Source organism: Podarcis vaucheri, assembly GCF_965113315.1.
Source record: "Podarcis vaucheri genome assembly, chromosome: 2".
NCBI classification, from domain to species: Eukaryota; Metazoa; Chordata; class Lepidosauria; order Squamata; family Lacertidae; genus Podarcis; species Podarcis vaucheri.
In genome coordinates this window covers 128,467,162-128,733,350 of record NC_138760.1, presented here as the reverse complement: position 1 = coordinate 128,733,350, position 266,189 = coordinate 128,467,162, and the positions used below count along the sequence as shown (strand labels likewise).

Genomic DNA, 266,189 nt, shown 5'->3' with positions numbered 1-266,189 from the left:
ACAATGGAAGAATGACTATTAAAACTAACAGACTTATCTGAGATGGTAAACTGACATGTTTAATCAAAGGAAAATTAATGTTAACAGTGGTTAAAGATTGGTAACTTCTCATAGACATTTTACGAGAAAAAAAGACATCTGGATTTGAGGATTGAACATAATGTTTGTTTATAAAAATGGCTTTGTGGGGTTTATAGTCAATTGGATGAAGTAAATATTGTTTTGTATGACGAAGCGATGAAGAATCAGAAGTTTTCTTTCTGAATCTTATTCATCGATCTTTCTTTTAAAACTTCTTTTCTATTCTTTAAAACATTTCTTTCTTTTTCCTTCTTTATTCCTCCTCCCTTTCTGTGTCTTTATTGTATCTATATAAAAGTCTTGGCTTGGTAAAGAAATGTGAATATATATCAGGTTTTGTATTTTCTTCTATAAACCTTAATAAAACTTACAGAAAATGAAAAAAGCACAGAAATAATGTAACCATATGGACTTGGCAATCACTGAAATGTAAGAAAGTGTTCATGAATATAAAGGAGCGATTTATAAATGGAAAACTGTATTTGATTGGCATATAAAAACAATTAACCAACAGTACTGAATGAAACATGATCATTCCTAAGCTCAGATTGCATCTTGCTGAAATTTCCACAAGCTCTAACTATTTAAAAGCTTAATAAATGCCCTCCGTTTTCACAATTTAACCAAAATATTAAGTGGGGTGTCAGGAGGATGAGTCAAGGAAATGGCTTCTGGGGATTAAGGTGGGATGTTTTGGAAGATGAATGCAGGATCCAGAGTGATCCAAATGAGAAGGAAGTTCAAATAAGAATAACAGGTAATGTGAAAAATTAGAATAGGAAGTCTGAAACTCACAAGGGAATAAACAGCAAGCAAAACATCAGGTAGATGCCTTCACTGCACTCTTTTTGGTGCCTTATGAAAACATTGATCCCAGTGAAGAGACAATTCAGATGGTTCTCTAATGCAATTGCAGAATGTTGACATGTTGTTTTTCAGTGTTGTTTTCATCTGCCCTTGATCTTAATTAATTTCACCATTTTATTCTTTTGTAACCTACTTTAATTTTATTACAATCAAGTGGTATATGAATCCAGTGAAATAAATAAAATATCCCAGAATAAAACATATTTGGTAGATATGTATATATATATATATATATTCTGGAGTGTGGGATACTTCAATTATTCTTTCACACCGATTCTTTCACACCTTCCCTGTACCTTCCAAAGTTGATGAACCGCATCTGTCCTATTTCCCTCTATAGCAATTGCAGTAAACGCCTTTTTGACGGTCTTGTCAGCTCAATGCACCAGAGTCCCTAACTCAGAGTGGCTCATAGAATATGTCAAATTTGTGCCCCCCAGTGCCCAGCATCTTAGTCAACCAAATCATATCTCTTCTTGAGAAAGATCTGTGTCTTTCAGAGAAATATGTAATTCCCTTTACAACCTCATTTTTATATTTCCAGATGCCAACAAGTTCCAAATTGTCCATCATTTACAGAAAAAAACTTTCTTTAGTTTATCCTGGGATGTTTTAATATTTTTATGTGAAGTTCTTTCTTGCACTGAAGAGTCTACTCCATTTCTGTCTTCCATGAGGCACCAGTTTTCAGATGCAAAATCCGTTAACCTATCAATAAGTCCCTTATACTGATTTGTCTTCATTGGGAGCATAAATGCCTACAACCAAAATTTAATTTCCTTGGATATTAACTTCCATCCCAACATATCTACTTTGTTCATCAGAGAATATCCATTTGGGGCAGAATTGGGAATGTGTATATAAAGAACAACTCCATTTACCCTCTTCAGTCCTGCAAAGATAAATTCCTCACCTAATCTCTTTTAATCAAATATCTGATACCCTTTTTCCTAATGTGTGTTTCTTTGATCCAATTTCAGTGTTTTCCCCCAATAACGAAATATCTCTTTTCTCTTTTGAGGAGCATTTGCGTCATTTATATTCCGTGTTGAGTATTGGTAATCCACAGCTGAGCAGATTATTTTGTCACACCTGTACCTGCACCCCCCATTTTTGATTGGCTAGTGAAATCTGTTCATCCAGTAATGGAGGTGTAATTGAGGAGGTCAGCTATGGGAGAGAAGTTGGGGGAGATCCTTCTCAGCTTGAGATCTCAGGTACCTCCTGTTGGTCAGAGCAGACAATATTGATTCTTGAGGGTTCCATGTTCTGACTCAAGATAGCAGGGCTGTGGAACCACTGGCGAAGGTGGTCCTCTCTATCTGGTCCTCTGTAGGCCACATACCCCTCCCTAGCCATGCCCCTTACTGGTCCTGCTTTGTGACATTCTTGTGTGTTTTTGCATGACTGAAGTGCTGCCTTGAACTCTTATATTGCTCCTTGCTTGACTGGATAGAGGATAGAGAGGGGTGTGCATATGTATGCAGGAACTAGGCTGCAGCAGAAAAGGGCAAAGGGGGGTTTTCATTGTGCTTTCCACTTTTGCCTCTAGCAATACCCGCCATTGGCATATGCCCCCCATAAGGTTGCCCAGAAGGGACTGTGGCCTGGTTTCATGAGCTCAAAGTAGCTACTCCATGTTGTGTGTGTCTGTGTGTTCACTTATACCCTAAAGGAATATCTTGGTCCTGGCGCTTATGAAGGTACTTGGTTAGTTCAAGGCCAAGCTGACCTTTTCCCCACACTGACCCATGTCAAAACCAGGGAGCTACTTTTGTGAATTCTCATAAACATGTTTTCCTTCACCTCTGCACCTGCGCCTCAAGCCACATAGAATATCTATGGTGTTGCCAAGGTGACGTTTCCTCTCGTATAATTATCCTTACTCTAACCAAAGCTCTAGGGATTGAGCCAAAGACTGCCTGTGAGAAAAACCAGCCCAATATCAGAATCAAAGGCAAGGTAAGATTATTCATTGCACTGTGTCTGAAACTCCTGGTGTGTTAAACAGCCCCTATGCTGCTGAGAGTCTGTCTTGTCCATTCCCCAGTGCCATGAATGATCATGTTTGAGCATCTGAGGTCTAGACTTTTGAGTTTTGATATTTCTTTTCAGATGCATTGGGATGAGAAGTTTTCTTTGTTTCCAAATTTTGTCCCAACATATCCTAAGTAGTTATGCTAGTAATAAAAATAAAGTATATGCACTGTATCACAAACAAAAAGCAAGCAGTGCTCCTCACTGCAAGTCTCACCCCTTGTTAGGATTGTGCTTGTCTTTAGGAATACTCAAATGGGCTATTTTAGGGTGTCAACACAAACATTTTGGGGGGATCCATGAAGAAGGGGAGCTGGGTCATTCAAATTGTCAGATCACCCACATCCACAGAGGGAAGCAGCACATCTAGGAATGTCCACAGCGATGACACAGGCCAGATTTATTCAGGGACAGCCTCATGGAGGCCATGCTTTCCACGAAGTCCTGAGCAGTCCCTTGTAAGATCGTGTCGGCATGCATGTTAAAATTCCCTTGGACCTCCAGATGAGGTGTTTCCAGGAGAACATCTGGCACAACCTGAAGCAGCTCAAGCAGGGAGTCCTTGGTGCAGCAGGGAGGCTGGTACACCAACAGGAATCCTGCACTGCCCCTATGGCCAGAGTTCCAGAACATGCACTCAGAAAACGGTGTCCTCCTAATAGGTCGCTTGGTGAAAACTAAAGACTTCTTTAAAAATCACTGCAACCCCACTCCCTGCCAACATGACCTGAGTTGCTGTGCGTAAGAGAAACCTGCCGGACAAGCAGTGGCAAGAACAGGGCAAGCTGCTGTGTCCATCCAAACCTGGGTTACTCATGCCAGGTCATTTCCCCCCATCCATGATCAAGTCATAGATGGCACTGCTTTTATTGGTCATTGACCTGGCAGTTAAAAGTTATTTTATTAATTTAAGTTGCCACTAGTGATGTTCTAAGACCAATTCACTGAAGCCCTAAGCAGCAGGAACACAGAGCATAAAGCAGTTACACTTTCAGGATTGGACCATGGTGCAGATCTCCAGGGAGGCCTGTTCGGGTTGCCATTGTCGGGCTCTCCGCTCGGCCAAGCGGATTAAGCTCATCTTCCGGAATCGCCCTCCCGACGACCTGAGCCTTTGATGAGGCTCCAAGGCACATTCCCCCCTTCAGCAGAGTTTCCAGCACAGGAAAGAGACAAGAGGTTTGGACTACATTGCAAAGACTTTTATTTCTAAGCTACAAAGACAGCAAAGAAATATACATCCTCTCTCTATGAAAGCAGAGAGCAACTCAAACAAAGGAACAAAGGAAACATGACACCAGTAAACATCACATCCGTCTCCTGCCTCCGTGAGACTTCCAACAGCCTGGAAGGTCTCTGGAATGTAAACAGAATCCTGTGACTCCAAGCAGCTGCTCAGTGGCAAACAGAAACTAGCAGCCATATGTCCTCTTTTTCCAGAGCATGTCCACTTTTTAAAAATGAGAGTTGTCATAGCGATAAAAGTAGAAGTTGGCAAATGTGTCCTCTATTTTGCTCTTCAAAATATGGCAGAGGCGAGAACTAGATCTAAGGAAAACTTTGAAAAATATTGGGTTTGACTTATTCCTTAGCTAAAAGAGCCCCAGTGGAGTTTAAGACTGAAATATCTGCAGCTTTTGCAAAGTGTGGGAAACATAGGTTGTTGGACTTTTAAACACCCTGGCATTAAGCACCAACAATGTGCTCCCCATGCCTCTAACCCTCTGGCAGTGAATAGACCACAAACTGAAGTAAGAGCACCAGCAGCAGACTTCCCTTGTTGGGTCATGGTGGCAGTGCTGCGGAGCCGTACAAGCGACTCAACAACTTTGGGTGATCTCTTTGGATTTTATAAAAAAGGTATCATCTTATAACTGAAGGATTGTCTCCATCCCCTTCGTTCAGCCTGGACACTGAGGTTCAGCTCCAAGGGCCTTCTGGCGGTTCCATCACTGCAAGAAGTGAGGTTAAAGGGAACCAGGCAGAGGGCCTATTCGGTACAGCCCGCCCTCTAAATTATTACAGTCATACCTTGGGTTACAGACGCTTTGGGTTGCGCAATTTCGGGTTGCGCACCGTGCAAACCCAGAAATACTGGAACAGGTAACTTCTGGGTTTTGGTGCTTGCGCATGCACAGAAGCGCTAAATCACTCTTTGCATGCGCAGAAGCACCAAATCGCAACCCACGTGTGCAGGTGTGGGTTTATTTTAAAGAAAATACAGCGACATAAACCAATGAGATGTATCTTTCAAAAACTTATTGATTATAGTCACACTGCTTTAATAATGTATTCATGTTTCAAATGTGGAAGTCACTTCAGGTTTAGCTCAATCATAGAATCATAGAATCATAGAATCATAGAATCGTAGAGTTGGAAGAGACCACAAGCCAGGTGTCCCCCATCTTGTATTTGTGCCTCTCATTTTTTTTGCCCAAGTGCAATACTTTACATTTCTCCCTGTTAAAATTCATCTTTTTTGTTTTTGCCCAGGTCAAGGTCATTTTGAAGTGTGATCCTGTCCTCTGGGGTGTTAGCCACCCCTCCCAGTTTGGTGTCATCTGCAAATTTGATCAGGATGCCCTTGAGTCCATCATCCAAGTCGTTGATAAAGATGTTGAATAAGACCGGGCCCAAGACAGAACCCTGTGGCACCCCACTAGTCACTCTTCTCCAGGATGAAGAGGAACCATTGATGAGCACCCTTTGGGTTCGGTCAGTCAGCCAGCTACAAATCCACTGAGTGGTAGCATAGTCAAGTGTTACTTTTCATCTTTTATATTGCGATCTTTTTGGATTCAAAAGAAATAGGTGTTGTCTTATACCTGAAGCATCGTCTTCATTCACAACGTTGAGCATGGACACTGAGGTTCAGCTCCAAGGGCTTCTGGCACTTCCGTCACTGCAAGAGGTGAGGTTACAGGGAACCAGGGAAAAGGCCTTCTTGGTAGTGGTGCCCGCCCAGTGGAACACCCTCCCATTAGATGCAAAGGAAATAAGCAACTATCTGACTTTTTGAAGACATCTGAAGGCAGCCCTGTTTAGGGAAGTTTTTAATGTTTGATGTTTTGCAGTTTTTTATGTGCTGTAAGCCACCCAGGAAACCCTGGGTGGGGAATAAATAATAATAACATTATTATTATTATTATTATTATTATTATTATTATTATTACATGGGAGCATCTTATACATGAGAAAATATGGTACATTTAAAGAAAATAAAGCAACATAAACCAATGAGATGTAACTTGCTCAGGGCGGCTAACAACACATTTAAAACACTTAATTGTAGAAGCAACATAAAATACAGTATAAAAACATGAATAACAATAAAATTCAAAGTTTAGAAATCACTTTGGGGGAAATCCATCTAATAGTCACGAGGGCTAGCTGGCTGAATTAGTCCTACTTGGGCCAGCGATGAGGCCAGGAGAGAATTAGCTGTGGGGTCTCAGAATGGGTAATCTTCATAAACGGGGAGGGGGAGGGAAGAGAAGGGAAATCAAAGATCAGGCTGAATTCAAATTAAAGGCCATGCGGAATAGCTCTGTCTTACAGGCCCGGTTGAAGGAGGTTAAATCCTGAAGGGCCCTAGTCTCATGGGACAGAGCATTCCACCAAGTCGGAGCCATTACTGAAAAGGCCCTGGCCCTGGTGGAGGATAGTCTGACTTCCTTAGGGCCCGGGACCTGTAAACTATGCTTATTCCTGATAGTCACACTGCTTTAATAATGTATTCATGTTTCAACTGTGAACGTCACTTCAGGTTTAGCTCAAGTGTGACTTTTCATCAGAAAATCCTCATGGAAGAAAAACCTGATAAATGCTTGAACCCTGAAAAGAGCATTTGGTGGAACCCACAATTTGCATCCCACCAATGAATGTTTAATGGGAAAGAAACAGGAAAATATCACACCATGTTACAAGTATTTATATTACTTCAAGCCTTGCTGCCCTTTTAAGAATCCAGAAAGGATAAAATAGTGTCCCTCTTTTATATTGCAATAAAGCTCAGAAGTTTCTCCTCCTTGGGTGGCCACATTGCATCTTGATTCCTCCAAGACTCTGAGCCCTCAAAACTCACCAGGGAAACATCTTCAGGCAGCTCAAGCAACAGCAACGGATCATCACCAACTTTTAGCAAGTATACAAGCTTTAAAATATATATATATAGTGAACCTAGTCCTGGCAAAAAAGAAAAGGATAAAGGCTATGTAAAAGTATGTAAGTATCTATTGTAGAATAATGACAGGGACCCTGAAGCCCACTACAGGTCCTATATCACACCTGAATTAAGTTCACACCAACTGTTTCTGATTGAGAGTCTGTTGTAATCAGAACCAATCCCTTTATATAGCCTGGAGAATCAGATGCCATCTTTAGGTTTTTGCTGTCAAGTGCTCCTTTGTGTTCAGATCAGGTCTCAGTATAATGATGTAGCACTTTGGGATGAAGATGCAGCCCAGAAGCCCAGCACTGGAGGCCAAGATAGAGAAGACCTGCACGGCTACCATGTATTTCCCCTTGGTGCTCAGGTAGGTGGGCACAAAGGACACCCAAACACTGCAGAAGACCAGCATGCTGAAGGTGATCAGCCTGGCTTCATTGAATGCCCCAGGCAGCTTTCTGGCTAGGAAAGCCACCGTGAAGCAGATGGCAGCCAGGAAGCCCATGTAGCCAAGGGCACCATAGAACATGGCCACAGACCCTTCGTTGCATTGCAGGATGATCTCTCCAGCCTGGGAGTGCATGTCAGAGTCTGGGAATGGGGGAGATGCACTCAGCCAGATGGTGCAGATGAGAACTTGGACATTGGAACAGGAAATGACAATAGAGTTGGCCAAACTCTTCCCCAGCCATCTCCTCACTCTGTTCCCTGGCTTGGTGGCCATGAAGGCCAGCACCACAGTGATGGTTTTAGTCAACAAAGAAGAGACGGCAACTGAGAAGATGATGCTGAAGACCATTTGTCGGAGAAGGCAGGTCTCTTTCCTTGGCTGGCCAATGAATAGGAAGGAGGATGAAAAAGAGAGCAGGAGGGAGACAAGGAGGATGTAGGAGAGGTCCCGGTTATTGGCTTTGACTATGGATGTTTCTTTGTACTTAAGGAAGATTCCTAAAATAATGCTTGTCATTAATAGCAGCAAGATAGTAATGGAAACTAGAACACTCCCCAAAGTTTCTTCATAGGTCAGGAAGGCGATACGTTTGGGAACACATTGAACTTGACCCTTGTTTGGATGCTGATCTTCTGGACATTTGGTGCAATGTTTTGCATCTAAGGAGGAAAAAGGAGTGCTTTAGCATCATTTAAATCCATAACCATCTATGTTCTATTACGTTTTAGGGGGAACAATGTCCATATAAGGGAGTGTCAGGAAAAAAGAATGTGTAAAAAGGGAGTGGACAAAATTGGTTATTTCATTTGCTTATTTAATATTTCTGCTTATACTGTTGCCTTCCTCCATGATGATAGAGGTGGTTTTCAAAAGTTTCTAAGTTTTATCACCCAAACAACCTTGTGATATAGGTAAAGCTGAGAGGCAGTGACCTCCCACAGAGGTGCTTCTTGTACAGCTTTTGCTGAATTTATACTGTCCTGTTCCATGGTTTTACCTTATTTAAATGGTTTTACCTTATATAAATAATATATTTGACCACTGAGGATACCCTCACCATGATCATTAATTTGTAGACCACCCATTGCTTCCTTTTCATTCTTTGTTCCAACCCACTTCCTAGAATGAACATAGATCAATAGAGAAGCCAAAAAAGAGACACATTCAAAAATGTATTTTGACTCTTAACAGAAAGTGTCCCTAAGTGAATGTTCCCACAATTTCTATTCTCAAAAGGGCTCCCGTTTATATTCACCCACCTTCCTGAGCAGAGATGGTCCCTTCTGCACATGGGGCACAAGCATAGCAGCAAACGGGCTTTCCTTCTTGAACCACTTTGGCGTATCCAGGTTGACAGCTCTTGGTACACCTGGAGCTAGGTACAGTCTAAACATAGAGAACATGCATCAAACAGAAAGTGTCAGGACTATTTGTGTCTCTGTAATTCATTTATGGAGTTTGGAATGGACCTAACAGGGTCCCTATTCCCACTGACCCCAGGAACTTTTCCAGGGAAGCATTTGGATGCAGGACAACACGGCAGGGAAACCTCTTTGGTGTGCTTCCTTTCTTATTCAGACAATTATATCTGCATATTCTATACAAAAGTATTCAAAAAGCAAATGACAAATCCTAGAATGACAGTGATAACAAAACAGCAGCAATAAAACATACTTATGAAGTTAAAATCAAAGGACCCCTAAATGGTTAAGTCCAGTGAAATTTGACTATGGGATGTGGCGCTCATCTCCACTTTCAGGCCAAGGGAGCTGGCATTCGTCCTCAGGCAGCTTTCTGGGTCATGTGGCAGCATGACTAAACCGCTTCTGGAGCAATAGGACACTGTGATGAGTGCCAGAGTGCACAGAAACACTATTTACATTCCCACTGCAATGGTACTTATTAATCTACTTGCGCTCATATGCTTTTGAACTGCTAGGTTGGCAGCAGCTGGGACAGAGCAATGGGAAAAGCAGTTAAACATACCACCACCTGAAGACTCCAACTTCAAAAACTGCCTCCTAAATTATGGTTACTTTATTATTCTTTTCCCAAAGCTAACACCATGCTTGTTAACTGTCCAAGCACTGAGGTCAGGAGACACCATCAATATCCAGGGAGCAAAAGCTCTCCTTTCCACTCTTTACTTCCTGAAGTCTGGACGTGATTCTCATTCACCCCCTGGGCTGACTTTTGTAAACCTTGCATTAAACTGATTAGGGCTTATCCACACTTCCTTTTGGGCCATCTTTCTAGTCACAGGTCCATGCTTTAAAGCTCCATGTCAAAGCAGCCCTTCCTTCCTTCCTTCCTTCCTTCCTTCCTTCCTTCCTTCCTTCCTTCCTTCCTTCCTTCCTTCCTGTCTATCTCAGTGCTTCCCCAAAGAAAACCCACATTTTAGCAGTGAATCAAAGCAAATGGCACCACAGGAAAGTGCTGGCAGAAAAAACACCATAAAACAAAAATCCTGCTCAGACACAGATCAGGACTTGTAAGTCGTATTGTGGCACAAATGGAAGTGTCAATGAGCCCTTACTCCCCAGCAGGTGTGTAAGGGGCTGTAGTCAAAGTGCCCTTGGAATTATTCAGTAAGGTGATTAGACCATTACAGATGTAATGTGGGATAAAGTAGTATGCCATACCTTCTCAGACCACTTGGGCCACACAATGGCTTGTGAGTTGATTGTGAAATTCATGTCAGTGGATCCGTCTCTCCTTATACTCCCAACCAGCACTCTTACACGAGTCTTATTGGGAAACATCACCCAGTTCTCAATGTCATAGTAGAATGGAATCTCCCCATTCTCATCCAATCTGAGGCTGCCCATGGAAGTATTCAAAAACTGGAGTCCTCCTAAGAAAGGGTGGAGCTGGAAGAGCAGTTAAAAAACACCAGCATTTATAAAATAGAAAAGTTGAATATCAGACCTCTACGCTTTGAGCTCTAATCTCCTAGGAATTGGGGTCTGTGCATATTTCATCTGGACTCGTGGGCCTGTTGCAGTCATTCCTTTTTCTTTATTAGAACATTTGTAGGCAACTCATTGTATAAAATAACAAGGTTTCCCGGGAATAAGATAAATACAAAAGACAATAAAAATACTTCTTAAAAAAATAAAATTAGCACAAATACCAAACTTTTTAAGCATAGATGGTCCTAGAATCATAGAATCATAGAATCATAGAGTTGGAAGAGACCACAAGGGCCATCGAGTCCAACCCCCTGCCAAGCAGGAAACACCATCAGAGCACTCCTGACATATGGTTGTCAAGCCTCTGCTTAAAGACTTTGATTCAGTGCACAGCATAGCTGCCAACTCCATGGGGCCCTAGGTGCCCAAGCACCTACAAAATTCCCCATGAAGGGGTCGGGCATCCACAAATTTTGGTGCCAGAGCCATGTGCGCTGCATGACACCTACAGGCCCAGGCATAGGGGCCATATTGGCACTCCTAGTGCACAGTTAGACCCTTATGAATAGAACACTATTTCCTCAGCTGCTCACTGTATCACCAGGGAAGGTTATTTGTCAATAGGGGCCGCTCAGGTCTCCTCACAGCCAAGAATGTAGGAGTGGGATGTGTGGCTGTTCAGAGTAGTCCCCCTGCCTGGTAAAATTATCTGAAAGTAGGGGGAATCTGCACATACATACTCCCATGAGATTGAAACTTTTGTTGCTCAGTATTCTAGATAATGTGGAAGCCTGCGAATTGAAGACTTCTCCTTTCCGTTCAAAGTGTAGCCGCTTTCAAATAGAACTTGCACAATGCCACAAAGGAGGACATCGTCTCCCATTATCATTTGGTTGTGCTAATTTATTGGCATAGAGGTAAATTTCTTAACAGTTAATATAATTTAAATATAAATCCTTTTTTAAACAATCTGTTTCTTTCAACAGCTTTTCCAACAAGCTGAGAAGCTCTTTGCTTTTCATGTTCTTTCTGTAGTTTTACACTGTGTTTCATACTATCCAAGTTCTTAAACCGCCCTGCACTCTTTTGACAAAGGCCAATTTTATCATGTAAAAGTTTAGATATTAATATATAATTTAAAATTCCTTCTGTTTTACAGTTGATGGGCAATTTCAAGTCCCAGCAGAGACACAGTGGAAGATGAGGAGGAACCACCTTCTGCTATGATGGCTGCATCTCTCGCCAGAGAGGAAGAACTAGATGGTGGGGGACTGTTCTGACATAACCACAATAGGCAGAAAGGTCTGCTTCTGCCACAAGACTCACTAATGAGATTTTCCACCAAAAGGAACAAAAAGAAATAAAATTCTCAGTCCTAAATCTGATTCCAGTGGTGGGGAAATGAGTAGCAACTTGCAACAAGGAAAAGGAAATACCTGCCATGGCTGTAGCCTTTGACGTTCCAGCCTGTCTCCTCCACTCGCCATCAGCATGACCTTTGATCTAGATGAATATGCAGCTTTTAAAGCCTGAGCCACAGCCTGGACACTGAAGTAAGTGACATAGCTGTCTTGAGACAGGACTCTCTCCAGCTCCTCTTCAGGCACCATCTCCAGTTTGTCATTCTCTGTGCATCTTGTCCGACCTTTCACAGCCAATGTGTCCTTTCTATATAAACAATGAAATGCTTTATACCAAAACTGTGTAAGAAGTTTGGAAGATGGATCATAGGGTTTGTATCTTTTCCTTAGTTGGGGCTTCATTATGAAGGACAAAGATCCATGGATGTACTGGAAGAGATCAGGAGCACTATGAAAACCATAATTAATGTCTAGAAGACCTGTTGAGATCCAGACTTTCCCCCCGATTTGTTTCTCAAGAAATTGTTGTATTATCATGAGATCAATCCATGCCGCTTGACTGCTTCTATAGTAAACAAATATTTTGACTTTGTCCCATATGATAAATGGTTCACTTGGGATGAGATATGGATTTAGGTTATGGTCTGGCATTCTTTTTAATAAGGCAATGCAAATTCCATTGTTGATCATCAGAGGTGTCAAGGCACTCAAGAACCTTTCTCCATTAGCATTGTCTGAAACCAAGAGGCCAGTCCATGTCCATCCAAAATTCAGGAGCAACTTGACAATCCCCCAATACTGACTTTCCCCCTTGGGGACCATTTGGTAGACAAAGGGGACTTCAGTTTTCTCATCCAGTGTCTGAGTCATAACACCATAACTGATCTAGTGAGGAAAGGAAGAGATTAGTGATTTGTTTGATTTTCAGGAAAAGGAATAGATACTGTATTTATTGTCTGTTATTACTTATTATCTGTTATTGTCTGAAAAAAATGTGCTTGCTGCGGTTGATTGCAGTTTAGTCTGAAATATTTGGAGATATTTGGAGAGTGCCAGATTGGTGGATGCTGGAAGATTGACTCTCCTGGAAAGAAAGTGGAATTTATTTCTTGTCCCTATCCTTCATACCTGTGGGATTTTGTAGATGCCAGACATGGCTGAAATCTCTTTCGAGGTGGCAGAATTGCAGCCTTCAAGAACAGACAGCAGGTTATTCCATTCTCCACAGTTATAGTTTGGAGTATTGCTTTGCCATCCTGCAAGCAGGTCTAGCATGGCAGCAGAAGTCATCCTTCCATCAAAAAAGTTCTCAAAGAGGTTGTAGCCCAAGGAGATGTTGGGTAAGAACCTGGAATTCTGGTTGATCTCCTGAATGGAGAACAAGAAGGACAAGATGTGCCAGTAGAGCCTAGGTGTAAAACTGCAAGGAAACATAAAAAAAATGTCAGAAACCTATTCACCATGTAAAGAAAGCAAATGTTATTTGTAGGCATTCTCAAAGTAGCTCATCACCAAACAATGATATGTATGTTTGCAGTTTGGGCTGAGACAAGGAATATATTTTTATTATTATTTATGTAATAAATTTATATACCGCTCTTCATCTGAGGATCACCTAGTTACAAGGTGTAAATCTATTTACCACTTAAAAATAAAAACTAGGAGATTGCAAATTCCATTGCAGAGAAAGAAAGAAAACACACAGCCTTCAAAGTGGAAAACTGCCTTTATTATTTTGAATTAAGTAGAAACTGTTGGAGTGGTGTTGGAGAAGCATGACATCCAGTGGCATCTAATTACTTACCATGCAAGCCTTTTTGAGGGAATCTGGGAAAAAATGTATGGTTCTTCTACAGTCAACATACTTGGAGATATGATCCCAGCAATTATGAAGTCTCCGGGCCGGTAGTAATTCTGTGTTTCACTTTCTTCCCAGATCAGATTCAAGGGACATATTTTTCCTTGATTTTCGCAGTCCCCATGTGTCATTATCAGGAAAAGCAGGAGGGAAATCATTTTGCCTGCACCTCCTACGTGCGGGTGTTGCTGTGGTCTAAACCACAGAGCCTAGGGCTTGCCTATCAAAAGGTCGGCGGTTCGAATCCCCGTGACGGTGTAAGATCCGTTGCTCAGTTCCTGCTACTGCCAAGCTAGCAGTTCGAAAGCATATCAAAGTGCAAGTAGATAAATAGGTACCGCTCCAGCAGGAAGGTAAACTGCGTTTCCGTGCACTGCTCTGGTTTGCCAGAAGTGGCTTAGTCATGCGGGCATATTCCGACTCCCTCGGCCAATAAAGCGAGATGAGCACCGCAACCCCAGAGTTGTTTGCGACTGGACCTAATGGTCAGGGGTCCCTTTACCTTTACCTACATGTCTTTTTTGGCTGCTCCTTTCTGTTGCCCAGCCAGGTAATCAGAAGTCAAAAACACTTGCAAGAGGAATGCTGCAGTGACTTTCCCAGTATGGGTAACATTCAGGTTTGCCTCAGCTGTTCATTCAGCCTGTCTCTGACATATCAGCTATTCTCTGCATCAGCCTTTCTCCCCAGGCACAGAGCTAGATATAACCTCCTGCTGTCCTTGATTGCGCTGTCTTGGCAACCTCCAGAAATATATCTTGATCTTGGCAGGAATAAATAGCTATGATTTTGATAATTATAAGGAGAATAAATTTGACACTGCAACAAACTTTAGTCATTGTGAAGCTTGGGTGGCAGGTGCAGAGCTGGAGGGAAAACATGTTTACAATAAATCACAGGTGAATTGCCAAAGTTTGATGTGTGTGTGTGTGTGTGCAAGTTTGGCCTCAACAGCATTAGGAAAGCTCTGCAGCTAGATGAGACGAAGTCCCATCTAGTCCAGCATCCCATATATTGAAGTGTCTTATCATACACCTTTGGGAAGCTCACAAGCAGGGCATGGGGATAAGAGCCCTTTGGTGGTCTTGTTCTGCAACAAATGGTATTCAGAGACAGTGCCAGATTTACATATAAGCTAAACAAGCCATAGCTTACAGCCCACTCTCTTAGGGTCCCCCAAAAAAGGTTAAAGGGGAAAAAACTGCATGTACATTTCCAAAATATAGGATAAAAAACAAATAATATAAACATACAGCAACAGTGTTTTGTGTTGTGCATGGACCTATTAGGTCCATAAATTACAGTATAGCCTATATTCAACACAAAATCCAGCGACAATTTGTTGTTGACAAAGGACAGGTGGACATATAAAGGGCCCCATTATCTTCAGTAGCTTGGGGCCTCATCAAACCTAAATCCAGCCCTGTTCAGAGACATGCAAGCCTCCCCACAGAAACCAACCCACCATTACATCGTTAAGAATTATGAACTGTTTCATTGAGGCATATGGCCCAATGGGGCTTACTCCCAGGTAAGTAAGTCCAGGTTCTGTGTGTCCCATGGAACTTCATGGGAATTCTGGCTAACAAGGCATAGGGTACTGCAGGAAAATATATCTTTCTTATGGAGTTGAGAGATGCCTTCTTGGCTCAGCATCAAATTGTGCAGGTTCATAGAAACAGATTCCCAGCACACAGCTATTAACTGATCTTTAGAAAAAAGAAATAAAAGAAACTGCAAAAAGAAAGCGAAGAAGAAATACAATAAATGCTGGCGTGTATAAAAGGTGGAATAGATTGGTTTAAAGTGCATCAATGGGACAAAAACATTACAAATCCCCATATAAATCAAAGAGTAACATCAGCCACCCAGACGCTTCATTCAGGCTCCAGCAATAAACACAGACCCTTCAACCAGGAGTTTAGTGGAGCTTGGTAGATGCCAAATTAGGAACTCCAACTAAGAGGGAGGAAGTCTTAGGGGGAGCCTCTGCAACACCACCTTCCCTGTTCATGAGTGAGAGGTGAGCAGGTCTTTCTTGAAATGGGCCACTATAGACAAAACAGGGTTAGGCTAGTGATGGTGGTTGTTAATAGAGGTGCTGTGTTCTCTGAGATCAATATTAGGCAGCAGAACAAGCTTAGAAGGAAGTTTGAATGGCAACCATTTGACTAAATGAAGAAGTTTGACTGGATCTTTTAACATTATCTGTAAGTTTACAACCGTGGCTCACATGAACAGTAGTGCCATTTTGCCCGCTCAATAGGGGGTCCCCGGTGCCATGGGTGCCATGGGTGACATGCAGCATGTATGGCCCTGGCACCAAAATTTGTGGGTGCTCGGCCACCGACCTTCCTTGGGCTCTAGGGATGCTAAAAGGACTGTGTTGTACATAGTTGTTCTACTACGTGCCAGTACAATATACTATTGCTGACCTTAGTTAACTGTCCTGACATATTTTCTTCTACAATGCTGTGGCTTCAGTTACACAATCCACTGGCGAGCTGACTGCACACTGCACACACCCCAACGTTACAAATATATTTTCTTTTCTTTTTTATAATAATTTTTATGAAGTTTTCCATTTAACAAACCAATCATATCACATTAATTATTCCAAATTATACCAATACATATCATAAAGTCCAAATATTTTGCCGAATTATAATTTTTTGTTGGGAGTTCCCATGCTTCGAGTTCAGTAGGGTCCAGTCATCTCACATTTCTGCTGCTTTTAGTGTTCACCAGTCCCATCTTTCAATCTTCTTGTTTTTATCCTTTTTCTTCTTTATAACCTCTGAGTTGTTTCCACAGGCAAGTTAAAGTAAGCAATAATATGTTTCTGTGTGAACTTTGTAAGGCTCTCCCTTTTTTTAAAGCTGGTAAACCTTTTGTTTGCAAAAAATCACACACTGATCCAAAAGTCCTCCTCGAGCGGCAGACACCATCTTTCTCAGTTCCGATGAAATAAAATCTAGGCGTTTGCTCATTAATTTTCCCAGACAAGTTGCTCCATAAATTAGCCTTTCCAGAGAAGATTTGCCAAGTCAAACTTAGAATACAAACAAGATAACAGAGTAATGGCTCACCTCCCCCTAGGGAGCCTTTTATTTTCTTTCCAGATATTTCAAAAAACAACAGCTTTAGTTGATATTTTTATTTCCACACAGTTTATTTTCTAATCTCACTTGCTATAGGTCATATTGACAGTTCTTCTGGGGGGTGGGTTGTTAGATATTATCGTAATAAGAAAAGAAAAGTCTTTCCATTCCATTTCAGCATACTGGCATAGATGTTATTCTTTGATGTTATCTTCTTTCCAGTCCAATCCATCACTTTTAACTTCTCAGTGGCAGGCTTAATTAGCAGCTAACGTACCCTTTTCTTCCCTCTAAGCATGTGCAATAACTTATATCCATTTTTTTATCTTAAGAAATGCAACTAGGGTCGCTCTCAGAGACAGCGTCTGGGAGATCTGAGCTCGCTCGAGGGCTTTTCGTCCAGTGCCCTCACCCCCTCCTTCTTTCGAACTCAGGGATGATTTATGGGCAACCCCGGACGAGGGTGCATCTTCCCTTACACCGGAAAGAAAAATGGGAGGCTGATTTACTCCTATCTCAGCCCCTTAAGTATCTTGTGTGAGCTGGAGAGATGGTATTGTCAGCCATCTTCCAAGGCGCCCCTAGCGGAGCCCCAACATTACAAATACAGTGGTGCCTCGCAAGACGAAAATAATCCGTTCCGTGAGTCTCTTCGTCTAGTGGTTTTTTCGTCTTGCGAAGCAACCCTATTAGCGGCTTAGCGGATTAGCGCTATTAGCGGTTTAGCGGCTATTAAAGGCTTGGCGGCTTAGTGGCTAAAAGGCTATTAGCGGCTTAGTGGCTTAGAAAAAGGAGGGGAAAGCGATAAAAATCACAAGACTCGCAAGACAAAAACGAAAAGCAAGCCAATAGGGAAATTCGTCTTGCGAAGCGCATCAAAAAACGGAAAACCCTTTCTTCTAGCGGGTTTTTCGTCTTGCGAGGCATTCGTCTTGCGGGGCACCACTGTACATTTTCATCATTCTTATTTATGGGAAAGGAAGAGAAAAAACTTTTTGAAAAATACATTGAATTTTACATAGCTCGCTGTTGTCATCTGCTGTCACATTTGTAAATTGCACTTCAAAACACATTTAAAATGTTTTATTTGCAGCTATTTAGCTGAGTCCTTAGGGAATCACATGACATATTTAATTTTTGTGGTTAGGTGCTCCTTTGTATTCAGATTAGGCCTCAGTACAATAATGTAGCACGGATTGGCGTAACAAGGTACAAGAATTTGCTGAAATGGCGCAGTTGACAAATAGCCTGAGAGGCAACTCAAAACAAAAAATTATGCAAAACTGGGATAGATATAAGATATATGTTCAAAAATACAGTAAAGGGTCACTATCTATGCTAGCATTCAATACACGTTGGAGAGAGACTGAGTTGAGAAATAAGACCAAGGGTAAATATTGATATAGGAATGTATTAGATAAAATGTAAAGAAATATACAATAAAAGAGTACAATCATTTGTAAAAAAAATGAATATACAACAGGATAGACAGGAAGTCCAATGTGTTGGTACATATATGATTTTGGAATTTTTTTTGTTTTTCCTTCTTCTTTTAGTATATAAACTTTGTATACATGTTGCAAATTATAGTACAATAAGCCTTGTGATGTAATATGATTATGTTTACCGATGAAACATAAAAACTTTAATAAATAAATAAAATTCAAAAATAAATAAATAAAATGTTTTATTTGCAGCTGTGTAGCTGAGCCCTTAGAGAATCATATGGCATCTTTAATTTGAGTTGTTAGGTGCTCCTTTGTATTCAGATCAGGCCTTAGTACAATAATGTAGCACTTAGGGAGGAAGATACAACCGAGAAGTCCAGCACTAGACGCTAAAATAGAGAAGACCTGAACACCTACCATGTATTTCCCCTTTGTGCTCAGGTAGGTGGGCACAAAGGACACCCAAACACTGCAGAAGACCAGCATGCTGAAGGTGATCAGCTTGGCCTCATTGAAGGCCCCAGGCAGCTTCCTGGCTAAGAAAGCCACCGTGAAGCAGATGGCAGCCAGGAAGCCCATGTAGCCCAGGGCACTGTAAAACATAGCAACAGACCCTTCATTACATTGCAGGGTGATCTGTCCAGCCTGGGAGTGCATGTCAGACTCTGGGAATGGAGAAGAGATCCCTAGCCAGATGGTGCAGATAACCACTTGGACACTGGAACATGAAATGACAATGGAGTTCATCAGACTTTTCCCCAGCCATCTCCTGACTCTGTTTCCTGGCTTAGTAGCAAGAAAGGCCAGCACCACAGCGATGGTTTTTGCCAACACAGAAGAAACTGCAGTGGAGAAGATGATGCTGAAAGCTGTTTGCCGGAGAAGGCAAGTCGCTTTCTTCGGCTCTCCAATGAACAGGAAGGAAGACAAAAAGGAAAGCAGGAGAGAGATGAGGAGGATGTAAGAGAGGTCCCTGTTGTTGGCTTTGACTATGGGTGTTTCCTTGTATTTAATGAAGATTCCTAAGGCAAAGCCTGTTGTTAAAGACAGGAATAGGGAAAGGAAAGCTAAAACAATTCCCAAGTAGTCTTCATAAGCCAGGAAGGTGATAATCTTGTGGATACATTGATCTCGGTCTTTATTTGGATGTTGATCTTCTGGACACTTGATGCAATGATCTGCATCTAAGGAGAAGGAGAAAAGAGTGTCCAAACATCATCCATATGAATAACCATCTGTGTTCTATAATACCAGGAAGAATAATGCTGATGCAAGGGTGATCAGGGAAGGAGGCATTGTAGGGAGGGAGAGGCAAAAGTGTTTATTTCCTTTTTCAATGTTTACCATAGCTTCCTGACTTTCCTTCAAGGAGAGAGAGGGTTTCCTTGCTTTTTATCACCCAAACAACCTTGGGATATAGGTATAGCTGAGAAACTCTCACCTCCACAGACATGTGTCTGGTGTCTACATTGCACAGCTTTCACCAAATACCAACGACATGCCTCTTTACCTTGAGCTTTTACCGTTCATATTTTGTCTTCTGGGGCGCATATCATTTGGGTGTGTTTTTTTTCTTTTATTCTTCTGGTCTATTTGCATGTAATAATTTTAATATGATTTATTTTATTTTGTATTGTGCTTTCACTAAGTGAACATTTACTATTGTATTTTTAATATATATATTTTTAAAAAACCTCATTTTCTTTTTGGTGTGGTTTTGGTTCTTTACTCACTGAGGGCACCGTTTAATATCCCTAAATAAATGCATTGTGAGCAGTGCATCCAAAGTTCTCCACTTCGCTCTCCACTTTTTGGCCAGAGATTCCTATTCCTATTCTCCTTCTAACTTGGAGTCACCCACCTTCACAAGTAGAGATTGTCCCTTCTGCACATGGAGCACAAGAATAGCAGCAAATCGGCTTTCCTTCTTGAACCACTTTGGTGTATCCAGGTAGACAGATTTTGGTACACCTTGAGAAAGGCACAGTCTAGCCATAAAGAGAAAAGGGAACATCAAGGGGAAATTGTTAGGAATTTTTGTGTCTATAGAGGTTATTCATAGAGTTTGGAAACAAACCAACTGGATCTCTGGTTCCACTGGCTCCGAACCCTTTGTTCACAAGAGTGCTTCTGTTGCAGAACAACATGGCAGGGAAATCTCTTTGGTGTGTTTCCTTCAACATTCATATCCCAGATAAGTATACTTAAGGCAAAAGATACAGTAACAATCTCTGAACAGCAGCAACAACAAAACAACAGCAATTAAACAGGCAATAAAACATACCAGCTACTGAAGATGCTAGCTTAAAAAAAAATGATTCTAGATTCAGGTAGGTAGCTGTGTTGGTCTCACGCAGTCGAAATAAATAAATAAAATCAAAAAAATCTCCAGTAGCACCTTAGAGACAAACTAAGTTTGTTCTGGGTATAAGCTGAAGTGTGCATGCACACAAAAGCTTATACCCAGAGCAAACTTAATTTTAAGTTTTATTTTGTTAATTTTATTATTTTTTAAAAAATGCTTCCTGATTTGTTTTTGTTTTTTGCCCAATCATGGAATCAAGTGTCCCTTACCTGGTTAAACCGTTTTGGCCACACAATGGCTTCTGGGCTAATGGTGAAGTTGATATCAGCAGATGCCTTTCTCTGTATATTCCCTATTTTCACTCTGACACGAGACTTATTGGGAAACATCACCCAGTTCTCAATATCAAACTCAGCTGGCAGCTTCCCATTTTCATCCAAATGCAGTCCATCGATGGAGCCATTTGAAAACTGGATTTCTCTTAAGAAAGGGTGAAGCTGCAGTGACAGGGAAACACCAGATATCCTGCCTGTATTCTGTACGGTGTTTTATACTATATTCAGTTCTTTTGTGTCATTTTTAAAAACTGTTTTGTATTGTAAGCTGGCCTGGCAGCTTTTGACAAATGGCAGTATATAAATGCTGAGATAAAAATGAAAAGAGAGCCCATCTCAACCAAGTGTAGAATCCTATGGCCAGGAGACCTTGCGCCTGTGCAGTCTGCTTTCTAGGTGCTGCTAACTGTTGATGGGCATCTTCAAGACTCAGTAGGGACAGAGGAAGAGGTGAGAAGGGTCCAAATCCAGCTGAGAAGGCTGGATCTCTCCAAGGAGGAACCACCAGAAAGTGTGGGGGTCTTCTGACAAAACTTTGACCTCTGCCAGAAGCCTCACAAAATTGGATTTGCTTCAGTAACGGACAGACATTTTGTCTCACTACTCAATTTGATTCCAGTTGGTTTTGGGGGATGTCATAAAGTTGGAATGCTGTATTTAAGAGACAGTCAATGTTAGGGACAGTATGTACACAAATTGTATAAGGGTAGAATGCGCAGGGATGTATGGGGTGTTAGGGAAGGTATTTTGTCCACCTTTGATCCTCAGCTCTCTCTTGTGGCTCCTAGAAGCTGTCAGCATGTGACAACAGTCACACTCTGAGACATGGCTTTGACTAAACCAGGTGAGGGGGGCTGATGGGTCTCAAGCTCTTGGCGAGTTAGGGACCTCCTCTGCATACAAAAAACCAGGCTCTGGAGGATTGAGCGGGTGAGACCAAGAGTGGGTCCTATGGTCAAGAAGGTGGTTACTGCATGTGCTATAGAGGGAAATGAAAGCTGGATGGGGTTTTTGCAACCTGAGAAAGTAGCCAGGGCCGTCTTAAGTATATCTGGCGCCGTGGTGCAAAGATCCCTCTGGCGCCCCCCATCACCCCATATCCCAGAGTTGCTGACCTTTTTATGGCGCTGCCAGTAGCTTTGTGGGGCTGGAGGAAAGGGGCAGCAGCTGGAGGGGGCTCCTCCGGCGGGGAAGAGATGGAGGCTTCGGGCGCGGCGCTGCTTCAGCGAGACAGGTGAGGGGAGCGAGCTGATGCCGGGAGGCCCAAACAACCTCCACCTCTTCCTTGACGCCCTGGTGCCCCACACCACTTTCCTCTATGGGCAAAGACGCCCCTGAAGCCAGCCCTTCTAGGAGAAGGGAAGCTTGGATGCAGCCTTGCAGCCATGCACATTGGTGAGAAATGTTTCAGGAGTAAACCCTGAGGAACAACCCATAACTGCTGCCCTGCAGGGCATCTTCAGGAGAAGGAAAGGCTAAGGAGTAAACCCTACACAAATCTGGAGTCCTGAAGGAGGTTAGGGGGCACATTGCGTTCCTCCTTCCGCCAACTCCTGCATCCATCCTAGTGCCCAACATATTGTTTTCCTTTCCTTTGGACCATACCAATGAGGCTGAGGGGGATATTCTTGTGCTGTTGGCGTCCCAGGACCTCCCAACACACTGTCCAGGCTTGCATAATAGAAGTCAACCAGTAACTCCTCCTGATAAAGGGTGTAAGTAAGCAGAAACAATTATTTCCATTCATTTGGCTTTTGTTTTCTATGTATGTTGAGATGGGGAACTTGTGCAGTTGGAATTTATTATTGTAGTTATTAGTAGTATTTCATCATTTCATTTCATTTCACTGTACCTTGCCCATCAGACTGGGTTGCCGCAACTTCCAATATACAAAAACACAACAGAACATCACACATTTTGTAAGAAAACCAAAACCTGGCTGGGACAATGAAGTTCGGTGTGAAAAAATGGGGAAAGAATTACCTGCCATGGCTGCAGCCTTTGACGTTCCAACCAGTCTCTTCCACCTCCCATCACCATCCACTTTGATCTAGATGAATAGGCAGCATTTAAGGCATGTGCAACAACTTGGACATTGAAGTAAGTGTTGTAGCTATCTTGAGACAGGGCTGTCTCCATCTCTTCTTTGGGCAGATTCTCCAGTTTCTCCTCCTCTGTGCATCTGGTCTCGCCTTTTGCAGCCAACACATGCTTTGAATATGAACAATGAAATGCTGTGTTCCAAAATTGTTGGAGAGCAGATGAGTATGGACTATTGTAGCCACAGCTGATCCTTCTTTGAGCCTTCATTACAAAGGATAATGAACCATGGATGTACTGGAACAGAACAGGAGGAGAGGACATATAGGTATTGGTGTCCTGAAAAGCTGCCGCAATCCAGATTTTTGCCCCAATTTCTTTCCCAAATGTCCCTTGTAGTGTCATGATTGGAATCCATCCCATTCGATTTATTTCGTGGTAAACAATGACACTGACTTGTGTCCAGGTAATGAATGGTTCAATTAGACCAAGCATTTGATGACCATTCTTTTCTGGAAATCTTTTTGATAATTCAATGCAAATTCCTTTCTTGATCATTAAAGACCTCAAGGCACTTGTGAACCTTTCTCCATTGTCATTGTCTGGCGCAATGAGGCCAATCCACGTCCATCCAAAATGCAGGAGCAACTCAACAATCCCATGGTACTGAGTTTCTTCTTTGGGGACAATCCGGTAGACAAAAGGGAACTGAACTTCTTCAAGGTCCTGAGCAATAAAGCCATAACTGATCTAGTGGGGAATGGAAGAGTTTGGTGTTTTACTTTGCTTTCAGAAGAAAAGACCAGATACTAACCTGGAATGATCAATATCTAACAAAATGTGTGCTGGCTGAAGCTGTGAGTTTTATTCTGAAGCATTGGGAGTGTATGAGGTGGTGGGGGCTTGGTTTTATTAAATCAATCAATCAATCAATCAATCAATCAATCAAGCTTTGAAGAAAAACCCATGGAGCCATGGCTCAGGATTTTCTTGCTCCTGTTATATTGCTGAACTTCTCCACTATTCCTCCATTCCAGCACCCCGCCCCTGCAAATACCTGAGGGATTTTGTAGATGCCTGACAAGACTGAAATCTCTTTCGAGATGTCAGAATTTGCTCCTTCAAGAACAGCCAGGAGTTTGCTTTGTTTTCCACAGTGATAGTTGGGAATATTGCCTTCCCGGCCAGCAAGCAGGTCTAGCATGGCCTCAGATGTCCTCCGGGCATCAAAATAGTTCTCATAGAGGTTGTAGCCCAGGGTGATGTTGGGTAAGAGCCTAGGATCCTGGTTGATCTCTTGAATGGTGAACAAGAAGGACAAGGCATACCAGTAGAAAACAGGGGTGAACCTGCAATTCAATAATAACCATTAATCGTCAAACTGCTGTTCAGCATTTAATAAAACTAAACACTATTTGAACCCCAAATAATGGTCTGTATGCTTGTGTGAGACATATCCTTGTTGCAAATGTGAAAACCCATTTGCTGCTTAAGAATAAAAATGGGCGAATTCACACTTCGTTGCAGAATAGAAGCACACAGCCTTCAAATAACTAAACACAACACAACACACACACACACACAGGCTGTGATTGCTGCAGTAGTCTTGGCTGCTTCAAAGGGAGTGGGGAAATGCCCCTTTCCTGAAAGAGAGAACTCTTGTCTGTCGAATAGGGGATATAAGGCTGCAACCCCCACCCTGCCTATCTACTGCATCCTTAGCATTTTCTTTTCAGCAGGCATGGATTGCGCTGTCAACAAAAGTCACTTTTAGCCCCACCAATGATGGGCAGGGCAGCTCTTTTCTGAAGGAAACCATCATGGTGCACTTCTTGTTCCCTCTCTCTGAGACTGTCTTGGGTCCATGAGATTAGGGGGCAGACACAGCAGGGAGGAAGGACCCTTAGGAATATGGGTCCATGCCCAGAGCCAAATTGAGTCCCAAGATGCATTGCACTTGACTGCATACATTACTTTGTATGGGGGATTGGGGGGGTTGTGTCATTCCAATGGGGGGGGGGAATTCTTTTAGATTTGATAATGCTTTAAGAGCACATATATAGTAGCTGTGTAACCAGCAGATTTCTGCAGCAGAACTTCAACATTCATTACTCTTTACCATTCCCGGCCATTTCTGGGTTGACAATGAAGAACATTCCTTTCCCATACAGTTCTATTTACATGGGTTTTTTTATTGCCTCAGGTGATAATTCCTGCATTGCAGGGGGTTGGACTAGATGACCCTTGGGGTCCCTTGTAACTCTACAATCCTATGTTTCTATGATTCTAAGAAGACAACTATTAACAGTATATGCATACAGTTAGAAGCTACTGGCGTATCATGAGCTACACACTATAAACAAACTAAGTAAAGTAGATTAAAACTTGTCTCTGTATCAGAGTCTGCAGTCAATGAGGTTGTCGTAGTCAAACTGGAAGCTTGACTCAGTCTGAAGGCTGAAATGCTAATGGATGCAGAAGACTATAAATTAGCCAACACACACACACACACACAGAGAGAGAGAGAGAGAGAGAGAGAGAGAGAGAGAGAGAGAGAGAGAGAGTTTTCTCCTTCAGCAAGAAAAAACTGGGGGGACGGACCCTTTCATAATGAGTCATGACAGATGTCTATATCCTTGACCTGTTTTCAGGAGGTCCACCTCAGCTGGCCTTAGAACCCTGAACAGAAATCAGAGGATAGGCAAGAGACAGGCCCAAGCACAATTGATGCAATTAACACCCATATTTAAATGACACTAACACGACTAACATTGCTTTCAGCTATAAAGCAGAGACCACAGAAGGAGAGTTGCCTTGTCATTCATTTTTTTATCCCTGAGGAAACTGCTCTCTTCTCAATCTCATTATACTTTGACACCAATTATGCCAACATCTTCTAGGAGTAAGCTGCAGAAGGCGGAAGGGGAAAAGAATGACAAAGAATCTAATTTTCACCCAAATATCAGGGAAAAAAATATTTGTAACTGTCACCCAAGTTCTTACACCTACCAACGCTGTCTGGGTACCTGAGGGAACTTGATCCATTTTGTTTCCACCTATATTCCTATTAAACTTGGGGGTACATTTGCCAAAAATGGTCACCTTTGATTTTGCGTAATTAATTCTGAGTTGCTCTGATTGGCAAAATTCGTATCGTTTGTTCAAGTTTGTTACAATACTATTAATATAGAGGTTGAATAGGGGTGATTCTAGCAGACAACCTTGTCTCACTCCTTTATTAGTCCTGATTTCCTTCATCAGACCTCCTTCTGTACCCTTATGAACGTATTACTGTGTAACTCTTGCACATGTTACTTTTATATTCAGCACTTTCCCTGAAGACAGAAGGGAAACTTCGCAGTATAATTTTTGGAAGGCCACAGGCTCTTCAGCCCTGAAATAGGGGCTATTTCCCTAGTAAATAGGAAGCCATGGTGTGGAGACGCAGAAACATGAGATCCACCAGCAAATACTTACTTACCCCTCAAGTCTGGTTAGCGGGGTGTCGGAAAATACATATGGAAGTTGCCTATGATAATTTCTTGGGGATATGATTCCGCTGATGAGGAAGTCTCCAGGCCGGTAATAATTGTGTGCTTTATTTTCATCCTTGATCAGATTCAAGGGGCATTTTGCCTTTGGCTTCTCACAGACTCGAAAGGGCATCAGCAGAAGCAGCAGAAGCAGAAGCGGCAGGGCTCTCATTTTGGCTCTGCCTCCTAGACCTCCCTTGTGAGTGGCTCCTCTCTCCTCTAGAGCTAGCCAATCAGCAAAAGAGAAAAGGAGTTCTTACACCACCCAATCTGCTGTGGTTTCACCAATACGCTTCTCAATCAGAACCATTAAAGTACATGCATATCTATCTTGACTCAATCACACTCTTATTTATTCTGCGCACTAATCTTCCCACTCCCACCGGTTCAGTGCAATAAATAACCTTCTGCTACCTAGCTTCTGATGTTTGTGCAATCCCTAGAAATATCTCTTGAGCTTTGGCAAGAATAAGGATAAATTACCATGATTTTGATAATTATAAAGGTGGAAGTTTACTTCTGCAACATCTTCGAGTAGTTGTGTGACTCAAGGGGCTGGGGCAGAGCTGGGAGGTGGGGGGAAACATGTTTGTGAGAAATCAGAGGTGTAGCTCCCAAGTTTAACAAGAGTCAATTGGAGTGGGGTGAGTTTAGGCTGACTTTAGTGTGGGAATGTTCAGGGTGGAAGAAGAGGACATACTGTTTATTAATATCCTTCCTAACTTGTACTAACAAGTTCCTTTACTTATCAGAGTTTACATTCCCATTCTCAGGCATAGCAGAAATCTGGTTGCAGGCTCGTTAGAACCTCTTACTATTATGCAATTCAATCTCCTTCAGATTGAATTGTATGTTCCTGGTAAGATCCCTTTTCAAATCCCTCCCCAAAAAATAAAGACACCACGGATGTCAGGGAACTGCGTCAGCTCAGAGGCGAGAGGTGGAAGGGCAGTTGGGTTACAGGGGGCCTCCAAAGATCGTGAGAAGCAGTACTTCCTCTGTGGAGGAGGAAAGCCCCGCCTCCAAGTGGGGAAGGGATGCAGGGCTCGGAGGATGCAAGGGAGAGCCAGAGCATGAACAAAGCGGGGGGGGGGAGTCAGGTCCCCCTCTGCCCACGCCCTCTCTGCACAGTCGGTTTACGCTCAGAGACGGGAGGCGTAGGATGGGGGTCAAGAGGCTACTCTGCTGGGGAAAGTTTAAGGACCGCCCACTCCCAGATTCTGCTAGCGAGTGAGCAGACATGGAATTGAGTCAATCTGCATTGTGAACGTTTTGGACAGACAATACGGCCTTGAAAGGACCACGGGGAGTCTTGCCTGTTTGCTCTCGAGCAACCACGCCAGCACACATAACAACAGTCTTATTCGTAAGCAATAAAAAGAAAGCTTACTGACGATCAGGCAGAGCACAGTGTGCTCCCTGAAGGCAGGGTTGAAGCTTAATGTTACAAGCCTCTACAAACAGGTTTACCCCATATGTGAGTTGACCTAGTGAGTGCAGTTAGCAGTCCGGGAAGTTTGCAGGACAAAGGGAAGATTGAAAAGAGAGTGGCAGCATTCCTTGGCCTTTTACCAGGTCTTGAAAGGTCATCCCCACCCACTAGTCACATGCAAGGAAGGATGTTCCAGGCCAGGAGGAACAGGAAATTTTGACTGGCTGGACCAATCATTCCCTTGCATGTCCACTCTAGCAAAACAAGGAATGTTGTATTTGACTGCTCCCAGTAGATTTCTTTATTTTATCCTGGGAAGTTTTGATATTTTTATGTGAAGTTCTGTCCTGCATTGAAGTGTCCACTCCATTCCTGACTTCCACGAGGGACCAATTTTCACATGCAAAATCCGTCCACCTTTCCATAAGTCCCTTAGAAAATATTGGTTTGTCTTCCTTGGGGGCATATACGCCTACAACCAAAATTTGTAGAATATCCATTTGGGGCAGAACTGGGAATGTGTATATAAAGAACAACTCCATTTACCCCCTTCAGTCCTGCAAAGATAAATTCCTCACCTAATCTTTTTTAAATCAAATATCTGATACCCTTTTTCCTAATGTGTGTTTCTTGTTAACAAATTTGATCCAATTTCAGTGTCCCCCCCCCAAAAAAAACGAAATACAGTGGTACCTCAGGTTACATACGCTTCAGGTTACAGACTCCGCTAACCCAGAAATAGTGCTTCAGGTTAAGAACTTTGCTTCAGGATGAGAACAGAAATTGTGCTCTGGCGGTGCAGCGGCAGCAGGCCCCATTAGCTGAAGTGGTGCTTCAGGTTAAGAACAGTTTCAGGTTAAGTACGGACCTCCGGAATGAATTAAATACATAACCTGAGGTACCACTGTATCGCTTCTCTCTTTTGAGGAGCATTTGCATCATTTATATTCCATGTTAAGTATTGGTAATCCATAGCTGAGCAGAATTTTTTGTCACACCTGTACCTGCACCCCCCATTTTTGATTGGCTAGTGAAATCTGTTCATCCAGTAATGGAGGTGTAATTGAGGAGGTCAGCTATGGGAGAGATGTTGGGGAAAATCCTTCTCAGCTTGAGATCTCAGGTACCTCCTGTTGGTCAGAGCAGGCAATATTGATTCTTGAGGGTTCCATGTTCTGACCTGAGAAAGCAGGGCTGTGAAACCACTGGCCAAGGTGGTCCTCTCTATCTGGTCCTCTGTAGGCCACATACCCCTCCCTAGCCAGGCCCCTTACTGGTCCTGCTTTGTGACATTCTTGTGTGTTTTTGCATGACTGAAGTAGTGCCTTGAACTCTTATATTGCTCCTTGCTTGTCTGGATAGAGGATAGAGAGGGGTGTGCATATGCATGCAGGAACTAGGCTGCAGCAGAAAAGGGCAAAGGGGGGTTTTCATTGTCCTTTCCACTTTTGCCTCTAGCAATACCCACCATTGGCATATGTTCCCATCATAAGGTTGCCCAGAAGGGACTGTGGCCTGGTTTCATGAGCTCAAAGTAGCTACTCCATTTTGTGTGTGTGTCTTTGTGCTCACTTACATCCTAAAGGAATATCTTGGTCCTGGCGCTTATGAAGGTACTTGGTTAGTTAAAGACCAAGCTGACCTTTCACCCACACTGACCCATGTCAAAACCAGGGAGCTACGTCTGTGAATTCTCATAAACATGTTTTCCTTCACCTCTGCACCTGCGCCTCAAGCCACATCGAAAATCTATGGTGTTGCCAAGGTGACGTTTCTTCTCGTATAATTATCCTTACTCTAAGCAAAGCTCTAGGGATTGAGCCAAAGATTGCCTGTGAGACAAATCAGCCCAATATCAGAATCAAAGGCAAGGTAAGATAATTCATTGTATTGTGTCTGAAACTCCTGGTGTGTTAAATAGCCCCTATGCTGCTGAGAGTCTGTCTTGTCCATTCCCCAGTGCCACGAATGATCATGTTTGAGCATCTGAGGTCTAGACTTTGAGTTTTGATATTTCTTTTCAGATGCATTGGGATGAGAAGTTTTCTTTGTTTCTGAATTTTGTCCCATCATATCCTAAGTAGTTTTGCTAGTAAGAAAAATAAAGTACATGCTCTGTATCACAAACAAAAAACAAGCAGTGCTCCTCACTGCAAGTCTCACCCCTTGTTAGGATTGTGCTTGTCTTTAGGAATCCTCAAATGGGCTATTTTAGGGTGTCAACACAAACATTTTGGGGGGATCCATGAAGAAGGGGAGCTGGGGCATTCAAATTGTCAGATCACCCACATTAACAGAGGGAAGCACCACATCTAAGGATGTGTCACAGTGATGACACAGGCCAGATTTATTCAGGGACAGCCCCATGGAGGCCATGCTTTCCATGAAGTCTGAGCAGTCCCTTGTAAGATCGTGTCGGCATGCATGTTAAAATTCCTTTGGACCTCCAGATGAGGTGTTTCCAGGAGAACATCGGGCATAACCTGAAGCAGGGAGTCCTTGGTTCAGCAGGGAGGCTGGTACACCAACAGGAATCCTGCACTGCCCCTATTGCCAGAGTTCCAGAACATGCACTCAGAAAACTGTGTCCTCCTAATAGGTCGCTTCGTGAAAACTAAAGACTTCCTAAAAACTCATTGCAACCCCACTCCCCACCAACATGACCTGAGTTGCTGTGCGTAAGAGAAACCTGCCGGGCAAGCAGTGGCAAGAACAGGGCAAGCTGCTGTGTCCAACCAAACCTGGGTTACTCATGCCAGGTCATTTCCCCCATCCATGATCAAGTCATAGATGGCTCTGGTCTTATTGGTGGAGAAAAGGTTAACCTGCAAAAGAAGTCTTAACTGAGGGTGGGTAGGCTGGGAGAAGCTCTGGAGCCAACTGACGATTCCCAGATAAGATCCTCCCCCTATTGTGTGGGCAAGTAGTCCCTCCCCCTACATGGCCTGATCACCTTGGCAACGCCTCCCCAGGTGGGATTGGGCAACTGACTGAGGTAGGTGGAGACCTCTAGGTATCCCATCTGGGGGGGAGGCGAAGCCAAGCCTGTGCTAATGGTGCCATATAGTGTCCAGGGGGCTACATGTGACCACCCAAAGGGCGCCCCCATTTAATGTGGGGAGTGGTCATTGGGGTTTTCACAAACCCTGTAGCCCTAACACATGTACTTTTATTCAGGTTTATTTCCTAAATTGTTCCCTAAATATATAAGTTACATAGGACAATCAGCCTCTATAAATTTCAGATAGGCTAACTTTTGTCACCTTGCCGACAAAGACCTGTATAGTTAAAGCTATGGTTTTCCCAGTCGTGATGTATGGAGATGTATGGTAGTGATGTATGGAGTAGTGAGAGCTGGACCATAAAGAAGGCTGATCGCCAAAGAATTGATGCTTTTGAATTATGGTGCTGGAGGAGACTCTTGAGAGTCCCATGAACTGCAAGAGGATCAAACGTATCCATTCTTAAGGAAATCAGCCCTGAGTGCTCACTGGAAGGACAAATCCTGAAGCTGAGATTCCAATACTTTGGCCACCTCATGAGAAGAGAAGACTCCCTGGAAAAGACCCTGATGTTGGGGAAGATTGAGGGCACAAGGAGAAGGGGATGATAGAGGATGAGATGGTTGGACAGTGTTCTTGAAGCTACCAGCATGAGTTTGACCAAACAGTGGGAGGCAGTGGAAGACAGGAGTGCCTGGTGTGCTCTGGTCCAGGGGGTCACGAAGAGTCAGACACAACTAAACAACTAAACAACAACAAACTTTTGTCACAGAGCATCTGGTTGTTCTTTGACAATTATTTCACAGGATCTGAAAGATTTCCCACCAGAGATTCATAATGATGATGATCATAACTGCGAGTCTCTGTTTTTTCCACAAATGTTTGGATATGACCAGCTTCCTGCTCCAGTGTCCTGCTCAGAATTTAAAGCCACAGCTGGGAGCTTTTTGCAAAGATGTTTTTCTCCAGCCCTGCACCTGTGCATGAAGAGTTCAGGATGCTGTGAAGGCAATGCATCTTTCCCTTATAATTTTCAAAATCACAGTTATCATTTTCATCTTCTCAACAAAACTCCAGGTGTTTGTCCAAAGATCACCTTTGAGTCCATTAAAATGAACCTCAAAATTGAGAGCAATAATTGTATCTGAGCTAGAAATGCCTTCTGCACCTCTGGGATTTTTTGGGCTGAGATTTAGGTAGGTTGGACTACGTGGGTGTGAGGCTTCAGGTGTGAAGTCTTGGTTGGGCTCCATCCACATTAAGAATGCTACTGATCATTGAAGAAAGAGTTTGGCTTCATCTAATGATTCTTTGAGAGGAGCAGTCACAAGGGAAGGGGCTGTTCCAGGAAGACACAGAATGGCACTGCTCCTGCGGCTGCTGCTGCTGCTGCTGCCTTTTGCAGATTGTGGGATGGAGATGAAATGCCCCTTAACTTTGGAGAGAGATTGCCTAGACACATTCAATTATTACAGGCCAGGAGACCACCTCATTGGTGGGGTCATCTCTGCCACAAGGGCTTTATTCAATCCACACAAATTCAATGAGCCTCCCTCAACCAGCTTTTACCAGTAAGTCATTTTATAGGCATGGGTTTACCGCTGCTCCACTAGCCACCAATTTCATGAGCCCCAAATACCAGGCTCTTAAATCCCAGTACTCTTTTGGTGGATGCTACAACACCATCAGCCGCCAGCCTTTTCAGAAACTGCTGCTAGTAAAGTCCCTTTTCAACTGTAAAGCATAGTAGCACAGGACAATGACATAAATTTCATCTGCAGAACAAACACCCAATTCACTGTTTTTCAGCCCAGTGAGACAGAGCCATGTGTCAAATCCATTTTATATTGCTTTTGCGAGTATAAAAATTCAGGGCACCCTAGCCTTTGCTGCTGTCCCTTCCTCCCCCAAATGCAATCCTTCCATGTACCACCTATGTAAACCGTAAACTTTGCTCAATTCCAGCTTTTCTGTAGTAAAATAGGACCAGATTCATTATGAACCTCAGCAACCTAACAGCTGCTGGTACATTTTCAAAGAAACTCTTGTAAGTCACTTTTAGATTACATATTTATTGCATGTGCATTCTGTTTTGTTTCCACAGAGCTTGAAGGGAAGGTATATGATATCTGCTGTTTATTGAGCATTCTTACCTGTACTTATCTGTTTGCCTTATATGACATTGCACAACAAACAAACAATACAAGCAACACGCAGACCAGTATATTAGATAGCACTGTACTTCTTATTGTATAATATACATGATTTAGTAACAAAAACAAAATGTGTGCACTTGTAAATTCTCTAATATATTTGAAATCAATTGAGCACACATATGTCAATCTTTGAAAGTCCGCAGAAGTATAATAAGTCTATGGTTGAAACAAAGTAATAGATGCTACCCTGTGGGCTAAGGGGTAAAACTTTTTTTAGGCGTTCATGGTGCCGAAGTAGTAGGTGAATAACAACAGACAGTGATCCCAGTTAATCTGACTGTTTTGCAGGAATCTTCTTCAGCACAACCCATAGATTAGAAAAATGACCACTGAATAACCGGGATCACTGTCTGTTGTTATTCAACTACTACTTTGGCACCATGAACGCCTAAAAAAAGTTTACCCCTTAGCCCACAGGGTAGCATCTATTACTTTGTTTCAACCATAGACTTCTTATACTTCTGCGGACTTTCAAAGATTGACAGATGTGTGCTCAATTGATTTCAAATATATTAGAGAATTTACAAGTGCACACATTTTGTTTTTGTTACTAAATCATGTATATTAGACAATAAGAATTACAGTGCTATCTAGTATACTGGTCTGCGTGTTGCTTGTATTGTTTGTTGTGTCAAGTTTGCAACACAGGGGTTTGTTGCTCTGTATTATATGACATTGCATCAAGCAATTGGGGAGTGATCCTTTCCTTCTGGAGGCATCACTAGCTTGATTTTTTTTTAAAAGCAACACACCTGTACTTGGTCAACTCCTTAGACATGTAAAAAGGATGCTTAAGAAGCTGGGCTAGGATTACCAACTTAACAAAGCTACTGTTTTGACATCTTCAGCGCTGTCCTCTGCTACAGTTTCCCATCTTACAGAAAGTAAACACAGGCTTGGAAGCAGCCCTGTTTAGAAAAGTTTTTAAGGTTTGATGTTTTATTGTGGTTTTAATATTCTGTTGGGAGCCACCCAGAATGGCTGGGGAAACCCAGCCAGATAGGTGGGGTATTAATCATCATCATCATCATCATCATCATCATCATCAGGACCAAAAGTTATTTTACGAACAAACTAACCTCCTGTCCCTGCCATCTCATGACATTGCAAAATAAAAATATAAAATAATTAAAAATAGGAAAACTAGAGAAATACTAGCCAGAATGATCATCTGCCTTAGCTTTGTTTTCCGATGGATAATGACTATTGATTAGAAAAGGCTATCTGGTCTCCCAAACATTAAGTGAGGATTGGCTTTCACGTTTACAGCTTTGTCTCTGGATCAGTAATATTCTTGAACTTGAACCCAGAAATTTATATTATCCGTAAAAGCTTGTAAAAAAAGAAAGAAAAAAGCCAGAGTAGAAACTTATCTATTCATTGAATGTTGGATGCTTAATATGTTGGAATATGTATGCTTTTGCAGGAAAGCATCCACAAAATATTGGCAACTCCTGTCCTTCTTGTTTGCCATTCAAGATATCAACCAGAACCCCAAGCTTTTACCCAACATCACTCTGGGGTACAGCATCCACGAGAACTTCTTTGATGGGAGGCTAACGTGCGAATCTTTGCTAGACCTGCTCTCCACTGGGCAGGCAAACGTTCCAAACTACAACTTTGGAGGACAGAATAACCTGCTTGCTGTTCTTGAAGGGGCTGACACTCAAAACTCCATCCAGATTTCGAACATGTTGGGCACCTATAAAATCCCTCAGGTAGGGACGGAGAGGGTGAGACATCTTCTGGCTGAGTGTGTGGTGTGGATGTTAAATGAACATGGAGACAGACACTTGCTTCTAAAATAGTATTGCAAAAGTAAATAAATTTATTTACTTATTTGTATTGTAAAAGTGATTTGAGAGAGCTTTCACTGCTCCTGGAGGACAGCATAAATCTTTCTTTTATCACATACTCATCATTACTCAAATGGGATACTCAGAATTTGAAAACAACACAAGGGAGCCTTCCACGTACCAGTTTACTGTGGACTTGATGCTTCTTATGCGTGAAAGATTTGTGTGCCCTTGACGTCCGGTTGTCCTCATCAAAATGATGAAGACCTGGGATGTCAAGGCTCTGAATAACATCAGGTGGTTATGAGAATCAAAGGAAACTTATGAAACAACTATTATGAATATTGTAATGAAATGATATGTGTTCCATTTTAGATAGAATCTGGAATAATAATAATAATAATAATAATAATAATAATAATAATAATAATTCTCAAGCAAAGACAGGCATTGACAGTTTTATTTTCATCCCATTTCTTAATGATCCCTAGCATGGAATTTGCTTTTTCGCAGTTGCCATATGTTGAGTCAATATGAGCTACCTGCTAGGACCTCATGGTCTCATTCTGTCAATGCTAGTTCAGACCCCATGAGTGTATATAGCAGATATTGGGTTTGGGATTGCAGCCTTGAGCCACATTGGGTTTTTTCATTGAATAAGAAAGGGAATGGTGAGCAATGCTGACGAAAGGCCAGCAGGGCTGTTCCCTTTGGGCAAAACAGCAGAATGGGAATGGTGATGGCTCTAGGTATGCTGTGTGTTTGTAAAAGAGTAGAGGAGACCAGCCATAGTCCTGGTGGTTGTATCCCTAATATTGGGGGAAACTGATACATTAAGTGAAACACAGAAAGTTTTGTTTTATTAATAAAATAATAATAATAATAATAATAATAATAATAATAATAATCCACTAGATATTTTAGAAATCTCTGAATTATGTACAGCATTAAAATAGTAACAAAATCATAAAAACAAAGGTACAATATGAATCCAGTGAAACAGTAGTATAAAAGTATGCAAAAATAAATAAGAATAGGGATTTGAGGAACATGGTCCTGCTGAAGAAATGCCTAGGCAAAAGAATTTGTTATTTTGGGCTATGAAATCAGCTTTGATTTGAAATGTAACAAGCCAACAATCTTCCTTTCCTTGCTAGGTCAGTTATGCTTTTGTCTCTCATGTTCTGAATGATAAGAGGCAGTTTCCCTTTTTCTACCGGATGGTCCCCAAAGAAGAAGCCCTGTACCCAAGGATTGTCAAGCTGCTCCATCACTTCCAATGGACCTTCATTGGCCTCCTTGCACCAGACAGTGACAACGGAGTGAGGTTCATGAAGACCTTGACGCCTGTGCTCATTGAGAGTGGGATTTGTGTTCCCATCTCGCAAATCGTCAAAGGAGGACTGAATTTTGCACCAATAAATTTTCTTTCATTCTCTAAGTGGAAACAAGTTAATCTATTTGTTTACTACGTAGACAATATTTATGTCTTAAATGGAATTTTTTTTATAGAACTGATGTACAAGTTGATAAAACCCATTGAGGGGAAAGTCTTGATCACAACAGCAATGTGGGACATCTCATTGGAGTTGATGTATGGAGGCTTATCTTTCCAACCTATCCATGGTATTTTTTCTTTCTTAATTGAGACAAATAAACAGACAAACTATGGTGATTTCCCAGCCCTATTGTTTGCTATTGATGAGTTTGTGGAGGAAGGTTTCAATTGTTCATATTTAAAGCATGCACTGGCAGTGAAAGGCTGGACAAGATGCAGAGAGAGAGACAATCTGGAGATGCTGTCACAAGATGATCGGGCGGGAATCCTCTCTCTCGACAACCACAGGATCTACAACACAGTCCAAGCTGTTGGACAAGCCTTAAATGCTGCAGATTCATCAAGATCTAGGCAAAGAGTTATGGACAGTCTGAAAATTCAAAAGCTACAGCCATGGCAGGTATTTCCTTTCTCATCTCAGGTATCTCTCCCAAATATGGAGATTGACTGTAAAGTCAATTGACTGTGGGGAGGTGAAATTTTGGAAACCCCTTTGTGAAGTGTCCTGAATTGGTCCCTCTTTATGCCCCCTTACACTGCCGTCTAAGGATGTGACTCCTCTGGTAACAATGCCAAACATTGGCCTAACCACCCGCTTTGTCTTCTGTGACTCATTTTAATTAAGACCCTTGCCTTTTACATATATGTTCCTTTGTGAATGGAATATCCTACCCTCCAACATTTCTCTGAGGAAAATAGGGAGCCCTAAATAATAATAATAATAATAATAATAATAATAATAATAATAATAATACTCTGCCCATCTAACTGGGTTCCCCCAGCAGCTCTGAACAGTTTCCAACATATATGAAAACATAATAAAACATTAAATATTAAAAAGCTCCCCTATTCTTGGGTGCATTCATATGTCTTCTAAAGGTTGTGTAGTTGTGTAGTTGCTTAGCTCCTTGGCTCCAGGGTCACATTCATCCCTACCCTCCAACATTTCTCTGATGAAAACAAGTATGTTCTAAGGGAAAGCAGGACATTCGGGGATCAAATAAAAAACCCAGGACAGCTTTTGTAAATCCAGGACTGTGCCTGGAAAATAGGGACACTTGGAGGGTCTGGGATATGTCATTTCACAGGCTCTCCCTGAGCTATCTTCCCTCCTGACTGATGTGCTACTTAGGCACCTACCAAGCTCCATCCTTTCTCCTAATGGGCTGTGTGTTGCTGGAGCCTGAATCAAGCAAGTGTCTGGTTAGCTTAGGGTCTCATTAGCTAAAGTGGTGCTCCAGGTTAAGAACGGACCTCCAGAACGAATTAAGTTCTTAACCCAAGGTACCACTGTAACATTTCTGGTGTCTTTACATTGTTGACCCATTAATATGCATTGAACTAACCTATCCCTCCTTTTATATATCAAAATTTATTGTATTTGGTTTCATACAAAGCAGATAATAACTATGTGCAGGGAATATGTTTCGATCAAGGAGCACAAATTAATGTTGAAGCAAGAATGTCTGTTCCAACTATATAATGAGGACATCATATTTTACAGTGCTACCCTAAGACTTGCTCTCCAGAAGTCCCATTAAGTTCAATGGGCTATATTCTCAGATAAGCATGCACAGGATGGGAGCCTAGGCTTTTTGACTTGGGTGTAAGCCCCATTGGGCGAAAACAGTAAAAAAGACACAGAGCTACTTGAGTCTGCACAGTGTTATTTCATATATTCTAAGCATTGCCTTTTTCTTGGCTATTCTAGTTCCACCCTTTCCTGGGAAACGGTCAGTTTTACAATTCTTCCAAGGAGGGAGTGTATTTGGATGAGGATGGGGAATTGGCAGCCGATTTGGACATTGTGAATTGGGTGAGGTTTCCCAATAAGTCCGTCCTCGGAGTCAAGTTTGGGAATATCAAGAGACAGGGATCCCCACTCCTACAGTTGACCATCGACCAGGATGCCATTATGTGGCCCAAATGGTTCAACCAGGTGGGTGAAATAATCTCTTTCATTTTATTGCATCTCCCAGCTCATAAGCTTTTATAATGATGCCATTTTTTGGTGGGGCTACCATCAAAGGCTTGTCAACATCAAAATGCCATATTTCTTAAGTATCTAAAGGTGGGTTCCTGTGAAACTCTATATAATTTGGGGTGCAATTTTATGCGGTTTGTTTAATTTAGTAACTAGATGAGGTTTCCCAAAGCTTCCACACACCCTCTTCTATTTATACCGTAAAGAAAATATATCACACCCCCCCCAACCCTTTCCTCTTTTCTACCTCAAACACAGGTTGTGGGGGAAGTGGAACCACTTCACTTTATACTATTTATTCTTTTTAAGCGTGGCTAGCCCAATACCCTTATCCAGAATTTTAGAAAGTTTCATGTGGCTCCCAAGAGGCCCCTCCTCCTTTTTTAAATAGCATTTATTGAAAAAGTCTTTATTGACTTCTCCAGTAGAACTGCTGTTGCTATACTGCCCAAATGTTTTGTGATCCACACCTAGCAAATAAAATTCCCTGGGTGAGTGATAAGGAAAGTAGAAAAATTAATTCCTATATTGGTGCCAATGCAACAGAGAAGGCCCTTCTCCATGTTTCAAGAGAAAATGCTATCCTATCCTACGTAGCTCAAAGTTCATCTTTGCAGATATTGGGGAGGTCTTCCTCTAAGAATTGCGTTCTGGGCCATTGAGATATTTATACACACATACCAACAGGCCAAACTAGACCGCAAACATACAGTCTTTGTTCCTCATTAGGTTCAGTTCTCCCCGTTTCTCCACCAGCTTTACGTTTTTTGTTTGCTGACTTGTTTGCTTGTTTGTTTTTAGAAAACTCGTCTTCACCATAATTTTGGCACAACTTCCTCCTAACTTGCATGTTTTTATAGGCAATCCTAAAATCTCTTGGAGGATTGGTGAGACGTAATCCCATTTGGCTGCTTCCTCATTGAACAGCCCAGCAGCTGCATTTTGTACCAGCTGCATTTTCCAAACTGTCTTCAAAGGTATCCTGATTATGGGACAGCCAGACGGTTGTCAGAGCTTGGATAACAGAGACCGGACCTATCCTGTCCTGGAACAGCCATGGCAAGAGAATCTGCCAGGCCCGGAAAGAGCCACTGTTTCCCTCTGATACCATCTGGGTCTCAAGCAACTATGCAGCATAGGTACCATTTCACGCCAAAGATTGTGGGTGCCCACAACAAAGGGCTTCAGCTTTGCCCATTGACTTTGTGGCGGCCCAGCCCCACAAATATATTATTGTGGTTGCTGAAGTGTCAGGAATGAGCCAGCTCCTAGTGGAACTTTACAGCCAGCTGCAGAACAGAGAGGATTAGTTTTGATGCAGGCTGAACAGCGGTCAGTGCCCAGTGCTACTCAACTGCCCCTTGGAATGCCGGTTGCTGAGGGAACTACTGAGAGCATCAAAGCTCTCAGGAAGCTCAAACAGGTGGGAACAGGCACAGAGATAGTCTGTCAGAACAGGAAGAGGTTGGAGCTAATCCAATAAGTCCAAAGAGCCGGCGAATGGGAGGGCTTCTAGGTAGGAAGCAAAACAAGAGACACAAGGGGTGACGGTTCAATATATTCTGCAGACACCGGAAGGAGTCTTCACAAGGGTCATCTTGAGTGATAATGCTGGCGGCTGCGTTAGAGCTGTCCGGAGCTATTTGTTTCTTTTTGTAATAACACCTCCTTTTTAATTACCTATGCTTACTGTGTGATCAAGCTGGGAACCTGGACTCCTGACACGAAGCACCAATGGCCCCCTGGAGTTGGCTCCAGTGCTATGCAGTTGTAGTTTTTAGTAACAAGCTTCAAATTAAAATTGTGCCCTTCCCAACCCTGTGCCTCATTTCCATAGAAAAATTAGGCCTAATACATTTTCCTCGACATTCCTTGTTTTTATGTTCAGACCCTGCCTCCTTCCAGGTGTGTGGAAAGTTGTCGCCCTGGATTTGTCAAGATGTTTCAGGAAGGAAAGCCAGTCTGCTGCTACGACTGCAATCCCTGCCCAGAAGGAACCATCTCCTCTCAAGAAGGTGGGTGACTCCAGTGGCTTTTTATAGGGGAAATTTAGAACTGGCTATAATCCGTGCACAGAGTGTGACCCTCTACAACACACCTGTGCATTTTCCACCTGTGTGTGCATAAATGCTTTCTTATTTAGACTCACATTCCATGACCATTAGAAATCTACACAGAGTTGGAGAGAATAATCAGAACTGGGAAATCGACAGCAAGGATGCAGAAGACTGTTCATCAAGCTTTTCACAGGAGGCATCATGCACTCCGACATGTGGTGTTATTTTCAGGCACAAATGTTTCATGGAATTCTGCCCCTTCCAGAGTGTCATATTGGATATTTTTGGGATCAGGAGCCTATTCATGATATGGACATATTCTCAAGAAAGTTGTCTTGGTGTTATATAATCATATCTCTCATATTAGAAACATTGGTGAATGCTGTGTGGAGAGTGGCAGTGGAGTCCATAGAAACTCAAGTTTTGATCTTCAACTTGGGAAAGCTGAGTTCTGCCCAAAGTTTCATGAGTTTCATAACTGTTCCATATTTTAAATTGTTGTCCTGATGATGATTTATGGTATTTCTTTGAAAATTGCTTGGAATGACAAGATAGAAATACATCAATATATAAAATACCTGCTAAGCAAGGAACAGGGATGACTAGAAGACTTTAAGCTCGTCCATTTTCCTTCCCTGAAACCACATGACAGTGTTATTGTGACTTTAAAGGAGGGCCTTCTGCATTGTGGTGCGTAGCAGGTGGAATGTCCTCCCTGTTGACCTCAAAACTAATGCAAGACACACCTGTTGCCTGAGGTTTTACCTGACACGTAATATTCGTAATACTGTTTCCTGTTCCCATTCATCACATACGATTGTATTGGATTTTTTAATGTTTTCTAATAGTGTGAATAAGTTTGGCATTACTTTCTGAAAATGGAAAGCAATTTAGGAGGATCTAAGTTTGATAATACTCTTGTTTTTGCAGATGCAGAGCATTGTATCAAGTGTCCAGAGAATCAATGTCAAAACAATGACAAAGATCAATGTGACCCTAAGGTTATCACCTTCCTGACTTATGAAGAACACATGGGGATTGTCCTATCTTCCTTTGCCCTCTTCTTATCCATAACCACAGGTTTTGTGTTAGGGATCTTCATTACATACAAGAAAACTCCCATAGTCAAAGCCAACAACCGGGACCTCTCCTACATCCTCCTTTTCTCACTCCTGCTTTCATTTTTGTCTTCCTTCCTCTTCATTGGCCGGCCAAGGAAAGTGAACTGCCTTCTCCAGCAAACTGCCTTCAGCATCATTTTCTCGGTTGCCGTCTCTTCTGTGTTGGCCAAAACAATCACTGTGGTGCTGGCCTTCCTGGCCACAAAGCCAGGGAACAATGTGAGGAGATGGCTGGGGAAGACTCTCACCAACTCCATTGTCATTGCCTGCTCCAGTGTCCAAGTTGTCATCTGCACCATCTGGCTAGGCATATCTCCCCCTTTCCCGGAGTCTGACATGCACTCCCAGCCCCGAGAGATTATCCTGCAATGCAATGAAGGGTCTGTGGCCATGTTTTATGGTGCCCTGGGTTACATGGGCTTCCTGGCTGCTATCTGCTTTGTGGTGGCTTTCTTAGCCAGGAAGCTGCCTGGGGCCTTCAATGAAGCCAAGCTGATCACCTTCAGCATGCTGGTCTTCTGCAGTGTTTGGGTGTCCTTTGTGCCCACCTACCTGAGCACCAAGAGGAAGTACATGGTAGCCGTGCAGGTCTTCTCCATCTTGACCTCTAGTGCTGGGCTTCTGGGCTGCATCTTCCTTCCTAAGTGCTACATTATTTTATTGCGGTCTGATCTGAATACAAAGGCATATATAACAACTACTAAATTAGAAATCTGATTACTCGAAGACTTTTTTCCCCAAAGGTGTCATTTCGTAAATTTAATGCCAAACCTCAGTGTTGTTGTTGCTGTTGTTTTACGTTAGAGAAATATCCTCCATCTTACCACTGTGTTCATACACTGTTCAAGGGCCTTTCCAGGAATTAATGGTTATGCCGAGAAATAAGAGCTGAGTATCTTCAGCAGGCTGATGGCACCTTGTTCCAAAATTCTTTCCCCCCCCACAAATCTTTTATTAAATCTTTTTTATAATACAACAAAATAAAAAACAAAGTTATATAAAAACAAAAGTAGAAAAAGAAATGGAAAGAGAAAGATGTACATGTTAAGGGAGAGAAGGAGAGAAGGAAAAAGAGAGAGAGAGAGAAGTAAAGCAAGATAATTTCTGATTCTCCACCTGCCAGTTACATAAAAATAATTATTCAAACCATTTGCTTCACAATAAAGTAAAGGTAAAGGTACCCCTGCCCGTACGGGCCAGTCTTGACAGACTCTGGGGTTGTGCGCCCATCTCACTCAAGAGGCCAGGGGCCAGCGCTGTCCGGAGACACTTCCGGGTCACGTGGCCAGTGTGACAAAGCTGCATCTGGCGAGCCAGCGCAGCACACGGAAACGCTGCTTACCTTCCCGCTATAAAGCGGTACCTATTTATCTACTTGCACCCGGGGGTGCTTTCGAACTGCTATGTTGGCAGGCGCTGGGACCGAGCAGCGGGAGCGCACCCCGCCACGGGGATTCGAACTGCCGACCTTTCGATCGGCAAGCCCTAGGCGCTGAGGCTTTAACCCACAGCGCCACCCGCGTCCCTATTTGCTTCACAATAACATCCCACTAAAAACCATAGAATCATAGAATCATAGAGTTGGAAGAGACCACAAGGGCCATCGAGTCCAACCCCCTGCCAAGCAGGAAACACCATCAGAGCACTCCTGACATATGGTTGTCAAGCCTCTGCTTAAAGACCTCCAAAGTAGGAGACTCCACCATACTCCTTGGCAGCAAATTCCACTGTTGAACAGCTCTTACTGTCAGGAAGTTCTTCCTAATGTTTAGGTGGAATCTTCTTTCTTGTAGTTTGGATCCATTGCTCCGTGTCCGCTTCTCTGGAGCAGCAGAAAACAACCTTTCTCCCTCCTCTATGTGACATCCTTTTATATATTTGAACATGGCTATCATATCACCCCTTAACCTCCTCTTCTCCAGGCTAAACATGCCCAGCTCCCTTAGCCGTTCCTCATAAGGCATCGTTTCCAGGCCTTTGACCATTTCCTCTGGACACGTTCCAGTATTGTTCAAACCTAAATCCCAAATACCACAAGTTCATTTTCCTTTTCACACAAAAAGTCCAAAAGGGGGTTTCTTTTAACAAATGTCAGCAATAGTTTTTCCCTAATTGAATGCATCAACTTTGTCTCCAATGATTTTAGCAACCATGCCTCAATATTAAATAATGGTGATTCTTTCCCTCTTTGGACATATGAGTCTCTCCGCTGTGATCATATATTGAGACAATATTCCATAATCCTTTTCTTCTTATGTATCTATTGGTCCTCACCCAGAAAGCATCTTCAGTTTCCACTTCCTGTTGTATTTGTGTGGTAAAAAACTACCATTCTGTATCCAAGCCTTTTTGTATAAATACTGGTCTCTGATCTGGGCCTAATGGCCCCCATCTGAATAAAGTATCATGCATCACAAGAACCAAATGTGTCTGGCTGCAGCTCACTGGTTCACTGTCCTTGACTCTAACAATTGCTTTTAGGGTGGGGCATGCTATTCTTTACACTGTTAACTTTCCTTGACTGTCTTTTATTGGTGAAAGATTCTTATTCTACGCCACAATCTCCTTAATAAAGTGCTGCATGTATTCCTTGTGCAGTTTCTTTAAATACAATTGGCTTTGAATTTGGTTCCTGAATACAGTGGTACAGTGGTGCCCCGCAAGATGAACGCCTCGGAAGACGAAAAACTTGCTAGACGAAGGAGTTTTTCGTTTCCTTAGCCGCTTCGCAAGACGCATTTCCCTATGGGCTTGCTTCGCAAAACGAAGCTTGCCCCGCAAGCTCCGGGGATAGCGGGGAAGCGTAGCGCGTCTTCCCCGCTGTCCCCGGACCTCTTTTGAAGCAAGGGGCGGCAACGGGGAGAAGATCACTTCTCCCCGTTGCCAGCCCCGCAATCTCCGGGGCCAGAGGGGAAGGCGTGCGTGCCTTCCCCTCTCCCCGGACCCCTTTTGAACCAAGGGGCGGCAACGGGGAGAAGCGATTCTCCCCGCTGCCCCTTCCCTTGCTTTAAAACAGGTCCGGGGACAGAGGGGAAGGCATGCGGCGCTTCCCCTCTGTCCCCGGACGGTCTCCATAGGAACGCATTGATTGATTTTCAGTGCATTCCTATGGGAAACCGTGCTTCGCAAGATGAAAAACTCGCAAGATGAAAAAACTTGCGGAACGAATTAATTTCGTCTTGCGAGGCACCACTGTACCTCAGGTTAAGTACTTAATTCATTTTGGAGGTCCGTACTTAACCTGAAACTGTTCTTAACCTGAAGACCACTTTAGCTAATGGGGCCTCCTGTTGCTGCCGCAGCACAATTTCTGTTCTCATCCTGAAGCAAAGTTCTTAACCTGAAGCACTATTTCTGGGTTAGTAGAGTCTGTAACCTGAAGCGTATGTAACCTGAAGCGTATGTAACCTGAGGTACCACTGTACTTGGAAATATACCACTAAGTAATCCAGGCATAGGCAAACGGCTCTCCAGCTGTTTTGGGACGACAACTCCCATCATCCCTTGCTAACAGGACCAGTGGTCAGGGATGGTGGGAATTAGAGTCCCAAAACAGCTGGATAGGCGAATTTGCCAATGCCTGAAGTTATCTATGAACGTGGGACTTGAAAAACAGGGAGTGGGCTGTTTTGCAAATTCCAAGGATGTCAGGAAAAAATCTGAAATTCTCCCTTCTCAGGACTCAGGGACTATAGAGGTGGTAGCAGTACTACTGGGCGGAGTTGATTTTTCTTGGTTCATTTTATGACATCTGCAGGAAAAGGAAATTCTTCACATTCTGGCAGTGGTGAGATGAAAAAATTAGCCACAACTTCTTTACATAGTGGCAGTATAGAATGACAAAATTTTAATGCTGCTTAATTGGGATATAACAGATATCAATTCTATTATACTAGGCACGTCCAACTTCAAGTAGGTTCTAGATTCAGGAAGGTAGCCATGTTGGTCTGACACAGTCGAAATAAATAAATAAAATTTAAAAAATGTCCAGTAGCATCTTAGAAACCAACTAATTTTTTTCCTTGGTGTGCATGCTTTCGTGTGCCTGCACACTTCTTCAGATACCTACCTGAATCTTAAATATTAACTGTAAGAGCTCAAAGTAAAGAGGCTTGTGGAGGTTTTAGGCAGATGCAATTTGGGGCTTAGGAATGCCCATGTTTTATTTGGTACTGTTGAGCAATTCTTTTTATATGACAATCTAATACAGTTTTTGATTTATAAATGGCTCTCTTATATATCTTCAGATATCTCAAGGGCTGTCACATGGAAGAGGGAACAAGCTGGTTTTCTCCTGCTCTAGAAGGTAGGACTCAAACCAATGGCTTCAAGTTACAGGAGAGGAGATTCCAGCTAAACATCAGAAAAAGCTTTATGACAGTAAGAGCAGTAGAACAGATTCCTACAAGAGGTGTAGGAGGTTTTCAAGCAAAGGTTAGATGGCCATCTGTCATGGATCCATTGCAGGGGGTTGATTTATACCATCGGGTCCCTTCCAACTCTATGATTCTATGATGAGCACACTCTTACATTTCAATTATTTCCAAGTTCATCCAGTTCACAATGTCCAGGTCAGCTGCCAACTCTCCATTCTCATCCAAGTACACTCTGTCCATGGAAGAATTGTAGAACTGGGAGTTCCCCATGAAAGGGTGGAGCTAGAATGGCAAAGAGAACAGCAGCATTTGGAAGGCAGGAACCCACCTTGGCTTCTCCATTTCGCCCATTTCTTGCTTGGCTCTCCTTTGACCAGTGGCTGAGAGTTGTGTGTCCTAATGGAAATTTGTTTAAGGATAATTATGAAAAATGTTGGACGGAAGTTAAAAAAGATCTAGAAATTTGGTCAAATTTGAAGCTTTCCTTGTTAGGCCGAATTGTTGTTATAAAGATGAATGTATTGCCAAGAATATTATTTTTGTTTCAATCATTGCAAATTTTGGACAAAATAGACTGTTTCAAGAAGTGGCAGAGAGATATTTCTAGATTTGTCTGGCAGGGCAAGAAGCCCAGAATAAAACTTAAAATATTAACTGATGCAAAGGATAGAGGTGGATTCGCCCTGCCAGACCTTAAACTCTATTATGAATCCGTGGCATTTTGCTGGCTGAAAAAATGGCTGCTTCTTGAGAATACAGATATTTTGGATTTAGAAGGTTTTAATAACGTTTTTGGGTGGCATGCATATTTGTGGTATGACAAGTTTAAAGCTCATAAAGCATTTAAAATCATATTGTCAGAAGAGCATTGTTTAATGTCTGGATAAGATATAAGGATTTATTGGAAAACAAAACCCCAAGGTGGCTGTCACCGATGGAAGCAAAGGCCCAGAAAAAGCGCAATATGGAGGTCAAATGGCCAAAGTATTGGGAAATCTTGGAACAAGAAGGAGATAAATTGAAATTGCAGAGTTTTGAGAAATTAAAAAATAAAGTGAGAGATTGGATCAATTATTACCAGATAATGGAGGCTTACAACCAGGATAAAAGAATTGGCTTCAAAGTTGAAAAATCTAAATTGGAAACAGAACTGTTAGAACCTAAAGCTAAGATTTTGTCAAAAATGTATAACTTGCTGTTGAAATGGAATACTCAGGATGAAACGGTTAAATCGGTCATGATTAAATGGGCAGAAGATGTTGGTTACAATATTATGTTTGCTGACTGGGAACAGTTGTGGACCACCGGAATGAAATTTACGGCATGTGATGCCTTGAAAGAAAATACTTTCACCTTTGGTGGAAAGTACCCAAGGATTAAGGCTTTCTGGGAGATGATTTATAATGAAATGAAAAGGGTATTTAAATATACCTTTCTTAAGAAACCAGAGGCCTTTCTCCTGGGCATGGTTGGCCAAATGGTGCTAAAGAAGGACAGAACTTTCTTTATGTATGCCACAACAGCAGCAAGAATACTTATTGCAAAGTATTGGAAGACACAAGATCTACCCACTCTGGAAGAATGGCAGATAAGGGTGATGGACTACATGGAACTGGTGGAAATGACTGGCAGAATCCGAGACCAGGGAGAAGAGTCAGTGGAAGAAGATTGGAAGAAATTTAAAGACTATTTACAGAAATACTGTAAAATTAATGAATGTTAGAGTGATGTCAGAATGAAGTTAAGTGGTTTTAGCAGCAATGTTATAAAGGTGTATGTAAAAATGGATTCTTAACAGGTGAGACCCTAAAGCTATAATATATTAAGTTAAAGGATTAAGATAAAAACAAAGAGGGAAAGGAATTGCTGAATTAATTAATTTATTAACTGAACTGGAATACAAAAAAGGGAGGCGTGAGGAGGTCAGGGAAACAAGTAAATGAAATGTAAGGCATGGAAAGATTGATTTGTTTTTTAAGTCTCTTTTATTTTTTTCTGTATTTTGTATTTTTTCTTTTTTTCTATTTTTCTTTTACTTATATATGTAACTTTCCCCCCCCTTGGAAACCTTAATAAATATCATTTTTTAAAAAAACACAAAATATACTGCATGCTGGACTAGATGGGACTTGGTCTGACCTGCCTGTACAGCTTTCCTAATGCTGATGAGGCCAAACTTGCTGTTGAGGCGCACAAACACGTCAAACTTTGGCACTGCACCTGTGATTTCTTGTAAACATGTTTTTGTTCATCTCTGCACCTGCCACCCAAGTTGCGCAAGGACCTTATAATTGTCAAAATCATAGCTATTCATTCTTGCCAAGATCAGGATATATTTCTAGACATCACAATCAAGGGCAGCATGAGGTTATTCCTAGCTCTGTGCCTGGGGAGAAAAGTGGATGCACAGAATAGCTGATATGTCAGACACAGTCTGAATGAACAGCTGAGGGATACCTGAACGCTATCCATACTGGGAAAGTCACTGCAGTTCTGCTCTTGGAAGAGCTGTTGACTTCTGATTATCTGGTTGGAGAGGAGAGAGAAGCAGCCACAAGAGAAGTGTAGGAGGTACAGGCAAAATGATTTCCCTCCTGCTTCTCCTGCTCATGCCGCATGGAGACTGCGAAAATCAAGGGAAAAGATGTCCCAAGAATCTGATCTGGGAAGAAAGTCAAACACTCAATTACTACCGGCCTGGAGACTTCCTAATTGCTGGGATCATATCTCCAAGTTTATTGACTGACGAAGACCCATACATTTTTTCCCAGACTCCCTCAAAGAGACTTGCATGGTAAGTAATTAGATGCCACTGGATGTCATGCTTCTCCAACACCACTCCAATAGTTTCTGTTTAATTAATCATAATAAACAATTTTCCACTTTGAAGGCTGTGTGTCTCTCTGCTTTCTTTCTTTTTTTGCTATGGAATTTGCAATCCCCCAGTTTTTATTTTTAAATGGCCAATAAATTTTCACCTTGTAACAAAGTGATCCTCAGATGAAGAGCGGTATATAATCTTATTAAATAAAAAATAAAATAAAATATGTCTTGTCCCAGTCCAAACTACAAACATACATATCATTGTTTGTGCATGAGATACTTTGATATTGATATTGATTAGAAATAACATTCATTTTCTTTACATGGTGAATAGGTTTCTGACATTTTTTATTTGATGTTTTATTGCAGTTTTTTACCTAGGTTCTACTGGCACATCTTGTCCTTCTTGTTCTCCATTCAGGAGATCAACCAGAATTCTAGGTTCTTACCCAACATCTCCTTGGGCTACAACCTCTTTGAGAACTTTTTGGATGCAAGGATGACTTCTGATGGCATGATAGACTTGCTTGCAGGTGGTGAAAACAATATTCCAAACTATAGCTGTGGAAGATGGAATAACCTTCTGGCTGTTCTTGAACGGGCCAATTCTGTCATCTCACAAGTGATTTCAGTCATGTCAGGTATCTACAAAATTCCACAGGTATGCAGGGAAGGGACAAGAAGGGTCTATGAAAAAGTGAGAAAATCCTAAGCTATAATAGATCTTTCTTCCACCATCCACCAATCTGGCACTCTCCAAATGTTTCAGACTAAAACTGCAATCAACTCCAGCCAACACCCCCCCCCCCAGATCATAACAGATAATAAGTACAGTGGTACCTCGGGTTACATACGCTTCAGGTTACAGATTGTGCTAACCCAGAAAAAGTACCTTGGGTTAAGAACCTTGCTTCAGGATGAGAACAGAAATCGTGCAGCAGCAGGAGGCCCCATTAGCTAAAGTGGTGCTTCAGGTTAAGAACAGTTTCAGGTTAGGAACAGACCTCTGGAACGAATTAAGTACTTAACCCGAGGTACTACATTAATAACAGACAATAAAAATAGTATCTATTCCTTTTCCTGAAAGTCAAACAAATCACTAATCTCTTCCTTTCCGCACTAGATGAGTTATGGCGTTATGACTCAGACACTGGATGAGAAAACTGAAGTCCCCTTTGTCTACCAAATGGTCCCCACGGGGGAAAGTCAGTATTGGGGGATTGTCAAGTTGCTCCTGAATTTTGGATGGACATGGATTGGCCTCTTGGTTTCAGACAATGATAATGGAGAAAGGTTCTTGAGTGCCTTGACACCTCTGATGATCAACAATGGAATTTGCATTGCCTTATTAAAAAGAATGCCAGACCATAACCTAAATCCATATCTCATCCCAAGTGAACCATTTATCATATGGGACAAAGTAAAAATATTTGTTTACTATAGAAGCAGTCAAGCGGCATGGATTGATCTCATGATAATACAACAATTTCTTGAGAAACAAATTGGGGGGAAAGTCTGGATCTCAACAGGTCTTCTAGACATTAATGTGAAATTGAATAGTGATTCTGATCTTCTCCAGTACATCCATGGATCTTTGTCCTTCATAATGAAGCCCCAACTAAGGAAAAGATACAAACCCTATGATCCATCTTCCAAACTTCTTATGCAGTTTTGGTATAAAGCATTTCATTGTTTATATAGAAAGAACTCATTGGCTGGAAAAAGTCGGACAAGATGCACAGAGAATGAGAAACTGGAGATGGTGCCAGAAGAGGAGCTGGAAAGAGTCCTGTCTCAAGACAGCTACATCCCTTACTTCAGTGTCCAAGCTGTGGCTCAGGCTTTGAATGCTGCCTATTCATCCAGATCAAAGGTCATGCTGATGGCGAGTGGAGGAGACAGGCTGGAACGTCAAAGGCTACAGCCATGGCAGGTATTTCCTTTTTCTTGTTGCAAATTGCAACTCATTTACCCACCACTGGAATCAAATTTAGGGCTGAGGATTCCGCCCCCCCTTTCCTCCTTTTGGTGGAAAATATCCTTAGTGAGTCTTGTGGCAGAAGCAGACCTTTCTGCCTATTGTGGTTATGTCAGAACAGTCCCCCACCATCTAGTTCTTCCTCTTTGGTGCCCTGAGAGAGATGCAGCCACCATAGCAGAAGTTGGTTCCTCCTCATCTCCCATTGTGTCTCATGGGACTTGGAATTGCCCATCAACTGTAAAAAAGAAGGAATTTTTAATTCTATATTAATATCTAAACTTTTACATGATAAAATTGGAGTTTGTCAAAAGCTGTTGAAATGAACATATTTTTTTAAAAAGGATTTATATTTAAATTATAGAATCATAGAATCATAGAATCAAAGAGTTGGAAGAGTCCACAAGGGCCATTGAGTCCAACCCCCTGCCAAGCAGGAAACACCATCAGAGCACTCCTGACATATGGTTGTCAAGCCTCTGCTTAAAGACCTCCAAAGTAGGAGACTCCACCACACTCCTTGGCAGCAAATTCCACTGTCGAACAGCTCTTACTGTCAGGAAGTTCTTCCTAATGTTTTGGTGGAATCTTCTTTCTTTCAGTTATAGTAACTGCTAAGAAATTTACCTCTATCCCAATAAATTAGCACAACCAAATGATAATGGGAGCCGATGTCCTCTTTTGTGGCATTGTGCAAGTTCTACTGAAAGCGGCTACACTTTGAAGGGAAAGGAGAGACTTCAAATTTTTTTTAAATAACTATTTATTAGGATTTTACAAATTATAACAAACATATCAATACATACAAGCACAAACAAAAATAAAATAAAAAGAAAGAACAAGTATAGTTTCAATACCTTATTTTCATAAAACTTATTTCACCGACCTCCTCATACCTCCCCTTTCTGCATTCCCATTTCAAAAATTTAGTTCAGCAAATCCTCACTCTTAATTTTGTCTAATTATCCTCCTTACTTTCCTTTCACTTAATCTTTACAGCTGTACTCCATTTAATTTTAAAAACCACATCATTCTAAAATTCATAAATTTTACAGTATTAAGATAATTCTTAAATTTCTTCCAATCTTCTTCCGCCGTCTCTTTTCCCTGGTCTCGGATTCTGCCAGTCATTTCTGCTAGTCCCAATATAGTCTATCACCTTCATCTGCCATTCTTCCAAGGTGGGTAGATCCTGTGTCTTCCAACACTTTGCGATGAGTATTCTTGCCGCTGTTGTAGCATACATAAAAAATGTTCTGTCTTTCTTTTGCACCGATTGGCCGACAATGCCCAGGAGAAAGGCCTCTGGTTTCTTAGGAAAGGTATATTTAAATACCTTTTTCATTTCATTATATATCATTTCCCAGAAAGCCTTAATCCTTGGGCACGTCCACAAAAGGTGAAAAAAAGTACCTTCAATTTCTTTACATTTCCAACATTTATTGTCAGACAAGTGGTAAATTTTTGCAAGCTTGACTGGGGTCATGTACCACCTATAGATCATTTTCATAATATTTTCCTTTAGGGCATTACATGCCGTAAATTTCATACCGGTGTTCCACAACTTTTCCCAGTCAGCAAACATAATGTTATGGCCAATAGCTTGTGCCCACTTTATCATGACTGATTTCACTGTTTCATCTTGTGTATTCCATTTCAACAGCAAGTTATACATTCTTGACAAATTCTTAGTATTGGGTTCTATCAGTTCTGTTTCTAATTTTGATTTTTCCACCTGGAAGCCAATTTTCCTGTCCAACTTGAAAACCTCCATTATTTGATAATAATGGAGCCAATCTCGCACTTTGTCCTTTAACTTTTTAAAACTCTGCAATTTCATTTTATCCCCCTCTTGTTCCAAAATTTCCCAATATTTCGGCCATTTGGCCTCCATATTGAGTTTTCTCACAGCTTTAGCTTCCATTGGCGACAACCACCTTGGGGTTTTATTTTCCAACAAGTCTTTATATCTAATCCAGACATTATATAATGCTTTCCTGACAATATGATTTTTAAAAGCTTTATGGGCCTTAACCTTGTCATACCATAAATATGCATGCCACCCAAAAATATTGTTGAAGCCTTCTAAATCCAAAATGTCTGTGTTCTCAAGAAGCAGCCAGTCTTTCAACCAGCAGAAAGCTGCTGATTCATAGTAAAGTTTAAAGTCTGGCAGGGCAAATCCCCCTCTTTCTTTTGCGTCAGTTAAAATCTTGAATTTTATTCTGGGTTTCTTGCCCTGCCAGACAAATTTCGAAATATCTTTCTGCCACTTCTTGAAACAATCCATCTTGTCCACAATTTGCAATGTTTGAAACAAAAACAACATTCTAGGCAATACATTCATTTTGATCACAGCAATACGGCCTAACAGTGAAAGCTTCAAATTTGACCATATTTCTAGATCCTTTTTTACTTCCGTCCAGCATTTCTCATAATTGTCTTTGAACAAGTTCACATTTTTAGCTGTCATATTAATCCCCAAGTATTTCACCTTCTTAACCACAGTTAAACCCGTTTCATTCCACCTAAACATTAGGAAGAACTTCCTGACAGTAAGAGCTGTTCCTGACAGTGGAATTTGCTGCCAAGGAGTGTGGTGGAGTCTCCTACTTTGGAGGTCTTTAAGCAGAGGCTTGACAACCATATGTCAGGAGTGCTCTGATGGTGTTTCCTGCTTGGCAGGGGGTTGGACTCGATGGCCCTTGTGGTCTCTTCCAACTCTATGATTCTATGATTCTATGATTCATTCTGGAACCTCTCCCTTTCAGTAGCTGTTAAGTTTTTCTCTAGTACCTTAGTCTTTAATTTATTCAATTTGAATCCTGCAACTTGACCAAACTCTTGAATTAATTCTAAAACTCTTTTAGTACTAGTGTCTGGCTCTTGTAATGTAAGTACCAAGTCATCTGCAAATGCTCTAAGTTTGTACTGTTTAACTCCGACCTGTACCCCTTTAACCAGCTGGTCCCTTCTAATCATGTTCAGCAAAACCTCCAGGACCGATATAAAAAGCAACGGGGAAATTGGGCACCCCTGTCGTGTCCCTTTTTCTATTTTAAATTCTTCCGTAACCACATTGTTTACAATTAGCTTAGCCTTTTGTTCAGAATATATTGCACCCATACCATTCTCAAATCCTTGGCCTACCCCCATCCCATGTAGATTCTCCTTCATAAAACTCCAAGATATGTTGTCAAAAGCTTTCTCCGCATCCACAAATATCAGTACTGCTTTAGTATTTATATTCACGTCTAGTTTCTCCAAAATATCTATTATATTCCTCACATTGTCTGACAAATGTCTTCCTGGGAGAAAGCCTGCTTGGTCCTTATGAATCTCTTCCATCAATACTTTCTTCAACCTTTTAGCCAAAATGTCAGCAAAGATTTTGTAATCCACACTAAGTAACGATATAGGGCGGTAGTTCCTCAGGAGAGACTTCAATTTGCAGGCTTCAACATTATCTAGAATTCTGAGAAACCAAAGTTTCAATCTCATGGGAGTAGGTATGTGCAAATTCCCCCTACATTCAGATAATTTTACCAGGCAGGGGGACTACTCTGAACAGCCACACATCCCACACAAATGCTCTTGGCTGTGAGCAGACCTGAGTAACCCCTATTGACAAATAACCTTCCCTGGTGATACAGTGAGCAGCTGAGGAAATGGTGTTCTGTTCATAAGGTAAGGGTCTAACTGTGCACTAGGAGTGCCTGTTGTTGGGATACTGCCAGGGAGACAAAGTCCATCATGCCCCCACGCCGATGCTGGATGATCCATCGATCTCCCGTAGATAAAGTATCAGTCAATTAGCGACACAAAGCCTCAGAAATAGCTTGCCACATTCCAGAGCTCATGCACGCTCTATCAGCAGAGTTCGCACAGCGAAAGATGCACTCAGGAGAGCATATTTATAACTTTATTCAGCGTTGGTCAGAACAAAGAAAAAAAACTTGACTGCCTGCTTCGATGTCTCAGGCACAGAGAGAGAAACGAAAGTAATAGACAAACAGAAACTTCCTGTGAGCAGGAAATACGTAGGCTGTGACTCACAACAGCCTGTCCGCTTTTTAAGGTGGAACGGAAATATCCTAACACCAATATGGCCCCTATGCCTGGGCCTGTAGGTGTCATGAAGCATGCATGGCTTTGGCACCAAAATTTGTGGATGCCCGACCCCTTCATGGGGAATTTGGTCGGTCCTTGGGCACCCAGGGCCCCATGGAGTTGGCATCTATGCTGTGCACTGATTTGTAGGACCATCTATGTTTAAAAAGTTTTGTATTTGTGCTTTTTTATTTTTTAAGAAGTATTTTATTGTCTTTTGTATTTATCTTATTCTCTGGAAACCTTGTTATTTTATACAATGAGCTGCCTACAAATGTTCTAATAAGGAAATGGAATAGCTGAAAAGATTCATGACTTTGGATGAAATGTGCACAGACCCCAATTCCTAGGAGATTAGAGCTCAAAGTGTAGAGGGCTTATATTCAACTTTTCATTTTCATAAATGCTGGTGTTTTTTCCTGCTGTTCCAGCTTCACCCTTTCTTAAGAGGACTCCAGTTTTTGAATACTTCCATGGGCAGCCTCAGATTGGATGAGAATGGGCAGATACCAGCTTACTATGACATTGAGAACTGGGTGATGTTTCCCAATAAGTCTCGTGAAAGAGTGCCGGTTGGGAGTATAGGGAGAGACGGATCCACTGACATGAAGTTCACAATCAACTCACAAGCCATTGTGTGGCCCAAGTGGTCTGAGAAGGTATGGCAATCTACTTTATTCCACATGACATCTGTAAAGCTCTAGTCACTAAGTGAATAATTCCAAGGGCACTTTGACTACCGCCCTTTACACACCTCCTGCGAATAAGGGCTCATTGACACTTCCATTTGTGCCACAACGCGACTTACAGGTCCTGATCTGTGGTCAGAGCAGGGTTTTGTTTTTGGAAGGAAGGAAGGAAGGAAGGAAGGGAGGGAGGGAGGGAGGGAGGGAGGGACTGTTTTGACATGGAGCTTTAATGCATGGACCTGTGACTAGAAAGATGGCCCAAAAGGAAGTGTGGATAAGCCCTAATCAGTGGAGTGCAGGATTTCCAAAGTCAGCCCAGGGGGTGAATGAGATTCATGTCCAGATTTCAGGAAGCAACGAGTGGAAAGGAGAGCTCTTGCTACCTGGAATTTTGATGTCATCTCCTGGCCTGTGTTAACAACATGGTGCCAGCATACTACCGTGCGGGGAGGGGTTGATTGGAAACTGAATGCCACACTCTTGACACCAAGGATTCCACCTTAAGCAATTAGCATTATTACCAGCAGCAACGGCATTAATAGAGGGATGCGAGACAGAAGGTCTAAGTGGAAGTAGCTGTCGCAAGAGGCTCATCTCCCCATTCTTTGCCAAGACTCAAAACACTTTGGAAAAAGAATAATAATGTAACCATAATTCAGGAGGCACTTTTTGAAACTGGAGTCTTCAGGTGGTGGTATGTTTAACTACTGCTCCCGTTGCTGTGTCCCAGCTGCTGCCAACCTAGCAGTTCAAAAGCATACCAGTGTGAGAAGTTACAGATAGGTAGCCGTGTTGGTCTGCCATAGTCAAAATAAAAAAATTCCTTCCAGTAGCACCTTAAAGACCAACTAAGTTAGTTCTTGGTATGAGCTTTCGTGTGCATGCACACTTCTTCAGAAGTGTGAGAAGATAAATCAGTACTGCTACAGCAGGAAGGTAAAGAGAGTTTCTGTGCACTCTGGCACTCATCACAGTGTCCCATTGCACCAGAAGGGGTTTGGTCATGCTGGACACATGACCCGGAAAGCTGTCTGAGGATGAACACCGGCTCCCTTGGCCTGAAAGTGGGGATGAGCACTGCATTCCACAGTCAAGTTTCACTGGATTTAACCATCTAGGGTTCCTGTGCCTTTACCTTCATGTATGTTTTATTGCTGCTGTTTTGTTATCACTGTCATTCTAGGGTTTTAAAATTGCTTTTTTAATATATACTTTTGCTTAGAGTAAAGGTAAAGGACCCCCTGATCATTAGGTCCAGTCATGACTGACTCTGGAGTTGCAGCGCTCATCTCGCATTATTGGCCCAGGGAGCCAGCGTACAGCTTCCGGGTCATGTGGCCAGCATGACTAAGCCACTTCTGGCGAATCAGAGCAGCGCACGGAAATGCCCTTTACCTTCACGCTGGAGCGGTACCTATTTATCTATTTGCACTTTGACGTGCTTTCGAACTGCTCGGTTGGCAGGAGCAGGGACTGAGCAATGGGAGCTCACCCTGTTGTGGGGATTCGAACTGTCAACCTTCTGATCGGCAAGTCCTAGGTTCTGTGGCTTAATCCACACACCACCAGTGTCCCAACTTGCTTAGAATAGTCAGATATAATTGTCCGGGGAAATAATGAAACACACTGCCATGTTGTCCTGCATCAAAATACTTCCCTGGAAAAGTGCCTGGGGTCACTGGGAATAGGGACCCTGTTAGGTCCATTCTAAACTCCATAAATGAATGACATAGACACAGATAGTCCTGACACTTTCTGTTTGATGCATGTTCTCTATGTTTAGACTGTACCTAGCTCCAGGTGTACCAAAAGCTGTCAACCTGGATATGCCAAAGTGGTTCAAGAAGGAAAGCCCATTTGCTGCTATGCTTGTGCCCCATGTGCAGAAGGGACCATTTCTGCTCAGGAAGGTGGGTGAATATAAACGGGAGCCCTTTTGAGAATATGAATTGTGTAAACATTCACTTAGGGAATGTGTCTCCTTTTTTGGCTTCTCTATTTTTCTAAATGAAGCAGTTGGTGGACTACAAATCAATGATCATTGTGAGGGCATCCTCAGTAATCAGATATATTATTTATATAAGGTAAAACAATTTCACACGGGACAGGACAGTATAAATTCAGCAAAAGCTGTAAAAGAAGCACCTCTGAGGAGGTCACTACCTCTCAGCTTTAGCTATATCCCAAGTTTGTTTTGGTGATAAAATTGAGAAACTTTTCAAAACCACCTCTATTGTCATGGAGGAAGGCAACAGTATAAACATAAATAAGCAAATGAAATAACCAATTTTGTCCACTCCTTTTTTAGACATTTCCCCCCCCGACCCTCCCTTATATGGACACGTTTCCCTCTAAAATGTAATAGAACATAGATTGTTACGGATTTATATGATGCTAAAGCACTCCTTTTCCCTCCTTAGATGCCAAACATTGCACCAAATGTCCAGAAGATCAGCATCCAAACAAGGGTCAAGTTCAATGTGTTCCCAAAAGTATCGCCTTCCTGACCTATGAAGAAACTTTGGGGAGTGTTCTAGTTTCCATTACTATCTTGCTGCTATTAATGACAAGCATTGTTTTAGGAATCTTCATTAAGTACAAAGAAACGTCCATAGTCAAAGCCAATAACCGGGACCTCTCCTACATCCTCCTTGTATCCCTCCTCCTCTCTTTTTCGTCCTCCTTCCTATTCATTGGCTGGCCAAGGAAGGAGACCTGCCTTCTCCGACAAATGGTCTTCAGCATCATCTTCTCTGTTGCCGTCTCTTCTTTGCTGGCTAAAACCATCACTGTGGTGCTGGCCTTCATGGCCACCAAGCCAGGGAACAGAGTGAGGAGATGGCTGGGGAAAAGTCTGGCCAACGCTGTTGTCATTTTCTGTTCCAGTGTCCAAGTTCTCATCTGCACCACCTGGCTGAGTACCTCTCCCCCATTCCCAGAGTCTGATATGCACTCCCAGCCTGCAGAGATTATCCTGCAATGCAATGAAGGGTCTGTGGCCATGTTTTATGGTGCCCTGGGTTACATGGGCTTCCTGGCTGCTATCTGCTTTTTGGTGGCTTTCCTAGCCAGGAAGCTACCTGGGGCCTTCAATGAAGCCAAGCTGATCACCTTCAGCATGCTGGTCTTCTGCAGTGTTTGGGTGTCCTTTGTGCCCACCTACCTGAGCACCAAGGGGAAATACATGGTAGCCGTGCAGGTCTTCTCTATGTTGGCCTCCAGTGCTGGTCTCCTGGGCTGCATCTTCATCCCAAAGTGCTATATCATTATACTGAGACCTGATCTGAACACAAAGGAGCACTTGACAACAAAAACCTAAAGTTGGCATTTGATTCTCCAGGCTATATAAAGGGATGGGTTCTGATTACAACAGACTCTCAATCAGAAACAGTTGGTGTGAACTTAATTCAGGTGTGATAGAGGACCTTGGGACATGTAGTGGGCTTCAGGGTCCCTGTCATTATTCTACAATAGGTACTTACTTACTTTTACATAGCCTTTATCCTTTTCTTTTTTACCAGGACTAGGTTCACTATATATATATTTTAAAGCTTGTTTACTAGCTAAAAGTTAGTCATGATCCGTTGCTGTTGCTTGAGCTGCCTGAAGATGCTTCCCTGGTGAGTTTTGAGGGCTTAGATTCTTGAATGAATCAAGATGCAATGTGGCCACCTAAGGAGGAGAAACATCTGAGCTTTATTGCAATATATAAGAGAGACACTATTTTATCCTTTCTGGGTTATTAAAAGGGCAGCAAGGCTTGAAGTAATATAAATACTTCTAACATGGTGTGGTATTTTGCTGTTTCTTTCCCATTAAACATTCATTGGTGGGATGCAAAGTGTGGGTTCCACCAAACGCTCTTTTCAGAGTTCAAGCATTTATCAGGTTTTTCTTCCATGAGGATTTTCTGATGAAAAGTAACACTTGAGCTAAACCTGAAGGGACTTTCACCTTTGAAACATGAATCCATTATTAAAGCAGTGTGACTATCATGAATAAATTTTTGCAATTTAGATCTCATTGGTTTATGTTGCTTTATTTCCTTTAAATGTACCATATTTTTGTTAGGATATTTCCATTCCACCTTTAAAAAGGGAGTAGGTTGTTGTGTCACAGCCTGTGTGTTTCCTGTTCACAGGAAGTTTATGTTTTGTATATGCTTTCGTTTTCTTTCTGTTCCTGTGACATCGAAGCAGGAGTCATGTTTTTTCTTTGTTCTGACCAACGCTGAATAAAGTTGTAAATAATGCTCTCCTGAGTGCATCTTTCACTGTGCGAACTCTGCTGATAGAGCGTGCATCAGTTCTTGGAATGTGGAAAGCTATTTCCGAGGCTTTTGTCGCTAACTGATTGATACTGCGTTTCTACGGGAGGTCGATGGATCGTCCGGCATCGGCGTGGGGCCATGATGGCTTTTGTCTCCCTGGCAGTATCCCAACAATTTTCTCAAGTATAAGATGCTCCCATGTATTAGTAGTAGTAGTAGTAGTAGTAGTAATAATAATAATAATAATAATAATAATAATAATAATAATAATAATAATAATAATAATTTTATTATTTATACCCCACCCATCTGGCTGGGTTTCCCCTGCTACTCTGGGTAGCTTAAAGCACTTAATAAATTGTAAAACATCAAACATTAAAAACGTTCCTGTCTTCAAAAAGTCAGGTAGTTAGATGACTGAAAAATGTGTGGCCTTTTCTCATTGTAAAGACATCAGTCATATCAATAGGACTGCTCATGAATTCTTTAGGAACAGTGTGGAAATATGTAGAAAGTCACGCTCCATATTTGCACTCTGGAAAGGGAGTTTGCAAACCGGCGCAAACAACTTTCCCCTTTTGTTCTATTTTGATTATGTATTTTGAGGTTTTATATCTGATTTTATTCTGAGGACCGCCCTGACACCTGGGCGTGTAGGACAGTATATAACTTCAAATATAATACCACAATAATAATAACTTCTTGTTAATAGCTTATAATAAGTTATTAACTTTCATTACCCGTGTGGGAATGAACCTCTGTTCTCCAGCACATGGTTTCTCTGTTTATTATTTTTCAATACTGCCTTTTATCCAAGGCACCCAAAATATTAACACCCATAGTACTAAAACTCAGAGGGTCTCAATTAGCACCCTCCCACCAAATTCGGGGTGATAACATGGGATCAAGGAGAGGTTACGGTCTGTGCCTTTACTGAATTTATTTTAGCACTCCTAATAATTTTTCACAATGAAAAAGAAAAAATATATTTTAAAAAATGGCACAGCCATCAGTATAGGCAATAAAGTAGCCTAACAAATCCAAGCATCAAAAAAGACAGCAGGAGGGAGATAATCATAGAACCATAGAGTTGGAAGAGACCAGAAGGGCCATCGAGTCCAACCCCCTGCCAAGCAGGAAATCCTCAGAATAGAGGAGAGGTTCTTTTTGTTGGCTTTGACTATGGGAATGTCAAGGTATTAGAAGAAGATTCCTAACACAATCTCTGTGGTTAAGGACAACAAGAGCGCAAAGGACATCAGGAGGATCCCTAAATACTCTCCATAAGTGAGGAAGCTGATTACCTTGGGTATATATTTATACTGGGCCTTGTTTCGATGCTGATTTTCTAAAGACTTGGCGCAATGCCCTTCATCTGCAACGAACAGGAGTAATGTTTAATAGAGTTTCCCAGCTTTTTTAGCCAGGCAGCTGCCTGGGGCCTTCAATGAGGCCAAGCCGATCACCTTCAGCATGCTGGTCTTCTGCAGTGTTTGGGTGTCCTTTGTGCCCACCTACCTGAGCACCAAGGGGAAATACATGGTAGCCGTGCAGATCTTCTCTATTTTAGCATCCAGTGCTGGGCTTTTTGGTTGTATCTTCCTACCTGAGTGCTACAGCCTTGTACTGAGGCCTGATCTGAATACAAAGGAGCGCCTAGCAACAAAAATTAAATAAGTCATGTGATTCCCTAAGGACTCAGCTAAATAGCTGCAAATAAAATGTTATAAATGTGTTGTAAAGTGCAATATACAAATGTGACACTAGAAAGCAACAGTGATCGACTTCCGGTCGGCGCCAGCGTTTAATGGCGGTCCTCCCTCCGAGCTCCGGAGGAGGACTGCTCCGCGAGTTCGGGTCTGACCCGCTACGGCAAGCGGGGGACCCCTAAAATCACAGGCGCAGAAGCCTGTGAACAAGGAGACTCGGTGGGCACCAGAAGCGTCCCCCCTTACTGCGAAAGAGCCTTTTTAAAGGCTCCGGAACAGCATCGGGAGTTAGTGCGGTGCTGAGAGTCGCAACCCAGCCCGCGGAGCGAAGCCGCGTCGCCGTGAACGGAGAGTGCTGATTCCTTCCTATAAATTGAAATCACATCGAAAAACCCATGAGTAGGACAGGACGATTATTTGGGACTTAAAAATTTAAACTTAAAATTCGGCCGGAAACGGGAAAGGTTAAAATTAAGGAAGTCTGCCTTTCCCAGACTGCATGATTGATAAAGCAACGAAATACAAAGCTGCATCTGCATGAGAACAACTTTTATGACTGTTTAAGCCTGGCATTAGACACGAGCCTCCCTTCTAGCAAGCAGGGGCAGAGGGGAGAAAAACGTAACTTTATCAACCTGCATGATCTATTGAAAGAGAAAAATTTTCCGCTGCCTTAACCCCCTGAGTCGGACTGCCAATATAAGGTACCAGGACAGTGAACTGCTTTTGGAGACTTGTTACTTGTTATAAAGTTATATAGTTGAGGTTCTACTGATACAAAGTTTTGGGACTTTGCTGCAACAAATTAACAGGACAGTGCTGATAGAGAAACTATACAGAAAAAGTGTTGCAGCATTTATATTGAAGTTGCCTGGTTCCTTTGTTTCTTGTTTTTCTGTTTCCTTCACTTGGACATTTTGGATTGCTCCCTCTAGAGGGTTGAGTAGTAACAGTTGCAAAGCAACAGAACAAGACAGTGGAATTTTCCATTAGGAAACTGCTTCTGTGAGAACGTCCTTGGGACATGAGTGGCCCAGCAGATGAGATAACAACCAGAGCTAAAGCAAAACAACAGCAAAAGAAAAGGGGCTCAATATCAAGTTTAACACCGGCAGGAGCAGCTGGGCAAGAAAAAGTGACAGCCGCCTCCATGGATTCAATGACACAGGCGTTACTCAAGATAAATCAATCTTTAGAAGCTTTAACAAAGCAGAGTACAGAAAATTCACAAAAAATAACAGAATTAACAGCAAGGCTGGACTTGAACACGAAAAGTGTGACATCTAACACAGAATCTATAAATAAGCTGATTGAAGAAAATTCTGCAACACGCAAGATTGCAGAGGACGCCAGAAACATTGCTGAAGAGACACAGGGAAAATTAGAACCAATCTCCAAAAAAGTGTATGAACATGATGCGGCCTTGTCTTTGTTGGAATTACAGAGGAAGGAGAGAAATTTGAAATTAAGATTAGTTCCGGAAAGTGAAGGGGACAGTCTTGTGGAGTTCCTTACACAAGAGTTTTCTGACTTTTGGCAGGAAGAATTGGAGGAGGAAGATTTCAAGATAACTACAGCATTCAGACCCCGAGGGATTGTCTGATCACTCTAAGATCCAAGGAAGAAAGAGACAAAATACTAAACCTACATTACCAAAAGGCCTTGGAAATAGAAAATTCTCATATACAAATCTTTAAGGACATCCCTAAATACATTCTGGAGGTGAGAGCCTTCTATAAAGATCTGGTCTACCTGCTGAAAAGGAACAACATACCTTTCAGGTGGGAGTTTCCACAAGGACTGTCCTTTAACTACAAGGGAAAGAAGGTGAAAATAAAAACAATTCAAGACAAAGAGAAGTTTTTGGAGAGAAACCACGAGGATTTACAGAAGGGTACGACAGACACAACTTCAGAGGTAAAAGGAGTAGTAGATATCCTGAATTTATCGTTTGGACTTAAACTACCGTCAGAGGAAGAGCAGCAACTTGGAGCGGTTGGAGGCGTAACTGACAAATAACAAGATGGCCCTGCAATTCCTTAGTTGGAATTGTAATGGGCTGAACATTCCCACGAAAAGACGCCAAGTTTTTCATATTTTGAAAAGAGAACAATTGGATTTGATTTGTTTACAAGAAACTCATGTGACCAGGGTACACAGGAAATTACTTATAAACAAAAGATTAGGGCAAGAATTTATCTCATCGGATAAAGTTAAGAAAAGAGGAGTGGTGATTTATGCAAAGGAGAAATTGACCCCAAAAATGATGTTTAAAGATGAACAAGGAAGATACTTGGCAATTGAAATACAAATACAAGGAGAAAAATTGTTAATAGTTGGAATTTACGCACCAAATGAAGGGAAAGCGGAATTTTTTAAGAAGCTGCATGAAACTCTGATGGACTATTTGGATTACAATGTAGTAATCATGGGAGACATGAATGGGGTGGTTTCTACAAATATGGACAAGGCACAAAGACAGACAATTTCTAAGGAAGGTAGACTTCCAAAGACCTTTTTTGAAATGACTGAAAATATGGACTTAATAAATATTTGGAGAACAAGGAACCCTCGAGAGAGAGAGGGAACTTTCTTCTCTCAAGCAATGATGACTTGGACCAGAATCGACCAAATTTGGATTACTAGTGGGCTGGCTCCAAAGATCAAGAAAGTGGAAATCTGCCCAAAGACTTGCTCTGACCATAACGCCGTGAAGATGGAGATGAAACTTACAATAACTGGTCAATTTAGATGGAGGATGAATGACACCCTGTTTCGAGATGAGGAGATCCACAGAAAGGCACAAAAAACTTTAAAGGACTATTTTGAAATAAATTTAAAAACTGATGTAGAAAAAAGAGTGATCTGGGACGCAAGTAAAGCTGTGATGCGAGGATTTCTAATTCAACAAAACTCAGTAAAAAAGAGAAAGCAAAATGAGAAGAAGGAAAATATCCTGGAAAAGATAAAAGAAGGGGAGAAGAGATTAAGATCAAAACCAAAGTCCCAGGAGATTTTGAGAGAGATTAAGTTATATCAGACACAATATATGGAATTGATGAATCAAGAGATTGAATGGAAGATAAAGCAAATGAGACAAAAGACATTTGAATCTGCAGATAAATGTGGTAAGCTTCTGGCTTGGCAACTGAAGAAAAGACAGAAATTAAATACAGTTACAAACCTGGAAGTGGATGGAAAGAAAATATCTAAACCTAATGAGATTAGAAACTGTTTTTTGAGTTATTTTAAAAAATTATACTCACAAGGACCGCTGAAGGAAGAAGATATTGATGAATTCCTTAAAAAATATGGATTACAAAAAATCTCCCATCAAAGCAAGGTGGAGCTAAACCAGAGAATAACAGAACAAGAGATAGAGGGTGCCATTCAGAGTATGCAACTGGGCAAATCTCCAGGACCAGATGGACTGACTTCCAGATACTATAAAGCTTTGAAGGAGTGGTTGATACGACCGTTAAAGGAAGTCTGCAATGAGATCTTAGAGGGGAAAAGGGCACCAGAATCGTGGAAAGAGGCGTATATTACACTCATACCAAAGACAGAGACTGAAAAGACTCAGGTTAAGAACTACCGCCCAATATCATTACTTAATGTGGATTACAAAAATTTTGCAGGCATTTTGGCAAAAAGATTTAAAAGAGTTTTGATGGAAAAGATTCATAGGGACCAAGCAGGCTTTCTCCCAAAAAGGCATTTATCAGATAATGTGAGGAACATAATAGACATTTTGGAATTACTGGAGGTGAACATAAACACTAAAGCACTTTTGATTTTTGTGGATGCGGAGAAAGCCTTCTTGGAGCTTTATGAAAAAGAATCTTCATGGGATGGGGGTAGGTCAAGGTTTTGAGAATGGTATGGGTGCGATATACTCTGAACAAAAAGCTAAGTTGATTGTAAATAATGTGATAACTGAAGATTTTAAGATAGAAAAAGGGACACGACAGGGGTGCCCAATTTCCCCATTACTTTTTATCTCTGTTCTGGAGGTGTTGCTAAATATGATTAGAGATGACCAGCAGGTTAAAGGTGTACAGGTCGGAGCTAAACATTATAAGTTAAGGGCCTTTGCAGATGATTTAGTACTTACTCTACAAGAGCCAGACACTAGTACAAAAAGAGTGTTGGAGTTAATTCAAGAATTTGGTCAGGTAGCCGGATTTAAACTGAACAAACAAAAGACTAAAGTTTTGGAAAAAAATTTAACAGTTATGGAGAGGGAGAAGTTCCAGAATGAAACAGGTTTGACAGTGGTTAAAAAGGTGAAATACCTAGGGGTTCATTTGACATCTAAGAATTTGAACTTGTATAAAGACAACTATGAAAAATGTTGGTCAGAAATTAAAAAATATCTAGAAATATGGTCAAATTTGAAATTGTCAATGTTAGGCCGAATTGCAGTTATTAAGATGAATGTATTGCCTAGAATGTTATTTTTGTTCCAAACATTGCAAATCCTTGACAAGATGGATTGTTTCAAGAGGTGGCAGAAGGATATTTCGAAATTTGTCTGGCAGGGCAAAAAACCCAGAATAAAATTTAAAATTTTAACGGATGCAAAAGAAAGAGGGGGATTTGCCCTGCTGGACTTAAAACTGTACTATGAAGCAGCAGTGTTCTGCTTGCTGAAAGAGTGGATGCTCCTCGAGAATACAGATATCTTGGACTTGGAAGGTTTTAATAATGCATTTGGTTGGCATGCATATTTATGGTATGATAAAATCAAGGTGCATAGGGCCTTTAAAAATCATATTGTCAGAAAAGCTTTATATAATGTTTGGATAAGATATAAAGATCTGTTGGAAAACAAAACCCCTAGATGGTTGTCACCTTTGGAGGCTAAAGCGCTGAAAAAACTCAATATGGAGGCCGAATGGCCGAAGTATTGGGAAATTTTGGAACAAGATGGAGATAAATTGAAATTACAGAGTCATGAGAAATTGAAACCCAAAGTACGAGACTGGCTCCATTATTACCAAATAATGGAGGTATATAAACAAGACAGGAAAATTGGCTTCCAGGTGGAGAAATCAAAATTAGAAACTGAACTGTTAGAACCCAATACTAAGAACTTGTCAAGAATGTATAACTTGCTGCTGAAATGGAATACACAAGATGAAACAGTTAAATCAGCTATGATTAAGTGGGCTCAGGACATTGGTCATAATATTATGTTTGCTGTCTGGGAATGGTTGTGGAACACCGGGATAAAATTTACGGCATGTAATGCTCTAAAGGAAAATATTATGAAAATGATCTATAGGTGGTACACGACCCCAGTCAAGCTAGCAAAAATTTACCATTTGCCTGATAATAAGTGTTGGAAATGTAAAGAAACTGAAGGTACCTTTTATCACCTTTGGTGGACGTGCCCGAGGATTAAGGCCTTTTGGGAGATGATATATAATGAAATGAAAAAGGTACTTAAATGTACCTTCCCTAAGAAACCAGAGGCCTTTCTCCTGGGCATTGTCGGCCAATTGGTGTTAAAAAAAGACAGAACTTTTTTTATGTATGCTACGACAGCAGCAAGAATACTCATCACAAAGTATTGGAAGACACAAGACCTACCCATGCTGGAAGAATGGCAGATGAAAGTGATGGACTATATGACACTGGCTGAGATGACTGGCAGAATCCGTGACCAGGGGAAAGAGACGGCGGAAGAAGATTGGAAGAAATTTAAAATCTATCTTAAGAACTATTACAAAATGGATGAATGCTAAAATGTCAAGGTTTTGAGAAAGAAAAAGAGATTACAGCGACATAAGATTAAGTAGGAGAAAAGACTAGTAAGATGTATATTTGATAAAACTAGTTAGAAGTTGTTGAAATAATTTTGGACATTGGGATGCACGAAGGGGAGGTATGAGGGAGTCCGAGAAGTAAGGGATATGAAAAAAAGGTTATGAAATTATACATGTTTGTTTGTCTTTTTATTTGTTTGTATTGTTTTAAAAAAAATGTTGTAAAACCAATAAAAAATTTATAAAAAAAGAGAAAGCAACAGTGATCTATACTAAATTCAATTTATTTGTAAAAAGGTTTTTTTTTATTTTAAAAAGGCATTTTCACAGCATTTTTTATTTGTGTAGATTTCACCTATGGATTCTTTTCAGTTTTGATGTCCAGCACAACAGTTATGAAAACTACATACTTGTCATGTGACTGCAGCTTTTTCAATGTAATTTTCTCTTCCACTCAAGTAAATAATAAAAATAAATAAATAAATAAATAAATAAATAAATAAATAAATAAATAAAGTTTTATTTATACCCCGCCCTCCCGGGCCAGAGCCAGACTCAGGGTGGCTAATACCAGTAAAATAAAAACAAAATGGGGGGGGGGGCGCAATTTAAAATAGAGGTTAAAATGCAATTTAAAATGCAGCCTCATTTTAAAAGTAGCCCATAGATCAAAACCATGAGGGAAACATAAGGGTCAGACTGAGTCCAAACCAAAGGCAAGGTGGAACCGCTCCATCCTGCAGGCCCTGCAGAAAGATGTCAAGCCCCGCAGGGCCCTGGTCTCTTGTGAGAGAGCGTTCCACCAAGTCGGGGCCAGTACTGAAAAGGCCCTGGCTCTAGTTAAGACCAATCTAACCACTGTGCAACTTGGGGCCTCCAAAATGTTGTCAGGAATGATGAAAATGTATTTATAATTTTGGGGTGATTTTGATAGCCATAAGAGACATAGGCATTGGCTCTGCAACATCCTGCAATCTTTACATAGCTCCATGCTCAGGTGCAGGGCTGGAGAAAAACATGTTTTGCAACAGCCCTCAGATGTCACTCTAAACTCTGAGATGGCAAAGGGAAGTGGCAGCTGAACATATCTAAACTTTGTGGAAAAGCACATTCACAAGAGTCATGGTCAACATTCGGTTTTCAGACAGTGGGGAGGAAATTCTGCTCTATAGGCCAGATTAGACCCATCAGATCTCCCTCCCCTTTTGATCTGTATGGCTGTTATGGTCAATCTGTGTCGCTCCAACAACCCTTCACTTGACATTTCTTTTCAAGGGGTGCTCAAGGAAGTAATGAAGGTGAATCTTACTCAGTATGTCTTCTGAGAAGACCTACCAAGGCTTTCTACCATGTATACCTTGGTCAAGAAACCAGTCCTAAAGCTCACCCAAGTTCTTGTTGGTGCCAGGAGTGCCCAGAGGTTCTGCTGTCAATGTGAGCAGCAAAGATTGGCAATGCTGCTTGAAGCTCCTGTTTGCCAAAGAAGAGTCTTCTGGGACTGGCCAGAGATTCATCTAGTCCAGCATCCTGTTCCCACGTTGGCCAAGCAGACACATCTGGGATGTCCACAGACAGGTCCTGAGCACAACAGTGCTGTCCCTTCCTACAGTTTACAACAAAGGGAATTCAGAAGCATACTGCCCGCAACAGTGGAAAAGCAGGGAAGTGGGGAGGAAGTTTCATACCAAATTTAGGGGACATGCACAGGGGTCTTGCCCAGCCCTATAAGACTCACTACTCTAGGTCCTAGATTTCCCTCTTTTGGTCTCTTTGATTTCCCTCTGAACTTCAATGTTGGTTTTGAACTCCCTTATTATGGAAGTGAGAGATGGACCATAAAGAAGGCTGATTGCCAAAGCATGGATAATTTTGAATTATGTTGCTGGAGGAGACTCTTGAGAGTCCCATGGACTGCAAGAAGATCAAACCTACCCATTCTGAAGGAAATCAGCCCTGAATGCTCACTGGAAGGACAGATCCTGAAGCTGAGGCTCCAATACTTTGGCCACCCCAGAGAAGACTCCCTGGAAAAGACCCTGATGTTGGGAAAGATGGAGGGCACAAGGAGAAGTGGATGACAGAGGACGAGATGGTTGGACAGTGTTCTGGAAGCTACCAGCATGAGTTTGACCAAACTGCGGGAGGCAGTGGAAGGCAGGAGTGCCTGGCATGCTCTGGTCCATGGGGTCAGGAAGAGTCGGACATTACTAAACAACTAAACAACAACAACAAATTGATTCAAGGGCCTAATGAACCCAAATATTTTGGGTGGTGTCATGTAAAATTTCTATGGTTCTGTCCTACTGCACCTGATCCTAAGAAGCAGGTTTCATGTCCTTCCTGCCATCTATGGGCCCATGAAACATGGGGGTCCCTGGGGGAGGGACATTGCTTTGGAGTATCACTGTATGTCAGACAGTTAACAAAGGTCAGTAATACTATACTGCACTGGGACATAGTAGAACAACTATGTACAACACAGTTCTTTTTGTTGGATAAAAGCAGCAATGCAAAAGCCAGCTGCAAGTGGCTGGAATGCAAAACAGGATGTTGTTGTCTCGAACTGTACTGTTGGGAAAAAGGGGGAGTCTATTTTCTGTTCTGAGCACCGGATGTTAGCTCAGAGTGTCATCTGACCTGTGCTGGAAGTACAGGGGTGGAGTTGTCACTCTTCTGCTGGAGCCTGGAAGGTGCAGTCACGTTTCTATGTACTGCTGAATGACAGGAATAAAAGACATGTAAATAGACTCCTGTCTGTCTCATTTCCCCTCCCTGGGGAGGGAGAAGCAGAGGGTGTGTTCTTCTCACGTCTGACGAGGAGAATCGCTGATTTACGACCTAGCCTGCCAGGAGACGCAGACGGAAGGTAAACAAGTATCTCACTCAGTTTGCCGCGGAGGAGGCCAGTTACCTCTGACTGTGAGCTGAGATACTGACATATGGCAGCATTCGGATGGTTGCAATTCATCAAACATCTGCATGAGAGGCTGGTGAATTGTCCTCATCTGCTCCAAGGGAGGAGACAAACGTCTGAGAGCAGCCAGAAGCTGATCAGACGGCTGGACCCAGAGGAAAGTGTTTTCCAAGCAACGGAGCTCAAGGTATGCTGCATTTCAGGCTAAAAGCGTGAACGCAGATTGATTTATTCTCTGGTTCACGGGAGCTGTGTTTGAAAAAAACAACAGCTCCGGAAGGAGAGGCCTGCAGCTCAGAGGCTCAGCCTGCATTCCACGAATTCTTGTGGTTGAGATAAGCTTTCCTGTATGCACAGTTGCTAAGCGACGCCCGTCAGAGACGTGGAAATTTACTGACTGCGCAGATGGCTCTGAGAGAGGGCCTGGGAAGCGAAAGTTTGTTTTGACTATGCTTCGATGCTGTGCAAGGTCTGAGAAACAGCTTGCAGTCTTCCTGGAAAGGCAGTAAACAAATCCAGCAAAGGCTATTGGAGTTTTAGCAAGGCTGGAAAGTGAGAGAGAGGCTTGGCTTCAAGATGGATGCCAAGAAGGGGGGAGGCCTGCCTTACCCACCTCCCTTAACTAATGACAATTATTCATCTTGGTCTGTAAAGATGAAGGCCCTGCTGCAGAATCAGAGGCTTTTTGAGGTAATTGAGAACCCCATCCCTGCAGCACCAACTGGAGGTTGGGAATCACAGAACGTGAGGGCCAGGACTGCTATAATTCTGTGTGTCTCAGATTCCCAATTGGTGCATATTCAGAATTTAGAACATGCGAAAGAGGTTTGGGACACGCTACGTACAACACATCAGAGAGATGCTGGTTCTTCAGCGTTGCTGTATTTTGTGAAGTTGACTAATCTGAGACTAGCGCCTGATGGAGATGTCCAAGCGCACCTGACAGAAATGAAGTTTCTGCGTCAACAGATGGTGGAACGCAATTTCCGTCTTCAGGAGGAAGTGTTTTGCTTCATGATGATAAACAGCCTGAATCAGACTTACAAGGTTGTTGCCAGTCAGCTTGGTTCCCTACCTGCGGCAGACCTGACCGCGGAGAGAGTGTGTGCGGTGGTCCTTAATGAACACGACAGACTTGCTGCACTGGAAGTGAAGGACAGGGGGAGGGAAGAACAGAGTTCAAATCTCCCCGCTGCTGGTGCTACTGGAGAGCATGGTGTAGCATTGAGCGCTGTCCGATGTTACAATTGTGGACAGACTGGGCATCTACAGCGAAACTGTAGGAAGCCACGCCAGTCAGAAGGAGCCAAGAGCAGCTCTACGAAGCCTGAGGCGTCAGGCAAAAGCCGTACCAAGTGCCAGGTGAAACCTGCAAAGGCTATGATGGCGAAAGGAACCACGCCAGATGTTGGGAACGCGTTCATAATCGACACGGGTTGTACAAAACACATGTGCCCGCACAGAGAACTGTTTTCGACGTTGAAGAAGCAAAGCTTCGCTGTGAAACAGGCCAACGGTCAAGAGTTGGAAGCGACCGGAATTGGAACTGTGTATCTTGAGAGTCTGAACTTGACTATAAACAATGTTTACCTGGTTCCAGAACTGAGATTTAATCTGCTGAGTGTGTCGCAGATTGCAAAGAAAGGGCTGAAACTGTCCTATGATGCTAAAAGCTGCAAGATCTACAAAGATGGAGAACTGTTTCTTACTGCCAGAGAGAAAGATGGACTGTATTTGTTGGCTTTTGATCAAAGTGATTACATGAAATGTAATTCTTCTGATTCTAACAAAATCTCTCTTGCAGGTGTGACCAGTGTGAGCACCAGGAAGGTGACCAAGAAGGTCGACAGAGCTTTTCAGCGGGTGTATGCTGATGTGATTGGTCCTCTAGAACCATCTAGAGGCGATGCAAAAATTCACCTTGTGTGTGTGGATTGTTTCACTAATTATTCTTGGGTTTTTATGATGGAAAAACCACAAGAGACCTTAGAGAGGTTTCAGGAGTTTTGTGACAAGGTTAAGAATATGCATGAAGCTAACATTGATTGTCTCTTCACAGATGACAAACAAGTATTTCTGTTACAGAAGTTTCAGAAGTTCCTGGATGGAAAAGGGATAGACCACAAAGTTGCTGTTTCAACCGAAGCATGGAACAGGGGGGTCTGTGTGAGGGTGAACAAAGAATTGCAAAAGGGGATGAATGTGCAATTGCTGAGTTCACATTTGCCACATGAATATTGGGCCGAGTCGCTAGCGTCCTATCTTCACGTGTGAGTGAGAAAGGTCTCAACAGAGTTGGGATGTTCTCCTTTCAAGAAGCTGTTCCATAGAAAACCTTCTGTTGCCTATTTCAAGGTTTTCGGGTCTCATGTGAGAACAGAAGCTCCAGGTGGAGTAAAGAATGCCAGAGGAATTTTTGTGGGATATGAAAAGGGTCTCTACAGAGTAATTTTGTCTGAATCTGGTCAGGTGATTCTCACAAAGTTTCTAGAGAGTGCTCCAGAACAAGAGCGGGTAGTTGTACACACATTTCCCACAGGTGACAATTCAGATGATGATTTTTCTGATTACACAGATTACAGTGGTACTGATGATGACAGTGATAGCTCAGAGAGTTCAGTTGTAACAGTCATTGAGAGAAAATCTCACACAATGGATAGACCTTCACAGGTGAAGGAAGAACCACTGTTTGCCATTGCTACTGGTTCTCAACAAAGTCCAGAGGATGAACCAGTGAGCACAGAGGATCAGCACCTCATACGCAGGTCTGAGAGAGTCACAAAGGGTGTACCACCAAAGAGGTACTCAAAAGAGTTTGCTAACTTAGCTGTTGCATGTGTTGCTATTGTTAACAACTCAAAGCAGGTTAAAGCAGTGTCTAAGTCAGAGACAAAGACACAACAGAGAGTAGCTAGCCAAGGTAATGCAGAAGCACTCATTCCTTGGAAGCCAGACAACCAGAGAGGTACACTGGTGGAACCAGTGGTGGGGAGTTCCAAGGGTGGAACTGAAACAACAGGGGACTGTTATATGTATAACAACTGTTTGTTTTCTTTTCTGGATCATGTTTTGCCTACTGATGCTTTTGGGGGAGATTGTTGGATAAAAGCAGCAATGCAAAAGCCAGCTGCAAGTGGCTGGAATGCAAAACAGGATGTTGTTGTCTCGAACTGTACTGTTGGGAAAAAGGGGGAGTCTATTTTCTGTTCTGAGCACCGGATGTTAGCTCAGAGTGTCATCTGACCTGTGCTGGAAGTACAGGGGTGGAGTTGTCACTCTTCTGCTGGAGCCTGGAAGGTGCAGTCACGTTTCTATGTACTGCTGAATGACAGGAATAAAAGACATGTAAATAGACTCCTGTCTGTCTCATTTCCCCTCCCTGGGGAGGGAGAAGCAGAGGGTGTGTTCTTCTCACGTCTGACGAGGAGAATCGCCGATTTACGACCTAGCCTGCCAGGAGACGCAGACGGAAGTTAAACAAGTATCTCACCCAGTTTGCCGCGGGGGAGGCCAGTTACCTCTGACTGTGAGCTGAGATACTGACACTTTTAGCGTCCCTAGAGCCCAAGGAAAGTTGAAATTCACATTCAGTATTGTAGCTGAAAGTGATTCTACCTTTGTCTGCCTCTCAATCCGGACAGATAGTTTATTGAATGGTGCAACCAAGATTTTCCAGCAAAACTGTCCCAGCAAAACTCTCCCAGCAGAGATCCAACACAGGAAGGTTAGGTTGCAGCTAAGCAAATGTTACCAACACAAGGCTAGTCATGTTCTCCTTTGCATTGATTTATTTGCCTCTGAATCACACCTCACAAGCTCCTTGAGCTTTTGACCTTGAGCTGCACGTGCAAGCAAGTACTCTGAATTAACTCTGCCTTGGCTTTTTATCTGCTAGGATAAACTGACACACTCTGGCACATTCTGACTCTGCAGTGGCCACAGGTCCCCTGTGCATAATGTACTGCTTTCTCACAAGTCACAGAAAATACCTGATCAACTAAACCATTGCTACTAATGCTCCTCTGACTTGTCTTATTTGCTAGCAGATGATAAACTGAGGGACAGTTTTGCCATTGCAATATTCAGTCACATAGATGCACCTACAAGATGTTAGGATATAGTTCCACTCCACCTTAAAAGGGTACAGGCATGACTTGTGTGTATCACATGCCTGTTTACTCCCAGCACTGTCTGCTGGGAGATTCCGTTGTATGTTGCTTTTGTATTACGACTGTTTATTCTGGAGACGAAGGGATGCAGTCATGTTTTCCTTTGTTGCTGAACTATGCTGAATAAAGCTGTAAATATGCTCTCTCTGTATGCATCTTCCATTGTGGAAGATTTATACACTCTGCTGACAGAGTGTGCACGGGTCTCAGAACGTACCTGAGACTCGTGTCACCAACTGACTGATGCTGTTCCACGGGAGACCGGTGATCGTCCGGAGCCAGGTGGGGGCCTGCCTGATGTCCCCATCTCCCTGGCAGTATCCCAACACAAAATTCCCCATGAAGGGGCTGAGCAGCCACAAATTTCAGTGCCAGGGCCATCCATGCTGCATGGCATCCATGGCATCAGGCACCCCCTATTGTGGCGCCAAAATGGCACTCCTCTTCAGTTAAACTTACAGATACTGTGAAAAGATCCAGTCAAACTTCATTTAGTCAAATGGTTGCCATTCAAACTTTCTTCTCTGCTTGTTATGCTGCCTAACATTGACCTCAGAGAGCACAGCACCTCTACAAACCACCACCACTGGCCAAACCCTGTTTTCTCTGTAGTGGCCAATTTCAAGTAAGACCTGCTCACCTCCAACTCAAGAGCTCCCTTGGGCAGGGGAGGTGGTGCTGCAGAGGTTCCCCCTAAGACTCCCCCCCTCGTTGGAGTGCTACTTTGGCCCTTATCAAGCTCCACTAAGCTCCAGTCTTGGTTGAAGGATCTGTGTGTATTGCTGGAGTCTGAATGAAGTGTTTGTCTGGGTGGCTGATGTTACTGTTTGAGTTGTATGGAGATTTGTAAAGTTTTTGTTCCATTGATACACATGAAACCAGTCTATCCCACCTTTTATATACACCAGCATTTCTTGTATTTCTTCTTCACTTTATTTTTGCAGTTTCTTTTATTTGTCTTTCTAAAGATCAGGCATAGGCTGTGTGCTGGGAATATGTTTCTACTAACATGCAGAATCTGATGCTGAGCCAAGAAGGTATCTCCCAATTCCATAAGAAAGATATATTTTCTGGCACTACCCTATGCCTTGTTAGCCAGATTTCCCATTAAGTTCAATGGGACACACAGATAAGAATGTACTGAATGGAAACCTGGACTTACTTACCTGGGAGTAAGCCCCCTGGGCCACATGCCTCAATGAAAAGAGCAGTTCATAATTCTTAATGAATTAATGGTGAGTGGATTTCTTTGGGGGATCAGAGGCTTGCATGTCTCTGAATGTCATTTGTTGGGGAACAAGACCACCAAAGGTCTTGTAGTAAAACAGAGGGGACACTTATACATGTTTGGTGGACCTGTGAAAAAATCAAAAGCTTCTGGAACACAGTATATGACGAGCTTAAAAAAATGTTTAAGTATATCTTAATGAAAAATATATAAGCTTTTCTATTGGGGGAATGGACACAGGTATAGCAAGAGAAGATCAGAAAATATTCCTCTATGTCACAGGAGCAACAAGGATCCTAATTGCTAGAAACTGGGGGGTGGGTGGGGGGACTGTGCCAACAAAAAAGGAATGTCAAGACAAACTGTTAGAGTATATTGAACTGGCTAGATTAACAGAGGCAATTAGAGATCACACTAGACAAGAGTTTCAAAAAGCATGGCGAAAAGGCAGAGAATACATCAAAAAACAGTGCCCTAAAATACATACCTGTACTTGTTTTGATTAATGTCTGCAGGAGACTGCGGATATTTAACATAATAAGAAAAATCTTAATAGTTATTCATAAAGGAACCAGTTAAGAAGAAGAAGAAGAAGAAGAAGAAGAAGAAGAAGAAGAGGAGGAGGAGGAGGAGGAGGAGGAGTTTGGATTTGAAATCCCGCTTTACCACTACCCGAAGGAGTCTCAAAGCGGTTAACATTCTCCTTTCCCTTCCTCCCCCACAACAAACACTCTGTGAGGTGAGTGGGGCTGAGACCAGCTCTACGGGAATCGGGTCTGTTCCGCTACGGCGAAGCGGGGACCATTGAAAAAATCACAGGCGGGTGAAGCCTGTGACTGTGGGACTCGGCGGGCACCTTTTGCGTCCCCCCCAATCTGCAAAGGAGTCCGATTACGGGCTCCGGAGTGAAGCGGGGAAGTGGCGCGGTGCTGTGAGTCAACTGCTTCTTCCGTGGAGCGAAGCCGCACAGCCGTTACCGAAGAGCGCTACCTTTTTCCTGTGACAATTTGGCTACAAAACAGCTACCTGTGAGTAGGTTAATTTGGGAAATAAAGGAGAACAAAGAAGTAATTTGATACCGAAGCGGGGAGGCATAAAAAGGAAGTCTGCCTTCCGTTCTTTGTAAATAGAGTAAAGCATTGAACTTGTAAGCTAAAACCGTGAAAGACGCTTGAAAAGGACTATTATTCTAACATCAAAACAAGCGACTTCCCCCCTTGGCTGCGGGAGAGGAGGGGGGAAAGGTGTGAACTGTATTTCCCTGCAAAAAGAGAGAAAAGGAAGCTAAAATCCACCGCTTAAAACCTGGGAACGGGCTGCCAATGGACAATAAGAATGCCGTACTGTGAAATGCGCTGTTGGTGAATAGAGTACCTTTTGACAGCTAACTCTGCAAGTGAGATACAATGTTTCTGGCTGGCTTCTCCTGGTTTTAAAGTAACTGGAAAATAACTGGAATTGAAACTGTCGTCTATTTTGTGAATTGGGGGATTAAAAAAAAAAAAGGTTATTTATTTTAAGGCAACAACTTCTGACTGCTACTGTGTCCCCCTAGTGGAAGTTTGAAATTGTTACAATAACAACTGGGCCAGGGGAATTTTACACTTTAAAACAAATTCTGGTCGTGGGACTGACCTTGGGCCTTATCTAGAGTGTTATGGCAAATGGAAAAGAGAAGATAGATTTGCCTCAGGAAAAAACAACGAGGTCTGGTAGATCATTTCGCCCAGGCGCTGGGCTGCAGCGAAGAGCATCAACATCTGGCCCCTCTGGCTCATCAACAGGGGCTGCATTTGTACAACCCAAACCCAAAGGAATGGCATCCGAAGATGTTTTAGCTCAGGCATTAGGCAAAATTAATGAATCTTTAGAAAAACTAAGTAAACAAGTGGCTGAAGCATAAAAAAAATTTGATCAAAATACCACAAGTATTAACAATTCAGCAGCTTCTCTTTCCAGTCTATTTCTGAAATTCCTTTGTAGTAAAACAGCTACTTTGAGATCTTGTATAGAATGTCTAGAATATTCTTGATTCTTGATGTCTTGATTCTTGATTTAATCACAAAACAGAGAAACCAGTAGGAGAACACTTCAATCTCCCAGGACATTCTATACAAAATCTCAAAGTAGCTGTTTTACTACAAAGGAATTTCAGAAATAGACTGGAAAGAGAAGCTGCTGAATTGCAACTCATTACCAAACTTAAAACCATGGAGAGACCTGGTCTGAACAAAGACATTGGATTCTTATCTCATTATACATGACTAAGCCATTTTTCACCTTCTCACCCCCTGCCTTTTCCTGTAAGACCGATTGCAGTCGTTAAGAGTCGTCAACAGGCTCATCTCAGCTATCTGCCAATCTCCCATTCCCACCACCTTTCTGAGTAATATCCCTCCCCACCTTCTCACTATATAGAAGGATCTGGCAACTTCTGTTTCAGTGTATCTGAAGAAGTGTGCATGCACACGAAAGCTCATACCAAGAACTAACTTAGTTGGTCTTTAAGGTGCTACTGGAAGGAATTTTTTTATTTTGACTATGGCAGACCAACACGGCTACCTATCTGTAACTGAAAATAAATGGATTACAAAAAATCTCTCAAGAAAATAAATTAATGCTGAACTATAAAATAACTGAACAGGAGGTAGAAAGTGCCATCCAGAATATGCAATTAGGTAAATCTCCAGGACCGGATGGACTGACTTCTAGATACTACAGATCATTAAGAGAATGGTTAGTACAACCTTTAAAGGAAGTCTGCAACGAAAATTGGATGGGAAAAGGGCACCAGAGTCGTGGAAAGAAGCGTATATTACACTTGTACCGAAGACAGAGACTGAAAAGAGGCAGCTTAAGAACTACCGCCCCATATCACTGCTTAATGTGGATTATAAAATCTTTGCAGACATTTTGGCTAAAAGACTAAAAAAAGTGTTAGTGGAAGAGATTCATAAAGATCAAGCAGGCTTTCTCCCAGGTAGACACTTGTCTGATAATATGAGAAACATAATCAATATTTTAGAAAAATTACAAGTGAATATTAACACCAAGGCAGTTTTGATATTTGTGGACGCGGAGAAAGCTTTGGACAACATTTCTTGGAGTTTCATGAAGAAGAATCTACAGGGGATGGGGGTAGGCCAAGGCTTTGGAAACGGTATAAGTGCAATTTATTCAGAACAAAAGGCTAAATTAATTGTTAATAACGTGGTGACGGAGGAATTTAAGATAGAAAAAGGGACACGACAAGGTTGCCCAATCTCCCCATTGCTTTTTATATCGGTCCTGGAGGTCCTGCTGAACATGATTAGAAGGGACCAATTGGTTAAAGGTATACAAGTCGGAGCTAAACAGTAGAAATTGAGAGCATTTGCAGATGACTTAGTATTGACGTTACAGGAGCCAGAATCTAGTACCAAAAGAGTTTTGGAACTGATTCAAGAATTTGGTCAGGTTGCAGGATTTAAATTGAATAAGTCAAAAACAAAGGTCTTAGAGAAAAATTTAACAGCGATTGAGAGAGAGAGGTTTCAGAATGAGACAGGTTTAACAGTGGTTAAGAAAGTGAAATACCTGGGGATTAACATGACAGCTAAAAATGGGGATCTATTTAAAGACAATTATGAAAAATGCTGGACTGAAGTGAAAAAAGATTTAGAAATCTGGTCAAATTTGAAGCTTTCACTGCTAGGCCGTATTGCTGCGATAAAAATGAATGTATTTCCTAGAATGTTGTTTCTGTTTCAAACATTGCAAATTTTGGATAAAATGGATTGCTTCAAGAAGTGGCAGAGAGATATTTCTAGATTTGTCTGGCAGGGCAAGAAGCCCAGAATAAAATTTAAAATACTAACAGATGCAAAGGAAAGAGGTGGATTTGCCCTGCCAGACCTTAAACTTTATTATGAATCAGCAGCTTTTTGCTGGCTGAAAGAGTGGCTACTTCTTGAAAACACAGACATTTTGGATTTAGAAGGTTTTAATAATGTATTTGGATGGCATGCATATTTGTGATATGATAAGGTCAAAGCACATAAAGCATTTAAAAATCATATTGTCAGGAAAGCATTGTTTAATGTCTGGATAAGATACAAGGACCTACTTGAAAATAAAACCCCAAGGTGGTTGTCACCGATGGAAGCGAAGGCTCAGAAAAAGCTCAATATGGAGGCCAAATGGCTGAAATATTCGGAAATTTTGGAACAAGAGGGAGACAGATTGAAATTGCAGAGTTTTGAAAAACTAAAAAATAAAGTGCAAGATTGGCTTCATTATTATCAGATAATGGAGGCATATAATTTGGACAAGAAAATTGGCTTCCAGGTGGAAAAATCAAAATTGGAAACAGAACTGTTAGAACCCAAAACCAAGATTTTGTCAAAGATGTATAGCTTGCTGTTGAAATGGAATACTCAGGATGAAACGGTGAAATCTGCTATGATTAAATGGGCACAAGATGTTGGACATAACATAATGATGGCTGACTGGGAACAGTTATGGACCACAGGTATGAAGTTTACGGCATGTAATGCCTTAAGAGAGAACATTATGAAAATGATATACAGGTGGTACATGAGACCAGTCAAGCTTGCAAAAATCTATCATTTGCCCGATAATAAATGTTGGAAATGTAAAGAAACTGAAGGTACATTCTTTCACCTTGGGTGGACGTGCCCAAGGATTAAGGCTTTCTGGGAGATGATTTATAATGAAATGAAAAGGGTATTTAAATATACCTTTCTTAAGAAACCAGAGGCCTTTCTCCTGGGCATGGTCGGCCAAATGGTGCTAAAGAAGGACAGAACTTTCTTTATGTATGCCACAACAGCAGCAGGAATACTTATTGCAAAGTATTGGAAGACACAAGATCTACCCACCCTGGAAGAATGGCAGATGAGGGTGATGGACTACATGGAACTGGTGGAAATGACTGGCAGAATCCGAGACCAGGGAGAAGAGTCAGTGGAAGAAGATTGGAAGAAATTTAAAGACTATTTACAGAAATACTGTAAAATTAATGAATGTTAGAATGATGTCAGAATGAAGTTAAGTGGTTTTAGCAGCAATGTTATAAAGGTGTATGTAAAAATGGATTGTTAACAGGTGAGAACCTAAAGCTATAATATATTAAGTTAAAGGATTAAGATAAAATAAAGAGGGAAAGGAATTGCTGAATTAATTAACTGAACTGGAATACAAAAAAGGGAGGTGTGAGGAGGTCAGGGAAACAAGTAAATGAAATGTAAGGCATGGAAAGATTGATTTGTTTTTTAAGTCTCTTTTATTTTTTCTGTATTTTGTATTTTTTCTATTTTTCTTTTTCTTATATATGTAACTCCCCCCCCCCCGGAAACCTTAATAAATATCATTTTTTTAAAAAAAGAAATATACAGCATGCTGGACTAGATGGGACTTGGTCTGACCTGCCTGTAGAGCTTTCCTAATGCTGTTGAGGCCAAACTTGCTGTTGAGGTGCACACACACGTCAAACTTTGGCACTGCACCTGTGATTTCTGGTAAACATGTTTTTGTTCATCTCTGCACCTGCCACCCAAGTTGCGCAAGGACTCCAGGTTGTTACAGTGGTCAATTTTCTTCTCCTTATAATTGTCAAAATCATAGCTATTCATTCTTGCCAAGATCAGGATATATTTCTAGACATCACAATCAAGGGCAGCATGACGTTATTCCTAGCTCTGTGCCTGGGGAGAAAAGTGGGTGCACAAAATAGCTGATATGTCAGACACAGTCTGAATGAACAGCTGAGGGATACCTGAACGCTACCCATACTGGGAAAGTCACTGCAGTTTTGCTCTTGCAAGAGTTTTTGGCTTCTGATTATCTTGTTGGAGAGGAGAGAGAAGCAGCTGCAAGTGTAGGAGGTACAGGCAAAATGATTTCCCTCCTGCTTCTCTTGCTAATGCCGCATGGAGACTGCAAAAATCTTAGAAAAATATGTCCCACGAATCTGATCTGGGAAGAAAGTCAAACACTCAATTACTACCGGCCCGGAGACTTCCTAATTGCTGGGATCATATCTCCACGTTCATTCAGTGAAGAAGAACCATACATTTTTTCCCAGACTCCCTCAAAGAGGCTCGCATGGTAAGTAATTAGAGGCTACTGAATGTCATGCTTCTCCAACACCACTCCAATAGTTTCTACTTACTGGTAATTTATAATAATAAATGGCCAATAAATTTTTTCCTTGTAACAAAGTGATCCTCAGATGTAGAGCGGTATATAACTTTATTAAATAAGAAATAAAATAAAATATGTATTGTCTCAGCCCAAACTACAAACATACGTATCATTGTTTGGTGATGAGCTACTTTGAGAATGCCTACAAATAACATTTGCTTTCTTTACATGGTGAATAGGTTTCTGACATTTTTTATTTGATGTTTCATTGCAGTTTTACACCTAGGTTCTACTGGCACATCTTGTCCTTCTTGTTCTCTGTTCAGGAGGTCAATCAGAATTCCAGGTTCTTACCCAACATTTCCTTGGGCTACAACCTCTTTGAGAACTTTTTGGATGCAAGAATGACTTCTGATGGCATGATAGACTTGCTTGCAGGTGGTGAAAGCAATATTCCAAACTATAGCTGTGGAAGATGGAATAGCCTTCTGGCTGTTCTTGAACGGGCCAATTCTGCCATCTCAAAAGTGATTTCAGTCATGTCAGGTATCTACAAAATTGCACAGGTATGAAGGGAAGGGACAAGAAGGGCCTATGAAAAAGTGAGAAAACCCTTAGCCATAGAAGAAGACTGGATCCAGCGATGTTTCTTCCAGCATCCACCAATCTTGCACTCTCCAAATTTTTCAGACTAAAACTCCAATCAACTCCAGCCATAACAGATAATAAGTACAGTGGTACCTCGGGTTACATACACTTCAGGTTACATACGCTTCAGGTTACAGACTCCGCTAATCCAGAAATAGTACCTCGGGTTAGAAACTTTGCTTCAGGATGGGAACAGAAATCGTGCTCCAGCGGCACGGCAGCAGCAGGAGGCCCCATTAGCTAAAGTGGTGCTTCAGGTTAAGAACAGACCTCTGGAACGAATTAAGCACTTAACCCGAGGTACCACAGTAATAACCGACAATAAATACTGTATGTATTCCTTTTCCTGAAAGTCAAACAAATCACTAATCTATTCCTTTCCTCACTAGATCAGTTATGGCTTTATGACTCAGACACTGGATGAGAAAACTGAAGTCCCCTTTGTCTACCAAATGGTGTCCAAGAGGGAAACTCAGTATTGGGGGATTGTCAAGTTGCTCCTGAATTTTGGATGGACATGGATTGGCCTCTTGGTTTCAGACAATGATAACGGAGAAAGGTTCTTGAGTGCCTTGACACCTCTGATGACCAACAATGGAATTTGCATTGCCTTATTAAAAAGAATACCAGAACATAACTTAAATCCATATCTCATTCCAAGTGAACCATTTATCATATGGGACAAAGTCAAAATATTTGTTTACTATAGAAGCAGTCAAGCGGCATGGATTGATCTCATGATAATACAACAATTTCTTAAGAAACAAATTGGGGGGAAAGTCTGGATCTCAACAGGTCTTCAAGACATTAATGTTAATTTGAATAGTGATTCTGATCTTCTCCAGTACATCCATGGATCTTTGTCCTTCATAATGAAGCCCCAACTAAGGAAAAGATACCAACCCTATGATCCACTTTCCAAACTCCTTATACAGTTTTGGGATAAAGTATTTCATTGTTTATATAGAAAGGACACATTGGCTGGAAAAATTCGGACAAGATGCACAGAGAATGAGAAACTGGAGATGGTGCCAGAAGAGGAGCTGGAGAGAGTCCTGTCTCAAGACAACTACATCACTTACTTCAGTGTCCAAGCTGTAGCTCAGGCTTTGAATGCTGCATATTCATCCAGATCAAAGTTCATGATGATGGCGAGTGGAGGAGACAGGCTGGAACGTCAAAGGCTACAGCCATGGCAGGTATTTCCTTTTCCTTGTTGCAAATGGCAACCCATTTCCCCACCACTGGAATCAAATTTATGGCTGAGGATTCCCCCACCCCCCTTTTTGCTCATTTTGGCGGAAAATCTCATTAGTGAGTCTTGTGACGGAAGAAAACGTTTGTGCCTATTCTGGTTATATCAGAACACTACCCCACCATCTAGTTCTTCCTCTCTGGCGCCCTGAGAGAGATGCAGCCATCATAGCAGAAGTTGTTTCCTCCTCATCTCCCATTGTGTCTCTGCTGCGACTTGAAATTGCCCATCAAGTGTAAAACAGAAGGATTTTTTAATTATATATTAATATCTAAACTTTTACATGATAAAATTGGCCTTTGTCAAAAGAGTGCAGGGCGGTTTAACAACTTGGATAGTATGAAACACATTGTGCAAGTTCTACTGAAAGCGGCTACACTTTGTGTGTTTTTTTAATGAAATTTTTTATTAAGTTTTAACAATGCACATTATAAAAGAAAAAATACAAAGACAAAGACAAGAGAAATATAAAAACACCACATACATACTACAAAATACAACAACACAAACATTAATCACAAAAATACATACAAAAGAAAAAAAAACACATATAGAAAAAACACAAAAATTCCCTCTTTCTTGATTTTATATCTTAAATTCACATATTTTCATGACTTCCTCACATCCCCCGTTATTGTATCCCTTTGAAAAGTTGGTTCAGCAAATTCATAGCCCTTAGTTTATCTATTGTTAGTTTAATCTTAAATTTTATCTTGCTGCTAGAACCCCCACAGTTCATTTCAATGTCCTCAACATTCAAAATTTTTACAATGTTTCTGCAAATAGATTTTAAATTTTCCCCAGTCTTCTTCCACTTGCTCTTCTCCCTGGTCTCGAATTCTGCCAGTCATCTCCGCCATCTCCATGTAGTCAATTAGTTGCATCTGCCAGTCTTCCACAGTGGGTAGATCTTCTGTCTTCCAATGTTTTGCTATAAGAATTCTTGCTGCTGCTGTAGCGTACATAAAGAAAGTTCTATCCTTCTTTAACACCGATTGGTCAACTATGCCCAGGAGGAAAGCCTCTGGTTTCTTCAGGAAAGTATATTTAAATACCCTTTTCAGTTCATTATATATCATTTCCCAGAAAGCCTTAATCCTTGGGCACGTCCACCAAAGGTGAAAGAAAGTACCTTCAATTTCTTTACACTTCCAACATTTGTTATCGGGCAAATGATATATCTTTGCAAGCTTGACTGGGGTCATGTACCACCTATACATCATTTTCATAATATTCTCTCTTAAGGCATTACATGCCGTAAATTTAATTCCGGTGGTCCACAACTTCTCCCAGTCAGCGAACATAATGTTATGACCTATGTCTTGTGCCCGTTTTATCATTGTCTATTTTACTGTTTCTTCCTCAGTATTCCATTTCAGCAGCAAATTATACATTCTCGAAAGTGTCTTTACATTGGGTTCTAGCAGTTCTGTTTCTAACTTTGATTTTTCCACCTGGAAACCATTTTTTTTATCCAAACCTCTCTTATTTGAAAATAGTGTAGCCAGTCTCGCACCTTCTCCTTAAGCTTGTCATAACTCTGCAATTTCAATTTGTCACCTTCCTGTTCTAGAATTTCCCAGTATTTTGGCCATTTAAGCCTCCATGTTCAGTTTTTTCAAAGCTTTCGCTTCCATAGGTGATAGCCACCTTGGTGTTTTACTCTCTAGAAAATCTTTATACCTTGTCCAGACATTAAACAGTGATTTCCTGAGAAAGCGGCTACACTTTGAAGGGAAAGGAGAGAGTTCAATTTGCAGGCTTCCACATTATCTAGAATTCTGAGCAACCAAAGTTTCAATCACATGGGAGTATGTATGTGCAAATTCCCCCTACTTTCAAATAATTTTACCAGGCAGGAGGACTACTCTGAACAGCCACACATCCCACTCCTACACTCTTGCCTGTGAGGAGACCTGAGCAGCCCCTATTGACAAATAACCTTCCCTGGTGATACAGTGAGCAGCTGAGGAAATAGTGTTCTATTCATAAGGGTCTAACTGTGCACTAGGAGTGCCAATATGGCCCCTATGCCTGGGCCTGTAGGTGTCATGCCACGTGCATCACTCTGGCACCAAAATTTGTGGATACCCGACCCCTTCATGGGGAATTTTGTCGGTGCTTGGGCACCCAGGGCCCCATTTTTAAAGAAGTTTTTTTATTGTCTTTTATATTTATCTTATTCTCCAGAAACCTTGTTATTTTATACAATGAGTTGTCTACAAATGTTCTAATAAAGAAAAAAGAATGTCTGCAAAAGGCTCATGAGTCCAGATGAAATGTGCACAGACCCCAATTCCTAGGAGATTAGAGCTCAAAGTGTAGAGGGCTTATATTCAACTTTTCTGTTTCATAAATGCTGGTGTTTTTTCGTGCTGTTGCAGCTTCACCCTTTCTTAAGAGGACTCCAGTTTTTGAATACTTCCATGGGCAGCCTCAGATTGGATGAGAATGGGCAGATACCAGCTTACTATGACATTGAGAACTGGGTGATGTTTCCCAATAAGTCTCGTATAAGAGTGCCGGTTGGGAGTATAGGGAGAGACGGATCCACTGACATGAAGTTCACAATCAACTCACAAGCCATTGTGTGGCCCAAGTGGTTTGAGAAGGTATGGCATTCTACTTTATCCCACATGACATCTGTAAAGCTCTAATCACTAACTGAATAATTCCAAGGGCACTTTGACTACCGCCCTTTGCACACCTCCTGCGAATAAGGGCTCATTGACACTTCCATTTGTGCCACAATGCGACTTACAGGTCCTGATCTGTGTCAGAGCAGGGTTTTGTTTTAGGAAGGAAGGAAGGAAGGAAGGAAGGGACTGCTTTGACATGGAGCTTTAATGCATGGACCTGTGACTAGAAACATGGCCCAAAAGGAAGTGTGGATAAGCCCTAATCAGTGGAGTGCAGGATTTCCAAAGTCAGCCCAGGGGGTGAATGAGATTCATGTCCAGATTTCAGGAAGCAATGAGTGGAAAGGAGAGCTCTTGCTACCTGGAATCTTGATGGAATCTCCTGGCCTGAGTGCTTAGACGGTTAACAAGCATGGTGGCAGCATACTACCGTGTGGGAAGGGGTTGATTGGAAACTGAATGCCATACTCTTGACACCAGGGATTCCACCTTAAGCAATTAGCATTATTACCAGCAGCAACGGCATTAATAGAGGGATGGGAGACAGAAGGTCTGAGTGGAAGAAGCTGTCGCAAGAGACTCATCTCTCCATTCTTTGCCAAGACTCAAAACACTTTGGAAAGAGAATAAAAATGTAACCATAATTCAGGAGGCACGTTTTGAAATTGGAGTCTTCAGGTGGTGGTATGTTTAACTGCTGCTCCCGTTGCTGTGTCCCAGCTGCTGCCAACCTAGCAGTTCAAAAGCATACCAGTGCGAGTAGTACCGCTGCAGCAGGAAGATAAACAGAATTTCTGTGCACTCTGGCACTCATCACAGTGTCCCATTGCACCAGAAGGGGTTTGGTCATACTGCACACATGACCCGGAAAGCTGTCTGAGGATGAACCCCTGCTCCCTTGGCCTAAAAGTGGGAATGAGCACTGCATGCCACGGTCAAGTTTCACTGGATTTAACCATCTAGGGTTCCTTTGCCTTTACCTTCATGTATGTTTTATTGCTGCTGTTTTGTTATCACTGTCACTCCAGGGTTTTAAAATTGCTTTTTTAATATATACCTTTGCTTAGAATAAAGGTAAAGGTAAAGGAACCCCTGACCATTAGGTCCAGTCATGACTGACTCTGGAGTTGCGGCGCTCATCTTGCTTTATTGGCTGAGGGAGCCAGTGTACAGCTTCCGGGTCATGTGGCCAGCATGACTAAGCCACTTCTGGCGAACCAGAGCAGCGCACGGAAATGCCCTTTACCTTCACACTGGAGTGGTACCTATTTATCTACTTGCACTTTGACGTGCTTTCGAACTGCTAGGTTGACAGGAGCAGGGACTGAGCAATGGGAGCTCACCCCGTTGTGGGGATTCGAACTGTCAACCTTCTGATCGGCAAGTCCTAGGTTCTGTGGTTTAACCCACAGAGCCACCCGCGTCCCAACTTGCTTAGAATAGTCAGATATAATTGTCTGAAAAAATTGTCTGAACACCAAAGAGTTTTGCCTGCCACGTTGTCCTGCATCAAAATGCTTCCCTGGAAAAGTGCCTGGTTTCAGTGGGAATAGGGACCCTAGTTAGGTCCATTCCAAACTCCATAAATGAATGACATAGACACAAATAGAGGGGCCACTAGTGGCGCATCGGAAGATGGCTGACAATAACATCCCTCCGACTCACAAGGGGTAATTAGGAGGCTGTGATGGGAGTAAATAGCCTCCCTATCCCCCCAAGCTTGTGGGGGGGCTGCCCTTGCCTGCTGTGCCCTATACCACCCCCGAATTTGTTGGGATGGGGGCACTAGGCAAAAAGCCCTCCTGTGGATCTCGGTGCTCCTGTACGCTGTCTCTGATCCGCGCCGCTAGCTGCAAGAACTTCAAAAGGAACAATTAGGAAGAAGCGAATGCACATATTTCAAGGAAGGAGGGGGATTAAAGACTGCTAACTGAAGAGTTCTCTGATAAACAAGACGAGTCAGAGGAACAAGAATCAATCATGAGATGGGGGCCACTAGGGGGCTCATTGGAAGATTGCCGACAATACCATCTCTCTGACCCACACAGGGTAATTAAGAGGCTGTTATGGGAGTAGGCAGCCTCCCTTGTTGCCCCAAGGAAATGGGGAACACTGCCCTTGCCTGCTGTGCCCATAAATCACCCCCTAATTCGAAAGAAGGGGGTGAGGGCCCTAGGCAGAATGCCCCCGTGTGGACCTCGGCTCTCCTGGACGCTGTCGCTGATCGCACACTAGTTGCAGCAATTTGGAATAATTAATTACAAAATAAGCAAATGCACATATTTCAAGTGAAGAAGGGGAGTGAAGTCTGCTAATTTAAGTGACCTCTGCGAAAGAAGACAACGGGCTGGAGTAACAGGAATATTTTACGATGAAGATACACCAAAGGTGGGGTATGTTGACAACGGGGCTGAATGGGGGGGGGAACCTTTTTTACATTCCTTCTATGTGATTTACAAGAACCCCTCCTCATTAGAACCGTCGGTTGAACTTGACCCAAGCAGGATGATTAAGGTCTGTGTGGAGATAAACTTTAACTAAAAGTATGCTTTATGGAGACCAAGAAGCAATAAGAGCTTTTGGGAATGGCGCAGCAATTAATTCGGAGTCGCCATCTTGCCAAAGGATTTATAGCCGGGAGGAAGAACGGACTTGTTTTCAGACTGCATTCCTAGTGAATCTCCTCAGAGGTTTTGAGAAAGGAGGCAGATTGGTGAAGATTAATGACGCTAAGACTGTTTTGATGTATGGAAGTGATGATATATGGAAAACGTCTGGATATGACTACTGGATAAAAAAAATAATATCCACGCAGGATTACAAACTGTTCTAACCAGCTTGCGGAGACTAAAAATAATAAGAAAGGACTGGATAGTACTGTGAACATCATAAGGTTAGATTTGTGGACATTAAAACAGCAGTAAGAAGCAAGAAGTTGATTGGATCCCTTCGGAACTTGAAATATGGGTACCCCCAACAAAAATTTAAAATTCGGCTGTGTAATTTGGAATTTATGTAATTTGGTTTGATTTGATGTGATTGGTCGGTTAATAAAAAATTATTCATTAAAAAAAAAGAATCAGACATGAGAAGATATGCCAAGACTCGGTATGGCAAAGGGACTGGATGGGGGAGGGGGAAAACTTTCCTTTCTTTCCTCTATGTGATTAAACAAGAATCCCCACCCCCTCACAAGTCAGAAATGCCGTTTTAATGACTTAAGCTGTGGATTTACGACTGTGTGGAGATAAATTTTCTAACCAAAGCATGTTTTAAGAAGAGAGTGGAAGGTTTAAGAGCTCTGGAATGACGCAGTTAAAAATACCATCGCCATATTGGCAAGCTCTGTCGGAGGACTTGAGTCTGGGAGGAGGAAAAGAGCTGTTTTTCTATTGTGGGTGAGACTCCTCAGTGGGACTTAAGAATGACAGATCCTGAGATTAATGATGGAAAGAGCGATGTTATTTATGAAAGTGATGATATATGGAAACCATCTCGATATGAGGATTGGACGAACGGAAAAATCCACACAGGATATAATTTGTGTTTTTCTTCTTAAGGAGATTATCAGAAGAGATGTTAAATAAAAAATAAAAAATATACGAACAAGATGAGATGTGGAAACAGCAAGATAAGACTGGATAGAATTATGAACTTTATTTGGACTGATTTGGATATGAACGCAGTAGCAAGAAGATGATTGGAATCCCCCTTCGGATCTTGAAATATGGGTCCCCTCAACAAAAATTTAAAATTTGGCTTTGTAATTCGGAATTTATGTGATGTGATTTGATTTGATTGGTCGGTTAATAAAAATTATTTTTTTTTAAAAAAAGACATAGACACAAATAGTCCTGACACTTTCTGTTTGATGCATGTTCTCTATGTTTAGACTGTACCTAGCTCCAGGTGTACCAAAAGCTGTCAACCTGGATACGCCAAAGTGGTTCAAGAAGGAAAGCCCGTTTGCTGCTATGCTTGTGCCCCATGTGCAGAAGGGACCATCTCTGCTCAGGAAGGTGGGTGAATATAAACGGGAGCCCTTTTGAGAATATAAATTGTGTAAACATTCACTTAGGAACACGTTCTTTGAAGAGTCAAAAGACATTTTTGATTGTGTCTCCTTTTTTGGCTTCTCTATTTTTCTAAATGAAGCAGTTGGTGGACTACAAATCAACGATCATTGTGAGGGCATCCTCAGTAATCAGATATATTAGTTATATAAGGTAAAACCATTTATATAAGGTAAAACCATGGATCAGGACAGTATAAATTCAGCAAAAGCTGTACAAGAAGCACCTCTGTGGGAGGTCACTGCCTCTCAGCTTTAGCTATATCCCAAGTTTGTTTTGGTGATAAAACTGAGAAACTTTTCAAAACCACCTTTATTTTCATGGAGGAAGGCAACAGTATAAACATAAATAAGCAAATGAAATAACCAATTTTGTCCACTCCTTTTTTAGACATTTTTTTTCCTGACCCTCCCTTATATGGACACCTTTCCCCCTAAAATGTAATAGAACATAGATGGTTATGGATTTAAATGATGCTAAAACACTCCTTTTCCCTCCTTAGATGCAAAACATTGCACCAAATGTCCAGAAGATCAGCATGCAAACAAGGGTCAAGTTCAATGTGTTCTCAAAAGTATCTCCTTCCTAGCCTATGAAGAAACTTTGGGGAGTGTTCTAGTTTCCATTACTATTTTGCTGCTATTAATGACAAGCATTGTTTTAGGAATCTTCCTTAAGTACAAAGAAACATCCATAGTCAAAGCCAATAACCGGGACCTCTCCTACATCCTCCTTGTCTCCCTCCTGCTCTCTTTTTCGTCCTCCTTCCTATTCATTGGCCAGCCAAGGAAGGAGACCTGCCTTCTCCGACAAATGGTCTTCAGCATCATCTTCTCAGTCGCCGTCTCTTCTTTGTTGGCTAAAACCATCACTGTGGTGCTGGCCTTCTTGGCCACCAAGCCGGGGAACAGAATGAGGAGATGGCTGGGGAAGAGTCTGGCCAACGCTGTTGTCATTTTCTGTTCCAGTGTCCAAGTTCTCATCTGCACCACCTGGCTGAGTACCTCTCCCCCATTCCCAGACTCTGACATGCACTCCCAGCCCCGAGAGATTATCCTGCAATGCAATGAAGGGTCTGTGGCCATGTTTTATGGTGCCCTGGGCTACATGGGCTTCCTGGCTGCTATCTGCTTCGTGGTGGCTTTCTTAGCGAGGAAGCTGCCTGGGGCCTTCAATGAGGCCAAGCTGATCACCTTCAGCATGCTGGTCTTCTGCAGTGTTTGGGTGTCCTTTGTGCCCACCTACCTGAGCACCAAGGGGAAATACATGGTAGCCGTGCAAGTCTTCTCTATGTTGGCCTCCAGTGCTGGGCTTCTGGGCTGCATCTTCATCCCAAAGTGCTACATCATTATACTGAGACCTGATCTGAACACAAAGGAGCACTTGACAACAAAATCCTAAAGATGGCATCTGATTCTCCAGGCTATATAAAGAGATAGGTTCTGCTTAATAGAGAATATTAATTAGAAACAATTGGTGTGAACTTAATTCAGGTGTGACACAGGACTGTGGGACATGTAGTGGGCTTCAGGTTCCCTGTTATTATTCTACAATAGGTACTTACATACATTTGCATAGCCTTTATCCTTTTCTTTTTTGCCAGGAGAAGGTTCTCTCTCCTCTCTCTCTCTCTCTCTCTCTCTCTCTCTCTCTCTCTCTCTCTCTCTCTCTCTGTTAAAGCGTGTATACTTGCTAAAAGTTGGTGATGATCCTTTGCTGTTGCTTGAGCTGCCTGAAAATGCTTCCCTGGTGGCTTTTGAGGGTTAAGATTCTTGGGTGAGTCAAGATGCAATGTAGCCACCCAAGGAGGAGAAACCTCTGAGCTTTATTGCAATATAAAAGAGGGACACTATTTTATCCTTTTTGGATTATTAAAAGGGCAGCAAGGTTTGAAGTAATATAAATACTTCTAACATGGTGTGGTATTTCCCTGTTTCTTTCCCAATAAACATTCATTGGTGGGATGCAAAGTGTGGGTTACTCCAAACGCTCTTTTCAGAGTTGAAGCATTGTAAGGTTTTTCTTCCGTGAGGATTTTCTGATGAAAAGTAACACTTGAGCTAAACCTGAAGTGACTTTCACATTTGAAACATGAATACATTACTAAAGCAGTGTGAGTACAGTGGTGCCTCGCAAGACGGAAGACCCGCTAGACAAAGGGTTTTCCGTTTTTGAGCTGCTTTGCAAGACAATTTTCCCTATGGGCTTGCTTTGCAAGACAAAAATGTCTTGCGAGTGTTCCGATTTTTTTCCGCTCCCCCCCTTTTCTAAGCCGCTAAGCCGCTAATAGCCTTTAAGCCGCTAAGCCGCTAAGCCTTTAATAGCCGCTAAGCCTTTAATAGCCGCTAAGCCTTTAATAGCGCTAATCCGCTAAGCCGCTAATAGGGTTGCTTCGCAAGACGAAAAAACCGCTAGACGAAGAAACTCAAGGAACGGATTAATTTCGTCTTGCGAGGCACCACTGTATCTCAATTGTTTATGTCGCTTTATTTTCTTGAAATGTACCATATTTTCTCATTTATAAGATGCCCCCTGCAATAATAATAATATAGTTGGCGATCGGGTTCCGAACGTGATCCGTGTGGGAAACGCATTTCAACGCACAGTGTTATCAACCCACAGCGCCGCGTCTGCGCACGCATGGGTTCTGATTCGGCGCTTCTGCCCATGCGCAAAGAGCGATTTAGCGTTTCTGCACATGCACAAGTGCCAAAACCCGGAAGTAACCTGTTCTGGTATTTTCGGGTTCAGCGAGGTGCACAACCTGAAATCGTGCAACCCGAAGCGTCTGTAACACAAGGTATGACTGTAATAATTTAGAGGGCGGGCTGTACCGAATAGGCCCTCTGCCTGGTTCCCTTTAACCTCACTTCTTGCAGTGATGGAACCGCCAGAAGGCCCTTGGAGCTGAACCTCAGTGTCCAGGCTAAATGAAGGGGATGGAGACAATCTTTCACTTATAAGATGATACTTTTTAAAAAAAATCCAAAGAGATCACCCAAAGTTGTTGAGTCGCTTGTATGGCTCCGCAGCACTGCCACCACGACCCAACAAGGGGAGTCCGCTGCTGGTGCTCTTACTTCAGTTTGTGGTCTATTCACTGCCGGAGGGTTAGAGGCATGGGGAGCACATTGTTGGTGCTTAATGCCAGGGTGTTTGAAAGTCCAACAACCTATGTTTCCCACACTTTGCAAAAGCTGCAGTTACTCCGCTGGGGCTCTTCTAGCTAGGGAATGAGTCAAACCCAATACTTTTCAAAGTTTTCCTTGGATCTATTTTCCCCCTCTGCCATGTTTTGAAGAGCAAAATAGAGGACACATTTGCCGACTTCTACTTTTATCGCTATGACAGCTCTCATTTTTAAAAAGTGGACATGCTCTGGAAAAAGAGGACATATGGCAACCCTAACAGGGCTCCCTGGACATCTGTGTCATGGTCCAATCCTGAAGGTGTAACTGCTTTATGTTCTGTGTTCCTGCTGCATAGGGCTTCAGTGAATTGGTCTTAAAACATCACTAGTGGCAACTTAAATTAATAAAATAACTTTTAACTGCCAGGTCAATGACCAATAAAACCAGTGGCATCTATGACTTGATCATGGACAGGGCATGAGTAACCCAGGTTTGGTTGGACACAGCAGCTTGCCCTGTTCTTGCCACTGCTTGCCCGGCAGGTTTCTCTTACGCACAGCAACTCAGGTCATGTTGGTGGGGAGTGGGTTTGCAGAGATTTTTTTAGGAAGTCTTTAGTTTTCACCAAGCGACCTATTAGGAGGACACAGTTTTCTGAGTGCATGTTCTGGAACTCTGGCAATAGGGGCAGTGCAGGATTCCTGTTGGTGTACCAGCCTCCCTGCTGCACCAAGGACTCCCTGCTTGAGCTGCTTCAGGTTGTGCCAGATGTTCTCCTGGAAACACCTCATCTGGAGGTCCAAGGGAATTTTAACATGCATGCCGACACGATCTTACAAGGGACTGCTCAGGACTTCGTGGAAAGCATGGCCTCCATGAGGCTGTCCCTGAATAAATCTGGCCTGTGTCATCGCTGTGGACATTGCTTAGATGTGGTGTTTCCCTCTGTGGATGTGGGTGATCTGACAATTTGAATGACCCAGCTCCCCTTCTTCAGGGATCCCCCCAAAATGTTTGTGTTGACACCCTAAAATAGCCCATTTGAGGCTTCCTAATGACAAGCACAATCCTAACAAGGGGTGAGACTTGCAGTGAGGAGCACTGCTTGCTTTTTGTTTGTGATACAGTGCATATACTTTATTTTTATTACTAGCATAACTACTTAGGATATGATGGGACAAAATTCGGAAATAAAGAAAACTTCTCATCCCAATGCATCTGAAAAGAAATATCAAAACTCAAAGTCTAGACCTCAGACGCTCAAACATGATCATTCATGGCACTGGGGAATGGACAAGACAGACTCTCAGCAGCATTGGGGCTGTTTAACACACCAGGAGTTTCAGACACAGTGCAATGAATAATCTTACCTTGCCTTTGATTCTGATATTGGGCTGGCTTGTCTCACAGGCAATCTCTGGCTCAATCCCTAGAGCTTTGGTTAGAGTAAGGATAATTATATGAGAGGAAACATCACCTTGGCAACACCATAGATTTTCGATGTGGCTTGAGCCGCAGGTGCAGAGGTGAAGGAAAACATGTTTATGAGAATTCACAGAAGTAGCTCCCTGGTTTTGACATGGGTCAGTGTGGGGAAAAGGTCAGCTTGGCCTTGAACTAACCAAGTACCTTCATAAGCGCCAGGACCAAGATATTCCTTTAGGATGTAAGTGAACACACAGACACACACAACATGAAGTAGCTACTTTGAGCGCATGAAACCAGGCCACAGTCCCTTCTGGGCAACCTTATGGGGGGGGGGACTTTGCCAATGGTGGGTATTGCTAGAGGCAAAAGTGGAAAGCACAATGAATAATCCCCCTTTGACCTTTTCTGCTGCAGCCCAGTTCCTAAATACATATGCACACCCCTCTCTATCCTCTATCCAGACAAGCAAGGAGCAATATGAGGATGCCTTATGAGGAACGGCTAAGGGAGCTGGGCATGTTTAGCCTGGAGAAGAGGAGGTTAAGGGGTGATATGATAGCCATGTTCAAATATATACAAGGATGTCATATAGAGGAGGGAGAAAGGTTGTTTTCTGCTGCTCCAGAGAAGCGGACACGGAGCAATGGATCCAAACTACAAGAAAGAAGATTCCACCTAAACATTAGGAAGAACTTCCTGACAGTAAGAGCTGTTTGACAGTGGAATTTGCTGCCAAGGAGTGTGGTGGAGTCTCCTTCTTTGGAGGTCTTTAAGCAGAGGCTTGACAACCATATGTCAGGAGTGCTCTGATGGTGTTTCCTGCTTGGCAGGGGGTTGGACTCGATGGCCCTTGTGGTCTCTTCCAACTCTATGATTCTATGATTCTCTTCTATGATTCTAATATAAGAGTTCAAGGCAGCACTTCAGTCATGCAAAAACACACAAGAATGTGGCCTACAGAGGACCAGATAGAGAGGACGACCTTGGCCAGTGGTTCCACAGCCCTGCTTTCTCAAGTCAGAACATGGAACCCTCAAGAATCAATATTGTCTGCTCTGACCAACAGGAGGTACCTGAGATCTCAAGCTGAGAAGGATCTCCCCCAACTTCTCTCCCATACCTGACCTCCTCATTTACACCTCCATTACTGGATGAACAGATTTCACTAGCCAATCCATGCTACATTATTGTACTGAGGCCTGATCTGAATACAAAGGAGCACCTAACCATAAAAATTAAATATGTCATGTGATTCCCTAAGGACTCAGCTAAATAGCTGCAAATAAAACATTTTAAATGTGTTTTGAAGTGCAGTTTACAAATGTGACACCAGATGACAACAGCGAGCTATGCAAAATTCAATGTATTTTTCAAAAAGATTTTTATCTTCCTTTCCCATAAATAAGAATGATGAAAATGTATTTGTAATGTTGGGGCTCCGCTAGGGGCGCCTTGGAAGATGGCCGACAATACCATCTCTCCAGCTCACACAAGATACTTAAGGGGCTGAGATGGGAGTAAATCAGCCGCCCATTTTTCTTCCCGGTGTAAGGGAAGATGCAGCCTCGTCCGCGGTTGCCCATAAATCATCCCTGAGTTCGAAAGAAGGAGGGGGTGAGGGCACTGGACAGAAAGCCCTCGAGCGAGCTCAGATCTCCTGGACGCTGTCTCTGAGAGTGACCCTAGTTGCATTTCTTAAGATAAAAAATTGGATATAAGTTATTGCACATGCTTCGAGCGAAGAAAGGGTACGTTAGCTGCTAATTAAAAATGCCACTGAGAAGTTAAAAGTGATGGATTGGACTGGAAAGAAGATAACATCAAAGAATAACATCTATGCCAGTATGTTGAAATGGAATGGAAAGATTTTTTCTTTTCTTATTATGATATTATCTAACAACCCACCCCCCAGAAGAACTGTCAATACGACCTATAGCAAGTGAGATTAGAAAATAAACTGTGTGGAAATAAAAATATCAACTAAAGCTGTTGTTTTTTGAAATATCTGGAAAGAAAATAAAAGGCTCCCTAGGGGGAGGTGAGCCATTACTCTGTTATCTTGTTTGTATTCTAAGTTTGACTTGGCAAATCTTCTCTGGAAAGGCTAATTTATGGAGCAACTTGTCTGGGAAAATTAATGAGCAAACGCCTAGATTTTATTTCATCGGAACTGAGAAAGATGGTGTCTGCCGCTCGAGGAGGACTTTTGGATCAGTGTGTGATTTTTTGCAAACAAAAGGTTTACCAGCTTTAAAAAAAGGGAGAGCCTTACAAAGTTCACACAGAAACATATTATTGCTTACTTTACCTTGCCTGTGGAAACAACTCAGAGGTTATTAAGAAGAAAAAGGATAAAAACAAGAAGATTGAAAGATGGGACTGGTGAACACTAAAAGCAGCAGAAATGTGAGATGATTGGACCCTACTGAACTCGAAGCATGGAAACCAACAACAAAAATATATAATTCGGCAAAATATTTGGACTTTATGATATGTATTGGTATAATTTGGAATAATTAATGTGAAATGATTGGTTTGTTAAATGGAAAACTTCATAAAAATTATTATAAAAATAGAAAAGAAAATGTATTTGTAACGTTGGGGTGTGTGCAGTGTGCAGTCAGCTCGCCAGTGGATTGCGTAACTGAAGCCACAGCATTGTAGAAGAAAATATGTCAGACAGTTAACTAAGGTCAGCAATAGTATATTGTACTGGCACGTAGTAGAACAACTATGTACAACACAGTTCTTTTAGCATCCCTAGAGCCCAAGGAAGGTCGGTGGCCGAGCACCCACAAATTTTGGTGCCAGGGCTATGCATGCTGCGTGGCACCCATGGCACCGGGCACCCCCTATTGTGCGGGCAAAATGGCACAACTGTTCATGTGAGCCATGGTTGTAAACTTACAGATAATGTTAAAAGATCCAGTCAAACTTCTTCATTTAGTCAAATGGTTGCCATTCAAACTTCCTTCTAAGCTTGTTCTGCTGCCTAATATTGATCTCAGAGAACACAGCACCTCTACTAACAACCACCATCACTAGCCTAACCCTGTTTTGTCTATAGTGGCCCATTTCAAGAAAGACCTGCTCACCTCTCACTCATGAACAGGGAAGGTGGTGTTGCAGAGGCTCCCCATAAGACTTCCTCCCTCTTAGTTGGAGTGCTAATTTGGCATCTACCAAGCTCCACTAAGCTCCTGGTTGAAGGGTCTGTGCGTATTGCTGGAGCCTGAATGAAGTGTCTGGGTGGGTGATGTTACTCTTTGATTTATATGGGGATTTGTAATGTTTTTGTCCCATTGATACACTTTAAACCAATCTATTCCACCTTTTATACTCGCCAGCATTTCTTGTATTTCTTCTTCGCTTTCTTTTTGCAGTTTCTTTTATTTCTTTTTTCTAAAGATCCTCAGGAGGACACCCCTGAGTGAGTGCTTGAGGGCCCTGCTCTTGCCACTTACCATCTGGCCTGGGGCAGGGCCTGGGGCCTCATAAGGACTGCGTGCTGCTTGCGGCCTGCTGCCCAGGAGGACTCCCCTGAGTGAGTGCCTGAGGGCCCTGCTCCTTCCTGCCACTTACCATCTGGCCTGGGGCGGGACCTGAAGCCTCACAAGGACTGCGTGCTGCTTGCGGCCTGCTGCCCAGAAAGACTCCCCTGAGTGAGTGCCTGAGGGCCCTGCTCCTCCCTGCCACTTACCACCTGGCCCAGGGCGGGGCCTGACAGGCCTCACTAGGACAGTTGTTACTGCCGGAGGGGCACAGAGTGTTTTTAAAATGTTTTTAAAAATTTTCTCTGGATTTTTTGTATGTGGGGGGTGGGGTGGGATTCATGTTTGGTTGGGCTTGGGGAAATATTATTTTTTTATTTTGATGTTTTTGTAATTTTTACATTTTTTTGCTTGTATTGTTTTATTGTTTTTGTTTGTTTGTTTAAGGTGTTATTTTGTTTTTAGGGGGAGGGGTCAGGGCTGCCGAGGAGTGGGCCCCAGCCCACAAAATGGCTGGGGCATGTTCCACAGGGGGGGATGCACTGGGACAACCGATCTCAGTGATCACGGGTAGGAGGAGGAGTTACGCTAAGACTAGACCATGTCATTACAGAGGAGGCAGGTTTAGTCGTTGTCTGAGGACTATCCCTGCCTCCGGGTCTGGTCCTGTCCGGACGGATACTAGAATCAGCAAGGGAACCACCTGCAACATCGGGGCCCAGTACGGGCCACATGTTCTCCTGCAATGATTTTGCAAAGTTTTTTGCAGATAAAATCGCTCAGATTCAGGAAGAAGTAGACTCCACCGTGGGAGCAGGGCCGGGGCGGGAGAGTGCTAGAGTTCTGTCTAGTCAAGTTGAGTGGGATCAATTCCAATCTGTTATCTCCGAGGATGTGGACAGGCTGCTTAGACGAGTGAAACCAACCACCTGTCTCCTGGATCCTTGCCCATCCTGGCTTATAAAAGCTAGCCGGGAAGGACTGGGTGATGGGCTTCGTGGGGTGGTGAATGCTTCCCTCCGTGAGGGAGCCTTCCCAGACCCGCTGAAAGAGGCGGTTATTAAACCGCTTCTTAAAAAACCATCTTTAGATGCAGCCACGATGGCCAATTATCGCCCAGTCTCAAATCTTCCATTCCTGGGCAAGGTGATTGAGTGAGCGGTTGCTGAACAACTCCAGGCACGCCTGGAAGAAGCAGACCATTTGGATCCCTTCCAGTCGGGATTCAGGCCTCATCATGGGACTGAAACTGCCTTGGTCGCACTGGTTGATGATCTCCGGTGGGCTAGGGACAAAGGTGAGAGCTGTTTCCTAGTTCTGCTGGATCTCTCAGCGGCGTTCGATACCATCGACCATAGCATCCTTCTGGACCGTCTTGAGGGGCTGGGAGCTGGGGGCACTGTTATACAGTGGTTCCGCTCCTTCCTCCTTGGCCGTGTTCAGAAAGTGGTGGGGGGGGATGAGTGTTCCAACCCCTGGGCTCTCACTTGTGGGGTGCCTCAGGGTTCTGTCCTGTCCCCCATGCTTTTCAACATCTACATGCGGCCGCTGGGAGAGATCATCAGGAGGTTTGAGCTGGGTGTTCATCAGTATGCGGATGATACCCAGCTCTACCTCTCTTTCAAATCAGAACCAGTGAAGGCGGTGAAGGTCCTGTGTGAGTGTCTGGAGGCGGTTGGAGGATGGATGGCGGCTAACAGATTGAGGTTGAATCCTGACAAGACAGAAGTACTGTTTTGGGGGGACAGGAGGCGGGCAGGTGTGGAGGATTCCCTGGTCCTGAATGGGGTAACTGTGCCCCTGAAGGACCAGGTGCGCAGCCTGGGAGTCATTTTGGACTCACAGCTGTCCATGGAGGCACAGGTCAAATCTGTGTCCAGGGCAGCTGTTTACCAGCTCCATCTGGTACGTAGGCTGAGACCCTATCTGCCTGCGGACTGTCTCGCCAGAGTGGTGCATGCTCTGGTTATCTCCCGCTTGGACTACTGCAATGCACTCTATGTGGGGCTACCTTTGAAGGTGACTCGGAAACTACAACTAATCCAGAATGCGGCAGCTAGACTGGTGACTGGGAGCGGCCGCCGAGACCATATAACACCAGTCTTGAAAGACCTGCATTGGCTCCCAGTACGTTTCCGAGCACAATTCAAAGTGTTGGTGCTGACCTTTAAAGCCCTAAACGGCCTCGGTCCAGTATACCTGAAGGAGCGTCTCCACCCCCATCATTCTGCCCGGACGCTGAGGTCCAGCGCCGAGGGCCTTCTGGCGGTTCCCTCATTGTGAGAAGCAAAGCTACAGGGAACCAGGCAGAGGGCCTTCTCGGTAGTGGCGCCCGCCCTGTGGAACGCCCTTCCAGCAGATGTCAAAGCAATAAACAACTACCTGACATTCAGGAGACATCTTAAGGCAGCCCTGTTCAGGGAAGTTTTTAACGTGTGATATTTTATTGTATTTTTGGTTTTTATGGAAGCCGCCCAGAGTGGCTGGGGAGGCCCAGCCAGATGGGCGGGGTATAAATAATAAATTATTATTATTATTATTATTATTATTATTATTATTATTATTATAGCTGTGTGCTGGGAATCTGTTTCTATGAACCTGCACAATTTGATGCTGAGCCAAGAAGGCATCTCTCAACTCCATAAGAAAGATATATTTTCCTGCTGTACCCTATGCCTTGTTAGCCAGAATTCCCATTAAGTTCCATGGGACACACAGAACCTGGACTTTTTACCAGGGAGTAAGCCCCATGGGGCATATGCCTTAAAGAAACAAGCAGTTGATAATTCTTAATGATCTATCTGTGGGTTGGTTTCTGTGGGGATCAGAGGCTTGCATGTCTCTGAACAGGGCTGGATTTAGGTTTGATGAGGCCCCAAGCTACTGAAGAAAATGGGGCCCTTTATATGTCCACCTGTCCTTTGTCAACAACAGATTGTCACTGGATTTTGTGTTGAATATAGGCTATACTGTAATTTATGGACCTAATAGGTCCATGCACAACACAAAACACTGTTGCTGTATGTTTATATTATTTGTTTTTTATCCTATATTTTGGAAATGTACATGCAGTTTTTTCCCCTTTAACCTTTTTTGGGGGACCCTAAGAGAGTGGGCCGTGAGCTATGGCTTGTTTAGCTTATACGTAAATCCGGCACTGTCTCTGAATACCATTTGTTGCAGAACAAGACCACCAAAGGGTTCTTATCCCCATGCCCTGCTTGTGAGCTTCCCAAAGGTGTATGATAAGACACTTCAATATATGGGATGCTGGACTAGATGGGACTTTGTCTCATCTAGCTGCAGAGCTTTCCTAATGCTGTTGAGGCCAAACTTGCACACACACACACACACACACACACACACACACATCAAACTTTGGCAATTCACCTGTGATTTCTTATAAACATGGTTTTTCCCAGCTCTGCACCTGCCACCCAAACTTCGCAATGACTAAAGCTTGTTGCAGTGTCAAATTTATTCTCCTTATAATTATCAAAATCATAGCTATTTATTCCTGCCAAGATCAAGATATATTTCTGGAGGTTGCCAAGACAGCGCAATCAAGGGCAGCAGGAGGTTATATCTAGCTCTGTGCCTGGGGAGAAAGGCTGATGCAGAGAATAGCTGATATGTCAGAGACAGTCTGAATGAACAGCTGAGGCAAACCTGAATGTTACCCATACTGGGAAAGTCACTGCAGCATTCCTCTTGCAAGAGCTGTTGACTTCTGATTACCTGGCTGGGCAAGAGAAAGGAGCAGCCACAAGAGAAGTGTAGGTAAAGGTTAAGGGACCCCTGACCATTAGGTCCAGTCGCAAACAACTCTGGGGTTGCGGTGCTCATCTCGCTTTATTGGCCGAGGGAGTCGGAATATGCCCGCATGACTAACCCACTTCTGGCGAACCAGAGCAGTGCACGGAAACGCAATTTACCTTCCCGCTGGAGCAGTACCTATTTATCTACTTGCACTTTGATATGCTTTCAAACTGCTAGGTTGGCAGTAGCAGGAAATGAGCAACGGAACTTACACTGTCACAGGGATTCGAACCGCCGACCTTTTGATAGGCAAGCCCTAGGCTCTGTGGTTTAGACCACAGCACCACCTGCATGTAGGAGGTACAGGCAAAATGATTTCCCTCCTGCTTTTCCTGCTAATGACACATGGAGACTGTGAAAATCAAGGAAATGTATGTCCCTTGAATCTGATCTGGGAAGAAAGTGAAACACAGAATTACTACCGGCCCGGAGACTTCATAATTGCTGGGATCATATCTCCAAGTATGTTGACTGTAGAAGAACCATACATTTTTTCCCAGATTCCCTCAAAAAGGCTTGGATGGTAAGTAATTAGATGCCACTGGATGTCATGCTTCTCCAACACCACTCCAACAGTTTCTACTTAATTCAAAATAATAAAGGCAATTTTCCACTTTGAAGGCTGTGTGTTTTCTTTCTTTCTTCGCAATGGAATTTGCAATCTCCTAGTTTTTATTTTTAAGTGGTAAATAGATTTACACCTTGTAACTAGGTGATCCTCAGATGAAGAGTGGTATATAAATTTATTACATAAATAATAATAAAAATATATTCCTTGTCTCAGCCCAAACTGCAAACATACATATCATTGTTTGGTGATGAGCTACTTTGAGAATGCCTAGAAATAACATTTGCTTTCTTTACATGGTGAATAGGTTTCTGACATTTTTTTATTTGATGTTTCATTGCAGTTTTACACCTAGGTTCTACTGGCACATCTTGTCCTTCTTGTTCTCTGTTCAGGAGGTCAATCAGAATTCCAGGTGTTTACCCAACATCTCCTTGGCCTACAACCTCTTTGAGAACTTTTTTGATGGAAGGATGACTTCTACTGCCATGCTAGACCTGCTTGCAGGAGGGCAAAGCAATACTCCAAACTATAACTGTGGAGAATGGAATAACCTGCTGTCTGTTCTTGAAGGGGGCAATTCTGCCATCTCGAAAGAGATTTCAGCCATGTCTGGCATCTACAAAATCCCACAGGTATGAAGGATAGGGACAAGAAATAAATTCCACTTTCTTTCCAGGAGAGTCAATATGGGAAATGAAAAAAGTGAGAAAACCCTTAGTGATAGTAGATCTTTCTTCCAGCATCCACCAATCTGGCACTCTCCAAATATTTCAGACTAAAACTGCAATCAACCGCAGCAAGCACATTTTTTTCAGACAATAACAGATAATAAGTAATAACAGACAATAAATACAGTATCTATTCCTTTTCCTGAAAATCAAACAAATCACTAATCTCTTCCTTTCCTCACTAGATCAGTTATGGCGTTATGACTCAGACACTGGATGAGAAAACTGAAGTCCCCTTTGTCTACCAAATGGTGTCCAAGAGGGAAACTCAGTATTGGGGGATTGTCAAGTTGCTCCTGAATTTTGGATGGACATGGACTGGCCTCTTGGTTTCAGACAATGATAACGGAGAAAGGTTCTTGAGTGCCTTGACACCTCTGATGACCAACAATGGAATTTGCATTGCCTTATTAAAAAGAATACCAGAATATAACCCAGATCCATATCTCATCCCAAGTGAACCATTTATCATATGGGACAAAGTCAAAATATTTGTTTACTATAAAAGCAGTCAAGGGGCATGGACTGAACTCATGATAATACAACAATTTCTTGAGAAACAAATTGGGAGGAAAGTCTGGATCTCAACAGGTCTTCTAGACATTAATTTTGGTTTTCATAGCGCTCCTCATCTCTTCCAGTACATCCATGGATCTTTGTCCTTCATAATGAAGCCCCAACTAAGGAACAAATACCAATCCTATGTGCCAGTTTCCGAAATTCTTGAACAGTTTTGGGATAAAGCATTTCATTGTTTATATAGAAAGAACTCATTGGCTGGAAAAAGCCGGACAAGATGCACAGAGAACGAGAAACTGGAGATGGTGCCAGAAGAGGAGCTGGAGAGAGTCCTGTCTCAAGACAGCTACGTCACTTATTTCAGTGTCCAAGCTGTGGCTCAGGCTTTAAAAGCTGCATATTCATCCAGATCAAAGGTCATGCTGAGGGCGAGTGGAGGAGACAGCCTGGAACGTCAAAGGCTACAGCCATGGCAGGTATTTCCTTTTCCTTGTTGCAAGTTGCTATCATTTCCCCACCACTGGAATCAGATTTAGGACTGAGAATTTTATTTCTTTTTGTTCCTTTTGGCGGAAAATCTCATTAGTGAGTCTTGTGGCAGAAGCAGACCTTTCTGCCTATTCTGGTTATGTCAGAACAGTCCCCCACCATCTAGTTCTTCCTCTCTGGCGAGAGATGCAGCCATCATAGCAGAAGGTGGTTCCTCCTCATCTCCCACTGTGTCTCTGCTGGGACTTGAAATTGCCCATCAACTGTAAAACAGAAGGAATTTTAAATTATATATTAATATCTAAACTTTTACATGATAAAATTGGCCTTTGTCAAAAGAGTGCAGGGCGGTTTAACAACTTGGATAGTATGAAACACAGTGTAAAACTACAGAAAGAACATGAAAAGCAAAGAGCTTCTCAGCTTGTTGGAAAAGCTGTTGAAAGAAACAGATTGTTTAAAAAAGGATTTATATTTAAATTATATTAACTGTTAAGAAATTTACCTCTATGCCAATAAATTAGCACAACCAAATGATAATGGGAGACGATGTCCTCCTTTGTGGCATTGTGCAAGTTCTACTTGAAAGCAGCTACACTTTGAACGGAAAGGAGAAGTCTTCAATTCGCAGGCTTCCACATTATCTAGAATACTGAGCAACAAAAGTTTCAATCTCATGGGAGTATGTATGTGCAGATTCCCCCTACTTTCAGACAATTTTACCAGGCAGGGGGACTACTCTAAACAGCCACACATCCCACTCCTACACTCTTGGCTGTGAGGAGACCTGAGCAGCCCCTATTGACAAATAACCTTCCCTGGTGATACAGTGAGCAGCTGAGGAAATGGTGTTCTATTCATAAGGGTCTAACTGTGCACTAGGAGTGCCAATATGGCCCCTATGCCTGGGCCTGTAGGTGTCATGCAGCGCGCATGGCTCTGGCACCAAAATTTGTGGATGCCCGACCCCTTCATGGGGAATTTTGTCGGTGCTTGGGCCCCCAGGGCCCCATGGAGTTGGCATCTATGCTGTGCACTGAATCAAAGTCTTTAAGCAGAGGCTTGACAACCATATGTCAGGAGTGCTCTGATGGTGTTTCCTGCTTGGCAGGGGGTTGGACTCGATGGCCCTTGTGGTCTCTTCCAACTCTATGATTCTATGATTCTAGGACCATCTATGCTTAAAAAGTTTGGTATTTGTGCTATTTTTATTTTTTTAAGAAGTATTTTTATTGTCTTTTGTATTTATCTTATTCCCGGGAAACCTTGTTATTTTATACAATGAGTTGCCTACAAATGTTCTAATAAAGAAAAAGTAATGGCTGCAAAAGGCTCACGAGTCCAGATGAAATATGCACAGACCCCAATTCCTGGGAGATTAGAGCTCAAAGCGTAGAGGTCTGATATGCAACTTTTCTATTTTATAAATGCTGGTGTTTTTTAACTGCTCTTCCAGCTCCACCCTTTCTTAGGAGGACTCCAGTTTTTGAATACTTCCATGGGCAGCCTCAGATTGGATGAGAATGGGGAGATTCCATTCTACTATGACATTGAGAACTGGGTGATGTTTCCCAATCAGACTCGTGTAAGAGTGCTGGTTGGGAGTATAAGGAGAGACGGATCCACTGACATGAATTTCACAATCAACTCACAAGCCATTGTGTGGCCCAAGTGGTCTGAGAAGGTATGGCATACTACTTTATCCCACATTACATCTGTAATGGTCTAATCACTTACTGAATAATTCCAAGGGCACTTTGACTACAGCCCCTTGCACACCTGCTGGGGAGTAAGGGCTCATTGACACTTCCATTTGTGCCACAATATGACTTACAAGTCCTGATCTGTGTCTGAGCAGGATTTTTGTTTTATGGTGTTTTTTCTGCCAGCACTTTCCTGTGGTGCCATTTGCTTTGATTCACTGCTAAAATGTGGGTTTTCTTTGGGGAAGCACTGAGATAGACAGGAAGGAAGGAAGGAAGGAAGGAAGGAAGGAAGGAAGGAAGGAAGGAAGGAAGGAAGGACTGCTTTGACATGGAGCTTTAAAGCATGGACCTGTGACTAGAAAGATGGCCCCAAAGGAAGTGTGGATAAGCCCTAATCAGTTTAATGCAAGGTTTACAAAAGTCAGCCCAGGGGGTGAATGAGAATCACGTCCAGACTTAAGGAAGTAAAGAGTGGAAAGGAGAGCTTTTGCTCCCTGGATATTGATGGCGTCTCCTGACCTCAGTGCTTGGACAGTTAACAAGCATGGTGTTAGCTTTGGAAAAAGAATAATAAAGTAACCATAATTTAGGAGGCAGTTTTTGAAGTTGGAGTCTTCAGGTGGTGGTATGTTTAACTGCTTTTCCCATTGCTCTCTCCCAGCTGCTGCCAACCTAGCAGTTCAAAAGCATATGAGTGCAAGTAGATTAATAAGTACCATTGCAGTGGGAATGTAAATAGTGTTTCTGTGCACTCTGGCACTCATCACAGTGTCCTATTGCTCCAGAAGCGGTTTAGTCATGCTGCCACATGACCCAGAAAGCTGCCTGAGGATGAATGCCGGCTCCCATGGCCTGAAAGTGGAGATGAGCGCCACATCCCAGAGTCAAATTTCACTGGACTTAACCATCTAGGGGTCCTTTGAATTTAACTCCATAAGTATGTTTTATTGCTGCTGTTTTGTTATCACTGTCATTCTAGGATTTGTCATTTGCTTTTTGAATACTTTTGTATAGAATATGCAGATATAATTGTCTGAATAAGAAAGGAAACACACCAAAGAGTTTTCCCTGCCATGTTGTCCTGCATCCAAATGCTTCCCTGGAAAAGTGCCTGGGGTCAGTGGGAATAGGGACCCTGTTAGGTCTATTCTAAACTCCATAAATGAAAGACATAGACACAGATAGTCCTGACACTTTCTGTTTGATGCATGTTCTCTATGTTTAGACTGTACCTAGCTCCAAGTGTACCAAGAGCTGTCAACCTGGATACGTCAAAGTGGTTCAAGAAGGAAAGCCCGTTTGCTGCTATGCTTGTGCCCCATGTGCAGAAGGGACCATCTCTGCTCAGGAAGGTGGGTAAATATAAACGGGAGCCCTTTGTGGAAACATTCACTTAGAGACACTTTCTGTGAAGGGTCAAAATACATTTTTGATTGTGTCTCCTTTTTTGGCTTCTCTATTTTTATTCACCTACATTAATTCTAGGAAGTGGGTTGAAACAAAGAATGAAAAGGAAGCAATTTGTGGACTACAAATCAACGATAACTGTGAGGGCATCCTCAGCACCTCTGTGGGAGGTCACTGCCTCTCAGCTTTACCTATATCACAAGGTTGTTTGGGTGATAAAACTGAGAAACTCTTGAAAACCACCTCTATCATCATGGAGGAAGGCAACAGTATAAGCAGAAATATTAAATAAGCAAATGAAATAACCAATTTTGTCCACTCCTTTTTTAGACATTTCCCCCCCCTGACCCTCCCTTATATGGACACGTTTCCCCCTAAAACGTAATAGAACATAGATGGTTATGGATTTAAATGATGCTAAAGCACTCCTTTTTCCTCCTTAGATGCAAAACATTGCACCAAATGTCCAGAAGATCAGCATCCAAACAAGGGTCAAGTTCAATGTGTTCCCAAAAGTATCGCCTTCCTGACCTATGAAGAAACTTTGGGGAGCGTTCTAGTTTCCATTACTATCTTGCTGCTATTAATGACAAGCATTGTTTTAGGAATCTTCCTTAAATACAAAGAAACGTCCATAGTCAAAGCCAATAACCGGGACCTCTCCTACATCCTCCTTGTCTCCCTCCTGCTCTCTTTTTTGTCCTCCTTCCTATTCATTGGCCAGCCAAGCAAAGTGGCCTGCCTTCTCCAACAAATGGTCTTCAGCATCATCTTCTCAGTTGCCGTCTCTTCTTTGTTGGCTAAAACCATCACTGTGGTGCTGGCCTTCATGGCTACAAAGCCAGGGAACAGAGTGAGGAGATGGCTGGGGAAGAGTCTGGCCAACGCTGTTGTCATTTCCTGTTCCAGTGTCCAAGTTCTCATCTGCACCACCTGGCTGAGTACCTCTCCCCCATTCCCAGACTCTGACATGCACTCCCAGCCCCGAGAGATCATCCTGCAATGCAATGAAGGGTCTGTGGCCATGTTTTATGGTGCCCTGGGCTACATGGGCTTCCTGGCTGCTATCTGCTTCGTGGTGGCTTTCCTAGCCAGGAAGCTGCCTGGGGCCTTCAATGAGGCCAAGCTGATCACCTTCAGCATGCTGGTCTTCTGCAGTGTTTGGGTGTCCTTTGTGCCCACCTACCTGAGTACCAAAGGGAAATACATGGTAGCCGTGCAGGTCTTCTCTATGTTGGCCTCCAGTGCTGGGCTTCTGGGCTGCATCTTCATCCCAAAGTGCTACATCATTATACTGAGACCTGATCTGAACACAAAGGAGCACTTGACAACAAAAACCTAAAGATGGCATCTGATTCTCCAGGCTATATAAAGGGAAGGGTTCTGATTACAACAGACTCTCAATCAGAAACAGTTGGTGTGAACTTAATTCAGGTGTGATAGAGGACCTTGGGACATGTAGTCGGCTTCAGGTTCCCTGTTATTATTCTACAATAGGTACTTACCGGTACATACTTTTACATAGCCTTTATCCTTTTTCTTTTTTGCCAGGAGAAGGTTCACTATATATATATTTTAAAGCTTGTATACTTGCTAAAAGTTGGTGATGATGCTTTGATGTTGCTTGAGCTGCCTGAAAATGCTTCCCTGGTGGCTTTTGAGGGCTTAGATTCTTGAATGAATCAAGATGCAATGTGGCCACCCAAGGAGGAGAAACGTCTGAGCTTTATTGCAATATATAAGAGGGACACTATTTTATCCTTTCTGGATTATTAAAGGGGCAGCAAGGCTTGAAGTAATATAAGTACTTCTAACATGGCGTGATATTTTCCTGTTTCTTTCCCATTAAACATTCATTGGTGGGATGCAAAGTGTGGGTTCCACCAAACGCTCTTTTCAGATTTGAAGCATTTGTAAGGTTTTTCTTCCGTGAGGATTTTCTGATGAAAAGTAACACTTGAGCTAAACCTGAAGTGACTTTCACATTTGAAACATGATTACATTATTAAAGCAGTGTGACTATCATCAATAAATTTTTGCAAATTACATCTCAATTGTTTATGTCGCTTTATTTTCTTGAAATGTAACATATTTTCTCATTTATAAGATGCCCCCATGCAATAATAATAATGTAGTGGACTTCTGCCCATGCGCAAAGAGCGATCTAGCGTTTCTGCACATGCACAAGTGCCAAAACTCGGAAGTAACCTGTTCTGGTACTTTTGGGTTCAGCGAGGTGCACAACCTGAAATCGTGCAACCTGAAGCGTCTGTAACCCAAGGTATGACTGTAATAATTTAGAGTTGTTGAGTCGCTTGTACGGCTCCGCAGCACTGCCACCACGACCCAACAAGGGAAGTCTGCTGCTGGTGCTCTTACTTCAGTTTGTGGTCTATTCACTTCCAGAGGGGTAGAGGCATGGGGAGCACATTGTTGGTGGTTAATGCCAGGGTGTTTAAAAGTCCAACAACCTATGTTTCCCACACTTTGCAAAAGCTGCAGATATTTCAGTCTTAAACTCCACTGGGGCTCTTTTAGCTAGGGAATGAGTCAAACCCAATATTTTTCAAAGTTTTCCTTAGATCTAGTTCTCCCCTCTGCCATATTTTGAAGAGCAAAATAGAGGACACATTTGCCAACTTCTACTTTTATCGCTATGACAACTCTCATTTTTAAAAAGTGGACATGCTCTGGAAAAAGAGGACATATGTCTGCTAGTTTCTCTTTGCCTCTGAGCAGCTGCTTGGAGTCACAGGATTCTGTTTACATTCCAGAGACCTTCCAGGCTGTTGGAAGTCTCACGGAGGCAGGAGACGGATGTGATGTTTACTGGTGTCATGTTTTCTTTGTTCCTTTTTTTGAGTTGCTCTCTGCTTTCATAGAGAGAGGATGTACATTTCTTTGCTGTCTGTGTAGCTTAGAAATAAAAGTCTTTGCAATGTAGCCCAAACCTCTTGTCTCTTTCCTGTGCTGGAAACTCTGCTGAAGGGGGGAATGTGCCTTGGAGCCTCATCAAAGGCTCAGGTCGTCGGGAGGGTGATTCCGGAAGATGAGCTTAATCAGCTTGGCCGAGCGGAGATCCCAACAATGGCAACCTGAACAGGGGTCCCTGGACATCTGCACCATAGTTTAATCCTGAAAATGTAACTGCTTTATGTTCTGTGTTCCTGCTGCATAGGGCTTCAGTGAACTGGTCTTAGAACATCACTAGTGGCAACTTAAATTAATAAATTAACTTTTAACTGCCAGGTCAATGACCAATAAAAACAGTGCCATCTATGACTTGATCATGGATGGGGGGAATTGACCTGGCATGAGTAACCCAGGTTTGGTTGGACACAGCAGCTTGCCCTGTTCTTGCCACTGCTTGTCCGGCAGGTTTCTCTTACGCACAGCAACTCAGGTCATGTTGGTGGGGAGTGGGGTTGCAGAGATTTTTTTTAGGAAGTCTTTAGTTTTCACCAAGCGACCTATTAGGAGGACACAGTTTTCTGAGTGCATGTTCTGAAACTCTGGCAATAGGGGCAGTGCAGGATTCCTGTTGGTGTACCAGCCTCCCTGCTGCACCAAGGACTCCCTGCTTGAGCTGCTTCAGGTTGTGCCAGATGTTCTCCTGGAAACACCTCATCTGGAGGTCCAAGGGAATTTTAACATGCATGCCGACACGATCTTACAAGGGACTGCTCAGGACTTCGTGGAAAGCATGGCCTCCATGGGGCTGTCCCTGAATAAATCTGGCCTGTGTCATCACTGTGACACATCCTTAGATGTGGTGCTTCCCTCTGTTAATGTGGGTGATCTGACAATTTGAATGACCCAGCTCCCCTTCTTCATGGATCCCCCCAAAATGTTTGTGTTGACACCCTAAAATAGCCCATTTGAGGCTTCCTAAAGACAAGCACAATCCTAACAAGGGGTGAGACTTGCAGTGAGGAGCACTGCTTGCTTTTTGTTTGTGATACAGTGCATATACTTTATTTTTATTACTAGCATAACTACTTAGGATATGTTGGGACAAAATTTGGAAATAAAGAAAACTTCTCATCCCAATGCATCTGAAAAGAAATATCAAAACTCAAAGTCTAGACCTCAGACGCTCAAACATGATCATTCATGGCACTGGGGAATGGACAAGACAGACTCTCAGCAGCATAGGGGCTGTTTAACACACCAGGAGTTTCAGACACAGTGCAATGAATAATCTTACCTTGCCTTTGATTCTGATATTGGGCTGGCTTGTCTCACAGGCAATCTCTGGCTCAATCCCTAGAGCTTTGGTTAGAGTAAGGATAATTATATGAGAGGAAACATCACCTTGGCAACACCATAGATTTTCGATGTGGCTTGAGGCGCAGGTGCAGAGGTGAAGGAAAACATGTTTATGAGAATTCACAGAAGTAGCTCCCTGGTTTTGACATGGGTCAGTGTGGGGAAAAGGTCAGCTTGGCCTTGAACTAACCAAGTACCTTCATAAGCGCCAGGACCAAGATATTCCTTTAGGATGTAAGTGAACACACAGACACACACAATATGGAGTAGCTACTTTGAGTGAGAAGTGAGAGCTGGACCATAAAGAAGGCTGATCGCCGAAGAATTGATGCTTTTGAATTATGGTGCTGGAGGAGACTCTTGAGAGTCCCATGGACTGCAAGAAGATCAAACCTCTCCATTCTGAAGGAAATCAGCCCTGAGCGCTCACTGGAAGGACAGATCGTGAAGCTGAGGCTCCAATACTTTGGCCACCTCATGAGAAGAGAAGACTCCCTGGAAAAGACCCTGATGTTGGGAAAGATGGAGGGCACAAGGAGAAGGGGACGACAGAGAATGAGATGGTTGGATGGTGTTCTTGAAGCTACCAGCATGAGTTTGATCAAACTGCGGGAGGCAGTGGAGGACAGAAGTGCCTGGCGTGCTCTGGTCCATGGCGTCACGAAGAGTCGGACACGACTAAACGACTAAACAACAACACTTTGAGCTCATGAAACCAGGCCACAGTCCCTTCCGGGCAACCTTATGGGGGGGGGCATATACCAATGGTGGGTATTGCTAGAGGCAAAAGTGGAAAGCACAATGAATAATCCCCCTTTGACCTTTTCTGCTGCAGCCTAGTTCCTGCATGCATATGCACACCCCTCTCTATCCTCTATCCAGACAAGCAAGGAGCAATATAAGAGTTCAAGGCAGCACTTCAGTCATGCAAAAACACACAAGAATGTCACAAAGCAGGACCAGTAAGGGGCATGGCTAGGGAGGGGTATGTGGCGGGAGATAACTAGAGCATGCACCACTCTGGCCAGACAGTCCGCCAGATAGAGAGGACCACCTTCGCCAGTGGTTCCACAGCCCTGCTTTCTCGAGTCAGAACATGGAACCATCAAGAATCAATATTGGCTGCTCTGACCAACAGGAGGTACCTGAGATCTCAAGCTGAGAAGGATCTCCCCCAACTTCTCTCCCATAGCTGACCTCCTCAATTACACCTCCATTTCTGGATGAACAGATTTCACTTGCAAATCACAAATGGGGGGGTGTGTGTGCAGGTACAGGTGTCACAAAATAATCTGCTCAGCTATGGATTACCAATACTTAACATGGAATATAAATGATGCAAATGCTCCTCAAAAGAGAAAAGAGATATTTGTTATGGGGGGGGACACTGAAATTGGATCAAATTTGTTTGCAAGAAACACACATTAGAAAAAAGGGTATCCGATATTTGCTTTAAAAAGATTAGGTGAGGAATTTATCTTTGCAGGACTGAAGGGGCTAAATGGAGTTGTTCTTTATATACACATTCCCAATTCTGCCCCAAATGGATATTCTCTGACGAACAAAGTAGATATGTTGAGATGGAAGTTAATATCCAAGGAAATTAAATTTTGGTTGTAGGTGTATATGCCCCCAAGGAAGAGAAACCAATATTTTCTAAGGGACTTATGGAAAGGTTGACGGATTTTGCATCTGAAAATAGGTGCTTCATGGAAGACAGGAATGGAGTGGACACTTCAATGCAGGACAGAACTTCACATAAAAATATCAAAACTTCACAGGATAAAATTAAGAAATCCACTGGGAGCAGTCAAATACAACATTTCTTGTTTTGCTAGAGTGGACATGCAAGGGAATATTTGGTCCAGCCAGTCAAAACTTCCTGTTCCTCCTGGCCTGGAGCATTCTTCCTTGTATGTGACTAGTGGGTGGGCATGACTTTTCCAGACCTGGTATAAGGCCAAGGAATGCCACCACTCTCTCTCTTTTCAATCTTCCTTTTGTCCTGCAAACTTCCCTGACTGCTAACTGCAGTCACTAGGCCAACCCACATATGGGGTAAACCTGTTTGTGGAGGCTTGTAACATTAAGCTTCAACCCTGCCTTCAGGGAGCATACTGTGCTCTGCCTGATCATAGAATCATAGAGTTGGAAGAGACCACAAGGGCCATCGAGTCCAACCCCCTGCCAAGCAGGAAACACCATCAGAGCACTCCTGACATATGGTTGTCAAGCCTCTGCTTAAAGACCTCCAAAGCAGGAGACTCCACCACACTCCTTGGCAGCAAATTCCACTGTCAAACAGCTCTTACTGTCAGGAAGTTCTTCCTAATGTTTAGGTGGAATCTTCTTTCTTGTAGTTTGGACCCATTGCTCCGTGTCCGCTTCTCTGGAGCAGCAGAAAACAACCTTTCTCCCTCCTCTATGTGACATCCTTTTATATATTTGAACATGGCTATCATATCACCCCTTAACCTCCTCTTCTCCAGGCTAAACATGCCCAGCTCCCTTAGCTGTTCCTCATAAGGCATCGTTTCCAGGCCTTTGACCATTTTGGTTGCCCTCCTCTGGACACATTCCAGTTTGTCAGTGTCCTTCTTGAATTGTGGTGCCCAGAACTGGACACAGTACTCCAGGTGAGGTCTGACCAGAGCAGAATGCAGTGGCATTATTACTTCCCTTGATCTAGTTGCTATACTCCTATTGATGCAGCCCAGAATTGCATTGGCTTTTTTAGCTGCCGCGTCACACTGTTGGCTCATGTCAAGTTTGATCGTGAGTAAACTTTCTTTTTATTGCTTATGAATAAGACTGTTGTTATGTGTGCTGGTGTGGTTGCTCGAGAGCAAACAGGTAAGACTCCCCGTGGTCCTTTCAAGGCCGTATTGTCTGTCCAAAACGTTCACAATGCAGATTGACTCAATTCCATGTCTGCTCACTCGCTAGCAGAATCTGGGAGTGGGCGGTCCTTAAACCTTCCCCAGCAGAGTAGCCTCTTGACCCCCATCCTACGCCTCCCGTCTCTGAGCGTAAACCGACTGCGCAGAGAGGGCGTGGGCAGAGGGGGACCTGCCTCCCCCCCGCTTTGTTCATGCTCTGGCTCTCCCTTGCATCCTCCGAGCCCTGCATCCCTTCCCCACTTGGAGGCGGGGCTTTCCTCATCCACAGAGGAAGTACTGCTTCTCATGATCTTTGGAGGCTCCCAGTAACCCAACTGCCCTTCCACCTCTCGCCTCTGAGCTGACGCAGTTCCCTGACATCCATGGTGTCTTTATTTTTTTGGGAGGGATTTGAAAAGGGATCTTACCAGGAACATACAATTCAATCTGAAGGAGATTGAATTGCATAATAGTAAGAGGTTCTAACGAGCCTGCAACCAGATTTCTGCTATGCCTGAGAATGGGAATGTAAACTCTGATAAGTAAAGGAACTTGTCAGTACAAGTTAGGAAGGATATTAATAAACAGTATGTCCTCTTCTTCCACCCTGAACATTCCCACACTAAATTCAGCCCAAACTCACCCCACTCCAATTGACTCTTGTTAAACTTGGGAGCTACACCTCTGATTTCTCACAAACATGTTTCCCCCCACCTCCCAGCTCTGCCCCAGCCCCTTGAGTCACACAACTACTCCAAGATGTTGCAGAAGTAAACTTCCACCTTTATAATTATCAAAATCATGGTAATTTATCCTTATTCTTGCCAAAGCTCAAGAGATATTTCTAGGGATTGCACAAACATCAGAAGCAAGGTAGCAGAAGGTTATTTATTGCACTGAACCGGTGGGAGTGGGAAGATTAGTGCCCAGAATAAGAGTGTGATTGAGTCAAGATAGATATGCATGTACTTTAATGGTTCTGATGGAGAAGCGTATTGGTGAAACCACAGCAGATTGGGTGGTGTAAGAACTCCTTTTCTCTTTTGCTGATTGGCTAGCTCTAGAGGAGAGAGGAGCCACTCACAAGGGAGGTCTAGGAGGCAGAGCCAAAATGAGAGCCCTGCCGCTTCTGCTTCTGCTGCTTCTGCTGATGCCCTTTCGAGTCTGTGAGAAGCCAAAGGCAAAATGCCCCTTGAATCTGATCAAGGATGAAAATAAAGCACACAATTATTACCAGCCTGGAGACTTCCTCATCAGCGGAATCATATCCCCAAGAAATTATCATAGGCAACTTCCATATGTATTTTCCGACACCCCGCTAACCAGACTTGAGGGGTAAGTAAGTATTTGCTGGTGGATCTCATGTTTCTGCGTCTCCACACCATGGCTTCCTATTTACTAGCGAAATGGCCCCTATTTCAGGGCTGAAGAGCCTGTGGCCTTCCAAAAATTATACTGCGAAGTTTCCCTTCTGTCTTCAGGAAAAGTGCTGAATATAAAAGTAACATGTGCAAGAGTTACACAGTAATACGTTCATAAGGGTAAGGATCAGTACAGAAGGAGGTCTGACGAAGGAAATCAGGACTAATAAAGGAGTCAGACAAGGTTGTCTGCTAGAATCACTCCTATTCAACCTCTATATTAATAGTAGTGTAACAAACTTGAACAAACGATACAAATTTTGCCAATCAGAGCAACTCAGAATTAATTACGCAAAATCAAAGGTGACCATTTTTGGCAAATGTACCCCCAAGTTTAATAGGAATATAGGTGGAAACAAAATGGATCAAGTTCCCTCAGGTACCCAGACAGCGTTGGTAGGTGTAAGAACTTGGGTGACAGTTACAAATATTTTCTCCTGATATTTGGGTGAAAATTAGATTCTTTGTCATTCTTTTCCCCTTCTGCCTTTTGGAGCTTACTCCTGGAAGATGTTGGCCTAATTGGTGTCAAAGTATAATGAGATTGAGAAGAGAGCAGTTTCCTCAGGGATAAAAAAATGAATGACAAGGCAACTCTCCTTCTGTGGGTCTCTGCTTTATAGCTGAAAGCAATGTTAGTCGTGTTAGTGTCATTTAAATATGGGTGTTAATTGCATCAATTGTGCTTGGGCCTGTCTCTTGCCTATCCTCTGATTTCTGTTCAGGGTTCTAAGGCCAGCTGAGGTGGACCTCCTGAAAACAGGTCAAGGATATAGACATCTGTCATGACTCATTATGAAAGGGTCCGTCCCCCCAGTTTTTTCTCGCTGAAGGAGAAAACACACTCTCTCTCTCTCTCTCTCTCTCTCTCTCTCTCTCTCTCTGTGTGTGTGTGTTGGCTAATTTATAGTCTTCTGCATCCATTAGCCTTTCAGCCTTCAGACTGAGTCAAGCTTCCAGTTTGACTACAACAACCTCATTGACTGCAGACTCTGATACAGAGACAGGTTTTAATCTACTTTACTTAGTTAGTTTATAGTGTGTAGCTCATGATACGCCAGTAGCTTCTAACTGTATGCATATACTGTTAATAGTTGTCTTCTTAGAATCATAGAAACATAGGATTGTAGAGTTAGAAGGGACCCCAAGGGTCATCTAGTCCCCTGCAATGCAGGAATTATCACCTGAGGCAATAAAAAAAAACACCATGTAAATAGAACTCTATGGGAAAGCAATTTTCTTCATTGTCAACCCAGAAATGGCCGGGAATGGTAAAGAGTAATGATTGTTGAAGTTCTGCTGCAGGAATCTGCTGGTTACACAGCTACTACATATGTGCTCTTAAAGCATTATCAAATCTAAAAGAATCCCCCCCACTGGAATGACACAGCCCCCCCCCCAATCCCCCGATACAAAGTAATGTATGCAGTCAGGTTCAATGCATCTTGGGACTCAATTTGGCTCTGGGCATGGACCCATATTCCTAAGGGTCCTTCCTCCCTGCTGTGTCTGCCCCCTAATCTCATGGACCCAAGACAGTCTCAGAGAGAGGGAACAAGAAGTGTATCCTGATGGCTTGCTTCAGAAAAGAGCTGCCCTGCCCATCATTGGTGGGGCTAAAAGTGACTTTTGTTGACAGCGCAATCCATGCCTGCTGAAAAGAAAATGCTAAGGATGCAGTAGATAAGCAGGGTGGGGGTTGCAGCCTTATATCCCCTATTCCACAGACAAGAGTTCTCTGTTTCAGGAAAGGGGCATTTCCCTACTCCCTTTGAAGCAGCCAAGACTACTGCAGCAATCACAGCCTTGTGTGTGTGTGTGTGTGTGTGTGTGTGTGTGTGTTGTGTTGTGTTTAGTTATTTGAAGGCTGTGTGCTTCTATTCTACAACGAAGTGTGAATTCGCCCATTTTTATTCTTAAGCAGCAAATGGGTTTTCACATTTGCAACAAGGATATGTCTCACACAAGCATACAGACCATTATTTGGGGTTCAAGTAGTGTTTAGTTTTATTAAATGCTGAACAGCAGTTTGACGATTAATGATTATTATTGAATTGCAGGTTCACCCCTGTTTCCTACTGGTATGCCTTGTCCTTCTTGTTCACCATTCAAGAGATCAACCAGGATCCTAGGCTCTTACCCAACATCACCCTGGGCTACAACCTCTATGAGAACTATTTTGATGCCCGGAGGACATCTGAGGCCATGCTAGACCTGCTTGCTGGCCGGGAAGGCAATATTCCCAACTATCACTGTGGAAAACAAAGCAAACTCCTGGCTGTTCTTGAAGGAGCAAATTCTGACATCTCGAAAGAGATTTCAGTCTTGTCAGGCATCTACAAAATCCCTCAGGTATTTGCAGGGGTGGGGTGCTGGAATGGAGGAATAGTGGAGAAGTTCAGCAATATAACAGGAGCAAGAAAATCCTGAGCCATGGCTCCATGGGTTTTTTTTCAAAGCTTGATTGATTGATTGATTGATTGATTGATTGATTGATTTAATAAAACCAAGCCCCCACCACCTCATACACTCCCAATGCTTCAGAATAAAACTCACAGCTTCAGCCAGCACACATTTTGTTAGATATTGATCATTCCAGGTTAGTATCTGGTCTTTTCTTCTGAAAGCAAAGTAAAACACCAAACTCTTCCATTCCCCACTAGATCAGTTATGGCTTTATTGCTCAGGACCTTGAAGAAGTTTAGTTCCCTTTTGTCTACCGGATCGTCCCCAAAGAAGAAACTCAGTACCATGGGATTGTTGAGTTGCTCCTGCATTTTGGATGGACGTGGGTTGGCCTCATCGCTCCAGACAATGACAATGGAGAAAGGTTCACAAGTGCCTTGAGGTCTTTGATGATCAATAAAGGAATTTGCATTGCATTATCAAAAAGATTTCCAGAAAAGAATGGTCATCAAATGCTTAGTCTAATTGAACCATTCATTACCTGGACACAAGTCAGTGTCATTGTTTACCACGAAATAAATCGAATGGGATGGATTCCAATCATGACACTACAAGGGACATTTGGGAAAGAAATTGGGGCAAAAATCTGGATTGCGGCAGCTTTTCAGGACACCAATACCTATATGTCCTCTCCTCCTGTTCTGTTCCAGTACATCCATGGTTCATTATCCTTTGTAATGAAGGCTCAAAGAAGGATCAGCTGTGGCTACAATAGTCCATACTCATCTGCTCTCCAACAATTTTGGAACGCAGCATTTCATTGTTCATATTCAAAGCATGTGTTGGCTGCAAAAGGCGAGACCAGATGCACAGAGGAGGAGAAACTGGAGAATCTGCCCAAAGAAGAGATGGAGACAGCCCTGTCTCAAGATAGCTACAACACTTACTTCAATGTCCAAGTTGTTGCACATGCCTTAAATGCTGCCTATTCATCTAAATCAAAGTGGATGGTGATGGGAGGTGGAAGAGACTGGTTGGAACGTCAAAGGCTGCAGCCATGGCAGGTAATTCTTTCCCCATTTTTTCACACTGAAATTCATTTTCCCAGCCATGTGGGTTTTTTTTTACAAAATGTGTGATGTTCTGTTGTGTTTTTGTATATTGGAAGCGGGGCAACCCAGTCCGATGGGCAAGGTACACTAAAATAAAATAAAATACTACTAATAACTACAATAATAAATTCCAACTGCACAAGTTCCCCATCTCAACATACATAGAAAACAAAAGCCAAATGAATGGAAAGCCTTGTTTCTGCTTACTTCCACCCTTTATCAGGAGGAGTTACTGGTTGACTTCTATTATGCAAGCCTGGACAGTGTGTTGGGAGGTCCTGGGACGCCTACCGCACAAGAATACCCCCCTCAGCCTCATTGGTATGGTCCAAAGGAAAGGAAAACAGTATGTTGGGCACTAGTTTGGATGCAGGAGTTGGCGGAAGGAGGAACGCAATGTGCCCCCTAACCTCCTTCAGGACTCCAGATTTGTGTAGGGTTTACTCCTTAGCCTTTCCTTCTCCTGAAGATGCCTTACAGGGCAGCAGTTATGGGTTGTTCCTCAGGGTTTACTCCTGAAACATTTCTCACCAATGTGCATGGCTGCAAGGCTGCACCCAAGCTTCCCTTCTCCTAGAAGGGCTGGCTTCAGGGGCGTCTTGCCCATAGAGGAAAGTGGGGTGGGGCACCAGGGCGTCAAGGAAGAGGCGGAGGTTGGGCGCTGTGCCTCCCAGCATCAGCTCGCTGCCCTCGCCCGTCTCGCTGAAGCAGCGGCACGCCCAGAGCCTCTGCCTCCCCCCCCCCCGGAGGAGCCATCTTCCAGCCGCTGCCCCCTTCCTCCAGCCCCACAAAGCTGCTGGCAGCGCCGTAAAAAGGTCAGCAACTCTGGGAAATGGGTGTGGGGTGCCAGAGGGATCTTTGCACCACCAGATATACTTAATACGGCCCTGGCTACCTTCTCAGGTTGCAGCACCTAGAAAACAGACTGCACAGGCACAAGGTTTCCTGGCCATAGGATTCTACACTTGGTTGAGATTTGCTCTCTTTTCATTTTTATGTCAGCATTTATATATATCCCTGTCACTGCAGCTTCACCCTTTCTTAAGAGAAATCCACTTTTCAAATGGCTCAATCGATGGACTGCATTTGGATGAAAATGGGAAGCTGCCAGCTGAGTTTGATATTGGGAACTGGGTGATGTTTCCCAATAAGTCTCATGTCAGGTGAAAATAGGGAGTATACAGAGAAAGGCATCCGCTGACATGAACTTCACCATTAGCCCAGAGCCATTGTGTGGCCAAAACGGTTTAATCAGGTAAGGGACACTTGAGTCCATGTGACATTCCTTAAGCTGTAAATATTTTTGAATAATTCATGTGAGGCTTCAATTGCAATCCTTTGGACACTCAACAGGGAGTGAATCTCATTGGATATGGTGCAGGGGTTGGAACTGACAGCTCAGGGGACCTTCATTGCCTAAAATGACGATGTGATGTGGATGGGATTTTATAGCCATGGAGGCTCCCCATGCATCTTGGAACTCTGGAAATTCAGGATTTACTGCAGTACTGGCAGTAGCAGTTGGCCACTTGCCTGAGCAGCTAAAAAGGAAATCTTACCAAGCCCACCCAGCTGTACTGTCTCAACTGTCCACCTTACCAGCACCCTAGACAGTTGCTTCAGCACTGAGCAGGCAGTAGGGCAGCTTTTGAGCAGGTGCTAATGATGGTTTTAATCTACAGTGACTGCCCACCATTTTAATTTATCTAAAATGCAATGCTCCGGACCACAAATTTATTAAATTTTAACTCTTGATTAAGATTGGGCAAAAAACAAAAACAAATCAGGAAGCATTTTTTTTAAAAAAATAATAAAATTTAAAAATTCCCCATTAGCACCTTACAGACAAATTAAGTTTGTTCTGGGTATAAGCTTTTGTGTGCATGCACACTTCAGCTTATACCCAGAACAAACTTAGTTGGTCTCTAAGGTGCTACTGGACAATTTTTTGATTTTATTTATTTATTTTGACTGCGTCAGACCAACACAGCTGAATCTAGAATCATTTTTTTACGCTAGCATCTTCAGTAGCTGGTATGTTTTATTGCCTGTTTAATTGCTTTTGTTTTGTTGTTGCTGTTGTTCAGAAATTGTTCCTGTATCTTTTGCCTTAAATACACTTATCTGGGATATGAATGTTGAAGGAAACACACCAAAGAGATTTCCCTGCGCTCTTGTGAACAAAGGGTTTGGAGCCAGTGGAACCAGAGATCCAGTTGGTTTGTTTTCAAACTCTATGAATAAGCTCTATAGACCCCAAAACTCCTAACAATTCCCCCTTGATGTTCCCTTTTCTCTTTATGGCTAGACTGTGCCTTTCTCAAGGTGTACCAAAATCTGTCTAACTGGATACACCAAAGTGGTTCAAGAAGGAAAGCCGATTTGCTGCTATTCTTGTGCTCCATGTGCACAAGGGACAATCTCTACTTGTGAAGGTGGGTGACTCCAAGTTAGAAGGAGAATAGGAATAGGAATCTCTGGCCAAAAAGTGGAGAGCGAAGTGGAGAACTTTGGATGCACTGCCCACAATGCATTTATTTAGGGATATTAAACTGTGCCCTCAGTGAGTAAAGAACCAAAACCACACTAAAAAGCAAATGAGTTTTTTTTAAAAATATATTAAAAATAAAATAGTAAATGTTCACTTAGTGGAAGCACAATAAAAAAGAAAATAAATCATATGAAAATTATTACGTGGAAGAAATACAAAAATGTTTGTGCTACCTATTTGAAAACATATGTACAAACTTAATAGTGAGCAATTATCCTTCTAACAAATTTTCTCCAATCCAGCTAACTGAAATGTTGCTGGACATGTCGGATAAATATTACTTATATAAAAGTAAATAATTGCAAATAGGTCAGAAGAGTAAAAGGAAAAGAAAACAACCAAATGATATTGGCCCCAGAAGTCAAAATATGAACGGTAAAAGCTCAAGGTAAAGAGGCATGTTGTTGGTATTTGGTGAAAGCTGTGCAATGTCGACACCAGACACATGTCTGTGGAGGTGAGAGTTTCTCAGCTATTCCTATATCCCAAGGTTGTTTGGGTGATAAAAAGCAAGGAAACCCTCTCTCTCCTTGAAGGAAAGTCAGGATGCTATGGTAAACATTGAAAAAGGAAATAAACAAACTTTTGCCTCTCCCTCCCTACAATGCCTCCTTCCCTGATCACCCTTCCATCAGCATTATTCTTCCTGGTATTATAGAACACAGATGGTTATTCATATGGATGATGTTTGGACACTCTTTTCTCCTTCTCCTTAGATGCAGATCATTGCATCAAATGTCCAGAAGATCAACATCCAAATAAAGACCGAGATCAATGTATCCACAAGATTATCACCTTCCTGGCTTATGAAGACTACTTGGGAATCGTTTTAGCTTTCCTTTCCCTATTCCTGTCTTTAACAACAGGCTTTGTCTTAGGAATCTTCATTAAATACAAGGAAACACCCATAGTCAAAGCCAACAGCAGGGACCTCTCTTACATCCTCCTCATTTCTCTCCTGCTTTCCTTTTTGTCTTCCTTCCTGTTCATTGGAGAGCCAAAGAAAGCGACTTGCCTTCTCCGGCAAACAGCTTTCAGCATCATCTTCTCCACTGCAGTTTCTTCTGTGTTGGCAAAAACCATCGCTGTGGTGCTGGCCTTTCTTGCTACTAAGCCAGGAAAGAGAGCGAGGAGATGGCTGGGGAAAAGTCTGATGAACTCCATTGTCATTTCCTGTTCCAGTGTCCAAGTGGTTATCTGCACCATCTGGCAAGGGATCTCTTCTCCATTCCCAGAGTCTGACATGCACTCCCAGGCTGGACAGATCATTGTGCAATGTAATGAAGGGTCTGTTGCTATGTTTTACAGTGCCCTCAGCTACATGGGCTTCCTGGCTGCTATCTGCTTCATGGTGGCTTTCTTAGCCAGGAAGCTGCCTGGGGCCTTCAATGAAGCCAAGCTGATCACCTTCAGCATGCTGGTCTTCTGCAGTGTTTGGGTGTCCTTTGTGCCCACCTACCTGAGCACAAAGGGGAAATACATGGTAGCTGTGCAGGTCTTCTCTATTTTAGCGTCCAGTGCTGGGCTTCTGGGCTGCATCTTCCTTCCCAAGTGCTACATTATTGTACTAAGGCCTGATCTGAATACAAAGGAGCACCTAACAACTCAAATTAAAGATGCCATATGATTCTCTAAGGGCTCAGCTACACAGCTGCAAATAAAATATTTTATTTATTTATTTTTGAATTTTATTTATTTATTAAAGTTCTTATGTTTCATTGGTAAATATTATCATATTACATCACAAGGCTTATTGTACTATAATTTTCAACATGTATACAAAGTTTATATACTACCGTATTTTTCGCCCCTTAAGACGCTCCGTCCCATAGGACGCACCTAGTTTTTTTTTTTGGGGGGGAAATAAAGGGGGAAAAATCCCTTTATTTCCCCCCCAAAAGCAGGGGCCGGCAGGCTGCTATCCGTAGCATGGGGAGCCTTGCCAGGAACACCGGCAAGGCTCCCCACGCTGCGGATGTCTGCCTGGCGCGGGGGGCGCTTTGCTTCAGGGAGGCCCGCTCGCCGGGCAGCAGGCTGCTATCCGCAGCCTAGACATCCCTGCCGGACCTCCCGTAGGGCTGCCTAGGCTGCGGATGTGTTCCTGAAGCCTGGAGAGTGAGAGGGGTCGGTGCGCACGGACCCCTCTTGCTCTCCAAGCTTCAGCAAAAGCCTGCATTCGCCCCATAGGACGCACACATATTTCCCCTTCATTTTTGGAGGGGGAAAAGTGCGTCCTATAGGGCGAAAAATAAGGTACAAGAAGAAGAAAAACAAGGACAAAAAACTATTTACCAACACATTGGACTTCCTGTCTATCCCTTTGTATATTCCTTTTTTTACAAATGAATGTACTCTTATTATTGTATATTTCTTCACATTTTATCTAATACATTCCTATATCAATATGTCCCCTTGGTCTTATTTCTCAACTCAGTCTCTCTCCAATGTCTTTTGAATGCTAGCATAGATAGTGACCCTTTACTGTATTTTTGAACATATATCATATATCTATCCCACTTTTCCATAAATTTTTGTTTTGAGTTGCCTCTTAGGCTATTTGTCAACTGCACCATTTCAGCAAATTCTTGTAGCTTGTTATGCCAATCCATGCTACATTATTGTACTGAGGCCTGATCTGAATACAAAGGAGCAACTAACAACAAAAATTAAATATGTCATGTGATTCTCTAAGGACTCAGCTAAATAGCTGCAAATAAAACATTTTAAATGTGTTGTAAAGTGCATTTTACAAATGTGACACCAGATGACACCAGCGAGCTATGCAAAATTCAATGTATTTTTCAAAACGTTTTTTAAAAAAGCATTTTACAGCATTTTGTATATGTGTGTAGATTTCACCTATGTATTCTTTTCAATTTTGATATTTGATGTCCCGCACAACAGTTATGAAAGCTACACACTGATCATGTGACTGCAGCTTCTTCAGTCTAATTTTCTCTTCCTTTCCCATAAATAATGAATGATGAAAATAATAATAATAATAATAATAATAATAATAATAATAATATTTTATTTATATCCCGCCTTCCCCAGCCGAAGCCGGGCTCAGGGCGGCTAACAACAATAAAACAGTACAAAAGTACAGCATAAACAGCATTCTAAAATCATTTATTATAAAATTAATTAATTCAAGCCACTGGCAACCATTGGGCCAGAGCTCCGCGAAGATTGCCGAGGGAGGGAGTCAGGCTGTGCCCTGGCAAAAGGCCTGGTGGAACAGCTCTGTCTTGCAGGCCCTGCGGAAAGATGTCAAGTCCCGCAGGGCCCTGGTCTCTTGTGACAGAGTGTTCCACCAGATCGGAGCCAAAGCTGAAAAAGCCCTGGCTCTAGTTGAGGCCAGCCTAACTTCTCTGTGGCCTGGGACCTTCAAGATGTTTTTATTTGAAGACCGTAAGTTTCTCTGTGGGGCATACCAGGAGAGGCGGTCCCGTAGATACGAGGGTCCTAGGCCGTATAGGGCTTTGAAGGTTAAAACCAGCACCTTAAACCTGATCCTGTACTCCACCGGGAGCCAGTGCAGCTGGTATAGCACCAGGTGAATGTGATCTTGCAGCGAAGACCTCATAAGGAGTCTTGCTGCAGCATTCTGCACCCGCTGGAGTTTCTGGGTCAGTCTCAAGGGCAGCCCCACGTAGAGCGAGTTACAATAATCCAGTCTGGAGGTGACCGGCTGCTGGTGCGCTAGGTGGCCGGTACACCAGCGAGACAGCCAAGCTCTCCTCGGAGCCCCAGACTAGGCCAACACATTCAATGCCGGGGATCGATGGCGATGGTAGAGCAAAATGTTTTTGTTAACGTTGGGGTGTGTGCAGTGTGCAGTTAGCCTGCCGGTGGATTGCGTAATTGAAGCCACAACATTGCTTGTAGAAGAAAATATACAACATGGTTCTTTTAGCATCCCAAGAGCCCAAGGAAGGTCGGTGGCCGCGGACCTGTTTTGTCTATAGTGGTCCATTTCAAGTAAGACCTGCTCACCTCTCACTCAAGAACCGCCTTGGGCAGGGAAGGTGGTGTTGCAGAGGCTCCCCCTAAGACTTCCTCCCTCTTAGTTGGAGTTCCTAATCTGGCATCTACCAAGCTCCACTAAGCTCCTGGTTGAAGGGTCTGTGTGTATTGCTGGAGCCTGAATGAAGTGTCTGGGTGGCTGGTGTTACTCTTTGATTTATATGGGGATTTGTAATGTTTTTGTCCCATTGATACACTTTAAACCAATCTATTCAACCTTTTATACACGCCAGCATTTCTTGTATTTCTTCTTCGCTTTATTTTTGCAGTTTCTTTTATTTCTTTTTTCTAAAGATCAGTTAATACCTGTGTGCTGGGAATCTGTTTCTATGAACCTGCACAATCTGATGCTGAACCAAGAAGGCATCTCTCAACTCCATAAGAAAGATCTATTTCCTGCTGTACCCTATGCCTTGTTAGCCAGAATTCCCATTAAGTTCAATGGGACACACAGAACCTGGACTTACTTACCTGGGAGTAAGCCCCATTGGGCCATATGCCTCAATGAAACAGTTCATAATTCTTAACGATGTAGCGGTGGGTTGGTTTCTGTGGGGAGGCTTGCATGTCTCTGAACAGGGCTGAATTTAGGTTTGATGAGGCCCCAAGCTACTGAAGATAATGGGGCCCTTTATATGTTCAGCTGTCCTTTGTCAACAACAAATTGTTGCTGGGTTTTGTGTTGAATATAGGCTATACTGTAATTTATGGACCTAATAGGTACATACACAACACAAAACACTGTTGCTGTATGTAGGCTTTATATTGTGTGTTTTTTATCCAATATTTTGGAAATGAACATGCAGTTCCCCCCCTTTAACATTTTGGGGCCCCCAAGACAGAGGGGCCCTAAGCTATGGCTTGTTTAACTTATACATAAATGTAGCACTGTCTCTGAATACCATTTGTTGCAGAACAAGACCACCTGCTTGTGAGCTTCCCAAAGATCCGACACTGCAATATATGGGTGCTGGACTAGATGGGACTTGGTCTCATCTGGCTGCAGAGCTTTCCTAATGCTGTTGAGTCCAAACCTGCACACCCACACCAAACTTTGGCACAGCACCTGTGATTTCTTGTAAACACGTTTCCCCCCCGGCTCTGCACCTGCCACCCAAACTGCACAATGACTCCAGGTGGTTGCAGTGGTCAAATGTATTCTCTTTCTAATTATCAAAATCATAGCTATTTATTCTGGCCAAGATCAAGAGATTTTTCTGGGGGTTGCCTAGACATCGCAATCAAGGGCAGCATGAGGTTATATCTGGCTCTGTGCCTGGGGAGAAAGGTTGAGGCAGAGAATAGCTGATATGTCAGAGACAGTCTGAATGAACAGCAGAGGGATACCTGAACACTACCCATACTGGGAAAGTCACTGCAGTTTTGCTCTTGGAAGAGCTGTTGACTTCTGATTATCTGGCTGGGGAGGAGAGAGGAGCAGCCACAAGAGAAGTGGAGGAGGTACCGGAAAAATGATTTCCCTCCTGCTTCTCCTGCTCATGCCGCATGGAGACTGCGAAAATCAAGGAAAAAGTTGTATCTTTGAGATCTGGGAAGAAAGTAGAACACAAAATTACTACCAGTCCGGAGACTTCCTAATTACTGGGATTATATCTCCAAGTAGATTACTTGAAGAAAACCCATACATTTTTTCCCAGACTCCCTCAAAGAGGCTTGCATGGTAAGTAATTAGATGCCACTGGAAGTCATGCTTCTCCAACACCACTCCAATAGTTTATGTTTAATTAATCATAATAAAGCAATTTCCCACTTTGAAGGTTGTGTGCCTCTCTGTTTTCTTTCTTTTTTTGCAGTGGAATGTGCAAATTTGTCATTTTTAATTTGATGTTTTATTGCAGTTTTTTACCTAGGTTCTACTGGCACATCTTGTCCTTCTTGTTCTCCATTCAGGAGATCAACCAGAATTCCAGGTTCTTACCCAACATCTCCTTGGGCTACAACCTCTTTGAGAACTTTTTGGATGCAAGGATGACTTCCGATGCCATGCTAGACCTGCTTGCAGGGGGACAAAGCAATATTCCAAACTATAAATGTGGAGAATGGAATAACCTGCTGTCTGTTCTTGAAGGGGGTAATTCTGCCATCTCGAAAGAGATTTCAGCCATGTCTGGCATCTTCAAAATCCCACAGGTATGAAGGATAGGGATAAGAAGGGTCAGAGGAGAAATTCAGCTTTATGGAATTCCACTTTCTTTCCAGGGGAGGTAATAAGGGAAATAAAAAAGTCAGCAAACCCTTAGCAATAGTAGATCTTTCTTCCAGCATCCACTAATCTGGCAGTCTCCAAATATTTCAGACTAAAACTGCAATCCCCTTCATGGATCACTGCCTTGCCGTGGCGAAGTGGCTTGAATAACTCAGAGAAGCTATGAGCTGTGCCTTGCAGGGCCACCCAAGATGAACAGGTCATAGTGGAGAGTTTTGACCAAACGTGATCCACCTGGAGTAGGAACCGGCAAGCCACTCCAGTATCCCTGCCAAGAAAACCCCACGGACAAAGACAACAGGCATATAAAAGTTATGACGCTGGAAGATGAGCCCCTCAGGTCGGAAGGTGTCCAACATGCTACTGGGGAAGAGCGGAGGGCAAGTACAAGTAGATCCAGAGCTGATGAAGCGGCTGGGCCAAAGCCGAAAGGACGCTCAGTTGCGGATATGCATGGGAGCGAAAGGAAAGTCCAATGCTGTAAAGAAAAATATTGCATAGGAACCTGGAATGTAAGAACCATGAACCTTGGTAAGTTGGATGTGGTCAAAAATGAGATGGCGAGAATAAATATTGACATCCTGGGCATCAGTGAACTAAAATGGGCGGGAATGGGCGAATTCAGTTTGGATGACCATCACATCTACTACTGTGGGCAAGAATCCTGTAAAAAAAATGGAGTGGTCCTCATAGTCAACAAAAGAGGGGCAAAAGCTGTACTGGGATGCAATCTCAAAAATGATAGAATGATCTCGATACGAATCCAAGGCAGACCTTTTAACATCACAGTAATCCAAGTTTATGCACCAACCACTGGTGCTGAAGAAACTGAAATTGACCAATTCTATGAAGACTTACAACACCTTCTAGAAATGACACCAAAGAAGGATGTTCTTCTCATTATAGGGGATTGGAATGCTAAAGTAGGGAGTCAAGAGATAAAAGTAACAACTGGCAAGTTTGGCCTTGGAGTTCAAAACGAAGCAGGGCAAAGGCTAATAGAGTTCTGCCAAGCTGGTCATCACAAACACTCTTTTCCAACAACACAAGAGACGACTCTACACATGGACATCACCAGATGGGCAGCATTGAAATCAGATTGATTATATTCTCTGCAGCCAAAGATGGAGAAGCTCTATACAGTCAGCTAAAACATGACCTGGAGCTGACTGTGGTTCAAATCATCAGCTTCTTATGAAAAGGAAATGCAAGAAAGCAAAGTGGCTGTCCAATGAGGCCTTACAAATAGTGGGGGAGAGAAGGCAAGCAAAATGTGAGGGAGATAGTGAAAGATACAGGAAATTGAATGCAGATTTCCAAAGAATAGCAAGGAGAGACAAGAAGGCCTTCTTAAACGAGCAACGCAAAGAAATAGAGGAAAACAATAGAACGGGGAAAACCAGAGATCTGTTCAAGAAAATTGGAGATATGAAAGGAACATTTCGTACAAAGATTTCCATAATAAAAGACAAAAGTGGAAAGGACCTAACAGAAGCAGAAGACATCAAGAAGAGGTGGCAAGAATACACAGAGGAACTATACTAGAAAGAAATGGATTTTTCTCGTACACCCAGGTGGTTGCTGACCTTGATCCAGACATCCTGGAGAGTGAAGTCAAATGGGCCTTAGAAAGCACTGCAAATAACAAGGCCAGTGGAAGTGATGGTATTCCAGCTGAACTGTTTAATATTTTAAAAGATGATGCTGTTAAGGTGCTACACTCAATATGCCAGCAAGTTTGGAAAACTCAGCAGTGGCCAGAGGATTGGAGAAGATCAGTCTACATCCCAATCCCAAAGAAAGGCAGTGCCAAAGAATGCTCCAACTACCGCACAATTGCACTCATTTCACATGCTAGCAAGGTTATGCTTAAAATTCTACAAGGAAGGCTCAAGCAGTATGTGGACCAAGAACTCCCAGAAGTGCAAGCTGGATTTAGAAGAGGCAGAGGAACCAGAGACCAAATTGCAAACATGCGCTGGATAATGGAGAAAGCTAGAGAGTTCCAGAAAGACATCTACTTCTGCTTCATTGACTATGCAAAAGCCTTTGACTGTGTTGACCACAGCAAACTATGGCAAGTTCTTAAAGAAATGGGAGTGCCTGATCACCTCATCTGTCTCCTGAGAAATCTCTATGTGGGACAAGAAGCTACAGTTAGAACTGGATATGGAACAACTGATTGGTTCCAAATTGGGAAAGGAGTACGGCAAGGCTGTATATTGTCTCCCTGCTTATTTAACTTATATGCAGAATTCATCATGCGAAAGGCTGGGCTGGATGAATCCCAAGCCGGAATTAAGATTGCCGGAAGAAACATCAACAACCTCAGATATGCAGATGACACAACCTTGATGGCAGAAAGTGAAGAGGAATTAAAGAACCTTTTAATGAGGGTGAAAGAGGAGAGCGCAAAATATGGTCTGAAGCTCAACATCAAAAAAACGAAGATCATGGCCACTGGGCCCATCACCTCCTGGCAAATAGAAGGGGAAGAAATGGAGGCAGTGAGAGATTTTACTTTCTTGGGCTCCATGATCAGTGCAGATGGTGACAGCAGTCATGAAATTAAAAGACGCCTGCTCCTTGGGAGAAAGGCGATGGCAAACCTAGACAACATCTTAAAAAGCAGAGACATCAGCTTGCCAACAAAGGTCCGTATAGTAAAAGCCATGGTTTTCCCAGTAGTGATGTATGGAAGTGAGAGCTGGACCATAAAGAAGGCTGATCGCCGAAGAATTGATGCTTTTGAATTATGGTGCTGGAGGAGACTCTTGAGAGTCCCATGGACTGCAAGAAGATCAAACCTCTCCATTCTGAAGGAAATCAGCCCTGAGTGCTCACTGGAAGGACAGATCGTGAAGCTGAGGCTCCAATACTTTGGCCACCTCATGAGAAGAGAAGACTCCCTGGAAGAGACCCTGATGTTGGGAAAGATGGAGGGCACAAGGAGAAGGGGACGACAGAGGACAAGATGGTTGGACAGTGTTCTCGAAGCTACCAACATGAGTCTGACCAAATTGTGGGAGGCAGTGAAAGACAGGAGTGCCTGGCGTGCTCTGGTCCATGGGGTCACGAAGAGTCGGATGCGACTAAACGACTAAACAACAACAACAACAAAACTGCAGTCAAACCCAGGCAAGCACATTTTTTCCAGATAATAACAGATAATAAGTAATAACAGAGAATAAATTCAGTATATATTCCTTTTCCTGAAAGTCAAACAAATCACTAATCTACTCCTTTCTTCACCAGGTCAGTTATGGCTTTTTTACTCAGACACTGGATGAGAAAACTGAAGTTCCATATGTCTACCAAATGGTCCCCAAGGGGGAAACTCAGTATTGGGGGATTGTCAAGTTGCTCCTGAATTTTGGATGGACATGGACTGGCCTTTTGGTTTCAGACAATGATAATGGAGAAAGGTTCTTGAGTGCCTTGACACCTCTGATGATCAACAATGGAATTTGCATTGCCTTATTAAAAAGAATACCAGAAATTAATCCAGATCCAGATCTCATCCCAAGTGAACCATTTATCATATGGGACAAAGTCAAAATATTTGTTTACTATAAAAGCAGTCAAGGGGCATGGATTGATCTCATGGTGCTACAACAATTTCTTGAGAATCAAATTGGGGGGAAAGTCTGGATCTCAACACATATTCAAGATGTTAATTTTAATTTGAATATTAATCCTGATGTCTTCCAATACATCCATGGATCTTTGTCCTTCATAATGAAGCCCCAACTAAGGAAAAATTACCAACACTATAATCCAGTTTCCAAATTTCTTGAGCAGTTTTGGGATAAAGCATTTCATTGTTTATATAGAAAGCACACATTGGCTGGAAAAGGTCGGACAAGATGCACAGAGAATGAGAAACTGGAGATGGTGCCTGAAGAGGAGCTGGAGAGAGTCCTGTCTCAAGACAGCTACGTCACTTATTTCAGTGTCCAAGCTGTGGCTCAGGCTTTGAATGCTGCCTATTCATCCAGATCAAAGGTCATGCAGAGGGCAAGTGGAGGAGACAGCCTGGAACGTCAAAGGCTACAGCCATGGCAGGTATTTCCTTTTCCTTGTTGCAAATTGCAACTCATTTTCCCACCAGTGGATTCAGATTCAAGACTGAGATTTTTATTTCTTTTTGCTCCTTTTGGTGGAAAATCTCATTAGTGAGTCTTGTGGCAGAAGCAGACCTTTCTGCCTATTGTGGTTATGTCAGAACAGTCCCCCACCATCTAGTTCATCCTCTCTGGCGCCCTGAGAGAGATGCAGCCATCATAGCAGAAGCTGGTTCCTCCTCATCTTCCACTGTGTCTCTGCTGGGACTTGAAATTGCCCATCAACTGTTCAACAGCAGGAACAGACAACACAGTTCTGCTAGATTCAGTCTTCCCCGTTATGGTATGATGTGATTCAATTTTTAATTCTATATTACTATCTAAACTTTTACGTGATAAAATTGGCCTTTGTCAAAAGAGTGCAGGGCGGTTTAACAACTTGGATAGTATGAAACACACTGTAAAACTACAGAAAGAAAATGAAAAGCAAAGAGCTTCTCAGCTTGCTGGAAAAGCTGTTGAAATAAAAATATTTTTTAAAAAAGCATTTATATTTAAATGATAGTAACTGTTAAGAAATTTACCTCTATGCCAATAAATTAGCACAGCCAAATGATAATGGGAGACGATGTCCTCCTTTGTGGCATTGTGCAAGTTCCACTGAAAGCGGCTACACTTTTTTTTTTAAATGATATTTATTAAGAATTTTCAAATTACAAGAAAAACAAAGAGAAAAAGAAGGAAAAGAAAAACAAAAGAAAAACCAACCACAATCAAACAATACAAATTAATAAAAGTCAAAATCAAAAAACAACAACAAAACACATAACACATCACAATCAAAAAACAAAAGTAAACCACAAAAATTTAAAAACAAATCCAATATTCCCAAATCCTTAACTGTCATTGCCTTATTTCATCGACCTCCTCACACCTCCCTTTTTTGTATTCTAGTTATTAACTATCACAGCAAATCCTTTCCATTTTTCATAATATTCTGTCATTAAATTACCTTAATCTATTTTAACCTTATCTTACTATCAAAACAACTTAAAACTTAAAACTTAGATCTTATTTGCCAATTTCTCATAACCATAACATATTCTTACATAATTCTTTTAACATTTCTGCTAAAGCCAAATAATTTCATTCCAACATTTTTCTAAAATTCATCAATTTTATAAAACAATCCTAATAACATTTTTAAAAACTTTCTTCCAATCTTCATCCAACATCTCTTTCTCCTGGTCCCGGGTTTTGTCAGTCCTTTCTATCCCATCCATTTAGCTCATTAACCTGGTAATCTTATGTCCGAGGCCCTTAAGTCTCTTCCATGTCCCTTCTGCAGATCTTCTTCATATTTATACCTGTACTTTACTTTGTCTCCTGCTCCATTCACTCGTGGAAACTCCAACTTAACAGTATTTTTGCCCCATCTCGAGAAATCAGCCCCTTTTCTATAGTCCACACTAAACTCCATATGGTATTTAAAAATATGTTTCAAAGTCCCTCCAGAGTTAAGAGCCCCCACAACCCCAAACATCTCACGGCCCATTGCCAGACTTGAAAAATCAAAATATCCCTGCATAGGGGGGGGGTCTATCCAACCCCCCATTTCCAAACCAAACAAAACTCTATCTCTCCAAATCTGGCCTTTTCCTAGTTCATTTGTCAGTTCCAACAACTCATGTTCCTGCTGGGCCACAGCTCCCTCCATCTCTGCCAGCCGAGGTCCAGCAACATCCTCCTCCCTCGTCTGATCTGTCAGAGCACACTCTTGAGTTAATTCCTGGGTGGGTTCTATATAATTACCCACTACCTGTCCAAAGTTTCTGATCGCAACAGTCATCAAGTCCGTCTTCTCATGTAACTGTTCCAGTAAGGCACTTGTTTTGCAGAAAGCACGTACCAGGGCTTCTGAATACATTGTTATGCAAAGTCAGAAATCTGTCCCCACGATCTTAATCTGTTACAGCTGCAGAGCTCCCCAGTTCAAATTTAGTAACAGTTTCACAGGCTCCCTCTAGGGGAAGAACTTCTATTTGTATCCATCTCTTTTCTTTTTTTCTTTTTCTTTTAAAAGCAGATCTAATAACAAAGTTTCCTTTTTCAGATATTTTGTCAATATTTGTTCCTTTAGAATGTGAAGGAGAACAATGGAATCACTATGTTTCTCTTCTTTTAACTGACTGTCAAAGACGTTTGTCTATAGTCAATGAACTTCCCAAGAACGTCAGTCCTGACACCCCGCTCCCAGGATAGAGACGGTGGAAAATTACTTTTCTTACACTCTCTTCTGCAGGTTTAAACAGTCCGGAAAAATTCCCCCCTCTTCTCCTGCTTCCGAAGGGGGTTCAACAATTTTAGATGATGGAAGTTAATCCTTTACAAACGTTTTTCTGAACTCTAGTTTGCCATGTCTTTGCTTTAATCTATCTGCAAGAAACGGAAGGTTGACTTCCTGTTTAGACCTTCCCGTTTCAGTACCAAATTAAGAATAATTTCTTAGTCCAATTTTCCTTTCTACTCACAAGTCGTTGTTTAAAGTCCAATTGTCCAAAACTGAGCTACTCACGGGTAGTTGTTTTAATAGCCAAATTGTCCCAGGAAAAAGGCAGCGCTCTCCGGCAACGGCTGTGCAGCTTCGCTCCATGGAAGAAGCAGTTGACTCTCAGCACCGCGCCACTAGCCCTTCTTCACTCTGGAGCCCGTTACTGGGTTCCTTTACGAGTTGGGGGGGTGCGAAAGGTGCCCGCCGAGTCCCATGGTCACAGGCTTCATCCGCCTGTGATTTTTCGAAGTGTCCCCGCTTCGCCGTAGCGGAAAAGACCCGTTTTCCATGGAGCCTAGTCCCTCCGGATCAGAGGGAATCCGCCATTACCAATGGCGCCACCCCGGAAGTCCCAAAAGCGGCTACACTTTGAAGGGAAAGGAGAGACTTCAATTTGCAGGCTTCTACATTATCTAGAATTCTGAGCAACAAAAGTTTAATCACATGGGAGTATGTATGGGCAAATTCCCCCTGCTTTCAGATAATTTTACCAGGCAGGGGGACTATTCTGAACAGCCACACATCCCACTCCTATGCTCTTGGCTGTGAGCAGACCTGAGCAGCCCCTATTGACAAATAACCTTCCCTGGTGATACAGTGAGCAGCTGAGGAAATGGTGTTCTATTCATAAAGGTCTAACTGTGCACTAGGAGTGCCAATATGGCCCCTATGCCTGGGCCTGTAGGTGTCATGCAGCGCGCATGGCTCTGGCACCAAAATTTGTGGATGCCCGACCCCTTCATGGGGAATTTTGTAGGTGCTTGGGCACCCAGGGCCACGGGGTGTTGGCATCTATGCTGTGCACTGATTTGTAGGATTTGTTTAAAAAGTCTATGTTTAAAAAGTTTTTTATTTGTGCTATTTTTATTTTTTAAGAAGTATTTTATTGTCTTTTGTATTTATCTTATTCTCCAGAAACCTTTTTTTTAATACAATGAGTTGCCTACAAATGTTCTAATAAAGAAAAAGGAATGGTTGCAAAAGGCTCACGAGTCCAGATGAAATGTGCACAGACCCCAATTCCTTTATATATATATATTTATTAGTTTTCAAATACAAAACAGTATACATACCATACATCTTAATTACATCTTATTTCTCTTTTTTGACTTCCCTTAATTTGTCTGCCAATCCTTCATATTTTAACTTTTTACACATTTCTTCTTTATTGTTTATAATATTAATGTAAACTTCCTCCCATTATTAATACTTTGTATAACTTTCTCCCATCACAGGGCTTCATTAAAACTTACAAACGTAATCTGATTATCACTTAATTTTTGCAAATATTCAATAAATTTTTCCCAGTCTTCTGTAAATCTTTGGTCTTGTCAGTTCCTGATCCTTCCTGTCATTCTGTCCAATTCTGCATAGTCCATCAATTTTGTTCTCCATTCTTCTATCGTAGGTAGCTCCTCCTGTTTCCATTTCTATGCCTGGTTTCTTAACAAATGTATATTTCAACATTTTCTTCAATTCATTATATACTATTTCCCAAAAGCTTTTTACTTTCTTGCATTCCCACCACATGTGATAAAATGATCCTTCTTTTTCTTTACATTTCCAACATTTGTTACATCATTTTCATCACATTTTCTTTTATAGTTGTACATGCAGTAAATCTTAGACCTTCTTTCCATAATTTTTCCCAATCCTCCATTTGTATATTATGTCCTAAGTCTTTGGCCCAATCAATCATAACTGATTTTACCTCTTCATCCTTCGTGCACCATTCTAGTAATATCTTGTACATTTTTGCTAAAATTTTAAAATCATTATTCAATATTTCTGTCTGAAATTTTGATTCTTTATCAGCAAAACCCCTTTGATTTAAATCTTTTCTGAACATTTCACTAATTTGAAAAAAAATGCAACCAGTCATTAACATATTCCTTAATTTCTTCAAATGGTCTCATTTTCCATTTACCTTCTCTTTTACTTATTAACTTCTCATATGTCACCCATCCCCTAGTCATATTGACTTTCTTCACACTCATTGCCTCCAACGGCGATAATCAATATGGAGTTTTTTGTTCCAACAGATTTTTATATCTTTCCCACACTTCAATCAGAGACCTTCTTATGATGTGATTTTCAAAACCTTTATGTACACGTTTCTTTTCATACCACAAATACGCATGCCACCCGAATCTATTGTCAAAACCTTCCAAGTCTAACAAATCAGTATCTTCTAGTTTCATCCATTCCTTCAACCAACAGAGGCAAGATGCTTCATAGTACAATTTCAAGTCTGGCAGGGCAAAGCCTCTTCTTGCTTTCGCATCTGTCAATATCTTAAATTTTATCCTCGGCTTCTTACCCTGCCAGATATACATTGAAATTTCTATTTGCCAATTAAAAATTGCTGCCCCTTTGATTACTGGAACTGTTTGAAATAAAAAATAACATCTTTGGTAGCACATTCATTTTAATCGTTGCAATTCTTCCCCAAAATGACTTAAGAAATGACTTTCTTAACCACTTCTATCTCTGTTTGTTGCTGTAATCTATTAATTACCTCCTGATCTATACTTTTGGTAATTGCTTTATTTTTTTTTTCTTGTTCAGAATAAATCCTGCCAACTGAAAATGGAATGGCTTCAAATTGCTCATGAGTCCAGATGAAATGTGCACAGACCCCAATTCCTAGGAGATTAAAGCTCAAAGTGTAGAGGGCTTATATTCAACTTTTCTATTTCATAAATGCCGGTGTTTTTTCCTGCCGTTCCAGCTCCACCCATTCTTAAGAGGACTCCAGTTTTTGAATACTTCTATGGGCAGCCTCAGATTGGATGAGAATGGGCAGATACCAGCCTACTATGACATTGAGAACTGGGTGATATTTCCCAATAAGTCTCGTATAAGAGTGCCGGTTGGGAGTATAGGGAGAGATGGATCCACTGACATGAAGTTCACAATCAATTCACAAGCCATTGTGTGGCCCAAGTGGTTTGAGAAGGTATGGCATTCTACTCTATCCCACATCTATAAAGCTCTAATCACTAACTGAATAATTCCAAGGGCACTTTGACTAGAACCCTTTGCACACCTGCTGGGGAGTAAGGGCTCATTGACACTTCCATTTGTGCCACAATGTGACTTACAGGTCCTGATCTGTTTTATGATGTTTTTTTCTCCCAGCACTTTCCTGTGGAAAACCTGACTGCCGTTTGCTTTGATTCAGTGGTAAAATGTGCGTTTTCTCAGGGAAAGTACTGAGACAGGAAGGAAGGAAGGAAGGAAGGAAGGAAGGACTGCTTTGACATGGAGATTTAAAGCATGGACCTGTGACTAGAAAGATGGCCCAAAAGGAAGTGTGGTTGAGCCATAATCAGTGTAGTGCAGGGTTTTTAAAAGTCAGCCCAGGGGGTGAATGAGAATCATGTCCAGATTTCAGGAAGTAAAGAGTGGAAAGGAGAGCTTTTGCCACTTGGAATCATGATGGCATCTCCTGGCCTGAGTGCTTAGATGGTTAACAAGCATGGTGCCAGCATACTATGGTGTGGAGAGGGGTTGATTGGAAACTGAATGCTATAATCTTGACACCAGGGATGCCCCCTTAAGGAATTAGCATTATTAGCAGCAGCAATGGCATTAATAGACAGATGGGAGGCCTAAGTGGAGCTCATCTCTCCATTCTTTGCCAAGACTCAAAACACTTTGGAAAAAGAATAATAATGTAACCATAATTCAGGAGGCACTTTTTGAAATTGGAGTCTTTAGGTGGTGGTATGTTTAACTGCTGCTCCCATTGCTCTGTCTCAGCTGCTGCCAACCTAGCAGTTCAAAAGCATACCAGTGCAAGTAGATAAATAAGTACCGCTGCAGCAGGAAGGTAAACAGAGTTTCTGTGCACTCTGGCACTCATCACAGTGTCCCATTGCACCATAAGGGGTTTGGTCATGCTGGACACATGACCAGGAAAGCTGTCTCAGGATGGACGCCGGCTCCCTTGGCCTGAAAGTGGGGATGAGCGCCGCATGCCACAGTCAACTTTCACTGGATTTAACCATCTAGGGGTCCTTTGCCTTTCACTGGATTTAACCATCTAGGGTCCTTCATAAGTATGTTTTATTGCTGCTCTTTTGTTATCTCTGTCATTCTAGGGTTTCTCATTTGCTTTTTTAATATATACATTTGCATAGAATAGTCCGATATAATTGTCTGAACAAAAAAGGAAACACACCAAAGAGGTTTCCCTGCCATGTTGTCTTGCATCAAAATGCTTCCATGGAAAAGTGCCTGGGGTCAGTGGGAATAGGGACCCTGTTAGGTCCATTCCAAACTCCATAAATAAATGACATAGACACAAATAGTCCGACACTTTTTGTTTGATTCATGTTCTCTATGTTTAGACTGTACCTAGCTCCAGGTGTACCAAAAGCTGTCAACCTGGATATGCCAAAGTGGTTCAAGAAGGAAAGCCCGTTTGCTGCTATGCTTGTGCCCCATGTGCAGATGGGACCATCTCTGCTCAGGAAGGTGGGTGAATATAAACAGGAGCCCTTGGGAGAATAGGAATTGTGGAAACATTCACTTAGGGACACTTTCCATAAAGAGTCAAAGACATTTTTGAATGTGTCTCCTTTTTTGGCTTCTCTATTTTTATTCACCTATGTTAATTCTAGGAAGTGGGTTGAAACAAAGAATGAAAAGGAAGCAGTTGGTGGACAACAAATTAACGATCATGGAGAGGACACTGAGAGCAACCTCAGTGGTCAAATATTTTATTCATGTAAAGTAAAACCATTTCACATGGAACAGGACAATATAAATTCAGCAAAAGCTGTACAAGAAGCACCTCTGTGGGAGGTCAGGGTTGGTTTGGTGATAAAACAGAAATTTTTGAAAACCACCTCTATCATCATGGAGGAAGGCAACAGTATAAGCATAAATATTAAATAAGCAAATAAATAAACCAATTTTGTCCACTCCCTTTTTAGACATTCTTTTTTCCTGGCCCTTCCTTATATTGACATCTTTCCCCCTAAAATGTCATAGAACCTAGATGGTTATGGATTTAAATGACGCTTAAGCACTCCTTTTCCCTCCTTAGATGCAAAACATTGCACCAAATGTCCCGAAGATCAGCATCCAAACAAGGGTCAAGTTCAATGTGTTCCCAAAAGTATCACCTTCCTGACCTATGAAGAAACTTTGGGAAGCCTTCTAGCTTCCATTGCTATCTTCCTGCTATTAATGACAAGCATTGTTTTAGGAATCTTCCTTAAGTACAAAGAAACGTCCATAGTCAAAGCCAATAACCGGGACCTCTCCTACATCCTCCTTGTCTCCCTCCTGCTCTCTTTTTCGTCCTCCTTCCTATTCATTGGCAGGCCAAGGAAGGAGACCTGCCTTCTCCAACAAATGGTCTTCAGCATCATCTTCTCAGTTGCCGTCTCTTCTTTGCTGGCTAAAACCATCACTGTGGTCCTGGCCTTCCTGGCCACCAAGCCAGGGAACAGAGTGAGGAGATGGCTGGGGAAAAGTCTGGCCAATGCTGTTGTCATTTCCTGTTCCAGTGTCCAAGTTCTCATCTGCACCATCTGGCTGAGTACCTCTCCCCCATTCCCAGAGTCTGATATGCACTCCCAGCCTGCAGAGATTATCCTGCAATGCAATGAAGGGTCTGTGGCCATGTTTTATGGTGCCCTGGGCTACATGGGCTTCCTGGCTGCTATCTGCTTCGTGGTGGCTTTCTTAGCGAGGAAGCTGCCTGGGGCCTTCAATGAGGCCAAGCTGATCACCTTCAGCATGCTGGTCTTCTGCAGTGTTTGGGTGTCCTTTGTGCCCACCTACCTAAGCACCAAGGGGAAACACATGGTAGCTGTGCAGGTCTTCTCTATGTTGGCCTCCAGTGCTGGTCTCCTGGGCTGCATCTTCATCCCAAAGTGCTACATCATTATACTGAGACCTGATCTGAACACAAAGGAGCACTTGAGAACAAAAACCTAAAGATGGCATCTGATTCTCCAGGCTATATAAAGGGATGGGTTCTGATTACAACAGACTCTCAATCAGAAACAGTTGGTGTGAACTTAAATCAGGTGTGATACAGGACCTTGGGACATGTAGTGGGCTTCAGGGTCCCGGTTATTATTCAACAATAGGTAAATACATACTTTTACATAGCCTTTATCCTTTTCTTTTTTGCCAGGAGAAGGTTCACTATATATATATTTTAAAGCTTCTTTACTTGCTAAAAGTTAGTGATGATCCGTTGCTGTTGCTTGAGCTGCCTGAAGATGTTTCCCTGGTGGCTTTTGAGGGCTTAGATTCTTGAATGAATCAAGATGCTATGTGGCCACTTAAGGAGGAGAAACCTCTGAGCTTTATTGCAATATAAAAGAGGGAGGCTTGAAGTAATATAACTATTTCTAACATGGTGTGACATTTTCCTGTTTCTTTCCCAATAAACATTCATTGGTGGGATGCAAAGTGTGGGTTCCACCAAATGCTCTTTTCAGAGCTGAAGCATTTATAAGGTTTTTCTTCCATGTGGATTTTCTGATGAAAAATCACACTTGAGCTAAACCTGAAGTGACTTTCACATTCAAAACACGAATACATTATTACAGGAGTGCGACTATCATCAATAAGTAGATAGGTAGCCGTGTTGGTCTGTCATAGTCAAAATAAAAAAGATTCCTTCCAGTAGCACCTTAAAGACCAACTAAGTTAGTTCTTGGTATGAGCTTTCGTGTGCATGCACACTGTGTATCTGAAGAAGTGTGCATGCACACGAAAGCTCATACCAAGAAATAACTTAGTTGGTCTTTAAGGTGCTACTGGAAGGAATCTTTTTTATTTTATCATCAATAAGTTTTTGCAAGTTACATCTCATTGGTTTATGTCACTTTATTTTCTTTAAATGTACCATATTTTATCATGTATAAGATGCTCCCATGTAGTAGTAATAGTAGTAGTAGTAGTAGTAGTAGTAACAACAACAACAACAACAACAACAACAATTTTATTATTTATAACCCACCCATCTGGCTGGGTTTCCCCAGCCACTCTGGGCGCCTTACAACACTTAAAAAATGGTAAAACATCAAACATTAAAAACTTCCATAAACAGGATTACCATCAGATGTCTTCTAAAAGTCAAAGTTGTTTATTTCCTTGACATCTGGTGGGAGGGCGTTCCACAGGGAGGGTGCCACTACTGAGAAGGCCCTCTGCCTGGTTCCCTGTAACCTCACTTTTTGCAGTGCGGGAAACGCCAGAAGGCCCTTGGAGCGGGACCTCAGTTTCTGGGCTGAACAGTGGGTGGAGGAGACGCTCCTTCACATACAAAATGACCCCTATTTTTTAGAACTCAAAAAGATCACCGAAAGTTGTTGAGGTTCTTGCATGGCTAGGCAGCACTGCCGCCACCACCCAACAAGGGAAGCTCAATGCTGGTGCTCTTACTGCTTCCCACATCCCTTCATATTAACATCGGCTTCAACCCAGCTCATTGTTTTATGTTGTTGTTGTTTAGTCGTTTAGTCGTGTCCGACTCTTCGTGACCCCATGGACCAGAGCACACCAGGCACTCCTGTCTTCCACTGCCTCCTGCAGTTTGGTCAGACTCATGTTTGTAGCTTCGAGAACACTGTCCAACCATCTCATCCTCTGTCGTCCCCTTCTTCTTATGCCCTCAATCTTTCCCAGCATCAGGGTCTTTTCCAGGGAGTCTTCTCTTCTCATGAGGTGGCCAAAGTATTGGCGCCTCAGCTTCACGATCTGTCCTTCCAGTGAGCACTCAGGGCTGATTTCATTAAGAATGGATACGTTTGATCTTCTTGCAGTCCATGGGGCTCTCAAGAGTCTCCTCCAGCACAATAATTCAAAAAGACTCTCCTCCCTGCAAGAGAGGGGAGTGGTTGCGGGCGGGAGCCCGGACTCCGCCCTGGCAGGGGCCTTAGCCCCTGCCCCTCCTTACCTTCTCCTCCCCCTCAGTCCTCGACGTCCTGCAGTGAGTCACGGCTCGGGTGGTGGTTAGGCATTGGATTCATGTGTTGTGCTGTGTCAAGGGCTAGGTGTGGCCATCGCCTATGCTATCTACCATGGGTTATTCCGTTAAAGGAATGTGGCGGTCGTGTATTCCGTCCGATGCCTGCTTGGCGGGAGGCCATGGCACGACCCTCGGTGACATCAGGGGGTGAGCCTATAGTTGGATGAGCATCAACAGGCTCCACCTACTGTTGAATAAACCCACCACCTATAGTCATCCAATGCCTAAGCCAATACCTTTTCACTGCTGTAATCAATAAAGTTGCGGCCTTTTCTTGCCCATTAACCTTATACCACGTGTCCATGTGTATTTATTTCACTTAGCGGGGTCGGGGCCCTCGATCCACAAGCATCAATTCTTCGGTGATCAGTCTTCTTTATGGTCCAGCTCTCACTTCCATACATCACTACTGGGAAAACCATGGCTTTAACTATACGGACCTTTGTTGACAAGGTGATGTCTCTGCTTTTTAAGATGCTGTCTAGGTTTGTCATTGCTTTTCTCCCAAGAAGCAGGCACCTTTTAATTTCGTGACTGCTGTCACCATCTGCAGCAATCGTGGAGCCCAGGAAAGTAAAATCTCTCACTGCCTCCATTTCTTCCCCTTCTATTTGCCAGGAGCATTGTCTTATACATGGCAAAATTTGGTAATGATTTGTAACATTCTGCAAACTGCTTTATTTCATCCAAATGTTATACAGTGGAACCTTGTTGTAGTGGTTCAAGGGGTTGCTCGTGTGTAAGCCGGTGCCAACACCTGACTGGGTTACCTAAGTGAACCTTTTCTGTCCGGAAAGCCACTCACCCGTGACTGTCTCAATCGCTGGCAGAATCCATCAGTGGGCATTTCTTAAACTTCTTCCAGCATAGAAGTTCTTTCACGCCCAGTCGCCTCCTACTTTCCCTGCGCTTCTGCAGGAAGGGGCCTTCCTCCCCCCACTGGTCCCAGGCAAGGAGTCATGTGACTCCTCCCTCTCAGATTCCCCCATCTGCCCCCCTTCTCCACTGGAGCTGAGCTGATTGCCTTCCCCAGAAGATGGGCTGCCTCTCCCAATCCCGGGACACTCTCTGGGATCCTTCTGGAGCTCTCTCTCTCCCTCCGGCACTGATGGCAGTTCCCTGACACTTGTGTTATGGCAGGGATCAATTTTGGAGGCCCCACCACAACCTGAAAACGACGTGACCCAAAGCGTCACGTCTGCGCATGCGTGAACAGCGCAAACCCGGAAGTAACTCATTCCAGTACTTCCGGATTTGCACCGGTCGCAAACCAAGGGTGATGTAAGCCACAGGCAATGTTACCCAAGGGTCCACTGTAATATCATTAAACTTTGTACACCAAGTGACACATTTCAGTGACAAAGTTGAACCTGTGTCTGACACTGGTTATGCTTTATTTCCTGTGTATCATTGAACATTTACATTTTTAAAAAAATGTAGTATAAACACTGACAACTGGGAAGTACTGGCCTGCGACCGCTCTAGTTGGAGAACAGCCTTTACCAAAGGTGTCATGGGCTTTGAAGACACTCAAACTCAGGACGCAAGGGAGAAATGTGATAAGAGGAAGGCATGCTTGGCAAATCCTCACTGTGATCAACTCCCACCCGGAAATTTGCCTCCACAGTCACCTACGGACTCATTGTTAAAACCGTGTTTATGGATGACAATCTTACTTGGCTATGAGTAATTGCCAAAGAAGAAGAAGATCATTGAACAAATTTGAACCTGGAGTGAAGGACCCAGTTAGTGGTGGTGCATTTGCCAGGATTTGGCCTGTTACGTGCTAGCATGAATTGGACCCCCAATGTAACCATGATGACATTATATTTTGTACAGGAAGACTAAACTATTGTAACAGTGATCCAGGCAGAGGAGTGTTGGAGTGAGGAATTGGATGTCTGAAACATGTGTGGCCTTGTCTCATAGTCATCAGTCATATCAATAGGAGTGTTCGTGAATTTTTCAGGAACAGTGTGGAAACATATGGAAAGTCACGCTCCATATTTGCACTCTGGAAAAGGGAGTTTGGAAACCAGCACAAACAACTTTTGGTTGTTGTTCTTATTTTGATTATGTATATTGAGGTTTTATATTCTGATTTTATTCTGTGAACTGCCCTGAGACCTGAGAGTATAGAATGCTATATAAATTCAATAAATAATAATACTAATAACTTTTTGTGAAACAACTTGTTAACTTTCATTAGGTGTGAGTGAATGTACCTCTGTTCTCCTGCACATGGTTTCTCTGTTTATTATTTTTCAATACCGCCTTTTATCCAAGGCACCCGAGGAAGTTTATACAGTGGTACCTCAGCTTACATATGCTTCGGGTTACATAGGCTTCAGGTTACAGACTCTGCTAACCCAGAAATAGTGCTTCAGGTTAAGAACTTTGCTTAGGATGAGAACAGAAATTGTGTGGCAGCGGCAGCAGCAGGAGGCCCCATTAGCTAAAGTGGTGCTTCAGGTTAAGAACAGTTTCAGGTTAAGTACGGACCTCTGGAACGAATTAAGTACTTAACCTGAGGTACCACTGTAATCTTAAAATATTAACACCCATAGTACTAAAACTCAGAGGGTCTCAATTAACACCCTCCCACCAAATTTGGGATGATAACATGGGATCATGGAGAGGTTACATGACACCAAAGAGGTCTGTGCCTTTACTGAATTTATTTTAGCACTCCTAATCAATTTTCACAATGAAAAAGAAAAATTATACTTTAAAAAATGGCCCAGCCATCAGTATAGGCAATAAAGTAGCCTAACAAATCCAAGCATCAGACTGGTATAGAAATGAAATGAATTAGAAAATAAAACTGTGCAAAATGAGTCTGGGTGACCCCAGATGAAAACTGCATAAAGACTAGTGTTGTTGAACAGATACATACTGGGATCAGGCAGTGGTACAACAGCACATGTCAAACATTATGCCCAAATGAACATTATGAATTCTTTTTCATCATTCAGGATTGAGGTGAAAGGAAAAAAACATTTCTGTATGTGGGGTTCCTGACTTTTGTGCTGGACATTAATTGTTATAATGTAAAAGTATGTTAAAAATCAGATGCCTTCTTTAGTTTTTGTTGCTCCTTTGTATTCAGATCAGGCCTGTGTAGAATAATGTAGCACTTGGGAAAGAAGATGCAGCCCAGAAGCCCAGCACTGGAGGCCAACATAGAGAAGACCTGCACGGCCACCATGTATTTCCCCTTGGTGCTCAGGTAGGTGGGCACAAAGGACACCCAAACACTGCAGAAGACCAGCATGCTGAAGGTGATCAGCTTGGCCTCATTGAAGGCCCCAGGCAGCTTCCTGGCTAAGAAAGCCACTGTGAAGCAGATGGCAGCCAAGAAACCCATGTAGCAGAGGGAACTATAGAACAGAGCAATGGATCCTTCATTGCATTGCAAGACAATCTCTCCAGTGTGGGAGTGCAGGTCAGACTCTGGGAACGGTGGAGAAAGTCCCAACCAAAAGGTGCAGATAGCAACTTGGACAGTGGAACAAGAAATGACAATGGAGTTGGCCAAACTCTTTCCCAGCCATCTCCTCACCCTGTTCCCTGGCTTAGTGGCTAGGAAGGCCAGCATTACAGTGATGGTTTTAGCCAACACAGAAGAGACGGCAACTGAGAAGATGATGCTGAAGACTGTTTGTCGGAGAAAGCAGGTCATTTTCCTTGGCTGGCCTATGAAGAGGAAGGAGGACAGAAAGGAAAGCAGGAGGGAGACAAGGAGGATGTAGGAGATGTCCCTGTTGTTGGCTTTGACTATGGGAGTGTCAAAGTATTTGATGAAGATTCCTAGCACTATCACTGTGGTTAAGGACAATAAGAGGGCAAAGGAAGTTAGGAGGATCCCTAAATATTCTCCATAAGCGAGGAAGACGGTTATCTTGGGTACACATTTATACTGGGCCTTGTTTGGATGGTGATCTTCTAGACACTTGGTGCAATGCTCTGCATCTGCAAAGAAGAAGAGTAATGTTTAATAGAGCTTTTCAGTGGGTTCAGCCAAGGCCCTGAGCCATATCCACCCTATTTGACGGGATTATGTTGGCATTCAGGTTGTGTTGAGACAGTCACATATCAGTGTGGGTCAGGTTGGGTGGCCCAGAGTAATCTGGCTGTTTCTGTGGAGAAAGCCACTTTGCAAAGCAACGTTGGTCCAATCTATGACTCCTCTCAACAGCTGTTGAACATATGCATCAATTGTATGGTGTATAGGGGCTCATTCCAATTGGCGTCCCTGCATATGAAGGGGAACCCTACAAAACAGACCCTATATGAAACTTAGGAAACAGGAAGCTCAACACTGAAGCTCCCAGTCAAAAGTGACTTCATGGGTCATCCATTTCACCTCCTGCCTAAATCAAGAATTCTACTGCACTTGAAGCATACTAGCCCATCCTACCTTGAAATGCTTTTAGAAGATGCCTGACTGGATTCTTCCCCAAGGGCTTCCCTTTCTGCTGGTGTCACCCACCTTCCTGAGTGGAGATCGTCCCTTTTGCACAGGGAATGCAGTCATAGCAGCAGATTGGCTTTCCTTCCTGAATCACTTTGACAAATCCAGGTGCACAACTTCCCACACACCTGGAAGTAGGAAGTGTCTAAGCATAAAGACAAGGCGGGTCAATGAAAATGTGTTCAGGGTAATGTAACAATGTAAATAAGACGTAGGGTTGGGAAGGGCCTAACTGGCCTTTTAGCCCCAGGTTCAACTTGAGCCTTGCATTTTTAAAGTATAGTAAGTTTAATGCGAATTTTGCAATTAAATCGAACCCTGCAAGGCTGAAACAACCACCACGTTGCTTGAGACACAATATGTTGCACGGTAACATAAAACTGGGTCTTCTCTGTTGCACACCCCAGCTGTAAGAATAGATCGGGGTCAGCAAAATTTTTCAGCAGGGGGCTGGTCCACTGTCCCTCAGACCTTGTGGGGGGCCGGACTTTTTTTTTTGGGGGGGAGAACAAATTCCTATGCCCCACACATAACCCAGAGATGCATTTTAAATGAAAGGACACATTCTAGTCATGTAAAAACACCAGGCAGGCCCCACAAATAACCCAGAGATGAATTATAAATGAAAGGACACATTCTACTCATGTAAAAAACACGCTGATTCCTGGACTGTCTGTGGGCTGGATTTAGAAGGCGATTGGGCCGGATCCAGCCCCTGGGCCTTAGTTTACCTACCCATGGAATAGATGTTTCTGTCTGTTTGCATTTCTTAGTACAGAAAGTATTGATCTGATGTGTAGAGATCTTTCCTATTCTAATTAATTCAAGAGGGTTCTGGGTGAAAGAAACAAGCAGAAGGTTCGTGATGTTTGGGTTATTCCTTCAGAGAAGCTGAGTACAGCTGGCTTAAACTGGTTCTGTTATCTCTTTCAGTCAAGGTAATGCTGACTATAAAAGTAGGGTCAGAAGGAGCCCAGGTTTCACTTTCTCTTTCCATCTCTTTTTCTTCTGGTGTGGTGTTCTGTATACAGTGGTACCTCGGGTTAAGAACTGAATTCGTTCCAGAGGTCCGTTCTTAACCTGAAACTGTTCTTAACCTAAGATAGCACTTTAGCTAGTGGGGCCTCCCGCTGCCTCCTTGCTGCCGCTGCCACACAATTTCTGTTCTCATTCTGAAGCAAAGTTCTTAACCCAAGGTACTATTTCTGGGTTAGCGGAGTCTGTAACCTGAAGCGTCTGTAACCTGAAGCGTCTGTAACCCGAGGTACCACTGTATCGTACACTTATAAAAGCTTAAGGAACATACAATGAAAAGAAATATATGATTGCCCCCACCACCACCTGATTGAACCACTTTGGCCACACAATGGCCTCCTGGTCGATGGAGCACTTCAGGTCTGGTGATCCCTGTCTGTCAATACTCCCAAACTTCACTCTGAGGACGGACCCATTGGGGAACACCACCCAGTTCACTATGTCCAGGTCAGCTACCAGCTCCCCGTTCTCGTCCAAATACACTAAGTCCATGGAAGCATTGTAGAACTGGGAATTTCCTAGGAAAGGATGGAGCTAGAATGGTAGAGAAAAGAGCAGCATTTAGAACATGGGAAAGGACACTGACTATCCATTTCTGCCTATTTCATGCTTGGAGCAGCTCTGATTTGGGGCTGGTTGCAGACTCAAGTAGCTCAGTCAATTATGGTTCTCTCAGTTTCTCATTTTTTCCAATCTTGAATTCCGTTCTCCATGTACTTCATCCAGCTTCATCGGCATTTTAGTGCCCATTTCTTCTAATGGACACTTCTTTGTATGTGGGTTTGGCTAATATATACACACTACGATATATATTTTCTCTAGTATATTCATTTTTTATGCACACCTGCCCCAATATAAGCATTTTTCTAAGCACTGGTTGGAGAACTGCATCAAACAAAAACTAATAAAAGTGGGAATTTCAAAGGATGGCTGTGCTTCCCTTCTTGAATTGTTTCTGAAAGTATGGATTAGGTAGGTTTCCCCCTTTTAAATCAAACTAAAACAAATTTCTAATATGGACTCACAGTCTGGGGAATGTTATCCCCCCTGCCCAAAAGAACTCCAGGTAACAGGAGTGATTGGGACTTGTTACCAGAAGGGTTGTGTCCTCTGAGGCCAGTGTAACGGAGCAAAAATTGGAACAGAAACTGGGTTTGCAATTTTTCACTTTACCACTCCACATTCTCTAGTGATGAAGAGCTCTCTATGTCCTAAACCAGGGATTCGCAAACTTTTTCAGACTGTCTATGGTGGAAAAGAAAATACCGTACCTGCCATGGCTGTAGCCTTTGAGCTTCCAGTCTCCCCCTCACCCTTTGCTTAGATCTAGATGAATATGCAGCATTTAAGGCATGTGCCACGGTTTGGACAGCATTGTAGATTCTGTGGCAGTCCAGAGAAAGGCTTCTTTGCAGATCATCTTGGGGCAGCAGCAGTTCCGGTTTCTCTCTCTCTCTGCATCTTGTCCAGCCTTTCACTGACAACGCATCCTTTAAATAGGAACAATGAAAAGCTTTGTCCCAAAACTGCTTGATAGCAATGAAAAAGGTCTCAAAGTCATCATATTTGGTCCTTTCATTTGTCTCAATAAAGAAGGAAAAAATACCACGGATTTGTTGGGAAGATAAGCCACTGTACATCAACTCCAAGGAGACGTCCCACATAGCTGTTGTGACCCAGATTTTCCCAACGAGGGAGTTCATCTTAAGAGCATTTTGTACAATTAGTATTCCATCTAAGAAATAAGTCATCTCTGCATAGTAAACAAATACATGGACTTGTCTCCACTTGAGGAATGGAAGCAAATCCGTCCGTATTGCATTTGTATTCAGTCCTTGGATGGTTAGTGAGATGACAACACAAACATCACTTCGGGTGAGCACAGGTGTCAATGTCTTCATGAACCTCTCTCCATCGTCCGTGTCTGGAGCAATGAGACCAATCAATGTCCATCTGAAGTGATGGAGCAGCTTGACAATCCCTGGGTACTGGGCTTCTTCTTTGGGGACCATCCGGTAGAAAAAAGGATACTGCTTCTTATCATTTAGAACATTAGAGACAAAAGCATAACTGACCTGGGAAGGAATGGAAGATTTGTGACTCATTTGAGTTCAAATCAAGGCCCAAATATTTCCAACCCCTGCACTGGAATAATATTAGAAACATAGAATTGTAGAATTAGATGGGACCTTGAGGGTCATCTAGTCCAACCCCTGCAATGAAGGAATCTCAACTAATGCATCCTTGACAGATGGCCAGCCAACCTCAGCTAAAAAACCTCCAAAGAAGGATAGCCCACTGTCTTCCAAGGGAGTCCATTCTACTGTCAAACAGCTCCTACTTTCAGAAAGTTATTCCTAATGTTCAGTTGGAATCTCCCTCATTGGTTCGGGTTCTACTACCTGGAGCAGCAGAAAGCAAGCTTGCTCCATCTTCTATATCCTTTAGATATTGGAGGATGGCTATCATATTGAAATAATCATACATAAACATCATATTGAAATGTCTAAAAGAGCTTGCGCATGTAATCCCAGAGCCTCTGTCTACAATCTTTGAGAATTCTTGGAGAACAGGTGAGGTCCATGCAAACTGGAGGTGGGCAAATGTTGTCCCCATCTTCAAAAAGGAGGTAACTACCAACCAGTAGGCATGACATCGATACCAGGGAAGGTCCTGAAACAGATAATTCAACAATCTGTCTGTGAGCATTTAAAAAAGGATGCTGTGATTACTGAGGTAACTGTTAGGGTGAATTTGTAACTGGTTTACTATCCAAACCCAAAGAGTGCTCATTTATAGTTCTTCATCATCCTGGAAAAAAGTAACAAGTAGGGTGCTGCAGGGTTCTGTCCTGGGCCTGTTGTTGTTCAATATCTTTATAAATGACTTGGATGAAGGAATTGATGGAGTGCTCATCCAATCTGTAGATAGGAGAACTAGGCCCAAACTAACAAAATGAATTTCAATAGCAACAAATGTAAGGCTCTGCACTTAAGAAGAAGAAGAAGAAGAGTTTGGATTTGATATCCTGCCTTTCACTCCCTTTAAGGAGTCTCAAAGCGGCTAACATTCTCCTTTCCCTTCCTCCCCCACAACAAACACTCTGTGAGGTGAGTGGGGCTGAGAGACTTCAAAGAAGTGTGACTGGCCCAAGGTCACCCAGCAGCTGCATGTGGAGGAGCGGAGACTCGAACCCGGTTCTCCAGATTACGAGACTACCGCTCTTAACCACTACACCACACTGGCTTCTTAAGCAAGAAGAATCAACTGCACAAATATAAGATGGGGGACACCTGACTTGCTAGTAGTACATGTGGAAAGGATCTGGGGTAGCTTGTGATCTTAGTAGACCACAAGCTTAACACGTAACAACAGTAGAATGCAGCAGCAAAAAAGCTCATGCTATTCTCGGCTGCATCAACAGAAGTATAGTGTCCAGATCAAGGAAAGTAATAGTACCACTCTATTCTGCCTTGGTCAAACCACACCTGGAATACTGTGTCCAATTCTGGGCACCACAAATTAAGAAGGATGTTGACAAGCTGGAACATGGGCAGAGGAGGGTGGCTAAGATGACCAAGGGTCTGGAAACCAAGTCTTATGAGAAATGGTTGAAGGAGCTGCATATGTTAAGTCTGGAAAAGAAGAGACTGAGAGGAGATATGATAGCCATCTTCAAATAGGTGTTTCCTGCTTGGCATGGGGTTGGACTCGATGGCCCTTGTGGTCTCTTCCAACTCTATGATTCTATGATTCTATGAAATATCTCAAGGGCTGTCACATGGATAATGGAATGAGCTTGGCTCTTTACTTAATGTCCGTCCCCCCACCAAACACTAAAGCTGGTATAAATGGAATAATAATGTCTGATGGCATTTTGATGAGGATAATGCCATGTGGATGTTGAAAAACATGTATGAGGAACATCAAGTCCACCATAAAATGTTGTATGGAAGCATCCATAGTCTTGTTTTGAAATTGTGCGAAAATATATATGAGTAGAGATGACTATGTGAGAGAAGAAAGATATGTTTCTGTCCTCCAAGAGTAGTGAAATCTATTTCAATTCACCAACAATTCTCTGTTTTAAAAAGTATCTCTTTCCAGCATCACTTTGAATATACATCCCACCCATTTGTTGCATCCCCTAGATTTAGGCTCAGCCAGCAAATGCCCCACCTGTCTCCATTCCTACCTGTGGAATTTTATATGTGCCCAGCAAGCTTGAAATCCAGATGGAGTTTTGAGAGCCAGCCCCTTCCAAAACAGTGAATACATTAGTCTGTCTACCACAGTTGTAGTTTGGAATATTTGCCTGCCCAGGAGACAGCAGGTCCAGCAAGGCATCATAGGTCACCCTTCCATCAAAAAAGTTCTCATGGATGCTATAGCCCAGGGTGATGTTGGGTAAGAGCTTGGGATTCCGATTGATCTCTTGGATGGAAAGCACAATGGACAAGAGCTGCCAGTATTTTGTGGTTCCTTTCCTACAAAAATATACATATCATATCATGCTTGAGCATTCAGTGAACATATCAGATTTAACTCTGGCTGTTTTACAAGCTTTTACAGATAAGAGGAGTTTGGATTTGATATCCCGCTTTATCACTACCCAAAGAAGTCTCAAAGTGGCTAACATTCTCCTTTCCCTTCCTCCCCCACAACAAACACCCTGTGAGGTGAGTGGGGCTGAGAGACTTCAAAGAAGTGTGACTGGCCCAAGGTCACCCAGCAGCTGCATGTGAAGGAGCGGAGACGCGAACCCGGTTCACCAGATTACGAGTCTACCACTCCTAACCACTACACCACACTGGCTCCCTCTTGATGATTCACCCTCTTGCCAACATTTTATTTTCTTAACTTTCCATTTCCCTGACCATTGTCTCCTACATTTGTTCTCATTATATGGGACACATGCAATGGAGTCTAGTGTACTCGATAGTGCAGATCAAGCGAAGTCATAGCAACTGCACGCTCATGCGCGCACATGAGCTTACTTGCCCCTCCCCCAATATTTTATTGAAGTTGGCACCCCTGCTTACAATGTGAAAAATGAATAACTGCAACATAACAAAACGACGAAGAAAAACAAAAAAATTGCAACCATACGGAACCATTTCTGCATTAATCACAATATCTAAAATCAAGATGTAAAAAACCCCAACAGCAACATCCCCTGCTCCCACGGCAACCCTGCCAAACAACACTGCAGCCCAAGTCTGTTCAGCATCCTCAGCTTTTGTAGCTGGTATCAGTCAGCACCCAACCACCTGGCCAGGTGCGAAGAAGATAGGAAGGAAGGGAGCAAATAATAGGAAGCAAAGCACCCATAATTCCATCTCCACAAAATGGCTTACCAAAGAAAGCTGGTAGAGGGAGTGCTGTTGAAGCTATGAGCTCGAAATAAAGTATTTGTGGCAGAGATGACCCCGCTGATGAGGTGGTCTCCTGGCCTGTAATAATTAGCTGAGTCTATTCCATCCCTTTTCAAAGTAAGAGGGCACCTTGTCTTTTGTATCACGCAGCCTGCGTAAGGTAGTAGCAGCAGCAGAACCAGGGCCATCCTGGGTCTTCCTGGAAGTGCTGCCTCCTTTATCAAAATAAAAAAATTCCTCCCAGTAGCACCTTAAAGACCAACTAAGTTAGTTCTTGGTATGAGCTTTCGTGTGCATGCACACTTCTTCTTCTATCTGAAGAAGTGTGCATGCACACGAAAGCTCATACCAAGAACTAACTTAGTTGGTCTTTAAGGTGCTACTGGGAGGAATTTTTTTATTTTGACTATGGCAGACCAACACGGCTACCTATCTGTAACTGCCTCCTTTATGGCAGCTCTCCTACGATGAATGAGAAGAATCGTTGGAAGAAGCCAAAGCTTTTGTTGTAGTGATTATGGTGGTTCAGTAGCTTTCTTGATGGAGCCCAGCCAAGGAATCACAAAGGGCAGAGTTATTATGTCCTCAATCTCAGCCCAGGCTTTCGGTGGCACAGATGTTTGTGTGGCTCAGATGCAAGACATCACCTCATATTGTTCTAATTTCCAATGTATCTTTTAGCAGACTCGAAGTTGATCTGGACAAATCTGTTGGGCTTTAGTGCAAAGTATCAGCACCCCTCTCCCCATGAATCACTATTATTTTGATAATTATAAAGGGAAGAAGTATCACTTCTGTGACACTCTGAACTCCTTATGCAGCTCCACCTGCAGGTGTGGCGCTGGAGGAAAAACATGTTTGTAAAAAAGGTTGACATCTGGCTCCAAATTCTGACATGATCATGATATGACATTCATAGGAGTCAAAGTTCAATGTTTCCTTTTAGGATTTACCTGAACTATCATGGGCAACTGCATGACACCTGGCAGAGGCCTGTTGCCTACTTATGTTGGTATATTACTTCTTTTAAAGCAACTCTCTCCCCCTCCCCCAAGGAAAAAGGATCAAGGTTTGATATAGAAAAACAGGATTTCCTTTTCCTCACTTAGAGCAAAGATTCCTGGTTTAGCACAATGGGCTTGGGGAATTTCCATATAGCTGTTTATTGTGCCTTCAGAACGGCATATACTTTTGTGTCTTCACAACGAGAAGTAACGGTTAGAGTGCTGGAATAGGGCCTGGGAGGCTAGGGTTCAAATCCTCTCTCAGCAAGGAAGCTCCCTCTTGTGTTTCTGCCTCCCTACGGCTTGTATGACTTGTTTGTTGCAGCAGCCCAGGCTACAAGATCTCCACCGAATGCAGTGTTTGGGTGTCTTTTCTGCCCACCTACCTGAGCACCAAGGGGAAATACATGGTAGCCGTGCATGTCTTCTTTATCTTGGCCTCCAGTGCTGGGCTTCTGGGCTGCATCTTCCTTCCCAAATGCTACATTATTATACTGAGACCTGATCTGAATAAAAAGGAGCACTTGACAACAAAAACTAAAGATAGCACCTGACTCTGAAAATATTATTTTATAGCTGGACGGCAGGGTTGCAGTAGTGGAACTGCAATACTTCTAATTTAAATGTAGCTTCACACATGGTAAATCACCCCTGATGAAATTTATTTAAATTATTTATTTCATAAAATTCACATTCCGCTTCATTGTAGAAAAAAAAATATCTCAGAGCAATTTCCATAAGGGTAAAGCAATAAAATTACCATTTTATTTACAAAAAGGTAAAACCACAATAGAAACCAGGCATAGGCAAACTCGGCCCTCCAGATGTTTTGGGACTACAATTCCCATCAACCCTGACCACTGGTCCTGTTAGCTAGGGATCATGGGAGTTGTACTTTTGTCCTTTTGGTGTACTGACCTCCCCGCTACACCAAGGATTCCCTGCCCGAGCTGCTTCAGGTCGTGGAAGATGTGCTTCTGGAGACACTTAGTTTGGTTGCCCTAGGGGATTTTAACATCCATGTCAACACAACCTTACAAGGGGTCGCTCGGGACTTCATGGAAATCATGGCCTCCATGGGGCTGTCCCTGAATAAGTTTGGCCCAACTCATAGCCGTGGACATGCCTTAGACCTGGTGTTCACCTCTAGTGATGTGGGTGATCTGACACTAAGTAAAAGTGAAACGAAAGAATGGCTATGGTCAGATCACCTCCTGGTGCAACTGGACTTCTCCGCGACCCTTCCCCTCTGCAGGGAGGGGGGACCAATTTGGATGGTCCGCCCCCGCCACTTAATGGGTCCAAATGGTTTCCAGAGAGTGGTAGGGGATGCTTTATCCCATGTTGATAGCCTTTCAGCTGATTCCCTGGTGACCCATTGGAATACAGAGTTAACCAGGGCTGTTGACTGTCTGACTCCGAAGCGCCCTCTCTTATTGCATGGAGCCCAGACAGCCCCATGGTTTCCCCCGGAGCTGAGGGTGATGAAACAATCGCTGAGATGGCTAGAGTGCCGGTGGCGGAAAGCTCACTCTGAATCGGACCAGACATGGGTTAGAGCTCAACATCGAGCCTACCAAGTGGCGACGGCGAAAATGACTTTCTTTGCCACCTCTGTTGCATCTGCAGAAAACAGCAGCAGGAGACTCTTTAAGGTGGTTTGCAATCTATCGGAACCACCTTTGTCATTGGGGCCTAGTAGGGACCCCACAATCTCCTGCAATGCTTTTGCAAAGTTTTTTTGCAGATAAAGTCGCTCAGATTCAGAAGGAGGTAGACTCCACCGTGGGAGCAGGGCCGGGGGGGGAGAGTGCTGGAGTCCTGTCTAGTCATGGGATCAATTTCAATCTGTTACTTCCGAGGATGTGGACAGGCTGCTTGGACGAGTTAAACCGACCACCTGTCTCCTGGATCCTTGCCCATCCTGGCTTATAAAAGCTAGCCGGGAAGGACTGGGTGATGGGCTTTGTGGGGTGGTGAATGCTTCCCTCCGTGAGGGAGCCTTCCCAGACCCACTGAAAGAGGCGGTTATTAAACCGCTTCTTAAAAAACCATCTTTAGATGCGGCCACGATGGCCAATTATCGCCCAGTCTCAAATCTTCCATTCCTGGGCAAGGTGATTGAGCGAGCGGTTGCCGAACAACTCCAGGCATGCCTGGAAGAAGCAGACCATTTGGATCCCTTCCAGTCGGGATTCAGGCCTCATCATGGGACTGAAACTGCCTTGGTCGCACTGGTTGATGATCCCCGGCGGGCTAGGGACAAAGGTGAGAGCTGTTTCCTAGTTCTGCTGGATCCCTCAGCGGCTTTTGATACCATTGACAATAACATCCTTCTGGATTGTCTTGAGGGGCTGGGAGCTGGGGGCACTGTCATACAGTGGTTTCACTCCTTCCTCCTGGGCCGTGTTCAGAAAGTGGTGGTGGAGGATGAATGTTCAGACCCCTGGGCTCTCACTTGTGGGGTGCCTCAGGGTTCTGTCCTCTCCCCCATGCTTTTTAACTTGAAGCTGCTGGAAGAGATTATCAGGGGTTTTGGGCTGAGTGTTCATCAATATGGGGATCATACCCAGCTCTACCTCTTTTTTAAATCAGAACCAGTGAAGGCAGTGAAGGTCCTGCGTGAGTGTCTGGAGGCAGTTGGAGAATGGATGGCAGCTAACAGATTGAGGTTGAATCCTGACAAGACAGAAGTACTGTTCTTGGGGGACAGGGGGTGGGCTGGTGCGGAGGACTCCCTAATGCTGAATGGGGTAACTGTGCCCCTGAAGGACCAGGTGCACAGCCAGGGAGTCATTTTGGACTCACAGCTGTCCATGGAGGAACAGGTTAATTCTGTGTCCAGGGCAGCTGTCTACCAGCTCCATCTGGTATGCAGGCTGAGACCCTCCCTGCCCACAGACTGTCTTGCCAGAGTGGTGTATGCTCTAGTTCAGTGTTTCCCAACCTTGGGCCTCCAGCTGTTTTTGAACTACAATTCCCATCATCCCTGACCACTGGTCTTGCTAGCTAGGGATGATGGGAGTTGTAGTCCAAAAACAGCTGGAGGCCCAAGGTTGGGAAACACTGCCTAGTTATCTCCCGCTTGGACTACTGCAATGCGGTCTACGTGGGGCTACCTTTGAAGGTGACTCAGAAACTGCAATTAATCCAGAATGCGGCAGCTAGACTGGTGACTGGGAGTGGCCGCCGAGACCATATAACACCTGAGAGATCTGCATTGGCTCCCAGTACGTTTCTGAGCACAATTCAAAGTGTTGGTGCTGACCTTTAAAGCCCTAAACGGCCTCGGTTTTGTATAACTGAAGAAGCATCTCTACTCCCATCGTTCAGCCCGGTCACTGAGGACCAGTGCCAAGGGCCTTCTGGTGGTTCCCTCACTGCGAGAAGTGAGGTTACAGGGAACCAGGCAGAGGGTCTTCTAGGTGGTGGCACCTGCCCTGTGGAATGCCCTCAGTGCAGATGTCAAGGCAATACACAACTATTTTACTTTTAAAAGACAACTGAAGGTGACCCTGTTTAGGGAAGTTTTTAATGTTTGATGCCGTTTTGTGTTTTTAATATTTGGTTGGAAGCCGTCGAGAGTGGCTGGGGAAACAAAGTCAGATGGGCGGGGTATAAATAATAAATTATTATATTATTATTATTTTTTAAAAATGGGGGCAGAGAGAGTGCGAAAGAAAGAGGGAGGATTGACCAAGGCAACTGGCGCTGGGAGGTTTCTGCTGTGTTTCGAATGGCATTTCAGGAGTGACTTTGGTTTGGATGCTTGAAAACTAGCCACGAGTATGTGGGAGAGGGAAAAGAGTCGGGGGGAATTGGCCAGGATTGGGTTGGGGAGTGTTGAGAGAGTGACAGGGCCTCCCCGCCTATCTCCCCCCACCCCTCCTCTTTCCTTTTGCCCATGGCCAGGCTGAACATATGATAAGAACTGAATTAGGAGCGGAGTTGAGAGACAGACCAATAGCTGCTGCCAGTGGGAGTATCTTGTGATGCACATGTAAGAGGCTTGAGAATTGTTGGTTGTTTCTTTCTTTCAGTGCAACAGCCCCCCCCCCCCCCGTTAGACCCAGCTCGGTGAGCCTGCCCTGTACAGAAACAACCGTTGCCAAGAAGGAAAGACCAGCCGCCGCCAATGGCCAGTTTGATGGATGACACTGCAATAAATCAGCACTTCCAAAACATGAAGTACAAAAGGTCTGTAGTGGTGAGTTATTATGCATTGATTTTTATTGATACCAGGCAGACACATTTAAGGTACACATTTCTGTTGAAGACATTCTTATTTAGACAGGCTCACTAAGATGTTCATAAAGCTTGTACGAGTTTTTAATTTGTTTTAGTTGATTCTATTGTGGTTTCACCTTTTCGTAAATAAAATGATAATTTTATTGCTTTATCCTTTTGGAAACTGCTTTGAGGTTTTTCTACAACAAAGTGGAATGTCAATTTTATGAAAAAAATAAATTTAATAAATTCCAACAAGTGTGATTTATCATGTGTGAAGTTACATTTAAATGAGAAGTACTGCAGTTCCATTACTGCTGCAGTGCAGTTCAGCTATAAAATAATATTTTCAGAGTCAGGTGCTGTCTTTAGCTTTTGTTGTGAGATGCTCCTTTGTATTCAGATTAGGCCTCAATATGATAATGTAGCACTTGGAAAGGAAGATGCAGCCCAGAAGCCCAACACTGGAGGCCAAGATAGAGAAGACCTGCACAGCTACCATGTACTTCCCCTTGGTGCTCAGGTAGGTGGGCACAAAGGACACCCAAACACTGCAGAAGACCAACATGCTGAAGGTGATCAGCTTGGCTTCATTGAAGGACCCTGGAAGCTTCCTTGCTAAGAAAGCCACTGTGAAGCAGATAGCAGCCAGGAAGCCCATGTAGCCGAGGGCAATGTAAAACATGGCAACAGACCCTTCATTGCATTGCAGGATGATCTCTCCAGGCTGAGACTGCATGTCAGACTCTGGGAAAGGGGGAGAGATGCCCAGCCAGATGGTGCAGATGACAACTTGAACACCAGAACAGGAAATGATAATGGAGTTGGCCAGACTCTTCCCCAGCCATCTCCTCACCTTGTTCCCGGGTTTTGTGGCCATGAAGGCCAGCACCACAGTGATGGTTTTAGCCAATACAGAAGACACAGCAACCGAGAAGATGATGCTGAAGGCCGTTTGTCGGAGAAGGCAGGTCAATGTCCTTGGCTGGCCAATGAAGAGGAAGGAGGACAAAAAGGAGAACAAGAGAGAGACGAGGAGGATGTAGGAGAGGTCACGATTGTTGGCTTTGACAATAGGAGTTTCCAGGAATTTAATGAAGATTCCTATCACAGAGACTGTGGTTACAGACAATAAGAGTGCCATGGAAGTCAAGAGGACCCCCAAAGTATCTTCATAGGCTAGGAAGCTGATAATTTTGGGGACACATTGATCTTGGTCCTTGCTTGGATGCTCATCTTCTGGACATTTGTTGCAATGCTCTGCATCTGCAATGAGCAAGAGAGACCACTGTCATGGTATCTCTGTTCCATCTATAATATTGATCTAGACTCTTCAAGATTGCTTGGAACATCATTCTGGGTGGCAGCTTAGACCCAAAGCATAGAATTTTCCAAATTATGCAAATCAGACTCCAAGGTGTGCATTGGGATTTTACCCTCCCTGTGTTTACTTCTACTGAAGATGCACCTTTTGGATCAGACGCCTATGGTTGGTGGGACATGCCACCAACTGTCATGCCACACATTGCTTTTCATGCTCACCTCCTCCTCCAGGTTCATCCATCCAGCTCATTAACTGTGAATTTAGCATTTGTTTTGCTAATCTCCAGAAATAATGTAGGATCACACTTCCCCATTTCTGGAAATTAAACAAATATACAGAAACATACCCCAAATTATGTCTGTGCTCTCCTGAAAGGGCTTCCTTTCTCCCTCGCATTCCTTACCTTCCCGAGTGGAGTATGTCCCTTCCGCACATGGTGCACAACCATAGCAGCACAATGGCTTTCCTTCCTGAATCACCTTAACGTATCCTGGGTGACAGCTTTTGGTGCACTGTGACTGTGGCAAGGTCTAACCATAAAGAGAAGGGAAAGTGTTAGAAATGTATCAGTAAGCTACTGAACTGAGTCAAAGACATAGAAAAGGCATAGCCTTATTTCACTAGCAAATGACTCCAGCTTTTTCAGGTTTGCCTGTCTCGATTCCCAGAATGGTCAGTTGTCCTTCAGAAGCTGCATTCACTAGTTTTCCACTTTTAGTTAGTGAATGAATTTTCTAAACTCATTTCTGCCTTTGGTCATATCTAATTAATTACCTAGTGTTGCCATCTGTCTGGGTTTCCCTACACATTTCCTCTTTTGGGGGCCCGGTGTGCATTTTACAAGAAATATTGTGCATGTAAGTAGCGGTTGGTGTGTGTTTTTTTCCGGTAGATAAGAAAAAAAAGAAAAAAACACACACCAACCGCTACTTACATGCACAATCACACCACCACCCTGCACAAATAAACTCCGTAGCCAAGACTCTCATCTCCAGAACCAAACGCCTGGCTGACAAAGACCACTTGACAACTGAGTTACAGAATCTCTCAAATGTGTTAATCGCCAATGGATACCAGAAAAACAGGGTTACGAAGCTAATCCAAAAAGAAACACCCCCCAAAAACCAAGACACAGAAGAAAACAATGGCATGGCCCTCCTTCCTTATATCAAGGGCACTACAGACAAAATCAGCAAAATCCTCCATAAACACAATATCAAAACAGCCTTCTGCACCAACCAAAAAATAGCCAATATCCTCAGAAACCCAAAAGACAAAATCCAGCTGGAAAACCAAGGGGTCTATGAAATACCCTGCAAAGTCTGCCCAGCCACGTACATTGGACAAACAAACAGACGAATAAATGCACGTATCGCAGAACACAAGAATGCCGTCAAAAAAGAAGAAAAAACTTCCTCTCTTTTCCAACACATGAAAGAAACAGGACACGAAATTAATTTTGCAGATTCCAAATTGCTCTTTAACATGGAACATCACCACAAGAGAATAATCATGGAAGCCATCGAGATAGAGAAACACCCTCACAACATGAACAAGCGTGACGACACGTCCCGCCTGCCAGACATCTGGAAATTAGCCCTCCCCACAAAAACCGACACCAGAACCAGAGGCACACAGAACGCCGTCACCAATCAACCACACCAGACCCAAACCCAGACCCTCTCCACAGACATATTACAGACTCCATCCAGTAGCCAAACTATAGTGGCACCTCCGGATGCTGCACCCCCCTGCAATCCCTACACAGATCTGGCTGGCACAAGGCACAAAACCACAGCTCGCCCCTATACACGAAGCCAAGCCAGAGCACAACTAAATGCAGCACAGCCATCTTCTCAGAAAAACTCTTCACAAGCTCAAGAGGTCAAGACACGAAAGCTTTAGCAACTAATCTACACTTAATGACCCACCCAGTGGTATTCAGAATATCACTCATGAAATCACTCAAGATATCCCTCAAGTAATTAAGGAACAAAAGAAGAAAAGGCACACTAATCTAGGAACTTCCTCTCTGCCCAGAACGTTGGAGGCTATACACCACACCCCTCAACAGTATTTATAGGAACTCAAACACCAGATTCTGCTCTGTTCCAGTAACAAGAAGCCGAAAGCACCAGCCTGAAGATGACGAGTGAGACCTCGTCGAAACGTCGCACAGACACCCCGACTCTTACACGGGAAGACACCCGAAGACACCAAAACCTGCATTCCTGTACCCGTGAAAATCTACGAAAGCAAATATATATATATATATATATATATATTAATAGAGAAATTGTGCCAGTAACAATCCTAACCAGGTCTGCTTAAAAAGAAGACATAGAATTTCTTGGGAATTAGCCCAAACCCTAGTCATACTAACATTATTTCAATAGACTCTCTGTTGTATTCATTCTGTGTGGATTGGAGCAAAATTCAACACCCTGTAACCTAGAAGGGTTTAGAAAGAAAGAAGGCTGTTGAAAGGACAAATAAAGCTCAAGACTGACAGTAACTTGGTCCCCCAGACAGAGAAAAAGGCCATTCAAAGCAAAGTGAAATTAAAGTAGATGCCCAACATGTTCGAAATATGGAGAGAGATTTCAGAGTCTGCACCATCTAAAACAGCCAGCAGGTTATTCTGCCTTCCACACCTGTAGTTTGGAATACTTGCATGACCGGTATAGAGCAGCTCTACCATGGCGTGGTATGTGATTCTTGCATTGTGATAGTTCTCAAAGATATTGTAGCCCAGGGTGATGTTGGGTAAGAGCCTGGGATTCTGGTTGATCTCGTGGATGACGAGCAGGAAGGCCAGATTGTGGAGTAAATCTATGTCTTTCCATCTGCAAGATATCATATATTCTGTATTATCACCCTCAATTTAACAACACATGTAACTTTCCTCACTCTGCAACATGAAGGGAATTTTGAAGCAATATAAATTTAGTTTTAGGGTGATACTCATGCTCAGTCATAAACAGGTTTTTAATAGCCAACCCACCTTGAAATGTTGGGACAATCCTCACCACAAAGGCAAGGCAGATGTGTCTATCCAATAATGTAGTGGTATATTCAGATGTGACAGTGTCTGTCATGACAGTAACAGCCATGCCGCCTTCTAGGATTGTACAACCTTACAAGAAAGACTTTTCATACTATGTCATGATACAATAATAAAATTGAAAATGCAACTTAAAACCAAAAAACAGCAAGGCAAAAGGAAATAAGGCATTGATCCAGGGGATTTGGAGACATACACCAGGGTCCAATCTTATGGGTCAGGTAAAAGCTTTAATCTGTTATCAGAGTGTGCTATTCAAAATAAGATGGTGAAAATAGCTGGAGGGTTCATATTGCTCCCTTCCAGAATTGCATTGCAAAACAGAGACATATGAAGAGACTGGGATTTAGCAGGGAACGATGCAAGGAAATACCCACCATCTCTTTTAATGAGGTTTATAGCATTAGATTTATGGTTTCCTACCATTAAACTCATCCCCACATAATTTACTTACGGAGATATGTGGATAAAAGGATCCTGGGAGAAAGAGCCTGGTTGAGATATTCCACTTAGTGTGGGGATAATCCCACCGATGAGATGGTCTCCTGCTCTGTAAAAGTTAAAGGGATTATACTGATCTCTCACTAAATTCAAGGGACATTTTCCCTTCAGCTGCCCATAGACGTTGTAGAGCAGAAGTAGTATTATCATAGACATGTCTGAGGCTGTCACTTCCCTCTTGCCCGCTTGCTTCAAAGAAGCCAAAACTCTACAAAACTGCCTGCTATCAATGATTTTTCTAATACAGATAAGTCCCACCATGGCTTCTCATTCAAAGAGGGTGATATCACATGACAGTATCCCTGCTATTTTGAAACCCCCAACCCAAGATCTCAGTGGAGTGCAACATATTTATACCTCAACCTTTTTCGGGCTTGATGCAAGAAATTGCATCTTGTTGCTCCCAAATCTGGCAGTTTCTGCTAATGGTCTCAGATGTGATATTCATGGAAGTCCCTCGAGCTTTGGCAGAATTAGAGAACTAAATCACCATGATTTACACAATGATAAAGGGAAGAATTGCCTCTCCAATGGATCACAAACTCTCTATGTGGCTCCTTGCACAGGTGCTTGGGTGGAGCAAAACTTGTTTACAAAAACTCAACAATGAAACGAGGTTGGGATTAGAAAAAGCGGGCTGCGTTACAGTGGAGAAAAATCTACCATCCACAAAGACCTCCTGTGAAAGATTTTGGGAAAACAGAATAAACATGTTAGGATTACAAAAACAAACAAACATGAAACCAGCACACCAATATTGGCACTTTATCGTTTGCTTGAATGAGAAGTAACTATTAGTCTCATGGTCAAGATTCCCAATCTCAAGGGACACTGATTCTTTGAGACCAAGATGGTTTTGTTTGTTTGATGTATTACAGTATTTTAATATATTTTTTGGAAGCTGCCCAGAGTGGCTGGGGAAGCCCAGCCAGATGGGCGGGGTATAAACAATAAATTATTATTATTATTATTATTATTATTATTATTATTATTATTATTTTGGCTCCCACAATATCTGTTGACATAGGGCAGGGCCCCTCAGTGTTGAGAGGGTGTAGGAGGCTGAGTGTGGAGCCGAGTGTGGCTCATTTTCAGTGGCCGGTTCCTTCGGAGCAGGAGACAAGAGGAGCCGCCGCCATTAAACTGCTGGGCTCCATCCTCAGTCTCCTCCTGACGAAACAGCTTTGCACCTGTGTGACATCACACCCGTGTGATGCGTGATGGTCCCCCTCAATCTTGGATACAATGTTTACCATACCTAATAGCCAATCACACAATCCCACTATCCTTCTGAGAAATACGATATAGAAGCAATGCGGCCGCGAGCTGCAGCTAGCTGGAAAGCAAAACATGATGGGAATGTTGGGACTGTTCCGTGGGAACCAGAGGGACAGTCTATTCACTGTGCGATGCAACGGAATTAGCTCAGAGTGTAATATGAGCTGTACAGGAAGTACAGAGGGAGGAGTTTTACTCTCTCGACTGTTGGAGTTTGATGAGAGCAGACGTGTTTTCTGTAACGCTGCAAGGACAGAAATAAAGACATGTAAATACATTTCTGTCTATCTCTTTCCCCTGCCTGGGGGGGGGAGCAGGAAAGAGGGGTGTGTCCTTCTCACGCTGAGAAGGATCGCCGATCGCGACCTAGCCTGTATCCTGCCGGGAAATGCAGACGGGGAGGTCAACCGGAGTTCAAGCCGGGTACCTGGAGAATGGCCAGTTTCTCCTGATAATGGCTTGAATCCCAACACTCCCCACCCTCTCATTATATAAGGGTCTGGTGACTTCTGTTTCAGAGTATCTGAAGCAGTGTGCGTGCACACAAAAGCTTATACCCAGAACAAACTTAATTGGTCTCTAAGGTGCTACTGGACAATTTTTTTAATTTTTTCAGAAGGATTCTTTTAAAGACTTTTTTTAGAAAGAAAAAAAATTTAAGGACTTGATTCTTTTAAAGAAATTTTTTAGGGAAGAGTTTTTTAACCCTTTTCAAGATTTTTAATCTATTTACTTCAAAATCTTTATGAATGACTTGGATGAATGAATTGAAATGATACTAATCAAATTTGCAGATGAATCCAAACTGGGAAGGGTAACTAATGCTGCCAAAGGTGGACAGAATTAGAATCTTAGAAGAATCTTAGAATCATAGAGTTGGAAGAGACCACAAGGGCCATCGAGTCCAACCCCCTGCCAAGCAGGAAACACCATCAGAGCACTCCTGACATATGGTTGTCAAGCCTCTGCTTAAAGACCTCCAAAGTAGGAGACTCCACCACACTCCTTGGCAGCAAATTCCACTGTCGAACAGCTCTTACTGTCAGGAAGTTCTTCCTAATGTTTAGGTGGAATCTTCTTTCTTGTAGTTTGGATCCATTGCTCCGTGTCCGCTTCTCTGGAGCAGTAGAAAACAACCTTTCTCCCTCCTCTATGTGACATCCTTTTATATATTTGAACATGGCTATCATATCACCCCTTAACCTCCTCTTCTCCAGGCTAAACATGCCCAGCTCCCTTAGCCGTTCCTCATAAGGCATCGTTTCCAGGCCTTTGACCATTTTGGTTGCCCTCTTCTGGACACGTTCCAGTTTGTCAGTGTCCTTCTTGAATTGTGGTGCCCAGAACTGGACACAGTACTCCAGGTGAGGTCTGACCAGAGCAGAATACAGTGGCACTATTACTTCCCTTGATCTAGATGCTATACTCCTATTGATGCAGCCCAGAATTGCATTGGCTTTTTTAGCTGCCGCGTCACACTGTTGGCTCATGTCAAGTTTGTGGTCAACCAAGACTCCTAGATCCTTTTCACATGTACTGCTCTCAAGCCAGGTGTCACCCATCTTGTATTTGTGCCTCTCATTTTTTTTGCCCAAGTGCAATACTTTACATTTAGGATTTGGGATGATCAAATGAGATTGGAAAATCAAGCCCATGTTGGGATACTGCCAGGGAGATAAAGTCCCTCATGGCCCCCAAGCCGGCTGCCGGACGATCCATCGACCTCCCGTAGTCACGCAGTATGAGCTATTAGCGACACGAGTTTCCTGGAAATACCTTGCCACATTCCAGGGCTCGTGCACACTCTTATCAGCAGATAATGCACAGCCAAAAGTCGCATCCAGGAGAGCATTATTTACAAGCTTTTATTCAGCGTTGATCAGAACAAAGAAAGACATGACTGTTCTGCGTCAGTGTCTTCGACAGAGAGACAGAACGAAAGCAATAGCAACACATAAACATCCTGTGAACAGGAAATACGCAGGCTGTGACACAAACATCCTGCTCCCTTTTAAGGTGGAACGGAAATATCCTAACAGCCCAAATAAAAAATCATAATTTCAATAGGGACAAGTCTGCTTACCTTAAACGGTTAGATGGCATTGCAGTCTGGCCACAGCCCCACATCGGCGATCCAGTGGCTGGCTGGGGAGGACTACAAGCCTGCCTGTGGATTGGCCAATGGCAGGCAAGCCTGGATCTGGGGATTCAATAAGGCCCAACCAGCCAATGCACATCACTTGCGTCTGCCCAAGGGGAATAAATTGACACACCTTGGTTTTCCCCTCCTATCTCCCACGCTCCGATTCCTTTTTCATTGGTTTTTTCTTTCATTTTAAAAATATTTTTATTAATTTTTCAACAAAAATAGCAAAAGTAAAGCAAACAATGACAACCACAAAGAAAATTACCCACCACATATGATAAAATGTATCCTCTGTTTCTCTACATTTCCAACACTTATAAGATCTTGTTCTACATATTTTTGCTAATTTAACCAGGGTTAGATACCACCGATACATCATTTTCATATAGTTCTCTTTCAGTAGAGTATGTGACTTCCAAAGCCTTTCCCAATCCATCATTAGTATATTATGTCCCACATCTTTCACCCATTTTATCATAACACATATGACCTGTTCCTCTTTGGTGTCCCACTCCAAGAGCAGATTGTACATTTCTGACAGAAATTTTGTCCTACCTTCTACTATTTCCCTCTGAAATCTTGACATTTCATATCTAAACCATTTCTTTTTATCATTTTTAAAAGTTTCATTTAATTGAAAATATTGTAACCAGCCTATTACTTTTCCTCTAACTTCTTCAAAATCTTTTAATTTTAATTGGTTGTCTGTTTCTGTTAACAGCTCTCTATATGTCGGTCAATTTGTCCTCATATTCACTGTTTTCAAAGATCTTGCTTCTAATGGGGAAAGCCACCATGGTGTTTTCTGTTCTAACAGATCTTTATATTTCTCCCAGACTTTAAGAATCGAGTTTCTTTTTATATGATTATAGAATCCTTTGTGAACTTTTGCCTTATGATACCATAGATACCCATGCCAACCAACTCTATTATCATGACCTTCCAAATCTAATAAATCAGCATTTGTTAAATTTATCCAATCCCAGAGTCAGCAAACGCATGATGCTTTATAATATAACCTTAAATCCGGCAGAGAGAAACCTCTTCTATCTTTAACATCCATTAATAATTTATGTTTAATTCTTGGGTCCCCCCCCCCAGATAAATCTTCTAATGTCTTTTTGCCATTCTTTGAAACAGCTCACACTGCTTACTGAAATAAAAACAACATTTTTGGCAATACGTTCATCTTAATTACTGAAATTCTTCCTAATAAAGACAAACTCATCCTTCCCCAAATTTCTAAATTCCTTTTTATTTATTTCCATAATTTTTCATAATTATCTTCAAATATATTAATATTATTGACTGTCAACCATATTCCCAAATATTTAACTTTTTTATACATACTTATCTCTTCTGCTGTATCTCCTTTTTAGCTTGCTCTGAAACATTCTTCACTAAAAGCTTAGTCTTATTTTTATTCAATTTAAAACCTGATACTTGTCCAAATTCCAGTATTTTTTTCTAATACTTTTGGTAATGAGATTATAGGGTCTTCAACTGTTATTACAAGGCCATCTGTGAATGCTTTAAATTTATATGCTTTATTTCCTACTTTTATTCCTCTGATGGTTTCTTCTGCTCTTATATTTCTCACCAGAACCTCTAATACTAAGATAAACAATAATGGTGACAAGGGGCATTCTTGTCTTGCCTCTTTCAAAATTTTGCATTTCTCAGTAATAACACTATCCACAATTAATCTTGCTTGTTGCTTTGAATAAATTGCATCTTTTCCTCTTCTGAACCTTTCCCCAAAATTCAACTCTTCTAAAACCTTATGCATAAATGACCAAGAAATATTATTTTCAGTGTCAATAAACATCAAGGCTCCTTCTTTGGAGGTCTTTAAGCAGAGGCTTGACAACCATATGTCAGGAGTGCTCTGATGGTGTTTCCTGCTTGGCAGGGGGTTGGACTCGATGGCCCTTGTGGTCTCTTCCAACTCTATGATTCTATGATTCTAAGGCTGCTTGTTTTTCATTTCCTACCTCCACGTACTCTATGACATCAATTACATTCTTTATATTTACATTATCTTTCATCTGACGACCTAGAAGAAATCCTGCTTGGTCATGATGTATTATATCTAACAATATTCCTTTCATTCTATTGGCTAATATGTTTGCAAATAATTTATAATCGTTACTTAATAACGAAATTGGCCTATAGTTTTAGATTAACAACAGCTCAGTCTCTTGTTCGGGAATCTCAGCTTTTCCGTCGTATATCCCACCCTCCAATTCTTTTTTCATATGTTTTTTTCTTTCTTGCTAAAACCTTGCTATGGACTTTTTAGGACCAAGCTGGACTTTTTGCACTTGGCAAATTAGCACCAACCACTTGGTTTTCACCTACTTCACAGCAATCGTCATAACCTTGTTAGGTTAGGTATTGGGTAAGCCTTAGTCTTAGCTGGAGGGGAGGTTGTAGCCTCTGCCTGCCCCTCCTTAGTTGAGGGAAACCTGTTTAAGGGATCTGCAAGGAGTTGCTTCTGTTGGGATGCCATAGCACTCCTCCAAAGGGAACCCTCAAGGGGTACCCCTATTTGATGTAGGTCATAGCCCCCGCTTCCCATGGTGTCAGTTACCCTTAGATAAGCACCCTAGAAGATGGGCTGGATTTAGTTAAATGTCTTCACCCAATGCCTATGCCAAACCTTTTACATCGGTATCCGACAAAGTTGTGACCTCTTTGAACCCAAAATCTGTATGCTAATGTCTTATCAGGTGACTCAATACATAAGGAGTGACTTGGTCACGGGGCCTTGGCATGCAAATGTCAGGTTCGAAACTTAGGCAGGATGAACCAGCTGCACAACTTTAAGATGCGGGACACGTGGCTTGCCAGTAATACATGTGTAAAGGATCTAGGAGGCTTAGTAGACCACAAGCTTAACATGAGTCAACAGTATGATGTAGCAGTGGAAAAGCTAACATTATTCTAGGTTGCATCATCAGACGTATAGTGCCCAGAACAAGAGAAGCAATAGCATGGAACATGTGCAGTGGAGGGCAACCAAGATGATCAAGGGTCTGGAAGCCTTATGATAAATGGTTGAGAGTGTTGGCTATGTTTAGCCTGGAGAAGAGGACAGTGAGAGGAGATGTGAGAGGCATATCTAAAGGGCTGTCCCATGGAAGATGGAGCGAGCTTGCTTTAGCCTGCCCTGGAGACTAGGACCTGAAGGAATGTGGGAATTGCACTAGATGACCCACAGGATCCCTTCCAATTCTACAATTCTATGATGATGAAGAAGAAGAAGAAGAAGAAGAAGAAGAAGAAGAAGAAGAAGAAGAGGAGGAGGAGTTTGGATTTGATATCCCACATTATCACTACCCTAAGGAGTCTCAAAGTGGCTAACATTCTCCTTGCCTTCCTCCCCCACAACAAGCACTCTGTGAGGTGAGTGAGGCTGAGAGACTTCAGAGAAGTGTGACTGGCCCAAGGTCACCCAGCAGCTGCATGTGGAGGAGCAGGGACGTGAACCCAGTTCCCCAGATTGTGAATCTGCTGCTCTTAACCACTACACCACACTAGCTCTCCAGTGAGTCTATGTGTCTGTTGGATGTGTGTGTGGAGTTTAGCCTAAACTTTGCTAAGAGACAACTAAGAGACATGCTGGATCATACCTCAAACTTTGGAGCCACATCTGTGACTTTTTGCAAATATGTTTCTCTCCAGCTCTGTGTCTGCCCCTTGTCACCAAGAGACTCCAGAATATTGCAGAGATGAAACTTCTTTGCCTTATAATTATCCAAATAATAGTGATTTGTTCTTGCCAAAGGTGTTTCTGCAACTTTCCAAAGCATCAGAAAGAATAGAAGCAAGTGGTTATTTGCTGCACTGTGGTTTTTTTGGAAAGTGTCAGAGACAGATGGAGTCGAGATTTCCCATAGGGGAAGAGGGATATATTCCTGTCTGGGGTTTAATGGCTCTGAAGCCATAGCTGAACAGCATGCATGCTGGTGAAATCACACCAGCTTTGGTCTTGCAAGAGTTTTTCGCTTCTTCTGCTTAACTGTCTCTGGAGGTAAAAGCAACCACAGAGGCAGAATGATATTCCTGCTGCTGCTACTGCTGCTGCTAATGCCCCATGAAGTATACGGGAAACTGAAGGCAACATGCTCCTTGAATATGATCAAGGAAAAAACCGAAGCATTCAATTTCTACCGGCCTGGTGAATTCTTCATTAATGGGATTATATCTCCAAGAAATATTTATAAACAATGGCCATTCAACTTTTCTCAGACCCCCTCACCGAAGCTTCTAGTGTAAGTAATTAGAGGCAGATGAATGTCATCATCATTCCAAAGTTTTGCATATATCAGGGAAACGGCTATTATTTCAGGTCTGGGAGCCTGTGATCCCCTAGCAATTGCTGAATTATAGCTGCCAATCATTTGCCCTGCTGGCTGAGGCTGATGGGAGTTGGAGTCCAGCAGCAGGATCCTCCCCACATCTGTCCTATTTTCTTGTTCCCTGGCTCTTCCTGGCTAAAATGCTGCTCTAGCTAAGCTGCTGTGCTGCCTGTTGAAATGGCAACAGAAGAATGCAAATGACTTGCTGGAGATAAAAATAATGCATTGATTTAATGCACCTGTTTGAGGATTAAACTATCCCGCCTGCATGAGGAGAGTGAGGGTGGCATGAAACATAGGGAATTTCTGAAAAGCCTGGATTTTTTCCCTTTCATTTTTTATCTGTAAAGCTGTTCTGAGTCCCATTGGGGTAAAGGTGGAGTATAAATATACACTACTATGAATAATACAGGGACGCGGGTGGCGCTGTGGGTAAAACCCTCAGTGCCTAGGACTTGCCGATCACATGTTCGGCGGTTCGAATCCCCGCGGCAGGGTGAGCTCCCGTCGTTCGGTCCCAGCTCCTGCCGACCTAGCAGTTCGAAAGCACTCTTAAGTGCAAGTAGATAAATAGGTACCGCTTTATAGCGGGAAGGTAAACAGTGTTTCCGTGTGCTGCACTGGTGCTGGCTCGCCAGCTGCAGCTTCGTCACGCTGGCCACGTGACCCGGAAGTGTCTTTGGACGGCACCGGCTCACGGCCTCTAGAGCGAGATGAGCACGTAACCCTAGAGTCGGACACGACTGGCCCGTACGGGCAGGGGTATCTTTACCTTAATCTTACTATGAATAATAATACTGATTGACATTTCTATTCCACCTTATTCCACCTTATTCTATTCCACCTCCCACAAACATGGGATTGTTATGTGTTACATGTCTGTTTACATTCCAGCACAGCTTCCTGGGAACTTCCATTTGTGTATAGTTTTCGCTTTGGCTGTTCTCTCTGAGACGACGAGAGAGAGAGATGACATGTTTCTTTGTCCTGATTTATGATTAATAAATCTGTAGTTGTAGTATGCTTCCACAAGCCTCACGCCTATTCTGTGTGTGCAATTTGATCTGCTGGTAGTGTGCCCTGGCTCAGAAGCCCGGGTTGCTGATTTACGCTGGAGCAGAGGTGATGCTCTTCGCAGAGGGACAGCTGGAAGGGAACGACCTAGCCAGGACTAGCCAGCTGGCCTCCCGGCCCTCTGCATGCCAACACATACTGGATCTACAAACCATGATTTGAAGACAATGTTGGTTTTCATTAAATGGTGAATAGTGGTTTGACACCTTTTGATTTCTTTATTGCAGTTCAAAAAGTTACTACTACTGGTACATCTTACCCTTCTTGTTCACCGTCCAGGAGATCAATCTGGATCCCAGCATCCTACCCAACATCACCCTGGGCTACAATCTCTATGAGAACTATTTTGATAGAAGGACGACTTCCAGTGCAATGTTGGACCTTGGCAAAAGCAATATTCCAAACTACAGCTGTGGAAAAAGGAATAAACTTCTGGCTGTTCTTGAAGGGGCTGATTCCGTCATCTCAAAAGAAATTTCGGACATGTCAGGCATCTACAAAATCCCACAGGTATGAAGTTGTGTGGATAGGAAGACAGAGGACAACTTTGGCAGCATAGAACTCCACTTACTCTTCACATGGTTCTAGAAGGGGCATCGCAAAGTGGGAATTCCTTAGCTATAGCATAATATCTGATCCAGGGACTTTTCTTCTAGCCTCTGCCAATTTGGCACCCTCCAGATATTTCAGACCAAAATTCCCATCAGCTCCTGCCAGCACAATATTTTAATCATTTCAGTGAAATAAATATCTCTTCCCTATTTTGATTGGCAATCACACACTTTTTTCTTCATTTCCTCACAAGGTCAGTTGTGGCTTTACACATCATCTTCATAATAATAAAGCCCAGTTCCCTTTTGTCTACCGGATGATGCCCAAAGAAGAAATTCAGTACCAGGGGATTGTCAAGTTGCTCCTGCATTTCGGATGGACTTGGATCGGCCTCATTTTTCCAGACAATGACAATGGAGAAAGGTTTGTGAGTGCCCTGACATCCCTGACTATCAGGAGTGGAATTTGCATTGCCTTAGAAAAAAGAATACCAGAAAACAATCAAGTTGAAATGTTCAGACTGAGTAAACCAGTTGCCATATGGAAGCAAGTCAATGTATTTGTTTACTGTGAAATCACTCGCTTGGGATGGAATCCGATCATGCAATTTCAAGAAAAATTTGAGAAAGAAATTGGAGCAAAAGTCTGGATCTCAACAAGTTTTCAGGAAATTAATGTGCATTTGTCTGCTCCTCCAAATTACTTCCAGTACATCCATGGCTCTTTGTCCTTTATAATGAAGCCCCAAATAAGGAGAAAATACCAATACTATGTACCAGAATCCAATCTTCTTGGACAGTTTATCAATAAAGCATTCCGTTGCTCATATTCAAAGCACATGTTGGCTGTAAAAGGTCGGACAAGATGCAGAGAGAAGGAGAAACTGGAGACGCTGCCCCAAGAGGAGCTGGAGAGAGCCCTGTCTCAAGACAGCTATATCACGTACTTCAGTATCCAAGCTGTGGCTCAGGCCTTAAAAGCCGCATATTCAGTCAGATCAAAATTCATGTTGATGGTGGGTGGAAGAGACAGGTTGGAGCATCAAAAGCTGCAGCCATGGCAGGTATTCCCTTTCCCTTTTTGCAAACTGCAAACCATTGTCCCAACTCTGGAATGAAACTTACCCATCTCCTCATCTCCATTTGGGAGGAAATTCTAATTAGTAAGGCCCATGGAGAAGGCAAACATTTCTGCCCTTTCTGGCAGGGGCGAAACTAGGCTTTATTTCACCTGGGTCAAAGACCCAGTTTGGCACACCCCCATGCGCATTGCATGCACATTTGCATGCACGCATGCACAGGCTGGGAGCCTAATGGCGCCCCTCTGGAAGCTTCACCCAGGGCAAAAAATACAACACCTGGCTAGCCCCCAGCCCCATAGCTATGGCTCTAGAAAATGTTGTTTAGTCATTTAGTCGTGTCCGACTCTTCATGACCCCATGGACCAGAGCACGCCAGGCACTTCTGTTTTCCACTGTCTCCAGCAGTTTAGTCAAACTCATGCTGGTAGCTTTGACAACACCGTCCAACCATCTCATCCTTTGTCGTCCCCTTCTCCTTGTGCCCTCCACCTTTTCCAACATTAGGGTCTGTTCCAGGGAGTCTTCTCTTCTCATGAGGTGGCCAAAATATTGGAGCCTCAGCTTCACAATCTGTCCTTCCAGTGAGCACTCAGGGCTGATTTCCTTAAGAATGGATAGGTTTGATCTTCTTGCAGTCCATGGGACTCTCAAGAGTCTCCTCCAGCACCATAATTCACAAGTATCAATTCTTCGGCGATCAGCCTTCTTGATGGTCCAGCTCTCACTTCCATACATCACTACTGGGAAAACCATAGCTTTAACTATACAGACCTTTGTTGGCAAAATAGCAAATAGTAAGTTTCTATTAAAAGCTTTATATAACACTCTTTGCTCCCCCCCAAAAAAAAAAAATCCTCAAGGTGGTTTAACATTACAAAACAGCTGTGGATAGAATAAAACACGATGCAAGAATGTAAAAATATTATGAAAAGCAGAGGACTTTTCATCTTTCTATAACACCTTGTTTGAACAAAATTACCTTCAACCATTCCAGAATGCACACATAGTAATTGTTACTAAATTTACCTCTGTGCTCATAAATAAGCACAATGAAATATTATGCAAAACTGTGCCCTCCCTTGTGGAGTTGTGCAAGTTCTACCAAAAGCTGTTGCTGTCTGAAGGGAAGGGAGAGACTTCATATCTGCAGGCTTCCACATGATCTAGTGATCAATGTTCCATTTCACATGGAAGTTTGCAAGTGTAAAAGTTTCCCTTTCTTTCACATATTTGCATCAGGCAGTGGGGATGCTTAATACAACCACAGATCCCCCTCATAGGCTGCTCTTGACTGTGAGTAGACCTGCAAGGGTCTTCTCTGTAATGGCCCCCATACCATGGAATAACTTCTATAGAGATACAGAGGGTGTCGGGGTAATGGTGTCTCACCAGCTACCTCTAACAAAGCTATTCAGAAAGGCTTCCCATTACACTGATGTGTAATACCGACTGTAGATCTACTATCCAAAGTCAATGCTAAATTGCATTGGAGTACATTTTATAGTGTTTTTTAATAGCATTTTTTATATCTGTGTAGATCCACCCATATTTTTTTGTATTGATCTTATTCTGTACAGCACCTTGTTGTTCTATATAAAAGGTGGTCTTTGAATGGTTAAATAAATAAAATGGAATGCCTATAAGGGCTTATCAGAACAGATGAGATGCACACTGGCCCCAATTCATAGGAGCTCAAAATGTGTAGGGCTGAGATACTCAATAGGGTTTCATATTTTTTTTTGCACTGGGCCTTTCCTTGTCATTCCAGCTGCACTCTTTCCTAAGAGAGGTCCAGTTTCTGAATACTTCCATGGGGAGCCTGAATTTGGATGAGAATGGGGAGCTGCCAGCCAGCTATGATATTGAGAACTGGGTGATGTTTCCTAATAAGTCTCGTGTTAGAGTGAAAATTGGGAGCATAGAGAGAGAGACTTCTACTGAGATAAAGTTCGCTATTAACTTGGAAGCCATAGTGTGGCCCACATGGTTTAACAAGGTAGAGGAAACTTTATTGATGTGACATTTGGTAAGCTCAAATCATTTGCTGGATAATTCCAAAAGCACAAGACCCTCCAAGTGTCCCTATTTTCCAGGGACAGTCCTGGATTTACAGAAACCATCCCAGTTTCTGATTTGATCTCGGAACGCCCCTCTTTTCCTTAGGACGTCCCTATTTTCATCAGAGAAATGTTGGATGGTATGGAGTTATGTGACTCCCCCAAGCCAAGGGGATAAGTAACTATACAACTTGTAGAAGACACCATAAGGCAGCCCTGTACAGTGGTACCTCGGGTTACAGACGCTTCAGGTTACAGACACTTCAGGTTACAGACTCCGCTAACCCAGAAATAGTACCTCGGGTTAAGAACTTTGCTTCAGGATGAGAACAGAAATCGCATGGCAGCAGCGGGAGGCCCCATTAGCTCAAGTGGTACCTCAGGTTAAGAATGGTTTCAGGTTAAGAACGGACCTCCAGAACGAATTAAGTTCTTATTCCGAGGTACCACTGTATAGAGAAGTTTTTTTAATCTTTAATGCTTTATTATGTTTTTTATATATGTTTTGAATATAAATGTTGGAACAAACAAGAAGCACACCAAAGGAGTCTCCCAGCGATGCCTTTCTTCTGCAAATTGCTTTCCTGAAAAATAATAATGCCTAGGGTCAGTGAGAACTAAGATCCTGTTGAATCATTTGCAAACTCTAATTCCAAATTTCATATGAATCCCGTAAACACAAATACTCCTAACACGTTTCCTTTAACGCACAATCTTCTCTTTATTATTAGACTGTGCCTTGCTCCAGGTGTACCAAGAGCTGTCAACTTGGATTTGCCAAAGTGGTTCCAGAAGGAGAGCCGGTTTGCTGCTATGTATGTGCTCCATGTATCGAAGGGACAATATCCACTCAGGAAGGTGGGTGACTCCAAGGGTGAGGGCATTGCTTGGGAGAATGTCAACAGGGAAAAAATTCACTTTCTATAAAGACTCTGAGGATTTATTCTGAATGTTAACCCTCTTTTGGCTTCTATATCTTTAATCAGCTTCATTAATTCAAGGAAGTTGGTTGAAACAAATGATCCCAGGGAAGCAATCTGTGGGCTACAAGCTGGTGATCATAGAGAGTCAAATATTTCTATAAAATAAAACCCGTTCACATGGAACAGGACCATATAAATTCAGATGGGCCAAACAATTAAAAAAAAAAATCTTGAATATCCACAATTAAAGAGATGTGTCTTCACTATATGGCAAAAGCTGTACAGCGAAGACACAATCTCTGCATTTCCTACATCACAATGCAGGATATTTTGAAGGTAAAAATGGGGGGGGGGGCTTTGTGCAACACCTCCATTTCCTTGGAGGCAAGGGATGGTACAATGTTAAACAGTAAACTGTTGTTCTTGTTTAGTCGTTTAGTCATGCCCAACTCTTCGTGACCCCATGGACAAGAGCATGCCAGGCACTTCTGTAAACTAGGTTTTGAAAAAAGAAATTTTCTTCATTTCCTGTTATAAATTATTGCTGACATCAGCATCTTAAAAAATATATGTAATGCAGCACAGTAAGCTATGCAGAAACCTAAACGATACTAAGGCACCTTTTTTCTCCTCCTCAGATGCAGAACATTGCACCAAATGTCCAGAAGATCAACATTCAAACACGTACAGAGATCAATGTGTTCCCAAAGTTATTACATTCCTGGCCTATGAAAACCCTTTGGGGAGCCTACTGGCTTCCATTGCTATATCCTTGTCTTTAATCACAGGATTCATTTTAGGAATCTTCATTAAATATAAAGAAACTCCAATAGTCAAAGCCAACAACAGGGACCTCTCATACATCCTCCTCATCTTCCTCCTGGTTTCCTTTTCCTCCTCCCTCCTCTTCATTGGCGAGCCAGGGAAGGAGACCTGCCTTCTCCGGCAAATGGTCTTCAGCATCATCTTCTCAGCTGCTGTCTCTTCTGTTTTGGCAAAAACCATCACTGTGGTGCTGGCCTTTCTGGCCACAAAGCCAGGGAACAAGGTGAGGAGATGGCTGGGGAAGAGTCTGGCCAACTCCATTGTCATTTCCTGCTCCGGTGTCCAAGTTGTCATCTGCACCATCTGGCTGGGCATCTATCCCCCATTTCCAGACTCTGACATGCGCTCTCAGCCTAAAGAGATCATCCTGCAATGCAACGAAGGGTCTGTTGCCATGTTTTATTGTGCCCTTGGCTACATGGGCTTCCTGGCTGCCATCTGCTTCACAGTGGCTTTCCTGGCCAGGAAGCTTCCCGGGTCCTTCAATGAGGCCAAGCTGATCACCTTCAGCATGCTGGTCTTCTGCAGTGTTTGGGTGTCCTTTGTGCCCACCTATGTGAGCACAAAGGGGAAATACATGGTAGCCGTGCAGGTCTTCTCTATCTTAGCCTCCAGTGCTGGGCTTCTGGGCTGTATCTTCATCCCCAAGTGCTACATTATTCTACACAGGCCTGATCTGAATACAAAGGCATATTTAACAATAAAACAAAAGTAAAAATCTGTAAAAGTCTTTAAACAAGTGCAAGGTTCCCTAGAATTCTCAATTATGTGAGATGGTTCCACAGGAGAAATTATATATCTGCCTATTGTCATTAACAGTTCTGCACACGGTATAAGAACTCCAGAGGAGTCGGGAAGCAGCCAACAAGAGAGAGGCTTGCATTCTTCCCAGACAGTAGCTTATCAATTCTCCATTGCTGTGAGAAGGACAGGAATGCAGTGTGTGCTAGAGAGAAACTGACTCCCTCATGTGACACAGGCAATGTCAGAATGCAGGAGTGGGTAAAGCAGTTCCACACCGGAAGGAGAGTTAATTCATCTAAGGAGCAGACGTATGGGAAAGATCTTAGACAGAAAACAAACCTGGAAACGGAAAGGGCATATGTTCCTGATATTCTGCCATACCCGGAATCACTCCCCAGAAGGGTCATATGATTCATAAGTCAGATGTGTGGATAGATGTCCGAGCCTGAGTGCTTGTATTGCAATAAATATTCAAGCTTATTACAACTTGTGTGTTGTGTTATCAACATGGCAGCCTGGCTTCTGACACATATTTTCCTGGTACCGAATCTCAGATAATCTACTTTAAAAGTGTAAACTGAAGTATTAAAAATTAAAAAGACATTGTTTAGGTAATCACTCTTTAGTAATGCACTAAAGCATGTATGTAACTGATCAGCAATAATGACTACACTCATGAAATGTACCTTACCCTTCCCTCATCATATGTGTATGTAACAATTATTAGGGAAGATGGAAGATAGCTGTATTCATAGGAAAAATGGACCCCTCCCAAGTGTGGAAAGTCGACTGCAATTCCAGCTGTAGCTTCCATGTGCTTTGAGTACCTAATCTGGAAATATATTTAATGTCCTGTAGGTGAGGAGATGTGATTTGGGCTGGCCAAAACTGTTTTACTCAAAAGTAGATAAACATCATTTAAATCTAATTCTGAAATATCTTTTGGTTGCATTTTATTCCCCCCCCCCCAGAAACAGTCATTACCCTAGATCTCACATTTTCTATCCCCAGGAACCACCTGAAATGGCTGAACATTACTGGGGTCCACATTTGCAAATTGCTAAATTATTCATCCTGTGTTTTTCTTGTGACAAATGACTCTGCTTTCTTCAATTATTTCCTGTCCTAACTCAAAATGCTGGCTTTGACCTATAAGGGTTTATAAGGGTCATTCTATTTTACATCAGTATTACTGGGTGGGAGAGGAGGCGCTTTTTCGTAAGGGAATATTTTTCTTCAGTAATCTTCTGTCCACGTTTGCTAATCTCCCCTGCCCACTGGATCATTGGAGAGTTTTGGCAGAAAGAGCCACACAAATAATTCATGGTTCATGGCAGAGCCAAGTCTTTCCCTTATCATTATGGAAATAATGGTGATTTGCTCTCTGATTCTGCCAAAGCTCAAGGGAAATCTCTGAAGATCACATTTGAGACCAGTAACAGAAACAGCAGAATCAGGAATAACTGTACACAATTTTTTTTGCATCCTGCCTGAAAATATGTTGATTCTGCACTCTACTGAGAGCATGAACTGGGGTTTGAGGCAGGCAGGGATGCTGTGAGCTTGAAGCTTAATATCAACCGCATTGAATGGGAAGCCCTTACCTGAACTCCATCTGTATTAACAAAGTCCCTCTTGCAGCTTTGGTCTTGAAAGAGGGTTTTGGCGATTCTGAAGAGAAGAGCCACTAATAGACTGGGTGACAGCAGCACGTTTGCCCATCAAAATGTTGCTTCTGCTGCTGCTCAGTACAGCCTATGGGATGTTGAAGCGAAAATGCCCCTTGAATTTAGTGAGAGATAGATATGATCCCTGGGACTATTATAGAGCAGGAGACCATCTCATCGGTGGGATTATTCCCATGCTAAGTGGAGCATCCCGGCCGGGCTCTTTCTCCCAGGATCCTTTTATCCACATAAGACCGTAAGTAAATTATGTGGGGATGGGTTTAATAGTACTCAAGCTGTAATCTAATGCTTTAAGCCTCTTTAAAAGAGACAATGGGCATTCCTTGCATCAGCCCCTGCTAAATCCCAGATTCTCCGTATATCTCCATTTTACAAGTAGGGATGTGATTCTGGAATGGAGCAGTTTGAACACTCCAGCGCCATGCAATGAGCCTATTTTCACCAGCTGGTGAGGTTCAATTCAGACAATAATCTATGACCTGTAAGAATTGTATCCTGATGTATGTGTGTGAATCCCCTCAATATCTGTTTTATTTGATTTTATATTGTTGTTCTTTCAGATTTAAGCTGCACTTTCATTTTAATAAATCTTGCTTTCATTTATTTTATTTATGTACTAGCACTTTGATGTACTTTCGAACTGCTAGGTTGGCAGGAGCAGGGACTGAGCTACGGGAGCTCACCCCGTCGCAGAGATTCAAACCGCCGTCCTTCTGATCGGCAAGCCCTAGGCTCTGTGGTTTAACCCACAGCGCCACCCACATCCCTAACAAAACCCAATACATATCCATATAAAGAGATTTCTCTGAATCTCGAGACTTTCTCCCCATCCCCTCCATGGGTTCTAATGTTGACGTTTTCTACTGCATATTATGCCATAGTCTGTCCATAGTATTTGTAACATTACAAGTGAGATTAAAATCCTCCTAATGTTTTCATCTGCTTACAGGGGTCTCCTAAATAGACTATAACCCCCCCCTTCTTTTTTGAAGTTTTCGTCTTCTTGGTCCCTGAGCTTTCCGGTCAGTTTTGCCATTTCGGCATAGTCTAACAGCTTGATCTGCCATTCCTCTCTGATAGGAACTTTGTCTTCTTTCCATCTCTTGGCTAATAGCATCCGTGCTGCTGTTGTCGCATACATGAAAAGTCTTTTCTGTTCCTTTGGATCTTGCTTTTGAATTGTACACTGTGCACACCACTTAGAGGTTCTCACACACCCACACACATCTAAACACACACACACACCCTGCCTATTAAAGGTTATCTTCCTCCTTGGATTGCAGCCATTTAATAGGGGAAGGGGAAGTAACCTGCTACAGCCCACTTTGACAGGGAAACACTTACTGGGGTCTCCAATGGCAACGGTTGTTTATATCACTGATTCTTTGAACCCAGCTCCTTAAAAAGTGTTGATTTGCACGGCCTATTCCTTGCTGCTTCAAAGTCCAGGTGTCAATTGCCCTCTAAGTAGCTAAAGATTGAGCCACCCCCCTCTCTGCTTAGTGGTAGCAACAGCTCATGGGGTACCAGGCACTCACACAGGGTCTGTTGTCCTTTGGAAAATGGAGGCACAGCAGAGACTATCGTGGCTTTAAGAAAAATTGTTTATTCACATATTTACACCTTCAGTCTGCATGGAGAGAGTTCATGGTCCTTTCGAGAGGGGCTTGTACCCCACCTTAGTCCTGGAGCCCAAAGCATCTCTGCTAGCAACCTCTGCCAAAGATGGATCCCAGCCTTTCTTCCTCCTTCTTCCTCCCAGCAACCTTTTCCCCAAACTCCTCCTTCACACCCAGTTACTCTGGCAAGCTCAAATCCCAAATCCCCAGTCTCTGCTTACACCTCAGGTAAAGTTCTCTTGCACTGCCAGTGTCCCGCAATAGCCCTTGATGTTCCTAGCTCAACCAGGTTGTTTTGCATAGACCAGCCCAGGAAATCCTCTGCAGCTTGCATTCTACCTTTGGTTTTTTGGGGGTGAGGGGGTTCCCCTTAAAACCTATAGCAATATAAAATGGTCAGGCAAAAACATTCCTCTTTAACCAAGGCTTTCAGCTGATTAACATTCTTATGACCTTTAAAAAAAAATATTGAGGGAGGGGGGACTACTGGTTTGTTTTTGTTTTTAATAGGTATTTTGTGTTCTCATTTTGTATTTTCATGTTGTAAACCACCCAGTGATCTTCAGGTGAAGGGTGGTATACAAAAAAACTAATAAAGAAACATTTCACTCAGGGTTGGCAATTGGGATTCTGATTCTGATCAAGCATGGGCGTTGTTCCTAAAATAAACTCAAGGTGCTTTCACTGTCTAGAAATCATACAATCATAGAATAGTAGTTGTAAATGCCCTTCAAATTGCAATTTCCCCAAGCCCACTCCCTTTCTGCAATGTACATCATGGCAGTGCAATGTAGTGGCTAGAGTTTTGGGATTTCGACTGAGGAGATGTACGTGCACATCAGCCCTCAGCCACGAAGTCTTTGGCTCTCCTGTGGCTTCTCTTACATCAAAGAGTTATTATCAGGGTCAAATGGTGGCATGAGGTATGGCACATATGTGCTGCCTTGAGCAAGTTGTTGTTGTTTAGTCGTTTAGTCGTGTCCGACTCTTCGTGACCCCATGGACCAGAGCATGCCAGGCACTCCTGTCTTCCACTGCCTCCCGCAGTTTGGTCAGACTCATGTTAGTAGCTTTGAGAACACTGTCCAACCATCTCATCCTCTGTCGTCCCCTTCTCCTTGTGCCCTCAATCTTTCCCAACATCAGGGTCTTGAGCAAGAGGAGACTGCAAATGTGATGGGTCACTTGGATGAATGGCCATCAGCAATTCCTGTGTTACAGGGGGTTGGCCTAGACTTTGGGGTCCCTGCCACCTCTACCATTTTCTGATTCTATGATTGTCACATATATTATTAAATGGAGGGTGACGTGTGAGATGTATGTTTTGTTGCAGACAAGGATACATAATTTTATTCCACAATCTGGCCTTCCTGCTGGCCATCCACGAGATCAACCAGAATCCCAGGCTCTTACCCAACATCACCCTGGGCTACAATATCTTTGAGAACTATCACAATGCAAGAATCACATACGACGCCATGGTAGAGCTGCTCTATACCGGTCATGCAAGTATTCCAAACTACAGGTGTGGAAGGCAGAATAACCTGCTGGCTGTTTTAGATGGTGCAGACTCTGAAATCTCCCTCCATATTTCAAACATGTTGGGCATCTACAAAATCCCACAGGTGTGAATTGGGGAGCAGTCTAATTTCACTTTGCTTTAAAATGTTAAAGTTTGGCTGTCTGAGGGAGAAAGTTTCTGTTAGTAGCAACCTTCCTTCCTTCCTTCCTTCCTTCCTTCCTTCCTTCCTTCCTTCCTTCCTTCCTTCCTTCCTTCCTTCCTTCCACCTGTCCATCTGGACTGACAGAATCTTATGTTATGGAGAGGAGACCTGTATTTCAGGAAATTCAAACAAAGCCAAGCCAAACACTTTTCTTTTCTGTTCCCATCCAGGTTAGTTATGGGTTTGTCTCCCATGACATCAATGATAAAACTCAGTTTCCTTTTTTCTACCGGATGCTCCCCAAAGATGACCACCAATACACAGGGATTGTCAAGTTGCTCCTGCATTTCAGATGGACGTGGATCGGTCTCTTTGCTCCAGACAATGACAACGGAGAAAGGTTCGTGAGGTCCTTGACCCCTATGCTCACCTCGAATGGGATTTGTGCTGCCGTCTCATACAGAATCCCAGAAATGACTCGGTATGAAGTGAAAATTGATGTTGATTCATTTCTCACATCGAGACAAGTCAATGTATTTGTTCACTATGCAGAGACTCGTTCTTTCTTCAGCGGGATATTCTTTATACATCAAATACTCACATTGTGGCTACAATCCACTGAGGGGAAAGTCTGGATCACAACAGCTTTGTGGGACATCACCCCAACGTTGTCTGACTGGAGATTACAACTCCAGCACCGCCACTGTTTCTTTTCCTTCTTAATTCAGACAGAGGTTGCCCTAAAACATGACAATTTTAACTTCAGTCGCTTAGTTCCTTACTGGCGGACAATATTTGATTGTTTCGTTTCAAAGCACTTGTTTTCTGCGAAAGAACGTCTCAGATGTGACCAAAAAGGGGAATTGCCCCTGGATATCCTTGTGCAGAGTCTTTCTCCAGACAACTACAACATCTATAGCAGTGCGTATGCTGTGGCACATGCCTTAAATGCTGCTTACTCATCCAGATCCAAGCAGGTGGCAATGATGGGTGGAGGAGACGGGCGGAGGCTTCAGAGGCTACAGCCATGGCAGGTATTCCTTTTCCCATAACTGATAGTACTAATGAACTGTGCAAAAGTGTTCTATCATTATTCAGAACAGGCTTTGTGGAGATCCCACAACCACCCTCCACTTCTTCAATATTTATGCATTTTGAAAGGGTATCTCACCAATCAGGGCTTGTTTGTTTTTTGTGGGTTGGGGGTGGCATTGCTACAGAAAAAGCAACAACCTTTTCTTGTATTTCTAACCCATGGTGGAGGAACTTCTGAGGCGGCCAAATTTAACGTGTGTGTGTATTAAAGCGATGAAAGGGAAAGGGGGGGAAAGAGGAAGAAGGAAAGTGCAAGAATTACAATAAGAAATATATAATATGATACAGTAACTATAATCAATTACATTTCATAGAATCTTAGGGTTGGATCCAAGGGCTATCTAGTCTAACCCCTTGCAATGCAGGAATAATTTCCATACATTGTTATATAGATATATGAAAAATATATGAAGCTGGGATACAACACCAGACTTTGGAAAATGAAACCGCATTTGCTGTTATGGAACATATATTAAGGTTTATTTGATTTTTTTGGCTGTATGCAGGCATGTAAAGTGGCAGCTGATGGAGGATAATATCAGTAAATACTGGCGGAGTCATCTAGAGACTGATTAAGATTATGAGTAGGAACAGGGGATCATCATGGACATATCATAAGGAGAGCAGGAAGCCAGTTATGGAATTAAATTACATTGTATTAAATTGAAGCAATCCGGCAAGAATTGTAATAATTTGGAAAATTGATAAAAAATAAGAAGTGGCAAAGGTGGCAAGAATCACAGGGTAACAGTGGGGGAATCGTGCAGGTGCCACAACCAGCAGGTGCTTTCCCCATTAAGCCCAGAAAGCAAGAAAGCGAAAGGGAGATAAAGAGAAGAGAGGGGAAAGGGCTGTCCATTCAAACAGCAGGAGGAGTGGAGTGAGCTTTTGATGCAGAATTGGTATATCTGGTGATCCAGTGCTGAAAAGCCTCCACGGCCGCCTCCCCAGAGTCAGAAGAGTTTTGTTTCTCTGACAACACCAGCAATAAGCAGGAAGAACATCCAGGGATGGTCGGAATCCGGTGGTAAAAGCTTGATCTCTGGAACCAATGTGCAAGATTTGGTTACAATCAGAGCAACGAAACATAATTTCCAATAAAAGAACCTCACGTTTCGTCCCATCCCCTAATGGGAAGCACTGAAGTGATGTTCTTTTTATCCATGTGCCATTCTAGTTCCACTCATTTCTGAAGAACTTTGGATCTTACAACACCTCCATGGATGGGGATGGGGAGTTGGCCGCCAACTTTGATATTTTTACCAGGGTGGTGTGGCCCAACACTTCTGTGGCTTCTGTGAAAATTGGGAGTCTCAAGCAGCAAGCACCTCCAGACAAAAGGTTCAGCATTGACGAAGATGCCGTTGTGCGGCTTGTGCAGCTTGTTCAGGTGAAGAAAACCAAGGGTTAAGAATCCCAGTTTTTCAGTGCCTTCAGAACACTGTTGTTGTTGTTTAGTCATTTAGTCGTGTCCGCCTCTTCGTGAACCCATGGACCAGAGCATGCTAGGCACAACTGTCTTCCACTGCCTCCCACAGTTTGGTCAAACTCATGTTAGTAGCTTTGAGAACACTGTCCAACCATCTCATCCTCTGTCGTCCCCTTCTCCTTGTGCCCTCCATCTTTCCCAACATTAGGGTCTTTTCCAGGGAGTCTTCTCTTCTCATGAGGTGGCCAAAGTCTTGGAGCCTCAGCTTCAGGACCTGTCCTTCCACTGAGCACTCAGGGCTGATTTCCTTCAGAATGGGTAGGTTTGATCTTCTTGCAGTCCATGGGACTCTCAAGAGTCTCCTCCAGCACCATAATTCAAAAGCACTTCAGAACACTAGAACAGAGAGCCAGTGTGGTGTAGTGGTTAAGAGCGAAAGTCTTGTAATCTGGGGAACCGGGTTCATGTCTCCACTCCCCCTCATGCAGCTGCTTGGTGATCTTGGGCTAGTCACACTTCTTTGAAGTCTCTCAGGCCCACTCACCTCACAGAGTGTTTGTTGTGGGGGTGGAAAGGAAAGGAGAATGTTAGCCGCTTTGAGACTCCTTAAAGGGAGTGAAAGGCGGAATATCAAATTCAAACCTCCTCCTCCTCCTCCTCCTCCTCCTCCTCCTCCTCCTCCTCCTCCTCCTCTTCTTCTTCTTCTTCTTCTTCTTCTTCTTCTTCTTCTTCTTCACTAAGTGGGTGTTATTTGCAGAAACACCCGTTGAGCCCCTCACCCTACTGTAGTAAATATTAAGGCTCTTCTCATCCTAAGGCATTTCATAAAATCATAGTTTTGTACATCTGGAAGGGATCCTAAGGGTCATCTAGTCCAACCCTCTGCAATGCAGGAATCTCAGCTAAAGCATCCATAACAGATGGCTTCCGAAATTCTGCTTTAAAACTGCCAGGGAAAGAGTCCACAACCTCCCAATGGAGACCAGGAAGTTCTTTCTGGTGTTTAATTGGAATCTCCTTCCTTGTAACTGGAAGGCATTGGTTCCAGTCCTACCCTCCGGAGCAGGAGAAAACAACCTTGCTCCATCTTCCATGGGGCAGTGAAGCTTTGCATCCATCTCATCTGCTTAATTTGCCCCAGATTGGACTAGATGCTGATATCAGTTTAGAGAATGCATTTACAACAGATCAATGATAGGGGGTTTCCCATTCTGAGAAAATAATGGGTCTCTGGTCTAATCTACAAGGACCCTTTTCTGTGGGGCAGAAGGTAGAGCAGTTTTCTAGTAAAATGAGGAGTGATTGTGTATTTTCTTTGCCTGTTACTCAGTTCTGTGGCTTATTGACCCATCCCTAACACTTTTTATTTGATATTCATTCATCTTATGGTTAGACACTTCCACATTCAAGGTGCAGCAAAAGCTGCTCTTCTGGATACGTCAAAGTGATTCAAGAAGGAAAGCCGCTTTGCTGCTATGCTTGTGCTCAATGTCCCAATGGGACCATCTCCACCCAGGAAGGTAAGGCATTCCAAAGGGAAAGGAAGCCCTTTCAGAACCAGGCATGTCCCACCAACTAGAAGACAAACACAACCCCCTGTGTTGCAAAATGTAACAATCAATGGAAATGCAACACACTGGCTAATAACTGGTGGTGGATATATAATTAATTACAATGTCACTACAATACGCCACTTCAAAATAATGTATCTATCACACAGTACATCTCACAAAATATACAAGTTACTTTAAGCTGTTGTATATATAAGAGTCAAATGAGGAGTCAAACAGGTCATTGAATAGTGAGGAACGCCAAGCTGTCTCTCAAAGGAAGACGTCCTATGAAAGTCTCAAAGGAAGACGTCTCTCAGAAGTCTTAAAAGGAAGTCTGAAGAGGACAATGTATCCGGAACAGTTCACTGTTTCGGAATAAAGTCTTCATCAGCTGGAAATGGAATAGAAGGCATTGCTAGCAATGAATGACAACAAAACTGAGCAACCTGCATGAATGTTATAAAGTAAAACAAAATATATAGAGGTACTGTATATACCGAATAATTATCAATGAGATATTCATTCTAGTCTTGATTACCACCAGCTAGAAGAGGCTGACCCAAAAGGGTAGACAGAGTGAAGCCAGGAGTCTCAATAGCATGATTTAGGACATTCTAGGTCTCTGGTATAAGCTGCCACCCAATATATTATGGCATCTTGAAGAATCGAGACTAATACAAATTATAGGACAGTGAAGTAACTCTTTATCATTGCAGATGCAGACCATTGCAACAAATGTCCAGAAGATGAGCATCCAAGCAAGAACCATGATCAGTGTGTCCCCAAGATTATCAGCTTCCTAGCCTATGAAGACAAGTTGGGGATCCTCTTGGTTTCCATTGCCCTCTTCTTATTTTTAATCACAAGCTTTGTGTTAGGAATCTTCATTAGATTCCAGGAAACTCCCATTGTCAAAGCCAACAATCGTGACCTCTCCTACATCCTCCTCATCTCTCTCTTGCTCTCCTTTTTGTCCTCCTTCCTCTTCATTGGCCGGCCAAGGAAATTGACCTGCCTTCTCCGACAAACGGCCTTCAGCATAATCTTCTCAGTTGCCGTGTCTTCTGTATTGGCTAAAACCGTCACTGTGGTGCTGGCATTCATGGCCACAAAACCCGGGAGCAAGGTGAGGAGATGGCTGGGGAAGAGTCTGGCCAACTCCATTATCATTTCCTGTTCTGGTGTTCAAGTTATCATCTGCAGTACCTGGCTGGGGGTGTCTCCCCCATTCCCAGAGTCTGACATGCAGTCTCAGCCTGGAGAGATCATCATGCAATGCAACGAAGGGTCTGTTGCCATGTTTTATGGTGCCCTCGGCTACATGGGCTGCTTGGCTGCTATCTGCTTCACGGTGGCTTTCTTGGCCAGGAAGCTTCCAGGGTCCTTCAATGAAGCCAAGCTGATCACCTTCAGCATGTTGGTCTTCTGCAGTGTTTGGGTCTCCTTTGTGCCCACCTACCTGAGCACCAAGGGGAAATACATGGTGGCTGTGCAGATCTTCTCTATGTTGGCCTCCAGTGCTGGTCTCCTGGGCTGCATCTTCATCCCAAAGTGCTACATCATCTTATTCAGGCCTGATCTGAATACAAAGGAGCACCTGACAACAAAATCTAAAGATGGCATCTGACTTAAAATATGATTTTATAGTTGAACTGCAGTGCAGCAGTAATGGAACTGTAGTACTTCTCATTTAAATGTAGCTTCACACATGGTAAATCCCATTTATTTCTTTAATTAATTAATTTCATAAAATTTATGCTCCACTTCGTTGTAGGAAAAAACCCTCAAAGCAGTTTCCAAAAGGATAAAGCAATAAAATTATCCTTTTATTTAACAAATGGCAAAACCACAATAGAATAAACTAAGACAAATTTAAACTCTTACAAGCTTTATAAACACCTGAGTAGGCCTGTCTAAATAAGAATGTTGGTAACAATAAAAATCAATGCATAATAACTCACCAGTAGTCACAGACCTTTTGTACTTCATGTTTTAGAAGTGCTTGTTTTTTTGCAGTGTCATCCATCAAACTAGCCATTGGCAGCTGGTGGTCTTTCCTTCTTGGCAACGGTTGTTTCTGTACAGGGCAGGCTCACCGAGTTGGGTCTAACATTGGGGGGGGGGCTGTCGCACTGAAAGAAAGAAACAACCAACAATTCTCAAGCCTCTTACATGTGCATCACAAGATACTCCCAGTGGCAGCAGCTGTTGGTCTGTCTCTCAACTCCGCTCCTGATTCACCTCTTATCAGATGTTCAGGCTGGCCATCTGGGTGCAAGGCCTGCCTGGGAACTGAGTGGCAAGTGCCAAAGGGGAGCCTTTCCCCCATGCAGGCCTGGCAGCACCTCTCTTTGGGGCGTGGCGTTGCTCAGAGACCGGGGGTGGTGGCGACTGCTGCCCAGAAGGCTATAAAAGTGCCTTGAAGGGCATACAGACAGGGTGCCCAGCTTTTGGAGATATCCTCTGGGCCACTCCTGCTTGCATAAAACGGAATCTTTCCACACATTGTTTATCTAGTAGTAATGGGGGACTTCAATTACCCGGATATTTGTTGGACGTCAAACTCAGCCAAGAGCATAAGGTCAAACAGATTCCTCACTGGCCTTGCAGACAACTTCATTGTCCAGAAAGTGGGAGAAGCAACAAGAGGAACAGCCATTTTAGATCTGGTCCTAACCAATGTTGATGACCTGGTTAGTGGGGTAGATGTGGAAGGATCATTAGGCGCGAGTGATCATGCTCTTCTGAAGTTTACTATACAGCGGAAAGAAGCAGCCAAGCATACTAGGGCTCAATTTCTTGACTTTAAGAAAGCCGACTTCATAAAACTTAGGGAAGTGCTGGGTGAGATCCCATGGACAGCAATACTAAAAGGAAAGGGAGTTCATGATGGCTGGGAGTTTGTTAAGAGGGAGATAGTAAAAGCACAACGTCAGGCAATACCAATGAGACGGAAACATGGAAGGTGCCTAAAGAAGCCAGGGTGGCTATCTAAAGAACTTTTAACTGAATTAAGATTAAAAAAGGATGTGTACAAAAAATGGAAAAGGGGGGAAACCACCAAAGAGGAATTCAAACAAATAGCCAGCACGTGTAGACACAAAGTCAGAAAAGCTAAAGCACAGAATGAACTCAGGCTTGCTAGAGAGGTTAAAAGCAACAAAAAAGGCTTTTATGGGTATGTTCGTAGCAAAAGGAAGAACAAAGAAACAGTGGGGTCACTCAGAGGAGAAGATGGTGAAATGCAAACAGGGGACACAGAAAGGGCTGAACTCCTCAATGCCTTCTTTACCTCAGTCTTCTCCAATAAAGAAAACAATGCCCGACCTGAAGAATTTGGAGCAAATGTTTCAGCAGAGGAAACACAGCCCAGAATAACTAAGGAGATAGTACAAGAATATTTGGCTAGTTTAGATGTATTCAAGTCTCCAGGGCCAGATGAACTGCATCCAAGAGTATTAAAAGAACTGGCAGATGTGATCTCAGAACCACTGGCAGTCATCTTTGAGAATTCCTGGAGAACAGGCGAAGTCCCGGCAGACTGGAGGAGGGCAAATGTTGTCCCTATTTTCAAAAAGGGGAAAAGAGAGGACCCAAATAATTACCGCCCAGTCAGTCTGACATCAATACCAGGGAAGATTCTGGAGCAGATCATTAAGCAAACAGTCTGTGAGCACCTAGAAAGGAATGCTGTGATCACCAATAGTCAGCATGGATTTCTGAAAAATAAGTCATGTCAGACTAACCTGATCTCGTTTTTTGACAGAATTACAAGCCTGGTAGATGAAGGGAACGCAGTGGATGTAGCCTACCTTGATTTCAGCAAGGCATTTGACAAGGTGCCTCATGATATTCTTGTAAAGAAGCTGGTAAAATGTGGTCTTGACTATGCTACCACTCAGTGGATTTGTAACTGGCTGACTGACCGAACCCAAAGGGTGCTCATCAATGGTTCCTCTTCATCCTGGAGAAGAGTGACTAGTGGGGTGCCACAGGGTTCTGTCTTGGGCCCGGTCTTATTCAACATCTTTATCAACGACTTGGATGATGGACTCAAGGGCATCCTGATCAAATTTGCAGATGACACCAAACTGGGAGGGGTGGCTAACACCCCAGAGGACAGGATCACACTTCAAAACGACCTTGACAGATTAGAGAACTGGGCAAAAAGAAACAAGATGAATTTTAACAGGGAGAAATGTAAAGTATTGCACTTGGGCAAAAAAAATGAGAGGCACAAATACAAGATGGGTGACACCTGGCTTGAGAGCAGTACATGTGAAAAGGATCTAGGAGTCTTGGTTGACCACAAACTTGACATGAGCCAACAGTGTGACGCGGCAGCTAAAAAAGCCAATGCAATTCTGGGCTGCATCAATAGGAGTATAGCATCTAGATCAAGGGAGGTAATAGTGCCACTGTATTCTGCTCTGGTCAGACCACACCTGGAGTACTGTGTCCAGTTCTGGGCACCACAATTCAAGAAGGACACTGACAAACTGGAACGTGTCCAGAGGAGGGCAACCAAAATGGTCAAAGGCCTGGAAACAATGCCTTATGAGGAACGGCTAAGGGAGCTGGGCATGTTTAGCCTGGAGAAGAGGAGGTTAAGGGGTGATATGATAGCCATGTTCAAATATATAAAAGGATGTCACATAGAGGAGGGAGAAAGGTTGTTTTCTGCTGCTCCAGAGAAGCGGACACGGAGCAATGGATCCAAACTACAAGAAAGAAGATTCCACCTAAACATTAGGAAGAACTTCCTGACAGTAAGAGCTGTTCGACAGTGGAATTTGCTGCCAAGGAGTGTGGTGGAGTCTCCTACTTTGGAGGTCTTTAAGCAGAGGCTTGACAACCATATGTCAGGAGTGCTCTGATGGTGTTTCCTGCTTGGCAGGGGGTTGGACTCGATGGCCCTTGTGGTCTCTTCCAACTCTATGATTCTATGATTCTATGATCTTCTTTTGGCTTTAAGAACCAGAGGAACTAAGACCCTCTTGTCAGTGTTTGTAAAAAAAAGAAAAAAGAAGGTTCTGACCTCCCTTTGTCGCCTCAGCCTGGTCCTTGGACCCTTGTCGGCATAAAAGAGTCCGCGAGGAGAGTATCCTTGCAGAGTACTTTCTGCTTTTATTCTTAAAAGTCTTTCTGCAAAAGCGACTGACCAACTGTACACACATCAACACTACCAGCTTTCACTAACCAACCAACCAATCCAACACCAAACTAACATTTCTCACTCTATATAGACAGCCCGGTGCAGGCCGCTGACTCATGCTGACCCAGCTTTTTAAGCATTAAAGAAACAGCGGCTAATTTTTAGCCACCTCTTTGTAGGGTAACAATATGGAGGTGAGGTAACAAGGTTTAGTGAGCAGGAAGAGTCGGAGGCAGAGGACAGTTCAGACTCTGAGGTAGAAAGTGAGGTTGGAGAAGTGTGGAACTAGGAGACAGAGAGGAAGCCTGCTTCAAAAGCCATGGAGTCTCCTCAGTCTGGCTGCACCCAGTTTCGATGTAGGAGTGCAAATATCCAGAGAGTGGGGTCAGGTGGGATTACTATGAGGAATTATAAAATATGCATCAAGCCATTGTGTCCACGATGAATGCATTGTGTTGACTGGGTTTTATATATTGACAATAATTTCTGATCAAATCCCACAACCCTCTGCATCTCTGGCCATTTCCTCTACTGTCAATTTCTCTTGCTTCACAAGTCACATACACAGCCCAGTTGTCGCCAGGCAGGCATCTTGGGCCATAAAGATAGTGGGCAAGCTTCTTTGAAGGAGCCTTTCCAATATGTTAATCTCAGGATCAGATTAACATATTGTTAATCTTCCGTGTATCTGAAGAAGTGTGCATGCACACGAAAGCTTATACCAAGAACTAACTTAGTTGGTCTTTAAGGTGCTACAGGAAGGAATTTTTTTTATTTAATCTCAGGATGTTAATCTTAGGGCCAGGAAACAGGGTTCACATTAAGGTGATAATGATCACTGTCCTCCTGGCCATCCTTCTTATCATATGTATTGCTTGTTTATCACCTCCGGGATTGCCAAATGTCCTCCTTTGTAGTTCTGTTATTTGTTTACCCCATAAATATGTGTGCTTAATTAGTTTAACTTTGTCCCCCACGTGGTTTGTTGAAATGCTCAGAAGAAATCTGATTGGTTCTTTCAAACACTCTGTAAAAGTTCTTTTGTGAATAAAACGACCTGGGCCGAGGGGGCTAGAGACACAGGCACAGAGAGACTATTATACGCACCCCTCCCAGAGTCTTGCTGGTTCAATCAGAGTTCAGTCCTTCCTTTACTTTGAGAACAGCTCACTTCTCTCTCGCTTGGTCTCCAAGGACATGCAGAGAAATGAAGCAGGCTGAACAGAAATCAGTTGTGCAAAGGTGCAGATTGAAACTGCTTGGGATAGACCCTGGAGAGGAGTAGCATTAGTGGGCAGTGGGATGGTGGGGGCCTTCAGTCCTTACAACTACCCCATCAGGGAAAAGCTGCAGAGAAGGGTTGCTGGGATCACTAGGCCAGACTGCTTCTGTTTCACTTGGAATAAAGAGTTAACTTTACTGACTTCTCTGTTGTTTTAATTGCTGACCTATACCTTACCCAAGTCCTGACATAGCTGGACTTTGGGGAAGGGGTTGTCTGTATCATGAAAAGCTTTTCAAAAAATCTTAACGGGCACAAAAGCGCCTCCTCTCCCACCCAGTGATACTGATGTAAAATAGAATGTCCCTTATAAACCCTTATAGGTCAAAGCCAGCATTTTGAATTAGGATAGGAAATGATTGAAGAAAGCAGAGTCATTTGTCACAAGGAAAACACGTGATGGATAATTTAGCAATTTGCAAACATGGACCCCAGTAATGTTCAGCCATTTCAGGTGGTTCCTGGGGATAGAAAATGTGAGATCTAGGGTAATGACTATTTCTTTCTGTTCTGTTTAAGAACTGTCCCATACGTCTGCTCCTTGGATGAATTAACTCTCCTTCCGGAACTGCTTCCCCCACTCCCGCCTTCTGACATTGCCTGTGTCACTTGAGAGAGTCAGTTTCTCTCTAGCACACACTGCATTCCTGCCCTTCTCACAGCAACGGGGAATTGATAAACTGCTGTCTAGGAAGAATGCGAGCCTCTCTCTTGTTGGCTGCTTCCCGACTCCTCTGCAAATTTAAGATTGTTCTGTACAGTCATGTTGATCGTCTTTATTACCTGCTGCCAAAAACTTTTCAGTGGAGTGTAATCTCACGTGAAACTGACTTGGTTAATTTGCTTTAAGGTACAAAGAAAGGTAGGTCAGCTTTGGTGACCCGTGACCAAGCATAAACCACTGCAACATTGTATTCATGAGACTTCCCTTGATGAATTTTCAGCTGCGGTCAAACAGGGTGGATGCCCTCTTGACCAGAGAAAGATTACCACCACCTGTTAAAGCAAAGAGCTGATTGGCGATTTTTTCTTTCTTTCTCCTGCTTCCCAGATGGCACAAATATGCCGTTAGTTCTGATCCTAAGGCTGTTTGTGCACTTCCAGTGCATGCATCACCCCAATGCCTGCCGTTTCTCCATGACCTTGGGTACTGTTTTTGGGGGACAGGGAGCGGGTTGGTGTGGGGGATTCCCTGGTCTTGAATGGGGTAACGGTGCCCCTGAAGGACCAGGTGCGCAGCCTGGGAGTCATTTTGGACTCACAGCTGTCCATGGAGGCGCAGGTTAACTCTGTGTCCAGGGCAGCTGTCTACCATCTCCACCTGGTACGCAGGCTGAGACCCTACCTGCCTGCAAACTGTCTCGCCAGAGTGGTGCATGCTCTAGTTATCTCACGCTTGGACTACTGCAATGCGCTCTACGTGGGGCTACCTTTGAAGGTGACCCCGAAACTGCAATTAATCCAGAATGCGGCAGCTAGACTGGTGACTGGGAGTGGCCGCCGGGACCACATAACACCGGTTCTGAGAGATCTGCATTGCCTCCCAGTACGTTTCCGAGCACGATTCAAAGTGTTGGTGCTGACCTTTAAAGCCCTAAACGGCCTCGGTCCTGTATACCTGAAGGAGAGTCTCCACCCCCATCGTTCAGCCCGGACACTGAGATCCAGCGCCGAGGGCCTTCTGGCAGTTCCCTCATTGTGAGAAGTGAGGCTACAGGTAACCAGACAGAGGGCCTTCTCGGTAGTGGCCCCCGCCCTGTGGAACGCCCTCCCATCAGATGTCAAAGAGATAAATAATTACCTGACATTCAGATGACATCTTAAGGCAGCCCTGTTAAGGGAAGTTTTTAATATGTAACGCTGTACTGTTTTTAACACTGATTGGGAGCCGCCCAGAGTGGCTGGGGAAACTCAGCCAGATGGGCGGGGTATAAATAATAAATTATTATTATTATTATTATTATTATTATTATTATTATTATTATTATTATTATTATTCCACAAGCTTTGGAGGTAATTTACCCATGGAGTGCTTGAATGTTCTATTATGCTACTAATTTTTACTTCTCATTTACACAAATTATAAAGTATATACATATAAGTTGTACGTTGGTTTTCGAACAGAATGCATTCCAGAAGTCCGTTCGACTTCTGAAACGTTCGGAATCCAAGGAGTGGCTTCTGATTGGCTGCAGGAGTGTCCTGCAGCCAATTGGAAGCTGTGCCGGACATTCAGCTTCTGAGGCAAAGTTTGCAAACCGGAACACCTACTTCCGGGTTTGCGATGTTCGAGTTCCATGTTGCTTGTGAACTAAGCTGTTCGAAAACCAAGGTACGACTGTATTTAGCAGTTTCCATCTGCGCCTTTGCACAACTGATTTCTGTTCAGCCTGCTTCGTTTTTCTGCATGTCCTTGGAGACCAAGCGAGAGCCAGAGGGAGGAGGAGATTCCATGGCTTTTGAAGCAGCCTATCTCTCTGTCTCCTAGTTCCACACTTCTCCAACCTCATTTTCTGCCTCAGAGTCTGAATTGCCCTCTGCCTCTGATTCTTCCTGCTCACTATACCTTGTTACCTCACCTGCATATTGTTACCCTACAAAGGGGATCTTAGTTCCTCTGGTTCTTTAAGCAAAAAGAACATAAACAGTGTGTGGAAAGGATTCCAATTTATGCAAGCTAGAGCAAGAGTGGCCCAGAGGATATCTTCAAAAGCTGTTTCCAAAAGCTGTTTCTGTACAGTGGTACCTCGGGTTACAGACGCTTCAGGTTACAGACTCCGCTAACCCAGAAATAGTACCTCGGGTTAAGAACTTTCAGGACGAGAACAGAAATTGCGCAGCGGCAGCAGGACGCCCCATTAGCTAAAGTGGTACCTCAGGTGAAGAACAGTTTCAGGTTAAGAATGGACCTCCGGAACGAATTAAGTTCTTAACCCGAGGTACCACTGTATATGATTACCTTGTGCCCGATCTTTCCAAGCAATATACAGTGGTACCTCGGGTTAAGAACTTAATTCGTTCCGGAGGTCCATTCTTAACCTGAAACTGTTCTTAACCTGAAGCACCACTTTAGCTAATGGGGCCTCCTGCTGATGCCGTGCTGCTGGAGCACGATTTCTGTTCTCATCCTGAAGCAAAGTTCTTAACCTGAGGCACTATTTCTGGGTTAACGGAGTCTGTAACCTGAAGCGTGTGTAACCTGAAGCATATGTAACCTGAGGTACCACTGGGCATGTGGACAACTCATGATCCCCTCAAGCTCACTTCTAATTGGTTACACCAGAGGTTTTCAATCTTTTTGAGTTCATAGCTCTCCAACTCCATTCTTTTTGCGGCTCCTCAGAAGCCCAGTTATGTCACCCCTCGCCTGCAGAGCTGGCAGCCACTCACCCCTTTTGGAGCACTCTCCCTTGTGGAGTGTCCTTTCAGCCTTCCCCCTCGTCTCCTTGGGGGTCCTCTGGGCAGCAGTCGCCACCGCCCCTGGTCCCTGAGCAACACCATGCCCCAAAGAGAGGTGCTGCCAAGGTGGAAAGGCTATCCTTCAGCACCCAACACTCAGCTGCCAAGCAGGCCAGATGGCAAGGCTGAGTATCTGATCAGAGGTGAATTAGGAGGGGAGTTGAGAGACAGACCAACTGCTGCTGCCAGTGGGAGTATCTTGTGATTCACATGTAAGAGGCTTGAGAAATGTTGGTTGCTTCTTTCTTTCAGTGTGACAGCCCCACGCCCCATGTTAGACCCAACTCGGTGAGCCTGCCCTGTACAGAAACAACCGTAGCCAAGACGTAAAGACCAGCAGCTGCCAATGGCCAGTATGATGGATGACTCTGCAATAAACAAGCACTTCCAAAACATGAAGTACAAAAGGTCTGTGACTAGTGGTGAGTTATTATGCATTGATTTTTATTGTTACCAACATTCTTATTTTGACAGGCCTACTCAGATGTTTATAAAGCTTGTAAGAGTTTTAATGTGTCTTAGTTTATTCTATTGTGGTTTTGCCGTTCATTACATGAAAGGATAATTTTATTGCTTTATCCATTTGGAAACTGCTTTGAGGGTTTTTTCCTACAATGAAGTGGAGCGTAAATTTTATGAAATTAATTAATTAATTAATTAAATGCGATTTGCCATGTGTGAAGCTACATTCAAATGAGAAGTACTGCAGTTCCATTACTGCTGCCCTGCAGTTCAACTATAAAATCATATTTTAAGTCAGATGCCATCTTTAGTTTTTGTTGTGAGGTGCTCCTTTGTGTTCAGATCAGGTCTCAGTATAATGATATAGCACTTTGGGATGAAGATGCAGCCCAGGAGACCAGCACTGGAGGCCAACATAGAGAAGACCTGCACGGCTACCATGTACTTCCCCTTGGTGCTCAGGTAAGTGGGTACAAAGGACACCCAAACACTGCAGAAGACCAGCATGCTGAAGGTGATCAGCTTGGCTTCATTGAAGGCCCCAGGTAGCTTCCTGGCTAGGAAAGCCACTGTGAAGCAGATGGCAGCCAGGAAGCCCATGTAGCCGAGGGCACCATAAAACATGGCAACAGACCCTTCGTTGCACTGCATGATGATCTCTCCAGGCTGAGACTGCATGTCAGAATCTGGGAATGGGGGAGACACCCCCAGCCAGGTGCTGCAGATGATAACTTGAACACCAGAACAGGAAATGATAATGGAGTTGGCCAGACTCTTCCCCAGCCATCTCCTCACCTTGCTCCCGGGTTTTGTGGCCATGAAGGCCAGCACCACAGTGATAGTTTTTGCCAATACAGAAGACACGGCAACTGAGAAGATTATGCTGAAGGCCGTTTGTCGGAGAAGGCAGGTCAATTTCCTTGGCCGGCCAATGAAGAGGAAGGAGGACAAAAAGGAGAGCAAGAGAGAGATGAGGAGGATGTAGGAGAGGTCACAATTGTTGGCTTTGACAATGGGAGTTTCCTGGAATCTAATGAAGATTCCTAATACAAAGCTTGTGATTAAAAATAAGAAGATGGCAATGGAAACCAAGAGGATCCCCAACTTGTCTTCATATTCTAGGAAGCTGATAATCTTGGGGACACACTGATCATGGTTTTTGCTTGAATGCTCATCTTCTGGACATTTGTTGCAATGGTCTGCATCTGCAATGATAAAGAGTTACTTCACTGTCCTATGATTTTTGTTCTATGTATCATACGGATCTTTGTATTAGTCTCGATTCTTCAATATGCCATAATATATTGGGTGGCAGCTTATACCAGAGACCTAGAATGTCCTAAATCATGCTATTGAGACTCCTGGCTTCACTCTGTGTACCCTTTTGGGTCAGCCTCTTCTAGTTGGTGGTAATCAACACTAGTATGAATATCTCATTGATAATTATTCGGTATGTACAGTACCTCTTTATATATTTTACTGTATAACATTCATGCAGGTTCCTTAGTTTTGTTGTCATTCATTGCTAGCAATGCCTTCTATTCCATTTCCAGCTAATGAAGACTTTATTCCGAAACAGTGAACTGTTCCGGATACATTGTCCTCTTCAGACTTCCTTTTAAGACTTCTGAGAGACGTCTTCCTTTGAGACTTTCATAGAACGTCTTCCTTTAAGAGACAGCTTGGCGTTCCTCACTATTCAATGACCTGTTTGACTCTTCATTTGACTCTTATATATACAACAGCTTGAGGTCACTCGTATATTTTGTGAGATGTACATTATTTTGAAGTGGCGTATTAGCATATTTTGAGTGGCATTGTAATTAATTATATATCCACTACCAGTTATTAGCCAGTGTGTTGCATTTGCATTGATTGTTATATTTTGCAACACAGGGGGTTGTGTTTGTCTTCTAGTTGGTGGGACATGCCTGGTTCTGAAAGGGCTTCCTTTCCCTCTGGAATTCCTTACCTTCCTGGGTGGAGATGGTCCCATTGGGACATTGAGCACAAGCATAGCAGCAAAGCGGCTTTCCTTCTTGAATCACTTTGACGTATCCAGAAGAGCAGCTTTTGCTGCACCTTGAATGTGGAAGTGTCTAACCATAAGATGAATGAATATCAAATAAAAAGTGTTAGGGATGGGTCAATAAGCCACAGAACTGAGTAACAGGCAAAGAAAATACACAATCACTCCTCATTTTATGAGAAAATTGCTCTACCTTCTGCCCCACAGAAAAGGGTCCTTGTAGATTAGACCAGAGACCCATTATTTTCTCAGAATGGGAAACCACCTATCATTGATCTGTTGTAAATGCATTCTCTAAACTGATATCAGCATCTAGTCCAATCTGGGGCAAATTAAGCAGATGAGATGGATGCAAAGCTTCACTGCCCCATGGAAGATGGAGCAAGGTTGTTTTCTCCTGCTCCGGAGGGTAGGACCAGAACTAATGCCTTCCAGTTACAAGGAAGGAGATTCCAATTAAACACCAGAAAGAATTTCCTGGTCTCCCTCGGGAGGTTGTGGACTCTTTCTCTGGTAGTTTTAAAGCAGAATTTCGGTAGCCATCTGTTATGGATGCTTTAGCTGAGATTCCTGCATTGCAGAGGGTTGGACTAGATGACCCTTAGGATCCCTTCCAGATGTACAATACTATGATTTTATGAAATGCCTTAGGATGAGAAGAGCCTTAATATTTACTACAGTAGGGTGAGGGGCTCAACGGGTGTTTCTGCAAATAACACCCACTTAGTGAAGAAGAAGAAGAAGAAGAAGAAGAAGAAGAAGAAGAAGAAGAAGAAGAGGAGGAGGAGGAGGAGGAGGAGGAGGAGGAGGAGGAGGAGGAGGAGGTTTGAATTTGATATTCCGCCTTTCACTCCCTTTAAGGAGTCTCAAAGCGGCTAACATTCTCCTTTCCCTTCCTCCCCCACAACAAACACTCTGTGAGGTGAGTGGGGCTGAGAGACTTCAGAGAAGTGTGACTGGCCCAAGGTCACCCAGCAGCTGCATGTGGAGGAGCGGAGACACGAACCCGGTTTCCCAGATTACGTGACTACCGCTCTTAACCACTACACCACACTGGCTCTCTGTTCTAGTGTTCTGAAGTGCTTTGAATTATGGTGCTGGAGGAGACTCTTGAGAGTCCCATGGACTGCAGGAAGATCAAACCTACCCATTCTGAAGGAAATCAGCCCTGAGTGCTCAGTGGAGGGCAGGTCCTGAAGCTGAGGCTCCAAGACTTTGGCCACCTCATGAGAAGAGAAGACTCCCTGGAAAAGACCCTGATGTTGGGAAAGATGGAGGGCACAAGGAGAAGGGGACGACAGAGGACGAGATGGTTGAACAGTGTTCTCGAAGCTACCAGCATGAGTTTGACCAAACTGCGGGAGGGAGTGGAAGACAGTTGTGCCTAGCGTGCTCTGGTCCGTGGGGTCACGAAGAGTCGGACACGACTAAATGACTAAACAGCAACAACAGTGTTCTGAAGGGACTGAATAACTGGGATTCTTAACCCTTGGTTTTCCTCACCTGAACAAGCTGTGCAAGCCGCACAATGGCATCTTCGTCAATGCTGAACCTTTTGTCTGGAGGTGCTTGCTGCTTGAGACTCCCAATTTTCACAGAAGCCACAGAAGTGTTGGGCCACACCACCCTGGTAAAAATATCAAAGTTGGGGGCCAACTCCCCCTTCCCATCCATGGTGGTGTTGTAAGATCCAAAGTTACTCAGAAATGAGTGGAACTAGAACGACACATGGATAAAAAGAACATCACTTCAGTGTTTCCCATTAGGGGATGGGACGAAACGTGAGGTTCTTTTATTGGAAATTATGTTTCATTGCTCTGATTGTAACCAAATCTTGCACAACGGTTCCAGAGATCAAGCTTTTAGCACCGGATTCCGACCATCCCTGGTTGTTCTTCCTGCTTATTGCTGGTATTGTCAGAGAAACAAAACTCTTCTGACTCTGGGGAGGCGGCCGTGGAGGCTTTTCAGCACTGGATCACCAGATAAACCAATTCTGCATCAAAAGCTCACTCCACTCCTCCTGCTGTTTGAATGGACAGCCCTTTCCCCTCTCTTCTCTTTATCTCCCTTTTGCTTGCTTGCTTTCTGGGTTTAATGGGGATAGCACCAGCTGGTTGTGGCACCTGCACGATTCCCCCACTGTTACCCTGTGATTCTTGCCACATTTGCCACTTCTTATTTTTTAATCAATTTTCCAAATGATTACAAATCTTGCCGGATTGCTTCAATTTAATACAATGTAATTTAATTCCATAATTGGCTTCCTGCTCTCCTTATGATATGTCCATGATGATCCCCTGTTCCTACTCATAATCTTAATCAGTCTCTAGATGACTCCCCCAGTATTTACTGATATTATCATCCATCAGCTGCCCCTTTACATCCCTGCATACAGCAAAAAATCAAATAAACCTTAATATATGTTCTATAACAGCAAACGTGGTTTCTTTTTCCCAGCTTCATAGATTTTCATATATCTATATAACAATGTATGGAAATCATTCCTGCATTGCTAAGGGTTAGACTAGATAGCCCTTGGATCCAACCCTAAGATTCTATGAAATGTAATTGATTATAGTTACTGTATCATATTATATATTTCTTATTGTAATTCTTGCACTTTCCTTCTTCCTCTTCTCCCCCCTTTCCCTTTCATCGCTTTAATACACATACACATGAAATTTGGCCGCCTCAGAAGTTCCTCCACCATGAGTTAGAAATATAAGAAAAGGTTGTTGCTTTTTCTGTAGCAATGCCACCCCCAACCCGCAGAAAACAAACAAGCCCTGATTGGTGAGATACCCTTCCAAAATGCATAAATATTGAAGAAGTGGAGGGTGGTTGTGGGATCTCCACAAAGCCTGTTCTGAATAATGATGGAACACTTTTGCACAGTTCAGTAGTACTATCAGTTATGGAAAAAGGAATACCTGCCATGGCTGTAGCCTCTGAAGCCTCCGCCCATCTCCTCCACCCATCATTGCCACCTGCTTGGATCTGGATGTGTAAGCAGCATTTAAGGCATGTGCCACAGCATACGCACTGCTATAGATGTTGTAGTTGTCCTGAGAAAGACTCTGCACAAGGATATCCAGGGGCAATTCCCCTTTTTGGTCACATCTGAGACGTTCTTTCGCAGAAAACAAGTGCTTTGAAATGAAACAATCAAATATTGTCCGCCAGTAAGGAACTAAGCGACTGAAGTCAAAATTGTCATGTTTCAGGGCAACCTCTGTCTGAATTAAGAAGGAAAAGAAACAGTGGCGGTGCTGGAGTTGTAATCTCCAGTCAGACAACGTTGGGGTGATGTCCCACAAAGCAGTTGTGATCCAGACTTTCCCCTCAGTGAACTGTAGCCACAATGTGAGCATTTGATGTATAAAGAATATCCCGCTGAAGAAAGAACGAGTCTCTGCATAGTGAACAAATACATTGACTTGTCTCCATGTGAGAAATGAATCAATGTTAATTTTCACTTCATACCGAGTCATTTCTGGGATTCTGTATGAGACGGCAGCACAAATCCCATTCGAGGTGAGCATAGGGGTCAAGGACCTCACGAACCTTTCTCCGTTGTCATTCTCTGGAGCAAAGAGACCGATCCATGTCCATCTGAAATGCAAGAGTAACTTGACAATCCCTGTGTATTGGTGGTCATCTTTGGGTATCATCCGATAGAAAAAAGGGAACTGAGTTTTATCATTGATGTCATGGGAGACAAAACCATAACTAACCTGGAAGGGAAGGGAAAAGAAAAGTGTCTTGCTTGGCTTCCGCGGAAACACTTTGTATTCATGACTCATCCCCATATCACAGAATTTCCATATGAAATATATATATATATTTATTAATTAATAGAGAAATTGTGCCAGTAACAATCCTAACCTGGTCTGCTTAAAAAGAAGACATAGAATTTCTTGGGAATTAGCCCAAACCCTAGTCATACTAACATTATTTCAATAGACTCTCTGTTGTATTCATTCTGTGTGGATTGGAGCGAAATTCAACACCCTGTAACCTGGAAGGATTTAGAAAGAAAGAAGGCTGTTGAAAGGACAAATAAAGCTCGAGACTGACAGTAACTTTGTCCCCCAGACAGAGAAAAAGGCCATTCAAAGCAAAGTGAAATTAAAGTGCACCCCATTTCACACCTGTGGGATTTTGTAGATGCCCAACATGTTCGAAATATGGAGAGAGATTTCAGAGTCTGCACCATCTAAAACAGCCAGCAGGTTATTCTGCCTTCCACACCTGTAGTTTGGAATACTTGCATGACCGGTATAGAGCAGCTCTACCATGGCGTCGTATGTGATTCTTGCATTGTGATAGTTCTCAAAGATATTGTAGCCCAGGGTGATGTTGGGTAAGAGCATGGGATTCTGGTTGATCTCTTGGATGGCGAGCAGGAAGGCCAGATTGTGGAGTAAAATTGTTTGTTCTTCTCCTCTGCAACAAAACATACATCCCACACGTCACCCTATATTTAATAATATATGTGACAATCATAGAATCAGAAAATGGTAGAGGTGGCAGGGACCCCAAAGTCTAGGCCAACCCCCTGTAACACAGGAATTGCTGGTGGCCATTCATCCAAGCGACCCATATCATTTGCAGTCTCCTCTTGCTCAAGACCCTGATGTTGGGACAGATGGAGGGCACAAGGAGAAGGGGACGACAGAGGACGAGATGGTTGGACAGTGTTCTCGAAGCTACCAGCATGAGTTTGACCAAACTGCGGGAGGCAGTGGAAGACAGGAGTGCCTGGCGTGCTCTGGTCCATGGGGTCACGAAGAGTCGGACACGACTAAACGACTAAACAACAACAACTTGCTCAAGGCAGCACACATGTGCCATACCTCATGCCCCCATTTGACCCTGATAATAACTCTTTGATGTAAGAGAAGCCAAAGGAGAGCCAAAGACTTTGTGGCTGAGTGCTGATGTGCACGTACATCTCCTCAGTCGAAATCCCGAAACTCTAGCCACTACATTGCACTGCCATGATGTACATTGCAGAAAGGGAGTGGGCTTGGGGAATTTGCCATTTGAAGGGCATTTACAACTACTATTCTATGACTGTATGATTTCTAGACAGTGAAAGCACCTTGAGTTTATTTTAGGAACAACACCCGTGCTTCATCAGAATCAGAATCCCAATTGCCAACCCTGAGTGAAATGTTTCTTTATTAGTTATTAACTGATTTATTAGTTTTTTTGTTTACCACCCTTCACCTGAAGATCACTGGGCACTTTATAACATGAAAATACAAAATGAGAACACAAAATACCTATTAAAAACAAAAACAAACCAGTAGTCCCCCCCTCCCTCAATATTATTTTTTTAAAGGTCATAAGAATGTTAATCAGCTGAAAGCCTTGGTTAAAGAGGAATGTTTTTGCCTGACCATTTTATATTGCTATAGGTTTTAAGGGGAACCCCCTTGCCGCCCAAAAACCAAAGGGAGAATGCAAGCTGCAGAGGATTTCCTGGGCTGGTCTATGCAAAACAACTTGGTTGAGCTAGGAACATCAAGGGCTATTGCGGGACACTGGCAGTGCAGGAGAACTTTACCTGAGGTGTGAACAGAGACTGGGGATTTGGGATTTGAGCTTGCCAGGGTAACAGGCTGTGAAGGAGGGAAGGAGGAGTTTTGGGGGAAAGGTTGCTGGGAGGAAGAAGGAGGAAGAAAGGCTGGGATCCATCTTTGGGAGAGGTTGTCTAGCAGAGATGCTTTGGGCTCCAGGACTAAGGTGGGGTACAAGCCCCTCTCGAAAGGACCATGAACTCCCTCCATGCAGACTGATGGTGTAAATATGTGAATAAACCATTTTTCCTAAAGCCACGATAGTCTCTGCTGTGCCTCCATTTTCCAAAGGACAACAGACCCTGTGTGAGTGCCTGGTACCCCATGGGCTCTTGCTACCACTAAGCAGAGAGGGGGGTGGCTCAATCTTTAGCTACTTAGAGGGCAATTGACACCCGAACTTTGAAGCAGCAAGGAATAGGTCATGCAAATCAACACTTTTTAAGGAGCTGGGTTCAAAGAATCAGTGATATAAACAACCGTTGCCATTGGAGACCCCGGTAAGTGTTTCCCTGTCAAAGTGGGCTGTAGCAGGTTACTTCCCCTTCCCCTATTAAATGGCTGCAATCCAAGGAGGAAGATAAGCTTTAATTGGCAGTGTGTGTGTGTGTGTTTAGATGTGTGTAGGTGTGTGAGAACCTCTAAGTGGTGTACACAGTGTACGATTTAATAGCAAGATCCAAAGGAACAGAAAAGACTACATGTATGCGACAACAGGAGCACGGATGCTGTTAGCCCAGAGATGGAAAGAATACAAAGTTCCTATCAGAGAGGAATGGCAGATCAAGCTGTTAGACTATGCCGAAATGGCAAAACTGACTGGAAAGCTCAGGGACCAAGAAGACAAAAACTTCAAAAAAGAATGGGGGGGATTTATAGTCTATTTAGGAGACCCCTGTAAGCAGATGAAAACATTACCAGGATTTTAATCTCACTTGTAATGTTACAAATACTATGGACAGACTATGGCATAATATGCAGTTGAAAACGTCAACATTAGAACCCATGGAGGGGATGGGGGGGAAGTCTCGAGATTCAGAGAAATCTCTTTATATGGATATGTATTTGGTTTTGTTAGGGATGCGGGTGGCACTGTGGGTTAAACCACAGAGCCTAGGACAGGAGTCTGCAACCCGCGGCTCCGGAGCCGCACGTGGCTCTTTTACACCTTTGCCGCAGCTCTGGGGCGGATACTAGCGAGGGGAGGAGGCGCATTGTGCGCCCTGACACTCCCCACTGTGGCGGGCGCTGTACTGGCTGTGTCATCACATGGGGGCAGTGCGTGCGTTAGTCACGCACCGTCCCGATGTCACCTTCCCACCCGCCCGCCCGCTACATTGTAAGGGGCATGTACGCTGGTCACTGCATTGAAAGGGGGCATGTACGCTGGTCACTGTTTTGAAGAGGAGTGAAGAACACACACACAAAAAAAGGTAACTTGTTAATTTAACGTTTATTTCTATGAGGAGGAGTAATTCTGAGGGGTCAAACAAAGAAATAATTTTTAAAAAGTGACAAAAAGGTTATTTTTATAATGACGAGTTTTGCGGGTCCCAGTTTTTTTTCCCTTCAGAAACGGGTCCAAGTGGCTCTTTTTGTCTTAAAGGTTGCAGACCCCTGGCCTAGGACTTGCCGATCAGAAGGTCTGCGGTTCGAATCTCTGTCATGGGGTGAGCTCCCGTTGCTCGGTCCCTGCTCCTGCCAACCTAGCAGTTCGAAAGCACATCAAAGTGCAGGTAGATAAATAAAATAAATGAAAGCAAAATCCATTAAAATGAAAATGCAGCTTAAATCGGAAAGAACAACAATATAAAATCAAATAAAACAGATATTGAGGGGATTCACACACGTACATCAGGATACAATTCTTATGGGTCATAGATTATTGTCTGAACTGAACCTCACCAGCTGGTGAAAATAGGCTCATTGCATGGTGCTGGAGTGTTCAAACTGCTCCATTCCAGAATCACATCCCTACCGTAAAACGGAGGTATACGAAGAAACTAGGATTTAGCAGGGGCTGATGCAAGGAAATGCCCATTGTCTCTTTTAAAGAGGCTTAAAGCATTAGATTACAGCTTGAGTACTATTAAACCCATCCCCACATAATTTACTTACGGAGATATGTGGATAAAAGGATCCTGGGAGAAAGAGCCTGGCAAGGATGCTCCACTTAGTGTGGGGATAATCCCACCGATGAGATGGTCTCCTGCTCTATAATAGTCCCAGGGATCATATCTATCTCTCACTAAATTCAAGGGGCATTTTTGCTTCAACATCCCATAGGCTGTACTGAGCAGCAGCAGAAGCAACATTTTGATGGGCATACGTGCTGCTGTCACCCACCCTGTTTGTGGCTCTTCTCTTCAGAATCGCCAAAACCCTCTTTCAAGACCAAAGCTGCAAGAGAGGCTTTGTTAATACAGATGGAGTTCAGGTAAGGGCTTCTCATCCAATGAGCTTGATATTAAGCTTCAAGCTCACAGCATCCCTGCCTGCCTCAAACCCCAGTTCATGCTCTCAGTAGAGTGCAGAATCAACGTTTTTTTCAGGAAGGATGCAAAAAAATTGTTATTCCCGATTCTGCTGTTTCTGCTGTTCCTGTTATTGGTCTCAAATGTGATCTTCAGAAAAATCCCTTGAGTTTTGGCAGAATTAGAGAGCCAAATCACCATTATTTCCATAATGATAAGGGAAAGACTTGGCTCTGCCATGAACCATGAATTATTTGTGTGGCTCTTTCTGCCAAAACTCTCCAATGATCCAGTGGGCAGGGGAGATTAGCAAATGTCGACAGAAGATTACTGAAGAAAAATATACCCTTACAAAAAAGCGATATTACATGAATACAGTCGTACCTTGGTTTTCGAACTGCTTAGTTCACAAGCAACTTGGAACTCGAACGTCGCAAACCCGGAAGTAGGTGTTCCGGTTTGCAAACTTTGCCTCGGAAGCTGAATGTCCGGCACAGCTTCCGATTGGCTGCAGGACACTCCTGTAGCCAATCAGAAGCCACTCCTTGGTTTCCGAACGTTTCAGAAGTCGAAGGGACTTCTGGAATGCATTCTGTTCGAAAACCAAGGTACAACTGTATGTATAGACTTTATACTTTATTGTGTGTAAATGAGAAGTAAAAATTAGTAGCATGATAAAACATTCAAGCACTCCATGGCTGGATAAACTCCAAAGTTTGTGGAACTCAAGGCCATGGAGAAACGGCAGGCATTGAGTTGATGCATGTACTGGAAGTGAACAAACAGCCTTAGGATCAGAAGTAACGGCATATTTGTGCCATCTGGGGAAGCAGGAGAAAGAAAGGAAAAATCGCCAATCAGCTCTTTGCTTTAACAGGTGGTGGTAATCTTTCTCTGGTCTGGATGGCGTCTGACCTGTTTGACCCCAGCTGAAAACTTTAACAAATTCATCAAGGGAAGTCTCATGAATACAGTGTTGAATGAATGCAGTGTATGCTGCTTGGTGCTAGAAAAATGAAACTCCCAAGGTCAAGGGTCACGGGTCACCAAAGCTGACCTACCTTTCTTTGTACCTTAAAGCAAATTAATCAAGTCAGGTTCATGTGAGATTACACTCCACTGAAAAGTTTTGGGCAGCAGGTAATAAAGACGATCAACATGACTGTACAGAACAATCTTAAATTTGCAGAGGAAAATATCCATTAGAATTATATACCAAACACATAGAATCTAACAAAGGGACAATATGAATGGAGTCTCCGTGCCCTAACTACAGCAAAAGGATTGGTATTGATTGGTATTATTTGGCTATTTTTTTTAAAAAAAAATTATTGGTTTTACAAAGTTTTTTACAAACAAACACATAAAAAGACATACAAACACGTATAGTTTCATAACATTTTTTCCATAAACCTCTCTTCTCGGACTCCCCCATACCTCCCCTTTCTGCATCCCAATGTCCAAAAAATTTGTTTTTATTCTGATTTTATATGTTGTGATATATATATTTTTGTGAACTGCTCTGAGATCTCCGGGTATAGGGCGGCATATAAATTCAATAAATAAATAAAAAACTAATAATAACTGGAGGAATAAAAATACAGCTCCCTTCAATGATTGGTTTGAAGATATGTATAAATTCCTTACACATGAACAAGTTGTGTAGAAATGTAGACTTGCCATGGACAAGTCCATTTTATAAATACCATGTAAGGTTAAGGCCTTTTCCTTTTTTGTAATGTACACAATGCTTTTGTTGTTGTTGTTCTGTTTTGTTTTCTACATGGGCACTATTTCTTGTTTCTTTTTTGAGCCTTATCTTACTCTGTGCACTTGTAATTAAAAATAATGAAAACCCAATGAAAACTATTTTTTATATGACGGATTAACTTTCATGTCATAGGAGGTGATCCTGTTGGATAATGAAAATGGGACACAGTAGGAATGACATCTCAGAACGAGCTGTTGGGGTGAGGGTTTAACCTAAACACACACAGCATAACAAGGGTTGATTCTCTTTGTAAAAGGGAACTCACGGGAGTATGAATACAGTGGTGCCTCGCAAGACGAAATTAATCTGTTCCGCAAGTCTCTTCGTCTTGCGGTTTTTTCGTCTTGCAAAGCACGGCTATTAGCAGCTTAGCGGCTTAGCAGCTATTAACGGCTTAGCGGCTTTAAGAAAAAGGAAACAAACTCGCAAGAACTCGCAAGACGTTACGTCTTGCAAAGCAAGCCCATAGGGAAATTCGTCTTGCGGAACGACTCAAAAAACGGAAAACTCTTTCGTCTAGCGAGTTTTTTGTCTTGCGAGGCATTCGTCTTGCGGGGCACCACTGTACACACATTGGAAATTATATATTTCATTTCTCCTGTGTGGTGCCAGATAAGAAAAGAAAGGGAGGAGAGGAGGAAGAGAAGAGGTGTATAGTGGTACCTCAGTTTTGGAACATCTCCATTGACAAACATTTAGGAACTCAAATGCCGTAAACCCAGAAGTAAATGCTTCCATTTTCGAACAGTCTCTGAAGTTGTACTTCGGAGGCAGCTTCCTGTTTGACTCTTCGGTATGGAATTTTCAGTTTTTGAATGTTTCAGAACTTGAACATTCTTCCAGAATGGAAAACCGTGGTACCACTGTATTCGGGGGGGGGGGGGGTAAAGCCTGTAAGCAGGGAAGCTTTGCAGTGAGGGGAAAGGGTGGTGGGGAGACTAGATCATGCTGCACTCTATCCAATATGTTACATAGAATTAGTGAAGAATTAACTAAATTCTGGATGTAAGAAATGTAACTTTTTTCGGATTGCTTTTTGTTGAGTATGACATATCTGATTTGTTTTTCTTTGTTGTGCTATGTTTTTTCTTTCAAAACCAAAAAAGCATTTAAAAAATAAAAAAGACACTCATTTCTGTTAAAGGAATTGCAGTTGCAGCAATAAGTAAGTAAATTAGTTAGTTATTTGGTTGGTTATTTGGTTGGTTGGTTAGTTAGTTAGTTAGTTAGTTAGTTAGTTAGTTAGTTAGTTAGTTAGTTAGTTAGTTAGTTTCATCAATGCACCCAAGTCCGCTGCAGAGGAACAGCAGCAACAGAAGATGTGTTTAGTATGAAACTGTCTTAAGTTTCATTCAGTACGTTTGGAATAAAATACATCTGGGTATGAAACAGCTGCATATAAAGGCAAACCAGTTAACTTTAAAAGCAATTGTGTGTTGTTTGCCCCCTTAATGAATCATTGTGCAATGAGCAAAGATATATGTATAAAACAAACACATTAAATGAACTCTGTTTTTATTTTGTAAATCAAGTATGTTTAGGCATCTACAAAAAGATATTTCTCTGTGCCCTAAAAGGCAGGACAATGCAAATGCGGCAACTGGGCCGAAGTAACAAAGAGCAAAGAGGGTGGCCTTCTCTGTCTTTGGCAGGAACAGGATTACACCAAATGATGTTTTCTTTTAAGAACTGGATTTGGTGTACACCCCAAAGTGAAGAAAACATATTTGGAGGAAAAACTGGGGGCCTTGAGGCAAAACAGCTGGTTTCTCTTACACTTGAGCTGATGAAGAAGAAGCTCAATTTACACAAATCACCTTCCAAGACAATCCAGACTGGAGCTGGCAGCTCAACAGGGTCAATGGCTCCTTGAGGTACCTGATACCTCTTGGGAGCTACAAAGCTGCCTTATACTGAGTCAGTAAACTGGCCCATGTAGAAGAGTTTGGGTTTGATATCCCACTTTATCACTACCCAAAGGAGTCTCAAAGTGGCTAACATTCTCCTTTCCCTTCCTCCCCCACAACAAACACTCTGTGAGGTTGTAGCACCCTGCTTGTGGTTAACGCTTAGCTGGAATGAAATATTCAACGCAGCAATAGAGAAATTAAAATAATTATTTATTTGTCAGACAAATAAATGAGAGGCACAGTGGTATATGGTTACCAAGCTCTGGCCTGGCCTCCTGCCATTATGGCCAGCACTTATATTCCCTTAATCCAGCCCCCTTTGCTCCTCCTGTGGCTACCTCTGTCCAATCAGCCTGGTTGAATTTCCTATTGGCTGATTGCTAGAACCAATCCTAGAAGATACACCCATATCCTCCTGTCCTTATATGGAACACAAAGAGCTATATATTGTTACATCTATAAATGACAAATAAGTAGTAATATATCTTACATGTGTCTCAACAAGGCATCTTAATTACCAGCTCACCTCTTGCCCTCCTTGCCCTATTGCCTTCTAAAACAAATGGTTAATCTTAAATTTTTATCTTAAACATATGTCAAGGATCTTGAGTTTCACATCAACATTGAAAGATCTCCTTCATTTGAAGGTTTCTAAACAAATGTCTGACAACTAATATATCAGGACTGCTCAGATGGCGTCTTTCCGTCTGGCAGGGCTAGGCTGGTGGCTGACTTAATTTAACTCTTACAACTATATGAAATCTAGCATTTCTTAAATCCTTTGCATAATTACATTTAAGACAATATATTTAATACATAACATAGGTAGCCTTTTAAAAGGAATAAGGCCTTTGTAAAGTAGAAAAGGAACTCAGTAAAAAGGAACACAGTAAAAAACCGCTTTAAAAGAAGCCTCTCCAGTTTACATTCCCCCCCCTTCTCCAGCCAGCTGCTTTTCCCATTAGCTCTTCCCAACATTTATTGCCCTTTAACTCTCTTCAGTTTAAGAAAGAAACAGCTTTAAAAAGACTTCCCAAAAAATGCTTTCTTTCTGCCAGCCAGATGCTTCTCCATTTGGTCTTTAACCTTGGAAAGAAGATCTGGCTCATTTTACTGGGAGGCACATTGGCATTATTTTACTATTTACTCATTCCTAATTATTTATTTCTGCCTTTTTTATCTTCTGTAACATATAGGGTCAGTGTCCTCACTCAGTCTGTAATTCCAGCTTTTACGACTTTGAGAATTGTTTTCTGCTATCAATCAAAGGGGCCCTTGTCTAGGAGAATAAACATTACCAAGGTTGTAAACTGCTGGCTTGAAACTTTTGAAAATCTAAGCTCTCTCTTTAATATACAAGTCCTGACTTCCGGAGGCGGCGCGAAACGAGTAATGGCGGTCCTCTTTGCGCAGCAAAGAGGGGCTCCGCAGAAAAGGGTTGTTCGCTACGCCGAAGCGACGACCCATTAAGTTAAACCACGAGCAGAGTGAGCTCGTGGCCGTGGGATCCGGCGGGCACCGAGAGCGACCCCCAAAACGAAGAAGGGACCCCGTAAGGGGCTCCGGAAGCGCGGAGGGGAAGCGGTGCTGTGGATTCATCGCTCTTTCTGCGGGAGTGAAGCCGCGCGGCTGTTACCGATGAGCGCCGACCTTTCTTCCTTCACATTGGATTACAAATTAACTACTCGTGAGTAGGATTTATTTGAGATTGGATTACAAATTCGTGAATTCGGCTGAAAGCGGGAGACGAGAAAAAGGAAGTCCGTCTCCCGGAGGTGCTTAATGATCAAAGGCAAAGGAACTGACAAGCTGGAAGCAGTACAAAAGGGTTTTTAAATGAGAGACAGCATACGTCTGGAGAAGTTGGAAACTGAAGGGAAAGGCAAGTTATCTTTATTTTCCTGTTATCGTGTCTACTCTGTTCGGGGTTTCTCCTCCGTTAGACTTCTAAAAACTTTAAAGACTTGAAAACCCCTAGTCCCGGACTTGCAGTGGGCAAAAGGCTGTTTTGCGGATACACTTACAAAGCTGAAACGGATACTTAGAGGCATTACCGGTGGATACAATTAAGCAACTGTATTTTGCACCTTTTAAGAAACTATTGTGGCAAAATTGAGAGGGCTCTGCCAGAGGGAAAAGATCTTCTCTAAAGACACTGGTTAATTTATCTAATTGTAGGAACTTTAATGGCGACTGAAACTTTGTTTCTTCTTTCATGAACTGAACAACACTCCCCCTAGTGGAGTTTGGGACTTACAATTTCCTGAGAACTGACTTTGTTTTGTCTCTCTGTGGTCTGGTTACTCACTCTGAGGCCTGTCTTTCCCATGGAACTTTTGACAGCTTGACCTTGAATCCAAAGACAGGTGTGGAATGAGTGTGGAATGAGTGGTAAACCAAAAACAAGAGCTGCGTCGAAAGCAGGGAAAGGCAAATTGGTACAAACAACTTTGGTTTCCCAGGCTCGTAGATCTTCAGTCCCTGCGGTTCTACAGGCTGTACCATTACCAACAACCCCAGCTGAAGAATCCGAACAATTAACAAGTGAAGATATGGCAGCTGGGGGATCTAACATTCTCCTAGAGGAAATGTTACAACAATTTGCAATTTTGAACAAAAAAGTGGATGACCAAACTGCAAAAATTGACTTAGCCACATCCTCAATTACCAAACTTTCTGAACAGGTGGCTAAGCATTCACAAGATATTGGAAACCTAAAGGACGTTGTATCCGAAAATCGAAAACTGGCCGAGGCTGCGAATGAAAAAGTAGAAGCAGTAACTAAAGAAGTGGAGGAATTGAAAGGAGAGGTAAGGCCGCTCCATAAACATATTACTGACCAGCAGGCCTATCTGTCTTTGGTGGAACTGCGAAACAGGGAAAATAATTTGAGATTACGCTCTATCCCAGAGATTGAGAAAGAGGACTTGATTGGCTTCTTAACAGCAGAATTTTCTAAATTCTGGGGTATAAACGAAGATACAGACTTTAAAATAACAACTGCATTCAGATTGGGAAGGGCTGCTGGGAAGGACAGACCTAGAGACTGTTTGATTATTTTAAGGACTAAGCAGGAGAGAGACAAGCTACTCGACCTACATTTTAATAAAGCACTTGAGATCCAGGACAGAAGAGCACAAATTTACAAGGATATTCCTAAACAATTACTGGATCTAAGATCTAACTACACTGACCTAGCTGGACTTTTGAGAGGTAACGGAATACCTTACAGGTGGGAGTTCCCACAAGGCCTCTCATTCAAATACAAAGGAAAGAAGACAAAAATCAAAACGAAAGAGGACAGCCAGAAGTTCCTACACGACCACGGAGAAGACTTGCAGAAAGGAGTGGCAGCTACTTGGCCACCACCAGAGTCTGGAAAAGAGTTACCACCCTCGGATTTGGACAAAAAAGAAGACGCCCAACAAGAGTAACAACAGATTGATACAGGATGTCTCTGCAGCTGTATAGTTGGAACATTAACGGCGCGAATTCCCCAGAAAAACGCAAAAGGATCTTCCATATTCTAAAGAAAGAGAATTTGGACATAATTTGCTTGCAAGAAACCCATGTGACCAGGTCACACAGGAAGGTGTTAATAAATAAAAGATTAGGCCAAGAATTTATCTCATCAGATAGAGTCAAGAAGAGAGGCGTGGTGATCTACGCCAAGGAGAATCTATCACCAAAATTTTTGTTTAAAGATGAACAAGGAAGAATCCTGGCTATTGAAATTTCGACTCAAGGAGAAAAAGTTTTGATATTAGGAATCTATGCACCAAATGAGGGGAAATCAGAATTTTATAAGAAGCTGCATGAGACACTACTGGACTATCTGGACTATACCAACATCATTATGATGGGAGATATGAATGGGGTCGTCTCTACTTTGATGGATAAGTCACAGAATCAGAATCTGACTAAAGATGGAAGACTACCAAAAACTTTCTTTGAACTAACTGACAATATGGACCTAATTGATTTATGGAGGACGAGAAACCCCCTAGGTAAAGAAGGAACTTTCTTTTCTGAGGCCCACCTGTCATGGACAAGAATCGACCAAATCTGGGCAACTAGAGGGCTGGCACCTAAGACTACAAAAATAGAAATCTGCCCAAAGACTTGCTCCGACCATAACGCTTTGAAAATGGAAATGAGATTTACTACTGCCGACTCCTTCAGATGGAAAATGAATGACAACCTGTTAAGAGATCAAGAGATTGTAAAGAAGGCCCAAAAAACTTTAAAGGATTATTTTGAAATCAACTTGAATACCTCGGTGGAAAAAAGAATAATCTGGGACGCAAGCAAAGCTGTTATGAGAGGGTTTCTGATACAACAGAATATAATCAAGAAAAAACTTTGGAATAGTAAAAAAGACAAGATATTGGAGAAGATAAGTGATGGAGAGAAAAAATTAAGAGTGAATCCAAAATCAAAAGAGACTTTAAGAGAAATCAAATTTCACCAGTCACAATATGCGAAATTGATTAACCAAGAAGTGGAATGGAAAATCAAACAAATGAAACAAAGATCTTTTGAATCTGCGAATAAATGTGGGAAACTGCTCGCTTGGCAGTTGAAAAAGAGACAAAAATTAAATTATGTCACCAACTTAGAAGTTGAAGGGAAAAACATTCAGAAACCGGGAGAAATTAGAAGGTGTTTCCAGAAATATTTTAAAAAACTGTACACACAAGAATCCGAGGAAGCAACTGAGATAGAACAATTCTTGAAAGATAACGGCCTACCAAAATTATCTCAAGAGAAGAGATCAATCTTGAATTGTAAAATAACACAACAGGAAATCGAGGATGCCATTCAGAATATGCAACTAGGCAAATCTCCGGGCCCTGATGGACTCACCTCCAAGTACTACAGGATTTTAAAAGACTACTTGATACAACCATTAATGGAGGTTTGCAACCAGATTATGGGGGGAGGGAGGGCACCAGATACGTGGAAAGAAGCATTCATCACACTGATACCTAAAGTGGAAACTGAAAAGACTCAACTCAAGAACTACCGCCCCATCTCACTCCTAAACGTGGATTACAAAATATTTGCGGATGTTTTGGCTAACAGATTTAAAAAAGTACTAAATGAAGTAATCCATAAGGACCAAGCAGGCTTTCTCCCAGGTAGACATTTGTATGATAATACCAGGAATATTATCGATATTCTGGAACTTTTACAAACAAATATTAACACCAAAGCAGTGCTAATTTTTATTGATGCGGAGAAGGCCTTTGACAAAATTTCTTGGAAATTTATGAAGAAAAACTTGGAAGGGATGGGAGTGGGAAGGGGGTTTGAGAATGGAATAGAGGCAATCTATTCAGAACAAAAAGCTAAGTTGATAGTGAACAATGTGGTGACAGAAGAACTTCATATTGAAAAAGGAACACGCCAGGGGTGCCCCCTATCCCCTCTGTTGTTTATTTCAGTCCTGGAGGTTTTGCTGAATATGATAAGGGAGGATCGGCAGGTACAAGGAATATGGGTCGGAGCGAAACAATATAAACTGAAAGCATTTGCAGATGACTTGGTTTTAACATTACAGGAGCCAGAACCTAGTACAAAAAGAGTTTTGGAATTGATTCAGAAATTTGGGCGGGTGGCGGGTTTTAAGCTGAACAAACAAAAAACTAAGGTGTTAGGGAAAAACTTGACGGTTACTGAAACAGAGGGGTTTCAGAAGGAAACAGAATTAAACATTGTTAAAAAAGTGAAATACCTGGGGGTCAATCTGTCTTCTAAGAATTTGAATCTATTTAAAGATAACTATGAAAAATGTTGGTTAGAAGTCAAAAAAGATCTAGAAATTTGGTCAAGATTGAAATTATCCTTGTTAGGCCGAATTGCAGCTATAAAAATGAACGTTTTGCCAAAAATGTTGTTTTTGTTCCAGGCCTTGCAGATTGTGGACAGAGTGGATTGTTTCGGAAAGTGGCAGAAGGACATTTCTAAATTTGTCTGGCAGGGCAAAAAGCCCCGAATAAAGTTTAAAATATTAACTGATGCAAAGGAGAGAGGGGGGTTTGCCCTGCCGGACTTAAGGTTATACTATGAAGCTGCGGCCTTCTGCTGGATGAAAGATTGGATCTTATTGGAAAACACTGATGTCCTAGATCTGGAAGGCTTTAACAATTCGTTAGGTTGGCATGCGTATTTGTGGTATGACAAGGGGAAAACACATGGAATGTTCAAAAACCATATTGTCAGAAAAGCAATATATATGGTCTGGAAAAAATACAAAGACTTATTGGAAAGTAAAACTCCGAGGTGGATTTCACCAATAGAGGCCAAAGCTCGGAAAACATCCAATATGGAGGCATATTGGCCGAAATATTGGGAAATAATAGAAAACATTGGAGGTAATTGGAGGTTGCAGAGCTTTGAAAAATTAAAGGACAAGGTGCAAAATTGGCTACACTATGCCCAAATTAATGAGGTTTTTAAGCTAGATAAAAAAATAGGATTCCAGGTGGAAAAATCGAAACTTGAGACAGAGTTGTTAGAACCAAAGACCAAGGTATTATCGAGAATGTATAACTTGCTGCTTAAATGGAATACTCAAGATGAGACAGTTAAATCAGCCATGATAAAATGGGCTCAAGACATTGGTTACAACATTATGTCTGAGGACTGGGAAAGGTTATGGACCACCGGTATGAAATTTACGGCATGTAATGCCTTGAAAGAAAATATTATGAAAATGGTATACAGGTGGTACATGACCCCAGTCAAGCTCGCTAAGATATACCATTTGTCTGACAATAAATGTTGGAAATGTAAGGAGGCTGAAGGGACATTTTTTCCCCTCTGGTGGACTTGTCCAAGATTGAAGGCCTTTTGGGAAATGATCTATAACGAGTTAAAAAAGGTGTTTAAGTACACCTTTCCCAAGAAACCAGAGGCCTTCCTTCTGGGCATTGTCGGCCAGAAGGTGTTAAAAAAGGATAGAACTTTTTTTATGTATGCTACAACTGCAGCAAGAATTCTTATCGCCAAGCATTGGAAGACCCAAGATTTGCCCACACTGGAGGAGTGGCAGACGCAATTGATGAACTACATGGAACTGGCCGAGATGACTGCAAGAATCCGAGACCTGGGAGAAGAGGCAATGGAGGAGGACTGGAAAAAATTTAAAGACTATTTGCAAAAGTATTATAAGTTGTATGAAACATAAGACGTCGTATGATTTGGAACGTTAGCCCCAGCAATGAAATTTAATTATCTATGAAATTGCTAACATTTGTGAAAGAATCAAAGTTTAAATGGGTAAAAATGATATCATGTTATATTTTTAGAGTAAATGGAGAATAAGAGATTTAAACTTAAATTGCAACTGAAAATATAAAGAAACACACGAAATAAGGGTATAATTTGCTGATGACTTTATTATCAAGAATGCATTATGCGGGAGATGTGGGGAAGTCCAATGGAAATTTGAAATAAGCTGTTGAAATGGATGTGATTTTCTGTTCTCTTTTCTTTTTTTCTTCTATTCTGCTTTTCCTTTTGTTCTTTCTGTAATTTGGAAAAAATGTAATAAAAATTATTATTAAAAAAAATAATATACAAGTCCTGATCAAACATTAATAAAATGCAGGCTTATGCCTGATGCCTCATTCCCCCCTTTCAAGCTCAAGGACCTTCATCCCAAGTGTCCTTGATAGCTTGACCTTCATCATGTTCCTGAGGTAAAGCTCTGTATAGGGCCATGATATGAGGTAGAGTTTCATTTGAAACCATCTTGCTAATTGTACTTCTAAAACATGAAATGATACATGGCATCATACATAAAACCATTACCACTACTGTCAAGAAAAACAAGCAAGACAATAGTATCCCTTTGAGTCCTGTGACATTAGGTAACCAATTGGTGAGCCATCCCATATCCCATCCTTCCCATGTTTGTACTGGGACATGTGCTATATTCTCCATCTTTGTGGCCAACACACGGATTGCCTCACCATTATCTGAAATGTTAAAGCAACAGGCATTCCCTGTCAAGTTCAAGACTCCACATAGGCCTCCCTGCTTGGCAAGTACATAATCCATTCCCATTTTCAGCTGCAAAATGGCGGCTCTACTTTCATCCAACTGTTGTGCAATAAGTCTCAAACTCTGGGCCGTTGCATTGGTTACAAGTTCCACTACTGCTTGCAATCGAATTATTCTGTTTAGATTATAAATAGGATCCCGTGCCCCTTGTATGAGCTCACCAGGATTCCAGGAGGCAGGATCATAATAGGCTATAATGCGCTCTGGTGGCCAATCATCAGTACCGCTCCAACTTTGGGTACTTCCTCCTGCTATATGAGAAATATCAGCGTTTCTTCGTGTTCGCTTGGCCAAATTAGTGGGCATAATCCACATTGGTGGTAATACCCATCCCAGGAAACAAGTCCCACTCCATTTGGAGGGGAGTTTCTTGTATGCCCATTCTCCACATATCCACCACAACCATCGGGTCTGAGGTTTTTGGTACGTGGAGTACAGAAGGCGAAATAGCAAAAGAGGTAGAGAGTTCACAGTGCAGTATGTTAGATTGCCTTTTTCTGTCACAGTTATGTTCCATACCACTTTCCATGCATGAATAAAAGGAGGTGCACAGGGCAAGGCATTCCGAGTTCGATAGGTAGTACCGTGTGCCCAGGTATTCTTAATATTATCCCAAGTATAGCGACAATGAGAAGAGCCTATCATGGTAGAATCAGCTGCATCTGATGATTTATGTACACAGGTATAACTCGTATTGGTTTAGTTGAGTTCCATCCGGGGAAATTCTGTATTTCTGTTTGGTGTGGTATTTCGCTTACCATACCAATGGCATCTAATGGTATCGGTAATAAGGGCATACCTCCCTCTGAATCATCTGGCCCAAGAGAGCAAACAAGGCAATTGGTCCTATTTGCAACATTGGCTACCATTTCAGCTAAACCTACCCACATATTGTGGTCATGGCGGAATCCATATTTAGTCAATTTGGTCAGATTCAAGGACCCTTCCCCTTTCCAAGGGATCAGGATTAATAATAAAATCATGTTGATGTCTAGCATATGCATTCCTTCCACAAAAGATTACCTTATTGTGATAGCAAATAAATATTAGTCCCAATATAATTCCCCCAGTGACAGAAATGGGGAACCACCAAGACCAAAACATATATCCCGAGGATCCCCAATGAGTAATATCTCTGATAATTGTTCCACAAGGGGGGGGGCAGTCAATTAATTGTATAAGAGAATCTTTCCTTTCACAATCGCTGGTTCAGATGCTCCTCAAGCTTCAGGCGTGCGCAGGTCAGCCAGCTTCCAGGTTGTGGCTGCAGCAGGCCGGTCGTCTAATGTTGCCCGTGACCTAGCCCGTTCCCGGTAGGGCTAGATACAGGGGTTTTTGGAGAGAGTCAGTTTAAGAGGATTAGAGGGGTCACCTTTGCACGTCCAACTGCCTTCGGACTTCTTCAAACGGGAGTGATGAATCCAGGGGGTCACCTCAGCTACCTTCACCGCTGTTGGAGTAGAGAGCAAGACGGTGTAAGGTCCACGCCACTTAGGTGCAAGTGGATCACGTTTCCACTCTTTCACCCATACGCTATCGCCAGCCTGGAACTGATGAATCGGCTCGGCAATGCTGCACGGCGTGCGCTCGAGGGCCCACCTGTTAAGAGAAACAAAAACACGGGAGAGAGATTGCACTTGTCCCTGTGTCACATGGTCTCCTATTTGTTTAAGGTCAACTGAAATATCCTGAACAAAGGAGGGCGGTCTCCCATACAGGAGCTCAAAAGGTGACAACTTAAGTCTTTTTGTGGGTGCACACCGAACACGAAACAGTGTTATGGGTAACACATCTACCCATCCCAATCCCGTTTCCTGGGTTAATTTTGCCAATTGGGTTTTCAGAGTCCGATTCATTCTTTCAGTTTTCCCTGAACTCTGAGGCCTATAGGCTGCATGCAGTCTCCATTTCACTTGTAGGACTCGACATACTTCTTGTACTACTTGATCAATGAACGCTGGCCCATTGTCACTTCCAATGCATCTAGGTAACCCAAATCTCGGGATCAATTCAGTGAGGAGTCTCTTAGTTACCTCTCGTGCCTTTTCAGTTCGGGTGGGAAAAGCTTCAACCCATCCGGTAAGAGTATCCACAAACACAAGGAGATACTTGAATCCCTTAGAAGGGACCAGCTCTGTGAAGTCCACAATTAGGCTTTCCATGGGGACATATCCCACATGTTGGATTCCAGGAGGTTGTACCGGTCCCTGCCTGGGATTGTTTTTAGCACAAAGAACACATTTCTGTGAAATGCAAGTTGCTAATTGTGATAGATTAATAATATACAACTTCCGACTGAGACTCTCTCTGGTTGCAGTACCGCCAAGGTGAGTAGATTCATGATAATTTCTTACAATTGTGCCTGCTAGATGATGAGGTACATAAATCCTATTGTCCGGCAGGATCATCCAACCGTCCTTCACAACCGCTCCTTCCTGTTCAGCCCACTTCCTCTCTTCTGGGGTATAGTGAGGTTTAACTTCTTCTGGAACTACCTCTGGTATGAGGGCTGCTATAAATCCTCCCACAGGCTTTTGGGCTGCCTCTCGAGCTGCTTTGTCAGCAGCATGATTTCCTCTGGTTATTGGATCCCTTCCTCGTCCATGACCTTTGCAGTGCATTACAGCAATCTGTTCTGGAGCCCATACTGCTTCTAACAGGATTTCTACTTCAGGTCCATATTTCAAGGCCTTCCCGTGGGCTCCTATTAGACCTCTTTCTTTCCATAGAGCTCCATGTGCATGCAGGGTTAAGAAGGCATATTTAGAATCAGTATAGATGTTTGCCTTACATCCGGCTGCCAATTGCAGAGCTCTAGTTAAACCTATAAGTTCAGCTTTTTGTGCTGAGGTGCCAGCAGGCAAAGCTTCAGCTTCCACAACTTCCTCATTGGTGACCACAGCATATCCTGCTCGTCTGGCACCTTCATGCAGGTAACTGCTACCATCAGTATAATATACAACATCTGGATTTTTCAATGGTTCATCTTTCAGATCAGGTCTACTGGAATAAACTTCATCCATTATTTGGAGACAATCATGTGATTCTTCATCATCTACCTCTGGTAGGGGCAGCAAAGTCGCTGGATTGAGCATATTCACTACTCGTAGATGAATCCTGGGATTTTCACACAATAGGCCTTGGTACCTAGCCATCCTTGGGTTCGTTAGCCAATAACTACCCTTATATTCCATGAGTGTCAGAACAGCATGAGGTACATTCACGTACATCGTCTGGCCGAAGGTAAATTTATCAGCTTCTTTGACAAGGCTTGCAGTGGCCGCTACTGCCCTTAGGCATGGAGGCCATCCTTTTGCTACTGAGTCCAATTGTTTTGACAAATAAGCTACTGGACGGTTCCAACTTCCTAATCTCTGGGTCAGGACTGCCGCTGCAATCCCATTCTGTTCATGTACATACAGCTGAAAGGGTTTTTCTGAATTAGGCAGTCCAAGGGCTGGGGCCTCCATAAGTCGTTGTTTGATAACTAAAAAGGCTTGTTGCTGCTCAGGTCCCCATACGAATGGGTCCTTTTCTGCACCTCGAGTGCTTTCATGTAAGGGCTTGGCCAGACTGCTGAAATCAGGTATCCATAGTCTACAAAACCCTGCTGTTCCCAAGAATCCTCTGAGTTGTTTCCTTGTGGTGGGTTCCTTGATAAGGCAAATAGCTTCTTTCCTCTCTGGTCTCAATGCTCGTTGTTGGTGTGAGATGTCAAAGCCCAAATATTTGACCTTTTCTAAACATAACTGTGCCTTTTTCTGGGAAACTCGATAGCCAGCTTGCCAGAGCAAGTGGAGCAGTTCCTCTGTACCTTCTTTACAGGTATCAAAATCCTTTGCTGCTAGTATAAGGTCATCTACATATTGCAGAACCACCTTTTCTCCAGGTATTGAGGGGTAACTTGTTAGATCCTTCGCCAAGGCAGTGCCAAATAAAGTTGGGGAATTTTTGAATCCCTGGGGCAATCTTGTCCAGGTTAGCTGGCCTTTTGTTCCTGTCAAAGGGTCTTCCCACTGGAAGGCAAATATAGGTTGGCTCTGTGGTGCCAGCCGGCAACAGAAGAATGCATCTTTCAAGTCCAATACAGTAAAAAATGTTGCTTCTGGTGGGATCAAACTCAGCAAGGTGTATGGGTTTGGTACATTTGGGTGCAAGGTCTCGATAGCCTGGTTTACGAGCCTCAAGTCCTGCACTGGCCTGTATTCATCTGTCCCAGGTTTTCGAACAGGCAAAAGGGGTGTGTTCCATTCTGATTGGCAGGGCTTAAGCAGACCATATTTTAATAGGCGGTCCAAATGTTTCTGGATGCCCTCTGCTGCTCGCCGGGGTAAAGGATATTGCTTTACAGATACAGGGGTAGCCATAGGTTTTAAGGTTACTACAATTGGAGCTATATTCTTAGCCATTCCTGGTGGGCTATTTTCGGCCCATACTCCTGGTGGCACCTGTAGGGTTCGGAGGAGCTTGTTTAACTCTGTATCCAATGTGGGTTGGACTTGCAGGGCTGACATTAGGCGCCATGATTGTTCCTTAGGTACTGAGAGGGAAATTATTCCTGCTGCCTTTGATGGCAGTTTCATTTCTGGACCTCGAGGAGTGAAGGTGATTTGGGCCTGCAATTTGGACAGCATATCTCTACCTAAGAGAGGTATTGGACACTCAGGTATATACAAAAACTGATGGGTTAAACGATGTCCCCCAATCTGGCATTCCAAAGGTTGGAGGAAAGACCTCTTAGCTGACTGACCAGTGGCACTTTTAATGACTACACTTTTGGATGCCTTTTTCTGCAATAGTTCTGGGAGTACTGAGTATTCAGCCCCAGTATCAATCATAAAGTCTATTAAATGGCTTCCTAATTGAATCGTGACCGTGGGCTCCTGGAAGCCTAACTTTATGGAGTCCGGTCTTTCCTAGTCTTGGGTAAAATCCTCCTCTGCCAGTCCAATGAAATTGTCTCTACTCTGTCCTTGTCCAGGTCTCTGATATCTTCCATTTCGGATCATTCCCCGTCCCCGTCCCTGGTTTCTTGGGCCGGAGCCTGGGCCTAGGCCTGGGCGTACTTCTTCCAACCTCAGAGGTTCAGGACATTCCCGCTTCCAATGACCCTCCTTCTTGCAATTCGCACATTGATTCCTTCCCAGTGGTGGATTCCTTCCCCGCCCTCTTCCTCCATTTAAGGGGCGGTAGTCTTGCTTCACTGCTGTGGCCAGCATTACCATCTTTTCCTTCTGCCACTTCTTCTTCTCTTGTTTCTCAGCCTCATCCCTATTCCGATAAACTCGGCGTGCAATGGCCATAATTTGGCTCATCAGCATCCCTTCCCATCCTTCTGATTTCTGAATTTTCTTACGAATGTCAGAAGCGCACTGGGCCACAAATGTAGCAGTAATCATTCTACTGTTTTCAGGGGCTTCAGGGTCAAAAGGAGTCCATATACGATAGGCTTCTTGCAGCCTCTCTAAAAAGTCTCCTGGACTCTCATTTGGTTTCTGTTCTACTTCTGAGACTTTAGACATATTAGTGGGCTTCTGGCATGCCCTGCGGATACCTTGCACAAGCGTCTGGCGATAGGTGGTAAGTCTGGCCAGGTGAATTACATTGTTTGGATCCCAATTAGGATCTTCCAAGGGAAAGTGGTCTTGGAGATGACGGTCAATATTATAAATATTTCCCACTCTGGCCTGCTCACGCAAATATATCTGTGCCTTTTCAATTATGTCTCTCCTTTCCTCAGTGGTGAACAGAGTATTCAGGAGCTGGCGGCAATCTGTCCAAGTAGGACTATGAGTGTTTATTATTGAAGTCACCAAGTCCATCATAGCCTGAGGTTTTTCTGCAAAAGATGGGGTGTGTGTTTTCCAATTCATCAGATCCGTAGTTGTGAATGGAATGTACTGGAGGGTCGAAGTTCGAGGTGGCCGTGGTCCGGGTTGCCCGTTAACCAGCATAGGCTCCTCAAGTGCATCAAATACTCTTCTGAGAGGGGCTAGTACGTGATCTTTCTCTTCGCTTTGCTCTAGGGGCCTCAAATCATAGGGGATGGTATTTGTCCCAAGGCGTTCTTTTAGCAGCCTTATACGCCTGGCTGTATTGCTTGCTGACCGATTAAGGTCTCCCTGTAACTTCTGTAATAATTCTCTAGGACTTGGATGTACAGGAGTTTGGGGTAGGCAATCAGTTATTCCACTAAAAGAGACTGTAGATGGAGTTCTACTGGGACTCACAGGTGGAATAACCACTTCTGCTTGGGCTTTATTATAGGCCTCCAATGCCTCCTGAAGATATTTATCATAATCTATCAAGGAATCAAGTTCTGTGACTCCAGCCCCATTATTCATTCCACTTTCTTGCCTTGGGGTTACAACTGGTGGAGTGTTTGGATTAGGCTCCCTTCGATGTGGAGCATAGGGTGGAGGTGGAAGCAGCTCTTCCTCTGGTCCCTCAAAAATGGGTTTGAGTTTATTTGGCAAGATTCCTTTCCTAGCTTCGGCTTTTACAGCCAATAATTTGCATCGTTGGACTTTGCATTCCCTTATCCATGGAGGATTTTTATTTAATGTGCTCAGCCAAGAATCTATATATGAAAATTGTTCTGGGCACCCTCCAGTTTCTTTGGCGATGTTAGACCAAAGTTTGCTTACTAAATTTATATCAAAGGTTCCTTGAGATGGCCATTCAGTATTTTGCTTCGGCCACTCTAATTCACATAACGTTCTCAGGCGCTCTGGCGTCATTTTGACTCCATACGCCCCTGAGAAGGCTTTCTTAAAATTATTTAACATACATTCAAGAGGTGTATTTCCCCCCTTTGAACCCCCAACTCCCATTGTATGGCCCTGTGAAGTATCCACTCAGTCACTCACACACACACTTCGTGGGTTTCCTTGCCTGGTGAAGTCGCCTTACCAGGAACCGAAGTACTGCCCACTCCACACTCAGGTCAGCTACAGATTGCTCTGTACTTTCTCACACATACAATGCGCTAGATACTTCACCACACACTCTACCTCCCATTCTTCCCTTTTCCCCCACCAGACCACCATCTGATATACCCAACCACCTAGCGTACTCAGTTCCCACTTGCTGAGACGCAGAAGTTTGATCAAGACTTCTCTTCCTCCCAGTTAATTGGAGGGCCAAAAAATCCCTTTGTGCACTTACCCTTGGTTGGTTCCGTTTCCCCCCGGTCCGTCGCCGCCAGTGAGCAGGGTATCAGACAGATGAAACTTCTGCGTTCCCCTGGAAAAAAACTTTCCAGTGCGCGCTGGGTAGGCAGTGAGTGGTCCTCTCTCTTGTACCCTGCCCAGTAGGGCGAAGGGGCTGCGTTCCAGCAGACCACTTATCCGAGTCGCAGGCACCATAAAATGTAGCACCCTGCTTGTGGTTAACGCTTAGCTGGAATGAAATATTCAACGCAGCAATAGAGAAATTAAAATAATTATTTATTTGTCAGACAAATAAATGAGAGGCACAGTGGTATATGGTTACCAAGCTCTGGCCTGGCCTCCTGCCATTATGGCCAGCACTTATATTCCCTTAATCCAGCCCCCTTTGCTCCTCCTGTGGCTACCTCTGTCCAATCAGCCTGGTTGAATTTCCTATTGGCTGATTGCTAGAACCAATCCTAGAAGATACACCCATATCCTCCTGTCCTTATATGGAACACAAAGAGCTATATATTGTTACATCTATAAATGACAAATAAGTAGTAATATATCTTACATGTGTCTCAACAAGGCATCTTAATTACCAGCTCACCTCTTGCCCTCCTTGCCCTATTGCCTTCTAAAACAAATGGTTAATCTTAAATTTTTATCTTAAACATATGTCAAGGATCTTGAGTTTCACATCAACATTGAAAGATCTCCTTCATTTGAAGGTTTCTAAACAAATGTCTGACAACTAATATATCAGGACTGCTCAGATGGCGTCTTTCCGTCTGGCAGGGCTAGGCTGGTGGCTGACTTAATTTAACTCTTACAACTATATGAAATCTAGCATTTCTTAAATCCTTTGCATAATTACATTTAAGACAATATATTTAATACATAACATAGGTAGCCTTTTAAAAGGAATAAGGCCTTTGTAAAGTAGAAAAGGAACTCAGTAAAAAGGAACACAGTAAAAAACCGCTTTAAAAGAAGCCTCTCCAGTTTACATTCCCCCCCCTTCTCCAGCCAGCTGCTTTTCCCATTAGCTCTTCCCAACATTTATTGCCCTTTAACTCTCTTCAGTTTAAGAAAGAAACAGCTTTAAAAAGACTTCCCAAAAAATGCTTTCTTTCTGCCAGCCAGATGCTTCTCCATTTGGTCTTTAACCTTGGAAAGAAGATCTGGCTCATTTTACTGGGAGGCACATTGGCATTATTTTACTATTTACTCATTCCTAATTATTTATTTCTGCCTTTTTTATCTTCTGTAACATATAGGGTCAGTGTCCTCACTCAGTCTGTAATTCCAGCTTTTACGACTTTGAGAATTGTTTTCTGCTATCAATCAAAGGGGCCCTTGTCTAGGAGAATAAACATTACCAAGGTTGTAAACTGCTGGCTTGAAACTTTTGAAAATCTAAGCTCTCTCTTTAATATACAAGTCCTGATCAAACATTAATAAAATGCAGGCTTATGCCTGATGCCTCAAGGTGAGTGGGGCTGAGAGACTTCAGAGAAGTGTGACTAGCCCAAGGTCACCCAGCAGCTGCATGTGGAGGAGCAGAGATGCCAACCCGGTTCACCAGATTACTAGTCTACCACTCTTAACCACTACACCACACTGGCTCTTAGTATTGTCTAGCAAATTAACTAGCAATGGCTCTCCAGACTTTCAGGCAAGGAAACTTTCCCAGCTCTTCCTGGAAGTTCTGGGGATTGAACATGGGATCTTCCATATGCAAAGCATGAGCAGGTAATAAAGACGATCAACATGACTGTACAGAACAATCTTAAATTTGCAGAGGAGTCGGGAAGCAGTCGGGAAGCAGCCAACAAGAGGCTCACATTCTTCCCAGACAGTAGTTTATCAATTCCCCGTTGCTGTGAGAAGGGCATGAATGCAGTGTGTGCTAGAGATAAACTGACTCCCTCAAGTGACACAGGCAAAGTCAGAATGCAGGAGCGGGTAAAGCAGTTCCACACCGGAAGGAGAGTTAATTCATCCAAGGAGCAGACGTATGGGACAGTTCTTAAACAGAACGTGGGGTCCACGTTTGCAGATTGCTAAATTATCCATCACGTGTTTTCCTTGTGAGAAATGACTCTGCTTTCTTCAATCATTTCCTGTCCTAATACAAAATGCTGGCTTTGACCTATAAGGGTTTATAAGGGACATTCTATTTTACATCAGTATCACTGGGTGGGAGAGGAGGCGCTTTTGTGCCCGTTAAGATTTTCTGAAAATCTTTTCATGATAGGTAGCCGTGTTGGTCTGCCATAGTCAAAATAAAAAAAATTCCTTCCAGTAGCACCTTAAAGACCAACTAAGTCTTTAAGTTGGTCTTTAAGGTGCTACTGGAAGGATTTTTTTTTTCATGATACAGACAACCCCTTCCCCGAAGTTCAGCTATGTCAGGACTTGGATAAGGTATAGGTCAGCAATTAAAACAACAGAGAAGTCAGTAAAGTTAACTCTTTATTCCAAGTGAAACAGAAGCAGTCTGGCCTAGTGATCCCAGCAACCCTTCTCTGCAGCTTTTGCCCTGATGTAGTAGTTTGGATTTGATATCCCGCCTTTCACTCCCCTTCAGGAGTCTCAAAGCGGCTAACATTCTCCTTTCCCTTCCTCCCCCACAACAAACACTCTGTGAGGTGAGTGGAGCTGAGAGACTTCAAAGAAGTGTGACTGGCCCAAGGTCACCCAGCAGCTGCATGTGGAGGAGCGGAGACGCGAACCCGGTTACCCAGATTACGTGACTACCGCTCTTAACCACTACACCACACTGATGGGGTAGTTGTAAGGGGTAGTTGTAAGGACCTGATGGGGTAGTTGTAAGGACTGAAGGCCCCCACCATCCCACTGCCCACTAATGCTACTCCTCTCCAGGGTCTATCCCAAGCAGTTTCAATCTGCACCTTTGCACAACTGATTTCTGTTCAGCCTGCTTCATTTCTCTGCATGTCCTTGGAGACCAACTGAAAGAGAAGTGAGTCGTTCTCAAAGTAAAGGAAGGATTGAACTCTGATTGAACCAGCAAGACTCTGGGAGGGGTGCGTATAATAGTCTCTCTGTGCCTGTGTCTCTAGCCCCCTTGGCCCAGGTCGTTTTATTCACAAAAGAACTTTTACAGAGTGTTTGAAAGAACCAATCAGATTTCTTCTGAGCATTTCAACAAACCCACGTGGGGGACAAAGTTAAACTAATTAAGCACACATATTTATGGGGTAAACAAATAACAGAACTACAAAGGAGGACATTTGGCAATCCCGGAGGTGATAAACAAGCAATACATATGATAAGAAGGATGGCCAGGAGGACAGTGATCATTATCACCTTAATGTGAACCCTGTTTCCTGGCCCTAAGATTAACATCCTGAGATTAACATATTGGAAAGGCTCCTTCAAAGAAGCTTGCCCACTATCTTTATGGCCCAAGATGCCTGCCTGGCGACAACTGGGCTGTGTATGTGACTTGTGAAGCAAGAGAAATTGACAGTAGAGGAAATGGCCAGAGATGCAGAGGGTTGTGGGATTTGATCAGAAATTATTGTCAATATATCAAACCCAGTCAACACAATGCATTCATCGTGGACACAATGGCTTGATGCATATTTTGTAATTCCTCATAGTAATCCCACCTGACCCCACACTCTGGATATTTGCACTCCTACATCGAAACTGGGTGCAGCCAGACTGAGGAGACTCCATGGCTTTTGAAGCAGGCTACCTCTCTGTCTCCTAGTTCCACACTTCTCCAACCTCACTTTCTACCTCAGAGTCTGAACTGTCCTCTGCCTCCAACTCTTCCTGCTCACTAAACCTTGTTACTTCACCTCCATATTGTTACCCTACAAAGAGTTGGCTAAAAATTAGCCGCTGTTTCTTTAATGCTTAAAAAGCTGGGTCAGCATGAGTCAGCGGCCTGCACCGGGCTGTCTATATAGAGTGAGAAATGTTAGTTTGGTGTTGGATTGGTTGGTTGGTTAGTGAAAGCTGGTAGTGTTGATGTGTGTACAGTTGGTCAGTCGCTTTTGCAGAAAGACTTTTAAGCATAAAAGCAGAAAGTACTCTGCAAGGATACTCTCCTCGCAGACTCTTTTATGCCGACACGGGTCCAAGGACCAAGCTGAGGACCAGGCTGAGGTGACAAAGGGAGGTCAGAACCTTCTTTTTTCTTTTTTTTTCAAACACTGACAAGAGGGTCTTAGTTCCTCTGGTTCTTAAAGCCAAAAGAAGATAAACAATGTGTGGAAAGGATTCTGTTTTATGCAAGCAGGAGTGGCCCAGAGTATATCTCCAAAACCTGTATGCCCTTCAAGGCACTTTTATAGCTTTCTGGGCAGCAGTTGCCACCACCCCTGGTCTCTGAGCAACGCCACGCCCCAAAGAGAGGTGCTGCCAGGCCTGCATGGGGGAAAGGCTCCCCTTTGGCACTCGCCACTCAGTTCCCAGGCAGGCCTTGCACCCAGATGGCCAGCCTGAACATCTGATAAGAGGTGAATCAGGAGCGGAGTTGAGAGACAGACCAATAGCTGCTGCCACTGGGAGTATCGTGTGATGCACATGTAAGAGGCTTGAGAATTGTTGGTTGCTTCTTTCTTTCAGTGCGACAGCCCCCCCCCCCCCAGTTAGACCCAACTCGGTGAGCCTGCCCTGTACAGAAACAACCGTTGCCCAGAAGGAAAGACCACCAGCTGCCAATGGCTAGTTTGATGGATGACACTGCAAAAAAACAAGCACTTCTAAAACATGAAGTACAAAAGGTCTGTGACTACTGGTGAGTTATTATGCATTGATTTTTATTGTTACCAACATTCTTATTTAGACAGGCCTACTCAGGTGTTTATAAAGCTTGTAAGAGTTTAAATTTGTCTTAGTTTATTCTATTGTGGTTTTGCCATTTGTTAAATAAAAGGATAATTTTATTGCTTTATCCTTTTGGAAACTGCTTTGAGGGTTTTTTCCTACAACGAAGTGGAGCATAAATTTTATGAAATTAATTAATTAAAGAAATAAATGGGATTTACCATGTGTGAAGCTACATTTAAATGAGAAGTACTGCAGTTCCATTACTGCTGCACTGCAGTTCAACTATAAAATCATATTTTAAGTCAGATGCCATCTTTACATTTTGTTGTCAGGTGCTCCTTTGTATTCAGATCAGGCCTGAATATGATGATGTAGCACTTTGGGATGAAGATCCAACCCAGGAGACCAGCACTGGAGGCCAACATAGAGAAGACCTGCACGGCTACCATGTATTTCCCCTTGGTGCTCAGGTAGGTGGGCACAAAGGATACCCAAACACTGCAGAAGACCAGCATGCTGAAGGTGATCAGCTTGGCTTCATTGAAGGCCCCAGGTAGCTTCCTGGCCAAGAAAGCCACCGTGAAGCAGATAGCAGCCAAGCAGCTCATGTAGCCGAGGGCACCATAAAACATGGCCACAGACCCTTCGTTGCATTGCATGATGATCTCTCCAGGCTGAGACTGCATGTCAGACTCTGGGAATGGGGGAGACACCCCCAGCCAGGTGCTGCAGATGATAACTTGAACACCAGAACAGGAAATGATAATGGAGTTGGCCAGACTCTTCCCCAGCCATCTCCTCACCTTGCTCCCGGGTTTTGTGGCCATGAAGGCCAGCACCACAGTGATGGTTTTAGCCAATACAGAAGACACGGCAACTGAGAAGATTATACTGAAGGCCGTTTGTCGGAGAAGGCAGGTCAATTTCCTTGGCCGGCCAATGAAGAGGAAGGAGGACAAAAAGGAGAGAAAGAGAGAGATGAGGAGGATGTAGGAGAGGTCACGATTGTTGGCTTTGACAATGGGAGTTTCCTGGGATCTAATGAAGATTCCTAACACAAAGCTTGTGATTAAAAATAAGAAGAGGGCAATGGAAACCAAGAGGATCCCCAACTTGTCTTCATAGGCTAGGAAGCTGATAATCTTGGGGACACAGTGATCTTGGTTCTTGCTTGGATGCTCATCTTCTGGACATTTGTTGCAATGGTCTGCATCTGCAATGATAAAGAGTTACTTCACTGTCCTATGATTTTTTCCCATGTATCATACTGGTCTTTGTATTAGTCTCGATTCTTCAAGATGCCATAATATATTGTGTGGCAGCTTATACCAGAGACCTAGAATGTCCTAAATCATGCTATTGAGACTCCTGGCTTCACTCTGTCTACCCTTTTGGGTCAGCCTCTTCTAGTTGGTCGTAATCAAGACTAGAATGAATATCTCATTGATAATTATTCGGTATATACAGTACCTCTATATATTTTGTTTTACTTTATAACATTCATTCAGGTTGCTCAGTTTTGTTGTCATTCATTGCTAGCAATGCCTTCTATTCCATTTCCAGCTGATGAAGACTTTATTCCGAAACAGTGAACTGTTCCGGATACATTGTCCTCTTCAGACTTCCTTTTAAGACTTCTGAGAGACGTCTTCCTTTGATACTTTCATAGGATGTCTTCATTTAAGAGACAGCTTGGCGTTCCTCACTATTCAATGACCTGTTTGACTCCTCATTTGACTCTTATATATACAACAGCTTAAAGTAACTTGTATATTTTGTGAGATGTACTGTATGATAGATACATTATTTTGTAGTGACATTGTAATTAATTATATATCCACTACCAGTTATTAGCCAGTGTGTTGCATTTGCATTGATTGTTACATTTTGCAACACGGGGTTGTGTTTGTCTTCTAGTTGGTGGGACATGCCTGGTTCTGACAGGGCTTCCTTTCCCTCTGGAATGCCTTACCTTCCTGGGTGGAGATGGTCCCATTGGGACATTGAGCACAAGCATAGCAGCAAAGCGGCTTTCCTTCTTGAATCACTTTGACGTATCCAGAAGAGCAGCTTTTGCTGCACCTTGAATGTGGAAGTGTCTAACCATAAAATGAAGGAATATCAAATAAAAAGTGTTAGGGATGGGTCAATAAGCCACAGAACTGAGTAACAGGCAAAGAAAATACACAATCACTCCTCATTTTACTAGAAAACTGAATAAACTGAATTTTCTGCCCCACAGAAAAGGGTCCTTGTAGATTAGACGAGAGACCCATTATTTTCTCAGGATGTGAAACCACCTATCATTGATCTGTTGTAAATGTATTCTCTAAACTGATATCTAGTCCAATCTGGGGGCAAATTAAGCAGATGAGATGGATGCAAAGCTTCACTGCCACATGGAAGATGGAGCAAGCTTGTTTTCTCCTGCTCCGGAGTTACAAGTTACAAGGAAGGAGATTCCAATTAAACATCAGAAAGAACTTTCTGGTCTCCCTTGGGAGGTTGTGGACTCTTTCTCTGGCACTTTTAAAGCAGAATTTCGGTAGCCATCTGTCATGGATGCTTTAGCTGAGATTCTTGCATTGCAGAGAGTTGGACTAGATGACCCTTAGGATCCCTTCCAGCTGTGCAATACTATGATTCTATGAAATGAATTAGGATGAGAAGAGCCTTAATATTTACTACAGTAGGGTGAGGGGCTCACCGGGTGTTTCTGCAAATAACCCCCACCTAGTGTTCTGAAGTGCTTTTGAATTATGGTGCTGGAGAAGATTCTTGAGAGTCCCATGGACTGCAAGAAGATCAAACCTATCCATTCTGAAGGAAATCAGCCCTGAGTGCTCACTGAAAGGACAGATCGTGAAGCTGAGGCTCCAATACTTTGGCCACCTCATGAGAAGAGAAGACTCCCTGGAAGAGACCCTGATGTTGGGAAAGATGGAGGGCACAAGGAGAAGGGGACGACAGAGGACGAGATGGTTGGACGGTGTTCTTGAAGCTACCAGCATGAGTGTGACCAAACTGTGGGAGGCAGTGGAAGACAGGAGTGCCTGGCGTGCTCTGGCCCAGGGGGTCACGAAGAGTCGGACACGACTAAACAACTAAACAACAACAAAGTTCTGAAGGCACTGAATAACTGGGATTCTTAACCCTTGGTTTTCCTCACCTGAACAAGCTGTGCAAGCCACACAATGGCATCTTCGTCAATGCTGAACCTTTTGTCTGGAGGTGCTTGCTGCTTGAGACTCCCAATTTTCACAGAAGCCACAGAAGTGTTGGGCCACACCACCCTGGTAAAAATATCAAAGTTGGCTGCAAACTCCCCATCCCCATCCATGGAGGTGTTGTAAGATCCAAAGTTCCTCAGAAATGAGTGGAACTAGAACGACACATGAATAAAAAGAGCATCGCTTCAGTGCTTCCCGTTTGGGGATGGGACAAAACGTGAAATTCTTTTATGAGAAATTATGTTTTGTTGCTCTGGTTGTAAGCAAATTTTGCACAATGGTTCTAGAGATCAAGCTTCTGACTCTGGGTAGGCGGCCATGGAGGCTTTTCAGCACTGGATCACCAGATATACCAATTCTGCCTCAAAAGCTCACTCCACTGCTCCTGCTGCTTGAATGGACAGCCCCTTCCCCTCTCTTCTCTTTCTCTCCCGTTCACTTGCTTGATTTCTGGGCTTGGTGGGGAAAGCACCTGCTGGTTGTGGCACCTGCACGATTCCCCCACTGTTACCCTGTCATTCTTGCCACAATTTCCACTTCTTATTTTTTATCCATTTTCCAAATGACTACAAATCTTGCCAGATTGCTTCAATTTAATACAATGTAATTTAATTCCAAAACTAGCTTCCTGCTCTCCTTATAAGATACAGGTGAAACTCGGAAAATTAGAATATCATGGAAAAGTTCATTTATTTCAGTAATTCAACTTACAATGTGAAACTAATATATGAGATAGACTCATGACATGCAAAGCGAGATATGTCAAAGCTTTATTTGTTATAATTGTGTTGATCATGGCATACAGCTGATGAAAATCCCAAATTAGCAATCTTAGAAAATTAGAATATTAAACGAAATCAGAAAAACAAGGACTGCAAATAGAGCAATATTGGACCTCTGAGAAGTAGAAGCATGCATATGTACTCAGTACTTGCTTAGGGCCCCTTTTGCATCAATTACTGCCTCAATGCGGCGTGGCATGGATGCTATCAGCCTGTGGCACTGCTGAGGTGTTATGGAAGACCAGGATGCTTCTATAGCAGCCTTCAGCTCTTCTGCATTGCTCAGTCTCATGTCTCTCATCTTTCTCTTGGCAATGTCTCATAGATTCTCTATGAGGTTCAGGTCAGGTGAGTTTGCTGGCCAATCAAACACAGTAATCCCATGAGCATTGAACCAGGTTTTGGTACTTTTAGCAGTGTGGGCAGGTGCCAAAGTCCTGCTGGAAAATTAAGTCAGCATCCCCATAAAGCTCATCTGTGGAAGGAAGCATGAAGTGCTCCAAAATCTCATGGTAGATGGCTGTGTTGACCCTGGACTTAATGAAGCACAGTGGACCAACACCAGCTGATGACAAGGCTCCCCAAATCCACACAGACTGTGGAAACGTCACATTGGACTTCAAGCATCTGGCATTGTGTGCCTCTCCATTCTTCCTCCAGACTCTGGGTCCTTGGTTTCCAAATGAGATGCAAAAGCTGCTCTCATCAGAAAAGAGATTTGGGGAGCCAATCATCACAATTATAACAAATAAAGCTTTGACATATCTCGCTTTGCATGTTATGAGTCTATCTCATATATTAGTTTCACCTTTTAAGTTGAATTACTGAAATAAATGAACTTTCACCTGTATGTCCATGATGTTTCACCTGTTCCTACTCATAATCTTAATTAGTCTCTAGATGACTCCCCCAGTATTTACTGATATTATCATTCATCAGCTTCCCCTTTACACCCCTGCATACAGCAAAAAAATCAAATGCAATGGTACCTCGGGTTACATACGCTTCAGGTTACAGACTCCGCTAACCCAGAAATAGTACCTCGAGTTAAGAACTTTCCTTCAGGATGAGAACAGAAATTGTGCAGTGGCAGCCGGAGGCCCCATTAGCTAAAGTGGTTCTTCAGGTTAAGAACAGTTTCAGGTTAAGAGCGGACCTCCGGAACGAATTAAGTACGTAACCTGAGGTACCACTGTAAACCTTAATATATGTTCCATAACAGCAAATGCAGTTTCTTTTTCGAAAGTCTGGTGTTGTATCCCAGCTTCATATGTTTTTCATATATCTATAAAACAAAGTATGGAAATTATTCCTGCATTGCAAGGGGTTAGATTGGATAGCCCTTGGATCCCTTCCAACTCTAAGATTCCACGAAATGTAATTGATTATAGTTACTGTATCATACTATATATTTCTTATTGTACCTCTTGCACTGTCCTTCTTCCTCTTTTCCCCCTTTCCCTTTCATCGCTTTAATACACACACACACACACACACACACACACGTTAAATCTGGCCGCCTCAGAAGTTCCTCCACCATGGGTTAGAAATATAAGAAAAGGTTGTTGCTTTTTCTGTAGCAATGCCACCCCCAACCCACAAAAAACAAACAAGCCCTGATTGGTGAGATACCCTTCCATTTTATTTTATTTTTAAATGATATTTATTAAAATTTCAAAAGAAATTACAAAACTAATAAAAAAAAGTAGAAAAAAGAAAACAAAAGATACAAAATACAGAGGAAATAAAAACAATTAAAAATAAATCCATCTTTCCATGTCTTGCCTTTCATTTACTTGTTTCCCTGACCTCCTCACACCTCCCTTTTTTGTATTCCAGTTCGAATGGTTATTTCAGCAAATCCTTTCCCTCTTTGTTTTTATCTTAATTCTTTATCTTAACATATCATTTCATTCCGACATCATTTTAGCATTCATTAATTTTACAATGTTTCTGTAGGTAATCTTTAAATTTCTTCCAATCTTCTTCCACCGACTCTTCTCCCTGGTCTCGGATTCTGCCAGTCATTTCCGCCAATTCCATATAGTCTATCACTTTCATCTGCCATTCTTCCAGGGTGGGTAAATCTTGTGTCTTCCAGTACTTTGCAATGAGTATTCTTGCTGCTGTTGTAGCGTACATAAAGAAAGTTCTATCCTTCTTTAACACCAATTGGCCGACCATGCCCAGGAGAAAGGCCTCTGGTTTCTTCAAGAAGGTATATTTAAATACCTTTTTCATTTCATTATATATCATCTCCCAGAAAGCCTTAATCCTTGGGCATGTCCACCAAAGGTGAAGAAATGTGCCTTCATTATCTTTACATTTCCCACATTTATTATCGGGCAAATGGTAGATTTTTGCAAGCTTGACTGGGGTCATGTACCACCTGCATATCATTTTCATAATATTCTCTCCTAAGGCATTACAGGCCGTGAATTTCATACCTGTGGTCCACAACTGTTCCCAGACAGCAAACATAATGTTATGTCCAACATCTTGTGCCCATTTAATCATAGCAGATTTAACCGTTTCATCCTGAGTATTCCATTTCAACAGCAAGTTATACATTCTTGATAGTATCTTAGTTTTGGGGTCTAACAGTTCTGTTTCCAATTTTGATTTTTCCACCTGGAAGCCAATTTTTTTGTCCAGATTGTAAGCCTCCCTTATTTGATAGTAATGAAGCCAGTCTCGCACTTTATCTTTTAGTTTCTCAAAACTCTGCAATTTCAATTTGTCTCCTTCTTGTTCCAAAATCTCCCAATATTTCGGCCATTTGGCCTCCAGAATCATAGAATCATAGAATCATAGAGTTGGAAGAGACCACAAGGGCCATCAAGTCCAACCCCCTGCCAAGCAGGAAACACCATCAGAGCACTCCTGACATATGGTTGTCAAGCCTCTGCTTAAAGACCTCCAAAGTAGGAGACTCCACCACACTCCTTGGCAGCAAATTCCACTGTCCAACAGCTCTTACTGTCAGGAAGTTCTTCCTAATGTTTAGGTGGAATCTTCTTTCTTGTAGTTTGGATCCATTGCTCCGTGTCCGCTTCTCTGGAGCAGCAGAAAACAACCTTTCTCCCTCCTCTATGTGACATCCTTTTATATATTTGAACATGGCTATCATATCACCCCTTAACCTCCTCTTCTCCAGGCTAAACATGCCCAGCTCCCTTAGCCGTGCCTCATAAGGCATCGTTTCCAGGCCTTTGACCATTTTGGTTGCCCTCCTCTGGACACGTTCCAGTTTGTCAGTGTCCTTCTTGACCTGTGGTGCCCAGAACTGGACACAGTACTCCAGGTGAGGTCTGACCAGAGCAGAATACAGTGACACTATTACTTCTCTTGATCTAGATGCTATACTCCTATTGATGCAGCCCAGATTTGCATTGGCTTTTTTAGCTGCCGCGTCACACTGTTGGCTCATGTCAAGTTTGTGGTCAACCAAGACTCCTAGATCCTTTTCACATGTACTGCTCTCAAGCCAGGTGTCACCCATCTTGTATTTGTGCCTCTCGTTTTTTTTGCCCAAGTGCAATACTTTACATTTCTCCCTGTTAAAGTTCATCTTGTTTGTTTTGGCCCAGTTCTCTAATCTGTCAAGGTCGTTTTGAAGTGTGATCCTGTCCTCTGGGGTGTTAGCCACCCCTCCCAGTTTGGTGTCATCTGCAAATTTGATCAGGATGCCCTTGAGTCCATCATCCAAGTTGTTGATAAAGATGTTGAATAAGACCGGGCCCAAGACAGAACCCTGTGGCACCCCACTAGTCACTCTTCTCCAGGATGAAGAGGAACCAAAAGCTCCATATTGAGCTTTTTCTGAGCCTTGGCTTCCATCGGTGATAACCACCTTGGGGTTTTGTTTTCAAGTAAATCTTTATATCTTATCCAGACATTGAACAATGCTTTCCTGACAATATGGTTTTTAAATGCTTTCTGTGCTTTAACCTTGTCATACCACAGATATGCATGCCACCCAAAAACATTGTTAAAGCCTTCTAAATCCAAAATGTCTGAGTTCTCAAGAAGCAGCCATTCTTTCAGCCAGCAAAATGCTGCTGATTAATAATACAGTTTAAGGTCTGGCAGGGCAAATCCACCTCTTTCCTTTACAGCGGTTAGTATTTAAAATTTTATTCTGGGCTTCTTGCCCTGCCAGACAAATCTAGAAATGTCTCTCTGCCACTTCTTGAAACAGTCCATTTTGTCCAAGGTGAGATACCCTTCCAAAATACATAAATATTAAAGAAGTGGAGAGTGGTTGTGGGATCTCCACAAAGCCTGTTCTAAATAATGATAGAACACTTTTGCACAGTTCATTAGTACTATCAGTGATGGGAAAAGGAATACCTGCCATGGCTGTAGCCTCTGAAGCCTCCGCCCGTCTCCTCCACCCATCATTGCCACCTGCTTGGATCTGAATGAGTAAGCAGCATTTAATGCATGTGCCACAGCATACGCACTGCTATAGATGTTGTAGTTGTCTGGAGAAAGACTCTGCACAAGAATATCCAGGGGCAATTCCCCTTTTTGTTCACATCTGAGACGTTCTTTAACAGAAAACAAGTGCTTTGAAAAGAAACAATCAAACACTTCCTTCCAGTAAGGAACTAAGCGACTGAAGTCAAAATTGTCATGTTTTAGGGCAACCTCTGTCTGAATTAAGAAGGAAAAGAAACAGTGGCGGTGCTGGAAATGTAATCTCCAGTTAGAGAACGTTGGGGTGATGTCCCACAAAGCTGTTGTGATCCAGACTTTCCCCTCAGTGGACTGTAGCGACAATCTTAGTAATTCATTTATAAAGAATATTCCGCTGAAGAAAGAACGAGTCTCTGCATAGTGAACAAATACATTGACTTGTCTCCATGTGAGAAATGAATCAACCTGAATTTTCACTAAATACCGAGTCATTTCTGGGATTCTGTATGAGAAGGCAGCACAAACACCATTCAAGGTGAGCATAGGGGTCAAGGACCTCATGAACCTTTCTCCGTTGTCATTGTCTGGAGCAAAGAGACCGATCCACGTCCATCTGAAATGGAGGAGCAACTTGACAATCCCTGAGTATTGGTGGTCATCTTTGGGGATCATCCGGTAGAAAAAAGGGAGATGAGTTTTATCATTGATGTCATGGGAGACAAACCCATAACTAACCTGGATGGGAACAGAAAAGAAAAGTGTTTGGCTTGGCTTTGTTTGAATTTCCTGAAATACAGGTCTCCTCTCCATAACATAGGATTCTGTCAGTCCAGATGGACAGAAGGAAGGAAGGAAGGAAGGAAGGAAGGAAGGAAGGAAGGAAGGAAGGAAGGAAGGAAGGAAGGAAGGAAGATTGCTACTAACAGAAACTTTCTCCCTCAGACAGCCAAACTTTAACATTTTAAAGCAAAGTGAAATTAGACTGCTCCCCAATTCACACCTGTGGGATTTTGTAGATGCCCAACATGTTCGAAATATGGAGAGAGATTTCAGAGTCTGCACCATCTAAAACAGCCAGCAGGTTATTCTGCCTTCCACACCTGTAGTTTGGAATACTTGCATGACCGGTGTAAAGCAGCTCTACCATGGCGTCGTATGTGATTCTTGTATTGTCATAGTTCTCAAATATATTGTAGCCCAGGGTGATGTTGGGTAAGAGCCTGGGATTCTGGTTGATCTCGTGGATGGCGAGCAGGAAGGCCAGATTGTGGAGTAAAATTGTGTATCCTTCTCTGCAACAAAACATACATCTCACACTCACCCTCCATTTAATAATATATGTCACAGTCATAGAATCAGAAAATGGTAGAGGTGGCAGGGACCCCAAAGTCTAGGCCAACCCCCTGTAACACAGGAATTGCTGATGGCCATTCATCCAAGCGACCCATCACATTTGCAGTCTCCTCTTGCTCAAGACCCTGATGTTGGGAAAGATCAAGGACAAGGGGACAACAGAGAACGAGATGGTTGGACAGTGTTCTCGTAGCTACAAACATGAGTCTGATCAAACTGCGGGAGGCATACAGGAGTGCCTGGCGTGCTCTGGTCCATGGGGTCACGAAGAGTCGGACACAACTAAATGACTAAACAACAACAACGTGCTCAAGGCAGCACATATGTGCCATACCTCATGCCACCATTTGACCCTGATAATAACTCTTTGATGTAAAAGAAGCCACAGGAGAGCCAAAGACTTCGTGGCTGAGGGCTGATGTGCACGTACATCTCCTCAGTCGAAATCCCAAAACTCTAGCCACTACATTGCACTGCCATGATGTACATTGCAGAAAGGGAGTGGGCTTGGGGAAATTGCCATTCGAAGGGCATTTACAACTACTATTCTATGATTGTATGATTTCTAGACAGTGAAAGCACCTTGAATTTATTTTAGGAACAACGCCCGTGCTTGATCAGAATCAGAATCCCAATTGCCAACCCTGAGTGAAATGTTTCTTTATTAGTTATTAATTGATTTATTAGTTTTTTTGTATACCACCCTTCACCTGAAGATCACTGGGCAGTTTACAACATGAAAATACAAAATGAGAACACAAAATACCTATTAAAAACAAAAACCAACCAGTAGTCCCCCCTCCCACAATTTTTTTTAAAAGGTCATAAGAATGTTAATCAGCCGAAAGCCTTGGTTAAAGAGGAATGTTTTTGCCTGACCATTTTATATTGCTATAGGTTTTAAGGGGAACCCCCTTGCCCCCCAAAAACCAAAGGGAGAATGCAAGCTGCAGAGGATTTCCTGGGCTGGCCTATGCAAAACAGCCTGGCTGAGCTAGGAACATCAAGGAACAATAGAGGGCTACTGCGGGACATTGGCAGTGCAAGAGAACTTTACCTGAGGTGTGAACAGAGACTAGGGATTTGGGATTTGAGTTTGCCAGGGTAACAGGCTGTGAAGGAGGGAAGGAGGAGTTTTGGGGGAAAGGTTGCTGGGAGGAAGAAGGAGGAAGAAAGGCTGGGATCCATCTTTGGGAGAGGTTGGCTAGCAGAGATGCCTTGGGCTCCAGGACTAAGGTGGGGTACAAACCTCTCTCAAAAGGACCATGAACTCCCCCCATGCAGACTGATGGTGTAAATATGTGAATAAACCATTTTTCTTAAAGCCACGATAGTCTCTGCTGTGCCTCCATTTTCCAAAGGACAACAGACCCTGTGTGAGTGCCTGGTACCCCATGGGCTCTTGCTACCACTAAGCAGAGAGGTGGGTGGCTCAATCTTTAGCTACTTAGAGGGCAATTGACACCTGGACTTTGAAGCAGCAAGGAATAGGCCGTGCAAATCAACACTTTTTAAGAAGAAGAAGAGGAAGAAGAAGAGTTTGGATTTGATATCCCACCTTTCACTCCCTTTAAGGAGTTGGGCTCAAAGAATCAGTGATATAAACAACGGTTGCCATGGGAGACCCCAGTAAGTGTTTCCCTGTCAAACTGGGCTGTAGCAGGTTACTTTCCCTTCCCTTATTAAATGGTTGCAATCCAAGGAGGAAAATAACCTTTAATAGACAGGGTGTGTGTGGGTGTTTAGATGTGTGTAGGTGTGTGAGAACCTCTAAGTGGTGTACACAGTGTACAATTTAAAAGCAAGATCCAAAGACTTTTCATGTATGCGACAACAGCAGCACGAATGCTATTAGCCCAGAGATGGAAAGAAGACAAAGTCCCTATCAGAGAGGAATGGCAGATCAAGCTGTTAGACTATGCCGAAATGGCAAAACTGACCGGAAAGCTCAGGGACCAAGAAGACAAAAACTTCAAAAATGAATGGGGGGGGGGTTATAGTCTATTTAGGAGACCCCTGTAAGCAGATGAAAACATTAGCAGGATTTTAATCTCACTTGTAATGTTACAAATACTATGGACAGACTATGGCATAATATGCAGTTGAAAACGTCAACATTAGAACCCATGGAGGGGATGGGGGGAAAGTCTCGAGATTCAGAGAAATCTCTTTATATGGCTATGTATTGGGTTTTGTTAGGGATGCGGGTGGCACTGTGGGTTAAACCACAGAGCCTAGGACTTGCCGATCAGGAGGACGGCGGTTCAAATCTCCGAGACGGGGTGAGCTCCCGTTGCTCGGTCCCTGCTCCTGCCAACCTAGCAAGTAGATAAATAAAATAAATGAAAGCAAGATCCATTAAAATGAAAATGCAGCTTAAATCTGAAAGAACAACAATATAAAATCAAATAAAACAGGTATTCAGGGGATTCACACACATACATCAGGATACAATTCTTATGGGTCATAGATTATTGTCTGAACTGAACCTCACCAGCTGGTGAAAATAGGCTGATTGCATGGCGCTGGAGGGTTCATATTCCATTCCAGAATCACATCCCTACTGTAAAATGGAGATATTCAAAGAAACTGGGATTTAGCAGGGGCTGATGCAGTGAAATGCCCATTGTCTCTTTTAAAGAGGCTTAAAGCATTAGATTACAGCTTGAGTACCATTAAACTCATCCCCACATAATTTACTTACGGTATTATGTGGATAAAAGGAACCTGGGAGAAAGAGCCCGGCCGGGATAATCCATTTAGTGTGGGGATAATCCCACCGATGAGATGGTCTCCTGCTCTATAATAGTCCCAGGGCTCATATCTATCTCTCACTAAATTCAAGGGGCATTTTTGCTTCAACATCCCATAGGCTGTACTGAGCAGCAGCAGAAGCAAAATTTTGATGGGCATACGTGCTGCTGTCACCCACCCTGTTTGTGGCTCTTCTCTTCAGAATCGCCGAAACCCTCTTGCAAGACCAAAGCTGCAAGTGGAACTTTGTTAATACAGATGGAGTTCAGCTAAGGGCTTCTCATCCAATGCGGTTGATATTAAGCTTCAAACTGATAGCATCTCTGCCTGCCTCAAATCCCAGTCTAAGCTTTCAACAGCGTGCAGAATCAATATATTTTCAGACAGGATGCAAAAAAATTGTGTACAGTTATTCTTGATTCTGCTGTTTCTGTTCCTGGTCCCAAATGTGATCTTCAGAGAAATCCCTTGAGCTTTGGCAGAATTAGAGAGCCAAATCACCATTATTTCCATAATGATAAGGGAAAGACTTGGCTCTGCCATGAACCATGAATTATTTGTGTTGCTCTTTCTGCCAAAACTCTCCAATGATCCAGTGTGCAGGGGAGATTAGCAAATGTGGACAGAAGATTACTGAAGAAAAATATACCCTTACAAAAAAGCAATATTACATGAATACAGTCGTACCTTGGTTCTCAAACTGCTTAGTTCACAAGCAACTTGGAACTCGAACATCGCAAACCCGGAAGTAGGTGTTCCGGTTTGCAAACTTTGCCTCGGAAGCTGAATGTCCGGCACAGCTTCCGATTGGCTGCAGCACACTCCTGCAGCCAATCAGAAGCCACTCCTTGGTTTCCGAACGTTTCAGAAGTCGAAGGGACTTCTGAAATGCATTCTGTTCGAAAACCAAGGTACAACTGTATGTATAGACTTTATACTTTATTGTGTGTAAATGAGAAGTAAAAATTAGTAGCATGATAAAACATTCAAGCACTCCATGGCTGGATAAACTCCAAAGTTTGTGGAACTCAAGGCCATGGAGAAACGGCAGGCATTGGGTTGATGCATGTACTGGAAGTGAACAAACAGCCTTAGGATCAGAACTAACGGCATATTTGTGCCATCTGGGGAAGCAGGAGAAAGAAAGGAAAAATCGCCAATCAGCTCTTTGCTTTAACAGGTGGTGGTAATCTTTCTCTGGTCTGGATGGCGTCCGCCCTGTTTGACCCCAGCTGAAAACTTTAACAAATTCATCAAGGGAAGTCTCATGAATACAGTGTTGAATGAATGTAGTGTATGCAGCGTGGTGCTAGAAAAATGAAACTCCCAAGGTCAAGGGTCACGGGTCACCAAAGCTGACCTACCTTTCTTTGTACCTTAAAGCAAATTAATCAAGTCAGGTTCATGTGAGATTACACTCCACTGAAAAGTTTTGGGCAGCAGGTAATAAAGACGATCAACACGACTGTACAGAACAATCTTAAATTTGCAGAGGAAAATATCCAGTAGAATTATATACCAAACACATAGAATCTAACAAAGGGACAATATGAATGGAGTCTCCGTGCCCTAACTACAGCAAAAGGATTGGTATTGATTGGTATTATTCGGCTATTGTTTTTATCCTGATTTTATATGTTGTGATATATATATTTTTGTGAACCGCTCTGAGACCTCCGGGTATAGGGCGGCATATAAATTCAATAAATAAATAAAAAATTAATAATAACTGGAGGAATAAAAATACAGCTCCCTTCAATGATTGGTTTGAAGATATGTATAAATTCCTTACACATGAACAAGTTGTGTAGAAATGTAGACTTGCCATGGACAAGTCCATTTTATAAATACCATGTAAGGTTAAGGCCTTTTCCTTTTTTGTAATGTACACAATGCTTTTGTTGTTGTTGTTCTGTTTTGTTTTCTACATGGGCACTATTTCTTGTTTCTTTTTTGAGCCTTATCTTACTCTGTGCACTTGTAATTAAAAATAATGAAAACCCAATGAAAACTATTTTTTATATGACGGATTAACTTTCATGTCATAGGAGGTGATCCTGTTGGATAATGAAAATGGGACACAGTAGGAATGACATCTCAGAACGAGCTGTTGGGGTGAGGGTTTAACCTAAACACACACAGCATAACAAGGGTTGGTTCTCTTTGTAAAAGGGAACTCATGGGAGTATGAATACAGTGGTGCCTCGCAAGACAAAATTAATCCGTTCCGCGAGTCTCTTCGTCTTGCGGTTTTTTCGTCTTGCAAAGCACGGCTATTAGCGGCTTAGCGGCTTAGCAGCTATTAACGGCTTAGCGGCTTTAAGAAAAAGGAAACAAACTCGCAAGAACTCGCAAGACGTTACGTCTTGCAAAGCAAGCCCATAGGGAAATTCGTCTTGCGGAATGACTCAAAAAATGGAAAACTCTTTCGTATAGCAAGTTTTTCATCTTGCGAGGCATTCACCTTGCGGGGCACCACTGTACACACATTGGAAATTATATATTTCATTTCTCCTGTGTGGTGCCAGATAAGGAAAGAAAGGGAGGAGAGGAGGAAGAGAAGAGGTGTATAGTGGTACCTCAGTTTTGGAACATCTCCATTGACAAACATTTAGGAACTCAAATGCCGTAAACCCAGAAGTAAATGCTTCCATTTTCGAACAGTCTCTGAAGTTGTACTTCGGAGGCAGCTTCCTGTTTGACTCTTCGGTATGGAATTTTCGGTTTTTGAACGTTTCAGAACTTGAACATTCTTCCAGAATGGAAAACCGTGGTACCACTGTATTCGGGGGGGGGGGTAAAGCCTGTAAGCAGGGAAGCTTTGCAGTGAGGGGAAAGGGTGGCGGGGAGACTAGATCATGCTGCGCTCTATCCAATATGTTACATAGAATTAGTGAAGAATTAACTAAATTCTGGATGTAAGAAATGTAACTTTTTTCGGATTGCTTTTTGTTGAGTACGACATATCTGATTTGTTTTTCTTTGTTGTGCTATGTTTTCTCTTTCAAAACGAGAAAAGCATTTAAAAAATAAAAAAGACACTCATTTCTGTTAAAGGAATTGCAGTTGCAGCAATAAGTAAGTAAATTAGTTAGTTATTTGGTTGGTTATTTGGTTGGTTGGTTAGTTAGTTAGTTAGTTAGTTAGTTTCATCAATGCACCCAAGTCCGCTGCAGAGGAATAGCAGCAACAGAAGATTTGTTTAGTATGAAACTGTCTTAAGTTTCATTCAGTACGTTTGGAATAAAATACATCTGGGTATGAAACAGCTGCATATAAAGGCAAACCAGTTAACTTTAAAAGCAATTGTGTGTTGTTTGCCCCCTTAATGAATCATTGTGCAATGAGCAAAGATATATGTATAAAACAAACACATTAAATGAACTCTGTTTTTATTTTGTAAATCAAGTATGTTTAGGCATCTACAAAAAGATATTTCTCTGTGCCCTAAAAGGCAGGACAATGCAAATGCGGCAACTGGGCCGAAGTAACAAAGAGCAAAGAGGGTGGCCTTCTCTGTCTTTGGCAGGAACAGGATTACACCAAATGATGTTTTCTTTTAAGAACTGGATTTGGTGTACACCCCAAAGTGAAGAAAACATATTTGGAGGAAAAACTGAGGGCCTTGAGGCAAAACAGCTGGTTTCTCTTACACTTGAGCTGATGAAGAAGAAGCTCAATTTACACAAATCACCTTCCAAGACAATCCAGACTGGAGCTGGCAGCTCAACAGGGTCAATGGCTCCTTGAGGTACCTGATACCTCTTGGGAGCTACAAAGCTGCCTTATACTGAGTCAGTAAACTGGCCCGTGCAGAAGAGTTTGGATTTGATATCCCGCTTTATCACTCCCCTTTAGGAGTCTCAAAGCGGCTAACATTCTCCTTTCCCTTCCTCCCCCACAACAAACACTCTGTGAGGTGAGTGGGGCTGAGAGACTTCAGAGAAGTGTGACTGGCCCAAGGTCACCCAGCAGCTGCATGTGGAGGAGCAGAGATGCCAACCCGGTTCACCAGATTACTTGTCTACCACTCTTAACCACTACACCACACTGGTTCTTAGTATTGTCTAGCAAATTAACTAGCAATGGCTCTCCAGACTTTCAGGCAAGGAAACTTTCCCAGCTCTTCCTGGAAGTTCTGGGGATTGAACATAGGATCTTCCATATGCAAAGCATGAGCTCTGCCAGCAAACTATAGCCATTCTAGAGCTGTGCTGGAGACGGCATTGCCGCTCTCTGGCTATACTCAGTAGTGGTGCTGCTGCACCGGAGGCGATAACAGGCTACCAGTTCTCTCCTCTTGCAATAATGGCACAAGGAAGAAGGTGCATGTAAATTAGCATTGTGCCTTGCCCTACCTTCCAATCCACAGAGGTCTGGAAAGGCAAAGGAAAAGGAAGGGGGACCACAATAATGAGTGTATTTTTCTACCTTCACCTAACAGAAAGAACCACTTATGCAGAAATAGTTCACTTTTCCCATGCAACAGAGCTAGGATCACACAAGAAAGTATAGTTACAGATAGGTAGCCGTGTTGGTCTGCCATAGTCAAAATAAAAAAATTCCTTCCAGTAGCACCTTAAAGACCAACTAAGTTAGTTCTTGGTATGAGCTTTGGTGTGCATGCACACTTCTTCAGATACACTGAAACAGAAGTTGCCAGATCCTTCTATATAGTGAGAAGGTGGGGAGGGGTATTACTCAGAAGGGTGGTGGGAATGGGAGATTGGCAGATAGCTGAGATGAGCCTGTTGACGACTCTTAACTACTGCAATAGGTCTTACAGGAAAAGCTGCTACTGGAAGGAATTTTTTTATTTTGACAAGAAAGTATAAAAATACTTATTCCAGTGGTTCTGCTCCCCTATCTGTGTTTAAGAATCTGCTGACTAGAGACAGACAGACATAAGACCCATTCTAGATTTTTTCTTTAATCCTCACAGAACTTGTGGTTCCAAGACAAAATATGGTCCAGAGAGACTTCGGTTGCATCCCTAGTACTAAGAATCAAATGCTATCCTTAGTTTTGATCATCAGATGCTCCTTTGTATTCAGTTCAGGTCTGAATACAATAATGTAGCACTTTGGGATGAAGATGCAGCCCAGAAGCCCAGCACTGGAGGCCAAGATAGAGAAGACCTGCACGGCAACCATGTATTTTCCCTTGGTGCTCAGGTAGGTGGGCACAAAGGACACCCAAACACTGCAGAAGACCAGCATGCTGAAGGTGATCAGCTTGGCTTCATTGAAGGATCCTGGAAGCTTCCTGGCTAGGAAAGCCACTGTGAAACAGATGGCAGCCAGGAAGCCCATGTAGCCAAGGGAACCATAAAACATGGCAACAGACCCTTCATTGCATTGCAGGATGATCTGCCCAGGCTGGGACCTCATGTCAAAGTCTGGGAATGGGGGTGATATTCCCAACCAGATGGTGCAGAGGAGAACTTGGACACTGGAACAGGAAATGACAATGGTGTTGGCCAGACTCTTTCCCAGCCGTCTCCTCACCCTGTTGCCTGGCTTTGTGGCCAGGAAGGCCAGCACCACAGTGATGGTTTTGGCCAGTACAGAAGAGACGGCAAGAGAGAAGATTATGCTGAAGGCCGTTTGTCTGAGAAAGCAGGTCGCTTTTCTTGGCCGAGCAATGAACAGGAAGGAGGACAAAAAGGAAAGCAGAAGGGAGATGAGGAGGATGAAGGAGAGGACCCGGTTGTTGGCTTTGACTATGGGTGTCTCCTTGTATTTAATGAAGATTCCTAACAGCATACCTGTAGTAAATGACAAGAAAAGGGAAGAAGAAGCCAAAAGGATTCCCAAATATTCTTTATATGAAAGAAAGGTGATAATCTTTGGGATGCAGTGATCATGGTCTTTGTTTGGATGTTGGTCTTCAGGACATCTGGTACACTTCTCTGCATCTGAAAGGAAAGGGAGAGGACTTCTGTAGTCCTAAAATAAAGCTAATAACCAGAATACTCTATTGCATTCCATAAAATATATATTTCAGAGACAAAGTTTATATTCCAGAATAAGCTGAGTGGAACCAGGCCTATCTTTTTACAAATTAGTCTGTCCTAATCATACGCAAAGCAAAGTGTTGTTACAACCACAGAAAGGGTGGATAATATGGACAGCACCCATCAGACACTTTCCCTGCTTGGCCTTCTAGATGACCAATGACCTCTCAAGGCCATTTCTTTCACTTCAGTTTACATCATTAGTCACAGCAGGGGTTCCAAGACTTTCTGTTCTCAGGGTGCAGGAAATTGCAGAGGTCCAACAATCTGGGATGTGGAGCTAGGAGTGTGTGTGTGAAAGGTCATTCCCATCAACTGTCCTTCTCACTTTCCTCCTCTTTCACACTTGGGCTGTGTATACACTGCATCTTTAGAGCACATTCAGAACACATTCTTCCCCTCGAAGAATTCTGGGCATTGTAGTTTGTTAAGAGTTCCTGGGAATTGTAACTCTGAGAGGGATAAACTACAGGGCCCAGAATTCTTGGGGGGAAAGAATGTGCTTCAAATGTGATGTCCACTCCATCCCCTTTCTGTTCTTTCCTTCCCTCCAAGTGTCCCTATTTTTCAGGGACAGTCTTGAATTTACAGAAGCCATCCAGGTTTCTGATTTGATCCAGAATGTTCCGCTTTTCCTTAAGATGTCCCTATTTTGACTGGAGAAATGTTGGAAGGTATGGAGTTACGTGACCCCCAAACCAAGAAGATAAGTAACTATGCAAACTTTAGAAGGCAACCCTGTGTAGAAAAGTTTTTAAATGTTTAATGTTTAATTATGTTTTCATATACTGTATGTTGGAAGCTGCCCAGAGGGGCTGGGACAACCCAGTCGTATAGATGGGGTATAAATAATAATGGTGATGATGGTGGTGATGGTGATGATGGAATAAGACACCCCTATTTTCATCAGAGAAATGTTGGAGGGTTTGCAGAATGTAGGGGGACCAAAATAAGGTTTCCTGGAGACAGTCCCCAGATTTATAAATCAGTCCCCATACAAAATCCATTGAAGTTGAAAAGTGTCCCTGGATTCATTGAAAAAAATCTGGTAGAAGGAGGTGGAGTCAGAGCCAACTAATTCTCCTATTGTCGTAGCATTTGAATAACCTCTGTTGCTTTTCTAAGCAAGAAATAAGGACATAGGAGAAATAATACTTTATTATAAAATGAATGGTTATGTTTATGCAATAAGTTAGTAAATATTAAGTGAAGTATGGAGATGATGGGAAGTTAAATGTACACTAAGAAGATTTATTGTTAGAGTGTATGAGTTTTTGTTGTTGTTGTTAACTTTGTTTCCCTTGTAACAAATGACATAAATGTATGGTCTTTTGTTGTTTTAGTTTAATAAAGCATTATTATTATTATTATTAAAAAATCTCCTGTTGTCTGTTCCACCATCCTTCTGAGGTGGCAACACAAGAAGACGGTTAAGTGGGGGCTGAATGAGGGCTGACTGTTCTTGCTCCACCATTTTCAAGCAATTCCTAGCCCAAGTGTACCTATGCACTGTGCCTGCATGTAGCTCCTGGTGTTTTGTGTTGATCCAGCCAAAAGGCCATGACACAGCCAGTGGGAGGCTATTGTGCAGAATCCCACCTGAAATCAGGCTAAGGCCCACAGGTGCCACCTCCTGGCCTGCAGTTTGATAAATCCTGCATTTTGGAACTTAGCATCACAGTAGCCAAGAATGGTTTCACATTCCAAAAACGTATTTAGGATCTTCACAGAAAATTTCTGCTGAGCGAATCTTTGGCTTATCTCTGTTTCCCCAAGGAATGCCTTCTCCCCTTGAGTCACGCACCTTCCTGAGTGGATATGGTCCCTTCTGCACACAGAGCACAAGCGTAGCAACACACCGGTGCTCCTTCATGAACCACTTTGGCGTAACCAGGGCGACAGCTCTCCGTACACCTGGAGTGAGGTATGGTCTAAGCATTAAGACAAGATGTATCCAGAAAAAAGTATTAGAGGTCTTGAAGTGAATCATGGGCTTTGAAGACAATCTAATTGAGTCCCATCCCATCCACACTTCTTAGATAAGTTCTGTCCCATGGAAGAGGGAACAAGATTGTTTTCTCCTGCTCTGGAGGGTAGGACTCGACCCAATAGCTTCAAGCTACAAGAAAGGTGATTCCGACTAGACATACGGAATAACTTTCTGACAGGAAGAGCTGTTTGACAGCGGAATGGTCTCCCTTTGGAGGTTGTGGACTCTCCTTCCTTGAATATTTTAAAGCAAAGGTTGGGTGGCCATCTGCCATGGATGCTTTAGCTTAGATTCTTGCCTTCTTGGATTAGATGACCCATGGATTCCTTCCAACTCTACAGTTCTATGAGTCTATGATTCTTTTGAAGCACAACTGTGTGATTGTAAATGATTTTGCTCCAAAATGGCAGATCAGAGGACAAAGGGGACAACAGAAGTTTGAAGAATACACATTGTTAAGAAGAGAAAACATGTGGAAGATTTTATTTACTTATTTATTGAATTTGTATACCGCCCATCATCCGTAGATTTATTGGCAGGGCATGAGCCGGGAAATTTATAGGATGACTTCTGCAAGTCGGATGCCAGAATGCCAATGAGATCATGCAAATTTGCATTAAAGCTGTGGAATAAGAATTTGCGGGTGGGTGGATTAATATGATATACATTGCATATTGTTAATGTACTTTCCAGCCCCAAGATGGCTTATAAAGGCATTTTGTAGGGGGGGGTGTTGCCTTCCTAAATGCACACTTGGTGGGAATGAGGGGCAGAGCCTTCCCAGGGGCTACTCCCAGACTTTGGAATGCTCTTCCTAGAGAAGCTAGACCAGCTCGCTCCTTCTTGTCCTTCCATTAGCAGGTGAAGGCTGTTTAAATTTAACAAGCTTCGGGGAATGGACTGCTTTATCTAACAGTACTATGCTGCTTTTACTATCTGTATTTCGGTAGATTTGCTTATGTATGGTTTGATTCTATCATAGATTCTACTACAGAAAGCTAAAAACAAAAACAGATAACAGGTTTAAAAGTTATAAAACTATTATCTTGAATATGTTTTTCTTGTTGTTTAGTCATTTAGTCATGTCCGACTCTTCGTGACCCCATGGATCAGAGCAAGCCAGGCACTCCTGTCTTCAATATGTTTTTAGCTTTCCATATTTGAACTGCATGGTTTTAATTTCTGTAGGTTGCCTTGAGTCCTTTTTTCCAGACCAGGGAAAAAAATGTCACTGGAGGGCAGGGGAGAAAGATGCATGCAGATAATTTCACCAACCTTGTTAAACTGTGAGGGCCAGACAATGGCTTCTGGGTTAATTGTGAGCTTTAAATCTGAGGATGCCTGTCTCTCAAAACTCCCAACTTTCACTCTGCCACGAGACCCGTTGGGAAACAGCACCCAGTTCACAATATCATAGTCAGCTATCAGCTTCCCATTCCCATCTGTATATAGTCCACCCCTGGAAGTGTTAAATAACTGGACTTTTTTTAAGTGACGGTGAAACTGGAATGATAGAGAAAGCACCAGAATTAGGAAAACATGAAAGCCTATTGAATACCTCAGCCTTGCTCACATTAGCGCAGTGAGAAAATCATGTTGACTGATGACCTCTGAGCTCTAAAGCCACATTGTGACTTGGGATAGACCCTGTCAGTGAGGGACTGTAATCTGTTGAGAATTACACAAGTGAAGGCTTTCTCCACAGTACTCAGCAGAGAGATTCCTTAGTAGTTGTTACAGTCATGGAGGCTATCTTTGTTCTCAGCTAGTCCTAGTCTTTATAACCCTGTACCTTCTTCCAGAAGGCAGAAGCTGAAAGAGATCATTTCTGGGGTGCGCACTATGCTCCACTATCTCTGCAGTTTTCTTATGGCACCTGGAAGCATAGATTTGATCCAAGGTAGGAAGAGTGCACCCAGTTATTCTCTCTGCAGTCTTTACAACCCTGGACAACATTGTTTTTCCCCTGACCGTGCAGCTCCCAAACCACACGCACAGACCATAAGTTAATACACTCTCAACAGTACAATGGTAAAATCCCATCAACAGGTCCTTTGAGAGATTATTCTTCTGGAGGATTCTCAGAAAATATAACCTCTGCTGTGCTCTCTTCATCAGGCCTTTACTGTTTTCTCCCCAGGTTAGGTCATCTCTCAACTCCATTCCCAGAAACCGAAACACAGAGACCTGTTCCACACAATTCCCCTCAATAATATGTGGCTGAATATTCAATTTACATTTCCTAAAGTCCATCTATGTACAACTCTGTTCCAATCCCTTGCAATGCAGGAATCTCAACTGGAGCATCAACGACCAAGGGTTATCCAATCTTTGCTTTAAAGCTTCCAATGGAGGAAAGTCATTGGTCTTTCACAGACACTGCGGATATGCAATTTTGAGTTTTCTCTCCCTGCTGCAGGGTACTGGAGATCAGTAGAGGGAGTGTCATTACACATATGAGCTCAGTGTGAAAGCAGAATCAATTCATCCTACTGTTAGGGAAAGTGAGGTGAGATAATTAAAGCAACAAAGGGCTTCTCATGAGGCCAGAGGAACATCGTCCGGCTGTGAGTGTGAAGGCCACTCCCTGCAAGGCCCTTTCCACCTGGCCTAGGGGGCAAGGTCCAGACTCACCAGCCCTACAAAAGAGGCTCCTCATGAGACTGGAGGAACATCGCCCAGATGAGAGTGTTAAGGCCACTTTCCACAAGGCCTTTTCCACCTGGCCTACGCACTGAAGACTCTCCTCAGGAGGCCAGAGGAACATCACCCAGCTATTGTTTTATTGTTTTAATATGCTGTAAACTGCTTTGAGATTTTTATTAAAAATATCAAGCGGCATAGGAATTAAAAAATTAAAAATAAATTAAAAAACAGATTTGGGTCGCCGTTTGACTCCAGCACCAAAGTATGCCCAACAGCTGACCCTTGCCCATAGGCTTACAAACGGGCCTCAGAAATTGGGTGGGGCGGGGAAGTGAGTTTCATCATGACTATGAAATTCAATTGTGGATGCAGGATAATGGTTGCAGAGCTAGACAATGGATTGCAATTTGAAAAAGGAATACCTGCCATGGCTGCAGCCTTTGAAGTTCCAATCTCTCTCTTCCACCCACCATCAACATCTGTTTGGATCTGGACAAATATGCCGAGTTTAAGGCAAATGCCACAGCTTGGACACTGTTGTAAATGATGTAGCTGTCTTGAGACAGGGCCCTTTCAATCTCCTCTTGGGGGAGAATCACCAGTTTCCTCTTCTCTGTACATGTTGTCCAACCTTCCGTGGATGGACATAAACAATGAAATGATTGACTCCAAAACCGACTTGTTACAAAAGACAACGGCGCATAGTATTCATATTTTGTCCTTTTTCTGGTTTTTATTGCAAAAGACAGAGAACCATGGGTGTACCTGAAGGAATCAATGTGATGAGCCAAATTCGAGTTCATGTCCTGAAAAGCTGTTGTGACCCAGATTCTTTTCCCAGTTTGCTTCTTTTCAAGGAGCATTTGTACCCTGATGATCGACCCAAAATCATAGTGAGAGTCTCCAAAGAAAACAAATACATTGACTAGTGTCCACACGTCAGGTGGTTCACCCTGTAAAAAAAATTCATATAGCCCCTTTTGTGTAATTCTTTCTGTGAAGGCAACACAAATTCCACTGGTAACCATCAAAGGAGTCATGGCATTTAAGAAACTTTCTCCATTATAATTGTCTGGAGCAAAGAGGCCAATCCATGTCCATCCAAAATGCAGGAGCAACTTGATAATCCCCATATACTGAGTTTCTTCCTTGGGGATCATCCGGTAGGCAAAAGGGAACTGTGTTTTATCATTAAGAGAAAAGCCCGAACTGATCTAGTGAGAAAAGGAAGGGGGGGGGACATAGAGACATAAAAAGGTTAAATATCTAGGGATATGGCTAACATCAAGAAATATAAATTTATACAAAAATAACTACGAAAAAAAATTGGCTTGAGGTAAAAAGAAATCTAGAAATATGGAGCAGAATGAATCTCTCATTGCTAGGGAAAATAGCAGCGATTAAAATGAATGTGCTGCCAAAAATGCTATTTCTTTTCCAGTCCGTTCCACTAAATGGTACCTCCACCTCCTTTGCAAAGACACTGTACCCAATTTACAACATTATTCATTTTGCTTTTGTTTAAGATACCAGAGAGGGACCCAATACATTTCAGAAGCGAACCCTACAAGAGAATTATAAAATAATAAAACCGCAAATTATAATATATGGCTCCCTCTAAAATTCAAGCAGTGAAACAGGCAAGTAAAATGCACAGGCAAGTAAATATCTGACACTGAGGTGATAAGAATTGAGAACAGAGATACCACCTTAGCTTGGGCCTGGCATGACTCTCCATTTTTATACAAGTCGTGCTCAGCTATGAGTACAATAGGGAGTAACAGCTAACAGATCATCTCAACCCCAGTAACACAGCAGGAAGGTGAATTAAAGCATTCATACAACAAGAAGGCAAGTATGCTAATGTCTGTTGTAAATCATTTTAGGGGAATCCTTCAAAAAAGGATCATCATAGAGTTGGAAGGAAGCTTATAAGTCATCTAATCTCATCCCCTTCCCCATGCAGAACATCCCTAATTGGTGGCCATCCCATTCCCTACCTGTGGGATTTTGTAGATGCCCAACATGCTAGAAATCTGGGTGGAGATGTCTGATTCAGCCCCTTCAATAACAGTCAAGAGGTTCTTGCGTCTTCCACAGTTATAGTTTGGAATATTTTTCTCCCTACCAGAATGCATATCTAACATGGCATTGGAAACCAGTCGGCCATCATAGTAGGTGTCAAATAGGTTGTATCCCAGGGTGAAGTTGGGCAAGATCCTGGGATCCTGGTTGATCTCCTGAACAGTAATTTGGAGTAGACTCACTACCATGCTCCTGTCTCTGATATGTTAAACTTTTAATGCATCTAAGCGCCTGCTCAGGCAGCATAAATATCACAGTAAGTTATCCCCAGATAATGATCTTCATGGTTGTATTGAGGGTGAGGAGGGTTACAAACTGTAGGTCCAGTTAAGAACAAAAATGGGGAAGGTTATTGTTTTCACGAGTAAGCCCACACCAGCCTTCAAAGAACCATATTAAATGCATAATAAATGTTAATTCAGCATTAGAAAAGTGATAAAAGGTAGCTGTAGCTTGTCTGCTTTGCAAAGATCTGACTGCATGGAACTGAGTGCTGAAACCGAATGCTCAACCTTTACATTGGAAAGGAAAAGACTGCCATCCTATACCCACTTACCTTGGTGTAAGCTCCATGAGCTCATTGGGACGTCTGAATATTGCAATATAAGTCAATAAATGTAAATTTTGCTTTGACTGGTGATATGCAGTCCAGCCCTTGAATGAAACAAGGATATCAGTGGAGGAAACCATCAGGAAGCTTCAAGGACTTCATGTGCCCTTGCCTTGACTCATAGCTGTCAACTTTTCCCTTGTATTTGTGTGTGTGTGTTGGGGATGCAGTGGGGTTAGTGCTGGGAACTAAAGAAAATATCCCTGGAGTCAAATGGAGTTTCCAGGTTACACTGTACTCATGTAAGCATAGAATAGATTTTGCCTTGGAGGCTTCGTAAATCAGCTTGCAATGATGGTGGGTGTTGCGGGAAAGTTGCCAGTGGTAGTTTCCAGCCTGAAAATGTTATTTTAAATTGCCATCCTGCTTAGGCATAAAGGAAAGGGTTGCCTTTTGCTGCAGAAAGAGAGTTGCCTTGTCAGTCCCTGAGAGAACCATTCTCGCCTTAGTCTCGAGGAGCAGTGTCAGACCAGGGAGATTCATTCTACCAGTATGGGGGAAGCAGTTCCGGAAGGAGAGTTAATTCATCCAAGGAGCAGACGTATGGGAAAGTTCTTAAACAGAAAACAAAGCCAGAAACAGAAAGGGCATATGTTCCGGATATTCTGCCGTACCCGGAATCACTCCCCAGAAGGGTCAACTGATTCATAAGTCACCGATGTGTGGATAGGTGTCCGAGCCTGAGTGCTTGTATTGCAATAAATCTTCACACTTGTGTGTTGTGTTATCAACATGGCAGCCTGGCTCCTGAGACCTATTTTCCTGGTACTGAATCTCAGATAATCTACTCTAAAAGTGTAACCTGACGTATTAAAAAATAAAAATAAAAAAGACATTGTTTAGGTAATCACTCTTTAGTAATGCACTAAAGCACATATGTAACTGATCAGCAATAATGACTACACTCATGAAATGTACCTTACCCTTCCCTGATCATATGTGTATGTGACAATTATTAGGGAAGATGGAAGATAGCAGTATTCATAGGGAAAATGGATCCCTCCCAAGTGTGGAAAGTCCACTGCAATTCCAGCTGTAGCTTCCATGTGCTTTGAGTACCTAATCTGGAACTATATTTAGTGTCATGTAGGTGAGGAGATGTGATTTGGGCTGGCCAGAACTGTTTTACTCAGAAATAGATAAACATCCTTTAAGTCTAATTCTGAAATATCTTTTGGTTGCATTTTATCCCCCCCCCCCAAGAAACAGTCATTACCCTAGATCTCACATTTTCTATCCCCAGGAACCACCTGAAATGGCTGAACATTACTGGGGTCCATGTTTGCAAATTGCTAAATTATCCATCACGTGTTTTCCTTGTGACAAATGACTCTGCTTTCTTCATCATTTCCTGTCCTAATTCAAAATGCTGGCTTTGACCTATAAGGCTTTATAAGGGACATTCTATTTTACATCAGTATCACTGGGTGGGAGAGGAGGTGCTTTTGTGCCCATTAAGATTTTTTGAAAAGCTTTTCATGATACAGACAACCCCTTCCCCAAAGTCCAGCTATGTCAGGACTTGGGTAAGGTATAGGTCAGCAATTAAAACAACAGAGAAGTCAGTAAATTTAACACTTTATTCCAAGTGAAACAGAAGCAGTTTGGCCTAGTGATCCCAGTAACCCTTCTCTGCAGCTTTTGCCCTGATGGGGTAGTTGTGAGGACCGAAGGCCCCCACCATCCCACTGCCCTCTAATGCTACTCCTCTCCAGGGTCTATCCCAAGCAGTTTCAATCTGCACCTTTGCACAACTGATTTCTGTTCAGCCTGTTTCATTTCTCTGCATGTCCTTAGAGACCAAGCGAGAGAGAAGCTGGGTGCAGCCAGAGGGAAGAGGAGACTCCATGGCTTTTGAAGCAGCCTATCTCTCTGTCTCCTAGTTCCACACGTCTCCAACCTCACTTTCTACCTCAGAGTCTGAACTGTCCTCTGCCTCCGACTCTTCCTGCTCACTAAAACTTGTTACCTCACCTGCGTATTGTTACCCTACAAAGGGGGTCTTAGTTCCTCTGGTTATTCAAGTGAAAAGAAGAGAAACAGTGTGTGGTAAGGATTCCATTTTATGCAAGCTGCAGCAGGAGTGGCCCAGAGGATATCTCCAAAAGCTGGGCAACTTGTATGCCCTTCAAGGCACTTTTATAACTGTTTCTATACAGTGGTACCTCGGGTTACAGATGCTTCAGGTTACATATGCTTCAGGTTACAGACTCCGCTAACCCAGAAATAGTACCTTGGGTTAAGAACTTTGCTTCAGGATGAGAAAAGAAATCGTGCAGCGGGAGGCCCCATTAGCTAAAGTGGTACCTCAGTTTAAGAACAGTTTCAGGATAAGAACGGACTTCCGAAATGAATTAAGTTCTTAACCCGAGGTACCACTGTATATGATTACCTCATGCCCGATCTTTCCAAGCAATATAATTGGATACCTGAGCACGTGGACAACTCATGAACCCCTCAAGTTCACTTCTAATTGGGTACACCAGAGGTTTTCAATCTTTTTGAGTCCACAGCTCCCTTGACCAACTCCATTCTTTTTGCGGCTCCTCAGAAGCCCAGTTATGTCACCCCTCGCCTGCAGAGCTGGCAGCCCCTCACCCCTTTTGGAGCACCCTCCCTTCTGGAGTGTCCTTTCAGCCTTCCCCCTCGTCTCCTTGGGAGTCCTCTGGGCAGCTGTCACCACCGCCCCTGGTCCCTGAGCAACGCCACGCCCCAAAGAGAGGTGCTGCCAGGCCTGCATGGTGGAAAGGCTCCCCTTTGGCACTTGCCACTCAGCTCCCAGGCAGGCCTTGCACCCAGATGGCCAAACTGAACATCTGATAAGAGGTGAATTAGGAGGGGAGTTGAGAGACAGACCAATAGCTGCTGCCACTGGGAGTATCTTGTGATGCACATGTAAGAGGCTTGAGAAATGTTGGTTGCTTCTTTCTTTCAGTGCAACGCCGCCGCCCCCCCCCCCGTTAGACCCAACTCGGTGAGCCTGCCCTGTGCAGAAACAACCGTAGCCAAGACGTAAAGACCAGCAGCTGCCAATGGCCAGTTTGATGGATGACAAGGCAATAAACAAGCACTTCTAAAACATTAAGTACAAAAGGTCTGTGACTAGTGATGAGTTATTATGCATTGATTTTTATTCTTGCCAACATTCTTATTTAGACAGGCCTACTCAGATGTTTATAAAACTTGTAAGAGTTTTAATTTGTCTTAGTTTATTCTATAGTGGTTTTGCCATTTATTAAATAAAAGGATAAATTTGTTGTTTTATCCTTTTGGAAACTGCTTTGGAGGTTTTTCCCTACAACGAAGTGGAGCATAAATTTTATAAAATTAAATAAATAAATGGGATTTACCATGTGTGAAGCTACATTTAAATGAGAAGTACTGCAGTTCCATTGCTGCTGCACTTCAGTTCAGCTATAAAATAATATATTAAGTCAGATGCCATCTTTAGTTTTTGTCGTCAGATGCTCCTTTGTATTCAGATCAGGCCTGAATATGATGATGTAGCACTTTGGGATGAAGATACAGCCCAGGAGACCAGCACTTGAGGCCAACATAGAGAAGACCTGCACGGCTACCATGTATTTCCCCTTTGTGCTCAGGTAAGTGGGAACAAAGGACACCCAAACACTGCAGAAGACCAGCATGCTGAAGGTAATCAGCTTGGCTTCATTGAAGGCCCCAGGTAGCTTCCTGGCTAGGAAAGCCACTGTGAAGCAGATAGCAGCCAAGCAGCCCATGTAGCCAAGAGCACCATAAAACATGGCAACAGACCCTTCATTGCATTGCAGGATGATCTCTCCAGGCTGAGACTGCATGTCAGAATCTGGGAATGGGGGAGACACCCCCAGCCAGGAGCTGCAGATGATAACTTGAACACCAGAACAGGAAATGATAATGGAGTTGGCCAGACTCTTCCCCAGCCATCTCCTCACCTTGTTCCCGGGTTTTGTGGCCATGAAGGCCAGCACCACAGTGATGGTTTTAGCCAGTACAGAAGACACAGCAACTGAGAAGATGATGGTGAAGGCTGTTTGTCGGAGAAGGCAGGTCAATTTCCTTGGCCGGCCAATGAAGAGGAAGGAGGACAAAAAGGAGAGAAAGAGAGAGATGAGGAGGATGTAGGAGAGGTCCCGATTGTTGGCTTTGACAATGGGAGTTTCCTGGAATCTAATGAAGATTCCTAACACAAAGCTTGTGATTAAAAATAAGAGGAGGGCAATGGAAACCAAGAGGATCCCCAACTTGTCTTCATAGGCTAGGAAGCTGATAATCTTGGGGACACACTGATCTTGGTTCTTGCTTGGATGCTCATCTTCTGGACATTTCTTGCAATGGTCTGCATCTGCAATGATAAAGAGTTGCTTCATTGTCCTATGATTTTTGTTCCATGTATCATACAGGTCTTTATATTAGTCTCGATTCCTGAAGATGCCATAATATATTGGGTGGCAGCTTATACCAGAGACCTAGAATGTCCTAAATCATGCTATTGAGACTCTAGTTATCACTCTGTCTACCCTTTTGGGTCAGCCTCTTCTAGTTGGTGGTAATCAAGACTAGGATGACTATCTCACTGATAATTATTCGGTATGTACAGTACCTCTTTATATATTTTGTTTTACTGTTTTACATCCGTGCAGGTTGCTCAGTTTTGTTGTCATTCATTGCTAGCAATGCCTTCTAGTCCATTTCCAGCTGATGAACTTTATTCCGAAACAGTGAACTGTTCCGGATACACTGTCATCTTCAGAATTCCTTTTTAGACTTCTGAGAGACGTCTTCCTTTGAGACTTCCATAGGACGTCTTCCTTTGAGAGACAGATTGGCGTTCCTCACTATTCAATGACCTGTTTGACTCCTCATTTGACTCTTATATATACAACAGCTTAAAGTCACTTGTATATTTTGTGAGATGTACTGTATGATAGATACATTATTTTGTAGTGGCGTATTAGCATATTTTGAGTGACATTGTAATTAATTATATATCCACTACCAGTTATTAGCCAGTGTGTTGCATTTGCATTGATTGTTACATTTTGCAACACGGGGTTGTGTTTGTCTTCTAGTTGGTGGGACATGCCTGGTTCTGACAGGGCTTCCTTTCCCTCTGGAATGCCTTACCTTCCTGGGTGGAGATGGTCCCATTGGGACATTGAGCACAAGCATAGCAGCAAAGCGGCTTTCCTTCTTGAATCACTTTGACGTATCCAGAAGAGCAGCTTTTGCTGCACCTTGAATGTGGAAGTGTCTAACCATAAAATGAAGGAATATCAAATAAAAAGTGTTAGGGATGGGTCAATAAGCCACAGAACTGAGTAACAGGCAAAGAAAATACACAATCACTCCTCATTTTACTAGAAAACTGAATAAACTGAATTTTCTGCCCCACAGAAAAGGGTCCTTGTAGATTAGACGAGAGACCCATTATTTTCTCAGGATGTGAAACCACCTATCATTGATCTGTTGTAAATGTATTCTCTAAACTGATATCTAGTCCAATCTGGGGGCAAATTAAGCAGATGAGATGGATGCAAAGCTTCACTGCCACATGGAAGATGGAGCAAGCTTGTTTTCTCCTGCTCCGGAGTTACAAGTTACAAGGAAGGAGATTCCAATTAAACATCAGAAAGAACTTTCTGGTCTCCCTTGGGAGGTTGTGGACTCTTTCTCTGGCACTTTTAAAGCAGAATTTCGGTAGCCATCTGTCATGGATGCTTTAGCTGAGATTCTTGCATTGCAGAGAGTTGGACTAGATGACCCTTAGGATCCCTTCCAGCTGTGCAATACTATGATTCTATGAAATGAATTAGGATGAGAAGAGCCTTAATATTTACTACAGTAGGGTGAGGGGCTCACCGGGTGTTTCTGCAAATAACCCCCACCTAGTGTTCTGAAGTGCTTTTGAATTATGGTGCTGGAGAAGATTCTTGAGAGTCCCATGGACTGCAAGAAGATCAAACCTATCCATTCTGAAGGAAATCAGCCCTGAGTGCTCACTGAAAGGACAGATCGTGAAGCTGAGGCTCCAATACTTTGGCCACCTCATGAGAAGAGAAGACTCCCTGGAAGAGACCCTGATGTTGGGAAAGATGGAGGGCACAAGGAGAAGGGGACGACAGAGGACGAGATGGTTGGACGGTGTTCTTGAAGCTACCAGCATGAGTGTGACCAAACTGTGGGAGGCAGTGGAAGACAGGAGTGCCTGGCGTGCTCTGGTCCAGGGGGTCACGAAGAGTCGGACACGACTAAACAACTAAACAACAACAAAGTTCTGAAGGCACTGAATAACTGGGATTCTTAACCCTTGGTTTTCCTCACCTGAACAAGCTGTGCAAGCCACACAATGGCATCTTCGTCAATGCTGAACCTTTTGTCTGGAGGTGCTTGCTGCTTGAGACTCCCAATTTTCACAGAAGCCACAGAAGTGTTGGGCCACACCACCCTGGTAAAAATATCAAAGTTGGCTGCAAACTCCCCATCCCCATCCATGGAGGTGTTGTAAGATCCAAAGTTCCTCAGAAATGAGTGGAACTAGAACGACACATGAATAAAAAGAGCATCGCTTCAGTGCTTCCCGTTTGGGGATGGGACAAAACGTGAAATTCTTTTATGAGAAATTATGTTTTGTTGCTCTGGTTGTAAGCAAATTTTGCACAATGGTTCTAGAGATCAAGCTTCTGACTCTGGGTAGGCGGCCATGGAGGCTTTTCAGCACTGGATCACCAGATATACCAATTCTGCCTCAAAAGCTCACTCCACTGCTCCTGCTGCTTGAATGGACAGCCCCTTCCCCTCTCTTCTCTTTCTCTCCCGTTCACTTGCTTGATTTCTGGGCTTGGTGGGGAAAGCACCTGCTGGTTGTGGCACCTGCACGATTCCCCCACTGTTACCCTGTCATTCTTGCCACAATTTCCACTTCTTATTTTTTATCCATTTTCCAAATGACTACAAATCCCAAATTAGCAATCTTAGAAAATTAGAATATTAAACGAAATCAGAAAAACAAGGACTGCAAATAGAGCAATATTGGACCTCTGAGAAGTAGAAGCATGCATATGTACTCAGTACTTGCTTAGCGCCCCTTTTGCATCAATTACTGCCTCAATGCGGCGTGGCATGGATGCTATCAGCCTGTGGCACTGCTGAGGTGTTATGGAAGACCAGGATGCTTCTATAGCAGCCTTCAGCTCTTCTGCATTGCTCAGTCTCATGTCTCTCATCTTTCTCTTGGCAATGTCTCATAGATTCTCTATGAGGTTCAGGTCAGGTGAGTTTGCTGGCCAATCAAACACAGTAATCCCATGAGCATTGAACCAGGTTTTGGTACTTTTAGCAGTGTGGGCAGGTGCCAAAGTCCTGCTGGAAAATTAAGTCAGCATCCCCATAAAGCTCATCTGTGGAAGGAAGCATGAAGTGCTCCAAAATCTCATGGTAGATGGCTGTGTTGACCCTGGACTTAATGAAGCACAGTGGACCAACACCAGCTGATGACAAGGCTCCCCAAATCCACACAGACTGTGGAAACGTCACATTGGACTTCAAGCATCTGGCATTGTGTGCCTCTCCATTCTTCCTCCAGACTCTGGGTCCTTGGTTTCCAAATGAGATGCAAAAGCTGCTCTCATCAGAAAAGAGATTTGGGGAGCCAATCATCACAATTATAACAAATAAAGCTTTGACATATCTCGCTTTGCATGTTATGAGTCTATCTCATATATTAGTTTCACCTTTTAAGTTGAATTACTGAAATAAATGAACTTTCACCTGTATGTCCATG

At 43.0% G+C, this 266,189-nt stretch overlaps 10 protein-coding genes across 10 annotated transcripts in view; 4 read left to right on the top strand and 6 right to left on the bottom strand.

The window, feature by feature from the left end:
* Positions 1 to 7,356: 7,356 nt before the first annotated feature.
* Positions 7,357 to 13,866, bottom strand: LOC309526231 (vomeronasal type-2 receptor 26-like; the record flags this gene model as incomplete). The annotated part of the gene is made up of 6 exons (XM_082212145.1): positions 7,357 to 8,263; positions 8,864 to 8,990; positions 10,247 to 10,474; positions 11,953 to 12,762; positions 13,006 to 13,297; positions 13,682 to 13,866. 6 exons carry the CDS (start codon positions 13,864 to 13,866, stop codon positions 7,365 to 7,367), a joined length of 2,541 nt encoding a protein of 846 aa, XP_082068271.1. The 3' UTR covers positions 7,357 to 7,364.
* A 4,691-nt stretch (positions 13,867 to 18,557) lies between these two features.
* On the bottom strand, positions 18,558 to 24,168 carry LOC309526230 (vomeronasal type-2 receptor 26-like; the record flags this gene model as incomplete). Its single annotated transcript, XM_082212144.1, has 5 exons — positions 18,558 to 19,468; positions 20,146 to 20,272; positions 20,859 to 21,086; positions 22,908 to 23,714; positions 24,022 to 24,168. The coding sequence occupies 5 exons, from the start codon at positions 24,166 to 24,168 to the stop codon at positions 18,558 to 18,560; spliced, it is 2,220 nt and encodes a 739-aa protein (XP_082068270.1).
* An 8,122-nt stretch (positions 24,169 to 32,290) lies between these two features.
* On the top strand, positions 32,291 to 179,275 carry LOC309526229 (vomeronasal type-2 receptor 26-like; the record flags this gene model as incomplete). Its single annotated transcript, XM_082212143.1, has 6 exons — positions 32,291 to 32,502; positions 34,574 to 34,865; positions 36,101 to 36,901; positions 38,213 to 38,440; positions 40,374 to 40,500; positions 178,374 to 179,275. 6 exons carry the CDS (start codon positions 32,291 to 32,293, stop codon positions 179,273 to 179,275), a joined length of 2,562 nt encoding a protein of 853 aa, XP_082068269.1.
* LOC309527408 (vomeronasal type-2 receptor 26-like) lies at positions 55,423 to 58,958 on the top strand (the record flags this gene model as incomplete). Its single annotated transcript, XM_082214257.1, has 3 exons — positions 55,423 to 55,609; positions 57,423 to 57,549; positions 58,060 to 58,958. Exons 1-3 carry the CDS (start codon positions 55,424 to 55,426, stop codon positions 58,956 to 58,958), a joined length of 1,212 nt encoding a protein of 403 aa, XP_082070383.1. The 5' UTR covers position 55,423.
* LOC309527558 (vomeronasal type-2 receptor 26-like) lies at positions 118,523 to 124,013 on the top strand (the record flags this gene model as incomplete). The annotated part of the gene is made up of 4 exons (XM_082214385.1): positions 118,523 to 118,669; positions 119,434 to 119,787; positions 122,144 to 122,270; positions 123,103 to 124,013. The coding sequence occupies 4 exons, from the start codon at positions 118,523 to 118,525 to the stop codon at positions 124,011 to 124,013; spliced, it is 1,539 nt and encodes a 512-aa protein (XP_082070511.1).
* Positions 146,318 to 164,416, bottom strand: LOC309527557 (vomeronasal type-2 receptor 26-like; the record flags this gene model as incomplete). Its single annotated transcript, XM_082214384.1, has 7 exons — positions 146,318 to 147,228; positions 147,749 to 147,875; positions 149,072 to 149,299; positions 150,037 to 150,840; positions 152,961 to 153,252; positions 163,350 to 163,541; positions 164,214 to 164,416. The coding sequence occupies 7 exons, from the start codon at positions 164,414 to 164,416 to the stop codon at positions 146,318 to 146,320; spliced, it is 2,757 nt and encodes a 918-aa protein (XP_082070510.1).
* Positions 179,276 to 181,030: 1,755 nt separating the features above from the next.
* Positions 181,031 to 189,979, top strand: LOC309526228 (vomeronasal type-2 receptor 26-like; the record flags this gene model as incomplete). Its single annotated transcript, XM_082212142.1, has 6 exons — positions 181,031 to 181,227; positions 183,945 to 184,236; positions 184,506 to 185,309; positions 186,548 to 186,760; positions 188,193 to 188,319; positions 189,069 to 189,979. 6 exons carry the CDS (start codon positions 181,031 to 181,033, stop codon positions 189,977 to 189,979), a joined length of 2,544 nt encoding a protein of 847 aa, XP_082068268.1.
* A 9,025-nt stretch (positions 189,980 to 199,004) lies between these two features.
* On the bottom strand, positions 199,005 to 257,984 carry LOC309526226 (vomeronasal type-2 receptor 26-like; the record flags this gene model as incomplete). Its single annotated transcript, XM_082212140.1, has 6 exons — positions 199,005 to 199,079; positions 250,141 to 250,976; positions 252,880 to 253,006; positions 254,341 to 254,568; positions 256,182 to 256,925; positions 257,712 to 257,984. The coding sequence occupies 6 exons, from the start codon at positions 257,982 to 257,984 to the stop codon at positions 199,005 to 199,007; spliced, it is 2,283 nt and encodes a 760-aa protein (XP_082068266.1).
* Positions 232,821 to 245,218, bottom strand: LOC309527556 (vomeronasal type-2 receptor 26-like; the record flags this gene model as incomplete). Its single annotated transcript, XM_082214383.1, has 6 exons — positions 232,821 to 233,731; positions 234,491 to 234,617; positions 235,688 to 235,900; positions 240,884 to 241,687; positions 241,953 to 242,244; positions 245,010 to 245,218. The coding sequence occupies 6 exons, from the start codon at positions 245,216 to 245,218 to the stop codon at positions 232,821 to 232,823; spliced, it is 2,556 nt and encodes an 851-aa protein (XP_082070509.1).
* Positions 257,985 to 261,840: 3,856 nt separating the features above from the next.
* The window catches only part of LOC309526225 (vomeronasal type-2 receptor 26-like), a gene marked incomplete at both ends in the record, with an annotated part of 9,681 nt that continues 5,332 nt past the window's right edge, over positions 261,841 to 266,189 (bottom strand). Inside the window, 3 exons of the mRNA XM_082212139.1 lie at positions 261,841 to 262,751; positions 263,534 to 263,660; positions 264,731 to 264,943. Coding sequence (XP_082068265.1) covers positions 261,841 to 262,751; positions 263,534 to 263,660; positions 264,731 to 264,943 — 1,251 coding nt within the window. The remainder of the gene's footprint in view (positions 262,752 to 263,533; positions 263,661 to 264,730; positions 264,944 to 266,189) is intronic.